At 40.6% G+C, this 283468-nt stretch overlaps 2 protein-coding genes, 1 non-coding gene and 1 pseudogene across 4 annotated transcripts; 3 read left to right on the top strand and 1 right to left on the bottom strand.

Moving 5' to 3' along the window:
- Positions 1-41296: 41296 nt before the first annotated feature.
- On the bottom strand, positions 41297-42681 carry LOC140476790 (la-related protein 4B pseudogene; annotated as a pseudogene).
- A 14121-nt stretch (positions 42682-56802) lies between these two features.
- Positions 56803-236003, top strand: lrrcc1 (leucine rich repeat and coiled-coil centrosomal protein 1). The gene is made up of 20 exons (XM_072570311.1): positions 56803-57055; positions 65235-65333; positions 69757-69962; positions 71729-71794; positions 101877-102044; positions 107247-107416; positions 116668-116886; positions 132204-132370; positions 157741-157942; positions 159093-159241; positions 167745-167949; positions 171404-171543; positions 184163-184364; positions 188437-188622; positions 192622-192796; positions 198431-198594; positions 204454-204662; positions 211602-211739; positions 218739-218874; positions 235065-236003. Exons 2-20 carry the CDS (start codon positions 65275-65277, stop codon positions 235185-235187), a joined length of 3084 nt encoding a protein of 1027 aa, XP_072426412.1. The 5' UTR covers positions 56803-57055; positions 65235-65274; the 3' UTR covers positions 235188-236003.
- On the top strand, positions 60545-60651 carry LOC140477531 (U6 spliceosomal RNA). Its single transcript, XR_011960763.1, has one exon. It is a non-coding gene; the product is annotated as a U6 spliceosomal RNA (small nuclear RNA).
- A 13549-nt stretch (positions 236004-249552) lies between the features above and the next one.
- Positions 249553-278682, top strand: LOC140477081 (transcription factor E2F5-like). Of its 2 annotated transcripts, XM_072570312.1 has the most exons (9): positions 249553-249758; positions 253728-253837; positions 260813-260976; positions 264484-264525; positions 267125-267189; positions 270376-270640; positions 271361-271570; positions 273928-273972; positions 277429-278682. In XM_072570312.1, exons 1-9 carry the CDS (start codon positions 249588-249590, stop codon positions 277542-277544), a joined length of 1188 nt encoding a protein of 395 aa, XP_072426413.1. In that variant the 5' UTR covers positions 249553-249587; the 3' UTR covers positions 277545-278682. The 2 variants fall into 2 exon arrangements, with proteins under 2 accessions (XP_072426413.1, XP_072426414.1); XM_072570313.1 differs by lacking the exons at positions 264484-264525; positions 267125-267189; positions 270376-270640; ... (1 more) ...; positions 273928-273972; positions 277429-278682 and having other exon boundaries at positions 260813-260987.
- Positions 278683-283468: the final 4786 nt, after the last annotated feature.

The raw sequence follows: 283468 nt of genomic DNA, 5'->3' as shown, positions 1-283468 counted from the left end.
CAGACCAGCAGCTTTCCTTCTCTAAAGGGAATGAGTGAACCAAATGGGTTTTTACATTAATGGTCACCATGATTTAAAATTTCACAATCTGCCATGATAGGATTCAAATCCATATCCTCAGAACATTAGCCTGACCTTCTGGATTTCTCATTCAGTGACATTACTACTATGCTACCTGACATGAGTACTATGTACTTCATCATCACAAGCAGCTGGAGCCTGAATGCAATGACACTATGTGCTTAAATCTAGGAGTAGGTTTCTTACTAAAATCTAGTCATTTGCATTAATCATTTAATTAACCCATAACAATGAACGGTAATAATCTTCAGGGTCATTAATTAGTTAGAACTGATATGTCAATGATTTGGAGGAAAAAAATTAATGTACGTAGCGAAATTTGGAAATAACAAAAATAGGTGGAAAGGCAGGATGTGAGAGGGGTACAAACAGTTTACAGAGAGATATTGATACAGTAATTAAGTGGTTAAAAAGTTGGCAAATGGCATATAATTTGAGAAAATGCAAAATTGTTCATTTTGAATAGGAGAACAAAAGAACAGAATATTATTTAAGTAGAGAAAAACTGCAGACAGCTGCAACACAAAGGGTCTCGGGGGGTACTTGTACATGAATCACAAAAAATATAGCACACAGGTGCAGCAGGTAATCAAGAAGGCTAATGAAATGTTGGCAACAAAAACAGAAAATGCTGGAAAAGCTCAGCAGGTTGGCAGCATCTGTGGAGAGAAATCAGAGTTACTGTTATGGGTCCAATGACCCTTCTTCAGAACTGATTGCTGCTAGGAAAAGGTTGGTATTTATACAGAAGATGGAGTCGGAGGAGGGGGCAGTAATCAAGAAGCGTAGATGGAGCCCAGAGAAAGAGAACACCAGAATTGGACAGACAAACAAAGTGTGTATAGGTCAGCCTGGGAGAATCAATAGCTGCTCATGGGGACTATTAGTGACTGACAATGGGTGGGTTGTAGTAGCAGTCCATGTGATGACAAGGCCTGGAGTAAGGACATGAGAGAAGGTGCTCAAGGCCTAAAATTGTTGAACTCGAGTTCCCAAGTGGAAAATGAGATGCTGTTCTTTCAGCTTGCCCTGAGCTTCGCTGGAGTACTGCAGCAAACCTGAGACAGAGATGTTGGCCAGGGAACACAGTAGAAGTTGAAGTGGCAAGCAACTGGAAGCTCAGGGTCATTTTTGCAAATACAGCAGAGATGTTCTGCAAAGTGGTACCCCAGTCTGTGCTTCACCTCCCCAGTGTACAGAAGACCACATTTTGAGCAGCAAATACAGTAGTCTAGACTGAGTGAAGTGTAGGTAAGTCACAGCTTCACCCGAAAGGTGTGTCTGAGGCCTTGAATAATGACGAATGAGTAAGTAAATAGGCAGGTATTTCCTCTTCTGTGATCGTATGGGAAAGTGGCATGGGGGTATGGGGAAGTGTTGGGAGTGGAGAAGGAATGGGCTGAAGTGTCCCAGAGGGAACAGTGTCTGCAGAAAGCTGAAAAGGGAATATGTGTCTGGTGGCAGTATCACACTGGAAGTGGCAGAAACAGTGGCTAATGATCCGCTGGATGTGGATGTCAGTGGATAGTAGGTGAGGAAAACGGGTACTGTAGTGGGACGGAAGATAGGAGACGAGGCTAAAGTGTGGGAGATGGGAGGAAAATTGAAGGTGAGAGGATAGATCGAACACGGTTGATGGGAGAAAGTGAGGAATGCCAATGCTGGAGATCAGAGTTGAAAAGTGAGGCGCTGGAAAAGCACAGCAGGTTAGGCAGCATCCGAGGAGCAGGAGAGTCGATGTTTCAGCCATAAGTCCTTCATCAGGAATGCAGTATCACATTCATAAATAAGTCCTAGTCACCAACATTGAACTGTTTGTGGTATGGTATTCAGGTCTTCAAATATTTACTCATATGTTGAACTCGATGACTACGCATTCCCAACATCCTTTGAACCGGTGTCTCAAAAGATTTTACCTGTTGGATACATAACATCTCACTGCCTTTTACTTCCTCCAATAAGGCTCCAGTGGAGAATATGAAAGTCCTGGGGCATGAGTTATTCCAGGTTTTGTCTTTCACCTTGCTGTCAGAGCTACTTCCTGAATGATTTCCAAAACAATTAAAATGCTCTATCCATTTAGGGCTTAAGACAATAAAACCCAAGAACAGAAGTAAATCATTCAGCCCATCAAGTCTGTTTTACCATTCAATAAGATGTGATCATCTTCAGGTCCTTAAATGTGCAACCACTTGTGCCTTCTGGACCTAGAATTTCCCACAAGGGGAAACAATTTCTCTGTCCTGTCATGTACCCTAAGAATCATACATGTTTCAATCAGGTCATTTCTCATGCTTCTATACTCCAATGAGTACAGGCCCAACCTCTCCTCAAAAGACAGTCGCCTCATCCCTGGGATCAATCCAGTGAACATTTTCTGAACTGCCTCCAAAGCAAATATATCTTCCCTAGATGAGGGATAGAAAACTGTTCCCAGTATTCTAACTGTGGTCAAACTAGGGGCTTTGTATAATTTTAGCAAGACTTTCTTATTTTTATACTCCATTCCCTTTAAAATAATGATGAATGTTCCAGTTGCCACCCCCACTATTTACTGAACCTCTATTCCAATCTTTTTTTGATTTATGCACAAGGACTCCCAATCCAGGTAGCTTTAAGTGATGCCAAAAGCTCCTTATGAAATTGACCCTTTGCTGCTGGGTCAGCAAATCTACAATGCAGTTAGCACTCACTGTATGCTGAACTCATTGGAATGAGTAGACAGAACCAAGTTAATTTGTGACCTATCATGCAATCAATGGGCATGGCAACATCACACATAGCAGATCTTTTTTTTGGATTTCCTGCCCAAAGTGATTAAGTTGATAATACCTTGTTTTCTAAAACTATATCATTCTTCATCAAGTACAATTCCATATCTTGAAAATGAAGACTGAGTAATAATAAAAGCAGCAGAACACAGATTCAGACAGATGATGTTAGCTCTTACTTACATATATGGCAGATGTTTAATTATAGGAAACAGACTCTTTAACTTTCATGAGGCAACAGTGTCGTTACAGGAAAAAATCTCTCCTGAGTGGTAATGGAAGTATAGCCTCAAGCAAAATTTTAAAAAATTATAATTTTATACTGAGAGATAATTTAGAAATCAATCTTAACACCTTTTCAAAGTCAATTATTTCCCAATAATCACTTGGTAATTTTCTCATTATTATGTGGCTAATGGAACTTATTTTATGACTTCCTCAACATGAAAGAAAATAAAATCATTACTGCATAAATATTTAAGCATGTTACACTAAAACTCATTTATTACCATTCTAGGTCAAAGCATAATCATCTTATTGTAGAATTTCAAAGCATTAATACATTTGTGATTGATTTTTGAATAATTATTGTGGCATAGTTTTATTCATCTGGGAATGTAGCATTTCCTGATCACTGGCAGTGTGAATCATGCCTCTGTAATATTTGACAAATCCATGCAAAACCTTCAATAAGCTTCATAGCACAGACATCTCATAGACAGATGGCATCTTATTACATAGTTACATCATAGTAGTCCTTTAATCAAATATTTCATTTTCTCTAATCTCACATGCAGCTTTTTAAAAGTCATTTATAATGTCCCTATTATAGGACATAGAACATTACAACACATTACAGGCCCTTCGGTTTAACAGGTCAGCATAACAATCTGAAGCTCATCTAACATACACTGTTCCATTATCATCCATATGTTTATCGAATAACCATTTAAATGCCCTTAATATTGGTGAGTCCACTACTGTTGCAGGCAGGGCATTCCACACCCTTACTACTCTGAATAAGGAATCTACCTCTGACATCTGCCCTATATCTATCAGCCCTCAATTTAAAGCTATGTCCCCTCATGCTAGCCATCACCATCCGAGGAAAAAGGCTGTCACTGTCCTGAAGAAGGGCTTATGCCCAAAACGTCAATTCTCCTGTTCCTTGGATGCTGCCTGACCTGCTGCGCTTTTCCAGCAACACATTTTCAGCTCTGATCTCCAGCATCTGCAGTCCTCACTTTCTCCTGTCACTATCCACCCTATCTAATCATCTTGTATGCTTCTGTTAAGTCACCTCTTAGCCTTCTTTTCTAATGAAAACAGCCTCAAGTCCCTCAGCCTTTCCTCTTAAGACCTTCCCTCCAAACCAGGCACCATCCTGGTAAATCTCCTCCACACCCTTTCCAATGCTTCCTTCCTTCCTCTAATGCAACAACCATAACTGTACACAATTCTCCAAGTGCAGCCACACCAGAGTTTTGGACAGCTGTAAATTGATCTCATAGCTCAGAAACTCAATCCCTCTATCAATAAAAGTTAACATGCTGTACGCCTTCTTAACAACCCTACCAACCCAGGTGGCAACTTTCAGGGATGTATACACATGGACACAGAGATCTCTCTGCTCATCCACATTATCAAGAATCTTTTCATTAGCCCAGTACTCTGTCTTCCGGTTACTCCTTCCAAAGTGAATCACCTCACCTTTTTCCGCATTAAACTCCGTTTGCCACTTCTCAGCCCAGCTCTGCAGCTTAACTATGTCCCTCTGTAACCTGCAACATTCTTCTGCACTGTCCACAACTCCACCGACTTTAGTGTCATCTACAAATTTACTAACCCATCCTTCTATGCCCTCATCCAGGTCATTTATAAAAATTATATACCGAAGGCCCCAAAACAGATCCTTGTGGTACACCACCAATAACTGAAATCCAGGATGAACATTTCCCATCAACCACCACCCTTTGTCTTCTTACAGCTAGCCAATTTATTTGTTTCATTCCAAAATCGTGGACAGAGGTAAGAGGAGACTTATTTAATAAGTGAGTTACATGTGGGTCAGCAGTTTAGGAAGAGTCACTGCAGTAAGGTAAGCTTAAAGATCTAAAGATAAACTTTTTAAAAACTTAATATGCAAAGAAGGTGCCATTTTGAACAAATTTGAAAAGAGAAGGTGAGCTAGAAAAGAAATGTCAAGATAAGAATGAAAGAAAATTTAGTTCTTAACATTATAAGTTAACAATGAAATGATTTTTAAAAATACTTAAGAAGTGCAGAATAAAATATATGATTTCTAAAAAAAAACTAACTCAAAATTTATATACATGAATAAATTATAAACAAAAAAGGTAAAGGCATATGGGATCTGCTGGTATAATGATAAGTCAGCAGAACACAAGGAACAAGGAAAGCAATGTGGGAGTATGAAAAAAGTATTAAAATACAGATTAAAACGAGCCAGAAAACAAGTTTGATACAGGATAGATATGAAACTGATGAGAATGAAGTGAGTTCAGTCATGTTAAATGGAATATATTTTAATGCAAACAGCCTGGGGAATAAGGCAGACAAGTTGAGTATGATATAATTGCTATGACCAAGATTTGGCTGAAAGATAGGCAGAATTAGCAGCTCAGCATTTTTGGTTGTAGGGTACTTAGATGAGACAGAGATGGGAAGAGAAGAGGGTGGGGTTTGTAATATTGATCAAAGAATCAATATTGCAATGAGAAGGGGTAATACCATGAAAGAATCATCAAATGAGGTCATATAGATAAAAGTAAAAAAAGGAGGCAAACATGCTATTGGTGTGTTCCCAAACAGTTAGGAAGTAGAGGATCTAATATGTAATCAACCCTAAGAGAAATGTAAGAACAATAAGGTCATTAAAGTTCCATTCTCTTATTAGAGAGTGACAAGTGCTGGTGACTTTAACATGAGGATTACCACATCATAGAGAAGGTGCGAAGTTGTGAAAGCAGGAGCTTCATAGTAACTTCAGCCAGTGCAGGAATTGAATCCACTCATCGTGTCACTGTTAGTAACATTTTGCATTCCATATCAGCCATTCAAGTAACTGAGCCCACTAACTCCCAAGTCATGGATGGTCTTTATCTGAACTAGAGGGGTACCAATATCCTTGCAGGGAAATTTGCTAATGCTCATCAGGTAGGTTTAAACTAATTCAGCAGGGGGATGGGAACTGAAATTGGAATAAGGGTATACAGGAGGTTGAGAGTAGTGAAGTCAGAACTAAGATTTCAAGATCATAAGAAGGCACCGGCAAGCAAGTTGGTTTAAAGTGGTCTACTTCACCGCCAGGAGTATGCAGAATAAGGTGGGTGAACTTGCAGCATGAGTTGGTACCTGGGATTTCGATGTCATGGCCATTTCAAAGACATAGGTAGGGCGGAGACAGGAATGGCTAATACAAGTTCCGGGCATTATATGTTTCAGTAAGAACAGAGAAAACAGCAAAAGAGGGGGTAGCGAGGCAATGTTAATCAAGGATAGTATTACAGTTGCAGACAAGATGTTTGAGGACTTGTCTACTGAGGTAGTAAGGGCTGAGATTAGAAACAAGAAAGGAGAGGTTACCCTGTTAAGAGTTTTCTATAGGCTTCCAAGTAGTTCCAGAGATGTAGAGGATAGGGTAGCAAAGATGATCCTCGATAGGGGCAAGAGTGACAGGGTGGTTGTTATAGGGTCTTTAAATTTCCAAATATTGACTGGAAACACCATAGTTCAAGTACTTTAGATGGGTTAGTTTTTGTCCAATGTGTGCAGGAGGGTTCCCTGACATAGTCCATAACCAGGCTAATAAGAGGCAATGCCATATTAGATTTGACAATGGGTAATAAACCCGGCCAGATGTAACATTTGGAGGTAGGTGAGCACTTCAGTAATAGTGACCACAATTCGGTTATGTTTACTTTAGTGATGGAATGGGATTGGTATGCACCTCAGGGCAAGAGTAATAGCTGGGGGAAAAGGCAATTACGATGCGATTAGACAAGATTTAGGATAAGAGTCATAGAGTCATAGAGATGTACAGCATGGAAACAGACCCTTCGGTCCAACCCGTCCATGCCGACCAGGTATCCTCACTCAATGTAGTCCCACCTGCCAGCACCCAGCCCATATCCCTCCAAACCCTTCCTATTTATATACCCATCCAAATGCCTTTCAAATATTGCAATTGTACCAGCCTCCATTACTTCCACTGGTAGCTCATTCCATTTATGTACCACCCTCTGTGTGAAAATGTTGCCCTTTAGGTCTCTTTTATATCTTTACCCTCTCACCTTAAACCTATGCCCTCTAGTTCTGGACTTCCCGACCCCAGGGAAAAGACCTTGTCTATTTACCCTACCCATGCCCCTCATAATTCTGTAAACCTCTACAAGGTCACCCCTCAGCCTCCGACGCTCCATGGAAAACAGCTCCAGCCTGTTCAGCTTCTCTCTATAGCTCAAATCCTCCTACCATGGCAACATCCTTGCATATCTTTTCTGGACACTTTCGAGTTTCACAACACTTTCCAATAGGAAGGAGACCAGAATTGCACTCAATATTCCAACAGTGGCCTAACCAATGTCCTGTACAGCCTCAACATGATGTCCCAACTCATGTACTCAATACTCTGACTAACAAAGGAAAGCATAGCAAACGCGGTCTTCACTATCCTATCTACCTGCGACTCCACTTTCAAGGAGTTATAAACCTGCACTCCAAGGTCTCTTTGTTCAGCAACACACCCTAGGACCTTACCATTAAGTGTATAAGTCCTGCTAAGATTTGCTTTCCCAAAATGCAGCACCTCGCATTTATCTGAATTAAACTCCATCTGCCACTTCCCAGCCCATTGGCCCATCTGGTCCAGATCCTTTTGTAATCTGAGGTAACCCTCTTCACTGTCCACTACACCTCCAATTTTGGTGTCATCTGCAAACTTACTAACTGTACATCTTATGCTCGCATCCAAATCATTTATGTAAATGACAAGGAGTAGAGGACCCAGCACCTATCCTTATAGCACTCCACAGGTCACAGGCCTCCAGTCTGAAAAACAACCCTCCACCACCACTCTCTGTCTTCTACCTTTGAGCCAGTTCTGTATCCAAATGGCTAGTTGTCCCTGTATTCCGTGAGATCTAACCTTGCTAACCAGTCACCCATGGGCAACCTTGTTGAATGCCTTACTGAAGTCCATATGATGCATAGGACGGGGAAGGAAACTACAGGGGGTGGGCACAGTTGAAATGTGGAGCTTATTCAAGGACTAGTTATTGCGGGACCTTAATAAGTATGTACCGGTTAGGCAGGGAGGAATTTGTCGAGCATGGGGGCCATGGTTTACTAAGGAATTTGAATCTCTTGTCAAGGGGAAGAAGGCGGCTTATGTTAGGATGAGATGTGATGGTTCAGTTAGGGTGTTTGAGAGTTGCACATTTGCCAGGAAACACCTAAAGAGGGAGCTAAGAGCCAGGAGGGAGGAGATTCAAGATGGCGGCAGTCTGAAAAGTCTGCTATGTTAGGCTCTGTGCGGTACCCCAAGCAAGGTGGGCTCCGACTCCCCCATCATTAGCCACCCCTGAGAAATATTTTCAGTATAAAGCAGATAGAATACCTAGAACCTTTTGAATTTGGATTTGGAGGTTTTGGAGTTGAGATGAAAATAAATAAAGGAAAAGGAGTTAGGGGAGTGCAGCAGGCAGGGCACTTCCCTACTATGTCGGGAAAACCCACAGCTGCTGCTTCGACTCCCCTGGCAGCGCCTTTGACCTCGGTGGAGCAAACCTCCGTGAAAAAAATCGAAACAGCACTGGAACTGACTACTACAATGCTGACAAATTACGAGCAAGAGACTCAAGCACTGGAATGACCCATGTAAGCGTTCGAGCAAAGGACTGCGGCATTGGAGACCGTGATGGAGAACTCCAAGGAATGGATCCGAACCTTGGAAGGCCAGATTCAAGCCTTTTGGAGCAGTTCAACGATCTCCAAAGTCGTTGAGGTCCAGGTTGGGTCAGCACCACTGCTCGGTCCTAGTGAAACTCTATCACTGTAAAGAGAAGCAGTTAATAATAGAAACATCCAGAAGACTGGGAAGAGATCCACATGCTCTGGTATATAAAGGTTCAAATGAAATGTTTTTCCAGGACTTCTCTGGGACCATAATTAGGAAGAGGAAGTCTTTTGATGATGTTAAGAAAAAAATTTGGAGACTTGAGTATTCAATATTCTCTGAAGTACCCGGCAATACTGTGTTTTAATTATGGGGGATCTGTCCATAACTTCGAATCACCAGAAAAAGCAAAAGAATTTGTGAACTCTCTGAAATAATTGACTTGGGCCGAGGGGGAAAGAAAAGATGTTTGCGGACAATGGCTTAACTTTTGTTACCTTCTCTTTCTTTGTTTGAAATTTGGTTTGTTTAATATTGTATCAGTTTGGTAATTATCTGTTATTTTATTGTTCTTTTTTCTCTAGGTGAGGGCTGGTTACTACTTTGATGTAAAGATGTGTGGGTTTGGGACATGGGAGGGCGGGGGAAAGGGCATCGATTGTTAACTTTCATAAGTGCAAATAACATGGGTTTTATCCCCATTGCCTGGGTTTGCAGCACGGCCTTAGTTGGAAGGTGCCAGGATGGCTGTAATGTTAGGAGTGAATGTCCCCTATGGTTGAGGGAGAGATCTCGAGTGATTTGTGGTTTATGTGTTTATTTGTTTAAGTTAGGAGTCATGTTCAGTTGTTTAGTTTTAGTAACGTTTGTAGGAATAGTTTTTAGATTTTGTAAAGTCTGTGTTTTTTCCACTCGCTGCACGTTGAATGGGTTTCTTCCTCTCCGGGGACTGCAGGTTGTAGTGTGCAGTCATGGCTAGTGATCTGTCAGATGGAATATAACGAGGAGCCATTCCCCCATTAAAAGGAAAGAAAGGTGCTCTCAAGCATCGCTCTGCTGCAAGAGACACATTTAACTGACAGGGAGCGTTTGAAGTTACAGCAGGGGGGAATATGCTAGGGTATTCTTCTCATCGTTCAACTCCAAAAGCAGAGGAGTGGTCATACTCATATGAAGGAGCCTCCCATTTCAGATGATAGGTCAAGGATGAGCATGGACGGTTCATCATTCTCAAGGCTCTGATACACGGACAGGAGTATGGCATCCTGAACATTTACTCTCAAATTTTTAGTTGACACAGTCTCTAAATTTATGGCTCTTGGGGTCCACCACACGATTATAGGAGGAAACTTTAATCGTTTTGTGGTCCCTGGGGTAAACAGGATGCCAAGGGGTCTGTCGGGTACACATGTGCAATCTAGACAGCTAATGGACTTGTGTAAGCAGTTGGGGGTAGTGGATGTGTGGAAGTATCTCTGCTCTGACAGGATAGATTTTACCTTTTACTCCAACCCGCACAAGTGCCAAAAGAACTGATATGTTCTTTATTTCATCGGTTTGTTTGGACTTGGTGCTGGCCTGCAGGATTGGGAACATAACTATTTCAGACCATGCAGCAGTGTACTTGCATGTTAAGACAAGGGTATTGGAATAGACACATAAGACTGGCACATGGATCATTTCTGTTGAGGGATGGCAATTTCATCCAGAGAGAGTTCAGGGCCTTCTGGGACATCAATCAGAGTATGGCCAGTAATCCATTGGTGCTTTGGAGACGACTAAAGTGTATTTAAGAGGTCTGATTATCTCATATTCAACATATAGAAAGAGGCAAAGAGGGGAGCAGCAGCAGATGCTTGAGGCCCGGCTGAAAGAGGCTGAGTTGGCATATCATAACAGACCATCTGTGGTTAAGTCACAGCGGGTTACAGCTCTCCGGACTTCTCTGGACTCAGTGCTCACACAAGCAGTGAAGAGAGGGCTCTCCTTTGCAAAGTAAAGGCTGTTCAACTATGGGGATAAGCCAGGTAAGTACCTGGTTTACCTGGCTAGGAAGAAAACTGTTCTGCAGTCCATTGCAGCTATTAGGGAGAGAAATGGTACCATTACTCATGAGGTGAAAAAGATTAATGCCAGATTTCAGGAATTCTATGCAGAGTTATACTGGTCAGAGGGCTGTGAGGATGAATAGTGAGAATGGAATCTTTTTTGAAAACCTGTACCTTCCTGGTATAAATGCACAGCAGGCCTCCCTTTTAAATGACCTCTGATGATACAAGAGGTGCAAGAGGTGGTAAGGCAGCTCCAAGGTGGCAAGGCACCCAATCCAGAAGGGTTCCCGAGTGAGTTTTACAAGGAGTTTATGCACGTTAGCTGAACCACTTCTGGAGATGTATAGTCATTTTGTGTAGCCTTCCGTCCTCTCTTAGGGAGGCTAATATCTCCCTTATTTTAAAGAAGGGGAAGGACCCCGAGGATTGCACATCACACAGACCTATCTCGTTGTTAAATGTAGACTTCAAAATTTTTTCAAATGTGCTGCCCGCTATTATAAAAGAAAACCAGATGGGTTTCATGAAGGGCCACATCTCTTTCAATAATATCATTACGGTATTGAATATAGTGCAAGTATGTCAGCAGAGATTGATTCCAGGGTTGGTGGTCTCTCTGGATGAGAAAAAGGCATTTGATTGGATGGAGTGGCCATGTCTCTTCAGTCTTCTGGACTGCTTTGGTCTTGGAAGGGGCCTTCATTGTTATATAGAGACCCCAAGGCGGCGGTTATCACGAATGGTGACAAATCTAATAATTTTAATGAGGGGAGATGCAGCCAACAGGGATGTCCTTTCTTGTCACTGCTGTTTACCTTGGTAACTGAGTCATTTGTGGAAGTCATCCGGAAGGACCCTGAATAGTGGCACCAAAGGTGGAATTGGGGAGCACAAAATTACTCTTTATGCGGATGATGTCCTTTTGTTTCTGACTAACCCAATAAAGTCCTTACCCTGGCTAACACAAAAAATTTAATTATTTGGTAGTTTTTTGGGATGCAGAGTAAATTTTACAAAGTTAGAAGTCATGCCCGTGGGAGGATTAGTGGAAGTGCCAGAGCTGGAGGGTGGAACACAGTTTCCTTTTTGGTGGTCACAGAAAGGTTTTCTCTGCCTGGGAATTTTTATTACCCCCTACATTCCGTCAGCTATACGGAGTTAACTTTGTGCAATTGTTTGAGAGGATAAAGCAGGACTTGCAGCATTGGGAAGGGCTATCAATATCATGGCTAGGCCATATAGCTCTGATTAAAATGAATGTTCTTCGTTGGTTATCATATCCTATGAAGATGCTCCTGTTGTTGTTACCCAGACAGGTGCTGCTGAGGTTTAGTGGCTGGCTTGGATCTTTTATTTGGTGACGCAAGTGCCCCCTAATTAAATTTACTAAGCTGCAACTTCCACAGATACCAAATAGGCACCCTACTATCATGTGTGAATGACTGGCTGCATAAGGACTCGAGGTCGATATGGCTTGATATTGAGGCCTCACAGGCAAGAGGCTTCAATTTACTGTTTATGGACAAGATGAGATCCGTGGCTGAGCACTGTGAGAGCCCAATTATCTTGAATACAGTGAAAGCATGGAGGATAATGCAGCAGGGTAAGGGCAATTTACTTAAGTCCTTGCCGTTCACCCCGTTAGTAGGAGTCCCAGGATTTAGGCCGGGGTCAATGGACTCCGAGTTCAAAGCATGGAAGGGTAAGGGAATCTCCTGTTTGGGAGATTTATTTGAGGGAGAGGTCTTGATGCCTTTTAACTAATTAAGGCAGAAATATGGGATTCCTAATAGGGACCTTTTCCAATACTTCCAGGTTAGGAATTATATACAGAAGAAGACTACGCTCTTGGCACAGTCCTACAAGTCGGATATAGAGAGGAGAATGCTCCAATGTAGGGGCACTGTCTCAGTTATTACCATATACCATTTGCAGAGAGGGAGCGCCTTGGGGGATATGGATAGATTCCATGGGATCTGGGAATCAGGAACTTGGGAAAGAAATTTCATTGGAAACATGGGAGGATATATGGGAGAATGTAAAGAAAATCTCAATATGCAATAAAGCACAAGCTATGCAATTGAAGATCCTTCACAGGGCCCATATGGCACCAGAGAGGTTAGCAAAGTTTCAGAAAGGATCTTCTCCAGGATGTCCCAAATGTAAAATTAGCATAGGCTCTCTTCCACATTGCTTTTCATCCTGTTACAAGACTGGTGGATACTGGGGTTCCATAGTGAATAAGGTGGAGAAGATCCTGGGAATTGAAGTTAGGATGGATCTAGTATCCCTTCTTTTGGGACTGGTGAATCTGCCCTCTCTGGGTGAGCATGGGAAGACATTATTTCACATTCTTACACACCGTGCAAGAAAGAACTTGGAATAAGGAACTGGATATCAGAAAAAGAAACACATCTTGTGGGGTGGCACAGACTTGTGATGGAGAATGTCCCCCAAGATTATCTGACAAGTATGGTGCGCCATGGAACAAAACAATTTTATAAGACATGGTGGCCCTTTTTAAGCTACATAGACATGGACCTATCAGCAATACCAGTTAGGGCCTTTAAAGAGCCGTGAGGTTCAGAGACCCCAGGGGGAGGAGGCCTAATAAATACAGGTATAATAACTGTTGCTCCTGTGGGTGGGAGCTTTGGTGGAGATGTGGTGAGTGGAGGAATATAATTAAATTTACTGTAATTCGGCTATAATTTAATTTAATTCTATTTTATTTAATTCAAGTTTATTTTGAGTTAAGTAAATATGAGACAACTGTATCCTGTAAAGTAAGAGGTAGTTTATTGTTAACATTACTGTAGTATAATAGTGTGACATAATTTCTATTTTTCTGTATTTTTGCATTTTTATAATTTTTTTCCTTAATTTTGTAAAAGAGTAAAAAAAATTTCAATAAGTGTACATTAAAAAAAGCCAGGAGGGAACATGAGAAATCAGATGGGATCAAGGCTAACCCTAAGGCTTTCTATAGGTATATAGGGCCAATCAAGCATAGTAGTAGAAAATTGTGCATGGAGTCAGAGGAGATAGGGAAAGTGGTAAATCTTTGTCAATATTCACACTAGAAAAAGAAAATGAGGAAAATAATGAAATAGAGGCTACTAGACTAGATGGGATTGAGGTGCATAAGGGGGTGTTAGCAATTCTGCAAAGTGTAAGAACAGATAAGTCCCCTGGGCCAGATGGGATGTATCCTAGGATTCTCTGCGAAGCCAGGGAGGGGATTGCCGAGCCTTTGGCTTTGATCTTTATGTCGTTATTGTCTACACTAATAGTGCCAGAAGACTTGAGGACAGCAAATGTTGTTCCCTTGTTCAGGAAGGGGAGTAGAGACAACCCTGGAAATCATAGATCTATGAGCCTTACCTTGGTTGTGGGTAAAGAGTTGGAAAGGGTTATTAGAGATAGGATTTATAATTATCTAGAAAGGAATAAGTTGATTAGGGATAGTCAACATGGTTTTATGAATGGTAGGTCATGCCTCACAAACCTTATTGAGTTCTTTGAGAAGTTGACCAAACACATGGATGAGGGTAAAGCGGTTGGTGTGGTGTATATGGATTTCAGTAAGGCATTTGATACAGTTCCCCATGGTAGGCGATTGCACAAAATACGGAGACATGGGATTGAGGGTGATTTAGCAGTTTGGATCAGAAATTGGCTACCTGAAAGAAGACAAAAAGTGATGGTTGATGGGAAATATTCATCCTGGACTTCAGTTACTAATGGGATACCGCAAGGATCTGTTTTGGGTCCACTGTTGGTAGTTATTTTTATAAATTACCCGAATGAGGATATAGAATGATATGTTAGTAAATTTGCGGATGACACTAAGATCTGTAGAGTTATGAAGGTTGTTGTAGGTTACAAAGAGACATAAGTAAGCTGCAGAGCTGGGCTGGCAGGTGGCAAATGGAGTTTAATGCAGAGAAGTGTGAGATGATTCACTCTGGAAGGAGTAACAGGAATGCAGAGTACTGGGCTAATGATAAGATTCTTGGTGGTGTAGATGAGCAGAGAGATTTCAGTGTCCAGATACAATGATCCTTGAAAATTGCCAACCAGGTTGATAGGGTTGTTAAGAAGGCACATGGTGTGTTAGCTTTTATTGGTAGAGGAATTGAGTTTCAGAACCATGGGATCATGCTGCAGCTGTACCAAACTCTGGTGTGGCCATATTTGGAATGTTGCATACAGTTCTGGTCACCGCATTATAGGAAGGGTGTGGAAGCTTTGGAAAGGGTTCAGAAGAGATTTACTAGGTTGTTGCCTGGTATGGAGGGGAGGTCTTACGAGGAAAGGCTGAGGGACTTGAGGCTGTTTTCATTAGAGAGAAGGAGGTTGGGAGGTGACTTAATTGAGACATATAAGATAATCAGAGGGTTAGATAGGGTTGACAGTGAGAGCTGTTTTCCTCGGATGGCGATAGCTAGCATGAGGGGACATAGTTTTAAAGTGAGGGGTGATGGATATAGGATAGTTATCAGAGGCATATTCTTTACTCAGAGCAGTAGCGGTGTGGAATGCACTGTAGACGTGCCAACTTTAAGGGCATTTAAATGGTCACTGGATAGACATATGGACGAAAATGGAATAGTGTAAGTTAGATGGGCTTCAGATTGGTACCACAGGTCAGTGCAACATCAAGGGCTGAAGGGCCTGTACTGCACTGTAATGTTCTATGTTCTATTTTTAGGAGATTTTAAGTACCCAAATATTAACTGGCATGGTTTAAATTACAAGATACGGAGAGAGCAAAATTCTTAAAATCCAGTAGAACCCTTTTAAACACTTAAATTACAAAGAAAGAGTGTTGTGGACCTAGTGCAAATAAATGAGCCTGGGCAACTGAAAGACATATCAATAGGCGAGACTTTTGGAGATAGTGACCATAAGTCAGTTACATTAAGGATTGTTATGAAAGACAATGAGGATTGGCTGGAAATAAAAGTTCTAAACTGGGGAAGGCTAATTTTACCAAGATAAGATAAGTTTTTTGCGCGGGTGGATTGAGAGCAGCCAATTGTGAATAAACTTGTGTCAGAGCAGTGGGAACCATTCAAGAAGGATATAGCAAATAAGTATGTTCCTACCTTGAAAAGATATGAGGCCAATGCCGAAGAACCATAGATGTCAAGGGACATTAAGGTTAGGATTAAAGGAGAAAGAAGGGCTTATAGCTGAACCAATAGTTCAATATGGCAAATCCCTAAAGGAATACTAGTCGTTTGCCAATAACACAGTAGTTGCATTCCCATGCGACACCAGGTTATAGAACGTTGTGCAATAGAAATAATGGGACATATGGGAAAAACAGGGTAAGGGGCAAACCACCAAAAATACCAGTGAAAATCGAAACAAAAATATTCATTAGCCTAACACAAACATTAGCACAATCTAAGTAAATTTTGACCTATTGTGTGATATTGTACAGTGCAATTCATCAGAATCTTCAACTGATTACTTATGATTGGTATTATTACCTGCTGGCTGCATCATAGTCTAGCCTGTCTTCTGATCCCATTCAAGGGTAATACTGCACAAGCGAATCTTATCAGATCGAGTGGATCGGTTGGAGAGACAGATAGAAGCGATGAGGAATTTGCAACAGCAACAGTATGTGATGGATGGCAGTTATAGGAAGGGGGGAAAGTCTCAGATACAGTCACATAGATAGGTTAACTCCAGGAAGGGTGAGAGAGGTCGGCACCTAGGGCAGGAGTCTTTTGTGGATATACCCATTTCAAACAGGTATGCTGTTTTGGAAAATGTAGGGGATGATGGATTCTCATGGGAATGTAGCACGAACAGCCTAGTTTCTGGTATTGAGACTGGCTCTAATGCAACGAGGGATACGTCGGCTTCCAAGAGATCAATTGTGTTGGGGGATTCTGTAGTCAGAGGTACAGACAGATGTTTCTGAAGCCAGCAAAGAAAAAGTAGAATGGTGAGTTGTTCCCCTGGTGCCAGGATCAAAGATGTCTCAGAGAGGGTGCAGAATGTTCTCACGGGGGAGAGGAGCCAGCAGGAGGTCATTGTCCACATTGGTATCAATGGCATTGGAAGGGAAAAGGTTGAGATTCTGAAGGGAGATCACAGAGAGTTAGGCAGAAATTTAAAAAGGAGGTCCTCAAGAGTAGTAATATTTGGATTACTCCCAGTGCTACGAGCTAGTGAGGGCAGGAATAGGAGGATAGAGCAGATGAATGCATGGCTGTGGAGCTAGTGTATGGGAGAAGGATTCACATTTTTGGATCATTGGAATCTCTTTTGGAGTAGATGTGACCTGTACAAGAAGGAGGGATTGTACCTAAATTGGAAGGGGACTAATATACTGGCATGGAAATTGGCTAGAACTACTTGGATGGATTTAAAATAGTAAGGTTGGGGGGGAGGCGGGGTGGGACCCAGGGAGATAGTGAGGAAAGAGATCGATCTGAGATGGTACAGCTGAAGTGAGTCAAACAGTCAGGGCAGGCAGGGGCAAGGTAGGACTAATAAATTAAACTGCATTTATTTCAATGCAAGAGGCCTAACAGGGAAGGCAGATGAACTCAGCGCATGGTTTGTAACATGGGACTGGAATATCATAGCAATTACGGAAACATGGCTCAGGGATGGGCAGGACTGGCAGCTTAATGTTCCAGGATACAAATGCTATAGGAAGGATGGAAAGGGGAGGGAAGAGAGGAGGGGGAGTGGCATTTTTGATAAGGGATTGCATTACAGCTGTGCTGAGGGAGGCTATTCCCGGAAATACATCCAGGGAAGTTATTTGGGTGAAACTGAGAAATAAGAAAGGGATGATCACCTTATTGGGATTGTATTATAGACCCCCTAATAGTCAGAGGGAAATTGAGAAACAAACTTGTAAGGAGATCTCTGTAAGAATAACAGGGTAGTTTTGGTAGGGGATTTTAACTTTCCAAACATCGACTGAGACTGCCATAGTGTTAAAGGTTTAGATGGAGAGGAATTTCTTAAGTGTGGACAAGACAATTTTCTGATTCAGTATGTGGATATACCTACTGGAGAAGGTGCAAAACTTGACCTACTCTTGGGAAATAAGGCAGGGCAGGTGACCGAGGTGTCAGTGGAGGAGCACTTTGGGGCCAGCGACCATAATTCTATTTGTTTTAAAATAGTGATGGAAAAGGATAGACCAGATCTAAAAGTTGAAGTTCTAAATTGGAGAAAGGCCAATTTTGATGGTATTAGACAAGAACCTTTGAAAGCTGATTGGAGGCAGATGTTCGCAGGTAAAGGGACAGCTGGAAAATGGGAAGCCTTCAGAAATGAGATAACAAGAATCCAGAGAAAGTATATCCTGTCAGGGTGAAAGGGAAGGCTGGTAGGTATAGGGAATGCTGGATGACTAAAGAAATTGAGGGTTGGTTAAGAAAAAGAAGGAAGTATATGTCAGGTATAGACAGGATAGATCGAGTGAATCCTTAGAAGATTATAAGGAAAGTAGGAGTATACTTAAGAGGGAAATTAGGGGGGCAAAACAGGGACATGAGATAGATTTGGCAAATTGAATTAAGGAGAATCCAAAGGGTTTTTAGATTAGGTTACTTACAGTGTGGAAACAGGCTCTTCGGCCCAACAAGTGCACACCACCCCCCCGAAGCGCAACCCACCCATACCCCTACATCTACCCCTTACTAACACTATGGGCAATTTAGCATGGCCAATTCACCTGACCTGCACATCTTTGGACTGTGGGAGGAAATCGGAGCACCCGGAGGAAACCCACGCAGACACGGGGAGAATGTGCAAACTCCACACAGTCAGTTGCCTGAGGCGGGAATTGAACCCAGGTCTCTGGCGCTGTGAGGCAGCAGTGCTAACCACTGTGCCACCGTGCCGCCCCAATATATAAATATATAAAGGACAAAAGGGTAACTAGGGAGAGAATAGGGCCCCTCAAAGATCAGCAAGGTGGCCTTTGTGTGGAGCTACAGAAAATAGGGGAGCTACTAAATGAATATCTTGCATCGGTATTTACTGTGGAAAAGGATATGGATGATGTAGACTGTAGAGAAATAGATGGTGACATCTTGCAAAACGTCCATATTACAGAGGAGGAAGTGCTGAATGTCTTGAAATGGCTAAAAGTGGATAAATCCCCAGGACCTGATCAGTTGTACCCTAGAACTCTGTGGGAAGCTAGAGAAGCGATTGCTGGGCCTCTTGCTGAGATATTTGTATCATCGATAGTCACAGGGGAGGTGCCGGAAGACTGGAGGTTGGCAAACGTGGTGCCACTGTTTAAGAAGGGTGGTATTGACAAGCCAGGGAACTATAGACCAGTGAGCCTGACCTCGGTGCTGGGCAAGTTGTTGGAGGGAATCCTGAGGGACAGGGATGTACATGTATTTGGAAAGGCGAGGACTGATTCGGGATAGTCAACATGGCTTTGTGCGTGGGAAATCATGTCTCACAAACCTGATTGAGTTTTTTGAAGAATTAACCAAGAAGATTGATGAGGACAGAGCAGTAGATGCGATCTATATGGACTTCAGTAAGGTGTTCGACAAGGTTCGTCATGGGAGACTGATTAGCAAGGTTAGGTCTCATGGAATACAGGGAGAACTAGCCATTTGGATACAGAACTGGCTCAAAGGTAGAAGACAGAGGATGGTGGTGGAGGGTTGTTTTTCAGACTGGAGGCCTGTGACCAGTGGACCAAGGATCGGAGCTAGGTCCTATACTTTTTGTCATTTACATAAATGATTTGGATGCGAGCATAAGAGGTACAGTTAGTAAATTTGCAGATGACACCAAATTTGGAGGTGTAGTGGACAGTGAAGAGGGTTACCTCAGATTACAAAAGGATCTGGACCAGATGGGCCAATGGGCTGAGAAGTGGCAGATGGAGTTTACTTCAGATAAATGCGAGGTGCTGCATTTTGGGAAAGCAAATCTTAGCAGGACTTATACACTTAATGGTAAGGTCCTAGAGTGTGTTGCTGAACAAAGAGGCGTTGGAGTGCAGGTTTATAGCTCCTTGAAAGTGGAATCGCAGGTAGATAGGATAATGAAGAAGGCGTTTGGTATGCTTTCCTTTATTGGTCAGAGTATTGAGTACAGGAGCTGGGAGGTCATGTTGCGGCTGTACAGGACATTGGTTAGGCCACTGTTGGAATAATGCGTGCAATTCTGGTCTCCTTCCTATTGGAAAGATGTGAAACTTGAAAGGGTTCAGAAAAGATTGACAAGGATGTTGCCAAGGTAGGAGGATCTGAGGTACAGGGAGAGGCTAAACAGGCTGGTGCGGGTTTCCTTGGAGTGTCGGAGGCTGAGGGGTGACCTTATAGAAGTTTACAAAATTATGAGGGGCATGCATAGGATAAATAGACAAAGTCTTTTCCCTGGCGTCGGAGAGTCCAGAACTAGAGGGCATAGGTTTAGGGTGAGGGGGAAAGATAGAAAAGAGACCTCAGGGGCAACTTTTTCAAACAGAGGATGATACATGTATGGAATGAGCTGCCAGAAGAAGTGGTGGAGGCTGGTACAATTGCAACATTTAAGAGGCATTTGGATGGGTATATGAATAGGAAGGGTTTGGAGGAATATGGGCCGGGTGCTGGCAGGTGGGACCAGATTGGGTTGGGATGTCTCGTCGGTGTGGACGGGTTGGACCGAAGGGTCTGTTTCCATGCTGTACATCTCTATGACTCTAAGTCAGATCACAGAATGAAACCAGCCTTGATAGATCAAGGGCTGAATCTTAATTTCTTTTGCTAAGTGTCAGTTTTGTCAGGTTTCTTGGAAGGTTTCACATCATCATGCTTGGGGACAACTATCACTTATTTTACAAAACTCGTCTGATTTATTCCCACCCTTTGGTGCCCCTCTCACATAGTCCCGCACCATTATACCGTGCGCCATTACCAAAACAACTCACCACTTCCTGGATATCCCAGAATTGAACAACTTCTGTGGTGTAGCACCACTTTTAAAAATATATTGTGCACCCAGACAAGAGCTGTCAGTCCTGCATGGTTTCTGACATTGACTTTGGATGTGGAAGATAATGGAAAATTGGTGCCTCTCTTTGTGGGCAGGGACATGGAGATGCTGCTGATGGGGCTGAGTGATGCAGAGGAAGGACATCCTTTTCTCCCAGGCCAATAGAAGATGCCATTCTATTAGAATCACACCTACCTGGACCAGGGTTACCATCCAGGCCAGTGCAGTCTTAACCAACTGAAGGAATGCACAAAATGTAGGAAGAAAATCAATGACCTTCTCCACTCTGCCAATGAAAGTGCCACCATCTTCTCATAGAGTGAAGGTGAGGTATTAATCTCTGCTGTTGTACCCATCATTTCCTAAAACATCTTCCCCACTCATTCTTATCCTCAGTAACGTCCGTTCTTTTTTTGTTCATCTGTCCTGTAGAGTAGCATCGGAATGCAAAAAACGTAAATGCTTTTGTTTTTGTTGCTCCAATCAATGGGTGCAGGTTCTTGGTGTCTGAAATAACTGCAGAGGTCAGAATCCTGTCATCAAGTCACTCTTTATTTACATGTCCACATTACATGGGCTCTGGCCAGCCAACTCAGAATCAGTCCCTGATGTCAGGAGACTCTATGAATCCCCTCTTTATATTTGTCAGCGATGGATCCCTGATTGCAGCAGGTTAACAACCCCAATTAAGGATCTCACAGGTAATAAGGTCCCCCTGATTCCAAATTACTCCATGTTAGAGTGGCTACTCCATTTGTTCCTCATCAAAAATCCATGTTATAGCTGCATAAATGCTCCCATACTGCAATGACTATAATAGCAGGATATGCAGAGTAAACAAAGCCCAAGATGAGTGAAAATAATTCCAATCAGTTAGAAATTACCCGTAAACTATTGAACGCATATGTACAGAACATGTCTTATGAACACAAGCCTTTCACATTGGCAGGGCAGCGAGTATGCATTTTCTCCATTCAAAGACTTCTCAGCCTGTTAGCTTCATCAATTTCACTCAATTGAACCTGGCCAGTCGCATACAATTCATGAAATGAATATGCTCGCTGTTAAAGCCAGAGCTTTAAACGCAAAATTAATTTGAATTTTAAACATTTAAATTCTGACGACACTCTTATGGTCACCTGCAGGTCTTAGAAGGCACCCTCCTTAAACCAAGAAATTAATGGGATCATGTTGAGTGTCAAACACACTGACATTTTTCAAGGATTTAACTCTTTTCCAAAATTCAAATCTCCCCCTCACTTTGGAAGTTATAAGCTGACCAACATGTGTGTATGGCACATTGGAAGGTGGAATGGGAAAGGTGTTGAAACATATTTTGTATCTCCCATAAAAACATAGAAAAGTGCCAAGATAAGGAGACCAGATGGTGGAATTAGAAGCTGTACTTAAATGTGTAAATGGGATTGCATCACACTTCCTATGAAGAAGTTCCAGCAGAGGGGAAGTAGTTTTGATAAATTTTCCAGCTTATGTTTTTGCCTTCCATTTCGAATGTATTCTAAAACCAGCTGGCATAAGTGGTTATGCGAGCAGTAACTGTGTGAGCAGGAGGCTAAAAATCACAATTTGCTCACTTTCCACCTGCTTCGAACTGTTTGAATTCCCAGGGGTCTGGTTCCCTGCCAAATAGCATGAGATCTTTGGCAACGTAACTTATTACAAATAATCACTGTTCTCTTTAGGAATGCGGTAAACAAGCATCATTGGAATCACAGTGGTTTCAGGATGGCACAAATGAAAAGGAAAATTTGGATGAAGTTAACCTCAGGGGTGGGGAGGGAAGGGGCTGGGAGTCTAGTTTTTCAGAAGAGCTCTGATATTTCAATAGCCAGCTTGGCTTAATAAGGGAACCATGAGATATGGAGTTTTCATCAGGAACTGGGATTATTTGCATTTGTCTCCAGTTAACTGATAATTTAGTGCTAAAGCAATCCTTTCAAATTTTACTCATACAGTTTACAGTTTAAAAAAAATCATTCATGACGTATGGACTTCACTGGCTGTCCATCTTTATTTCCTATCGCTAACTACCCTTGCAAATGATGCTGAGCTATTCTCTTGAACTGCTAACCTCCATATGGTGCATGTATGGTTACAATGTAGTTAGGGATGGAGTTCCAAACATTTTTCTCAATGACAGTGAAGGAATGGTAATATAATTGTCAGTCATAGAGTCATAGAGATGTACAGCGAGGAAACAGACCCTTCAGTCCAACCCATCCATGCCAACCAGATATCCCAACCAACCTAGTCCCACCTGCCAGCACCAGGCCTATATCCCTCCAAACCCTTCCTATTCATATACCCAACCAAATACTATTAGTTGTTTCAATTGTACCAGCCTCCACCACTTCTTCTGGCAGCTCATTCCATTTACATATCATCCTCTGTGTGAAAAAGTTGCCCCTTAGGTCTCTTTTATATCCTTCCCCTCTCACACCAAACCTATGCCCTCTAGTTCTGGACTCCCCGAACCCAGGGAAAATACTTTGTCTATTTACCCTATCCAGGCCCCTCATACTTTTGTAAACTTCTATAAGGTCACCCCTCAGCCTCCAAAACTTCAGGGAAAACAGCCCCAGCCTGTTAGCCTCTCCCTATAGCTCAAATCCTCCAATCCTGGCAACATTTTTGCAAATCTTTTCTGAACCCTTTCAAGTTTCACAACATCTTTCTGATAGGAATGAGACCAGAATTGCACACAATATTCCAACAGTGGCCTAACCAATGTCCTGTAGAGCCGGAACATGGCCTCCCAACTCCTGTATTCAATACTCTGACCAATAAAAGTAAGCATACCAAACGCCGCCTTCACTATCCTATCTACCTACGACTCCACGTTCAAGGAGCTATGAACCTGCACTCCAAGGTCTCTTTGTTCAGCAATACTCCATAGGACCTTACCATTAAGTGTATAAGTCCTGCTAAGATTTGCTTTCCCAAAATGCAGCACCTCGCATTTATCTGAATTAAACTCCATCTGCCACTTCTCTGTGCATTGGCCCATCTGGTCAGGATCCTATTGTAATCTGAGGTAATCCTCTTTGCTGTCCACTACACCTCCAATTTTGGTGTCATCTGCAAACTTACTAACTGTACCTCTTATGCTTACATCCAAATCATTTATGTAAATGACAAAACGTAGAGGACCTAGCACCGATCCTTGTGGCAGTCCACTGGTCACAGGCCTCAAGTCTGAAAACCAAAACTCCACCACCACCCTCTGTCTTCTACCTTTGAGCCAGTTCTGTATCCAAATGGCTAGTTCTCCCTGTATTCCGTGAGATCTAACCTTGATAATCAGTCTCCCATGGGGAACCTTGTCGAACGCCTTACTGAAGTCCATATAGATCACATATACGCTCTGCCCTCATCAATCCTCTTTGTTACTTCCTCAAAAACACGCACAAAGCCATGTTGACAATCCCTAATCAGTCCTTGCCTTTCTAAATACATGTACATCCTGTCCCTCAGGATTCCCTCCAAAAACTTGCCCACTACCGACTTCAGGCTCACTGGTCTATAGTTCCCTGGCTTGTCCCTACCACCCTTCTTAAACAGAGGCATCATGTTTGCCAACCTCCAGTCTTCTGGCACCTCACCTGTGGCTATCAATGATACAAATATCTCAGCAAGAGGCCCAGCAAACACTTCCCCAGCTTCCCACAGAGTTCTACAGTACACCTGATCAGGTCCTGGGGAGTTATCCACTTTTAACCATTTCAAGACATCCAGCACTTCCTCCTTTGTAATATGGACATTTTGCAAGGTGTCACCATCTATTTCCCTATAGTCTATATCTTCCATATCCTTTTCCACAGTAAATACTGATGCAAAATATTCGTTTAGTATCTCCCCCATTTTCTGCGACTCCACACAAAGGTTGCCTTGCTAATCTTTGAGAGGCCCTATTCTCTCCCTAGTTACCCTTTTGTCCTTAATGTATTTGTGAAAACCCTTTGTATTCTCCTTAATTCTATTTGCCAAATCTATCTCATGTCCCCTTTTAGCCCTCCCGATTTCCCTCTTAAGTATACTCTTGCTACCTTTATACTCTTCTAAAGATTCACACGATCTATCCTGTCTATACCTTACATATGCTTCCTTCTTTTTCTTAACCAAACCCTCAATTTCTTTAGTCATCCAGCATTCCCTATACCTACCAGCCTTTCCTTTCACCCTAACAGGAATATACTTTCTCTGGATTTTCATAACTTCATTTCTGAAGGCTTCCCATTTTCCAGTCATACCTTTACCTACGAATATCTGCCCCTCATCAGCTTTCAAAAGTTCTTGCCTAATACTGTCAAAGTTGGCATTTCTCTAATTTAGAACTTCAACTTTTAGATCTGGTCTATCATTTTCCATCACTATTTTAAATCTAATAGAATTATGGTCACTGGCCCTAAAGTGCTCCCCCATTGACACCTCAGTCACCTGCCTTGCCTTATTTCCCAAGAGTTGGTGTGTGACTTGAAAGCTGTGGTGTTCCATGCATCTGCTGCACTGGTCCTTTCAGTCAAAAGCTTAGAAGCTGCTGTCAAAGAAAACTGGGTGAGTTGCTGCAGTGCATCTTGTAGATGGTAGTTACTTCTGCTACTGTGCACTGGTGATGGAGGCTGTGAATGCTGAAGGGAGTCGATGTGTTGCCAGTCAATCAGGCTTCTTTATTCTGTATGGTATTGAACCACTAGAGTGTCGCTAGAACCACAACCATCCAGGCATGTGGAAAAAAGAACAATAATGAGAATCAACCTTTTGAAATATGACCTTTTTTTACTCTGTCAGCATAAATGCCACTATTGTCTCTCCAACACCTCACACTTACTCTGTCTCTGCTACTGTGCTCACCTCCCATTAAGGCAACGGCTTTCCTCACTCTCTGTCACCCATCCCAAGTCTCATCATCACTAGCCCTGCCTGCCCACTGCACTACCTTCTTACTTGTGCAGGACACCTCCACACCTGCACCAAAAGTAACAGCTGTGCTTTCATCTCTTTCATTACCTGCCTCTCTCTTATTCCAAGTGGAAAGCAACACATGTTTAGGGCAGAAAGGCACAAGGTCTTTCACAGCAACATTGGTGGGCTCCCTGACATTTGGCTTCTCACCCCTTTTGCAAAGAACCTTCTGACTCAGACCACCACAAGTGGCTGACTCTTTCCAAGCTCTTGGATTGGTATCAGAGGCTGCCTTTGACTTACTGGGCTGGGATCCCAGACTGAAGTCTAACTTCCTGAACTTACTGAGATCTGCTGACAACCATGACATGTTTCTGTTTTTTATGTTTGTGCCAAACTCCAAGGCAAGACAGATGCAATCTTATCTAATTATCTGTTATCTAATGAAGAGGCAAAACTCAAAAAAGCAAGTCAAGGCAATGCGAGACAAAGATGCCAAGAGCATCCAAGTAGAGTCAAAGTGACTGAGTGCTAAGAGCCTGAAGATGCAGCCTGGTCCAGTCTCTGAGCTGGATGCATGTCCCTGAGCATACAGTATCCTTGCTGAAACATTATAATGATAGCTGCCTGTGACACAGAGTTGAAATACAGAAGCAACCTGTATGTGAATGGGAAATGTACTGTGATAATTCTTAGAGATTGGCACATATCAGATGCTAATGTCCTTGGGCATGAGGTGCACGTGGCCAGTGGCCATATAGAGTGTTTGACGTGCTGGGGCCTGAATGTCCAAAATGTTTAGACTGATTCTAATCTAAAAATGAATTAACAGAATCTTACATGGATTCATGCAGTTTTTGAGGAGGTCATTTGGAGTAAGCAGTGAGCTGAATTCATTGGGTACCTTTCTGGTTCTCTGTAACTCTGTAACTTGCAGAGTTACATTGTGCTTTGCTCAAAAACTGCATGAATCCATGTAAGATTCTGTTAATTCATATTTTAGATTAGAATCAGTCTAAACATTTTGGCACAGACAGCAGCACACAGGGGGCTAACACCTTCAACATATTATCTGAGCTGACACCAATTGTTAAAGGTCACCTGAGAATGTAACTTGTTAAAAAAAGTTTTGTGATTTACATATGAAAGAAGTGAAACTAACATAATCATTCTAACAGATGAGAGACTTAACAAACAATCAAGGTATTTTCGATGTATAATTTCAGTTACATCACACTGTAAACTTTTGCTATAAATTCTGTGTCTAACAATTGCGTACTCCACAACCACTTTATGACGGAGCAGCACTCTGAAAGCCAGTGCTTCCAATTAAACCTGCTGGACCATAACCTGGTATTTTGTGATTTTTAACTTTGTATACCTCATTAAGATTCCATCCAGCGTATTAGTCTGAACTGCTTCCAATGTATTTACAGCCTTCCTTAAATAAGGTGACCAATAGTACACTTCCATGCTTTTATACTCAATTCCCCAATAATAAATGATAACATTCTTTTAGCTTTTCTAATTACCTTCTGTAGCTGCGTATTAACCTTTTGGATTTGTGCACTAGGACACTCATATCTCTTTGCATCTCAGCACGCTAAAGTCTCTTGCCATTTAGATAACATACTTCCTTTTTCTCCCTGCCAACATGGACAAGTTTAAATTTTCCCACATCATATCCCATTTGCCAGATCTTTGTGCACTCATTTAAATAAGCTATATCTTTTTGTAGCCTCTTTAATCCTCTTCATAACAGTTACTGGCATATTGTACTGGCATTGATTGGTGTAGATGGATTTTCAAAATTTATTGAAAAGATGCAACTGAAGAGAGTTATACCAAAAGCACTGGTAGATGAAATTAAAGGGAATGATTCAGAGGTGGTTGGAGGACAGAAACCAAAACTAGAAATAAAAGGAAGTTTCTTCAACTGACAGACTCCCTTGTCAGCATTGCACAGGGATTGTTACCTATGGGACACCCTGGTTCATTCATCTTCCATTCTCAATAATTCCCCACACCCATACGGCACCTTCCCATACAATTGCAGAAGACGTAATGCTTGCCCATTTACCCCCTCACTCGCCATCATCTGAGGCACCAGACATACATTCTAGGTGAAGTAACAATTTATCTGTACTTCATTCAATCAAGTCTACTGTATTTACTGCTCACAGTGTGGCCTGCTATACTCTGGACGACTGCACAACCACTTTGCATTACCTCTGTCTGCAAAAATGACACAGAGCTTCCTTTTGTCTGCCACTTTAATACAGCGCTGTGTTCCCTGGCCAACATCTCTATCTCAGGCTTGCTGTAGTGCTCCAGCAAAGCTCAGCACCACCTGGAAGAACTGCATCTTGTTTTCCTCTGAAGCCTTTGGGACTCAATATCAAGTTTGTGGTAGCACGATGGCTCAGTGGTTAGCACTGCTGCCTCACAGCACCAGAGACCCGGGTTTGATTCCAGCCTCAGCGACTGTGTGGAGTTTGCACATTCTCCCTGTGTCTGTGTGGATTTCCTCTGGGTGCTCCAGTTTCCTCACACAGTCCAAAGATGTGCAGGATAGGTGAGTTGACCATGCTAAATTGCCCATAGTATTCATGGATGAGTAGGCTAGGTGCATTAGTCAGGGGAAATATAGCAGATTAGGTCAGGGTGGGATACTCTTCAGAGGGTCAGTGTGGACTTGTTGGGCCAAATGGCCTGTTTCCACACTATAGCGATTCTATGATTCAATATCATGTTCAATAATTTCTGGACCTGAGGACCTTCTCCCATGTCCTTACCCCACACCCCACACACCAGACACCAGACTTTCTCACTATATGGACTGCTGATACAAACAAACCATAATCAACCATGGTCCCCGTGAGCAAATATTGATTCTCCCAGGCGGACTTTACGCATTCCTTTGTATGTCCAACTGTTTCTCTCTATCTCCCTGAGCTCCATCTTCACCAATCATTGACTCCTCCTCTCCCCATTACCTTCTTCAGCATGTATTTTCCGAGTTATGATCAACTAGACCCAAAATGTTAACTCTGGTTTTTCTCCACATATGTTGCTCGACCTGCTGAGTTTTTCCAGCACTTTCTGTTTTTGTTTCTGATTTCCAACATTTGCAGTTCTTTGTTTTCTTTTATGAATTAATTTAAGCCATTTGAAAAATACTCATTTTACCATTATTTGATGCAGGCACCGCAGCATCTCTGGCTGTGATCTCACAGGCACTTCGAATACCTGATTGTGAATGAACTTCCTTAGACGCAGTAGCAATAAATTAAAAAAGCCTTAAAAATAACCCACAACATATGAACCTGATAAACTTTGCATTCACAACTACATGAAATAGAACCTCTAGTTTGAGAGTTACCTTTTTTCTAATTTATGTACTGCCTTTAATGTAGGAAAATGTCCAAAGGTATTTTACAGAGGCAAAGGCAAAAACTAATACAAAGCCAAAGCCTTGAGTTTTAAAAGGTTTTGTGTGAACTGTGGATGAGTTTTTTTTTCAGAGTTGAGTCGTTCATCAGAACTGCTGTGTGTTTCCAGCATTCCTGGTTGATTCCCATGATATGGGGTTTAGCAGAAATAGTTTGATAAGCTCCATAAACACATGTACCAGATAACATATTGTGTTTTGCTCTGAGTAAATATAGGAATGTGCTTATTCCTGATGAAGGGCTTATACAGGAAACAACGACTCTCCTGCTCCTCGGTTAGTGCCTGACTTTCTGAGCTTTTCCAGTGCCACACTTTTCGACTCTGATTAAATAGTCTCTAACTCCCAAAGGAAATCAAACATAGACTCCAAAGTATTAGTGGGAGATATGGAGGGATTCAGGAAGTAAATTCTAAATTATATGGCCTAGCTAGCTAAAAGCATGGTCACCATTGGTGGCGTATAGAGAGAAATGCACAAAAATGTCATATGAGAATTTTGAAGGTAGTGGTTCAATGGTTGTGGGGGTGAGTGAGGTCAGGCAGAGAAAAACAATTAAGGAATTTAAACACCCACATAAGGAATTTAAACACATGTTTTAAAATGGATAATCAGAACAATGTCAGTTAACAAAGAGAGATGTGATGAGTGACCTGTACCTAGTGCAGGATTGGGTATGGGCAGCAGAATATTTGATAGATTGAAATCTATTGAATAAAGAGGATGAGAGTTCAGCCAGGAGGGCGATGTCATAGTCAAGTCAATGGAGGTGACAAAATTATAGAGAGTTTCAGCAGAAAAGGTAGAGCTGGACATGTCACCATTTCTAATGTATTACAGGCTGTCTTTGTGACAGACAGATTATGGGGTCAGAGATTTGTAGTTGGGTCAAAAGATGGGATGAGAATGTGGTCCTATGAAAAGAGCAAAATTAATCTACGGAATTTAGAATAGAAGTTGACCTCCTGTTGAAAATTGAAACAATTTTGTTTTGTTCCGACACAGCAGTGAACCCTCTGTTAATTAAACCAAACACAGAGAAAGGGTCACTTTGTTTCATAATCTGTTAAAATATGATTGACAGAGAACTCCCCAATTCCACTATTTAAAGATAATAACATCATTTTTTTTATGCCACAAGTGAACATTAAACAACAATTATTCACAGCTCTAAGCCCTCTTTTATATCAATTGCTTTTTATCTGCCTCCAACTCTATAACAATATGCTGTTCCAATAAGACTCTTATTAAAATTACATCAAGTTAATTTCAAAACCACATGGCAGTGTCTTTCTTCTTCTGGCTGAAGATCTCCCTGGGTCAGTCTTCTTTCTTTTTACTGCAAATATGTTTCTTTGTTCCTTAATTTCTTGGGTCTTTCTTAATGGCAGTTGCTCTTGAAGGTCTACGTCCCTTTAAGAGGGGCCTCTTGTTTGGAGATCAGTCTAAAGAATCGACAAATGTGGTCTATTCAAAAAGCAAGGTTCATTAGTTTATTGAATTAAGGTACCTTGATGCAATTCTATCCAGCAACACAGAGATTGAAGCTTCCATGTTCCGGGGTGAAGTTGCGCAATTACATTTGAAATTTACACATTATTTATATGTTTTTTAAGAAATAGTACAGTCTTAATTACAAGAAAGACCAATCATAAATAATAAGGTGACATGATTTACAGCAAGTTAATCCAATGATATTTCCTGGGAAAGGGTTCTTAATTACAAAGAAAAATCCAATCAACTGTAATATGGTGATATGATTGAAGACAGACTAATCCAATGGTATTTTCTTTAAGAAGGATATCTAATTTACATAAATTGTCATGCCATGTATTATTTCAAGGTTAGTTCAAACAGTCAATTAATGTGTCAGTATTTTTCTTATGAAAACTCTATTGTCCTCTTATCTTTGAACTGCAAGTTAATTCTGTAAATCAGCAGTATGTTCAGCAGTATGGTTCACAGGCCATTTTGTAGTATTCTTTTAAATCGAGAAACCATTTTGTTGTAATAAAAATCTACATATGTTGTTGCCTAAATTCAAATTTCAGATCCTCATTCTCCCCTTTGGTCATTTTATGACCACACCATAAAGGCATGGATCAAATTAATTCAATTCAATAGCAGCAAAAGACTGCCATACTTCCTCTTCCTCCGAAGGGGAACCAAGGGCAGGCAACGGTGTTTTCTCGTCTTCATTTAAGTGGAGAAGAAGCATTTTCTGGGTGGAGCTAATATTGTCAATATTTTAGCAATAATGCACTTAACTATAGAAATACCCATAAAAAGACCAAGTAAAACAATAGCACCATACATAGCCATATTAATAAGCTAGTTGTACCATGAACCAAAACCTCAATCTCCCCATCCCACCCCTTCATTCATTTGGCTGACAAAAGCGTGTATCTTATTAATATGTGTAGTAATGTTTTCAATAAGATCAGTGACCCCCGTAATGCATTTTTCTTTAATTACAGTGCAAACTCCACCTTCCTTCATAAGTATGTAATCAAGGGCATATCGATTTTGCTGGGCAACTAGGCACAATTCTAAAAGCATGTCTCTAATTTCTATTAAGGCAGCACTTACCTCATTTCCCAAAATTGTGAGCCCACAAATCAAATAATTACGATTCTGATGACTAATAATTCCTGAAGACCCTCCTAATGAAAGAATGCTAAGAGCTGCATACGTTAATGAGTGAGTTTTGCTTCTTGATATGGCCTTTGAATTCTTCCATTATGCACAGAAGTCAGGAGAAACTGAACGTTTAAGAGGGGAATTTTGATTCCATTGCTAGGTAATTGGACAGGGAACAGTAATTGGAAAGAGTGTTCCTACAGCTACAGCACGAGAAGCACTTGCTTCATTTAGGACAAGGTAGTTAGATGCTTTATTGTAACCGAAAAAAAATTCCTGGTTTAGTATAGATAATAGAGGGACTTTCCCAGTAAGAAGTGGGCCTACCTTTGTGACTTCCTGGAGTATGTGGATAGTCCATGATTACATAATTTGGGCCTGGGTGTTGAGGGTAAAAATCATCTAATCAAATAAGGTGAGTTTCCTGATAAGAAACATGGTCGAGATCCCAGAATGGTTCTACCCACCCAATAATCGGCAAAATATTAGTGCCATTAAGGGTATCATAATGAAGGTGGGTATTATTACCTTCTCCACATAGAGTTTGAATTCCAGCGGTAATAGGCATACGTTTAGGCATACACATGAGATGCGAGGTCCTTCAGAAAAGCAATGATGACTAATACATTTAATCATAGCACAGGGAATAATTTTAGACACTCTTACATAAGCACACCCCCATCCCTTACCATTGTAGCAATTTGGATAGGATATTGAAGATTTATTGGAGGAAGTCCATAAACAAGTAGCGGTGGGGATCGGTAATAACTAAGAGATATTATGTCCTGTAAATACATTAGTATTGTTCCATATCCCCATATTAGGATTTGGCAGGATAGAAGGGTTAAAAGAATCTCTCGTTGAAATAGGAGCATAACATCTTCTGCAAATACTTTATGATGTGTTTCTAAAAACAAATTATAGGACAAAGACATTCCCCCTTTGTCTCTTTTATTACATGACCTATTTAAATGAGGACAAGGCTTATCAGGGTTTCCCATAGTACAACTGAAATCAAATTTACACATAATTTTGACATTTTTATAACTCAATAAAATCTAATTGAAGAGTTTGAAAAGGTCAGTCATGGAGGGGTGCCTGACCCGTAGGGCAAGGAATGCCTTTTCCAGGATTGTGTTCCTGACATGTAAGGCATCCATCACTGACTTGTTGAGCCATCTGCTGAAGGCGAGGATGCCACCAGGTATTCAAAAGCAAATCAGACGTTGAACGAGCACCAAGTAAATATTATTATAAATACAATCAACTACCCATAAAGCAAGTTCATTTGACATACAAATCTGTCCAGCTGGAGTGGTCCATAGTTTAGTAACAGGATTACAATAACAGCTGGCTTTAGACCACAACTGCCTTTCAGATTCAGAAGTGTCCCTCTGCTAGGTAACTACATCTTGAATGGTTGGCATTAGTTTATCCAAGGCAGACTTATTCTTGTCAGAACTTTCAGTCTGACTCATCATTTTAGGCACAATCAAGAGCCGGTTACAAGCTGCTTGTTTTGCAGCCATATCAGCGGCACGGTTACCAATATCAACAGAGTTTTGGCCTTTTCCATGAGCAGTACACTTTATAACAGATACCTGTTTTGGAAGTAAGAATGCAGTTACAAGGTCTGATACAAATTGTCGGTGAGAGATGGGAGTACCAGATGATGTTGAAAATCCCCTGTTACTCCAAAGTTGCCCAAAATCATGTACAACACCAAAAGTATACCACAAATCAGTACAAATGTTAGTGCAGAGTCCTGTCCCTAAAATACAAGCATGAACGAGTGCAAAAAGTTCGGCTTGCTGAGCTGAAAAAGGGCTATCAAAGGCAGCTGACTCCAAGATAGAGCCACAGTCATCAACAATAGCGTAACCTGAAAGACGAGTTCCTGTATGGTTGATAAAGGAACTTCCATCAGTGAACATATTGATATCAAGGTTGGGGATCGGCATATCAGAAAGATCCGGCTGAACTTGGACATTTGCTTTTATTTATGCGTTGGAAATCCATTGTCTACAAAAGTTGACCATGCCCAGCTATTGGTGCATTTGCCTCGCAGCACTTGGGGCTGGGAAGTTGACAATAGGAGTTATGCGGCTCTGTTCCAGGGAACATGAATCAGCTGATATAATAAAACCCAAAAACTTGACTTGGCATAGTGCGATGGAGACTTTTTGTGAGGAGACCACGTAACCCAAGTGCTTTAAGTAATTCAGAAGAAGGACAACATCAGATCTATTTGACTCTTCATCAATGCTGACTACAAGGAGGTTGTCCACATATTGAACTAATGTAGATCCACTTGTTAAGATTAGATTAGATTACTTACAGTGTGGAAACAGGCCCTTCGGCCCAACAAGTCCACACCGACCCACCGAAGCGCAACCCACCCAGACCCATTCCCCTACATTTATCCCTTCACTTAACACTACGGGCAATTTAGCCAGGCCAATTCACCGAACCTGCACATTTTTGACTGTGGGAGGAAACCGGAGCAGACACGGGGAGAATGTGCAAACTCCACACAGTCAGTTGCCTGAGGCGGGAACTGAACCCGAGTCACTGGTGCTGTGAGGCAGCAGTGCTAACCACTGTGCCACCGTGCCGCCCACAAAGTTTAAGGTTAGACATTTCAATTGTTTCTGTAAAATCTGAGAAAAAAGTGTTGGGGAATGAACGAAATCCTGACGTAGTTGAGTCCAAGTTAACTGCTGTCCACTGAAGGTAAAGGCAAGTAAGTACTGGCTATTCTCATGAAGTGGTAGTGAAAAAAATGCGTGTTGAAGATCAACAACAACGAAACATTTAGTATCCGCAGGTATATTTGATAAAATATGAGCTGGGTTTGGAACCAAGGCATGAAGTGGCTGAACAATGGCATTGATAGCTCTCAAATCTTGAACCATTCTGTATTGATTTGGTTTTCCAGGTTTTGGGACAGCCATAATTGGAGTGTTACAAGGTGATTGGCATGGGACTAAGGTGCCTTGATGGAGGAAATCTTCTATTAAAAAAGTAATACTTGGAATTGCTTGCTGTTTCAGCGGATACTGGCGAATGGATGGCAAGATAACATCTGGTTTTAAAGCAACTTGAATAAGTTCACAGTCCAATATGAGTGGATGTCTCAGCCCATACATCTGGAATGACTAAATCAAGGATGTCTCGACTCTCATGATGCTGAAGTGTAGCACTACAGGGATTAGGAGTTGTATAATATTGAACAGTCAAATCTTTTTGAATCATCTGTAACACATAACAATGTGGGTCAGCCTTGGTAATTGCATGGTGAACCATAGGGCCAGGTTCTCTAGCATGATGAGGAGGGTTAACCTTTCGAATGATATGAGGTGCTGATAAGTCCCCTTGCTTCTGTAGACGAGGAGGTATTTCAACAGAATCTGCCTCTCCTTCTGGACCGGTGACATGGGCCAAAATGTGCACTGTCCATTTGGTTCCAATTAAATCCGTAAAAAAATTTTCAAGAATTTTATCCTGGCCTGTTTGGTCATAAGCAAGAGTAATGTGGTCTCCAGAGTTTTGGGAATCAATATCAAGTGACCACCAATGTGGTTTAGTGGATACATACAACTGATGTTAGTATGAATCAGAATCAAGCTGGACACCATCGGGGGAACATTCAAGTTTTACTTGAAAGGCGCACAGCAAATCTTGTCCCATCAAATTGCATTTTGTTTGTAATTACAAAATGATGAGGTAGGGAATAACCTTGAAAATAAACAGGAACTCATTCAGAAAGTGGATATTCTTTGCTCTCTCCTTGTAGACCAGACAAACTCTTCGTTTGTTTTGAAATTGGTAAGTCCATGTCAGATCTTACAGAAGACATTGAAGCTCCTGTGTCAATTAAAAAAGGATACCATTTGTTGTTAACTTTGAGTAGGACTGTAGGTTCCTGCTTAAAAGACAGGACACGTAAAGGGAAATTATGTAGTCATTGAGAAAAAGGATTATTCTGAGAAAAACTGGTGAATTGTCTTCTTTGTTCTTCTTTTGATACCTTTTTAGAGCAAGCAGTACGTCAATACTAAGTACTGGCACAGATAGAGCAGACTTGGGTCGGACAGTCACGGACCCAATGATATTGGCTATTACAATTAAAACAGCCAATAGGCATATTTCTGGATGGAGGGGAACGAGCCCTCTGATTACGTCCACTATCATTGTTCCGGTTAGTTACAGAACCTTTATTATTACGCCGAGATGTTTGCTCAGAAGATCCTTCTCGAACAACAAATCCCGATTTCACATGAACTTGAGGTTTTTCTTCACTTTGATGTTTCCATAGAACTCTGATAGAACGGAGGGGTTGATTAGGAGTGGCTTCAACCCATTCCAAGTTATTTGTTTTGACGGCTGTGGTTACAGAGGACGGCAAACAGTTTAATAACATAGAGTTATACTGAGTATTAACAGCATTAAAATTTTGGCCTTGATCTCCAGAATAAGATTCATAACATTCTCTAAAATGTTCCAAAAAATCCTCAGCAGTCTCTTTATTTTTCGGTCATGGTTCCAGAATACGAACAAGGTCAATAGGTTTTGCCAATACAGCAGATGCAGCAGCTAGAATATTATCTTGTCTTTGTTGCTCCTGAATTACAGCATTAGCAAAATCAGTAAAATTGTCATGATTAATGTGTTCAATAAAACAGGCATATCCAGAGTGGGTAATAATTGCTGTAAAAGAGACCAAAGGTCCATTGCATTACCATCGTAAACCTTACTTGTAGTATTTAAGAAATCAACAAATTATTGAGTCACCTTGTGACGGTTCAGTGCATTATTAATGATAGACATGGTTTCATGGAGCTTCCATGGGCAATAAATGCGGATAGTTGCATTAGGAGCAGCAGCTTGTGGGTTCGGTAGTTCCCTTACAGGGAACATCTTTAATGTGGGCTTTTCATCTTTTGTATCTTCAGAAGAGGAATTTGAAAAAGTTTCTGGTTGTTAAATATGGTGCTTACTAATAGATCTGGACTGCCTTAATTTCTTCTTACTATGAGTATTATAAGCAATATGATCTGCATCCTGAAAAAGAAAAGAAGGAACAAGTGTCTTCATAGCTTTAGTAGTCCGTGGTTTAGATCGGGGTATTACTGCTGAACTTACAACAGTCTCAGATTTGGAAGTACAAGGATCATTTACGAGTCTGAACTGGGAAGACCTAGAAATGGGCTGTGGGGGAGTGACGGGAATGTGAGAATTAAGTGAAACTGCTGTACATTCCAAAGACTGATCAGCCTGTAAGGAAGAGTTTGAAATGGGAGCAGCAAAAAAAAACACCACTCATCTATCATTGTCTTCCTCGTTAAAATTAAAGCCAACCATCGAACTGCGCAGTTCTGTTTGTTTACCAGTCACTTGTGACTTCTCATTCTGTTTCTGAAATTGTTGTGCTTGAGCACATTCATTTTTAAGAACCTCAACAGATTCCATAACACCATTTGCAGTTAATTCAATCCCCAGTTTGGTGGCAGTATCTTGCCATGAGCGTAAAATTGATTCTTTGTGCCTCTCATCACAAAACTGTTGCCATAGTTCAATTAACTCTTTCGTTCCCGCTCCCATGTTACATTGCCAGATCAATTGCTGAGCCGATTTAACCAATTGAACAGTTTTAGGGCCACCTAATGGCCATTTTTCATCACCCAATGTTTTGTTTAGATCTCCAGTTTTCTAAAGGCCTCAGACTTTTCAGGAAAATTTTCACATAATTTTACTAACATTGATGATGGATCATCTGTTCTGTCTATATAATTCCTAATTATATATATTTTTAAAATTACTCCAATCATTACTTAAGTTAATTTTTAAAAGAAATATTGCAAATTCTTTTGCTCCCTATAACTTCAAATACCAGGAGCCTCTTGCTCCCTGTAACCTCAAGTACTAGGAGCCTCTTGCTCCCTGTAACCTCAAATACCATAAGCCTCTTGCTCCCTGTAACCTCAAATATCAGGAGCCTCTTGCTCCCTGTAACCTCAAATACCATAAGCCTCTTGCTCCCTGTAACCTCAAATATCAGGAGCCTCTTGCTCCCTGTAACCTCAAGTACCATAAGCCTCTTGCTCCCTGTAACCTCAAATACCAGGACCTTCTTGCTCCCTGTAACCTTAAATATAAGGAGCCTCTTGCTCCCTGTAACCTCAAATACCATAAGCTTCTTGCTCCCTGTAACCTCAAATATCAGGAGCCTCTTTAATAACTACTTATGTTGAAACTGTTGATGCCTCCAACATCTGCTGATAATACAAGCAATCAAATTTTTAAATCGAAAATAAACCAAGTTAAAATGACAAAACCCAAAAAAAAGTCAAAGCAAATTCAAACTTCAGATTCTCACTCTCTCCTCACTCTCTCTACAATTTTCAAAACACCTGCATTTTCATATACCCAACATCTGATCATCTCATCGGTTCGATGTTAACAAAACAATAAATTGAAACACAATTGGGTTTTAGGATCCTGGGGCGTAATTTAAACTGATTGGTTAAATTCAAATTGTTGTCAAAACAGCAAACAACTCAGATATCCATTTCATAGCCAAATATTACATATTTTCAGTTTTATAGTACACTCTGAGACTACCATCTAAGAGCTTAAAAGCTCTTAGTTCAGAACAGCATTCACTCTCTCTTAAAGGTACAGTACACGTCTTCAACTTCATAACACTTTTGTCATGTACCGTGGATTGTTTTACTGTATTGCTATGTAAATGCAAGTTGTTGTACAAACTTGATAGTGTAGATGTGGAGAGGGTTCTCTCCGGCATGAGAATCTAATTTAGGGAACAAAGTTTCATCATAAGGAATCAGTTATTTTGTACTGAGATGAAGAGAGATGTCTTCATTCAAGGAATTGTAAATCTTTGGAACACAACCTCGAGTGCTGAGGATATCCAGTCATTCAGTATACGAAGACTGAAACACTATGAAACCATAGAGTATGTTACACACAGGTTAACAAGATGATCCAACTGCCTTCTTTTAATCCCAAATGGATGGTGACAGCATTTGTTTAAAATTTTAGTGTGCAGTTATCACGTCTCATTTATAAAATATTAGACCATGATCAAAATGCAGGAGCCATTTACAAGGTTTTCTTGAGTGAAAGAAAGAAGAAATTATGTACATAATGAATGAAAGTCCTTGGGGTGTTACATTTTCACTTCAGGTAATAGTTGTTTAGAACATAGAACATTACAGCGCAGTACAGTCCCTCTGGCCCTCGATGGTGCACCAACCTGTGGAACCAATCTGAAGCCCATTTAACCTACACTATTCCATTCTCGTCATATGTCTATTCAATGACTATTTAAACACCCTTAAAGTTAGCATGTCTACTACTGTTGTAGGCAGTGCATTCTTCGCCCCCTACTACTCTCTGAATAAAGAAACTACCTCTGACATCTGTCCTCTATCTATCTCCCCTCAATTTAAAGCTATGCCCACTCATGCTAGCCTTTGCCATTTGAGGAAAAAGGCTCTCAATGTCCAATCTAACTAACTCTCTGATTATCTTATATGTCTCAATTAAGTCACCTCTCAACCTTCTTCTCTCTAATGAAAACAGCATCAAGTCCCTCAGCCTTTCCTTGTAAGACCTTCCCTCCATACCAGGTAACATCCTAGTAAATCTCTTCTGAACCCTTTCCAAAGCTTCCACACCCTTCCTGTAATGTGGTGACCAGAACTTTATGCAATACTCCAAATGTGGTCTCACCAGAGTTTTGTACAGCTGCAGCATGATCCCATGGTTCTGAAACTCAATCCTCTACCAAGAAAAGCTTAACACACCGCATGTCTTCTTAGTAACCCTATCAACCTGGCTGTGAACTTTCAGAGATCTATGTACATAAATGCTGAGATCTCTCTGCTCATCTACACTACCTAGAATCTTACCACTAGCCCAGTACTCTGCATTCCTGTTACTCCTTCCAAAGTGAATCACCTCACACTTTTCCGCATTAAACTCCATTTGCCACCTCTTAGTCCAGCTCTGCACCTTATCTATGTGTCTCTGTAACCTATTGTTACAACACAGGGTTAACTCCTCTGCTTAATTTAGAACCAGGAACACAGAAAAGATTTATCCCATGCAGTAATCTGTATACATTCGAGTGGCCAAGAACTATGTAAAGTAAAAATTAATAATTTTATTTCTTAAAGTATAACAGAGAATAATTAACAAACCACTCTTTACAATTTCTTTCTTTAACCTATCTTTTACCTTCCCTTCTATAATACTAGTCTGATAAAACTCCCAATTAAGATTTACAAAATAACTCTTCCTATCTTAAAACCAGGCAGCTGTAGGTTCTTCTCTTTGGATCTTCCTGTGTCTTCTTTTCTCCTTGTTATGAATTTCTGCGTCACAGGTTACTGGTGGAAAAGGTACTTTTAAGAGAGATATTTTTTGAGCAGTCTTTTACATGCTAGGACTTGGCAGTTCTCCTCCCTCTTTCTTTCTCCTTTTCTTCTCACATTCTTTGTTCAGCCAAGGCCCTTTTCTCTTTCTCTCTCTCTTTTTCCTCTCTCTCTTCCCCTCTCTTTTCTCTCTCTTTCTCTTTCTTCTCTCTCTCTTTTGAGCAGTTACTTTAGTCTGGGTTACTATGGCAACTAGCCATAGGTATTTTTAAAAGAGTCAATACTTTCTTCCTGTGTAGCAAATCAAGAAGCATCCACATATCACCTGCAACTAAGTAGATGGCAGTAGACTCAGTGCACTCTTGTCCTTTGATATTATGTATTTTAAAAGAAAAATTCAGACACTAATCCAACATTTTCCACAGCAGAGATGAATCACTTTGAAAAAAAAACTGGCAATTAGACAAAACCATAGTAACCCAGACTAAAGTGACTGCTTGTGTTAAATCTACCAACCAGATGATAACTCCAATCACTTCCCACTAACACTTAATTAATGAGTTTGAGAGTTTTTGTACTATATACAAAGAAAGTTAAATGTCAGCATTCACACACTGATCACATTCTGTGCCAAATAGATCTGTAGAACAGAAAACCATTTGCCACACTGCTCAACATCACGAAAGTAGATCCAACATCCACTGCTTCCCCTTTCATTCTTGTGTAATTACAGCAAACAAAGTCACACTGAACAATAAACCCACATTCTGACTCACAGCATAATGTTCATGCCAGTTTGCTGATCATGGTTCCATTTATTCCCCCCACCTTTAAACGGGCAAAGAATTTTTCCAATCTACAACTGAGCAAGAGATTAAGTTACAGTAGACAATTCACCAAATACTGAAAAGTCGTAGCCTAAGGCAAATAGTATTACACTCTCTCTCAACACCAAGTGCATTTTGTTGCCTTCAAGCCCTTTTCCAGCAAACCATTATTTTAACAACCTCTGTGCTCAGATTGGAGACTTGGGGGAAGGAATTTACACTTGAACAGACCAGACCTTTTTAAATCAATACCACAATTTCAGCACCTTCAGTTGGGTGATTTTGAGGGGGTGTGTATTGATCTCTATTTGTGTGCTTGTTGATGCTCAGAGGGGGTGTTCTGCGACGTGATTGTCTTCGCTGGTCGCTAAGCTTCCCTGGGTTTGTCTTTCCAATAGATAGGTCTTTATTTTTAGACTCTTTATCGACTGGAATTTCTGAAACTTTTTTGTCATCCTTGCTGCTGGCTGCAGTATTGGGTTTTTGCTCCTTCTGTGGTTGTAGTGTTAGAGATTCTTTAGCACTTCTCTGTTTGAAGTTCTGTGGCTGCTCCGTTCACTTGTACTGATTTACTTGCAGTAGAAACAGATGTAGTCAGTCTTTCCAAAGGAGTTTGTGTTTCTCTTTGCTTGGTTTCCTGGCTCTTTGTTTCATTGATTTCTGGAGAATGAGGTAGTGAAGGGGAGCCCTCAGAACTTGCTGGCAGTGCAATTGGAGATATGGATGGCAACGTCTCCTATGGTATTCCTGAAGGTATAGTGTTAGCGCTTGCATCAACATTTTTACTCTGTAATATCTGTGCCTTCTCTTTTGGAAGTACTTTGATCACATTTGATAGTCTATCCTCAAGAACCTCTTCAGTCTTCAAATTGCAGCTCCAGGCAAAGCAGGTAAGATGGACAACCTTAGTTCAAAGTTAGGTGATGGTGGCTTTAGTGGAGGGGATTGTGCCTGAGATCCCAAAAAACTGTCTTCCTTTTTCTTCCTGTATCCATAAGAATTCTTCCTTCTTCAGCCCATGCTGGGCGATCACAACAACATCTCTCTTATAACCTGCACTACTATGGATCTGTGTCTTCTTTGGTCCAGCTGGTCACATTTGTGGACTTTGAACAGATGGCCCGTAGAAAAATTAAATATCTTTGGGCTTTCTAAAAGTCCTGGACCATGGTCTGTGTTCGGCAATGTGGGGCACAGTTGTGTTTTGCTGTGGTTCCCATTCCGAGGATTATATTGTCTGAGTGCGGACAAAGGGGCTGTAGCAGATTTGAAGTTTGGAGCTGCAGTAAATCCATTTATAAAACCAGCATTAGGGAATGGAGATACCAAAGTAGGATCTAAATAGCTGTGAGTTCTTGACCAGGACTGAGAGTAAGAAGGCTATACAGTGGAAATTGCTGTTGGGCACTGCATATCGGAGGCACATAAAATGATGTGTACCTCTGCTGAGTGTATAGGTTCATGTCAAGACGTCTGTAACCATTCTTTGGTAGAAAAGTGTTGATAGCCATTGGCTTTGCTTTAACCCTTGCCTTTATAGGCTTACCCTGGAAGGTTTTAACTTCTTCCCAAAGACATCTATAAATCAGTTGTGCATCAGCCTCTGATTCAAAGGTAATGAACATTTGGCTACAAGATAATGATTTGCTTGTGTGACCAGCAATTCTCACCAGATGCAAATGTTGATCATCATACATTCAGCAGCCAAGCAAATTAACCCACAGTTGATTTTAACCCAATACAAGTTGTCAAACTGCTGCACACACTGGCACCAGGGGAAAAGAGTGCTTAGTAAAAGAATGCTTTAGTATTTTTTACCATTTAATTGTCCATTTAGGTATATACAAGATTTCATCCTGTTTGACATGTGCATAGAGTCATATAGTCATAGAGATGTACAGCATGGTCCCACCCGTCCATGCTGACCAGATATCCCATCCAATCTAGTCCGACTTGCCAGCACCCAGCCCATATCCCTCCAAACCCTTCCTATTCATATACCCATCCAAATGCCTCTTAAATGTTGCAATTGTACCAGCCTCCACCACTTCCTCTGGCAGCTCATTCCAGACAAGTACCACCCTCTGTGTGAAAATGTTGCCCCTTGGGTCTCTTTTATATCTTTCCCCTCCCACCCTAAACCTATGCCCTCTAGTTCTGGACTCCCCGACCCCAGGGAAAAGACTTTGTCTATTTACCCTATCCATGCCCCTCATAATTTTGTAAACTTCTATAAGGTCACCCCTCAGCCTCCAATGCTGCAGAGAAAACAGCCCCAGCCCGTTCAGCCTCTCCCATAGCTCAAATTCTCCAACCTGGCAACATCCTGGTAAATCCTTTCTGAACCTTTTCAAGTTTCACATCATTTTGAATGTTACCTGAGATGTTAATTAAGATTTTAAATAATTATGCAAATCAACAGGCCGACAGAAGTTTTAGAACCTGTTTTATTAGTAACTCGATTTTGTTTTGGAGGGACAGTTGGGAGGAGGTGGAAAGATTGAAGTAACTCTGTGAGTTAAGGACAATTCATCAACTGTCATTCTTTTCGTAAGAGAATTATAACATCATACCACGAAATGCCAGAAGCACAGAACAAAGCAGTACAGCACGAGACACAAGCTTGCCAGTCATAGGACAAAATGGGTAAGTTATTCCATAAAGGATATTATTTCAATTCAACGTCATCACTATCCTTAGTGTCATCCACAAATTTACTAACTTTTATACCCTCATCCAGGTCATTTATAAAAATGACAAACAACAGGATTCTGGGTAATCCAAGATGGAGGACGGGAAAAATTTCTGGCTGTAACAGCTGCTCCTTTATTGAGGTATTTCAGGTGCTGGAGGTGATTTCCTCGAATTCTAGGAGCTGCAATTATTGTTTTATATGCTGTTGCAATGTTTGGAACTTTCGGAAGAAAAAGTCAAAACAACAGCAGTTTGAAAAGGGAGAACAACTGACAAAGGAAGCACATGGTGAGGTCAGTGCAGGAGAGAGACAAAGAAAGAAACTGACACTGCCTTTGCTGTGTGAATTTATGTATCACTAGACATCGGAGTGCATCTGGGAAAATTAATAAACAGTGAAATTCACGACTGATTTTGGAGGAACTGTTGGGTGAAGTTCACAGCACAGAAGCAGATAAGTGTATTGTTGTTTTAAGCGTGACCTACAGAAAATCTGCAGTAGTGAGTAGAGTGGGTTCTTTCTTGATTATATGTTTGTGGAGATATGTCTCTTGATTAAACTTAAAATATAAGCCATAACTATTAATTTAACCCGGGGCAGTGGTTATAGAGGAATAAGGTGGTGTTATTTTCTGGGTCTTTAGATTGTGAAGAAGTAAAAATGGCCTTTAGTAGAGTAATATACACTTCTTGTCAGATGTGGGAGTTTAAAGAGTTTAAGGGTTACAGCAGATTATATCTGCCATAAATGCTGTTGGTTGCGAATCTTATCAGATCAAATGGATCGGTTGGAGAGACAGTTAGAAGCAATGAGGAATTTGCAACAACAACAGTATGTGATGGATGACAGTTATAGGAAGGGGGAAAAGTCTCAGATACAGTCACATAGATGGGTTAACTCCAGGAAAGGTAAGAAAGGTAGGTAGCTAGTGCAGGAGCCTTTTGTGGCTATACCCATTTCAAACAAGTATGCTGTTTGAAATGGATTCTCAGGGGAATGTAGCACGAACAGCCAAGTTTCTGGAATTGAGACTGGCTCTAATGCAACAAGGGACACGTCAGGTTCCAAGAGATCAATTGTGTTAGAGCATTCTCTAGTCCAAGGTATAGACAGACATTTCTATAGCCAGCAGTGAAAAATCAGAATAGTGTGTTGCTTCCCTGGTGCAAGGATCAAGGATGTCTCAAAGAGGATGATGAATGTTCTCACAGGGGAGAGGGGCCAGCAAGAGGTCATTGTCTACATTGGAACCAACGACATAGGAAGGGAAAAGATTGAGAGTCTGAAGGGAGATTACAGAGAGTTAGGCAGAAATTTAAAAAGGAGGTCCTCAGGAGTAGTAATATCTGGGTTACTCCCGGTGCTATGAGCTAGTGAGGACAGGAATAGGAGGACAGAGCAGATGAATGCATGGCTGAGGAACTGGTGTATGGGAGAAGGATTCACATTTTTGGATCATAGGAATCTCTTTTGGGGTAGAAGTGACCTGTGCAAGAAGGACGGATTGCACCTAAATTGGAAGGGGACTAATATACTGGCAGGAAAATGTGCTGCAGCTGCTCGAGAGGATTTAAACTAGTAAGGTTGGGGGAGGAGGGGGAGGGGAGTGGGACCCTGGGAGATAGTGAGAAAAGAAGTCAATCTGAGACTGTTACGGTTGAGAAAAGAAGTGAGTCAAGCAGTCAGGGCAGGCAGGGACAAGGTAGGACTAATAAATTAAACTGCATTTACTTCAATGCAAGGGGCCTAACAGGGAAGGCAGATGAACTCAGGGCATGGTTAGGAACATGGGACTGGGATATCATAGTAATTACAGAAACATGACTAAGGGATGGGCAGGACTGGCAGCTTAATGTTCCAGGATACAAATGCTTCAGGAAGGATAGAAAGGGAGGCAAGAGATGAGGGGGAGTGGCATTTTTGATAAGGGATAGCATTACAGCTGTGCTGAGGGAGGATATTCCCGGAAATGCATCCAGGGAAGTTATTTAGATTAGATTAGATTCCCTACAGTATAGAAACAGGCCCTTTGGCCATAAGACCATAAGACCATAAGACATAGGAGTGGAAGTAAGGCCATTCGGCCCATCGAGTCCACTCCGCCATTCAATCATGGCTGATGCGCATTTCAGCTCCACTTGCCAGCGTTCTCCCCGTAGCCCTTAATTCCTCTAGACAACAAGAACCTATCAATCTCGGTTTTGACAACATTGCATTCGCTTTCTTAATCACAGAGTCAACCTGCATGTTTACCTTTAGAGAATCCTCGACTAGCACTCCCAGATCCCTTTGTGCTTTGGCTTTATTAAGTTTCTCACCATTTAGAAAGTAGTCCATGCTTTTATTCTTTTTGCCAAAGTGCAAGACCTCGCACTTGCTCACGTTAAATTCCATCAGCCATTTCCTGGACCACTCTCCCAACCTGTCTAGATCTGCCCAACAAGTCCAGCCCAACCCTCCGAAGAGTAACCCATCCACACCCTGTATTTACTCCTGACCAATGCATGTAACGCTATGGGCAATTTAGCATGGCCAATTCACCTGACCTGTACATCTTTGGACTGTGGGAGGAAACCGGAGCATCTGGAGGAAACCCACGCAGACACGGGGAGAATGTGCAAACTCCACACAGACAGTCGCCCAAGGCGGGAGTCAAACTCGGGTCCCTGGTGCTGTGAGGCAGCAATGCTAACTACTGAGCCACCGTGCTGCCTGAGAAATATGAAAGGGATGATCACCTTATTGGGACTGTATTATAGACCTCCTAATAGTCAGAGGGAAATTGAGAAACAAATTTGTAAGGAGATAGCAGCTATTTGTAAGAATAATAGGGTGATTATGGTCAGGGATTTTAAACATAGACTGGGACTGCCATAGTGTTAAGGGTTTAGATGGAGAGGAATTTCTTAAGTGTGTACAAGAAAAGTTTCTGATTCAGTATGTGGATGTATCTATTAGAGAAGGTGCAAAACATGGAGAAAGTGAGGACTGCAGATGCTGGAGATCAGAGCTGAAAAATGTGTTGCTGGAAAAGTGCAGCAGGTCAGGCAGCATCCAAGGAGCAGGAGAATCGACGTTTCGGGCATAAGCCCTTCTTCCTGAAGAAGTAACTGTGTGTCTACTTATGGTGACACTTCTCCACGAATCTCTTTCTAACACACAGAGACAGTATATTTTGTAGGAATTAAACAAAAGGTTTATCAGTAACATGGGTGATTGTCATCACATAGTTTAAAGTAGGTAATTATGAATTTACAAAGCCCAATGAATGTTGATGTCCTGTGATAAGGTGTCAATGGATTATAGAAACTGATTATTGCATTCTTTATGATTATGTGTTGATGGGAAGAGATTAGGGCAGAAGGGTTTGCTTGCTGTAAATTGGGGATTCACATCCTGTTGCTACTATTGAGGGGAAGTAAGACAATGGGAGCAGCAAGCAGTTTAACAGGGTTGTGGCCAAGGCTATCAGTCTTCTCGGGAAAGGGCAATTACCTCTGTATGGGGCTCCGGGGGAATGTACATGTGTGACTCAATTAGGCTCTATTTCTGAGATCTAGTCAGCCTCCCCCCAACTGATATGATTCCATCTGTATTGTAAGAGTACAGGCTTTCAGTGATACTGCAGTAAGTCCTTTGGCAGTGGAATGTTTAACCCTTGAGTCCCCAATGTGTCCTGAAAGAGAAGCAAAGCATGGAACTAACTTTTTTTTAATTTCAAAAATATACTTTATTCATAAAACAATTTGATGGTCTGTACAGTTGGTCATGCCATACATACGTAAACATTTGCATACAGAGATCAGAATTTATCATTTGTATATACAGGTCTGTACGTTTATCAATCATATGTCCATATATTTAGCTGAGGCATCAGCAGAGCCCAAAAGATTGCGTGGGCCCCCTGTTCTTCTTAGGCAGTCAGACCTTAAACGGTGGTCTTTCCCCACCGTGCCTTGGCAGCAGCTGCCCCAAGCTTCAGCACGTCCCTCAACATGTAGTCCTGGACCTTGGAATGTGCCAGTCTGCAACACTCAGTCGGGGTCAACTCCTTCAGCTGGAAGATCAACATGTTTCGGACCACCCAGAGAGCGTCCTTCACCAAGTTGATGATCCTCCAGGCGCAGTTGATGTTAGTCTCAGTGTGCGTCCTGGGAACAGACCGTAGAGTATGGAGTCCCACATCACGGTGCTGCTCAGGATGAACCTTGATAAACACCACTGCATTCTTCTCCGGACTCCTTCTGCATAGGCACATTCTGGAAGGAGGTGTGTGACAGTCTCGTCGCCCCCACAGCCGCTTCAAGGGCAGCATGCGGTATGGCTGAGAGTCCGGGCGTGCATAAAGGATCTCACTGGCAGAGCCCTTCTCACCACCAGCCAAGCCATGTCTTTGTGCTTGTTGGAAAGCTCTGGCGATGAGGCATTCTGCCAAATGACTTTGACAATCTGCTCAGGGAACCGCTCGATAGGATCCGCCCTCTCCTTTTCCCGAAGGGTCTCAAGGACACTTCCTGATGGACTTGTGGTCAAAGGTGTTTTTCTTCATAAATTTCTCCATGAAGGACAGGTGATACGGAACAGTCCAACTACTCGGAGCGTTCCGTGGCAGCGAGGCCAGGCCCATTCTTCACAACACCAGGGACAGGTAGAACCTCAGTACGTAGTGACACTTGGTGTTTGTGTACTGGAGATCCACGCACAACTTGATGCAGCCACACACAAAGGTGGCCATCAGGGTGAGGGTGGCATTGGGTGTGTTTTTTTCCCCCGTTGCCCAGATCTTTATACATCGAGTCCCTTCGGACCCGGTCCATCCTTGATCTCCATATAAATTGGAAGATGGCCCGGGTGACTGTAGCGGCACAGGTTCTGGGAATAGGCCAGACCTGTGCCTCATATAACAGCAATGACAGTGCCTCATACCTGATGACCAGGTTTTTTCCCGCGATGGAGAGCAACCGTAGCTTCCATCTGCCCAGTTTCTGCCTCACTTTGCTGATACGCTCCTCTCAAGACTTGGCGCACGCCTCACCCCCCTGAACCAAATACCCAGCACCTTCAGGTCCTGATAGTGAAGGCGATCGAGGATTGGTCGGCCCAGTTCCCTAAGAGCATGGCCTCGCTCTTGCCTCGGTTTACCTTGGCCCCCAAGGCCTATTCGAACTGGTTACATATGCACAATAAGTCTTTGCATGGACAGCAGATCTGAGCAGAAAACAGCGATGTCATCCATATACAGAGAGGCCTTAACCTACAGGCCCCCGCTGCCAGGAATAGTCACCCCTCTCAGGCTCGCATGCTTCCTGATGGACTCGGCGAATGACTATATACAGCACACAAATAAGGCTGGAGAGAGAGAGCAGCCCTGCCTGACTCCAGATCTGACTGGGAAGCTATCTGATTCCCACCCATTGATTGAGACTGCACTGACAATGTTGATGTAGAGCAGCCTGATCCAATTGCAGATTTCCTCCCCAAAACCCATTTGGAGAGAACATCTCTCATATATGTGTGTGATATCCTGTCAAAGGCTTTCTCCTAGTCCAGGCTGATGAGGCAGGTGTCCAACCCTCTGTCCTGCACATAGGCGATCGTATCCCTGAGGAGTCCGAGACTCTCAGCGACCTTCCTGCCCGGTACAGCACAGGTTTGGTCAGGGTGAATCACCAACCCCAGGGCAGACCTGACCCGGTTGGTGATAACCTTTGACAGAATTTTGTGATCCGCATTCAACAGTGAGATTGGTCTCCAATTTCTGAGTTCCTCCCTCTCCTCCTTCTGCTTGTAGATGAGGGTGATGATGCCTTTCCTCATGGATTCACTCATGGTACCTACCCAAAGCATACTGACATACACCTCCAGCAGGTCCTGGCCAATCAAGTCCCGCAGAGCAGAATAGAGCTTGACCAGTAAGCCGTCACCTCCGGGAGTTTTATTCTTTTCAAAAGACTCAAGGGCCTTGATCAGCTCGTCCAGAGATAACGGCTGGTCCAGCCTCTTCCGTGTTCTGTCATCTAAGACCTCCGTGATAGAGGACAGGAACGACTGGGAGGCCACGCTGTTAGTTGGCTTCACGTCATACAGACTGGCATACAGACTGCTGATGCTCATGATGTCAGCCTGAGATGATGTTATCGAGCCATCTTCTTCCTTCAGGCTGCTGAGCACGGAGCTCTCTTTGTGCACCTTCTGGAAGAAGAAATGTGAGCATGTCTCGTCCTGCTCCATTGTGCAGAACCTGGACCGGAAGATTATCTTGAAGGCCTCTGAGGCAAAGAGCGAGGCTTACTGGCCCTTCACCTCCTTGACGTCCTCGGTGACATCGCCCCCCATGGTCTGCAGCAGGAGCAGGTTCTGCACACTTTCCTGGAGCTGGGACAGTTTTCTCCACCTCTTTCTCGCCTCCTGAACATCTTTGAGGATGAAGAACCTCTTGATGTTCCCTTTTACTGTTTCCCACCAGTCCGCTGGGGACTCAAAGAGGGGCTTCACAGTTCTCCAACCTGCGTAGTCCCTCTGGAGCTCCTCAATGTTTCCCGGGGTTAACAGCTTTGTGTTCAGCTTCCATGTTCCCTTAACAGCCCGCTGCTCGTCCTGTAGGTGACAGTCGGCCAGCAGGAGGCAGAGGTCAGAGAAGAACACCGGCTTGATGTCAGTGGATCTGACCGAGAGCGTTCGGGACACAAACAGGTAATCTATTCTTGAGCAGATAGACCCATCTGCCCGTGACCAGATGTATCTACGCTGCGCTCCGTCTGCAGGGGTGCTGAAGACGTGGTGCAGCTTGGCATCTTTTACCGTGTCCATCAGGGCTCTGGACGTGGCGTCCAGTTTACTGTCCCCCCCCGCCGGAATGTCCATCTGCATCAATGATACAGTTGAAGTCTCCGGCCAGAATGACCGGCCTGGATGTACCTAGCAGCAGTGCAAGCTGCTGCAGGACGGTCAACCGTTCACTCTTACCCACTGGGGCGAACACATTAATCAGTCTCAGGGGAGCATTCCTGTGCATGAAGTCAGCGACAAGGAGCCGCCCGCCCACCACCTCCTTATCCTCGGAGATGGTGAAATTGCCTCCTCGCAACAGGATACCTAGGCTGGAGGCGCGGCTATCATTGCCCCCTGGCCAAACTGACGGCCCATGGACCCATAAGCTCGACCATCTCCTGTAGCTGCTGAGGTGCAGTATCCCACACTCCTGCAGAAACATGATGTTGGTTTTAACGTTGGCCAGGAAGGCCATTGTAGAAACACATCACGTAGCTGATTTGATGCTACGCACATTGATGCTGGCAATTTTTATCCCCATTTTAACAGTTTACAAGGTTACCAGTGTCCATTTGCTGCTGGTCTTTCCTCTCTGGGGTAGCTGTGCGCATTCCCGTGGTGACTAACCCCGTTGTGGCATTTTAACTTCCTCACTCTGACTCTCTGGCATCTTCAGTCCTCACCTTTCTCCCAGGTGATCACTATAGCCATTTTAAGTTCATGTTACTTGTTTTTAAAAAAAAATTACTCTGTGAAAGTCTCAAATATATCAACCAGATGATGAAAATTTAAATTTGATAATTGAATTTATCATTGTCGCACCAAGGGAAGAGGGGAAGTGACAAGTTCAAAATCAACTATGATCTTATTTAATTGGGGAATAGTGTTTCGACAATATTATCTATATCTGTTCTTAATTTTCTTTCTTTTTATATGGGACCATGAGATAACGAACAGTTTGGTTCAATCAAGAGAGAATGGACACAGAAGTAGATAGAAATAGTGACATGGGAACAACATTCTCAGTCTTAAACTAGCAGATGGAATGTCAGTCCAAGCAGATTATTAGCAAAGATGATATTGGGGGTCTCTTGAGAGGTGAGTACAATTACTTTTAAAAGACGGTTGGACAGGTACATGATAGGAAAGGTTTAGAGGGATTATGGGCCAAATCAGGCAAATAGGACTAATTCAATTTAGGAAACCTGGTCAGCATAAGTTGGACTGAACAGAATGTTTCTGTGCTGTTTGACTCTATGAGCTAAAATAGATTACCAAATCAGCACTTTTAGTTGAAAATGCTTCTGCTAAGCCTTTTGCACTTAAGTGCTGTGCACTGCCTCCATTTAGGATCAGGACAATTATGGACTCTCCTCCTCCCGATAGGTAACTGTCCACCAACTCTCATAATTGAATGTATCGGGTCTGCTTTAATCTGATCCAATGTTTGTGGAATCACTTAAACCTCACAACAGCTTATATATAGTCCTGTATTGTAGTGAGGTTGGTACCTTATCTTTTGAGTATACATGGTGCTGCTCTTGCCACACACCCCTACAGTCTTTTTTAGGTCAGGGTTGTCTCCCATCCAGATAGTAATAATGGAATAAGTGACATGCTGGGATTATGTGGCTGAATACCTTTTTTGTGCTGTTGATTATTCATAGCATTTCATAAATGGCCAGTTTTCAACTATATATGCATTTCACACAGTAGTACCATTGAACACAACGGAGGCATCTTCAGTATAAGGTCAGGATTTGTCTTCACAAGGCCTGGGCAGTCAACGTTCCTGTCAATACACACATGGATAGATGATTCTATGACAAATAGGTTGATGAGGATCACACCACACTGATTATTCCCTCATGCCGGTTTTCTTACCTCCTGCTTTAAGTCCTGTCTGGCAGTTTTTAACATTGAGGAGTATTGATTCATCATTTGAGAGTGTATGGCAAGTGGTAATCAGAAGGTTTCTTTGCCCACATTTTACGTGCTGCCAGCAGACTTCATGAGTCCAAATTCAATGTTGACAATTTCCAGGGCAATTCTCTCCTGACTGCATTCTACTGTGAATTTAGCTGTGCTAGGTAGTTGCTTTATTAATCTGAGGGATATCTCTCCCAATTTTGTTAGAAATCACAAGATTTTAGCAGAGAGAATCTTGTATATTTGACTGAACAGCGTATCGAGAGTGGAGTGCTGGAAAAGCACAGCAGGTCAGGCAGCATCTGAGGAGCAGGAGAATCGACGTTTCAGGCATGTGCCCTTCATTAGGAATGAGGCTCGTGAGCCAAGAGAGTGGAGAGATAAATGGGAGGGTGGTGGGGCTGGGGGAAGGTACTGAGAGTATGATAGGTCGGTAGAGGTAGGGCTAACGGTAATAGATCAGAGAGGAGGGTGGAGTGAATAGGTGGCAAGGAAGATGTTCAGGTGGGACAGGTCATGAGGACGGTGCTGAGTTGGAAGGCTGAATCTAGGATCAGGTGAGGGGAGGCGAAATGAGGAAACTGGTGAAATCCACATTGATGCCATGTGGTTGGAGGGTCCCAAGGTGGAGGATAAGGCATTCTGCCTCCAGGCATTGGGTAGTAAGGGTGTGTCGATGGACGAAGCCCAGGATCTGCATGTCCTTGGCAGAGTGGGAGGGGGAATTGAAGTGTTTGATCACGGAGCAAAGGAGTTGGTTGGTGCGGGTGTCCCAGAGATGTTCTCTGAAGCGCTCTGCAACTAGGCGTCCTGTCTCCCCAGTGTAGAGGAGACCACATTGGGAGCAATGGATACAGTAAATGACATATGTGGAAGTGCAGGTAAAATTCTGATGAATGTGGAAGGCTCCTTTGGGGCCTTGGACAGAGGTGAGCGGGGAGGTGTGGGCGCAGGTTTTGCAATTCCTGCGGTGACAGGGGAAGGTGCTGGCAGAGTGGGCTGGTGGGGTGCATGGACCTGACAAGAGAGTCGTGGGGGGAATGGTTTTTATGGAAAGCAGATAGGGAAGAGGTGAGAAATATATCTGTGGTGGTGGGGTCCATTTGTAGGTGGCGGAAATAGCGGAGGATGATGCAACGTTTACAAAGGTTGGTGGGTTGGAAGGTGAGGACTGGGTGTTCTGTCCTTGTTGTGGTTGGAGGGGTGGTGTTTGAGGGCAGAGGTGCAGGAAGTGGACAAGATACGCTGGAGAGCATCATCGACCACATGGGAGGGGAAATTGCCGTCTTTGAATAAGGAGGCCATCTGGTGTGTTCAATGGTGGAATTGGTCCTCCTGGGAGCAGATGCAGCAGAGATGGAGGAATTGGGAATAAAGGAGAGCGTTCTTACAGGAGGTAGGGTGGAAGGAAGTGTAGTCCAGGTAGCTGTGTGAGTCGGTGGGTTTGTAAAAGATGTCTGTGTTGAGTCGGTCACCCTTGATGGAGATATCCAGGAAGGGGAGGGAGGTGTCTGAGATGGTTCAGGTGAACTTAAGGTCGGAGTGGAATGCGTTGGTGAAGTTGATGAACTGTTCAACCTCCTCGTGTGGGCACGAGGCGGCACCGATACAGTTATCAAAGTAGTGGAGGAAAAGGTGGGGAATGTTATCAGTGTAACCGTGGAAGATGGACTGTTCCATGTAACCGACAAAGGTACAGGCATAGCTGGGACTCATACTGGTGTCCATAACTACCCCTTTCATCTGGAGGAAGAGTATGTGTGCCTAATTTTATGTCATGTGATTTGTTCAATTTTATTTCTAGTTGATTTATTTTCTTAGCAATGTGATACAAGCTAGTCCATTCCAGAGGGTGGATAAAAGTCATAACATTGCTATCGTCTGAAAAAGCTTGGCATCAACCAAGAAAAACAGGCTGCTTGAATGCCATCACATTCTGATACATTAATTCTGTTTATCACCAATGCACAGTAGCAGGATTGTGTATCATCTACAAGAGGCAATCCAGAATATTCACAAAGGTTCTTTGGCCAGCACTTTCCAAATTCACAACCACTACCATGGGGAACCTTATGGTTCCATAAGGTTCTCCATGGTAGGCTACTGCAAAAAATACGGAGGTATGGCATTGAGGGTGAGTTGGAGGTTTGGATTAGGAATTGGCTGGCTGGAAGAAGACAGAGGGTAGTAGTTGATGGTAAAGGTTCATCTTGGAGTGCCGTCACTAGCGGTGTTCCGCAAGGATCTGTTTTGGGACCATTGCTGTTTGTCATTTTTATAAATGATCTGGAGGAGGGGTTAGAAGGTTGGGTGAGCAAGTTTGTGGATGATACAAAAGTCGTAGGAGTTGTTGACAGTTAGGAAGGATGTGGCAGGTTACAGCGGGATATAAATAAGCTGCAGAGCTGGGCAGAAAGGTGGCAAATGGAGTTCAATGTAGCTAAGTGTGAGGTGATTCACTTTGGTAAGAGTAACAAAAAGATGGGGTACTGGGCTAATGGTCGGATACTTGGTAGTGTGGATGAGCAGAGGGATCTTGGTGTCCATGTGCACAGATCTTTGAAAGTTGCCACCCAGGTAAATAGTACGGTGAAGAAGGCATATGGCTTTTATTGGTAGAGGAATTGAGTTCCGGAGTCCTGAGGTCATGTTGCAGTTGTATAAGACTCTGGTGCGGTCGCATCTGGAGTATTGTGTGCAGTTTTGGTCGCCATACTATAGGAAGGATGTGGAGGCACTGGAACGGGTGCAGAGGAGGTTTACCTGGATGTTGCCTGGTATGGTAGGAAGATCGTATGAGGAAAGGCTGAGGCACTTGGGGTTGTTTTCATTGGAGAAAAGAAGGTTTAGGGGTGACTTGATAGAGGTGTACAAGATGATTAGGGGTTTAGATAGGGTTGACCGTGAGAACCTTTTTCCACGTATGGAGTCAGCTATTACGAGGGGGCATAGTTTTAAATTAAGGGGTGGTAATATAGGACAGATGTTAGGGGTAGGTTCTTTACTCAGCGAGTTGTGAGTTCATGGAATGCCCTGCCAGTAGCAGTGGTGGACTCCCCCTCTTTATGGGCATTTAAGCGGGCATTGGATAGGCATATGGAGGATAGTGGGCTAGTGGAGGTTAGGTGGGCTTGGATCGGCGCAACATCGAAGGCCAAAGGGCCTGTACTGCGCTGTATTCTTCTATGTTCTACCATCTTAAAGGACAAAAAAAATTACATAGAACATCATAATTTGTAAGTTCCCCTCTAAGCCATCCACCATCTTGTTTTGAAAATATATTGTGCTCCTGTAGTTATTCTTTAGGTGGCCACATCACTTTTCCCTTGAGTTACTTTTTTCCGCTGATTGCAAAATCTTATATTTTTGCCATTGTAAGGGCCTTAATGCACAGTGTGGTAGTTTTTATGAATGCAAATGCTTTAGAAAGGTAGATAAGGTCTGCTCAAATGTCATTATCCAGCACTCCCAGTCTCTTAAACATGAAAAAGTCTGTTTTTGTTTCTCATTTCCAGTATCTACAGTACTTTTGATTTGTATTCTAATAAATTTGTCACACATGATTTCCCCTCTTAAGCTGACTTTGCTTAATTATATTATGGATTTCTAAATTTTCTGCTCTCACAACCTTTATTACACTTTAACATTTCTCCCAATAACAGATGTTCTGCTGACTGGCCTTTTTAAAAACTTTTTGGTTAAGGTGTTGCATTGGCAGCTTTTCAGTTTTAAGGATTCCTGGAAAATTACGACCTGTGCATCCACAATGTTTCTTCCTTTTATATCCCCAAGTGCATCCTGTCAGACCCAGGGGACTTATCCGTCTTCAGCCTCATTACTTTCCCGAGCACTTTTAAAACCTGGCCGCCCGAACAATGTTGATCCAGCCGGTTCAGTTCGAGCAATGTCCATGGCCAGAACACCACCTCCATTGGGGCAAGGCAAATGTTACACTTCAGACAGCAGCAAGATGGGAACAATTAAAATAAAAACGCTGAACAAAAGAACGTAAGGTTGCCTCAGGGAGGCTTCTCCCTCCAAATATTGTGCCAGACCTGCAGGGTTTCTCCACGCTCTGTTTATATTTTATATTTTCCAGAAACCACAGTATTTTGTTTTATTTGATGATTTGGAGAATCCAATTAAACCTGTTGGGCTATAACCTGGTGTTGTGTGATGTTTAACTTTGTTTTATTTGAGACACCGACAGCCGGCCTTTCGGTCACCAGCGGCCTGCATTAACTGTTGAGGATTTGAACGGAATGCTCCTCACGCGTTGGGCGGCCGACTGGAGTGGGAACTAAAGTTCGGGGATTGGGGAGCAGCCGGAGCGCAGACTAGCGGGATCTCAGAACCGGGTCGGGGCGCTGGGTTTGAGCGGGAAATTCAAGGGGAGAACGGTTGGCTGGAGGTGGACGGGGGGTTGTCGAGCAGCGATCTCGTGTTGTTGCTGCGCGCTGTCGCTATGGAGACGGGACCGGAAGCAAGCTGATGCGGCTTGGCCTCCTCCACGCCAGCAGAATGGCCCGGCCTGGAGCTGGCGAGTGAATGAGGGAGACAGACACAGAGATCGCGGTTCAAAATCTAATTGCGCGACCTGAAAAGTAAGACTAAAGTTATACTACCATCTGAACTGAACTGCAAATTAACGGCTCATTCTCACCCGCTTAGCTCAGGTGGCTAGCCGCTTGTTTGCGAAGCAGGGTGATACCAACAGGGCGGGTTTAATTCCCAGGTTTGATGACAGCAACAATAACAGAAGTTGCTGGAAAAACTCAGCAGCTGTGCCAGCATCTGTCGAGATAAATCAGAGTTTCAGGCCCAGTCATCTTTCCTCAGAATTGACGGTAGTGAGGAAAACGTTTTTTTTAAATGCAGATGATAGGGAGGAGGTAAGGAGTAAAGTTAGGTGGAGTAGAGTGGAGAGAGAGAGAGAACAGTTCTCTGGAGCTTACTGCAGCATGAGTGAGAGATGTTGTATAGAGAACAGGTGGTCTGTTGAAGTGGCATGCAACTGAAAGCTCAAGGTTTTTTTTTGCAGACAGAAAGTAAGTGTTCTGCATAGTGGTCACCCAGTCCATGCTTCATTTCCCAATGTAGAAGAAACCACGTTGTATTTAGAATTAGAATCCCTACAGTGTGGGAACAGGCCCTTCGACTCAACAAGTCCACACCAATCTATATTTGCCCCTGAACACTATTGGCAATTTAGCATGGCCAATTGTGGGAGGAAACCAGAGCACCCGGAGGAAACTCGCACAGACATAGGAGGAATGCACAAACTCCACTCAGACAGTTGTCTGAGGCTGGAATCGAATCTGGGTCCCCAGCACTGTGAGGCAGCAGTGCTAACCACTGAGCCACCATGCCACCATACATTGTAAGCAGCAAATGCAGTAGACTAGATTGAGTGAAATGTAGATAAAGCACTACTTCACCTGGAAGGTTTGTTTGGGCCCTTGGATACTTCGGTGGGATGAAATAAACAGGTAGATCTTCCATCTGCGGTTGCAAGGGATGGTGCCACAAGGCCGTCAGGGATGTTGGGAATAAAGGAGGAGTGGAGAAGGGTGTACCAGAGAGAACTGTCCTTGCAGATGTCTGATAAGGGAGGTGAGGGGAATGTGTATCTAGAGGTGGTGGAAATGGCGGCTAATGATCCTTTGGATATAGATGCTGGTGAGATGGTAGGTAAGGACAAGGGGGATCCTATTGCTGTGTGAGAGGGAAGAGAGAGTGTGAGGGGTGAAATGCGGGAGATGTGTCTGATCTGGCTGAGGACATTGTCAACTATGGTGTTGAGAACCCTAAACTCACAAAATTAAGCCTGATAACTTCACCATACAATTGACACAGCACATTGACCTGTTGCATACATTAGATCATGTATAGTCTGTTCAATATGAATGCTTACATTAGGTAGCACCTTGGGATTACATTGGGATGCTGCAAACACATTACAGACAATAACATGCTTTCAAAGTGGAATTTCTGCTGTAGAAAAGGCTGCAAAACCAACTCTCAACAACAGCAATATGATATTGAACAAATAATCAACACCAGGATAATTATCCTGGTATTCATTGACTAGAAAGAGGAGAAACTGGATGCTGGTGATCAGAGTTGAAAAGTGTGGTTCTGGAAAAGCACAACAGGTCAAGCAGCATCCGAGGAGTGGGAGAATTAATGTTTTCGGTATAAGGCCATCATCAGGATGGGGGGGGGGGGGCGGAGGAAGGGAGCTGAGAGATTAAATGTGAGGGTGAGGGAAGGTAGTTGGGAAGGCAACAGGTAGATGAAGGTGGGTGGTGGTGGTGTTAGGTTGAGGAGGAGAGTGGAGCGATAAGTGGGAATGAAAATAGACAGGTAGGACAGTTCAAGAAGTCGGTGCTGGGTTGGAGGGTTGGATCTGGGCTGAGGTTGGGGGAATGGGAGATAAGGAAACTGGTGAAGCTGACATTGAAGCTGTGTGGTTGGAGGGTCCCAAGGCAGAAGATGAGGTGTTCTTCCTCCTCGCATCGGGTGATTTGGATTTGGCGATGGAGTCAGTCCAGGAGCTGTGTGCCCTTGGCGCAGTGGGACAGGGAGTTGAAGTGGTTGGCCACAAGGCAGTGGGGTTGTTTGCCGCATGTGTCTCAGAGATGTTCCCTGAAACAGTTCCATGAGTTGGCTTCTTGTCTCCCCAATGTAAAGGAGACCACATTGAGTACAATGGACACAGTAGATGAGGTATTTGGATGTGCAGCTCTTGTGGTGGCAAGGGAAGGTGCCGGGTGTGGAGGATGGGTCGGTGGGTGGGTTGAGCTAATGAGAGAGTCACGGAGGGAATGGTCTCTGCGGAATATAGGTAAGGGTGGGGAGGGAAATATATCTGTGATGGTAGGGTCTACTTGTCGGTGAAGGGTAATGCACTGTTTCTGGAGATTAGTGGGGTGGAAGGTGAGGACCGGGGGAGGGTGGGTGGTTCTGTCCTTGTTGCTGTTGAAGGGGTGGGGTTCAAGGTCAGTGGTGCGAGAAGTGGAAGAGTTGTGCTGAAGGGCATTGTTGATCATGTGGGAGGGGAAATTACAATCCTTGATATCAGATCATGTGACCTTATGCATTCACCTGAGAGAGCGCATTTTAAAATTTTGTTCAATACGTTGCACCTCTGACAATGAAGTACTGTATTGGATAGTCATCTTTACATTTTGGTGCTTAAATCTCTAATATGGGATTTAAATGCGCAACCTTATGATTCCACTTTAAAATGCAACCAATTAGTCAGAACCATTTGCCTTCTGTTATGTATGGGAAGATGGCAACACAAAAACAAACATGCATTTTGTAATGGAGCATTGTTTCAAGGTTGGAACTTGTGATAAGTCTCATAAAACATTCAGTTTGGTTGCCAATGAAGGATGTTGATATTCGCCAAGCCATTGAAAGTGTACCTATTAATTTGGAGCAAATTAATATCAGGAATATGCAAGGGGCCAGAAATGGAGGAATGCCAAGATCTTGGTGTGAAGAAGGTTACAAGATAGTGATGTTGAGAAATTTGAACTCTAGGATGAGAATTTTAAATGTTGGTCAGCAAACACAGTGCTAATGGGTGAATGGGATATGATGCTAATTAGAATATGGGAAGCAGAATTTTTAATGAGTTTAAATCGTGGAATGTGGAAGGATCAGTAAATCAGTGTAATAATCAGTTCCAGAAAGGAGAGATAGAGGTGAGGGTTTGAACAGTAGATGCACAGAATGGAGACAGGGATATTCGTTGGAAGTAGATGCTTTTGATCATAAAACAGAGATAGGTTTGGAAAACTCAGCACAGAGTCAAATAGGATTCCAAGATTGCAAATAGTCTGGTTCGTTCTTGGACAGTAACTAGAGAAGGGGGATGGAGTTAGTATCTAAATGTTTAAGTGTATTGCTTGGTTTCTTCAAGGCTTATATTTGGAAACTTTGTCAAAGTTTCATTCCTTTTTCCATTTTCATTCTGTTCATAATTATTGTCTTCATCCTGTTCACCTTAATTGTTATCTCATTTCTCCTTTTGACTGCATTTGTTGAGAACTGCTTGGGAATACCAGGTGCAGTAGGCTTTTGTGCTCACTTTGGCAGCACATATTCTAAAATTGGCACGATACAGAGAAGATTAGCATGGCCCCTGCACAAGGATGACACGCAAATTCGTGAAGCATTTTTAAGTGGTGGAGGCTGGGATAATTGCAACATTTAAGCGGCATTTGGTTGGGTATATGAATAGGAAGGGTTTGGAGGGATATGGGCCGGGTATTGGCAGGTGGGACTAGATTGCGTTGGGATATCTGGTCGGCATGGACAGGTCAGACCAAAGGGTCTGTTTCCGTGCTGTACATCTCTACGACTCTATAACTGCTTTTACAGCCATGTCATTGTTCGATCACAACAAAATCTCTTCCCTAGCTTCCCACAGAATTCTAGGATACAACTGATCAGGTCCTGGGGATTTATCCACCTTTATACATTTTAAGACATCTAGCACCGCCTCCTCTATAGCATAGACATGATTCAAAATGTCACCATCTGTTTCCCCACATTCTATGTCTCAAATGTCCTTCTCCACAGTAAACACTGATGCAAAATACTCTTTTTGTATCTTCCCCCATCTCCTGCGGTTCCAAACATAGGCTGCCTTGGTGATCTTTGAGGGGCCCTATTCTCTCCCTAGTTACCCTTTTGTCCTTAACATATTTATGAAATCTGTTTTGATTCTCCTTAACCCTATTTGCCAAAGCTATCTTATGTCCCCTTTTTGCCCCCCCGATTTCCCTCTTAAGTATAGATCTTCTGCCTTTATACTCTTCTCAGCAATCTCTGCTGTCTATACATGACATACGCTTCCTTCTTTTTCTTAAACCAAACCCTCAATTTCTCTATTCATTAAGCATTCCCTGCGCCTACCAGCCTTGCCTTTCACCCTAACAGGAATATACTGTCTCTGGACTCTTGTTATCTCATTTGCTGAGATATATGTATCATCGATAATCACAGCTGAGGGACTGGAAGACAGGAGGTTGGTTAATGTGGGGCCACTTAAGAAAGGTGGTAAGGAAAAGCCACGGAACTATAGACCAATGAGCCTGACATTGGCAGTGGCTAGGTTGTTGGAGGGAATGCTAAGTGATCAATATGGACTTCAGTAAGGCGTTCGACAAGGTTTCTCATGACAGACGGTTAGCAAGGTTAGATCTCAAGGAAAACAGGGAGATCTAGCCATTTGGAAACAGAAATGGCTCAAAGGTAGAAGACAGAGGGTGGTAGTAGAGGGTTGCCTTTCAGACTGGAGGCCTGTGACCAGTGGTATGCCACAAGGATCAATGCTGGTTGTCATCATTTATATAAATGATTTGGATGTAAACATAGGAGGTATAGTTAGTAAGTTTCCAGATTACACCAAAATTGGAGGTGCAGTGGACAGCAAAGAAGGTTACCTCAGAGTATAATGGGATCTTGAGGAGCAGCTGATGGAGTTTAATTTAGATAAATGTGAAGTGCTATATTTTGGAAAGGCAAATCAAAGCAGGACTTAAACACTTAACGGTAAGGTCCTGGGGAGAGTTGTTGAACAAAGAACTTGGAGTGGAGTTTCATAGTTCCTTGAAAGTACAGTTGCAAGTAGTTAGGATAGTGAAGAAGGCATTTAGTATGCTTTCCTTTATTGGTCAGAGTATTGAGTACAGGAGTTGGGTGGTCATGTTGCGGCTGTACAGACATTTGTTAGGCCACCTTTGGAATGTTGTGTGCAATTCTGGTCTCCCTCCTATTGGAAGGATGTTGTGAAACTTGAAAGGATGTAGAAAAGATTTACAAGGATGTTGCCAGGGTTGGAGGATTTGAACTATAGGGAGAGGCTGAATAGACTGGAGCTATTTTCCCTGGAGCATCAGAGGCTGAGGGGTGACGTAAGAGGTTTATAAAATGATGAGGGGCATGGATAGGGAAAATAGACAAAGTCTTTTCCCTGGGGTAGTGGAGTCCAGAACTAGCAGGCATAGGTTTAGGGTGAGAGAGGGAAAAATTCAAAAGCGACCTAAGGGGCAACGTTTTCACACAAAGGGCGGTCTGTGTATGGAATGAGCTGCCAGAGAACATGGTAGAAGTTGGTACAATTACAACATTTATAAGGCATCTGGATGGGTATATGACTAGGAAGGGTTTAGAGTGATATGGGCCCAGTGCTGGCAAATGGGACACAATTAGGTTAGGATATCTGGTCAGCATGGATGAGTTGGACCGAAAGGTTTATTTCTGTGCTGTACACCTCTATGACCTGTCTCCAACTCTGACATGTTGATTTTAGTTGTGGTTCAACCTTCGTGTTTGAATTAAGACCTATTATTACCATTGTGATATTCAAGATCCCTGAGCTGTCAGTCTTGGAGTGGTTTCACTCTTACCTCTGAGGCAGGTTCATTGCTACATCTGGGACTTTAGTGCACAATCTGGCTGACAGTTTAATGCAAAGAGAATTCTACTGTTTCAGAGGTGCTACGTTTTCTTTCTAATTATTCCTTCAATCTTTCTTCAGTCCATGAACCATTGCTGAATACCAGGCTGTTGTTTTGTTGATAATTGCTTATTACTGATCAGATATTCTATTGCTCCACAGGCCTCACTTCCTCTAATTTTATCATTTCCCAACCTTGCACAGCTCTGAGCTATATGGATGGGATGTTTCTCCAGATCAATTGTTTCAGTCTGCTTTCACCAATGAATTTGATTCCACCTTCTTTTCTCATTCATTACATACCATATACATCTGGGTCTGTTTTGTACCTGCGTCAACATATACTGCTGCTTTCCATGTCTGGAAGGCTCAGTTAACCCCCAGCAGTTCAGTCAGGCATAAATCAGCATCCCCCACCTCTGGTTATTTACAGTACCATCAACAATGCAAAGTGATTTTCTTTAACCCTAAGTTAGAAAGTAACATAATAATAAATTAAATAAACTGTTGAATGTTTGGAAGTTAGTCAATGGAGTGAATTTTTTTGTGTCTAATTCAGAAGTTTTAACCATCACTTCTGGAGTTACCAATGATCAGTCCTTGCTTTCCGACCCTTCTCATGCTGAGCTTTAGTGGCAGTAGCATCAACTGTAGATGCTATCCAGCTTCCATGCTGCACAGATAATTGCCATTTCCTCTTCATTTGTTGACTTTCTCTGTTCCAGTGTCAGATGAATCTCAATTTCCTTCTCTTTCATAGTTGGGAAGGCTGAAACTGTAATCTGCAACTTCTCTACGAGCTCTGTTCCTGTATTGCTTATTTTGCTTCCTTTCCTCCCTCTTGCCAATCACAGTACTAATCCAAATCTGCCTGTTTTCATCAAAGGTGCTCAATTGTCAATAAAACTTCAGTTCTCATCTCTTAAATGGACTCTTGTGGCACAGTGGCAGAATCCTTACCTCTGAGCCAGGTTCAAGTCTCAGCTAGACTGGAGGTGTACAATGACATCTTTGAACAGGTGGATTAGAAAATATCTAGTATTATACCTGTGATCTCTAAGCATGCTTGCTTCCACCTCTAATATCTAACCGCCTCTGCCAGTGAATCTTTATCTTTCTCCTTGCTAGTCTCATCTTACATGAACATCCCCTTGTTTAAATCTTTTCATGATACATATCCTGCACTAATGTTTACATATGCACCAATCCAATCTTTTTAACTGTCTTGGTTTTCTGACTCTTGATGCCTCAAATTTAAAGTTCTCTTTATTATCTGTAAATGTGTCCATTGTCTAGCTCTATTACCACAGCCTTCTCCTGTCCTGAATTCCCCATTTTTCTGTCCTGTGTGTCGTTGCTTTTCCTGTTCTGCCATTAAAGTTAACACTTTTTCTTTTAAAATCCTATTGAAAATACACTTATCTCTTTGCATTTTTTTTGATCACCCATTTCTCTTGTTAATTTGCCCATTATACGTCATGCTAAAGTGTCTTGATGAATGGAAATTTTTTTTGATTTTTTTTTAAACTAGTGTTGCTGTTAAATGACTCATTTAAATTTCTTTTAAATTTTTTTTTCTAATTTGAGACATTTTGGCAAGTACTTTGTTGTAACATTATTATTTAAAAAATCAAAAAGAGTCCAGGAATGCGGTAGGCTGTAATTGAAGCAAGCAACTATTGTCGGACAGAAGCACTTGCATTTCTTAAAAATATTGGATCTCGTCGTATTAGTATGTTAATTAATGTAATTAGTAGCAATTTACTGATATTGCAAAGTAATGATATAGGAGGATGCAGCAAAAAAAGCTGAAAAGTGGCATTGGCAGACTATCCATTTTTGCTTCTTGTAAATGGTAATTTTAAGGAAAAAGACTAAAATGCAACTCGTATGAGTCAATATATTAGATGCTATTTCATGGTCAAAGTAATGAGTCAATTATTTCCTCAAAGGTTGTGTTTTGAACAATATGTTTTGGTACCATTCTTTTGGTGATCCTTCCAAACTCTCCTCCTGCTGCAAAGGGTCTGGTAGACTTCATTAGTGAGTTGAGCTTATTTTTTATTGTATTAAAATATGCTAAATAATTACATGCTTAGCAATGAACTGAACACTATTGTGACTTTATTTCTGTAATTTAAGCTGAATGATTACAGTAGAACAGTAATTCCAAAAAAATGAAAAAAGAAGGTAAAGTATATGTCATTCAAAGACTGTGTAGTTTATCTGCTGCAGTTGGAGAATTATACTGAGTAATGTGCACAAGCATTTAAGTAAATTGATTTATTTTTCCTTCTCTTATTTAGCTTTCCAATAACTGACAGTTGTACTATATAATGAAGTGGAATGGCATACAATGATCAATCATCACATGAGCTGTGTTTGATAGATAAGACCATCACCAGGTACATGATTATTTTCTACTGTATTAAATATTCTAATGTTTGAATAATCCTTCTTCATGGATCTTTTAGTTTTTTTTATAATTTGCGCTAACTTTGACTATCCAACAAGAGACAAATATTCTTAACCTATATGTAATCAAATTAATATTTCACTAGAAAAAAAGTAATTTAAATCCAATAAAGTTCAGAAGGTATCTAACTTTTACTGGAATATAACGTTGCTCTAGTTGAGCAAGAAAACCATTGCATTTACCTAACAATCTCAAGTAAAATATATGATGGTGAAAGATAATGATGTTGGTTATGTACTATTATTAAAAATGTTTTGTAGCTCTTATTCTTCATTTTAAAAAAAAACTTTAAAATGAACTGAAGTTTATAATAAGCTATTTTATAATTTTACCATGGCATCCCAAGCTAGTTAACACAAAGTAAACAGGTCTTCTTTCAATCTTCATTCAAAGTCTCATCTTAAGATGGTTACTTGGAAGTTTATAACTGGATTTGTCTAATTACTCATTTTATTTGGTAAATTGTTTCAACTTGTCTTCTGTAAGGCTTGGCTGAAATGGAACCTCTCTGAATGCTGATATGCAAATATACTTGGTCACACAATGATAGCTCACAGTGTCTCTCCTTATGCTTTTCTCACTTGCTGAATTCCTAATGTCAGCTTTTCCACATACTGAAGGTTGTAATGAAATACTATTTTGTGGGACAAGGAAAATTCAACCAGTTCATTCTGAGGAAGAGTTGAAAAGTGGCATTGGCAGATTATCCGTTTTTGCTTCTTGTAAATGGTATTTTTAAGGAAAGAGACTAAAATGCAACTCATATGAGTCAATATGCTATTTCATGGTCAAAGTAATGAGTCAATTATTTGCTTAATGATACCAATTTAGCTTCTGAAGCAGAAGCTGTATGATTCAAAATCCACTCTTGATAGTTTCATGAATTATTCAGCGAACGTCTTGTGGCAATTTGGCTGTAGGTGCCAGCCTTTCATCCATTGTTGTGTGGGTTATAAGAAAACTCCTCCTGCCGTATAGGACTAACCTCTCGAAGTATTTACATTCCAACCAATCAGTGATAATTTGCTTCTGGATCCTTCTACTTTTTAATATTTTCCAATTATGAAGACATGTAAACAGTACCTGCATGGCCGGGCTTTTTTTGTGTAATTAGTTGAGTGGTTTAAATCTAACAAAGAGCTTGCATTTTTATTTTCATATCCTCAGAATATCCAACACACTTCACAGCCAAAAACTGCTTTCTGATTTGCTACTTTATAAACAAGGCTGCCAGTTTGTTCACTTTAAGATAAGTAGCCTGATAATCAGTCTTGAGATCTTGTACTTCAGATTTAGATTCAATGGGAACTTTCCATGTCTACTTGGAATAAAACATGAGATCTTAAACATCAAGCTAAATGGATGGATCCTGTCTAACTTTTCATTCATAAGATAACATTTTGATAAATTAGGTTACCAGAACATCAGCTTGCTTCTAATGTTCCAGCTGACTAATTGAGGTTCGAATCCATTACCTTCTAATTTGGAAGTAGCACATCTTGCTAATCTAAGCTAATGTTTGACAAATGTTGTATGGAGGTTTGGCCCACACAAAAATATTCTTTTTTTTCCATTAGAAAGTTTCTTTAGAAGTGATTTTGGATTTAATCCACTTGGCACTATGTACTGTTTTTGTAAAGAATAAAGGCCCAAATATTCTGAGGAGTGGTACTCACAGTTAGATTACCGCTCTGCTCCTACTTTTTTCCATTAGGACTGAACTCTATTTCCAGCCAGTAATTCTGATCTTGGCCACTTCAAAATGCGAAATATAACTGAAATTGAACAGTGTACTCATAATGCCCAGTGATCAGAGGAAGCCAACCACGCCGTCTTTTATAGCAGTGTTTGTGTTGTGTTCTTTCAACAGCACAAAAGTCCTGGCTGATATCAAGTAAATAGTTAGCCAGGAGTTGCTAGGTTTTAATCCGCTAACATTTTGTGGAGGTAATTATTAGATTAACTGAAGCAAAACCCTCCAAATTCTTCAACTTTAATGGACTCTTTCAGAGGGTTCCAGGCACAAGCAAATTGACCATTGGAAAGTTTGATTTCCCAGGCAATTCCCACAGAGTTTGCTATGTCTAGGATTCTGTAGAGTCCTGGCACTCAACTCCAGCCCTGTGCTGCTGCAATGACTATTTGACCATCAGAATATCTAGGCCAAGATGTTTTTGTTCCCAGTTTGAGACACTTACTGAAAATTTTGGGTAATTAAACTTTACTGATTTGTTAATTGATCATGCCTAGAGTTGGAAGAGGAATTGGATGTTTAATTTTTCTAGTTCCTTGCCCTTAGTCCAGTTGTGCCTTTTTAATTCGTGTTTGAACAGTTTAAACTTTAATTTCTTATGGGAAATAGAGTTCCTTTAGTTTAGCTGAAAGAAAAGTATATATAAGATTTACTCTTTAGTTTGACATTGAAACTGTTAATGATATTCATCATGTTGCAGTGGGCATGGTCTGAGGTCAGGTTTGTTCATTTTCCCTGCTCTTAGTTAGCGCTTTCAAGTTTGGCAAACAGTCGGTCTGCTCATTTTATGTCTAATGTACTAATAAATGTGTCATTCTTAAAATTAATAGTAAATTGACAGCAATTAGGCAATTATTATTACAATTGCTTTATTTCAACAGTTAATCATTACAGCTTTCAAAAATTCTACCGTTTTATTGCAATCGTTTACCTTAATTAAGTATTTCAAGCTGGTGCTCATTCACAGTGATGTGAATGAATTGCTTTTCAGGATGTTGAACACCTAATTAACTAGATGTCTTAACAATGAAAATTACCTTTGTTCAAGATAAATTTCTTAAAACAATGCTATACATCTGCCAGTTTCCTAGTAAATAAATTTAAAGATGGGTTGAGACAGTGAAATTGATGTGTTATGAGGCAGCAGAGTTGTTTTAAAAAGTTGACATCATCTCACATGAAAATATCTGCTTAATAAAGAAAATAAGTCAATGATCCCATTAACCTACTTAAACGAAATTGCATTCATTCATTCATTCATACATACCAATAACTCTACCCATTGCTCTTTGTTTACTATCGGGATATCATATCTCTATTCATTCATTCGTAACTTTACTTACTGCACTTGGTTTAAGACAGCAGGTTTCATTCATTCATTCATTCATTCAGACCGGTACTAAGTCTATCTGTACTTTTGCACTTCATTCCCTATACATCCAAAACTTAATATCGTTAAAAAGTTCATCATTTTAGAGCTGACGTTTCGAGTCTAACTGATCCTTTGTCAAAGCCATCCTGATAAAAAGCCCTTTATCCCTGTTCTGCCAGTCAGCTAAATTTCTATGCACGCCAGTACCTTGCCCCGAACACCATGGGCTGTCATTTTATTCAGCAGTCTCCTGTGTGGCACCTTGTCAAAGGCCTTTAGAAATCCATGTAGATCACATTCACTGGTTCTCCTTTGTCTAGTATCTTTATTACCGTCTCAAAAAATTCTATATAAATAGAATTTGTAGCTTGCAGCAATACATATCTTGCTTTTAGATTTAAAATAAACATTTGAGTGCAAAGGTAAGACCACTTGCTGATTTAATTTTTTTTCTAAAAATCAATAATCACCCAAAAAATTACCTTCAAAATTGGTACAAATTTTCCAAATAAAACAGAAGATATTTTGTGAACTTCAGTGTTAATTTTACAATCTAATGGTGTTTTTTTACTTGTTTCAAAATATTTAATTGAGAGGACTAATGTCTAAAGATTTGATTTTGCAGCATGAACAGGATTTTTTTTCCAGTTCTGTGTTTGAGATTTTTCTAAACTGAAAAATAATCAAAGATGCTTAACAGCCAAATATACAGTGAGGTACATGGGAAAATGAGGAATACTTGGACCTTTGGTAAAACTGCTGTGTGCCCCTTTTCAAGGTGGTGAGGGGCAGGGTGTTGAAATTAGGAAATAATCTTTTCAAAAGTACAAATATTTTTATTTGCAACATTTTGTGTTTTTTATGCTTTATATAATCTGTTGTGAAGACCGACCCATTACAAAAAGACTGCTCATTTCATTTAATTTTCTTGTCAAATATATATCTATATATATATTCAAGAAGTAATAATATATCCCTGTCAAAGATCAAATATCCTCACTTTACAAATTAAGTTTACCTAAAATTCTGATTTTCAATAGTCTAATTCATATATATATATACTAATAAATTAATAAGATTTTTGAAATAAATTCTGATGACTGGTGTGAATTTAACATGCTAGCTTATTTTCTCTGGTTCCTTGTATTGTTCGGTGTTTCCAATATTTATTATAAAACAAAAAAATCCAGAATTTATGCAAATGAATTTTCTTTTTATTTTTCCTAGCTTGCTAGAGGTACCTTTAAGCCTAATGATTCGCACACTCAATCTTCATTGCAATCAAATCACCAGAATTGAAGGTCTTGGCCAATTGCGGCAGTTGCAACACCTTGATCTCTCCTCCAATCAGATTACTCGTATTGAAGGACTAGACAGTTTGGTGGCCTTGCGTACACTAAATCTAACCTGTAATTTTATAACCAAAGTAGAAGGTTTGTGAATGACACTTGCAGTTATCATATTGTTGAGATGTGCTGATTCTGCTTTGCTTTCTTTACTTCAGGCCTTGTTTTATGTTACCATTAACTGTAATGTTACCATGACAGTTTTGGGCACCTTATTTTAAAATGAACATTTAAAAAGAGGAAAGGTGGAACAGGATTTAACTAAAATATTGCAGGAATTGAAGGGTTGCAATTAGGAATAGATACTTGAGAAACTGACTTCTTGCTAGACCTGAGGCAGTTGTTTATGAACCTGACAAGGTTCCCAGGTTAGAAAGGCTTATGATATTTTAAATAGTGTTAGATTTTTCCCACTAGATAATGTTTTCAGACAGCCATTGCTTGGCACGGTGTGTCAAGTGGCCATCTGCACGAGAAAACTCTTAGTATTGTATAAAAAAAAGTCTCTTTGATTCCAAATTTACCATCTTTATTCACTCTACTTATGTGCAGTTATGTGTTATGGATGTATAAGTATCTTGTTACAAAGAGGAGATTCATCTTCTTGGGAATCAACTCCCTCTTGGTCAGTTGCAACAAATACCTTTAAGTGTTTTATTGCACAAAAATATATTACACCAATTAAAACATAATAATCGTCAAAATTAAGGAGCTACTTACAATGTTTTCTTCAGTGGAAGATTAATTTTATCCCTTGCTGGCCCTGAGGAAAAATAACACAAAATGTGACATCAAACACAAACCCAAATATAACATTTAAACAGTAATGAAATGAAATATATGCAGTTTAAAAAGACCTTTTGAGTGCTTGAGTTCTTGTAGTTAAACCTGAGACCATGGCTGTTTAGCCAAAGTCTTATCTTAGTAGTAATGAAATTTGTGGGATCCTTGAACTCCAGATGAATGAATGTTTATCCAATTTTTTTTTAATCAATGGTGCTGGCTTTCAAGATCTTGAGGTGATAGAGAGAATATCTTCCAATCCTTCACAAGCTCATTTTCTTTTTTTTCACTCTGCTTCTTGAACAAGAAGTAATGGAAACATTGTTGATTTGTGTATTCCCAAGTCTGACTTCATTGTCTTTCCAAGCTTGACATTTATAGGCAACCTTTTTGTGTTCAATATGTGCGACTTCTCATGCAAGGAGTTTCATGATACTTGACTCAGTTGACTAATTTCCATGTCTTCAGAAAAAATGGCGATTTCAGTTCAGACAATTTGAAGAATGCCTGCTGACACCTCAAAACACACTTTCAGTTGGCAAGCACAAAATGTGCTTGTGCAGTATTCTTGCAGTGAGATTATTCCATCCTGTTTGTTCATATTTATTGTGATTACTTGGATGCTGTCTTTTTTTTGTACAGGCAAAAGTGATGTGAATTTTTGGGAGTGTCAGGAAACAGTCTTTCATTTATTTCAAATTGGCTTCCTCAATGTGTATCAATCAGTAGGGTGGTGATCACAGCAGCCACCTTGTCATATTTCGTTTTAGAACCATGTTAGTCCATGATGTTCTCGGGTATTAAAACCAGACGATGGACATGAAAATTGACCGTCTATATTTCACCACCAATCATGACTGTAAATGTGTTGCTCCGATGGTATTGAGCTTCTGGTTTCAGAGCAATAAAATTAAACAATTATTTTGTAACTAGGATTTCCAATTTATAAATTGCCTGTGTGCAAGAGTACTGCACATGAATTTGCAATTTATGTGGATATGTTTATCATGATGTGTTTCTATATAAAAGCTGTTAACAATAACATTTGAAAAATACTGTTCTCTCTTTAGGTCTTAAAGAACTTACCAATTTAACGAGATTGAATTTATCGTACAATCATATTGCTGACTTAAGTGGTAAGTAGAACTTCTCTCGCCACTTCAAGCTAATGTATGGTTTTGCTAAACAGATATATTTTATGACTGCCAGGTATTTTATTTTAAGTTGATGTGAATTGTAGCAGTGCAGTAGTAAGGTATCTGTATCTGAACCAGGAGGCCCAAGATCAAGTCCCACCTGTTCTAGAAGTATGTCATATCATTTTCAGAATTGATCGATTAAAAAATATCTTGCAGCAGTTTGTATTAGCACACCTTTTTCCTCACTCAGTTTTGAAACCAGTAATTTTGGTTATCCTATATATTGTCCTGCTTACCCTTTTAAAGTATTCTATTAGATCATCCTGCTTAATATATCTGCAGTCTTGACGCACCTAATAATATGTCTTCCTTCAATGCTGGTCTTCATTGTTGTCTGCTGGATTGGACTGCACTCCCGGGTTCCATTCATATCCGTCTTTTGTTTTTGGTTTGTTTGTTTATAGCTGGAGTATCCATTCTAGTGGCTTGTCTTAGCTCCCACACTATTACCTGTGAATCCCCCTTAAACCCTCCTTGTTTGTAAGGTACATGCTGCTCTTCAGTGCCCTAGTTTCAAAGTTATGCTGACACCTCAAAGCACACTTTCAGTTGGCAAGCGCAAAATGTGCTGGCGCAGTATTCTTGCAGTGAGATTATTCCATCCTGTTTGTTCAGACTTATTGTCCTTACTTGGATTTTTTTTTACTGGCAACTCTACCTGAACCTCACTTCCTCAGCTACTGCTAAACCTTCAGGCTGCTTATATGGTACCTAGTACTGGATTTTTTATTCACTCTCTACTCTAAAATCATTTCTTTAAAGACTGAAATGATTCCTTCACTCTAGCAATGAGTCTAAACTAAACTGTTTACAACTTTGTTGCCAGGTTTGGACCCAGTATAAGCTTCAACAATATACCTGTGCCATCACAAAGACCATGTAACACCATCTAACTTTATTCCTATCGCTGCTCATCTGCTGCTGAAATGCTTCTTTATGCCTTGGTTGCCTCTAAACATGACTTTTAGACACACTCTTGGCTGTTTTCCCACATTCAACTCTTATAGACTTGAAGTCATCTGACACTCTGCTATTTGTCTCTGAGCCTGCACTAAATCCAATTCACTAAACGTTGCTCCGCTCACTGCCCTGCACTTGTTCCTGGTCAAATAATGCTTGCCTTGATTTTAAAATTCTCGTCATTTATTTCCCACTAAGATCCCCCCTCTCTACTGATGATCGAGATTACAGAAGCAAAGTGTTGATAATAGGGCTGGTAACACCATTGAATGTCAAAAGGTAGTGGTTAGATTGTCTCTTATTGGTGATGATCACAGTCTGGCATTCGTGTGGTGCAAATATTACTTGCTCCTTGTCGGCCCAAGCCTGGATATTGTCCAGATCTTGATGCATTTGAACACAGACTCCTTTGTGTTAGAGGAGGCATGAATGGTGCTGAACATTGTGCAGTCTTCAGCTGTGATTTTTATGATTGAGAGAAGGTCATTGATAAAGCAGCTGAATATGGCTGGTCTTAGGCCACTGTCCTGAAGAACTCCTGCAGAGATATCTTGCAGCTGAGATGATTGACCTCTAATGAGCACAGCAATCTTCCCATATGCCAGTTACAACTCTAACCAGCAGAGAATTTTCCCCTGACACATTGATTCCAGTTTTACTTGGGCTCCTAGATCCAAACTTGGTCGAATGCAGCCTTGAAGTCAAAGGCTGTTACTTTGGAATTCAGCACTTTTGTCCATGTAGTGAGGTCAACAGTTGAGTTACTCGGGCGGAGCCCAAACTGGACATCTGTGAGCAGGTTATTGCTGAGCAGTGCTGCTTGATAGCACATCTGATGACACCTTTTATCACTTTACTGATGATCGAAAGTAGACTGATGAGGCAGTAGTTGACTGGGTTAGATTTTTGTCCTTTTTATTTACAGGACATGTCTCAGAAACTTTCAAAATTGACAGATGCCATTTTGTAACTCTGCTGGAAGGGCTTGGCTAGTAGCACAAGTCTTCTGTACTCAGGTAATATGGTGGCTCAGTGGTTAGCACTGCTGCCTTACAGTGTCAGGGATTCTTAAAACTGTGTAATGTTATCAGTGCCCATAGCCTTTGCCGTATCTATTACCTTAAACTGTTTCTTGAAAGCTGTTTTTAGAGTGAATCAAACTGGCTGTACACTGATTTCTTTGATGTTGGCTTACATTGGAAGAGGCTGAGGCTGATCATCTACTTTGCACTCTGGCTGAAGATTGCTGCCTTATCTTTTGCACTATATTGTTGGGTTCTTCCATCATTGAGGTTGGCGTTATTTGTGGGCTGCCTCTTCCACAATGAGTTGCTTAATTGCTCACTGTATGTGACAGGACTGCACGGCTTAAATCTGATCTGTTTAGTTGTGGACTTGCTTACCTCTGTCTGTCACTTGCTGCGTGCGCTGTTTGGTAATTTTACCAGGTTGACAGCTCAGTTTTAAAGATGCCTGGTACTGCTCTTAACATGCCTGCCAGCACGCTCTGTTGAACCAGGATAGATTCCTTGTCTTAATGGTAATGGTAGAGTGTGGCGCTATGCCGAGCCCTGTGATTGCAGATTGAGCTGGAGTTAAAATTCTGCTGTTGTTGATGGCCCACAAGGATTGCCAACCATGAGTTCCTAGACCTGTTCAACATCTGTCCCATTTAGCACAGTGATTGTGCCACCCAACACAATGGAGCATATTCTCACTGTGAAGGTGGGACTTCATCTCCATAAGGACTGTGCAGTGGTCACTTTTACTATTACTCTTATGCCAGCAGATTGGCAGAGATGACAGGTCAAGTATATTTTTCCCTCTTGATTCCTTCACCATCTGCCATAGACTCAGTCTAGCAGCTATGTCCTTTAGGACCTGACTAGCTCTATTGGTAGTCCTGCTGCTAATCCACAGTTGGTGATGGACATTGAAATTCCTCACTCGGAATACACTTGGCATCCTGGTGGAGTAGTAGTGTCCTCTGAGCCTGGTCTTGTTTCTAGTTGTGCATCTGGCATCACATGTAGGTCAGACCAAGTTAGATCTGTTAGGTTTTTCAAGAATTAATAACAGCTGTCATAGTCATCCATTGCTAAGAGTAGCTTTTTTTGATTCCAGATTTTGATTGAATGTAAATTCCAACATTTGCCAAAGTGGGATGTGAACCAATGACCTGAGGGTGTGACTCTGGATTTTTAGTGATGTGACATTACTATTAAACCATCATCTCCCATATTTACTTTGAAACAGATGAACCATGTGCAGCCAAAGACACTGCTCAGGACTGGTCACCTATAGCTCTCTGAATGCTTCATTTAGCATCTGCCCAGTTGCTCAATCCTGATTTGATGTAAAATAATACTGCATGGATTTTTGAGAGCAGAGTAAAGGAAATCACCCCAAATTGGGAATTCAGATTGACAGCCTAGGTTTTTAGCATTGCACTTTTCTTGCATTCAAATAATTCCATGGCAATACCAGTATGTTGCAACAAATATTTCAAAATAAATAGCAACTTAATTGCGGTAAGACAAAATGATGACTACATTCTGTCAGAAATTGAGACTTATAGCAACAGAAGGAGCATTCTGTCAACTAGCTAAACTGAATAGTTTAAATAGATTGCATACAGTAGTGATTTCTACATACTCTTTCAACATAACAGTGCTACTCTTTAGCCATTGGATGCTTATAACCCACACTCATACTAATATGCCAATTATAAGGTGGCTTCATACAGAACTTGTAGCTTTGTGTTTTCTGGCTTTAAAGATTGTGAAATATCAACTTGAACATCTGGAGTTTTTGGTGCATGGCTCATTTATTTTGCCCATAAACTTGATGTTATTGTTTTCTAGTTTTTTTGTGTCAGTTAAAACAAATGCCATAATGTGGTGAAAATTAGTGGGAACCAGAGATTTGAGAAGCCTTGAAAACTAGCAGGGGATAATTTTAAAAAAAGCAATAAGGGGGGAGAAGATGAAATCTGAGAGTGAGCTAACTGATAATATAAAACAAGATTGCAAGAGTTTTTTTTTTAGCAATCTCAAAAATGGGAGAGAGGCAAGAGTAGACACCCGACCACTGGAAAATGAGCCTGGAGAAGTAGTAACAGGGAACAAAGAAATGGTGGAGGAAATTAATAAATATTCTGCATCAGTTTTCAGAGTGGAACACACCAGCATACTAGAACTTGTGAGAGTTAGGCGTTGGAGGTGAGTGTAGTGGCCATCACTAAGGAGAAGTTGCTGGGGTAACTGAAAGGTCTGAAGGTGCATTCATAAGCTCGACCAGAAGGACTATCCTAGACTTCTGAAAGACAAGGCCATGGAGGTGAGGTGCTGGAATACTGGAGGTTGGCTAACATAGTGCCACTGCTTAAGAAGGGTGGTAAGGACAAGGCAGGGAACTACAGACCGGTGACCCTGACGTCAGTGGCGGGGGAGGGACATGGCTTTGTGCATGGGAAATCATATCTCGCAAACTTGATTGAGTGGTTTTGAAGAAGTAACAAAGAGGATTGATGAGGTCAGAGCGGTTTTTGTGATCTATATGGACTTCAGTAATGCATTCGACAAGGTTCCCCATGGGAGACTGATTAGCAAGGTTAGATCACACGGAATACAGGGAGAACTAGCCATTTGGATACAGAACTGGCTCAAAGGTAGAAGACAGAGGGTGATGGTGGAGGGTTGTTTTTCAGACTGGAGGCCTGTGACCAGTGGAGTGCTACAAGGGTCGGTGCTGGGTCCTCTATGTTTTGTCATTTGTATAAATGATTTGGATGAGAGCATAAGAGGTACAGTTAGTAAGTTTGCAGATGACACCAAAATTGGAGGTGTAGAGGACAGCGAAGAAGGTTACCTCAGATTACAACAGGATCTTGACCAGATGGGCCAATGGGCTGAGAAGTGGCAGATGGAGTTTAATTCAGATAAATGCGAGGTGCTGCATTTTGGGAAAGCAAATCTTAGCAGGACGTATACACTTAATGGTAAGGTCTTAGGGAGTGTTGCTGAACAAAGAGACCTTGGAGTGCAGGTTCATAGCTCCTTGGAAGGGAGTCGCAGGTAGATAGGATCGTGAAGAAGGCGTTTAGTATGCTTTTCTTTATTGGTCAGAGTATTGAGTACAGGAGTTGGGAGGTCATATTGCGGCTGTACAGGACATTGGTTAGGTCACTGTTGGAATATTGCGTGCAATTCTGGTCTCCTTCCTATCGGAAAGATGTGAAACTTGAGAGTGTTCAGAAAAGATTTACAAGGATGTGGCCAGGGTTGGAGAATTTGAACTATAGGGAGAGGCTGAACAGGCTGGGGCTGTTTTCCCTGGAGCTTCAGAGGCTGAGGGGTGACCTTATAGAGGTTTACAAAATTATGAGGGGCATTGGTTGGGGAGTCCAGAACTAGAAGGCATAGGTTTTTGGTGAGAGTTGAAAGATATAAAAGAAACCTAAGGGGCACCTTTTTCATGCAGAGGGTGGTATGTGTATGGAATGACTGCCATAGGAAGTGGTGGAGGCTGGTATAATTGCAACATGTAAAAGGCATTTGGATGGGGATATGAATGGGAAGGGTTTGTAGGGATATGGGCCGGGTGCTGGCAGGTGGGACTAGATTGGGTTGGGATATCTGGTCGGTATGGATGAGTTAGACCGAAGGGTCTGTTTCTGTGCTGTACATCTCTATGACTCTAAGGAGATTTTGGAAGCATTGGTGATGGTCATTCAGGAATTACTGGAGTCGGGAGGGTCCCAGAACACTGAAAAATGGCCAAAGTAACACCTCTGTTTAAGAAGGGAGGAAGGCAGAAGATAGGAAACTGTAGGCTGATTTAGCCTAACCGCATTTGTTGGTAAGATTTTAGACTTGGAAGTGCAAGGTAAAATAGGGCTGAGTCTGCACAAGGGGAGCTCATGCCTGTCAAATCTGTTACACTTCTTTGAGGAGATAACGAGCAAGGTTAGGCAAAGGAGAGCCAGAGGACATGATCTGTTTGGATTTCCAAAAGGTCTTTGACAAGGTGCCATGCAGGAGGCTGCTGAATAAGGTAAGAAGCCAATGGTGGTAGGGGCAAGATACTGGCATGGATAGAGGAGTGGCTGACTAGCAGAAGGCAAAGATTCAGGATAAAGGGGTCTTTTTGAGGAGGGCAACCAGTGGAGTTCTGCAAAGGTCCATTTTGAGACCAAAATTATTAATGTTACACATAAGAATCTGGACAAAGGAAGTGAAGGCATTGTTGCTCAGTTTGCAGATAACACAAAAGTAGGTGGAGGAGCAGCTAGAGTTGAGGAAACAGAGAGGCTGCAGAAAGATTTGGACAGACTAGGAGAGTGGGCAATTAAGTGGCAGATGGAATATAGGAACTGTGAGGTTATACACTTGAGTAGGAAGAAAAGAGGCACAGACTGTTTTCTATATGGGGAAGGTCTTTGGAAACCTGAAGCACAAAGGCACTTGGGAGTCCTAGTTCAGGGTCTCAAGGTTAATATGCCGATTCAGTAAGCAGTTAGGAAGGCAAATGCAACATTAGCATTTGCTTAAGAGGGCTCGAATACAACAGGCAAATGCAATGTTAGCATTCATTTCAAGAGGGCAGGAATACAACAGCGATATACTGCTGAGGCTGTGTCAGATTCTGTTCCGATCCCACTTGGAATGTGATGAAGAAAAGGGCCACAGCACAATAATGGTAAAAGGGTTTTCGGGAGTAAACTATTAATTTAAAGAAAATGATTAAATAAACTGTGTTCATGATTAGTTTTGATACCTGCGTAATTGTATCTGACTGAACTACAAAAAGTTGGAAATCAATGGAGAATATACTAAGCTGGATGCAAGGAGGAAAAGCTAGTCCAGGACAATCAGGAGAATGTTTGGGCATGGGGGGCAGTCAGAAGCAGAGAATACAGCAGACAAAAATCAAATGCATTGGTTGCCATCAAACCTGCTGAAAAAGGTGACGTATTTAATGTAAGAAACCAGTGGAAGCTGTGTGCTAATTCTGACATCTGCTCCTCGACCAGGGCCTTCTGACAAAGCATCAAGCTATCATTTTCCAATATGGTCCCATCTCCTTTCAAGATCTTCTCCTTACAGCCTCCCACCTCATTGTTCCCCACTGCAAACCTCTCACTTGTATCTCTTTCCCAAGATACATAAATAGAACTACCTTAGGAGACCAATCATTTCAACCTGTTCATGCCTCAGAGATGATTTATTTTCTCTGATTTGACTTAAAGTTTTGTTTGCCATGTTGAAAAGCTTTCCACCTACATTCCAAACTCTAGTAATTCCACATATCACTTTAACAGTTTCTGGACCCAACCTGTCTCCTTTTCACCGTGGATGACAAATCAATTAATACCACCATTCCGTGGCAGAGCAGTCAGTAGGTTCTTCACAATTTGCTTGAATGGACACCTTACTAGTTTTCAATCACCGCTGTTTTCCTCCACTTCGTGAAATTTGTTCTCATAGTAAGCAACTTCTCTTTTGATACCATTATATTCCTCCAGATAAAAGTTATTATTATCAAATGCATATGGTCCCAAGCTATGCCTGTCTTTCCATGGGATAGATGGAAAATTCTTGTACTTTAGTGTTACTCTGATACTCTCTCTCACCACTTTTTCTGGTACAACCTGAACTTGAAAATTTCATTAACTTTGTTTCCAAGTTCTCACACCTTTCCATTCCCCATCTTTGGTTCTCTCTTTCTTTCTTTGATTTCTCTGTCTCCATATTGACCAATATTCACCATAAGTACACTGTTTCACACTGCTACCCTGACTGTACTTTCTCACACAGCACTTCCTGTAACTATTCCATTTTCTTCGCTTGTATCCTGTTTGAGAACATCCTCTGCTAAGTCCATGCTATATCATGCACTTTTGCTTTCATTCCCTTCCTCTGCCTAATCTTCCATGCAGTGCATCTTCCACTGAGCATTCCAAAGGGGCTATTTCCTGTGCATTACCCTGTTTCACTCAGTTATGATGGCACCCTCCCTCCTTTCCATGGCACCTTTACTCTATACAAATGCAAACCATCTGCCAGTTTACCTCCCATCTGTTCACTGACCAAGGCCCCAAGTATTGCTTTAATGCAAAAGAGAAATTTACTTCTATTTCTTCTTTCAGATACTTGTGCCTTGTGTACTGATTAACATCTCGTCTCATTTACAGAAGTGAGGTGAGAAAGAAAGATGAAAAGAAAAGGTATCTCCATTGGTCAAGAAATATAAATCTGAGCTTCCATTTGCCCATTCTTTTTAATTCTCCCTTCTACTTCATCTCTACACACTGAGTTATCAGTCACTTTAAGGAGCAGCATTTCATTTCTCAACAGGCGATTTATCACCTTCCAGACTTGCTTATATTCAACGGTCTCACATCATAATCTGTGGCACCATTATTTTTTCTGCTTGTGTCTTTTTTTTCTGTGTATTTACATCCCTTCTAGATGCATCCCATGTGTCAGTTAGCTCAGTTAGCTGGATGGCTCAATCGATGCAGAATAATGCTAGCAATGTGGATTCATGTGCTGTCCCAACTGAAGTGGTCCTTGGGGCTTGCCTCATCACCTTTCCCTAGAATGATATTAAACATACATCATGATTAGCAATCCTTAAACAAATGAGGACATTGCATGGAATTGGGAAATTTGACCTATTTCTCTCTGCCTGCATAATCATACCTTTTGTTCTTTCATTTGTTCTGCCTCCACCCAGTCACAAGCATGCACGTTCTCTCTCTCTCTCCTTTCACTGCCTTTGCAATTTGTTTACACCTACATCTCTGATATTTTCCAATTCCAAATGATGTCAACCTTAAATGTTTCTCCCTTCACAGTTCCTGCCAGAGCTGCTGAGCATTTTCTGTCTTGCACCTTAGATCTTTGTCTTTTTGATTTCGGAGATGTACTGATTGGGAGTGAATTAGTATAATGAATCATTACTCTTAAACATGACACCAATATGCATTTTAATAAAAAACATTCTGCAACTGACTACATTAATTAGCTACAAAGTGAACTGAATATGTGTTGTTGTCGCATTCAGTTACCCATCCTGAAGGGATTGAATCCTTGTTGGTGTTTCAGAGCTATTAATCACCCTGTATGTAGATCTGCATTCCGCGATAGTGACTGTAGGCATGCTATTAGGTGAGAGAATTTGCAATGATCATAGTGGAGCCTGTTTACGATATCACTTGAACTTCCAACTTGAGTGGCCAGATAGGAAGCTAGATGATGAGGAGTGGAAACCCTGCCTAATACTTTGCTCAATAATTAGGATTTAATTAAGCCAAATGTAGTGATTCCCCAGGCATCCTAACTGAGATGAGCATTTGAATAGCTTGCTACTCGAATAAACTTCCTGCGACTTGATGGTAATATATCTACTTCGTACTTTAACTGTGAATTTAATGAATATGAATGTTTTACACTGGCTGTTCATTGGGATTTTATATTTACACAAATTAGCATATTTCCAATTAATTCAAATTTCATGCAATAAATGAATTAAGCAAAATTCTTCCTAGGCTTCCCAAATGAGGCCACTGAATATATTTGCTATCACAAATTTCTACAAAATTGGCCTAACTTGCACATAATAATGTAGGGCTTAACTTACCCATTGTGTTATATCACAGTTTGAAAGGGCAGTGACAGTAGAGAGAGAGAGAGAAAGGAGAGCCCTCTTTCTGTCAAGGCAGGCTTTGCTGGGTTTTGGGGAAAGAGGAGGGTAGGGGGTTATGGAGGAGGCTGTAAGAGGATGAGTGGAGACTTGGGGGATTGGGTGGGAGATGAGGAGTCAGTGGAGGACACAAGGGGCCAAAGGCAGTGCAACAGGTGTGGGAGAGAGGAGATTGCAAGGGCAGGGAAGGGTGATGGAAGCTGCAAGGTAGGGTGGGCAAGAGAAGAAGCCTAGAAGGGAAGCGAGGAGGAGGCTGACTTCATGCAACTGTGCCTTGGGCTGAATGAAACCATTCATATTGCACTGCTCCTCAATCACAGGCTTTTTCCACTCATTTCCTTTTAATTAGTTGAGCCTTTTGGCAGCACAGGCAGGAGAGAAGTGACCTCTAATTGGAGGAGGAAGTACTTATTAGTAAATGTGAAGATCTTGTACTTGGAACAACAGCTTAGCAGGTCACATAGGACCTGTCAGTGGGTCACATTATTGGATCTTCAAAATGGTTTGAAGGTTTCTCTAAGTGAAGCAAACCCATTTTATAAATTACTGAAGGCATTTAAGAACTTTTTAGGTGTAAATATGCCATTTATTGAAGATTTGTCTTTGTCAATAACCACCTGAAATTCTCACTCCTAATTCTTGTGGAAAGATTTATCTTCACTTTGCTTCCCTAATCCCTGTTTCTAATGTTCTAAATCTACCCCACTAACACCCCATAAAACATTCTCTCACCACCTCCTTACAAATCTATCATCACTACCTGTTCTTGTATCTTCGAGTCATAGCATTTTGCAGCATGGAAACAGATCCTTTGTTCCAAACAGTCCACACTGACCATATTCCCATATTAAACAAGTACCACCTGCCTGCAAATGGCCTATATTCCTCCAAACCTTTCCTATTCATATACTTATTCAAACGTCTTTTAAATGTTGAAACTGAACCTGCATTCACCACTTCCTCTGGCAGTTCATTCCACGCATGAACCACACTCTGTGTAAAAAAAACGTTGCCCCTCGTGTCCTTTTTTTAATGGAAATATTTATTGAAAAGATTTTCCATTCTTACAAAAAAACCAAAGAAAGTTATAAAAGTACAGAAAAGTAGAAATAATATCATGCTATTATATTATGTTAAAGTACGTTGACAATAAACTATTCTTCAAGATACAGTCGGCTCCTATTTACTTAACCCAAATTAGCATAAACTCAAATAAAATAACATTAAGTTAAACTACAGTCCATCAAAAGGAAGAAAACTGAATCGTCCCTAACTTCCATTCCCAGGATCCTCTCCAGCTCATTCATTATGGCCCCCCAATATCCGTGGATCTTGAAACAGGACCAAAAGCAAGTGTAAGGATGCCAATACTGTTTTTACATTTGGTACATTTCAGAGAAGATCCTTTCTTAAGCTTTGCTAACCTCTCTGGCACCACATGGGCCTAGTGGAGGATCTTCACTTGCATATTGTGCCTTGTTGCACATTGAAATTTTCTTTACATTCCCCCATATATCCTCCCATGTGTCTGATGAGATTTCTTTCCCTAACTCCTAACTCCAAATCTCATGGAGTTTCTCCATATCCCCAAAGGCATTCCCTCTCTGCAGGTGATGTATGGAACGAACTGAGAGAGCGCCCCCACATCAGAGCACTCTTTGTTCTATATCCAACTTGCAGGGCTGGGCCAAGAGTGTGGTCTTCTTCTGTATGTAATCCCTAGCCTGGAAATATCGGAAAAGGTCCCTATTAGGGATTCCGTATTTCTGACCTAATTGGCTAAAAGATATCAAGACTTCTCCCTCAAATAAATCTCCCAGACAGGAGATTCCTTTACCCTCCCATGCTCTGAAGCTGGAGTCCATTGATCCCAGTCTAAATCCTGGCACTCCCACTAACTAAGTGAACAGCGAAGTCTTAAGCAAATTGCCGTTATTCTGCTACATTATCCTCCATGCTTTCACTGTATTTATGTGAATCAGACTTTGTGCTCAACTGCAGATCTCATATTAGCCTCCCTAAGATAGGTTGGAAGGCACTCTTGGCTATACGAATGACTAGGAGAAAGTGAGGACTGCAGATGCTGGAGATCAGAGCTGAAAATTGTTGCTGGAAAAGCGCAGCAGGTCAGGCAGCATCCAAGGAGCAGGAGAATCGAGGTTTCGGGCATGAGCCCTTCGTATACGAATGACTATACATCTCTAGCAGTGGTTCAGCTAACATGTGCATGAACTCCTGATAAAATTCACTCCGGCATCTGTCTTGACCGGGTGCCTTACCACATCGGAGCTGCCTTGCTCCGTCATAGCTTCATTTAAAAGGGAGGTCTGATCAGCATCTATACTAGGGAGGGCCAAGTTTTCAAAAAAGGATTCCATTCTTACTTCTCCATCCCCACAGCCCTCCAACCGGTATAACTCTGCATAGAACTCCCGGAATCTGGCATTGATCTTCATTAGTTCACGAGTGACATTGCCAGTTCTCTCCCTGATAGACACAAGGGACTGTGGAACACTTTCCTTCTTAGCCAGGTATCTACCTGGCTTATCCCCATATTCAAACAGCCTTTGCTTTGCAAAGGAGACCCCCTCTCTTCGCCACTTGTGTGAGCACTGAGTCCAGAGCAGCAGGGAGAGCCATGATCCATTGCAATTTGACCACAGATGGTCTGGTATAATATGCAAATTTGGCTGCTTTCAGCTAGGCCTCAAGCATCTACTGCTGCTCTCCTCTCTACTCCTTTTCGTTGTCGAGTATGAAATAATCTTATCCCTTAAGAATGCTTTGGTGGTCTCCCAGAGCATTGATGGATTACTGGCTGTACCCCAATTGATGTCCTAAAAAGCCCTGAACTCCATTTTGATGTACTGTACAAAGTTGTCAGCCTTCAACAGAAACTGATCCATGCATTAGTGCTGCGTGCCTACTCCACTACCTTTGGTCTTAACATCTAAATATACGCCGCATGGTCCGAAATAGTTATGCTCCTAATCCTGCAGGCCGACACCAAGTCCAAACAAACCGATGGAACAAAGAACATATTAATTCTTGTGTGGCACTTGTGCAGGTTGGAGTAAAAGGTAAAGTCTCTCACATTTGGGTAGAGGCACCTCCATACATCCACTAGCTCCAACTCCTCACACAAGTCCACTCACTGTCTAGACTGCTGAGATGTACCCAACAGCCCTGTTGGCATCCTGTCTACCCCAGGGTCCATGAGACATTTAAAGTCTCCTATAATCATACAGCGCACCCCAAGAACCATTAATTTAGCGACTGCATCAACTAAAACTTTGAGAGGATGCACCGGGGGACAGTAAACTTTCAGGATCCCATGTATCAGGCCTTGAGAATGACGGACCATCCATGTGCATCCTTGCTTTGATCTGTCATCTCAAATGGGAGGTTCTTTCATACCAGTATTGCCACTCCTCTGCTTTTGGAGTTAAAGGAGGAGAAGAATACCCTCTCATATTCCCCCTGCTGTAACTTCAGATGTTCCCCATCAGTCAAATGTGTCTCTTGCAAAGCACGATGTCAACCCTTTCCTCCCTAACGTTTTAGAGCACCTTTTTCCTTAATGGTGGAGTGGTTCCCCTTTATATTCCAGGTGCACCACCTGAACAGATCGCTAGCCATGACTGCACACTGCAGCCAGTGGTACCTGGAGAGGAAGAATCCCATTCAATATGCGAAGAGTGGAGACAAAACAGACTTTATCAAATCTAAAGACGATTCCTACAAACACTAACAAAACTACTAAAACTAAAAAACTAACTTCTACTCCTAACTTAAACAAACGAACACAAAAACACAAATCTCCAGAGATCTTCCCCCTTGTCCATCGGGAGCATTCACTCCCAACCTCCTAACCATCCTAGCATCTTCCAGTTAAGGCCACACCCAAAGCCCCAGTAATGGGGAAAAAACCCTGTTATTTAAACTCCTAAAAGTTAACAGTAAATGCCCATCCCTTCCCCTCCGCATCTCAACCCCACACATCTTTACACCAAAGGAGTAACCACCCTTCACCCAGTAAAACAGAACAATAGAATAACTAATAACCATCAAATAAATTTAATATAAAACATACTGGATTTTACACCAATGCAATACCAAGCCTATAAGGCCTAAGACCCCAAAAGGGAAAAGAACAAAGAGAGAGAAGATATTATATTATGCCATTTTCTGCACGCACCTTTTCCTCCTTCCCCCTCCACCAAAGTCTGTCATTTCAACGTGTTCAAAAATTCTTCTTTTTCCGCAGAGTTGAAGTTGTAGATAGATCACCCATAATTGAAATGAAGCAATGCAGAGTTCCTCAGAGAATATCGAATGTTTAAAAGTTTTAATTTTTTCTTTACATCATCAAAGGTCTTCCTTTTCTTAATTATGGCCCCAGAAAAGTCATGAGAAAACATTATCCTTGAACCTTTACAAGCCAAAGTCTGTGGATCTCTTCCCAGTTTTCTGGCTATTTCTATTATTAATTGCTGTTCCTTATAGTGCTGGAGTTGCACTAGGACCAGGTGGGGGCGCATTGCGATCTGGTGGGCCCGCTTCACACTCACCCAGCCTGACTCGATCTCAAGTCACAGAATCTCTGGAAGTCACCTCTCGAGGAAATCAGCAAGGATTTCACTTTCTTCACGCTCTGGTAAGCCCACGATCCGTAGACTTTTTTTTTCTCCGACCTCAATTTTTGAAGTCGTTTACTTTTTCCCGCAGGGGCTCAAACCTGGCCTTCCAAGTTTTGGACCCGTCCACAGTCCTCAGTTCCACCGTTTCTATGTGCTGATCAAAAGCCCAGGTCTCCTGCTCATGCTTTCTCATCATGGCAGTAATTGGTTCCAGTGCTCCCTTGACTTTTTTCAGAGTTTTGCGAATTCCATGAGTAAATGCTGTTGCTCCACTGAACTTAACGGCACCGCCACGGAAATCGAGGTAACGGCTACGGGTATGTCCGACGTAGTAGGGGAGTGCCCTGCCTGCTGCGCTCCGTTTGCTCTTTTTCCCTTGGATGTCTTCATTTCAGTTCTAGGTCTGTCAAATCTTAATTTAAAAGTGTCTAAATCTTAATTTAAAAGTGCCCAGGTATTCTACCTACTTTACATGACAAATTTTCCTCAGAGTGGCTGACGGGAGGGGTGGGGAGACATAGGAAGGAGCCTACCTTACCTGGGATATGGCACAGAGCCCAACACAGCAGACAGTTCAGACTGCCGCCATCTTGAATTAGCCTCCTGTACTTTTTAAAATTTCTTATCCTCTCACCTTAAAGAATATGCCCCCTGGGTTTGAACTCCCCACCTTAGCGGAAAGACCTTTACTTTCACCTTATCTATGCCCCTTAATTTTATATGCCTCTAGAAGTTCACTTCTCAACATCCTATGCTGCAATGAAAGAAAGGTCTCAGCATATTTTTATAACTCAAAACGTCCATTCCTGGAAACACTTAATGGTAAGGTCCTAAAGGAGTGTTGCTGAACAATGAGACCTTGGAGTGCAGGTTCATAGCTCCTTGAACGTGGAGGTGCAGGTAGATAGGAAAGCGAAGAAGGTGTTTGGTATGCTTTCCTTTACTGGTCAGAGTATTGAGTACAGGAGTTGGGTGGTCATGTTGCAGCTGTACATGACATTGGGTAGGCCACTGTTGGAATATTGCGTGCAATTCTGGTCTCCTTCCTATCGGAAAGATGTTGTGAAACTTGAAAGGGTTCAGAAAAGATTTACAAGGATATTGCCAGAGTTGGAGGATTTGAGCTATAGGGAGAGGCTGAATAGGCTAGGGCTGTTTTTTCTGGAGCTTCGGAGGCTTAGGGGCGACCTTTATAGAGGTTTATAAAATCATGGGTAGGGTGAATAAACAAGGTCTTTTCCCTGGGATAAGGGAGTTCAGAACTAGAGGGCATAGGTTTAGGGTGAGAGGGGAAAGATATAATAGAGACCTAAGGGGCAAAGTTTTCACACAGAGAGTGGTATGTGTATGGAATGAGCTGCCAGAGGAAGTGGTGGAGGCTGGTACAATTGCAACATTGAAGAGGCATTTGGATGGGTATATGAATAGGAAGGGTTTGGAGGGATATGGGCCAGGTGCTGGCAGGTGGGACTAGATTGGGTAGGGATATCTGGTCAGCATGGACGGGTTGGGCCGAAGGGTCTGTTTCCATGCTGTACATCTCTATGACTCTATCTTTGCTGAACTGTCTTCTGCTTAATAATATCCTTCGTGTAACAGGATGACCAGAACTGGACATAGTAGTCCAGAAGAGGCTTCATCCTTGTCCTGGATAGCCTCAATATAATGTCCCAACTCCTGTTCTCAAAAGTCTGAACACCTTTTTAACCACCCTGTCTATCTGTGATGCAATTTTCAAAGAATTATCTACCTGAACCCTAATGTCTCTCTATTCTACAATACTATGCAGGGCCCTACCATTAATTGTAAAAGTCCTGCCCTTGTTTGTTTTACCAGAATGTAACACCTCTTAACCACCCAAGACATCATTTGTACTATCTTTTGCCGTATCTTGGGTCTCGCTAAAAGGCGGAGCTTAGTTCAAATGTTCATTAACATTGTTCATCAAGGCCACTGATTTACATTGTCCAAGCAAATATACATATTATTTAATTACTGCAATAATCAGTAATGAAATGTCACAGGCATCATTCCATTTACAAATGATGGTGAACAAGCAGAAAATAAGCCCAGTTCAGATGGATTATCATCATATAGGACACTTTTGTTGATGGCTGAAGAGGCAATCCTTGAGAAGCAAGTTTTGCCACAAGTGCTAAACGTGAAGCATAAATTGTCATTGTGGATTGTTGTATTCAGCATTGTCATCTACTGCCAAGCCACTGTAGCCTCTGGGCATCATGATGTTATGTTCCAGCCCACAACTGCTATGAACATGGGAGTTCTATATTGAAGAGGTCTCATACGTTTGTGTTTTTTGTACTGAATACACAATATGTGCAGGAGACAGCAAAAATGTAAATTGTCGAGCTCTGTCCTTGTAAGCCATCCATGTTTCACAGCAATACAATGTTGCTGACAACATTGACATTATCAACCATCTGCTTGGTAATAAAGGTCAACTTGATGTTATCTCCTGTGTGTTTGAAGAGTTGACCAAAGGTGGTTACTGCTTTCCTTATGCATGCATCAGGTTCTCTATCAAGGAACAGACTTGTGTTTTGCCATGGATGCTTCCAGAGAAGTATTATTTAATTTGATTGAGAGCAAGAATGCAGTATGACTATGATTTACTTGACGCTTGTAGTCATGGAGAGTAAATTACAGATATCAATCTTAGTAAAATGTTGTACATTGCATAGTATTCATTCTTCTAGTATTTCACATTTTCTGAACATCATTGGAGATTTCTCATGGACCTCAAGTGTAAAACTTGTTTTCTATTCAAAGAAATTCAGTCACAGTATTTCATTCACAGTATAATATTATACCAATTCTTTTTGTGCTTGCCAGAGGGGCTCAGTTCTTCAGTTGGTGAGTTGGCTTGTGGTGCTGAATAACAAACAACAATACAGGTTCAATCTTGTTGAGATAGTCCTTTGAACCTGTCGATTTGCCTTGTGAAATGGGTGGGTAGACAATAGCATTGAAATCAACAAATCATTTTCATATATCTAAGTGTAAATAATATTAAAGTAGAGATGCCTTGATGAGAAAGGGGTGGCAAATGTACAGGAGAGCGAGTGGAATAACAAGATCAGGAATTAGTGTTCAGGAGCAGGCAGAATCGTAGCAATAATCTGTGGCCCACATTCTCTTTGAACATGCGGTCAAGTAGTATGCCCCTATACCTCCTGTGCATTATAGTCAGTATATTTTGAAAACATAGCTGTTTATGGCAGCTTCAGAACAGACTGGGCCATGTGGAGACTTTATATTTCAGAGGCTAGGTTACATCAGGGTAAGTCGATCCTGTAGTTGGAGCCTCATAGATGGTAAAAAGTGAAGATTGCAGATGCTGGAGATGAGAGTTGAAAATGTGGTGCTGGAAAAGCGCAACAGGTCAGGCAGCATCCAAGGAGCAGGAGAATCTGCCCGAAACTGCCTGACCTGTTGCGCTTTTCCAGCAACACATTTTCAGCCTCATAGATGGTGACAACATCCTGTAGTTGGAGCCTCATAGATAGTGAGTTTTCAAACCAATGCATTGATTACAAGTTTGAAGGAGTAGTGATTCAACACAAAGAAAACATTAGGTAGGTTACAGTTGGAGTTTTTGCTGTGAAGCATTGGATAGATTTTTTTATAGAAAGAACAGCCAGTTCATAGGCTACATAGTTTGTTGATTGGAGCAGTGATTGTTTTAAAGGAGAGGTATTTCTCAAGTGTGCTGAGGATAATGTTTGTTTGTTTTGTTTTAATCTGAGTGCCTGTTGCGCCGTTGGGAAGGAGGTATTGCTGGATCTCATGCTGGAGAAAGATGTGGATCAAATTAAGAATGTTATAATGAGAGAGTATCTTGGAAAGTAATGACAATAGTATCATATGGTTTAGATTCATTATATAAAAAGACAAAGAGCAATGCAGATCCAGTTTACTTTTGTTTATTCTTTTTAAAACTTTGCATCATTTTTATCACTCCTTTTCAAATCCTCTCTTGGCTATGTCTGCTTCAATCCAGCTTCTCTAGGCTTTCTACCATCACTAGATTGATGGGGCTGATATCAAGGATGGGAAACCTTCTATGTGGAGAAATCTGAGATGAATGATTTTGACCAGAGTAGAGCAGATCAAATACATATTAATATTGTGAAGAACTTTGAAAATTATGAGGGAAATAAGTTGTGGAGACAGTGGTAAATGCTCATAAATTTAATGGTAACAGAAAGTTATACATTTTTTGGTACAGAAGTCTACAGAAGCATGTGGTGGTAGTGTATGGGAAATTGTTGAGATAGATACAATACACTCTTCCAAAACATTTGCTGGGGAAGATTTAGGACAATGGGACATTTTAGTTTTAGATTAATCTATCAGAGTTGGCATTGTGAAAATAGGTGAGAAAATGAACTGACAGCTTACAATTTTATTTGTGAGAAATAATTGAGTACTTGGGAGAAGAGGAGTGTCAGTTGCTCCGTCAATGCTCATCCCCATCTGATGTAATATTAACCCAGACAAAAATAAAGTGCTTGGAAATGTCAGCAGGTCTGGTAGCATCTGTAGAAAGAGAAAAGTTAATGTTTTGAGTCCATATCATTACCCAGTTCACCCATCCCCTCCTCCACCTGTCATCAGCATCTATACAATTCTTTCCCAGCTATTTTCAGTTCTGACGAAGGGTCACTGGAATCGAAATGTTGACTGTTCTTCTTTTTATAAATGCTGCAAGACCTGCTGAGCTTCTCCAGCACTTTTGTTTTCAGATTTCCAGATTTTAGTTCTTTGATTTTATTGTTTTACAATATCAAGAATGGCTTATTAATGCAGTTGCCTGAAATGGACAGAAGATGCTCATGTATGCAAATTCTGATCCCATGCCTCGTGTAAATTTCAGAGTTTATATCATGGACACACTGTCCAGTTTATAATTTTTTGAAACTTCCATTTCCTTGCTCTTTCTTTGCTTCCCTGCATTTTATTTCCCTTTGAGTATTTATCCAATGTTCTTTTAAAGGCTACAATTGTCTACTGCCTGCCATCTATTTTCCAAGTTGCCACCCATATCTGTACTGTTTCTTATTTCAATGGAATATGACAGTTTGGTATGCAAACCCTTGTCAGGTTAGTTTAAATCCTTCCCTACACAGGTGAGGTGCTAGAAGACTGGAGGTTGGCAAATGTTGTGCCACTGTTTAAGAAGGGTGGTAAAGACAAGCCAGGGAACTATAGACCAGTGAGCCTGACATCGGTAGTGGGTAAGTTGTTGGAGGGGATCCTGAGGAACAGGATGTACATGCATTTGGAAAGGCAAGGACTGATTAGGGATAGTCACCATGGCTTTGTGCGTGGGAAGTCATGTCTCACAAACTTGATTGAGTGTTTTGAAGAAGTAACAAAGAGCGGCAGATTGGTAGGTGTGATCTTTATGGACTTCAGTGAGGTGTTCAACAAGGTTCCCCATGGGAGACTGATTAGCAAGGTTAGATCTCATGGAATACAGGGAGAAGTAGCCATTTGGATAGAGAACTGGCTCAAAGGTAGAAGACAGAGAGTGGTGGTGGAGGGTTGTTTTTAAGACTGGAGGCCTGTGACCAGTGAAGTGCCACAAGGATTGGTGCTGGGTTCTCTACTTTTTGTCATTTACATAAATGATTTGGATGTGAGCATAAGAGATACAGTTAGTAAGTTTGCAGATGACACCAAAATTGGAGGTGTAATGGACAGCAAAGAGGGTTACCTCAGATTACAACAGAATCTTGACCAGATGGGCCAATGGGCAGAGAAGTGGCAGGTGGAGTTTAATTCAGATAAATGCGAGGTGCTGCATTTTGGGAAAGCAAATCTTAGCAGGACGTATACACTTAATGGTAAGGTCTTAGGGAGTGTTGCTGAACAAAGAGATCTTGGAGTGCAGGTTCATAGCTCCTTGAAAGTGGAGTCGCAGGTAGGTAGGATAGTGAAGAAGGCATTTGGTATGCTTTCCTTTGTTAGTCAGAGTATTGAGTACAGGAGTTGGGGGGTCTTGTTGTGGCTGTACAGGACATTGGTTAGGCCACTGTTGGAATATTGCGTGCAATTCTGGTCTCCTTCCTATTGGAAGGATGTTGTGAAACTTGAAAGGGTTCAGAAAAGATTTACAAGGATATTGCCAGAGTTGGAGGATTTGAGCTATAGGAAGAGGATGAACAGGCTGGGGCTGTTTTCCCTGGAGCGTCGGAGGCTGAGGGGTGATCTTATAGAAGTTTAGAAAATTATGAGGGGCATGGATAGGGTAAATAGACAAAGTCTTGTCCTTGAGTCAGGAACTAGTGGGCATAGGTTTTGGGTGAGAGGGGAAAAATATAAAAGAGACCTAAGCGGCAACGTTTTCACACAGAGGGTGGTATGTGTATGGAATGAGCTGCCAAAGGAATTGGTGGAGGCTGGTACAATTGCAGCATTTAAGAGGCATTTGGATGGGTATATGAATAGGAAGGGTTTGGAGGGATATGGGCCGGGTGCTGGCAGGTGGGACTAGATTGAGTTGGGATATCTGGTCGGCATGGATGGGTTGAACCGAAGGGTCTGTTTCAATGCTGTACATCTCTATGACTCTATGAATTGTTTTGCAACTTTGGAGGGAAAAAAAGATTAAAACAATGGCACTTTAAAAAGGAGGAAGAGAGACAAAGGCAGAGACCACATGATCAGAGAAAGAAACCTACACAGTTGTCTGACACAACAGTGAATCTGAACAGCAGCTGTCTTTGCTGGTTTGAGTTTAAGTATCTCTGGACATCAGGGTGTGTCTAAGAAAATGTAACAGTGAAATTCATAGCTGACCTTGAAGAAACCTGTGTGGGAGAGCTCAGCATGGGAGCAGATAAGTGCATGGTTTTTCATACTGTAAATCTGCAATAGCGCTTAGAGTGGGTTCTTTTTTAATTATATGTTTTATTGAGATCTGTCTTTTGATTAAATTTTTAAAATGTAAAACATGGATTAAGTTAGCCTGCAGCAGTCTTTTTTTACAATAGCAAGGCGGTGCTATTTTCAGGGTGTATTGATTGTTAAGGGGCAAAGATGTCCTTCAGTAGAGTGATGTGCTCTTCCTATTGGATGTGGGAGATCACAGAACGTTTTCATGTTACTCATGATTATGCCTGTAGATAATGTCTTTGGTTGTGATTCCTATCAGTTCAGACGAGGAGAAAGTGAGGACTGCAGATGCTGGAGGTTACAGTCCATGAGTGTGGTGCTGGAAAAGCACAGTTGGTCAGACAGCATCCGAGAAGCAGGGGGTAAGCTCTTCATCAGGAATGAGTGGTTGGTGAGGTTGAGTGATAAATGGGCAGGGATTGGTGAGGCTGTGGTGGCAGGTAGCTGGAAATGTGGTAGGTAGGTGAAGGTGATAGTTCGCAGAGGAGGGTGGAAGGGATAGGTGGGAAGGAAGTTGGGCAGGTAGGAGAGCTCAAGAAGGCAGTGCTGAATGGAAGGTTGGATCTGACACAAGGTGGGGAGAGGGGAAATAAGGAAACTGGTGAAATCCACATTGATCCTATATGGTTGGAGAGTCCCAAGGCGGAAGATGAGGTTTTCCTCCTCTAGGTGTCAAATGGCTAGGATTTGGTGGTGGAGGAGTCCCCGGACTTGTATGTCCTTGACGGGGTGGGAGTGGGATTTAGTGTTCAGCCACAGTGCAGTGGGGTTGCTTAGTACATGTGTAGCAAAGATATTCTTTGAAACATTCTGCAATTTGGCATGCTGTCTCCCCAATGTAGAGGAGACCACATTGAGAGCAACCTGTTCTTGCAAGCACCTTATCTACTGTGTTGTTGCTGTTGATGTGGTCTCCTCTACCTTGGGGAGAAAGGATGCCAACTTGCAGAACATTTCAGAGAACATCTCTGGGACACAGACCAATAAACAACCCCACCGTTCTGTGGCCGAACATTTTAACTCCCCCTCCTACTCTGCCAAGGACATACAAGTTCTGGGCTGTCTCCACTGCCAAACTCCTAGCCACCCGAAGCCTGGAGGAAGAACGCCTCATCTTCCGCCTTGGGAATCTCCAACTACTTGGGATCAATGTGGATTTCACCAGTTTCCTCATATCCCCTCGCCCCACCTTTTCCCAGATTCTAGCCTTCTTGACCTATCCATCTTCTTACCCACCTATCCACTCCACCCTCCTCTCCGAACTATCACCTTCACCCCCCATCTTCATCTACCTATCGCATTCCCAGCTACCTTCTGTCCAACCTCACAGCCCCCCTCCCATTTATCTGTCAGCCCCCTTGGGCCACCCTCTCTTTCCTGATGAAGAACTTATGCTCGAAACGTTGGCTCTCCTGTTCCTCAGATGCTGCCTGACCGGCTGTGCTTATTCAGTATCACACTTTTCTAATCCTATCAGATTGCATGGATCAGGTGGAGCGGAGTGAGGAGCTAGGGGGTGTGATGGATGGCAGTTGTAGGAAGGGAGAAAAGCCACAGGTACAGTCAGGTAGATGTGTAACCTCCAGGAAAGGTAGGAGAGGGAGGCAATTAGTGCATGAGTCTTTTGTGGCTATTCCCATATCAAACAATTATGCTAATTTGGAAAATATAAGGGGTGATGTAGCATTAGCAGCCAAGTTTCTGGTACAGAGACTAGCTGTAATGTAATGAGAGGTATGTCAGGTTCCAAGCAATTGATTTGTGATAGTCAGAGGTACAGACAGATGTTTCTGCAGCCAGCAGCAAGAAATGAGAATGGTGTGTTGGATCCCTGGTGCCAGAATCAAGAACATATCTGAGAGAATGCAGATTCTTCTCAAAGCGGAGAGGGACCAGCAGGAAGTCATTGTGCACACTGGAACTAATGACATAGGAAGGGAAAAGGATAAAATTCTGAAGAGAGAATATAGAAAGTTAGGTAGGAATTTAAAAAGGAGGTCCTTGAGAGTAGTAATATCTGGATTACTCCTGGTGCTACAAGCTGGTGAAGGTAGGAATAGGAGGATAGAGCAGATGAATGTGTGGCTGAGGAATTGGTGCGGGGGAGAAATATTCACATTTTTGAATCATTGGAATCTTTTCTGGGGTAGAAGTGACCTGTGTAAGAAGGACTAATTGCACCTGAATTGGAAGGGATGTAGTATACTAGCAGGAAGATTTGCTAGAGCTGCTCAGGTGCATTTAAACTAGAAAGGTGAGGGGGCAGGGACCCAAGGAGATAGTGAGGGAAGAGATCAGTCTGAGACTGGTACAGTTGGGAAAAAGAGCAAGTCAAACAGGCAGGACAGGACAGGCAGTTAGGACAGGCAGGAACAATGCAGAGAATGAGGTAGGACTGATAAATTAAATTGTATTTATTTCAATGCAAGAGGCCTAACAGGAAAGGCAGATGAACTTGACATGGTTAGGGATATCAAGGAAATTACAAAGGCGTGGTTTAGGGATGGACAGATTGGCAGCTTAATGTTTCAGGATACAAATGCTCTAGGAAAGATAGAAAGCGGGGCAAGAGACGATGGGGAATGGTTTTTTTGGTAAGGGATAACATTATGGCTGTACTTAGGGAAGATATTCCTGAGAATAGATCCAGTGAAGTAATTTAGGTGGAACTAAGAAATAAAAAGGTGTGATCAACTTACTGGGATTATACTATAGGCCCCCCCCCAATAGCTAGTAGGAAATTGAGAAACAAATTTGGAAGGAGGTCTCAGTTCTCTGTAAGAATAAAAGGGTGGTTATGCTCGGGGATTTTAACTTTCCAAACATAGACTGGGACTGCCATTGCGTGAAGGGTTTAGAATTTGTCCAAGAAAATCTTCTGATTCAGTATGTAGAGAAGGTGCAAAACTTCACTGACTCTTGGGAAATAAGGCATGGCAACTGACTGTGTATCAGTGGGCAAGAACTTTAGGGCCAGCAGCCATAATTCTACTAGTTTTAAAATAGTGATGGAAAAGGATGGACCAGGTCTAAAAAATAAAGTTGTAAATTGGAGGAAGGCCAATTTTATGAGGCAAGAACTTTCAAAAGTTGTTTGAGGGCAGTGTTTGCAGGTAAAAGGATAGCTGGAAAATGGGAAGCCTTCAAAAATGAGATAACGAGAGTACAGAGACAGTATGTTCCTGTTCAGGTGAAAGGTAGGGCTGGATGACTGGAGAAATGGATGTTTTGGTCAACAGAAAGAAGGAACCCCATGTCAAGTATAGACAGCAGAGATCGAGTGAATCTCCAGAATAGTCCAAAGGCAGTAGGAGTAGATTTAAGAAAGAAATCAGGAAGGCATATGAGATAGCTTTGGCAAATAGAGTTGAGGAGAATCCAGAGGGATTTTATAAACACATTAAGGACAAAAGGTTAACAAGTGAGGGAATAGGGCCCCTCAAAGATCAGCAAAGCAGCCTATGTGTGGAGCTGCAGGAGATGGGGGAGATATTAAACGAGTATTTTTCATCAGTGTTTACTGTGGAGAAGGACATGGAAGGACAAGAATGTGAGAAAATACGTGGTGATCTTGAAAAATGTCCATATTACGGATATCTTAAAATGCATAAAGGTAGATAAATTCCCAGGACCTGATCATGTATACCCAAGAACGTTGTGGGAAGCTAGGGAAGTGATTGCTTGGCCCCTTGCTGAGATATTTGTATCATTGATAATCACTGGTGAGGTGCCCGAAGACTCTAGGTTGGCTAATATAGTGCCACAGTTTACAAAAGGTGCTAAGGAAACGTCAAGGATCTTTTGACCATTGAGCCTGATATCAGTAGTGGGCAAATTGTTAGAGGGAATCCTGAGGGACAGGATTTATATGTATTTGGAAAGACAAGGAATGATTAGGGCTTTGGAAATCGTGTCTCACTAACTTGATTGAGTTTTCTGAAGAAGTAACAAAGATTGATGAAGGCAGAGCAGTGGACGTGATTTATATGATTTCAGTAAAGCATTCGACAAGCTTCCTCATGGTAGACTAATTAGCAAGGTTAGATCACCTGGAATACAAGGAGAATTAGTCATTTGGATACTGAACTGGCTTGAAGGTAGAAGACAGAGGGTGTTGGTGAAAGTTTGCCTTTCAGACTAGAGGCCTGTGACCAGTGGTGTGCCACAAGGATCATTGCTGGGTCCTCTGCTTTTCTTCATTTATATAAATGATTTAGATGTGAACATTGGAGGTATAGTTACTAAGTTTGCAGATGATACCAAAATTGGAGGTGTACTAGATAGCGAAGAATGTTACCGCTGAGGACAACATGATGTTGATCAGATGGGCCAATGGACCAGGGAATGGCAGATGGAATTTAAATAAATGAAAGGTGCTGCATTTTCGAAAGGCAAATTAAGGTAGGACTTATCCACTTAATGGTAAGGTCCTGGGGAGTGTTGCTAGACAAAGAGACTTTGGAGTGCAGGTTCATAGTTCCTTGAAGGTGGAGTGGCAGGGAGATAGGATTGTGGAAAAAGGCATTCGGTATGCTTTCCTTTATTGGTCAGAGATCGAGTATAGAAGTTGGGAAGTCATGTTGCAGCTGTACAGGACATTGGTTAGACTACTTTTGGAATATTGCATGCAATTCTGGTTTCCCTCCTTTCAGAAGAATGCTGTGAAACATGAAATGATTCAGAAAACATTTATAAGGATGTTGCCAGGGTAGGAAGGTTTGAGCTATAGAGAGAGGCTGAATAGGCTAGGGCTGTTTTCCCTGGAGTGTCAGAGGCTGAGGGGTGACCTTATAGAGGTTTATAAAATTATGAGGGGCATGGATAGGGTAAATAAACAAAGTCTTTTCCCTGGGATGGAGGAGTCTAGAACTAGAGGGAAAATGGTTTAGGGTGAGAGGGGAAAAATTTAGAAGGGACCCTAAGGGGCAACGTTTTGACACAGAAGGGTGATGGATGTATGGAATGAGCTGCCAGAGAAAGTGGTGGAGGCTGATACAGTGACAACATTTAAAAGGCATCTGGATGGGTAGAGGAATAGGATGGTTTTAGAGGGATATGTGTCCCGTGCTGGCAAATTAGGCTGGGATATCTAGTCGACATGGACGAGTTGGACCGAAGGATCTGTTTCCATGTTGTACCTCTCTATGACTGTATAATTCTAAATATGCTCAAAGTTTGAGTTTCCACAGTCCACAGGTAGAGAATTCCAATGACTCTCCAGCATCTAAGTAAAAATATTTCTCCTTGTCTTGGTCCTGTATGACATCTCTCTCATTAGTAAGGCAAACTGGCTAAGCAGAAGCCAATGCTTAGGATTTAAAAGCATCGCCTTGCATTATAATTCCTCAAAGGTATTAACCCCACTATGTGAAACTTCTTTGAGAGATTTGCAAACAGGCCCCACTCAAAAGTACGGAGTAATTGAGAACTGCAGATGCTGGAGATCAGAGTCGAGAATGTAATGCAGGAAAAACACAGCAGGTCAGACAGCATCTGAGGAGCAGGAGAATCAATGTTTCAGACATAAGCCCTTCATCAGGAATGAGGATTTTGGGCTGGGGGTTGCTGAGAGATAAATGGGAGGGGGCAGTGGGGTTGGACGGGGAAGGTAGCTGAGAATGTGATAGGTAGATGAAGGTGGGGGAAGAAGGTGATAGGTCGCAGAGGAGGATGGAGCAGATAGATGGGAAAGTTAGAACATAGAAAAGTACAGCACAGAACAGGCCCTTAGGCCCATGGTTTTGTGTCGAGGTTTAATCCTAATGTAAAATATAATAACTTAACCTATGCACCCCTCAACTCACTGCTATCCATGTGCATGTCCAGCAGTCGCTTAAATATCCCCAATGACTCTGCTTCCACCATCAGTGCTGGCAATGCATTCCATGCATTCACAACTCTCTGCCTCTGACGTCTCCTCTATATCTTTCTCCTAATATCTTAACACTATGACCCCTCGTACCAGTCAATCATACCTGGGGGAAATGTCTCTGGTTATTGACTCTATCTATTCCTCTCATTATCTGGTATACCTCGATCAGGCCTCCTCTCTTCCTCCTTCTCTCCAGAGAAAAGTCCGAGCTTATTCACACTTTCTTCATAAGGCATGCCCTCCAGTCCAGAATCTTGTCTTTAATCCTGTATTCAGCATTCGAACTTGACCTTCCAAAATGCATCACTTCGCATTTATCCATTTTGAACTCCATCTGCCATTTCTCAGCCCAGCTCTGCATCCTGTCAATGTCACGCTGCAGCCTGCAATAGGCCTCAATACTATCAACTTTTATGTCATCTGCAAATTTACTAATCCACCCCTCAACCTCCTTATTCAAGTCATTTATAAAAACTACAAACAGCAGAGGCCCAAGAACAGAGCCCTGCAGGACCCCACTCATCACTGACCTCAAGGCAGAATACTTTGCATCTACAACCATTCTCCGCCTTCTGTCAGCCAGCCTTCTGAATCCAGATAGCCAAATCTCCTTGTATCCCATACTTCCTGATTTTATGAATGAGCCTACTGTGGGGAACCTTATCAAATGCCTTGCTGAAGTCCATATACACCACATCCACTTCTCGATCTTCGTTGACCTGTCTTATCAATACTCAAAGAACTCAATAAGGTTTGTGAGGCATGACCTGCACCTCACAAAGCCATGCTGACTACCTTTAATCACACAATGCTTTTCCAAATAGTCATAAATCCTATCCCTCAGAAGTCTTTCCAAAACTATGCTGACCACAGACGTAAGACTGACTGGTCTGTAATTGCCAGGGATTTTCCTATTTCCCTTCTTGAAAACAGGAACAACATTTGCCTCCTTCCAATCCTCCGGTGCGATTCCTGTGGAGAGTGAGGAGACAACGATCCTCGCCAGCGGCTTAGTAACCGCCTTTTTTGCTTCCCGGAGCAACCTAGGATAAATCTGGTCTGGCCCTGGAGACTTATCAATCTTAATGTTTTCCAAAATTTCCAAAACATCAACTTCATCAATCTTGATCTGGTCAAGCCCCTATCCCAGCTCCTCAAAGTTTTCATTCACAACAAGGTCACTTTCCTGAGTGAAAACTGAAGCAAAAACCTCATTTGGGCTTCCCATATCTGCTCAGACTCCATGCAGAAATTTCCTTCACTATCCCTGATAGAACCTACCTTCTCCCTAGTCATTCCCTTATTCCTCACATATGAGTAAAATACCTTTGGGTTCTCCCTAATCCTTCTTGCCAAGCCTTTTTCGTGCTCCCTCCTGGCTCTCCTCAGTCATTTCTGAGCTCCTTTCTAGTTAGCCTGTAATCCTGTAAAGCTGTGCTAGATCCTTGCTTCCTCCACCTTACATAAGCTGCCGCCTTCCTTTCGACGAGAAGTTCCTCTGTTCTCGTCATCCAAGCTTCCTTAATCTTACCCATTCTTACCTGTCTCAGAGGAACAAATGCGAGCATCACTCGCAACAGCTGCACATTAAATAGTCTCCACATGTCTACTGTGCCCTTTCTTTGGAACAATTGCTCCCAGTCTGTACTTCCCAACTCCTGTCTGATTGTGTCATAATTTCCTTTTCCCCAATTATATATCTTCCCTCGTTAACTGCTCCTTTTCCTCTCCAAGGCTATGGTAAACTTGAGGCAGTTGAGATCACTGTCACCAAAGTGTTCTCCCACTGCGAGATCAGAATCTGCCCGCCTATGAGTTCTTCGATCTCTCTACTGCTATTAGGTGGTCTGTAGAAAACCCCCAATGCGGTGGCTGTTCCCTTGCTGTTCCTAACTTCCACCCATACTGACTCAGTAGACAAATCTTGCTCAACAACCTTCGTTTCTGTAGCTGTGATGCACTCTCTGATTATCAATGCTACACCACCCCCCTGTTCTTTCTAAACGTTCTAAACTCTGGAACATCAAGCAACCATTCCTGCCCCAGTGAAACCTACGTCTCCATTATGGCCACAAGAACTAATCCATGCTCTAAGTTCATCACTCTTGTTTCTGACAGTTGATGGACAGGTCATCCTTTCATCACTCATCAGTTTTCAGGCTTTAAAACTACCTTTCAATTAACTAGGTCACTCCTCAATATTTTCAGCTGGTTACCTAATTTTATCATCATGTCATTTAAGCATCATTTTACAAATGCTGTTTGTTCTTTAATACATATTCTTGGAATTGTTTAATAAATCAATTTAGTAACCTATTGTAGGGTCAATACTTTTATCCTTCAAATGTTTGAAGATACAATTCCCTATAACCTCCACCTGGTTTATCAAATAAGACACTCCCTTTTAAAAAGAAAAAATAATAATATTTTTGAGACCATAGGTGATGGGAATGGTTGCATGTAGACTACCTATGTCACAAATGTTTGACCTTTGAGAGATTAGAGCATCTAATATTCTCCAGATTTGAACCAATATGGGTGAGTAATTTGCTAGCTTGAAGATTGATAGTTTAGATGTAACTGGATGTTATTCGCCATCGCCAGCTGCTGACTGGTTTTCACACATTCCCCTCCTCTGCTCCTGCTCTGCAGATACTATGAAAGACTTATGCTTCTGGAATGGTGCTGCTACAAGTTCAATGTCCATTATGCTTTTAAAATGAAATTAGATTATCATTTGCACAAGAGCGACATTAAAAGTTATAAGGATTAAGTGGTAGCTTGCAGTTAAACTGAATTGCTTGTTGAGAAAAACATTAATTTAAACATGATAGGTCAAATGGGCTTTTCTAGGGTGTTTTGCAAGTTTTAAATTCTCGTCATTAATACTTTTGTTTCTCCTATTTTTGTGTTGCAGGCTTCTTGCATCTTCATGGTGTTGGTTACAAGTTAAGTCATGTGGATCTTCACAGTAATTGCATTACTAACTTGAATCATCTGCTGCAGTGCACGGTGGGATTGAACCTCTTAAAAGATCTTACGCTGATGAAAGATGGAAGAGACAACCCAGTATGTCAGACTCCAGGTATGATATTAGCAATGTAACTTCTGTAATGCTGTTGGTTGCATTCTTGTGCAACCCCATGTTATAGAAAAATCGTACTTTAGAACAGCGCTTAAAGTGTTGGCTATGTAATTGCATTACAGCCAACACGTCTTAAAGGTTTGTGCTTTAGAAACATTGTCCTCAATTCGTCAATCATGTTAGAACAAATGTATGTTAAGAAAATACGCATTGTAGCAGAACGACCTGTACTAGCTACCAGACTAGGACAGGTACTATCAATGCAGTTGATCTTGGCCTGATTGTGTCGTCAGCTCTGATGAACTTGCCGAAAGTTGGTCTTGCATGTGGTCATCTCTCTCCAAATGTTTGGAGCTCACTGCCAGGCCAGGTTAATCTTAGATGACGGAATAGTTGCCCAGTGCCCCTTTCTATATCTCCCTGCTGCATGGATCCTCAGCCCATCAATCTTGCAGGTCTAGGTCACAACATTCTATGTGATCACTGATGCTATATATGGAAGACGCTGGAGCTGCCTTCAACATGTCAAGGGCATGTCCCCTCGTCATACGTGAATTATAATGTAAGTTAGCTCGTTGAGCTTGAAGGTTTGTTTTCAGATGTTTTGTCACCATACTAAATAACATCGTCAGTGAAAGTCCCTAGTGAATGCTGGTGGTATGTCCCGCCTCTTTTATTTATAGGTCTTGGTTTCTTAAGGTGAATGATGTCATTTTCAGTTTTTTTTCAAGGGAAGGCAGGTAGGGTCAAATTCAATGTGTTTATTGTTGGAGTTCTGGTTAGAATGCCATGTCTCTAAAACCTCTTGTGCATGTCTTTGTTTCGCCTGTCCTAGGATGTGTGAGTTGTCCAGTCAAAGTGATGTCCTTCTTTGTCTGTATGTATAGAAACTAGTGATTGAGGTGGCCAGTTGGTGTTCATGTATCCTGGTGGCAAGTTTCCTGCTTATTGTCCGATTGTAGTGTTTATTACAATTTTTTAACAATGGTATTTTGTGAATGACGTTAGTTTTGCTTGTGGTATCTATTGGGGGATCCTTTAGGTTCATTTGTCAGTGTTTGTGTGTTGGTAGGTTTGTAGGCTACCATGATGCCAAGGGGCCTAAGTAGTCTGGAAGTCATTTCTGATATGTCTTTTATGAAAGGTAATGTGGCCAGTTTTTGGTTGTGTTATGTCTGATTGTTTGGGTTTGTTTCTGAGGAATCGGTGGATTGTGTTTATTGGGTACCCATTTTTCTCGAAAACGTTATATAGATATATTTCTTCTGCTTTTTGTAGTTCTTGGGTGCTGCAGTGTGATGTAGCTTGTTGAAATAATGTCTTGATGCAGCTCCATTTGTGGGTGTTGGGATAATTGCTTCTGAAGTTGTGTCTGGTACATGTGCATTGTTTTTCTGTAGACTTTGGTTTGGAGCTCTCTGTTAACTGTACATTCAACTGTCACATCTAGGAATGGGAGTCTGTTGACATTCTCCTCCTCTTTTGTGAATTTTATGCCTGTCACGGTACTGTTGATGGTGTTGTATGTCTCCTCTAATGTGTTTTGTTTTGTGATGACAAAGGTATCATCTATGTAGCGGACCCAAAGTTTGAGTTGGATAGATAGGAGGGCAGCTTGTTCAAATCTCTGCATTACTGCTTCCTGTATGAGTCCTGATATTAGTGAGCCTATAAGTATTCCATTGACTTGTTTGTAAGCTTTGTTATTGAATGTGAAGTGGGTGGTGAGGCACAGGTCCACTAGCTTGAGATGTTATCTTTGCTGATGAAGATGCAAATCTTCACAAAACTTGCTAAAACATGGATTATGGCTGGGACCGTAGTCTCTGTTGAATCTGCTCATTGTACTCCAGTGCACAAACAAATCTCGTTTTTCAGGGGAAGCCCAGGCATTTCCTTGTCTATGCTTATTTTGTGCTGATGTTTTGTACTTGACCTGTCCTGAAAGTCCGATCAGGCCTGGCTGCTCAAGGGTTGCCCATTCTGATTTTGGGTCAACATTAGAGTGGTGCTAGAAAAGCACAGCAGGTCAGGCAGTATCTGAGAAGCAGGGAAATCGATGTTTTGGGTAAAAGCCAGTTTGCCTGAAACATCGATTTTCCTGCTCCTCTGATGCTGCCTGACCTGCTGTGCTTTTCCAGCACTACTCTAACCTTGACTCGAATCTCCAGCAGCTGCAGTACCCATTTTCGCCATTCTGGTTTCGGACCTAGCCGTTTAGGCCCTGGGCTATCTTGCCTCAGTCCCTCTTCTTGATCAAAATGAGTATCAGCGAAGTAGAATCACACAACTCTGACCTCACTTTCCTCCTGGACAGTACCTGGTCCCAGGCTGATAGCATCAACTATCTAAAACTATAAATTATACAGAAATTTGAAAATATAAACTAACAGAGCAATACAAAGAAGGACAATGCAGTGTGGGGAACAGTACATTGTCAGTAGACATGTGATTAGAAAGTGCAGGATGGCAAAATGTCAGCTCATATTTTAGCTGATTTTTAGTTCAAGACATCACTGGCTGGTTGTTACACCTGAACATGACAATTTTGTTGGGGTGTACCCACAGTACGCTGTCCTCTGACTTATGAAGGGTGGATGTGATCAGCAGATCACTATGGTGATCACCACACTACCCCTTACTTTATTTTTATTCATTCATGGAATGAGGACATCACTGGCGAGGCTAACATTTACTGCTCATCCCAGAGGACAGATAAGAGTCAACTACATTGCTGTGGGTTGGGAGTCACATGTATTTCAGACCAGGTAAAGATGGCAGTTTTTTTCCCTCAAAGACGTTAGTGAACGAGACTTTTTTTTTCAGATAACTGTCAAAGGTTTAATGGTCATGTGCTTACATTCTAGGCAACAAAGATCAAGGCAGCATCTGTTAATGTCCCCATTCAATATCTGTGCTCCCAGATACATTCTCTTCCCCAAATTTCTTTCATTACCAATTGTTTATTTTTTTTTTGGTTATGAATTCCAGACTGAACTTAGCCCAAATTTTGCGGTACAAACACATGCAGGGGATCGTGCATCAGCTTTATAGACGATTATCGGATTGTGAAAATAGATCAGTTGGGAGAAAAGAAAAAGACGAAGCTTCCTCCAGAGCATGGTAGCTGGGTTGGCTGTTGGTTCCTAATTTGGAACCAATCGCGAGCAGTGGTGCCAACATATTTCTGATGATGGAGTCTGAGTGGGCAGGCTCCGGTTGCTGGGGACTGACTCTTCCAGCTTCCCCATTGGAGCACCAGACCAGACACGTCCTGTGGGATCCAGTGCCTCTTATACTCTCTAATGAACGGCCAGACCACCATCCGTTTCATTTTCTGATGGGCTGCAGGTTGGCTCTTCGCCACCAATTCCTAAACCCATGGAACTGTGAGGGCCTGAGGTTGATGTCTCAAATCCTTCCAGGAACGTGGAAATGGTGGTTTATGTTTTGGGAGCCATATGCTTTCATCTGGTGTATATGATAACATTCGGTCTTCCTGGAATTGACCAGAGCTTCATTAACTGAGGGCTAACCTTGTCCCACTTCTGAGTGAGGTTCCTGAGTACTGGGGGACAGGAATGTTCCTGACTGGAGGGTCTGGAGCAAGATATGCCTTGCCCTGTTTTAAATTCAGTGGAGCTGACTTTGATATCAACGATTTTACTTTGTCTCTTTCTCTAATGCATCCTAATAGCCGCTGCCTTTTGAGCATTGTGCAGCAATGCTTAGGCTGTCTTACCATAATGAAGGACTGAGAATCTGGTTCCAATAAACCCATACCCAGCAGATGTTCAATCCCTGTCATATTCCATCTAGTCATAAGGACATGGGGAATGAATCCCGTGAAGCTCAAGACTGTTTGGATGTTGGTGACAAACATACAGAGAGTAGAACTATGTTGCTGGTGGTGGTATTTTGCTAGATGACCTTTCTAAGCAGCTGCTTAAGGGTGAAATTCATTCTTTCCACTATCCCATTCGATGGGGGCTGGTATGTGATGTGGTCAGTATTCATACATCTTGCATTACTGGGGCAGTGAAATGAGTGCCATGGTCTGACTTTATGCTGTGAAGGAGTCCCCACGGAGTAAAAACTTGCTGGGTTAGGATGCTGTGACTTGAGCGGTGTTGGTTCAGTTGGGAAATCCTCTATCCATTCGCTAAATGTGCAAAAATAACAAGGATATAGTTGTCCCTGCCCCTCCCATATAAGATGGTTGGGGCAATATACTTAATCTGGATGTTTGTCCAGCGGCCCTCAACACCTCAAGTGTACCTTGGCTCCTCTTCATTGGTATTCCTTTCCTGATTATTTTGGGTGTAGATTATGCAGTTATCAATTTAATGTTGTCTGATTTTTACTGTTCGCTTGTCATTCCATTTGTCATAGGACGTGGGATGTGCTCCTTCCTGGATTTGTTTTTGGTCATTGTTGCTGCTCTGAGTTTGTTTAAGCTCCGCGATCTTAGTTTGCCTCAGAGTGATGGCTTTTGTAGCACTGCTCCTTCATCAGGTAGCTGTGGAGCAGGATCATTAAACACAGAAATTAAAGAAAAAGATTACAACTGAAATGACATATTGAACAAACCTAGATTGCTGTTAAGTCTTTCACCTTTTAGAACGCATTTTTAGAATTAACTGAAACCTGCAACTATTCTAAAAGATGAAAGACTTAACAGCAATCTAGGTTTGTTCAATATATCGCTTCAGTTGCATGACAGTTATCTTTTGCTATAAATGATGTCTTACAATCCTGCTCCACAGCTACCCAAGAAGGAACAGTACTCTTGAAAGCTAGGACTTGCAAATAAATCTGTTGGACTACAACCTGGTGTTGTCAGTTTTATAGTTTTTGATTGTACATCAGCATTTGTAGCATTTTTAATACCTGTACTTAATATGCAAAAAATACATTGGCATCCTATGGTCTCTTTATTTCAGTAAAACGTTGGGATTTTCTCCGAGCTATAGAAGATCAATGCATAATTTGCTTGATGCACAGGTTAACAGTACAAACTAATTGGCTTTCTTACATTCTTAAAGTTAACACTTTGACACACAATTAAGAAATAAGATTGAAATTGGAAAAGATAATGTGGAATCTATTTAGCGTCTATTACTTTTAGGTAGTTGTTCTTGCACTTTGTGTAAATCATATTGCATTAGACATTGCAATTGAAAGTTATTCTAACATTTTCAGGTTATAGAGAGATGATGCTTCAATCTCTAACTCAATTGATCGTACTAGATGGACTAAAGCGGTCTGGTGAATCTATCCATTCAAATGAAGGAGTTCCCTCAGATCTGCCTGGTTTGGAAGACTACTTGGAGTACTTGGTATCATCAGAGTCTAGCTTAAGTATGGAAAAGGTTTGTGCTTGATTACTTTTTCACTTCATAGGTCAGGACTGTCCAGATTGTCAGCTGTTTATGATTTTCAGGTCATGGCAGTGTAGTTCATGAAGTGTAAGTGACACAGTTTTATTTGTGCAAGACTAAAATGCTGCATTTGCTGGATATTTGAAACACAAACAAAAATCAATGGAGAAACACCACAGAAGTGGCAACATCTGTGGAGAGAAACAGTCAATGGGCAGAATCTTCGGTTCCCAAAACGTGAGGGGAAAAATGTGGCGGAATGGGAAGTTAATTGGTTGGGTTGACATTGTTGGGATCCCTACCATCAGAAGAATAAGTTTCCTTTCCCAAAATCAATCAAGATTCTTAACTGGTCATTAGTGACCAATCCTTATGCTTTACCACTCTTGCTGTTGTCATCAACAGCACTTGCCATCATTCTCTCCAACCCCTGACTCCTGCTTGCCATCTGCATTGTCCACTCTCTCCCTCAAAATACTTTCCTACCTGCACCAACAGTGTTAGCTGTGCCATCCACTTTTTGTGTTCCGCAACACCTACCTGTCTTATTTTAGGAGGAAGACAGACCATAATAGGGCATTTTAATCTTGACTCTAACCATCTCAAGCAGGTCCTGGAATGGTATCTTGTTCTGAAAACCCCTGAGCAAAAGCTATTACCTTGACTTGTCTGAGGCCTGCTGACAAGTTTCCTTACTTTGGGACTGTGATAAGTGGCGTGGCAAAATGGTATTAATATGAGTCCGATGTTTCTGGCTGTGAGAGCAAAGCACAAAAAGGCAAGGCAGTGAAAGGCTGTGACATTCAAGAAAGATCAAGATAAGTGAACATTTTGACAGAGAGCTCAGATGTGCAGCCTGGTCCAGCCCATGAGCTGAGTATATGTCTCTAAGTATACAATGTCCTTGCTGTAGCATTACAAGAATAGTTCCTGGTGCAAAATTTGAAGTCATAGAGATGTACAGCACAGAAATAGACCCTTCGGTCCAACTCGTCCATGTCAACCAGATATCCCAACCTAGTCCCTCCTGCCAGCACCTGGCCTATATCCCTCCAAACCCTTCCGATTTATATGCCTATCCATATGCCTTTTAAATGTTCCAATTGTACTAGCCTCCACCACTTCCTCTGGCGGCTCATTCCATACACTTATCGCCCTCCGCGTGAAAACGTTGCTCCTTAGGCCTCTTTTATATCTTCCCCTCTCACCCTAAACCTATGCCCTCCAGTTCTGGACTCTCTGACCCCAGGGAAAAGACTTTGTCTATTTATCCTATCCATGCCCCTCATAATTTTGTAAACCTCTATAAGGTAACCCCTCAGCCTCAGACACTCCAGGACACCCTAGCCTATTCAACCTCTCCCTATAGCTCCAATCCTCCAACCCTGGCAACATCCTTGTAAATCTTTTCTGAACCCTTTCAAGTTTCACAACATCTTTCTGATAGGAAGGAGACCAGAATTGTATACAATATTCCAACAGTGGCCTAACCAATGTCCTGTACAGCCACAACCTGACCTCCCAACTGCTGTACTCAATACTCTGATATAAAGAAAAGCATACCAAACGCCTTCCTCACTATCCTATCTACCTGCGACTCCACTTTTAAGGAGCTATGAGCCTGCACTCCAAGGTCTCTTTGTTCACCAACACTCCCTAGGACCTTACCTTTAGGTGTATAAGTCCTGCTAAGATTTGCTTTCCCAAAATGCAACACCTCACATTTATCTAAATTAAACTCATTTGACACTTCTCAGCCTACTGGCCCATCTGATCAAGATCCTATTGTAATCTGAGGTAACCTTCTTCGCTATCCACTACACCTCCAATTTTGGTGTCATCAGCAAACTTACTAACTATACCTCTTATGCTAACATCTAAATCATTTATATAAATGATGAAAAGTAGTGTACCCAGCACCGATCCTTGTGGCACCCCACTGGTCACAGCCCTCCAGTCTGAAAAACAATCCTTCACCACCACCCTCTGTCTTCTACCTTTGAGCCAGTTCTGTATCCAAATGGTGAGTTCTCCTTGTATTCCATGAGATCTAACCTTGCTAACTAGGGAGAGAATAGGGCCCCTCAAAGATCAGCAAGGCGGCCTTTATGTGAAGCCGCAGGAGATGGGGGAGATACTGAATGTCTTGAAATGCATAAAATCCAGGATCAGGTATACCTGAGAACACTGTGGGAAGCTAAGGAAGTGACTGCAGAGCCTGTTACTGAGATATTGTATCATTGATAGTCACAGGTGAGGTGGCGGAAGACTGAAGGTTGGCTAACATGGTGCCACTATTTCAGAAAGGTGGTAAGGACAAGCCAGGGAACTATAGATCAGTGAGCCTGACATCGGTGATGGGCAAGTTGTTGGAGGGAATGGGGAACCATGTTGAATGCCTTACTGAGTCCATATAGATTACCCTCATCAATTGTCTTTGTTACTTCTTCAAAAAAGTCAATCAAGTTCGTGAGACATGATTTCCCATGCATAAATCCATTGTTGACTATCCCAAATCAGTCCTGGGCTTTTCAAATGCATGTACATCCTGTCCCTCAGGATTTCCTCCAACAACTTACCCACCACTGACATCAGCACTTCCTTCTCTGTAATATGGACATTTTTCAAGATGTCACCATCTATTTCCCTACATTCTATATCTTCCATGGCCTTTTCCACAGTAAATAATGATGCAAAATACTCGTTTAGCATCTTCCCCCCATCTCTTTTGGCGCTTCACAAAGACCGCCTTGCTGATCTTTGAGGGGCCCTGTTTTCTCCCTAGTTACCCTTTTATCCTTAATGTATTTGTAAAAACCCTTTGGATTCTTGTTAACTCTATTTGCCAAAGCCATCTCATGTCCTCTTTTGCCCGACTGACTTTTCTCTTAAGTATACTCCTACTGCCTTTATACTGTTCTAAGGATTCATTCGATCGATCCTGTCTATACCTGACGTATGCTTCCTTCTTTTGCTTAACCAAATCTTCAATTTATTTAGTTATCCAGCATTCCCTTTACCTTCCAGCCTTTCCTTTTACCCCAACAGGTATATACTTTCTCTGGACTCTCATTATCTCATTTAGAGTCGGAGAGTCATAGAGATGTACAGCATGGAAACAGACCTTTCGGTCCAACCCGTCCATGCCAACCAGATATCCCACCCAATCTAGTCCCACCTGCCAGCACCCGGCCCATATCCCTCCAAACCCTTCCTATTCATATACCCATCCAAATGCCTCGTAAATTTTGCAATTGTACCAGCCTCCACCACATCCTCTGGCAGCTCATTCCATACACAGACCACCCTCTGCATGAAAGAGTTGCCCCTTAGGTCTCTTTTCTATCTTTCCCCTCTCACCCTAACTTATGCCCTCTAGTTCTAGACTCCCCGATCCCAGGGAAAAGACTTTGTCTATTTATCCTATCCATGCCCCTCATAATTTTGTAAACCTCTATAAGGTCACCCCTCAGCCTCCGAAGCTCCAGGGAAAACAACCCCAAACTGTTCAGCCTCTCTCTGTAGCTCAGATCTTCCAACCCTGGCAACATCCTTGTAAATCTTTTCTGAACCCTTTCAAGTTTCACAACATCTTTCCGATAGGAAGGAGACCAGAATTGCACACAATATTCCGACAGTGGCCTAACCAGTGTCCTGTACAGACGCAACATGACTTCCCAACTCCTGTACTCAATACTCTGACCAATACTAGATGCCGCCTTCACTATCCTAAATACCTGCGACTCCACTTTCAAGGAGCTATGAGCCTCCACTCCAAGGTCTCTTTGTTCAGCAACACTCCCTAGGACCTTACCATTAAGTGTATAAGTCCTGCTAAGATTTGCTTTCCCAAAATGCAGCACCTCGCATTTATCGGAATTAAACTCCATCTACCACTTCTCAGCCCATTGGCCCATCTGGTCCAGATCCTTTTGTAATCTGAGGTAACCCTCTTCGCTGTCCACTACACCTCCAATTTTGGTGTCATCTGCAAACTTACTAACTGTACCTCTTATGCTCGCATCCAAATCATTTATGTAAATGACAAAAAGTAGAGGGCCCAGCACCGATCCTTGTGGCACTCCACTGGTCACAGGCCTCCAATCTGAAAAACAACCCTCCACCACCATCCTCTGGCTTCTACTTTTGAGCCAGTTCTGTATCCAAATGGCTAGTTCTCCCTGTATTCCATGAGCTATAACCTTGCTAATCAGTCTCCCATGGGAACCTTGTTGAACTGAAGTCCAAATAGATCACATCTACCGCTCTTTGTTACTTCTTCATATCAAGTTTGTGAGACTTCCCACGCACAAAGCCATGTTGACTATCCCGAATCAGTCCTTGCCTTTCCAAATACATGTACATCCTGTCCCTCAGGATTCCCTCCAACAACTTGCCCACTACCGAGGTCAGGCTCACTGGTCTATTGTTACCTGGCTTGTCTTTACCACCCTTCTTAAACAGTGGCACTATGTTAGCCAACCTCCAGTCTTTCGGCACCTCGCCTGTGACTATCGATGATTCAAATAGCTCAGCAAGAGGCCCAGCAATCACTTCTCTAGCTTCCCACAGAGTTCTCGGGTACACCTGATCAGGTCCTGGGGATTTATCCACCTTTAACCGTTTCAAGACATCCAGCACTTCCTCCTCTGTAATATGGACATTTTGCAAGATGTCACCATCTATTTCCCTACAGTCTACATCTTCCATATCCTTTTCCACAGTAAATACTGATGCAAAATATTCATTTAGTATCTCTCCCATTTTCTGCGGCTCCACACAAAGGCCGCCTTGCTGATCTTTGAGGGGCCCTCTTCTCTCCCTAGTTACCCTTTTGTCCTTAATATATTTGTAAAACCCCTTTGGATTCTCCTTAATTCTATTTGCCAAAGCTATCTCATGTCCCTGTTTTGACCTCCTGATTTCCCTCTTAAGTGTACTCCTACTTTCTTTGTACTCTTCTAAGGATTCACTCAATCTATCCTGTCTATACCTGACATATGCTTCCTTCTTTTTCTTAACCAAACCCTCAATTTCTTTAGTCATCCAGCATTCCCTATACCTGCCAGCCTCCCTTTCACCCTGACAGGAATATACTTTCTCTGGATTCTTCTTATCTTATTTCTGAAGACTTCCCATTTTCCAGCCATCCCTTTACCTGCAAACATCTGCCTCCAATCAGCTTTTAAAAGTTCTTGCCGAATACCATCAAAATTGGCCTTTCTCCAATTTAGAAATTCAACTTTTAGATCTGGTCTATTCTTTTCCATCACTATTTTAAAACGAATAGAACTATGGTCACTGGCCCCAAGGTGTTCCCCCAGTGACACCTCAGTCACCTGCCCTGCCTTATTTCCCAAGAGTAGATCAAGTGTTGCACCTTTTCTAGTAGGTAGATCCACATACTGAATCAGAAAATTGTCTTGTACACTTAAGAAATTCCTCTCCACCTAAACCTTTAACACTATGGCAGTCCCAGTCGATGTTTGGGAAGTTAAAATCCCCTACCATAACTACCCTATTATTCTTACAGATAGCTGCTATCTCCTTACAAGTTTGTTTCTCAATTTCCCTCTGACTATTGGGGGGTCTATAATACAATCCCAATAATGTGATCATCCCTTCCATATTTCTCAGTTCCACCCAAATAACTTCCCTGGATGTATTTCTGGGAATACCTTCCTCAGCACAGCTGTATGCTGTCCCTTATCAAAAATGCCACACCCCCTCCTCTCTTGCCTCCCTTTCTATCCTTCCTGTAGCATTTGTATCCTGAATCCTTCTCCATACACCAGCTCCTCAGCCATGCATTCATCTGCTCTATCCTCCTATTCCTGCCCTCACGAATCGTAGCACTGGAAGTAATCCAGATATTACTACCCTTGAGGACCTCCTTTTTAAATTTCTGCCTAACTCTCTGTGATCTCCCTTCAGAATCCCAACCTTTTCCCTTCCAATGCCATTGGTACCAATGTGGACAATGACCTCCTGCTGGTCCTTCTCCCCCGTGAGAACATTCTGCACCCTCTCTGAGACATCCTTGATCCTGGCACCAGGAAAACAACACACCATTCTGCTTTTTTCTGCTGGCTTCAGAAACGTCTGTCTGTACCTCGGACTACAGAATCCCCTAACACAATTGATCTCTTGGAAGCCGACGTACCCCTCGTTGCATTAGAGCCCGTCTCAATATCAAAAGGTTGGCTGTTCATGCTACGTTCCCCTGAGAATCCATCACCCCCTACATTTTCCAAAACAGCATACCTGTTTGAAGTGGGTATATCCACAAAAGACTCCTGCACTAGCTGCCTACCTCTCTCTTACCCTTCCTGGAGTTAACCCATCTATATGACTGTACCTGAGACTTTCCTCCCCTTCCTATAATTCCTCATCGCTTCTATCTGTCTCTCCAACCGATCCACTCGATCTGATAAGATTCGTATCCAACAGCATTTATGGCAGGTATAATCCACAGTAACCCTTAAACTCTCTTTAAACTCCCACATCTGACAAGAAGTACATATCACTGCAAAGGCCATTTTTGCTTCTTCACAATCTAAAGACCCAGAAAATAACACCATCTTATTTCTCTACAAACACTGCCCCAGGTTAAATTAATAGCTATGGCTTTTATTTTAAGTTCAATCAAAAGACTTATCTCCAAAAACATATAATCAAGAAAGAATCCACTATACTCACTACTGCAGCCTTTCTCTTGGACAGACTTAAAACAATAATTAACTTATCTGATTCTGTGCTGTGAACTTCGCCCAACAATTCCTCCAAGATTAGTTATGAATTTCACTGTTTGTTAATTTTCCCAGATGCACTCCGATGTCCAGCGATATACAAATTTTCTGAAGGCTTCCCATTTTCCAGCCGTCCCTTTACATGCAAACATCTGCCCCCAATCAGCTTTCAAAGGTTCTTGCCTAATACTGTCAAAATTGGCCTTCCTCCAATTTAGAACTTCAACTTTTAGATCTGGTCTATCCTTTTCCATCACTATTTTAAAACTAATAGAATTATGGTCACTGGTCCAAAATGTTCCCCCACTGACACCTCAGTCACCTGCCCTGCCTTATTTCCCAAGAGTAGGTCAAGTTTTGCACCTTCTCTCGTAGGTCCATCCACATACTGAATCAGAAAATTTTCTTAACACACTTAACAAATTCCTCTCCATGTAAATCCTTAATGCTATGTCAGTCCCAGCCTATGTTTGAAAAGTTAAAATCCCCTACCATAATTAACCTATTATTCTTACAAATAATTGAGATCTGCTTACAAATTTGTTTCTAAGTTTCCCTCTGACTGGTCTATAATATAATCCCAATGAGGTGATCATCCCTTTCTTATTTCTCAGTTCCACCCAAATAACTTTCTTGGATGTATTTCCAGGAATATCCTCCCTCAGTACAGCTGTAATGCTACCCCTCATCAAAAATGACACCCCCTCTCTGTGTCCTGTAACTGGATTGGAAATGTGACAGGAGGGTTCTTACAGGCGTGCATATATTAGATGCCATTGTCTGCGATTGTGAGGTGTAAGGGAGTCCAGTGTCCTTTGAGTGAGTCCTGAGATAGCTGGATTTCAACATATAGGTTGTTTAGAGCAAGCAGCAAGCTGAATCCACCAGCTACTCATTCTGCTTTTGTCAAATTTTTCCAATGTCTCTTTTTTTTGGTGAATTTGGTAGGATGGGAGGCTGAACATTAATGAAATGTGTAGGCATTGATCCCTATCAGTTTGTATCTCACTATGCCTACTGTGAATTCCACATTTGTGAACCAAAACTTAACATACCTCATCACTTAGGTCTTAATCTGGAGATTATTACCATTTTTGTTCTGCTTTTAAATTTATCGTCTAGCTCTTTAGTCTTTAACAGAACCACTCCTTGATCTATCTATATTGTTGGACCATGAGAATTAGATCTTTCCCCTCCCACTCCAAATTCCTCTCCAGCCCAGACCTGAAATCCTGCACCTGTGCAGCAGGGAGCCAGCACAACCTTCAAGACTTTTGATCATGGCCACAGAGAACCGTGTCTATTCCCCTGACTGTACTGTCACACATTATAACTACACTTCTCTCTTCTTCCCCCTCCTGAATGGCTCCCTGTACCACAGTGCTGTGATCAGTTTGCTCACCCTCCCTACAGCCCCTTGTCCACACAGGGAGCAAAAATCTCAAACCTGTTGGAAAGGCCCAAGTGCTGAGGCTCTTTGTCTCCTGCATCTCACTGTCTTCCTCACTGGGAGTCACACCTTCCTGTCCCTGACCTCTGACTTGGGCTTGAAGGAGTTAATCAAAGGGGTGCGACTACCTCATGAAACACAGCATCCAGCTAACCCTTCCACCTCCCTGATGACTCCAGGTCATCAACTTTTAAAAAAAATCTTAAAGACTCCAACTCTGAGCTGGAGTTCCTCGAGCAACTAACACTTGCTGCAGATGCAGGCAGTATGAATAACAATAGTGTCCACCAGCTTCCACATCATGCAGGTACAACTAATTACCTGGTCCTGCATCTCTCTTTTATTTATGTAGGCCTTATTTTGTTTTTTAAAAAATCCTCCTTCTCTTTGTGTGTAATTTTTAAATATTTCTCCACCTACCGTCAATTTGAGAGCAACCTATAATAGCTATTCAAATTACCAGTTATTACCAACCAATAAGTTATAGGTTTTTTTTTCTGTGATGTCACTCCTTGTTTTGTTCTGGACCCCCAATTCTGGGCATCAGTTTTTGCTGTTTAACAAGACCTACAAACCATGAGCCAAATAAGGCAGAAAAAGGCATCACTTCCCTTTTTGCATAATTTCCATGCTGCATCTAAAGTTCCCAAACTATCTCCTCAATCAGGATGTTACTCACTCCAGCTATGATCTCTCCTTCCTGACCATTTGAAGCTTACTGGTCAAAGAAATACTTCCAACGTTGAAGAGATGCATTGTTGTTTAATTTTATGTGGTTTATAAAATTTTCCTAGTATATGTGATTATGATAAATTTTGGAAATAACATGATTTTCAAATGAAATTACTTCAAAATTTTCACTTGGCACACCTTGCAAGAATCTTACAGCCTTGTGAGCATATTAATTATTGTGGTCCTGTAAATAGTACAATTTCATAAATACATTTTTAAAATTTAATGTAAAGGCTAAAATATTACATCAAAATGTCACTGTGATAGCTGATCATTTCAAACACCTTTTACATCCCTTTTAAATAAAATAGGTTTCAGGGGTACCACCCGTGATCACACCAAGGATTGATCAGGTTCTTGCTCAATATCGTCTTCGTTCTACAGTAACTGATCCTGCAGCACCAATGTTTGTCACAGACTCCAGTTCATCACTGGAAGTGGAGCAATACAGGAATCACAACACTGTCAACATATTCAATGAAATAAGAATAAAGAAACTGGAAAAACAGATTTCTCAGCTATTGCAGCAGGTGATTGTTGGAAAGGAATTACCTTTAAAATAAATTTCTTTGATTAGCCATATTTTAGTATTTTTGTGCAATACATGTTGCCTTATAAGGCAATTCTTTTATGAAAAGTATATTTGCACTATTACAATTATGTATGCTAATTTATAATTATTACTGTAGATGCCTTAAATTCAGCATCCATGCATATAGAAAGAATGTTGCTGAAAAAGAGATGAGCATTCCTAGCTTTGCATATTACACTCGTCAGGATAGAATTGCAAAAGTACCAAATCTCAAAGGGAACAACCATTTAAACTCTATGAGAAAAGGTCACTGATTGGCAAGCAGATTCTTGACTAGTAAAGACATTGCCATGGAGAATACACTACTTAACTAACCAGGTTTTTAAAATCAAGCCAGACAAGTTGATGCTGATTGATAAAGGCATTGCTATGGAGAACGTACCAGGGAACAGCTATTCCTCAAACTTTAGTTGAAATGTTCTTGCTTTCGTATTCTTGTGAATCTCTTTTTCAGCAATGCTCAAATTCTTTACTATTAAGTGATAGTAATGTAAAGTATTGTTTGAGGATAATTTATAACTATCTTGTTCATTTATGTGAGATTTTACAGTGAACATGCATAACAAATCTTGTTTTACAGAATCATCCCCGTTCAGCAAGGTGTTTTGGTTATCTCAGTTGGCTGGGCAGTTGGTTTGTGATGCAGAGTGATGTCAACAGCATGTGTTCAATTCCTGTATCAGCTGAGGTTACCATGTCAGACTGTCCTTCTCTATCTCTTCCCTTGCCTGAGGCATGGTGACCCTCCATTAAACAACCACCAGTTGCCTTTCTAATGAGACAGTAGCCCTAAGGTCCAGTGGCAACTTTACTTATGTGTATGGAGAAATGTAAATATTGAAGTAATTGCTGCTACTTAAGTTTGGGGCACACAGCATTCATTGTGTCCCTTTTAGATCAAATTCTCCGGTTAGTGTGTTTTGACCAATCTTTTCACCTTCTCTTTATCCTCCACTTAGTCTAATTCACCTCAATAGCACTTCAACTAGCCATGCATGCTGATTTATAAACAAATCAGAAATTTAAATTCACTCAAAAGTGTGGTATTCTCCAATCCAAGACATATATTGCAATGATGTATATAACTCCTTGCATTTTCTGACATTTGAAAATGTGCTTTAAAACAGAAGGTTTCTTTGTCTTACTGCAACAGTGATGGATTCCATTGTATTAGCAACAAGTAAAAACTGAACATTATGCATGGGATTTCTGTATTGGGATTTCAGCTTCCCAATTAGAAGTACTTAGTTTGCATTTAGTTGCAGTGCCTCTATGTGCTGGATGTTACAGAGAACTGTATTTTCTTCTACCCCTGCACCCTCTCATCAAAACCAAAATATCAGTCATCAGCTTGCCAACCCACAGTGTAGCTGCTGCACAGTAACATTGAGTAATAAGCACCTTTTAATTGAGTTAGAGAGGACTTTCTGACCAGCAACTTAGTTGTCCATAGCACCAGGATTCATATGGGCAGTTCTTAAGAGGTAGTGATAGAAGTTCTTAAGGGTAAATCTGGAATTCTGGATGAGACTAATGAGCATATGCTAGGAAGGAGGCATGGAGGTGGATAGAAGTTTAAATTATTAGGGGGGCCTGATGATGTATGATTTTGGGGGAGAGACGTGCCTCTATTAGATACAGGTCCAAAGTGGGATGTGACATCTCCTTGCTTCCAAACAGAGGCTCTGCACAGTGAAAGCTGCTATTGTACTCGCCTTGCCTCCACCTTCCTCTGCTGCTCATACAATGGCAGTGACGGCAGACTATTGCCCTTCATTGAACATTAATTGTTAACTGTAGACCTTGACAGGCCTAAAGGCAGATGGGCTTCCTGAAATAACTGCATAAAGACCAGTATCCTGCCACCAAGTCATTTATTTACATGTGCACTGTACAGCCAGCTGAAAACCAGTCCCTAGACTGAGGGGACCTTCTGCATACCCTGTGTTTTTTTATTTTATGGAACCATACAAAATACAAACAGTTGGCAATAAAGAAAAAGCAGAAGTTCACACCAAAAACCACTATTTATAGGGGAAGGGGCAGCAAGACCAAACCCCAAACCCCACCATTCAATCAGTTAACAGGGAAATGAGGGCAAACTTCAAATCGCACCTTAAGTTATCAAAATGGAAACAGTAACAAACACAGACAAGACAGTCCAATCCAATGAAAAACAGTGCACAGCATCCCCTTTTATATCAGCCAAGACTTCCTGATTTGGCCCAAGTTAACCACCCCAATCAAGGATCTCAGTAAGTGAGATCTACCTAACCACGGTTCCAATCGCTACACTGCCTGATGCCTTTTCACCCATCATACTATGGAAGACAGGCCAAGAGGCCATCGACTTTGTTTTACATATCTCTCACCTTCAAATATGCTCATGTAGTGGGACTGTAATCCAGCCTGAAGCCTTTCAAATCTCTAATCTATTTCATATCCCACAGTCAAACAAACCGTGGGAAGCTTTTACAATTCACTATTTGCCTTTACACTGTTTGGTAAATATTTCATTTGATTCTGCTAACATCGAAAATGTTAGATGTTTGGGTGCTGCTGAGCAGAGTACTGTGTATAAACATTCGCCTGACTAGACCTTTTCATATTTGTAATGTGATGTCGGAGTAGCTGACAAACCCAGCATTTACTGGTCATCCTTAAATGCCCTTGAAAAGGTAATGATGAACTGCCTTGCTAGCCCACTGCAGTCCATTGGTATCAGTGGTTCCTTGTGCTGTTGTAATTGAACTGATAGCTGTCATATAACTGTGTCTTGTTGATTATGACAAATAACTACCCAGAATTACAACTGAATTTTTCCTGCAGTCAAATTGTATTTTCAAAATGCAGTATCAGATATGATTCTTTGAGAGATGCAGCAACACTTTTAAAATGTTCACGTATGCAACTTGATAGATGTAAGTGCTCTTTCTCAATTATGTGAAGACAAGTCTACAATGTTATAGCATAACATTAACATTACTAAACTAGAAACAGCCAACAGATTATCTGTTTGTTATCATTTGATAGATTTGTTAAAGGTTGTAGTGCACACACTGGACATCTCAAAGCACTTTGGAGTCAGTGCCAATCAAATCTTATGACAGCAGCTGAGGGAATTTAACTTCCACTCATTAACCGATCTGGAATGAAATGCTGGCTTCATTAATAATGATTATGCAATTAACCAATGGTTGTAAACACCCATCTGATTCACTGACTTCGAGCCCTATCTGGTCTAGCCTCTGCACACCTGCAGGCCACAGCAGAATAGCTGGCTTTTAACTGCTATCTTTGCTTTTTAAAAAAGTTTTTTTTTAATTTGAACATTGGGTAGATGCTGGGATTCGTATGATCTAAGGTGGAGTTTATCTGAGTGGGTGGTTTTGTAATTGCAGATCACTGTGTAGTTTTTTGAGAGGAAAATATAAGGTGCTTACACTTCGATCAATGATAGCCATTTCTACTCCACAATGCATAGACCCTGCACCCAGAAAGATGCTGTAGGTATCCGGTTGTAAACAGTTTTGCTGTAAATCATCCTTTAGTTTAAAGATGAATGGAAGTTGGGATCAAAGATAACTAATCGGCTTTGGAGAAGATAGTCATTTTGATATCAGATTACAGGCTTCCCAATAAACCTAGGAATATCTTGTACTGGAATTGCACGTTTGTCTCGAGTGTTCTACAGCCAATTGAGTGGTAGACAGCCAGTCTGCAAGATAGTCAGGTATGCACCTGAAGCAATATAAGTACTGGCTCTTTTGTTTGCCACGCATTCAGTAGCAGCTTGAGCTATAACTGAAGACCAAGCTCATGAAGAGTTAATGGAAGGTTTATCTAGCCAGAGGAGGAAACCTACAGTACAACAGTGAGAATACATTTTGGATTAGAAGTTGCCCATCTAGGAAAGTTAAAAGGAAGCAACCCATTAGTAGCTGGGACAAACTGTGAACTGTTTGGCCACAGAATTACAGTTGTTTTTGCTAGCCATGATAATTATGGGGGAACTGTTTCATTCTATCATTTAAAGTATAAGTTGCCTACAAAAGAAAGTTGTGCTTAATCCACAGTTTTTGGTACAGTTAAAGCTTGTAAACATGACATTTTGATTTGTCATTTCTTTCAGTTGTTTACTAGAAGTTTAAATTTCTCTGAGAGTCATAGAGATGTGCAGCACAGAAACAGATCCTTCGGTCCAACTCGTCCATGCCGACTAGATATCCCAACCCAATCTAGTCCCATATGTTTGTGTCTCTGTCATATATTGTTGCTAGAAGATCCTGTGACCCATTTAACATCAGTTTAAGTCAAAAGTCATTGTTTACATAGAAGCTTTTAACCAAGGGACTTTTTTTCCATTCATTCCTGGTACGTGGGCATCTGTGGTTAGGCAAGCATTTATTGTGCTTGCTATTCCCTAGTTGCTCTTGAGAAGGTGGTGGAGAGCTGTCTTCTTAGACCACCGTGGTCCATAAGCTATAGTTAGACCCAAAATGCTACTAGGCTTGGAATTCCAGGACTTCGACTAAGTGACAGTGAAGGAATGGCAATATATTTCCAAGTCAAAATGGTGAGGGGAACTTGCAGGTGTTGGTATTCTCATGTATAAGCTGCCTTTAACCTTCTAGATGGAATTGGTCCTGGCTTTGGAATATGCTATCTAAGGATCTTTGCATTTTTGCATTGCTTCTTAGAGGTAGTACATCCCACCTGCTACTAAATATGGGTAGTGGAGAGAGTGGATGCTTGTGGATTTGGTGACAATCAAGCGGGCTGCTTTGTCACGGGACGGTGTCAAGCTTCTTCTGTGCTGTTGGAGCTGTACTCATCCAGGCAAAGTAGGAGTATTACATCACAATCCTGACACGTGCCTTGTAAATGGGGTACAGGCTTCAGGGAGTCAGGAGGTGGTTACTTGCTGCAGTATATCTCTGACCTGCTCTTGTGGCCAATGTATTTATATAGAGATTCCAGTTTCTGGTCAATGGTAATCTCTGGAATATTGATAGTGGGGCATTCATTGACGATAACACCATTGAATGTCAAGGGGCAGAGAATAGATTGTCTATTATTAGAGATGGTGATTAAGTGGTGTGAATGTTACTTGCCACTTCTCAGCTAAAGAGTTGGACAGTATCCAGCCTTGTTGTGTATGGACATGGATTGCTTCACTATCTGAGGAGTTGTGAATGATGCAGAACTGTGTAAAATCAGCAGTGAATATTCCCACTTCTGACCTTACAATGAATGAAAGGTCACTAATGAAGCAGCTGAAGCTGGCTGGGCCATGGACACTACACTGAACTCCTGCAGGGATATCCTGGAGCTGAGATGGCTGACCTCAAGCAACCACAATCATCATCCTACATGCCAGCTACGATTCAACAAAGTTACCCCCGATTCTCATTGGGTTCCTTGATGCCACACTGTCAAATGCAGTCTTGATAACAAGGGCTATCCTTGGAACTCAGCTCCTTTGTTCATGTTTGAACCAAGACGGTAAAAAGTCAGGAGTTGAGTGGCCTTAGCAGAATCCAAACTGAGCATCACTGAGCAGGTTATTGCTAAACAGGTTTTGCTTGATAGTACCGTTGGTGATGTCTTCCATCACTTTACTGATGATTGAGAGTGGACTGATGGAATGGTAATTAGCCCTTTTGTGTACAGGACATACCTAGGCAATTTTCTATGTTGTCTAGGAGATGCTAGTTTTGCTGCCCTTTGTAACAGCTCGGCTGGGTATGCTGCAAGTTCTGGAGTACAAGTCTTCAGCATTATTGCCAGAATGTCATCACAGCCATAGCTTTTGCAGTGTCGAGTGCATCAACCATTTCTAGATATCAGTCTAATTGGCTGAAGGATGGCATTTGTGATGCTGGGGAGCTCTGGAAGAGGCTGAGATGGTTTATCCACATTGCCCTACTGGCTGAAGATTGTTGCAAATGCTTCAACCTTATATTTTGCACTGGTGTGCTAGGATTTCCCATCATTGAGGATGAGGATAGTTATGGCGTCTCTTCATGACTAGATGTGGAAAGACTGCAGAGCTTAGATCTGAACTGCTTGTGGAGTCACTTAGCTCTGGTTATCATTTGCTGCTTATACTGTGTCATGGATTAGGCCAGATGACTCAAAATATTCTTAAGCAGGCAGCCAAGACCATAACTTTGCAATTTGTTTCAGTAAGTGTACAGTGAAAATTACCCAGATTAAGTTAGCCAGGTTGACTACCAGGTTTAAGGCAGACAAAAAAATTTATTCACAAAATTACACAATGAAACACGAAGAGCAGAATAAAGAACCCCTACAAAACTCAGTCTATCCAAACTAGACTTAAGTATGCTGTTCCAAAAATACGCAACAGTCCCAATAAACAAACCCCCTTTCAAACACAGTACAGAAATGGGTCAGATGCTTACAGGCTGAAGTTAGAAGGACAGAAGAGAGAGTTTCCACACAGCTCACTGTTGAACTCCCATCCAGTACTGGACTGAATTAAGCTGAGCGAGAGAGCTGACCACTCCCCTTTATACAAATCACTTCTAAAACCTCACTACTTTGGCCTGAAGTCTCATCTGTTTACATATAAACAAAAAGGCCTCTCCATACTCTTTAATCTCTGTACCAAAGTAGACTGATCGGAGGCCGGCCTGTTTTGAAAGAAAAGTCAAGGACGGAGTATCCTTGAGCCAAGGAACAGCTTTTAGGGAAAAAAAGGGACTAGCTTTGTGACACCTTCCCCTCCTCTTTCCCCACCCCCCCCCCCACCTTAAAAAAAACTATCAATACAAAAAGATGGCTTCATTTTTAACCCTTCAAAAACTCGGTTAGTAGTTAAAACACACATATACACTATACTAACTATAAACATTCAAACATGCTCAACCACAAGCAAATTCAGGCTGCAGTATACCCACCACCGAATGCCTCCATATCGTCAGTCAAGTCCACATCGGCAATCGCATTTTTGCAACCTGTCACATGTACAATTGTCAATTTGAATGGCTGCAACAACAAGCTCCATCTAAACAGTCTGGCATTTTTGTCCTTAACTTTTTCCACAAATGTCAAAGGGTTATGATCACTGTATGCGATTGTCTCAGATGCATTGCTGGTAATATAGACATTGAAATGTTGTAAGGTCAACACCAAGCTTAAAGTCTCTTTCTCGACTGTTGATTATTTCTGTTGATGAATGTTTGCCTTCCTGGAAAAATACCCGATGGGTTTTTCTATCCCTTTGTCATCCTCCTGCAGGAGTACTGCACTAACACCCACATTACTGGCATCAATGGCCAACTTGAAAGGCTTCGTCTAATCCAGTGTGGCTATTACTGGGGCAGTAGTTAACACAGCTTTTAGGCTGTTCACTAAAACTTTTGCCCTTTTTTAACAATTCAGTGAGTTGTTTGGCATAAACTTTAGGTAAAAGTCACTCAAACCCAGGAACCGCAGTACTGCTTAATTCGTTGATGGTTGGTGTGGGAAATTCCCCACTTACTTTTGTTTTTGCATCTTGTGGGGCCATTTGTCCATGTCCAATAACATGACTCAGGGTGGTGATTTGTGTTTTGGCAAATTCATTTTTAGCTCAGTTTACCACCAAGCCTGCCTTCCGAAGTCGATCGAACAAGTCCAATTAATGCTCTAAATGTTCCTTCCATGAGTGACTAAAAATCACCAGGTCATCTATGTGCACCACACAGTTGGGTAATCCGGCATTGACCTTATTAGTCTGTCTCTGAAATGTGGCTGGAGTGTTTTTCATACCAAATGGCATGACTTTGAACTGATATAAGGGGTAAAAACAATGACTGCAGATGCGCTTTTGCCCAAAACGTCGATTTTGCTGCTCCTTGGATGCTGCCTGAACTGCTGTGCTCTTCCAGCACCACTAATCCAGAATTTGAACTGATATAGTCAATTTGCCTTTGTTCTCTCTGACAGAGGTACTTGCCAGTAGCCTCTGAGCAAGTCCAACTTAGAAATGTAAGTTGCTAGTCCCACTTTTTCAACAGAGCCCTCCAACCGTGGAATTGGATATGCATCACTCTTTGTAACGGTGTTGACTTTGTGATAGTCCACGCATAACCGTTGAGTACTACCTGGGCTTTGGCACCATGACTATGGGTGAGCTCCAGTCACTGTAACTCACTTTGCTTATGCCATCTTGGAGCATCCACTCTATCTCCTTATGAACCTGTGCCAACTTTAGAGGGTTATGCCTGTAAGGATGTTGCTTAATGGGAACAGCATCTCCTATATCTGCATCATGCACAATTAGGTTAGTACTTCCCAGCTTATTTTCGCATATCTCCCCATGTGATAATTATAACTCTTTCAGGTCATTTCGATTTTCTTGTGGAAGGTACCTCAATAATTTATCCCAATTTTTGACAACTTCCTCAATGTTCAATTTGATTTGAGGAATGTCCAATTCAGAATCCTTTGAACTTGGTTCTTCCTTCTGTGCTGTGATAATTAACATCGTCTCCTCTTGCTTTCCTTCCTTATCAAAATACTTTTTAGCATATTCACATGAGATTCCTTCCAGTCTGGAGTCCTTATCAAGTAGTTCATCTCATTCAATTTCCTCTTGATTTGATAAGGTCCACTAAACTTTCTTTTAAAGGTTCACCAATACCTTATCCCCAGTTGCAAAATTGTGATTTTTAAAAAAATCCTCTTCCTGTTTCATTGTATGCTGTGATACTTCTAAATGCTGTCTAGCCAACTCTTCAGCTCTGTTTAGTTGTTCTGTAAAATTTGACACATAGTCCAAATGGGTAGTCTCTGAATTCTGACACATTAATTTCTCCTTAATCAGTTTTAACGGTCCTCTTACTTCATGCCCAAAAAATAATTCAAACGGACTGAATTTAGTCGATTCCTTCGGTGCATCTCTGATCACAAGATTGCAAAACGGAACTCCGTTGTCCCAATCATCTGGATAATCCTAACCATTATCCCGCAACATGGTCTTCAGTGTTTGATGCCATCTCTCTAGCGTTCCCTGTGATTCCGGATAGTACACTGTAGATTTGAATTGTTTATTCCAAGTTATCCATAACCTCTTTGAATAGTTTAGATCTGATGTTTGATCCTTGATCTGACTGGATCACTATTGGCAGTCCATATCTAGTTTTAAAAAATGTAAGTGATTCTACTATAACCCTTTTTGCTGTGATGTTGCGTATAGGGATTGCATCTGGAAATCTAGTCAACACATCCATTATTGTTAATAAATACTTATTCGCAATTTTTGTATGAGGAATGGGACCTACGCAATCAATCAAGAACTTGTGTGAAAGGTTCCTCAGATAGAGTCATAGAGATGTACAGCATGGAAACAGACCCTTTGATCCAACCTGTCCATGCCGACCAGATATCCCAACCGAATCTAATCCCACCTGCCAGCACCCGGCCCATATCCCTCCAACCCCTTCCTATTCATATACCCATCCAAATGCCTCTTAAATGTTGCAATTGTACCAGCCTCCACTACTTTCTCTGGCAGCTCATTCCATACACATATCACCCTCTGTGTGAAAAAGTTGCCCCTTATGTCTCTTTTATATCTTTCCCCGCTCACCCTAAACCTATGCCCTCTAGTTCTGGACTCCCCGACTCCAGGGAAAAGACATATCCATGCCCCTCATAATTTTGTAAACCTCTATAAGATCAGCCCTCACCCTCCGATGCTTCAGGGAAAACAGCCCCAGCCTGTTCAGCCTCTCCTTATAGCTCAGATCCTCCAATCCTGGCAACATCCTTGTAAATCTTTTCTGAACCCTTTCAAGTTTCACAACATCTTTCCGATAGGGAGGAGACCAGAATTGCACGCAATATTCCGACAGTGGCCTAACTAATGTCCTGTACAGCCGCAAAATCACTTCCCAACTCCTGTACTCTATACTCTGACCAATTAAAGAAAGCATACCAAATGCATTCTTCACTATCCTATTGACCTGCGACTCCACTTTCAAGGAGCTATGAACCTGCACTCCAAGGTCTCTTTGTTCTGCAACACTCCCTACCATCAAGTGTATAAATCCTGCTAAGATTTGCTTTCCCAAAATGCAACACCTCGCATTTATCTGAATTAAACTCCATCTGCCACTTCTCAGCCCATTGCCCCATCTGGTCAAGATCCTGTTGTAATCTGAAGTAACTTTCTTCGCTGTCCACTACACCTCCAATTTTGTTGTCATCAGCAAACTTACTCACGTACTTCTTACGCTTGCATCCAAATCATTTATGCAAATGATAAAAAGTAGAGGACCCAGCACTGATCACTCCACTGGTCACAGGCCCTCAGTCTGAGAAACAACGCTCCACCACCACCTTCTGTCTTCTACCTTTGAGCCAGTTCTGTAACCAAATGGCTAGTTCTCCCTGTATTCCGTGAGATTTAACCTTGCTAATCAGTCTCCCATGGGGAACCTTGTCGAACGCCTTACCGAAGCCCGTATAGATCATATCTACCGCTCTGCCCTCATCAATCCTCTTTGCTACTTCTTCAAAAAACTCAATCAAGTTTGTGAAATATGATTAATGCTGGAATAGGTCTTAAAGGTGCAGGTTTTATTACTGCCTGTGCTTTTCCGATTAGCTGACATGTCTGTCAAAATTCAACTACGTCCTTGTGTAGTGCAGGCCAGTAAAAATGTCTTTGTATTTTAGCCTGTATTTTACTCACCCGTAAATCACCTCCAAATGGTAGCTCTTGCGCCACTCTCAGCACCTCCTTTCTATACCCTACTGGTAAAACAATTTGATGAATATCTGCCCATTTCTCATCTGCTTGAATGTGTTTTGGTCTCCATTTTCTCATTAAGGAATCATTTGTTAAGTAGTAACAAAGAAATGTGTTCACTTTCCTTCTCTTTTGATCCCTTCTGTTTCAACTTGTGCCTCTGATCTTGTGACCACACAATCAGGGAAAATTCCTGGGAAAACATTCTTCCTGTCTTCAGTTGCCTGCGTTTCCCCTGGCTTTTCAACTAAAGTAAACAGCACGCCTATCTGTTAATCAGCTATACCATTTACGAGGACAAACTGTATTCCTGAATCTGAGAGTTTGTCAAGTACTCCTACCAGAAATTCTCCACTCTTCTCTGGACTCTCTAACCTCACTTTACATAATTGAGCGCTTTTTGTCTCACCATGAATCCCTGTTACCAGTACCTTTTCTGGCAATTGTCCCTCAGGAGTACATATCTCCTCTGTTCAACATTACTGGCTGAGAGGATCCTGTGTCCTCTAATATTGTAACCTCCTTACCTAATGCTCCTGGCTGATATGAATAAACTTTATCCTTCCATGTATATTTTTTAAGCAGATCTGGCACCACCTCCTTAATCAACCTCTGATCACCTTGTACATTCTGAGGCAGTTGTCTAACTCCCTTTGTGCTTTTTGTTACTAGTCCAATAAAACGTCCAGGCCTGTCTGGTTTTCCTACATCTGGCTTTCTCCTAGCCCACCAACACTGATTTTGTGTGGCCCATTTAATTACCATGAAAACACCAGAGCTTTTTAACTTCTTTGTCCCCCTCAAGGGTTTCTTTTTTATCCTGTGGTAAGTTATCTTTATGATCTTCATTGAGATTTACCTTTCCCTTTGCCCCAATCTATCCCTCATTGACTGAAATTGATTCTGGAAGCCAAGTCAAGTTTTATGAACCAGCTCAAAATCATCAGCCACTTAAGCTGCTAACTTTGCTGCTTTAACTTTCTGCTCTATATTCGTGTTCGCACAACTTCCTCGCTAAGGTTACCTTCAGCCTTTATCTCCAACCTTTTAAGCTACTTTTTTTTGTCAGTTTTTGAAGTTAAAAAGCTCCCTGTTTTTCTTTCTCTGCTCTGTCTTTATCCCTCTCTTCTGCTTCTCTCTCTTTTTATTTCTGTTCTACTGCTCTTTTTACCTCTCTTCTGCTTTTAACCATAATCCAAACTGTTTCATTTCTGCTGCCCTTTCCTTGTCTCTCGTCTCTAACTCAAGCTGCTTCCTTTGCAATTGAATTCTTGCCATCTCTGTAGATTTTGTTGGTTTCTCCAGCACATTTAAATGCTGAGCTACTGCTGTAATTATCTCTCCTTTCCTCACAGAAGCAGGCAGTTCCAATTCCAGCTTCCCTGCTAGTTCCTGCAGCCTGGTTTTATTCATTTTTTGCAAAACTTCCAAAGTCACCGCATCCACATAAAGAAAACTTTTGGCGACTGAAAGAGCCATTCCTGTCCCAAGCTCTGTCTACCCAACCAAACTAACATCTGAAATAAAGCATCTACCATTCGCTGTTTTAAATCCCACAGAGCCCCCAAACTGTTATGGATTAGGCCAGACCACTCAAAACATCCTTATGCCGGCAGCCCAGACCATAACTTTTCAATTTGTTTCGTTAAGTATACCTGGATTAAATTAGCGAGGTTGACTACCAGGTTTAAAATGGACAAAAAATTTATTCACAAAATTACACAATGAAACACGAAGAACAGAATAAAGAACCCCGACAGAACTCAGTCTATCCAAAATAGACTTAAGTATGCTGTTCCGAATATACACAGCACTCCCAATAAAAAAATCCCCTTTAAAACACAGTACAGAAATGGGTCAGATGCTTACAGGCTAAAGTTAGAATGGCAGAAGAGGGAGTTTCCACACAGCTCACGGTTGAATTCCCAACTCGTACTGGACTGAATTAAACTGCTCAGCTCACCGAGAGAGCTGACCACTCCCCTTTCATTATACAGATCACTTCTAAAACATGACTACTTTAGCCTAAAGTCTCATCTGTTTACATAGAAACAAAAAGGCCTCTCCATACTCTTTAATCTCTGTACCAAGCCAGTCTGACTGAGTTCGGCCTGGTTTATTACCCCTCTGAAGAAAATCAAGGGCAGAGTATCCTTGAGCCAAGGAACAGCTTTTAGCAAAAAAGGACTAGCTTTGTGACAACTGTTTGGCATATTAGTAGTCCTATTTTGTGATTTCCTGAGGTTCACACCTCACTATTAGAAATGCCTTGCGCTGCTCCTGGTATACAATTCTGCAGTCTTCAAAGGACCAGGTCAATTCCCCTGGCTTGGTGGTTGCAGTAGAGTTGGGGATATGCCAAGCCATGAGATTGCAGATTGTGTTTGAGTGCGATTCTGCCACTTTTGATGGCCCATATTGCCTCATGGATGCCCAGTTTTAAGTTGCTCGATCTGTTTGAAATCTAGGTGAAAATGAGCACTGCAAATGCTGGAGATCAGAATCAAAAAGTGTGGTGTTGGAAAAGCACAGCTGGTCAGGCAGCATCTGAGCAGTAGGAGACTGGACATTTTGGGCATAAGCCCTTCATTAGGAATGTGGGGAGGGCCCAAAGGGGCTGAGAGATAAATAAGAAGGGGATCAGGTGGGGGTGGGGTGGGTGGGAAGGTCACTAGAAAGGCGATAGTTGGATGCATGTGGGAGGTGATGGTGATAAGGTGGATCGGATAGGTGGGAAGGAAGATGGACAGGTGGGAGAGGTTCATGATGGTGGTGCCAGGTTGGAGGGTTGGATCTAGGATTAGGTGGAGGGATGGCAGATGAGGAAACTGGTGAAATCAACATTGATGCCATGTACTTGGAAGGTCCCTAGGTGAAAGATGAGGCATTCTTCCTCCAGGCATCAGGTGATTGGGATTTGGCGGTGGAGGAAGCCCAGGACTTGCATGTTCTTGGCAGATTGGGAAGAGGATATGAAGCTGTCGACCACAGTGGGGTGGGGTTGTTTGGTGTGTGTGTCCCTGAAATGTTCCACAAGTTGGCTTCCTGTCTCCCAATATAGAGGAGACCATGTCGAGAGCAACAGACACAGTAGATAAGATATTTGGATGTACAGGAAAACCTCTGCCAGATGTGGAAGGATCCTCTGGGCCCTTGGATGGAGTTGAGGGGGGAGGTGTCGGCGCAGGTTTTACACCTCCTACGGTGGTAAGGCAAAGGTGGAGGGTGGATTGGTTGGGCGGGGGGGGGGGGGGGGGGTGGACCTAACAAGGGCGTCGCAGAGGGAATGGTCTCTGCAGAATGCTGGTTAGAGATGGGGAGGGAGATATATATCTGGTGGTGGAAATGGTGGAAGATGACGCGTTGTATCCAGCGATTGGTGAGGTGGAATGTGAGGACCAGGAGGCGTTCTGTCCGTGTTGCATTCAAGTGCAGAGGTGCAGAAAGTGGAGGAGATGTGTTGGAGCTTATCCTCGTTAACACAGAAATTTGCCACACATCACGTAAGTATTATCAGTGTGAAGGCAGGCGTTTGTCTCCAACAAGGATTGTGCAGCGGTCACTATTACTGATACTGTCATGGACATATGTGAGAGGCAGATTGGTGAGGATGAAATCAAGCATGCTTTTCCTCTTGTTAGTTATTTTATCATTTGCTGCAGACCCAATTTAACAGCAATATCCTTTTCGACCTGACCAGTTCAATCAATAACACTGCTAACCAGCCATTCTTGGTGATGAACACTGAACTCTCCTGAGTACGTTTTGCACTCTTGCCATCCTCAGTGCTTCCTCCAAGTGTTGTTTAATATGGAGGAGTACAAAGTCATCAGTCAAGATAGAATGCTAAATGGTAATCAGCAGGAGGTTTCCTTGCCAGTATTTGACTTGATGCCATGAAGCATCATGGCGTCCAGAGTCAATGTTGAGAACACCCAGGGCAAACCCCCACTGACTGTTTTTACATGGTGCTGCCACACCTGCTGAGCTGTCCTACTGCGGGTACAGGACATATACAGGAATGGTTATGATGATGTATGGGAAGTTCTCTGTAAGGTATGATTCCATGAGTATGATGATGTCAGGCCATTGCTTGACTAGTCTTTGAGACGGCTATCCCAATTTTGGCACTAGCCCCCAGATATTGGTAAGGAGAGATTTGCAGATTTAATGGAGCTGGATATTTTGAAATAGGATTAAAACATAGACATTTACGTACACTAGATAAAAACAATACTGTCGCAATCAGTGTAGGGGACGTACAGTATTCCAACATTATCATTCTTGGCAAGTATTCCTCAGGTTTTACATCACTGATGATAAATCATTATGTTCATATTGATTTCACTGTGACCTGAAATTTTTTTTTACAATAAAGAGCTGCATGGCTATTAAGCCTAATTCTACTTAAATTGGCTTTCAGCAATCGATATTTTGTGCAGACTGACCTAATAGGGGAAATGTACTTCATGCTAGATTTCTTAATTTTTAAGGTTCCAACTTCTTCGAATGCAGTAAAAGCAAAGCGAGATATTGATTATACCTCTGAGAGTGAAACTGAGAGCTGTAAAGAAAATTGCAAAAAAGAAACCAGACGAACAAAGACTGAAACCTCCAAACAGCGAAGTGCCAGACAGATGAAAAACAAAAAATCTGACAGGTATATATTTTTAAAATTTATTTTCCACAGATAAGTGCAACTTGTAAATGGTGTTCTGTGAGCCTTCTGGCTGCACCCTTCTAGGTGGTAGGCTCTGGATTTGGAAAATCTTGGCAAGTTAACCTTAGCTGTTTACCTCAGTGCATTTGCTAGGTGGTAAACATTGCAGCCATATTATGATGGTTATGGAGGCAGTGATGGAGGTGGGTGCAAATCAATTGGGCATTCTTGTCCTTAAGTATTATTAGATCTGCACTCTTCCAGTAAAATAGAGAATGATTCATCACACCTTGACTTCTTCCTTTTTGGTGGTGGAATTGATTTTTGAAGTCAGGCTCTGAGTCAGTCACTGCAGAATATCCGAACTCTGACTTGTAGCTACAGTATTGTTTTGCCTAGTTAAGTTTCTAGTCAGTGGTGACCCCATTCCCCCTGCAACCTGGGATGTTCATGATGAAGGATTTGACGTTGATAATGCTTTGTTTGTACTCTCTCGTTGGATCACCAGTTATGAACCCAAATCTGAAGGAGGTTCAGATTTCTTTGGATGCAGGCATAGACTGAATCATTATCTGAAACACTGTGAATAGGTCTCAATACAATGCAATCAGTAAAAATCTTTATCTCTGATTCAATGATGAAAGAAAGACCATTATGAAGTAGCTGAAGAAGTTTGGGCCTTGGATGTCATTTTGAGGAACTCCTGCACCTATGATCTGGGCTGAGATGATGGGCAATAAAACCTATTTGACTTTATGCTAAGTTTGACCCCATCCAATGTAAAGTTTTCCTCCAATTTGAACTGACTTCGACTTGATAAAGATTCCTTGATGCTACACTCGGTCAAAGTTTGCTTTGATGGCAGTAACTCTCATCTTCCTTCAACAATTCAGCTCTGTTGGCCATGTTTGCATCAAAGTTGTATTTGGGACTGAGTGTAAAAATGCTGGTAGAATCCAAATTGAGTTTCTGAGCACAGGTTATCTTGAGTAAATGCCACTCGATCACACTGTTGATAGCACTTCTCATCACTTTGATGATTGAGTATGCTGTTGAAATGGTTATTGGTCAGATTGAACTTGTCCTGTGTTTTTGTTTCTGAGCGAGGTACCTTAAAGTATTTTTCCACTTTATCTGCTAAGGTGCCTGTGTTATAGTTGTACTCAAACAGTTTGATTGTAGATGTGACTATTCTGGAACACTATAGCAGGGATATTGCCAGGACCTGTATCCCTTGACTTATCCAATGGGCTCAGTCATTTCTTAATATCATATGGAGTGAATTGAATTGTTTGAAGATTAAGCCCTTTGAAGAAGAGAACAACATGTATAATTGCTAAATTAGTTATTGGCATGAAAATAGGAATGTATGGTTTGAGGAAACTATAACGAGTCTGCAAAGAAATATAGATAGATTAAGTGAGTGGGCAAGTTATTTGGCAGATGGAGTATAATGTGGGAAAATGTGAGTTTGTCGACTTCAGCAGGAGTAATAGAAAAGTAGCATATTCTTCAAAAGTGGCAGATTTCAGAACCACTGTAGTAATTGTAGTACAGTGGGACCTGAGTGTCCTGCTGCAATAACACAAAAGGTTAATATGCTGGCACGACAAATAATTAGGAAGACACGTTGAGTGTTGTTTATTGCGAAGCTCATGGAAAGATGTTATCCAAAGTTGTATAAATGGGATCACATCTGGAAGACTATGTACAGATTTGATTTCCTTTATTTGAGAAAGGAATTAATTGTGTTTAGATGCAATTCGGACAATGTTTTCTCAATTGATTCCTGGTATGAGGGTGATACTTTGAGGAGAGTTTGGATAGGTCATATCCATTACAGTTTAAAAGAAGAGGTGATCTGATTAAAACATTAAAAATCTCAAGAGGTCTTGATAGGGTGGATGCTCAAAGCATGTCTTTTTTTAATTTATATTTTTATTGAAAAAACTTTTACTCTTTTACAAAAACAAATTATAAAAATACAAAGATACAGAAAAATAGGATAATACAACATTATTATATTACAATAATACTAACAATAACCTACTTACTACTCTACAGGGTACAATTGTCTCATACTTACTTAACTCAAGCTAAATTAAAATCAAATTGAATGAAGTAAAATTAAATTAAATTACATTACATTACATTCCTCCATTCACCACGCATCCACTGAAGCTCCCATCTATTGGAGCAATAGTTATATTATTATATCCGATTTACTAAGCCCCCCCCCGCCACCCCCTCTCCAGGTCCCCAGACCGCCAAACCCAGGCCCTACGGCTGTATACAGGCCAAAATCAGTCTCACCGATAGATCCTCAACTGTGTAATTTAGAAAGGGTCACCACGTCTTATAAAATTGCTCTGTTCTGTGGTACACCGTATTTGTAAGATAGTCTTGGGGGATGTGCTCCATCACGAGTCTGTGCCACGCGGTAAGCCCAGGGGGCTTCTCTGAGATCCAGTTCATTGGAATATTCTTCCTTGCACAGTGTATAAGAATGTTAAATAACCTCTTTCCGTGTTCACCCAGAGAGGGCAGACTCAGCAGTCCCAAAAGAAGGGATACTGGGTCTGCCTTAACTTCAATTTCCAGATCTTCTCCAGCTTATTCATTATGGCATGCTAGTATCCACGAATCTTGAAACAGGACGAAAAGCAATGTGGAAGAGTGCCAATGCTAATTTTACATTTGGGACATCCTGGAGAAGATCCTCTCTTAAACTTTGCTAACCTCTCTGGTGCCATATGGGCCCTGTGAAGGATCTTCAATTCCATAGCTTGTGCTTTATTTCATATTGAGAATTTCTTCACATTCTCTCATATATCCTCCCATATTGCCAATGAAATTTCTTCTTCTCGCTCCTGAGTGCAGATCCCATGAAGTCTCTACATAATGCCCAAGGCACTCCCTCTCTAAGTGATATATGGTACTGATTGAAAGAGCGTCCCCACATTGGAGCACTCTTCTCTCTATGTCTGACTTATAAAACTGAACCAAGAGTGTGGTCTTCCTCTCTATATAATTCCTAACCTGAAAGTATCGGAAGAAGTCCCAAATAGGTATCCCTAATTTCTGCCTTAATTGGTTAAAAGAAAACAAGACCTCTCCCATAAATGGGAGATTCCCTTACCCTCCAATGCTTTGAAGCCAGACTCCATTGAGTCTGACCTAAATCCTGGGGCTTCCACTAATGGAGTGAACGGCAAGGTCTTAAGCAAATTGCCCTCACCCTACCACATTATTCTCCATTCTTTCAGAGTATTTAAGATAATTGGGCTCTCACAATGCTGAGCCACGGTTCTCATCTTGTCCATAAACAGTAAGTTAAGACACCCTGCCAAATCGACCTCGAGTCCTTACTCACCCAGTCACCCACATAGGACAACAGGGCGCCTATTTTGTATCTCTTCAGATCTGGGAGATCCATTCCTCCATACCCTGCAGGAGTTGCAACTTAGTAAATTTAATTAGGGTGCGCCTGTAGCACCAAATAGAGGATCCAAGCCAGCCCGTAAACCTCCGCAGCACCTGCTGGGTAGCAACAACGGGGAGCATCCTCATAGGATATAATCGCCAAGGAAGAACATTCATTTTAGTCAGAGCTATACGACCTACCCTTGATATTGATAGTCCCTCCCACCACTGTAAGTCCTGTTTTATCCTATCAAATAATTGCACAAAGTTAGCTCTGTACAGCTGATGGAAGACTTGGGAAATAAAACTTCCCAGGCGGAGGAAATGTTTTAATGACCAACAAAAAGGAAACAGCATTCCATCCTCCAGCTCAGGCACTTCCACCATACCTCCCACAGGCATGACTTCCGGTTTTGTAAAATTTATCCTGTATCCCGAAAAGCTGCCAAAAAATTTCATTATTTGTGTTAGCCAGGGGACGGACATTTCCAGGTTAGCCAGAAAGAGAAGGACATCATCTGCATAAAGAGTAATTTTGTGTTCCTCAATTCCAACCTTTGGTGTCACTATTTCAAGGTCCTTCCGGATGGCCTCCGCCAATGGCTCAATTATCAAGGTAAACAGAGAGATGAGAGAGGACACCCCTGTTGGCTACCTCTCCCTATACTAATATTATCCGATTTGAAACCATTGGTGATAACCACTGCCTTAGAGTCACTATATAGCACTGCCACCCATCTAGCGAAGGTCCTCCCACCCCGCCCCCCCCCCCCCCCCCCCCCCGACCAAAATGGTCGAGAACACCAAAGAGACTTGACCACTCCACCTGATCAAACGCCTTTTCCGCATCCAGGGAGACCATCTTGCCTGGAATCAATCTCTGCTGACATACTTGCACTATATTCAATACCCTCCTGACATTACTGGAAGAGCTATAACCCTTGATAAAACCCTCTGGTCTTATTTTATAATAACGGGCAGTACCTTTTCCAACCTCAGGCCCAGCATCTTTGATAAAGTTTTGACGTCTACATTTAATGACAAGATAGGTCTATCCTTGTGGTCTTTCCCTTTTAAATAAGGGAGATATTGGCCTCCCTAAGGGAGGTTGGGAGGCAGTCCTGGCTGTACGAGTGATTATACATGCCCAGAAGTGGCTCAGCCAACATGTGTATAAACTCCTTGATATAATCATTTGGGAACTCATCTGGGCCAGGTTCTTTGCCACTCTGGAGCTGCCTTACTGTCTCTTGCACCTCTTGTATCATCAGGGTGCATTTAAAAGGGAGGCCTACTCTGCGTTTTTTAAAAAGGTTACCATTCTTGCTACTCCATCCTCACAGTCCACTGACCACTATAACTGCATAGAATTCCAAAAGTCTGGCATTAATCTTTTTCAGCTCAACAGCCGTAACCCGCTGTAACTTAACCACAGATGGTCTGTTATGATATGCCAACTCAGCCTCTTTCAGCCGGGCTTCAAGCATCTGCTGCTGCTCCCCTCTTTGCCGTTTTCTAGTTATTGAATATGAGATAATCAGACCCCTTAAATACATCTTGGTGGTCTCCAAAGCACCAGTGGATTACTGGTCATACTCCGATTGATGTCCCAGAAGGCCCCGAATCCTCTTGTAATGTACTCTACAAAGTTGCCATCCTTCACAGAAACTGATCCATGCGCCAGTGCCATGTGTCTGTTCCACTACCCATGTCTTAACATCCAAGTACACCACCGAATGGTCTGAAATAGTTATGTTCCCAATCCTGCAGGCCAGCACAGAGTCCAAACAAACTGACGAAATAAAGAACATATTGATTCTCGTATGGCATTTGTGCAGGTTGGAGTAAAAGGTAAAATCTGTCCCATTAGGGTGAGGACACCTCCACACATCCACACATCCATGAGCCCCAACTCCCTATACAAGTCCACGAGCTATTTAGATTGCAAGTGTGTACCTGACAGACCCCTTGGCATCCTGCCTACCCCACAGATCATGAAATGACTAATGTCTATAATCCTATTATCGTACAGTGCACCTCAAGGGCCATTAATTTAGAGACTGCATCAACTAAAAATTTGAGAGGGTTTGCTGAGGGACAATAAACGTTTAGGATGCCTTACTCTTCTCCGTGTATCAGAGCCTTGAGAAGAATGAACCGCCCGCACTCCTCCTTGATTTGATCTATCATCTGAAATAGGAGACTCCTTCCTACCAGTATGGCCACTCCTCTGCTTTTAGAGTTGAAAGAGGAGAAGAATACCCTATTATGTCCCCCTGCTGTAACTTCAAATGCTCTCTCTCAGTTAAGTGTGTCTCTTGCAGCAGAGTGATGTCAACCCATTCCTTCTTAAGGTTTGAAAGCACCTTCTTTCTTTTAATGGGGGGAATGGATCCCTCTTACATTCCAGGTGCATCATCTGAACAGATTGCTAGCCATGACTGCACATTGCAGCCAGCAGTCTCCCCGAGAGGAAGAAGTCCATTCAATGTGTGGTGAGTGGAATAGACACAAACTTTATAAAATCTAAAAACTATCCCTACAAACACTACTAAAAGTAACAAACTAACCACTACTCTTAACTTGAACAAATAAACATATTAACCCAAATCACTAGCGATCTCCCCCACGTCCATAGTGGGCATTCACTCCAAACCTTAGAGCCATCCTGATTCCTTCCAGCTAATGCTGTGTCCCAAACCCAGGCAATGCACAGATAGAAAAAAACATGTTATTTACGCTTATGGAAGTTAACAATGGATGCCCTTTTTCCCCCCCACCTACCTCAACCCTATACAGGGGAACCTCGATTATTCGAACGTGATGGGCGGGCAATATTTCGTTCGGATAATCGACTATTTGGTTAATCTGGAGCTCAGAGTTTTTAAAGTCTGCTGCCCATTCAGAAGACTGCAGCGCGAGAGCCATTTGCCCTCTCCCAACCCGTGCAATAGCAGTCCCCCTGCCTCCAAGCCTGTCCAACACCGCTCCCGCCCCCAGTCAGGTCCAACACCACCGCCACCCTCAACCCCGAGCAACAACGCCCCCAAGCCCCCAACACCAAGCAACACTGCCCCAACCCCAAGCAACACCCCCTCAACCCTGTCCACCCCGCCCCCAACCCCATTCAATACTGGCCCCAAGTCCCCAACCTCGAGCAATACCGCCTCCAAGCCCCCTACACCGAGCAATACCGCTCCCAACCCTGTACAACAACACCCCCTGCCCCCCAAACCCAAGCAACACCGCCTCCAACCCCGAGCAAACCCCCCAACTCTGTCCACCACCGCCCCCAACACCGAGAAATTCCGCCTCCAACACCGTCCCTCCCAGCACTGACCCCATCTCCAAGACCCAACCCCGAGCAACATCGCCCCCGCCCCCAACCCAGTCCAACACCACCCCCCGGCCCTAAGCACCCAACCCCGTGCAAAACCAACCCCCGGCCCAACCCTGTCCAACACTGCCTCCCGCCCTCAATTCCGTGCAACACCAACATCGCCCCCAAGCCCTCAATCCTATCCAACGCCACCCCCAATCCCAAGCCACCCCGCCTCAGCACCTTGCAACACTGCCCTCCCCACTCCCGAGCAACACCACCCCCTGTCCCCCAACCTCGACCAACATCCCCCCCCCCCACCCCCAACCCCGTCCAGCACCACTGTCTACCCCCAACACTCCCTCGTCCCAACCCTATCTGACACCACTCCCGCCTGCCTCCACCCCTCCCTCCACCCCTCTCCAGTGGGTCTGTAACCAACAACAAGACTGCTGCAGTTGTCTTTGTGTGGTAAGTCTCCAAATAGCGCGCGCGTGTACACACACACACAACTTTTTGACAGGTTCCACCTGTACAGGACAATGTTGGAGAGATTATCTGGGGAAGGGGGGTTTAGGGTACGCCCCTGTGCAGAATTCCAGGGAAAGCATGGGGAGCGAGAGAGGGCGGGCAGACAGTCATTTGGGGACGGTGCCTGTTTAATCATTGTAAACAAATGACGCGGTCACTGTTGGAAACATGTCTTTAATGTAATGTTTTCATCGGGACCTCGAGACCTCCTTCGGATAATCTGATTTTCAGATAATTGATATTCGGATAATCGAGGTTCCTCTGTACATTTTTACACAAAAGAAGTAACCACCCCTCACCCAGAGAAAAAAGGAACAGTGAAATAACAGATAAATACCAACCAGATGAAATATTAAACAGTCAAAATTTTACACCATAGCAATGCCAAGCATATACGACCAAAAACCACAAAAGAGAAAAGAACAAAGAAAGAGAAGAGAAAAAATATTATACCATTGTCTGCAAACATCTTTTTCTCTTCTCCCCCTCTCTTCCCCTCCCCCCCCACCCCAACCTCATTCCCAAGTCAATTATTTCAGAGAGTTCACAAATTCTTTTGCTTTTTCTGCCAAGTTGAAATTATAAACAGATCCCCCAAGATTAAAACGCAGTATTGCTGGGTACCTCGGAGAATACTGAAGATTCAAATCTTTTAATTTTTTTCTTAACATCATCAAAAGATTTCCTCTTCTTAATTACGGCCCCGGAGGAGTCTTGAAAAAATATTGTTCTCGAACCTTTATATACCAGAGCCTGTGGGTCTCTTCCCAGTCTTCTGGAGGTTTCTATTATTAACTGCTTCTCTTTATATTATTAACTGCTTCTCCAGAGCTTCCAGATCCAAATTTGGGGAGGGGCAGGAGGAGGAAATAAAAACAATAATATATCTATAGAAACACTTGTAGGGAAACTACTGGGGCTAAAGATGAATAAATCCCCTGGATCTGAGGGGTTGCAGCCTTTGATTGTAAAGTAACTACAGAGTTATGCATGCACTGGTAGCATCCTTAGATTTTGGAACCTTTCCAGTGAATTTTTAAAAAAATATTCGTTCATGGTTTTTGGGTGTTGCTGGCTGGGCCAGCATTTATTGCCTGTCCTTAATTGTCCTGGAACTGATTGGCTTTCTGGAGCCATTTCAGAGAACAGTTAAGAGTCAACCACATTGTTGGTCTGAAGTCACATGTAGACTAGATCAGATAAGGATGGCAGATTTCCTTACTTAAAGGACATGAGCGTATCAGATGGGTTTTTACTTTTGGCAATGACAATTGTTGCCATTAGATTAGCTATTAATTCCCATTTCTCTTGAGTTCAAATTTCACCGTCTGCCATGGTGGGATTTAAGCCCATTTCCCAAGAAAATTAGACTGGGCCTCTTGATTACAAAGTCCAGTATCTTTATCACTAATGATATTGAGGCATTCTAGAGAATCTACACTAAGTTAATTCGAGTATGGAAGACTTTCTTATAGAGAGAGGTTGCTTCCCCTGTTATACAATCTAGGAAGAGAGGGCATAATCTCAGAGTAAAGAGTCACTCATTAAAGACCAAGATGAGGATTAAGTTCTGCTGAGGGTTATGAATCTTTGGAATTCTTTACTGAAGATGGCTTTAGAGGCTGGGTCAGCAAATTTATTCAAGGCTGAGATAGACAGATTTTTAATCAGTAAGGGAATCCAGTGTTATGGCAATAAGAGGAAACTGGAGTTGAAGATCAACCATTACTCATTCAATTGCATAGCAGGCTCAACAGTCCAAATGAGCTACTCCTAATTCATGTGTTCCTTTAACTTCAGAAGAACGATGTAGATTATTCACTCATCTGCAGGTGGTTGCAAACCTTTCAGGCTGGCCTTTCTTACTCCCATACTGATCCCACCTTCACTTAAGAATGAGTGGTTGGGAATATTGATGGAATATCCTCCTCCAGTCTGTTTAATTGTATAATGCCATTCATTGCTGGATGTTACTTGATCATGGAGGTTTCATTTAATCGTTGTTGTGGATCACTTGCATTTCTGTATAGCATGCAGCTTTAGCTGTTTTGCATGAATATAGTCCTGTCTTGCAGCTTCAACACATTGGCATCTTATTTTGATACACCTGCTGGAGCTCCTGCATGCTCTTCATTGAAGCAAGATTGGTAGACCTATTCCATTTTGCTTTGTAGTCGTAGTAGTAATATCATATTGGATAGTGTGTCAAATATGAAGACAGTGTTTTGTTTCCACAAAGGCTGTGTGGTAAACATTCCTACTACTACCTATTGCCATAGGTAGATGCATTATGGTAAATAAATTGGTAACCATCAGGTCAAGTTGATTATTCCATGTTATGGACCAGGCCAGACCCCTCAAAATATTTCAAGAGGGTAGTCCAGACCCTAATTTTTTTTTAGTTGTTTTAGGCAGATGTGAGGTGGATGTTCCAGGAGTGATGCAACTGGTCAAACCACTTGGCTTCAAGTAAAACAGAATTTATTTACACATTTATTTAACGTGGCACAGTGGTTAGCACTGCTGTCTCACAGCGCCAGGGTGCCAGGTTTGATTCCAGCCTCAGGCTACTGTCTATGTGGAGTTTGCACATTCTCCTCGTGTCTGCATGGGTTTCCTCCAGGTGCTCCAGTTTCCTTCCACAGTATAAAGATGTGCAAGTTCGGTGAATTGTCCATGGTAAATTGCCCACAATGTTAGGTGCCTTAGTCAGAGGGAAATGGATCTGGGTGGGTTACTCTTCGGAGGGTCAGTGTGGACTGGTTGGGCCGAAGGGCCTATTTGCGCACTGTAGGAAATCTAATCTAATCTAATCTTGTCGAATGAAACGCAAGCAAAAGAAAACAGAATTTAGAATAACACCTATTTGATAACCCAACTGACACAATATCCCTGCAACTTAATAAAAGGAGCTGTTTCAATTTCCTGCAACATCCCCATAAACAACCCCTTGGCAAAAAAGGTAAGTTCAAATATAGGCTATTACAATAGGTGTTAGAGAAAGAGAGTCAGCCAGAAACATCTTTTGAATCGGGGAACCTTTCTTTTCCCCAGCAGCTTTCTTTGATCAGCAGCTTCAAATAGACTGCCTGTTAAAATCAAATCCACCAGGATAAAAAACCCTGAGCTAGGAGAATTGGCCGCTCCACTTTCATTGTACAAGTGTCTTTTTAAAAACAAACCTAAAAACCTTTTCCTGATTGTTGCCTTAGGCAGTATCTGTTGGCTATTCCAGACAAATCTGAATCTCTGCCTTTTAAACCCCTCTTGAAAAAACAAAGAACAACATTACCTTATTAGAGGAGTGGCATTGTCATACCCCTTATTTTGGGTCTCTCACCACCTTCTACAGGTGCAGTTTGCCAGCTACATGCTTCGGAAATCAGTCAACTTCGTCAGTAGTGTTGCTTCTGAGCCAGACTTATTTATGGATGTTAGAGTCCCTCATCCAAAATACGTTTGTGTCATTGTACCCTCTTCCAGTGTTATTCAATGTTGCAGATTACTCATTCATCAACTGAGGGGAGCAGGAGGGAGTGATGAACAGGAGGATTCTTTGTGTGTGATACTGCATAATGTTCAGAGTCAGTGTTGTTTCCTGCCAAGGGCATTCTCTCACAAATGTAAATCACAGTGTTGCTGCTGGTGGTGAGTCTGCCCAGCCTTTAGGATAAGACAGGGATGGTGATGAAGTATTGAGAAAGAAATAGGGGACTAAATAGAATTATGGTGTATGAACTAGTGTCAAATCATGTTCGTAAGAAGCATTTCCTACATATAGAAGTGTTGACTTTGGGTTTGAGAGATTGAGTGACATTGTATTAACAAAAATCATATTTTTAACAGGAATTTTGGAATCTTAATTTCCCGTCTTAATTTATGGTAATAGGTTTAGCGGGCAATTCATCTGCAAATCCAATAACATCTTTAAAATACCAAATAAAAGCAAAATACTGTGGATGGTGGAAATATGAAATAGAGAAACTCAGCAGATCTGCTAACATCTATGGAGGGAGCAACAAGTAACATTTCAAGTCCAGTCCTTCAGAACTGAAGGACCTGCTGAGCTTCTCCACTTTCTGTTTTACTTAAAAATACCCAGCAAGCTGAGACCAAAAAATGCAAATGTATGAAATGAATACAGACACAATGTAATCTGACAAAGTTCTGCAAAACTCACAATTCACACTATATCCCAATTCCATGAATTAACTGGCTAATTTGACTATCAACAGCAACATGTATAAGTAATCCAATACTTTGAGTAAAATGTGGCCCATTGTGATTTTTAAAGTTTTAAAATGCAGAAGTTTGTGGGTTTAGAGAAATTCCATGGTAACCAGCATTGAAACATATGGTTCCTTACTTAGAACAAGGACAGTTCTTGATGAGGGCTGAAAATCAAATTTAATTTTATCATCTGCTGCTAAAACCTATCCACATTTGATTTTTGCAGTGATCTTCATCAGGCACTGAATTTACCAAATTCTACAAGTTTGAATCTGTTCAGAACTTTGTTGTTGGTATCTTCATCTGCATTACATCTTATTCACTTAGCACAACTGCACAAGCTAACCTCCATTCATTCCCAACTTACTAACAATTCAAACTTAAAATTCTCATTCTTATGTTCAAATTGCTTCATGGACCCAATACTCCTATCTCTGTCACCTTCAACCTTCACAGGTGCTCAATTTCTTCAACTCTGGAATCTTGGGCAGCCCACTTCAGTAATTTAATCTGTAATTCCCTTTAGCTCCTCGACTTGTCTTAAATTGTCATTTAAGATTTTGCTTGAACCAGTTTGACTAAGCTTTTATTGACCCATCGTCATGATTCCTATGCTTGATGTCAGTTTTTGTCTGATTACAATTAAATGCATGGTTGGTTTAAGTTGTTTTGTTGCACTTCACTCACTTGGCATGCTGTGCTTTCATTTTTGTTTTTTCATAAGATTCTAAGAATAATCTTTATTCATGAGAAAAGATTGGATTTTGTTTCCTCTTTCCCTATTCTTTTAAGCTGCCTTTTATCGATTCCCAGCAGGATATCCTTGAAGCAAATCACACTGTAGGCAGAAAATCCTTGGGTTACCAATGTTTCATGAATGATTCAGAGATTAAAGATAGACAGTATCCAATTGTTTTCTCTCTTGCAACTATAATATTGAGGTTTCTTTTAGGGTTATGGTGGCCTTATGATTTTGAAATCAAATGTTCAAAGTTCAATTTTCTTTGTTTGCAGGTTACATTTGGATGATGATGCTTTAAAACAATTCTCTCACAAACCTCTGCTGTATGTCGCATGGGTATTCTTGATATGAAGTTCATTTCCAAAACTTTTCATGTACAATTTTGTTTGAATGATTTATTATGAGAATTGATAACAGTTTTATCATGCTATATCAGATTCTATATGAGGATTTGGGTACAGAGAAAGTCTTGCTTCAGTTGTACAGCAGCTTGGTTAGATAGTGCCACGTGTATTGAATGCAGTTTTGGTCATCTGTGGAAAGATCTGGAAAGACATAATTATCATTGATTCTGGATTAGTGGTGCTGGAAGAGCACAGCAGTTCAGGCAGCATCCAAGGAGCTTCGAAATCGAAGTTTCGGGCAAAAGCCCTTCATCAGGAATAAAGGCAGTGAGCCTGAAGCGTGGAGAGATATACTATTGAGGACATGCAATAAAGGTCTTCACTGGACTTGAAGACAGTGAATGACAGAGCTGACCTATGAAGAGAGATTGGGCTTGTATTCCCTAAAGCTTTGAAGAATGCAAGGTAATCTCAGTGAAACCTATAAAATACATAAAGGGATAGTCAGGTAAGCTGTTTCCTCTGCTTTTGGAATCAAAAACCAAAAAGTGCCATGGCTACATAAAACTGAGAGTGTATTAGTTCTGAATAAGGCAGCAAAGTGCAAAAAGACAAGGCATTGCAGAAATTCTGTGAGCATCCACATTGGCACAAAGTGAGTGAGCACTATGACAGCAAGCCAGAAGCCTAGAGAATGACGCTGCCCAATCCATAACATATGTGCTTGATATTGTGCTCAAGGTGACTTACCAGCAGCATTGGAACACATGGGCACCTTTCATTTTAAAGTGCAATGTTAAATGAAGAACTCTGTTCTAAGCGAGTTAGATTTGTTTCCAGATGTGCTAAGGCTGGTGAATGAGTGATGCCAACCTCTATGGACACGGGGTGCAGATGGTCACTGCTCATGAAACATGCTTACAATTTCTGGGGGCTCCTGTCCAAAATGAAGGCCTAAGTCCAACAAGCCATGAGCTGCAGCTGTCAGGTACCTACACTGACAATCATGTTGGGAATTGTTGCCATCTATATTCTCTCCAGTTTGTAGGAAAAACAGAAGCTGCATATAAATAAGGCAAGATTAGATCTTAATGACCATGAATGCATGCAGAATTGCCTATGTCTGCTCACTCGTGAAATTATCATCTTTCCATTTGAAATTTGGTTGCAGAATTAGACTCGCTTCGCAATATCCAGAATCTAATTTTTCTGATCTTCCTATATTTTCCCAATTGATTCGTTCCATTGACCATGTTTTTTGGGGCGGCTGAAAATATTTAGCCCTCCCTTCCTAGCAAGACTATGATTGTCACTACACTCCCAAGGATTATAGCAAATTATTGAAAACAGCTCTCCACCACCTTCTCCAGGATAGATAGGGATGGGCAATAAATGTAGCAAAGCCAGCAGTGACCACATCCCATGAACACACAATAAATAGTGAAGCTTCTATCACTGATTCATTCCTATTTTATTCCTGCTTAAACAACTATTCTAGCACTGCATGATGAACACATTTCTGCATTAAATGCATTTACTAAAGATTTCTACTGCAGCATTTATGGGCATTTTGTAAAAAAAAAAGCTATGTATCCTATGATTGATCTTCGAAAGCATGACTCAGATCTTTCAGTCTCTGGATTATTGGAGACACCGAGATACATGTTGACACCCTGCAGAATCCTGACACTCTCATATCCAATAGAATTGTGCAAGAATCTTAAATCTCTGACAGCGATTCCTCTGCTATCTGGGACCATCCACAACAGTCTCCAACTCCGAATTAAAATTGAAGACTCTGGATGCTTTTGACTTACTTATGTGAATAGTTACCTGGAAATGCTAGACAAAAATCCTCGTCTAACTACCACATCCAACAACTCCAGCTTTCCCCCCACACCCCCAACCCTGACAGGTTTATTTCCTCTGATGAAGACCCAATGCTCAAAGCATCGACTGTCCTCCCTTCAGATGCTGCCTGACCAGCTGTGCCTTACCAGTACCAAATCTTTTGACTCTGACCTCCAGCATCTGTAGTCCTCACTTACTCCCTCTAACAAGCTGACCACCTCTGTGACCCAATATGTCTATCATCTCCCATCCACCATCCTTTAGTCACCTCCCCCATCAGATGTCCTTGACCTTAAAACTCCTCTTGGCTGACTATCCTTTATTTGCCTTCCTACACCACTATCAACCTATCCACTTTCTCACTTATCTGTGCTGTAGCAGTGTGGTGATAATTCTTGGATAAATGCTGTACTTGACATTTCTGAAGGTGCCAGACTGAGAGAGCCTAGCCAGGAGTGCAGAACACCATCAGCATGGGCAAAAATAGGAGCAGAGCAGTACATTGACGATAATTGCAACTCCATAGATGATCCAGCTCATGTGTTAAGTTAGATTTTTTCAATCCATGTAGTAAGACATAAGGAAAACCTCTTTACATGTTTTTTTAAAAATAATGATATTCTATTAAAACCTTTTATAATTTGTTCACCTCAACAGAAGACTGATCATCCAGGATAAATCAGCAGAGCAGATCAAATCGAATGCTCATTAAAATATTCAGTTGGCCAATGTGCCACCTGCTAAGCAGTTAGCTGCCTGACCTCTGTGCCAGCTCCATTAAGTGGGGCAATTGGAAGTAAGTCATAGAGTCACGGAGATGTACAGCACGGAAACAGACCCTTTGGTCCAATTTGTCCATGCCAACCAGATATCCCAACCCAATCGAGTCCCACCAGGCAGCACCTGGCCCTTATCCCTCCAAACTCTTCCTATTCAAATACCCGTCCAAATGTCTTTTAAATGTTGCAATTATACTAGCCTCCACCACTTCGTCTGGCAGCCCATTCCACACATGCACCACCCTCTGTGTGTAAAAGTTGCCCGTTAGATCTCTTTTATATCTTCCCCCTCTCACCTTAAACCTATGTCCTCTAGTTCTGGACTCCCCCACCCCAGGTAAAATACCTTGTCTATTTACCCTATCCATGCCCCTCATGATTTTATAAATATCTATAAGGTCACCCCTCAGCCTCCGACGCTCCAGGGAAAACAGCCCTACCTATTCAACCTCTCCTTATAGCTCAAATCTTCCAATCCTGGCAACATCCTTGTAAATCATTTCTGAATCCTTTCAAGTTTCACAACATCCTTCTGATAAGGAAGCCAGAATTGCACACAATATTCCAACAGTGACCTAACCAATGTCCTGTACAGCCGCAACATGACCTCCCAATTCCTGTACTCAGTACTCTGACAAATAAAGGAAAGCATACCAAATGCCTTCTTCGCTATCCTATCTACCTGCAACTTCACTTTCAAGGAGCTATGAACCTGCACTCCAAGGTGTCTTTGTTCAGCAACACTCCCTAGGACTTTACCATTAAGTGTATATGTCCTGCTAAGATTTTCTTTCCCAAAATGCAGCACCTCGCATTTATCTAAATGAAACTCCATCTGCCACTCCTCAGACCATTGGCTCATCTGATCAAGATCCCATTGTAGTCCAAGGTAACCTTCACTGTCCACTACACCTCCAATTTTGGTGTAATCTGTACACTTATTAACTGTACCACTTAAGCTCGCATCCAAATCATTTATATAAATGACAAAAAGTAGAAGACCCAGCACCAATCCTTGCAGAACTCCACTGGTCACGGCCTCCAATCTGAAAAACAACCCTCCCCCACCACCCTCTGTTGAATGGATTACATTTTTTTAAAAGCCTAATCCATTTGTTTTTTGTCGTCAAGATTGAACCCTTGAAGAATTTGCTGCTGATATAGTTTAGTAGAGATAAAAGTGAAGTTATTTGTCAGAAGAATTCGGGCGACTCAATAGCTCCTGTTGAAATTTAGTCCAGATACCTGCAATGTGAGACAATAGCTAGGTGAGTAGATCGCATTTTGCATGAACAGAAATTTAGCTTTAAATTTAGTAAGTCATTTCATCCTACTTATGATATTGTTTTTCTGATTTTCATTAATGAAAGAAGAAAAATTGCAGAGGATTATGGCAAAGATTGGTCTTTGTATTTTTATTCTATAATTCTATGCTTCAGAATAGCATATTTGTAGAAACTATTATTTGGCTGAATTTGCATGACAGAGGAGTTTGGGAAACCGTGAATATCCAGGACATTGCCAACCAGGTGATGTTTGTGTTACTGAGCTTGAGAAACTGCTTCACAAATGTAGCAGGATGCAAGATTCCTTAAACAGAGAAGACGGTCTCATCACATCTAGAGAAGACTGATGACAGAAGCCAGAAATCATATTTGGAGGGTGTGGTATGGATTCGGGATTAAGGCAAAGATGGTGCTGGAAACAGGAACAGGAGTAAGCCGTTTAGCCCTTTGAACCTGCTCTGTCATTCAATATGTCAAGGCTGATCATCCAATTTAGGACCCTAGTCCAGCTTTTGCTTCCATACCCTTTGATCCCCTTAGTCCTGAGAACTATATCTATCTCCTTTTTAAATATTTAATGTTTTGACCATATCTCTGTGTCTCTGAAATTGGACAATAAATGCGTAGAGCTAGACACTCATTATGCAGACCTGAGCAGGAGGAGAAAATTACAAGTAACACCCTAATTGTCATGTTGCAAGTCATTACCTTGCTGCACAAAATGATAGTGTTCAGAAAAGTAAAGTATTAATTATTAGGTATTCTAATAAATGGTAATTTCTTGTCCTTTCTGTAGTTGCATATTGAAGTAACTGCTGGAGAAGTCCAGATGTAACTATCAAAAGTTATGAAACAAGCTTTTGTTCTCTGGTAAAGAGGAGATCTAATAGAATTGTTCAAAGTTGTGAAAGGGTTCAGTAAGCATGAATGTGGAGAAACTATTTCAGTTTGTGAACATAAGGGCATAAGTACAAGATTGCAGATGGAATAAGTCATTGGCATGTGCAATGATTGAAATGGGTAGCTTTGGCTTATTTTCAGGAAGATAGGACGCATACATGAGAGTGAGAGAATAGAGATGTGTGGGTAAGTGGGGAAGTTAATTAATGTAGAAGGAAGCTTATGTGAAGTACCTGATATCAGTCTCAATTATATATTGTTTCCATGCTGACGATTCTATGATATTCTATTTGACTGAACGAGTAGACAAGAAACAGGAGAGAAAGGTTGAAATGATATGCCACAACAGAACCAACAGCAAGAAGAAAGAACAGAATTGGGGTGCTGTCGCTATGTGCCACTTGTGGAAGGAGTGAATATTTAGAGTAGTGGTTTTGTGCTGGCCAGGTAGACTGATTTACTCTTGACTGTGTTGAGCTTCTTGAATGTTATTTGAACTGCAGTCATCCAGGCAAGTGGTGTGTGTTCCATCACTTGTGACTTCTGCCTTCTGGATTGTAGGCAGGCTTAGGGGAATCAGGATGTGAGTTATTTGTCACCGAGCTCCCAAACTCTAACCTGCTTTTGTAACTAACACATTTATATAGAGTTGTTGAGTTATACAGCATGGAAGCAGACCCTCCGGTCCAACTCGTCCATGCCGATCATAATCCCAAATTAAACTAGTTCCACCTTCCTCTGCTTGATCCATATCCCTCCAAGCATTTCTTATTCATGTACTTATCTAAATGCCTTTTAACTTTGTAACTGTACCCACATCCACCACTTCCTCTGGAAGTTTATTCCACATATCAACCACTCTCTGAGTGAAAGAAGAATTTCTCCTTGGGTCTTTTTAAAATCTTTTTCCTCTCACCTTAAAAATTTGACCCCTAGTCTTGAAATCCCCACCCTAGAGAAAAGTCATCTGCCATTCACCTTATCTATACCCTTCATGATTTTATAATTTTATATGGCTGGTTCAGTCAAGTTTCTGGTCATTGGAAACATTGGGATTTGTAGGTGAGGGATTCAGCGATGGCAGTTCCACTGAATGTTAAGGAAAGATTATTAAATTCTTTCTTTTTGGAGATGGTCATTTCCTGGTACTTGTGTGACAGACATATCACTTGCCTTCATTAGCTTAATCTTGCATCTTGGCACAGATTGCTTCCGTATCTGAGGAGTAAAAAATCCTAACCCTATCAATTTCTGTAGCTATTTTCTGTGCCGAAGATGATGATTTCCAATAACCGTCTTCCTTTGTGCAAGCATATTTGATGCAGGATTCCTGTACTGCAGTGCCCACATTCAAAATCTACATCCTTTTGCTGGTGGTAAATTTAAAACTGAGCCAAACTTTTCTTTGGATTCTTTTTAAAGATAAATGAAAACGTACTGTGCTGCGAAATGAACTATTAAGGTTTTTAAAATGTAATTACATATTGATTTACACCTGGTTGAGGCTGTCACCTTATTTATTAGCCAAAAGTCTCTCCGTTGACATTACAGCTAATAGATTGGCTGATGCAATAGAGTGCTGTTATTGAAAAAAAGTTTGCATCAGAGAATTAATATCAATTTTCAAATTTCTGCAATTTCAGCAAATCGATTTGTTCTGTACTGTATGAATTCCATTAGAATTATTTAGACTCTGAATGTGAACTGCTGTACAAACTCTTTCATCTTTGGTCCTGCCAGTTAAAATCTGTTTATTGCCATGAATACTGAAACTGATTATATAAGTTGTTTAACTGCAGAGTTATAAACTTGCCTTGACTAAATATGAACTAAACAGGAAATCATTTTTATCTGGCAGCATCTGTGGAAAGGAATCAGAGTTAATATTTTTGGTCAAGTGACCCATCCTCAGAACAGAGAACGGGTCACTGGACCAGAAATGTTAATTCTGATTTCTCTCCACAGATACTGCCAGACCTGCTGAGCTTTTCCATTAATTTCTGATTTTGTTTCTGATTTCCAGTATCTGCACTTCTTTCGGTTTTTCGTTATTTTTATCTGATGTGGATTTATTTTCTTTATATTCAGTTTTCGTTTTGAAAATCTAATAAAGCTGGCAATGGTTATATTTTATTTAAGTTGTATTTTTCTGTTACCTAAGAAAAGCATGTTGAATAGATGCATTGACAAGACCAAAAATTCAGATGTAGACAAAGTAATCATTACTGAACTATTTAATACCTTTGCTGTTTATATGTCATATGCTAAGTTAAGCATGGAAATAACTCATGGATGTGATATTTCCTGTATTTTCCAGCTTCTTTTTGTAAGAGAAGCTACTGCTTGCACTGGTCATGTTACACTTCTGTTTGCAGCTGCACTTGTCTTGGTGCTATGTTGGACACAGAACGAATCATGTGTGATCTTTCTTGCTTCACATTCCTCCCATTCCCAAACCATTAAATGGTGTAGGTGGGGTATGTAACAAATATCCACTGAGTAACCTATTTGATAGCTAATGATGATAATGTTTTATAATTTAGTTTGCATAAACCTCATAAGAAGTTAGGTTTTAAATGAACTAGAAAATTTCGGTCCTTGAAATCATTGACCACTACGACCTGTTCTCAGTAACGTTAGATATCTGACTTTGAAATGGGTATGCCTTTAGACTCGATATCTTGGAAGCTGAACACTGCCTGTAGGTGCGGGAAAAATGCTTCTCTGAAAACATCACAATAACACAAAATGGACTGAGCAGACAGATCTCATTGTTTTCTTCTACCGGTTGCTCAATTTACACAAAATTTGAAAGAACAGCAGTGGAAAATGTGCCAAAAATAGTAGGCTATAATGTGCCAAAAGTATACCCGTAGCTAATCTGTGTGAAGGCTGCATCTTTTTATTTCCTTTATTTCTGAATTTTACACTTTTAAAAATGAATAAATATTCTGCTTTAGACCAAAGAGATGGCTGCAGTTTTAAGAGTTATATTTACTGGAATACATCGAGTTGTACATAACATCGCTTTCACCTGAAACAGTGAGAGCAGTAGCAGACAGCATGTAGCTGATGGATTCTGAACCAAAGAACAATTGCCTGACAACAGCATTTTAATTTGTTGCTGACCATGTCACCACAGCTTGTGTGGGCCCAATGCAGCACAGAAACATCTAGCTGGAAAGAGAGCATCAAAAAATCTTTGCATCTCTCTACAAGTGAGGAGGTACCAGAATGTCTTCAGTAATAGCTAGCTGGCTTCCACTCATTCTTTCCTTTTTAGAAGGAAAAATGGAAAACCACCTTCAAAAAAACTGAAAGGGGTAAATTCTCAAACAATAAAGGAAAGACAGCATTGCTATGAAAACAGCCTTGTCTAATGAGCAAAGAACTAAGAAGAGTTGAAAGAAACAGAAAAAAAACTCATTAAATTTAGTAATCTGTTTTTTTTTATGAAGGGGTAGGGTTTAGGTTATAGAGAGTTGTAAGTTAGCAATTCATATTTCTTTTCTGTTGTTTTGTTTTTAACCAATCTTATTTCAATTTTTTTTAATCTGAGTTCATCAATCAGTAAATTATGGACTTTTGGTTGTTAGATTATTTTTTCAACTCCAGCAATAGTGGAGCTTGATTTCCAGCACATACCCCAATGAATTGTGACACCGGTTTGACCCCACTTTCTTTCATATTTGGTAGAATGCTCTTTTATCCCATTACCTAATGACACCAAGTTCTTCACTTCAGTGGCCATCTCCATTTATTCAACGCTGATAATTCATTCCACATTATCTCATTTCTATTTTTCTCAATGTATTGTTTGATTATTATCTCTGTGCCCTTTGTTGGAATAATGAATTTATTTTTGTTTTGATTCGTCAAGGTTGTTGTATAATCAACTTTTAGTTTACCTGTAGTTCTTTACCTGTTAATATATCACCACATCAGTTATTAAGTGAAACTTCCAAATTTGTTTCTTTGTTATCACTGTGCCAACTGTTTACTTTCTTCAGAAAAACTCTGGATAAAGACCATTCTGACCAAGATTTGAACACTGTATTGTTGCCATTTCTGAGGAGATTCCTTTAGTACATATATTGGTGCCCTAGACATTTATTAGGAAACACTTGTTGCCTTTATTATGTCTTTTTTCAATCCTTTCAACTGTTTATAAATTAGATTTTTGATTGCTATCAAATCTGGGCCCCAGTTCTCTTCAAACTTGCACTGCTGGGATAGATATGTGATTGTGACATTGTAAAAATTCCCGGCTCCCGACTCCTAACTTACTGATGAAAGTCCAGTCTGTTTTGTCTCTTCAGGAGTTTTGAGCTTTTTTTTAAAAGAGGTATCACATCAAAATTTAATTTCACTGATGTTTTTTATTAGGCAAATGTCCTTCTTGCAATTAAAAAGCTAATCCTTTTGAAAACTAATTCCTGTAGTTTGCGTGATCTGAAATTTTATCAGTAAATAATATTTTGATAATTTTCATGGAGTACATACAGTCATTGCTTACAGCATCAAACTTACTTCAGAAGTAAACCAGTCAGCATGACGTTAAAGACAAATATGAAAGGCTGAATAGCAATTCCTAATGGATCAATTATCTTTTACAAAATGGTTTTCATTATAAATAAATCTCAATATTGGAATAAATGTATCAATAAATTTGTCAGAGTCCTTCACAATTCATTACACATTTTTCCTCTTCTGTGCACACTGCTCTTATTGATAACTTCATAAAAATTACCAACAGATTGAAAAAACATTTCATTTTTAGATCAACTTTTAGTAAAATGGTTATTTTGCAGTTGAGGAAATATTACAAAGTTAAACTTCAAAGTAATTCAAATACATATATAGTCAGTTTAATCTCAGCAGAACAACTTGGATTCTCTCACATTTCTGTCTGGTCACTTTGAACAAAATTCAGTCACAGAATTCATATGAAAGTTGTTTCAAGTTTTTCATGCATTGAGCTGCAACATTTGAGAATGAAAAATGTATAGTTACACCATCTAACATTTTTGCTCTGAAGAGAACACTTGTTACCTCAAAAGAGTTCCTTTGAAAATTGTGAGGTATCAACATTTCGGGCAGCATATTCTCCACTGAAGGGGAGGTAATGACCTTGTGGTATTATCATTAGGCTATTAATCCTGAAATTCAAGCAATTTTCTGAAGACCTGGTCTCAAATCCTGCCATAGTTGATTATAGAATTCAAATTCAATAAAAGTCTAGAATCAAGAATCTAGCTAAACTTTTGCCGATTGTCAGAAAACCCTACCTTGTTCACAAATGTCCTTCAGGATCTGTTTTGGCCGATATGTGAATCCAAACCCATATAATTGGGGTTGACTCTTAACTGCCCTCTGGGCAATTAGTAGTGGGCAATAAATGCTGTCCTAGTCAGTGACACCATAAGACCATAAGATATAGGAGTGGAAGTAAGGCCGTTTGGCCAATCAAGTCCATTCTGCTATTCAATCATGGCTGATGGGCATTTCAATGCCACTTATCTGCACTCTTCCCGTATCCCTTAATTCCTTGCAAGATTAAGAATTTATCAATCTCTGCCTTGAAGACATTCAATGTCCTGGCCTCCACTACGCTCCATGGCAATGAATTCCACAGGCCCACCACTCTCTGGCTGAAGCAATGTCTCCTCATTTCCGTTTTAAATTGACCCCCTCCAATTCTAAAGCTGTGCCCATGGATTCTAGCATCCCCGCCTGACAGAAACAAATTCCCAGCGTCCACTCTTTCTAAGCCATGTATTATCTTGTAAGCTTCAATTAGGTCTCCCCTCAACCTTCTAAACTCTAATGAATACAATCCCAGGATCCTCAGCCGTGCATCGTATGTTAGGCCTACCATTCCGGGGATCATCCGTGTGAATCTCCAATGGACATGCTACAGTGCCAGTATGTCCTTCCTGAGGTGTGGAGCCCAAATGGGGCGTAACTAGTGCTTTATAAAGTCTCAGTAGCACATCGCTGCTTTTACATTCCAACCCTCTTGAGATAAATGACAACATTATATTTGCTTTCTTAACCATGGACTCAACCTGCAGGTCAACCTTTGGACGAGCACTCCCAGATGCCTTTGGCTTTATGAATTTTCTCAACATTGAGAGAATAGTACATCCCTGTATTCTTTTTTACAAAGTGCAAGACCTTGCAATTGCTCACATTGAATTTCATCAGCCATTTCTTGCACCACTCCCCTAAACTGTCTAAATCTTTCTGCAGCCTCCCCACCTCCTCAGAAGTACCTGCTGTCCGCCTAACTTTGTATCATGGCGAACTTCACCAGAAAGCCCCTAGTCCCTTCATCCAGATCATTAATGTAATCACCAATATCCCATGAACAATTTTTTAAAAACATAAACTCTATTGCGCGAGTGGAAGAAGCTGGATATACAGTGAGATCTTATTGCTCATCGGTCAGTCTACCATGCTTGAAATTGGTCTGTACACGTTAACATTCTCTCTGCTGATTGATTGACTGTATATAATGGATGGTGAGTAGATTGCCAAGTGTGTTTTGTGTAACAGGTGAGATAAATTTAAAGTTAAGTCATTGAATGTGGTTTTATTACGTTGAGGGTGTTTGATAGTAACTGATTTGTCCCACTCACTTTGTTTGAAGCATCTTTCATGTAAGTTCCCTGTCCTGCAATTTTCATCTATATTGTACATCTTCATTTATATGATACTGCAGAAATTTGCTTAGTGCTACCTTGACATACCCCTGCAGCCATATGTCCAATTTCATGTCCTGTCGTCGTCTTCGTGTGGTCTCCTTGGCATCATTCCCTCCCTTGAAAACCAATTCTTTCAAATGTCTTGGCTGATGCTTTGAGACTTCACCACTAAATTGTTAGTTCCTTGATAACGCACTTCCTGCTTTCAAAAGCTTTCTAAAAAGATGTATTTTTGATTATGCTTTCATCATCTCTTATCTTTTTTTCCAATTCTTGCCAACAACTCTTCTGTTTTGAAACATATGTGTCAGAGATATGGTATAAGGATAGATATTGTTTCATAATTTAAGCCATATCTTGCTTTTTTAAAGCCTATTGAATCATTTTCCAAACAGAATTTCTCATTGTGGGCTGCTTTCACTGACATCGAAGGAAATTTTCTCTTAAATGCAACTGAATTGTTTTAATACAAATTGGCTATTTTTCTCTCAGTACTGTTAATGGTAAACAATTGATGGATCTCTCAGTGAAAAAAAGTGAAACCCCACTACTATAGACAGAACAATTTGTTTCTACAGCATTGACTGTGTTTGCATTGTTTCTTTTCTGTTCAAAGCAGGGCAAATACAAATTGGAAGTAAATTACTGTTAACGTATAGCTCAATCTTAGCTATTACTTATCAGCTATTACTTAACAGCTGAGATTAAAAGGCATAAAAAACATGCCATTAAAACTGTACCTTTATTAGGTAGAAAATAAATTTTCTTGGATTGTTAAATGACAGCTGGAGATATGCACAAAATGAGTAAATTTCAAATATCTGCATATCTCTGTCATCCACTGGATCTTTTCAAATGTGGTTCAAAGTAATAGTTATATTGCATGTTGAATAATAAAAAAAGCAAACGAAAAGTACATTTAGAAAGATGTAACTATTCAAATATAACAGCTCATGTGAATGGTTCGGTGGATGTTTATTTGCATATATGTCAAGTTGGAATCTGTATCTTGTATTTAAAGAACAGTGGATAAAGACTAAAAAGAAATTAATTAACTATGCATCACAAAAATGTGATCATCAGCATGAAAAGTGTGGGATATTAAAATATTTTTAAACACAGGGTTAAAAAGGAAACTTCATAAGATCGTGCAGAAAAGTCTGAGGTAAGATTGAATGTGTGGTTCCATTAGAAACCATTGGAAGTGTTATCCTGAATGTCATGAATGTGTAACACAAATGATTACTTTTTATCTCAGAGACAAGCAGCCTTGCCTACGAAAATTGAAATCATCTAACAAACAACCCAGAAATGAAGACTTCTCCAGCAGTTCACCTTTGGAATCTGCTGAGCTCCAAATAGTGGGATATGTACCCAAAACTCTGTTAGCTGGGCAAAAACCTCAACACAAGTCACAAGACAGCAAGAAAACTAGTACAACTGAGGAGTCCACATACAGGGTAATGAAATTAATGATTTTTTTTCCAAAATCAATTCAAGAATGACAAGCAATGTACATTAATCAACAGCACCTGATTTTAGACAAATATATCGTTGTAGGAAACCTTTTTTCTGAATACCTGCATGCATCAGCATTTAGTTGTGCTAAAATCTCCTAGTTCATGCTCATATTGGCCTGCAAGTTAATCTAAATGACCAATTTAGTATGTGTCTTTCGAGTGGAATAATGGAGAAGATCTGACATTTATTGAAATAGTTTAGTCAATGTGCCGTGAGAGTGTCACAAACAAAAGGCTTCAAATAATGAGATGAAAGACATAATAGATATGCCACAAAACCAAAAATGTCTTATTTGTTGGAAAATGAGCTTTAGGTTTTATTTCCCTTAAATTATACAGGTATGGGAGTACTTTGCTGCTCTTTAGCTGAAATTTATGGTTCTAGGCAAAGATTATTGACTAACGATTCTGGGTGTACATAAATGCACATGAGGGGGCCGGTTAGTTCAGTTGCCTAGATGACGAGTTTCGAAATGCAGAATGACACTAACATTGTCAATTCTATTCCTGCACTGGTTACCATGAAGGTCCCTCCTTCTCAACCTCACCCCTCGACTGAGGTGTGGTGACTCCAGGTTAAATAACCACCAATCATCTCTCTCTTTAACCTAAGATTATGCTCTTGGAATCTCCCATGAGGGAAAGTATCCTTTCATCATTTACCCTGTCAAGCTACTTAAGAATCCTGTAAGTGTTAATGAGATCACCTCTCGTTCTTCTAAATTCCAACAAGTGAAGTCTCAACCTGTTCAACCTTTGCTCATAATACAGTCCCTCAATACCAGAGACCATCCTTGTCTTACTGGCTCCAATCAGATTATATCTTCCTTAAATAAGGGAACCAGTACTGCTCACAGTACTCAGATGTGGTCTCACCTTGCACAGTTGCAGTAAGATTTTCTCATTCTCCAACCATGTGAAATAAGGGCCAACATTCCATTAGCCTTCCTGATTATTTGATGCATCTGTGTGTTAGCTTACTACATTTAATGTACAAGTACCCTAAATCCCTTATGTTGCAGCTTTCTGCATTTTTTTTCCAATTTAAATAATAATTTTATTTTGTTCTTTGTTCCTTCCTTCCTATGAGGTCCTTATTCAAGAGTTGGACCAAGAAAGAGAGATGAGATGGAAGGCAGAGCAAACTGTGAAACAGTTGACAGACCACATAAAAGAACTACAAAATCAGGCAAATGAGAAAAGGGATTTTCATGGCATGGCTGTACATACCACAGAGAGGTACTCAAATAACATTTATTATTTCTTATCAGAACTTTATAGTGTTAATATAATACAGTATATATGTCAAATGCATGCAAGAATACTTTGTACTATCTAAACAGTGGCTATGTAACTTGAAAGTAATGTAAATGATCTGACTGTAGATTAAGATGACTAAGATTGGTGGAGTAGCAGATAGTGAAGGAGATTGTCAGAGAATACAGCAGAATACAGACAGTTTGGAGAGAATTGGCAGATGGAGTTCAATCCGGACAAATGTGAGGTGATGCATTTTGGAAGATGCAATTCCAGAGCGAACTATACAGTAAATAGAAACATTTTGGGGAAAATTGATGTGCAGAGAGATCTGGGTGTTAAGGTGCAATGTTCCCTGAAGGTTGCAATGCAGGTCAGTAGAGTGGTCAAGAAGGCATACGGCATGCTTTCCTTCATCGAGCAGGGTATTGAGTACAAGAGTTGGCAGGTCATATTACAATTGTATGAGACTTTGGTTCGGCTACATTTGGCATACTGCGTATAGTTCTCGTCGCCACATTACCAAAAGGATTTGGACGCTTTGGAGAGGCTGCAAAGGAGGTTCACCAGGATGTTGTCTGATGGAGGGTGTTCGCTATGAGGAGAGGTTGAGTAGATTAGAATTATTTTCATTGGAAAGAAGGCAGTTGAGGGGTGTACCTGAATGAGGCTTACAAAATCATGAGAGGTGTAGACAGAATGGATAGCAAGAAACTTTCTCCCAGAGTGGGGGACTCAATTACTCAGGGTCACAAGTTCAAAGTGAGAGGGAAAAGGTTTAGGGGAGATATACATGAAAGGTTTTTTATGCAGAGCGTGTGGGTGCCTGGAATGCGTTGCCAGCAGAGGTGGTAAGGGCGGGAACAATAGTGTAATTTATCTAGACAAATACAGGGCAGGTAGCAAAGGGATACAGTTCCTTAGAAAATAGACAGCAGATTTAGATACAGGATCTGGATCAGCACAGGCTTGGAGGGCCAAAGGGCCTGTTCCTGCGCTGTAATGTTCTTTGCTCTTTGTAGAGTTGACTAAGACCAGCTTCAGGGCAAAGTATCTTGTATAACACTAAGTATAGTATAATGTCCCATACTTAAAATGTTCTCCTTGTCTTTTACACTCTATGGGGATAAAGAAATACCAGTTACAAAGCATGAAGGCTTTGTACTTGTTGATTCTTGGGTACTACATTGATGTTTAAAATGTACCTAAAATTGTACCTAGTCACGAAAGTTGGCTGTATTCATGTAATATGCAATTATCCTGTAAATAAAACCTAACCATTATCCTGTGTAAATAATTCCCTGCTGTGATCTTGACGCTGTAAGGTAGGTTCCCCAGCAATTCAAATGAAGATTCTTAGCAGAATCTGCAAAAAAACTTGCTTTTATATCTTGCATTTTAATGTGCGTCACTATATAAAATTTTATTCCAAGCAGGCATTAGGATAGGTGATCAAATTGTTGAGTAAAGAAGTGAGTCTTAATGAACATGTCAAAGAAAAGGTCGAGAAATGAAGAGATTCAGGGAGAGAATTCCAGAGAATTTTCAGTTCTTTGCCTTGTACCATTTCTAGCTCCTTATTGTGCTTCTCCCTGTCTGTGGCTGCTCCCTGATCTGGTCAAAATTCTTGACCAGCAGATTTGTGGTGGTCATATTAATCCTTGTCTGAGACTCTCTTTACAGAAGTCATAGCACTATTCACCCTGATGTGACTGAAAAATCTCCCAAGTGTGGAAAGTACATCTCAGCTAAAATACTATAATCAAATCTCTTTTCACAATCAGACGAGAAAACATTTATGAGTGCAGATCGTTCACTGCAGTATTTCTTTATGTTTGATTCAACCCACAGAGGTTCTTCTATAATCTTGCCTCCCCTTCACTCGTGACTTTTGGAAAATCCTGTAGTCCGAGTTAAGCTGCAAACTGTGTATAAATAATGCCATAAATTTTCAGTGTCCACAAAAGCTTACAAATATCTTGTGATGCCACTGACACAGTGTCATTAATTTGTAGTCTGCTCTGTTCTTTGTGATTGTACAAGTCTGGAATGTCAAAATTTCCTGAGAAGTTATTTTAAAACTGAGCTTGTTCATGTTTGTGAATAGTGTGGGCCATTAGGAATAACATTTTTGTTAATTAAAATATGTTATTAATAATAATAAGGTTTCATTTCAGTGCAGTTGATTATGTGATACTTATCATGAAATGAAGATAACAGTGCTAATACTAAATAAAAAACTGCAGATGCTGTAAATGAGAAACAAATACAGAAGTTGCTGGAAAAACCCAGCAGGTCTGGCAGCATCTGTGGAGAGAAATCAGAGTTAACATTTTGAGTCCGGTGACCCTTTCTCAGAACAGTTCTGAGGAAGGGTCACTGGACCCGGAACATTAACTTGATTTCTCTTCACAGAAGCTGCCAGACATGCTGAGCTTTCTCAGCAACATCTGTTTTTGTGACTGTGCTGATACTGTTTGCTGAATTGCAAATTTGACCTTGCTGAAATTGTTTCGAATTTGCACGAATTATAAAACTGGACAATTTCACTGCATTTCATATTGATTTGATTTGATTTATTATTGTTATATGTATCAAGATAGTAAGTGCATCAGAGTAATGGAATAGAATGCAGAGTATAGTGTTACAACTACAGAGAAGGTGCAGAGGAAGATCAGCTCTAATGTATGAGAGGTCATTCTGATAACATTGGGGAAGAAGATGGTCTTAAATCTATTGGTACATGCTTAGAACAAATGTTAATATGATTGTTTGATGTTATATTACTTCATATTTAGTGGAGCAGTATACTGAATATTTCCCATTCATTTATAATGTCAAAAATAAAATAGTATTGATGTTTATATTTAACTTCTCAGGATTTTCCTAATCAGTGATGCATGGGTTTTTAAGACAAAATGTTTAAAGTTATGGTGACATAAGTTTCGCATACAGTATGTAAACAGCTATTAACATACAAAACAGATCGTAGAAGATAATTTGTTAAATAAAATCTGCAAAGGTCATAAGGCTTTTATGTATTCAAATCTACTCTTATATAAAATGAAGTCATAAAATGAACTAGGAAAAGAATTGATGAGATACTGCAGTAGTTAAGTTCTAAATAACCTTAAAAGCCAAGATCATTATTCTCTGTCAATTATCAAATATAATTTGGGTGTATGTATGAGTAATTCCATTCTCCATTAACGTATGCTGATCGAAAATTCTGCTCCTCATGACCTGACTCATATCAAGTGTGGTTAATTCACCAGCCCTATTTTTACCGACCTAGGCATGCCTTGATTTAAAAATTCTCATCCTTGTTGGCAAATCTGTCCACGGACTTGTTTCTCATAAATTTTGTAATCTTCTCAAATGATGCAACTCTCCAAGAAATTTGCCTTACACCCAGAACTTAATTTAAAACCTATTGAGCTTGTGGGGCAAGATTATCACCAGTATGTTGTCCATGGAAGATCATTCGTAGTTCATAGATACAAAATGTATTCAACAAGGCTGATGAATTGTTGAGCTTATCTCAAAGGGATTACAGTTCAGAGGTGAGTTCATGTCTGCAAAGCCTTGTCAGACCCCATCTGGTTTCAGTTTTTATTTCTTCGTGGGATGAGAATGTCATTGGCAAGCCCAGCATTTGTTACCAATCTGTGTGATAGAGTCATAGAAATAGACAGCATGGAAACAGAACCTTTGGTCCAACTCGTTCATGCTGACCAGATATCCAACCTAATCTAGTCCTATTTGCCAACACTTGGCCCATATCTCTCTAAACCTTTCCTATTCATATACCAATCCAGGTGCCTTTTAAATGTTGCAATTGTACTAGCCTCCACCACTTCCTTTGGCAGCTCATTCCACGCACCACCCTCTGCGTGAAAAAGTTGCCCTTAGGTCTCTTTTATAACTTCCCCTCTCACCCTAAACCTATGCCCTCGGTTCTGGACTCCCTGACCCCAGGGAAAAGACTTTGCTTATTTATCCTATCCATGCTCCTTATGATTTTATAAACCTTTGACACTCCAGGGAAAACAGCCCCAGCCTATTCAGCCTCTCCCGAAAGCTCAAATCCTCTAATCCTGGCAACAGCCTTGTAAATCTTGTCTGAACCCTTTCAAGTTTCACAACATCCTTCCGATAGAAAGGAGACCAGAAATGCATGCAATATTCCAGAAGTCGCCTCACCTCCCAATTCCTATACTCAATACCCTAACCAATAAGGGAAAACATACCAAACGTCTTCTTCACTATCCTATCTATCTGCAACAGTGTGCTCCTTTTAGATGCAGAACCTCAGAAAAGATATTAGAGTTGGAAGAGGGTAAGCATAGATCAAGCAGAATGATACCAGGTATTAAACTACAAAATTTTTTTGGTTAAATATTTCAGCAATAGATATTTTCAAATTCTGTAATGGCTAACGGTAAAAAATCTGGTTTATATAAATCTAGAAAGTTGCCCTATATTCGTACTTGTATCTTTTTTTTCTCTAAGTTGTAACTCTCCTGATCTGGCCTTTGTCATCCAAGATACATAGGATGATTGGAACAGTGATATTTAAGTTTATAAGTTAGAAGGCATATTAAGAATACTGAGGAAGAGACGTTTGAGAGTGCATGGGGATGTTTCAAAGATCTGGAAACAGTGAAGATAGGTGTGGAAGAGTGGAGAGATGTTGTGGTCTCTACATTTTGTGCAGTAAGTCATTGGGTCAGAGAATATGTCCATAAAGCAGGAGTGGATGCTGTATTGGGGTAGTTTTGGGCAGTTGTCATGAGATGTCTGAGCACTACTTTAGTGGTGGCAGTGTGCAAGACTATTGGAGGAGATAAGTGGGAGTCCGAGGAATGTTGGAAGTAATATTGGAAGCTGTTGATTAATGGAAAATGAGTAGTGAGATTTAACAGGAATTATGATTGTTCACGAACTATTCCCCCTTTCACATGTAAAACAGTACTGGCTTTGCAGCAATGAGCATGAAAATTTATTGCTTCAATGCATGGTGTTTTATCAATCCTGTATGAAAATCAACATATTTCTTAAGAAAAAGAAATTTTAAATTTAAGTAAAATTTTCACCCTAAATTCAATGGAAAACCATATTGTAAATAAGGACAGTTCTTAAATTAATTCTAGATTTTTAACTCAAAGTGAATAATTTTATACCACAAGAAATAAACATGGAAATTTTAAGGCAAAATAGAAGCATAGGATCCTTACATGATAGTGGTGTTAGTTAGTTTTGAAAAATATCCCTGTTTTTAAAGAAGTGCTGTAATTTGGCTTATACACTTTATTTTGTGTGATGCAAATCGAACCAATATTGATTTGTAAATTATATAAGCAGCTATTCAGTATCATTGATCTTAAATCTCAATACTTGACATATGTGAAGAAGTGTGTGCTGTTGGTTATAGGTTATGTCTGACCCTGACAAAGCCCTTTGAATTTTAACCACACCACACTGACTTCTTTGTTTAACTAAGAGAGAAGGAAGTACTTATAACACAATAATCTCGGTTTGAAAATACCTAGTGTTGCTGATGGTGTCAAGAGTTAGAGATTTATGAACATCAACAATAATGATTGTGTCAAGTATTCGCATTCATTCATTCATACTATGGTCTGTGTAATGTACTCACAATGTGCCAGCAAAAAAAAAACCTCCTATCACCACAAGGTTACAGTGTAGAATACAAGTGTGCTGACTAAGATATATGGAAAAAAATATGATCCTGTTTATAACGGCTGCCTAAACAGTGACTATAACTTTTATATTTTAAGTCTTTTGAATACAATACTCTGCATGAGGGAATCCATTAGTTGTATTTCAAACTACAGTAGGATTTATTTTGAGTATTTGTGTAAATTAATTGTACCATTTATAATGCTTGCTTTGAAAACTGTGTTTTAATCATGTCAGATGACTATCCATTAATACAAGTGTTTTGAAATCAGGCTGTAGGATAGTAGTGTTGGCAACATTATTTTAAATGGAGCTCATCTGCTCTGCATGTCCTTTTCCTCCATCTTCCCTACCTTCTACTTTTTTTATCCTCTTCTGTCTTCTCTGACCCTCTGCCTCCGACACCTACACACAGCCCCCCGACTTCCAGCTTCCAAAGCGACGAAGGCAGCGACCTGAAGCAGGAATGCCAGCAACTCAGTGCGAAGTGAGGGGCAGGGCCCGGTTTCCCAGCATGGCGGCAGACAACAGTCAGACCACGGGGAGACCCCCTTCACTGGTCCATGGCGGAGAGTCCTTGGAGACAGACTGTGATGTTTGTCTTTTTAACTTGGCTTCTTGTTTTTCTGACCTATGGCTATAATGTAACCTTTTTTTCTTCATTTCTCTATTCTGTAGTTAAGAATAGTACCTAGGTAGTCTGCATCTAAGATGGTGCCATGTGTTGGTGACATTATTACAATGTAACTAACCTTGTAAATGAAGAACCTGTACCAAAATACCTTTGTACATAAGATAGCTGTGTAAGTGGTGACCTATAAACTTTTCACTGTACTCATTTGAGTACATGTGACAATAAAGCTAATTCAATTCGATTCAACATCCTTATTACGTCTATCTTGTCTAATCCTGTTATAGAGTTTAATGGGTTTCCATGAGATATCCCCTCATTGTTCTAAACTTCAGTGAATACAGCCTTAACTAATCCAGTCTCTTCAGTTGTCAGTCCTGCCACACCGTGAATCAGTCTGATAATTTCTTGTTGCACTCCTTCCCTAGCCAGAACATCCTTTTCTCAGGTAAGGAGACCAAACTCCAAACAATCGGCCAGGTGTGGTCTCAACAACAGCTGCCATCTTACTGGATATTTCCGATGACTAAAGAGTCCAGTATCAGGGGTCACAGTTTATAGATACAGGGTAGGCCATTTTGGATGAGGTGAGGGGAAATCTCTTCACCTAGAGAGTGTTGAGCCCATGGCATTCTTTGCCACAGAAAGCGGTCAGGCCAAAACATTGAATATTTTCAAGGCATTAGAGAGAGTTCTTAGGGCTAAAAGGTTCAAAGGGAGAAAATGGAATAGGGTACTGAGTTTTAAAATAAGCTATGTTCGCATTCACTGCTTGAACAGAATCAAAAGGCTGATCAGCCTCCTCTTGCTCCTTTTTATGTGATTTTATGTTTATAGTTATAGTATTCTTCAAACATTGAAAATCCAGAGTATTTAATTTAACAAAGCCTGCTCATAATTAGTGAATTATTTTATGACGTTTTCATTTTGACCGATTTTCCAAATGTTTTATTTTCATAATTCAGCAATGCTTCTACTGTGCTTTGCCACCAAAACCATAAAGATGAACTAGCCTATTGAAGGCGCATTTAGTGTTTTGACAGACAATTGTGTCTACCTGTTAAATATTTATATTTGGCCAACCATGTAATTAGTTTTGATTTTAATTTTTCTTTTGGTGTTTGTAATGATAGTGCAATGTTTAAGTTTGCACAAATGTATTGGGAGCAGTTAAATATTTTAAATATCAATATTGGCATTCTTAATTTTTGATGGAACATTAAAGTTGTTATTTTTATTTACTGTACTTGAAACAATGCTTTTAATTTGGTACTTTGGTCAGTCGTGTTGCTTACATAATAGTTTTGCAGAGACTGCTCAAAACAGTAAGTTAATTTTCAACTTTTTTAGTATCTTACCAACACAGCATGCCATTATTTAATGACTGATGAACAAGTCATTGTTTTAAAGTACTTGGCTCAGTGGCTAGCACTGCTGCTCACAGCACCAGGAACCTGGGTTCAACTCCAGCCTCAGGCGCCTGTATGTGTAGAGTTTGCACATACTCCCTGTGTCTGCATGGGTTTCCTCCGCGTGCTCCGGTTTCCTCCCACAGACCAAAGATGTGCAGGTTCGGTGAATCGGCCATGCTAAATTGTTCATAGTGTTCAGGGATTTGTAGTTTAGGTTCATTAGTCGGGGTAAATGGGTTATTCTTCAGAGGGGTCAGTGTGGACTTGTTGGGCTGAAGGCCTGTTTCCACGTGGTAGGATTCTACTTCATTTCTCCAATTCTGTAGCACGGTCTGTACATTATCCCAGAGTAATACGTGAATGATGCGATGGCTCCTTAATATAATTTTGTTCATCCTCTTTATTTTTTGGAAAGTACCACTGAAGAATTTCTGAAGAAATGTTGTTGACCTCCATAAGAGATAAATTAGTTTTGTGTGAGTGGATTGCTCAGTCGTTTTGTTTTGGAAAAAGCCATGAATATATAATAATCATTACATGTGTAAATATGTGATTGTCAAAAAAGTAACCATTATTTAATCACCGCTTTTTAGACTCTTCAGTACAATGTGTATTATGTGGTCCATTTAGTCATACACCTTTGTTCTATCATTTTGGAACGTACAGGTTGTTTGAGCTTAAAATATTCAATGACTTGCTTAATTTTCAATTCAAATTTCTTTTATTATGTTAATTCCAGGCTAAAAGAGTTGCTCATGAAAGAGAAAGAAGCCAGAAGCCAATTACAAGCTTATGTTGCAGAGTTAAAAAAGAAAATAGGGATGCTTACAGAGGATTCAAGAAAGTCAAAGATTACCGAAGAAGATCAACGCAAGCTCCTGAAATCACTTGAAGAAACAATTTTGAAGTCGAACTCACAAAGACTGCAGCAGCAAGCTGTAGAGGTAATTGAATATATGGTGTAGCTGTGCTTTGTAACTGTAGCTTGTTAATGTAATTTTAAAGCGCCTATTTTAGAGATATCTAAAAACTAAATGGTATAGTGCGTTGCAAAACTACCAATTCATTTCAGAATCTGATGGATCTTCTGTTGACTAATTATACTAAGTTCGACTCCCACATGTTTTGGGAACCTCATTGTGCCATGGTAGCGTTCGATCATCTTTGGAAAAGAGTGTTTGACAACAAAGATCTTAAATCTGGTACCAAACTCATTGTCTATAGTTCAGCTGTGTTACCTGTCCTCTCTCAGACCAACATCCCCACTATTGAGATCCTAATTATTATTAATCAGCTGTGTGAACTAGCCACACCCTTCTCATACAATACTCCCAAAGTAAACTTTCCATTCCTAAGCTTTCATCAAGGCGATACCAGAAGAGCAGAGAAAATACTTCCTGAAAAATATCTCCTGACTTGTAGGAATCTCTTGTCCAAGACTGCACAAACTGGAGAAGTACATGCAAAGATGCTAACAGATCCAGATAGAATACTGGATTAGTGGTGCTGGAAGAGCACAGCAGTTCATGCAGCATCCAACGAGCAGATCCAGATAGAAGCCAAGCCCAGCAGAAGGAGTATACAACAACCCAAGCATCCAATCCACCACATCATTAGGCATTACCTTTCCATGCATGGCAGGGCGTGTGGATCCAGCATTGGACTATTTAGTCATGGGAACAGAAGTAGGCCACTCAGTACCTCAAGCCTGCTCCACCATTCAGTGAGATCATGGCTGATCTGTGAGTTAAAACAATATACCTGTCTTTGGCCCATTTCCCTTAATACCTTTTGCTTCACAAAATGTATCTGTCTCCGATTTAAATCTTAATAACTGATCTACCATCAATTGCTGTTTGTGGAAGACAATTCCTCGACTACCCTGTGTGTGAAGAAGTGCTTCCTAACATCTCTGTTGAGTGATCTGGCCCTATTTTTCAGACTATATCCCCTAAATCTAGAATCTCCAACCAATAGAAATAGTTCATTTTTATTGACCCTATACTTTCCTGTTAATATCTAGAAACTTCAATCAGATCCCTGCTTAACCTTCTAAATTTTAGAGTAAATGGGCTTAATTTGTGTTATGTCTCCTCCTAACTTAACCCCTGAAGTTCCCCATTGTAAACCCTCCATTGTCCTTCCTAAAGTTTGATGCCCAGATCTGCTCTCAGTACCCCCAAATGGGACCTAATCAGGGTTTCATATAGCAACATATTGCAGCATCATTTCTGCCATTTTACTCCCGACTTCTAGACACAAAGGCCGCCATTCCGTGAGCAGCCTTGATGATTTTCTGCTCTTCAGCACCTACAATTCTGCACTGGAAGAAAATTATTCTCACTCCCGAAGGACTGCCTAAAAAGAGGAATTGCATTTTTGTGCAGTTGCCCAGGCTATTATGAGTCATTTATTGTCTTTGAAGTATGTGGCATCAAAGCTGGCACATTAAGCCCCCCTCACCTCCATTCCAGGGCCCCCAACAATCCTTCCAGGTGAGACAGAGGTTCACCTACCTCTCCTCCAAACTAATTGACTGTATCCGGTGCTCCCAATGTGATCTTCTCTAATTTGGGGAGTCCATACATAAACTAAGGCAACATTTCGCTGAGCATCTCAGCCTGGCCTGGAGAGGCCGACTGGACCTCCCAGTCACTGCCCATTTTAATCCCCCTGCATTGGCACAACGAATCAAACCACAAATTGGAGGAACAACACCTCATCTTCTGCCTGGGTGGCCTATAACCCAGGGGATTCAACGTTGAGTTCTCCACTTTCAAATAACTTCCCTTCCCATCCCCCCACTTCCTTCCCAGCTCATCACCCTCCCTTCCACTCCTCTCAGCCACCTACTGGATTTATCCCTCCCATCAAGCAACCAGGTCTTGCCTTCTATTTGTTTTCACCTATCCCCACCTCACGACACTGCCCCCCGCCCCTCCCTCCCCCCCCCCCCCCCCCAGCCCCTTTATCTGCAGCTCCCCTAATAGCCATCCCCAGTCCTGAAGAAGGGTTACACCCGAAACATCTGCTTCTCCACCTCCCGATGCTGCCTGGCTTGCTGTGTTCTCCCAGCCTCTTGTTTATCTACCTTGAATTCCAGCATCTAAAGTCTTTTTTTGTCTCTAACCAGTTGAGGATGGCAGATTTCTTCCCTGAAGGATATTAGTGAACTAGATTTTTTTTTCCGATAATCCACAATGGTTTCATGGTCATCAGTAGATTCTTAACTCCAGATATTGTTCATTGAATTTTTCATTAACAAGGGGATTGAGTTTAAGAGTCGTGAGATCTTGTTGCAGCTCTATAAAACTTTGGTTAGACCACACTTGGAATACTGCGTCCAGTTCTGGTCGCCCTATTATAGGAAAGATGTGGATGCTTTGGAGAGGGTTCAGAGGTGGTTTACCAGGATGCTGCCTGGACTGGGAGGCTTATCTTATGAAGAGAGGTTGACTGACCTCGGACCTTTTTCATGGGAGAAAAGGAGGAGGAGAGGGGACCTATTTGAGGTACACAAGATAATGAGAGGCATAGATAGAGTTGATAGCCAGAGACCATTTCCCAGGGCAGAAATGGCTAACACGAGGGGTCATAGTTTTAAACTGGTTAGAGGAAAGTAAAGAGATTTCAGAGACGGGTTCTTTACACAGAGAGTTGTGAGAGCATGGAATGCGTTGCCAGCAGCAGTTGTGGAAGCAAGGTCATTGGGGACATTTAAGGCACTGCTGGACATGCATATGGTCACAGAAATTTGAGAGTGCGTACATGAGGATCAATGGTCAGTACAACATTGTGGGCTCAAGGGCCTGTTCTGTGCTCTACTGTTCTTTGTTCTTTGATTTCAAATTCCACCATCTGGCAGGATTTGAACCTGAGTCTCCAGAGTATTAGCTGAGTTTCTGGATTAACAGTCTAGTGATAATACCACTAGACGATGTATCTGTACATTGGAAGTTTTGACTTCCCAGGCAATTCCCTCTTAGTCATTTTATTGAAATTTCCAAGGGCTTCCAATACATATTTTGGACACACGATCCTTTTGAATATCTGAAGGCAAGAAGATCCGGGCCTTTTTTCCTGGTTCTCCAAAGGAGTACACTTAGTTTAAAGACTTTAAACAAGTAGGATTGATTTTTGCTGTTAGTCATAAATGAACACTGAGTCTGTCTTTGTTGAATCATTGATCATTTTCCAGCACTGTTCTGCAATTCCTGAAGCACGAAAAATATACAAGACATTTTTTTTCCAAAGGTGAAAATTATTTCTACTTTGAATGGATCAGTCTTGAAAATACTAGTGGTATTGAAAATACTCACAAATCTTTAAGGATATTGCATTAATTATAACTTTGATTTATTGTAACACTTTAATGAGTTTAGCAATTACTGTCCACAGATGAAACGAATTCAAGAAGCAGAGCTAAAAGCCTCAGCAGCTCAAAGAGAAGGAGAGTTACTGCAGATTTCCCTCAAACAGCAGAAGGAAAAGGTTCAAGAGCTCCAGGAACTTCTCGCTTCCAGGGAGCAAGTGCACAGGTACAGAAAATAATGATTAAAGATTCCATACTTCAGTAGATTCGGAATTGGCTATTATGTAGTCAGTAATTCTGAGGAGTACCATGAATTCTAAGCCAAGTTCAAAATCTTACACATTAATAATGTTTTTAAAAAACTTGCTTTTATTTCAATAGTTTGGTATTGTGCAGTGCTTCTAACTTAGTTTTAATTATTTAATTTTAATTTCATAATCTTCTAACTCATTATTTGTTTGTAAAATACAAGGAATATAGATAAGTTGCTGCAGTCTATCTTATATATTCTTGGAGAGGGACTTCACTGTCTATCACTGAGATTTGCTCAGTTGTACCAGGTCCAGTCGAGTCCTGATTGCAAGACTGAGCCTCTGGCAGATGGCGAGGGAACAAACAAGAGAGAAAAACCTACTTGATCTCATCCCTTGTTTTAGATGCATATGTCCATGATAGCATTGCTATGGTTTATCACCTTCCAGTGATTGTAGAGACAAAATTCTGTCTTCACGTTGAGGCTACCCTTCGTTGTATCATGGGACATTACAATATATCAAATACATTCAGAATAGACCTGACAGCTGAATACTGAGCATCCATGAAGACACTGTGGGCCATCAGTAGCTGCTAACTGTATACAGCCATAATCTATAACCTAACATTTCCCTCATTCTGCCAAAGCTGGTTCAATGAAGCGTTGCAGGATGATATTTCAGGAATAGCACTAGGCATACCTAAAAATGAGCTGTTAACCTAGTAAATCTGCAAGATGAGAAGCAGCATGCAATAGACAGATTTATGAACATAGGAAATAAGAGCAAGAATAGGACATTTGGTGTATTGAGCCTGCTCTGCCATTCAACAAAATTATGGTTGATCTACCTCAACCCCATTTTCCTGCACCATCCTAAAATCTCTTGGTATTTTTAATGGATAAAAATCTACTGATATTGGTCTTGAATGTATTCTATGACTGAACTTCTACAACTACAATCAGATCTAAGACCTGCCCCATCTAGTTGTGAAGGATGGGCAGAAAATTAAACAACTAACTGGAGGAGGAAGCTCCATTAATATCTTTATTCCCAATAGTGGGGAAGCCGAGCAAATAAGTACAGAGATGAGACTGAGCCATTTGCATCCATCTTCAGTCAGAAGAGTAGAGTTGATGAATCTGCCTTAACTTTCTCTTAAGGTCCTACCCCCATCATAGATGCTAGTCTTCAGGAATTCACTTCATATAATACAAAGAATTGACTGAAACTATCTGAAACTCCAACGACCATGGGGTCTTGACAATAGTGCAGCAATAGTACTGAAAGCTTGTGCTCCATAACTAAGCACACCCGTAGCTAAGCTATTCCACTACAGATTATTACAAAAGATGAGGAAAGAATGGAATTTTATTGGCTACTATCAATGAGAAAATATAATAAAATTGATATCAGTGAACACTAATGCAGCTAATAAATTTTAGAAAATACTGCAGAATACAGACAGGGAGAAGTAAGACTATGCAGTTTATAAGTTCTTCAGTGTCTTTGTTGTTTAGATTTTAAACCTAAGGTTATAATTTATTATTTGTTGTCTTGCATCCATAGTAATAGCAGAATTTTTAGGTATCTTTGAGTTCTTAGTAAATGGTTGCTTTTCCAAATTACTATTTCGCTGGACACTATTTTCCAAGATAGCGAGAAAAACAGAGTTCCAGCTGTTGTTGTCACAAATTCATTTTTGTTCTCTCCATGCTGTTGCTCAAAAACAGTTATTCCAATATAGGACAGTATCTATTGGAGTCTAGCTTCATTATCTTTCCAAGCTGACTATTCTCAAATGTGAGCTTTTCATTTTCCAATGTGAGACATTCAATGTACATATGAACTAATCGGGAAATGCAAATTCTTGGCACCAACTCATTTGCCAAGTTTCGATGTCGTTGCTAAAGTGCAGACAGCTGTGTTGGTTTCATATGGATCGAATTATATTTGTATCTATCTGTGGTCAAATGAGCATTACCATTCTGGTACCATGTTTCTTCTACTTAATGAACAGAGCTTGCATTGCCAACACCAAGATAGCCACCTGTATTTGTGCAGATATGATGGTTACATCACACTGTTGCAACAGAGCCTCTCGTCACCCTGGCTGGGTTGCTGGCTGCTGACCCCACCTTGCTTCAAACTATTAATATCCCCCTTTCATCAGAAAATTCCCCCTCCTCCCTTTTGCTAGCTGTTACCCCACCCTCTCATTGCCCAGCTTATCATTATTGTTCAGGGAGTGGAACAAAGAGTAAGGCGAAGGGTGACAGCTCTTTGTGAGCGTGCTAGTGGGTTAACGCTTTTTAAATTCATTTCAGGGGCATTCTTTGCACGGGTCTTTTTTCAGCATTGTGTTGCAAACTTAATAAAACAATAGAAGTCATGATTTGGAGATGCCGGTGTTGGACTGGGGTGTACAAAGTTAAAAATCACACAACACCAGGTTATAGTCCAACAGGTTTAATTGGAAGCACACTAGCTTTCGGAGCGACGCTCCTTCATCAGGTGATAGTGATGAAGGAGCGTCGCTCCGAAAGCTAGTGTGCTTCCAATTAAACCTGTTGGACTATAACCTGGTGTTGTGTGATATTTAACTTAATAAAACAACACACTGACAAGTCAGTTCTACCATATTGTTATGTTCACTGATTTCTGTGAGGTGACTCTCAGGAGTTTGATTTCAAAACTGTGTTTTTGCACAGTTGCTATACCACCTAGTGGTGGCACGGTAGTACATGCAGTCTTTAAAAAGTATTTTCACTAACAAAAAGTTTTAGATATAACAATCAGTTGATAGAATTTTTAATTCAATATTCCACATTTACTACTATCCTAATATGGTTCAACACTGCCTTCACTGAACTGTGTGAAAAATAGCACAGCTATGCCTGCGCATAATGTCAGGAAAACCCAACTTGACTAATTGCCATCCCATCAGTCTGCTCTTAATTGACAGAAAAGTGGAAGGTGTCATCAACAGTGCTATCACTGGCACAACAAATAACCTGCTCACTGATGCTCAGTTTGGATTGTGCCAGGCCACTTACCAAAGCAGTCCATTACTAAGGTGTGTGAAGGACCCCTGGCATAACTGGACTCGATGGAATGTTGAGGATCTGCATTGGTTAGAATCATGCTTAGTACAAAGGAAGATGATTGATGAAATAGAGTCATACAGCATGGAAACAGACCTTTTGGTACAACTCGTCAATGTCAAACAAGTTTCCCAAACTAAACTAGTCCCACTTACCTGCATTTGGCCCATATCCCTCTAAACCTTGAAACTCAACAGGTCTAGTAGCATCTGTGGATGTTGACTTTTCGTAGTTCTTATCAATCTGTTGACAAGTATGTTGTGAGCCACAGAATTTATGAAGTTGCATCACAAGAAGTACAAAGGAATGATTGCACAATAAAGGTTGTGATTCAATTGGTTCATATCCAAACACCAGCTTGTGGCTTCTGACTGACTGGGGCTATGTCTCTTCTATAATTCCATTCTGTCTTCCATTCAATGGACCGAAGCATTAAGATCTTGCTAACAGTTATCGCTGTGAAGATCTTTTCTAACCAACCTGTTCAGAGATTTAATTCCACGCCTTTTGGGCAGGTGGGACTTAAACCTCAGCCTCTTGGTCCAGGGACAGTGACACTGCTACTGTGCCACAAGTGGGACCCACAGAGCCCTTTACAACCCTCTTGTTGATTAGTAACATCTTGAGTTCCAGTTGACATACCATCATGTAAACAGCACATAATCAATATTGGATTGACTAGGTAAGGCATGCTAAAATGATAATTTGTTTCTTAAAAATAATGGTCATCTTACTCCTACTTCCTAACATCACCTGACTGGCTCTTGAACATGAAAATCACTTTGCAAGTGCAATACCAATTTTTGCAAGGTTTTTTTTTATCCACCAGAGAGATTGGGGTCTCATGGTTTGTAAGATTCTCATTAGACCAAAAACAAAATACTGAGAATGCTCAAAATCTGAGATAAAACCATTAAATGCTTGACAAGTTCAACATGAGGAGAGACAAGGCAGTAGTGAAGGGATAATGTCACTAGACCAGCAATCCAGAACCTCAGGCTAATGTTCTGAATACATGAGTTCAAATGCACCATGGCAGATGGTGAAGTTTGATTTCAGTAAAAAATCTGGAATACAATGCTAGTCTTATGGTGTATCCCTGTCAATTGTCATAACAACTCATTTTGTTCACTCATGTTCTTTAAGGAAGGATATATGTCATCCTTACATGATCTGGTCTTGACTCCAGACATGATATCTTATAATGCAGTCATCACCAAGTGTGTTTTCTTGGCTAGGTAGGGTAAGTACCGAACTCACTATCTTCATACCTGCTCTTGAGCTCATCCCCCAGAAGTAAAATGGGAATTAAATACTATAAAAAAAGACAACTGACCATGCAATAATGTACGTGTCTGTTTAATGTTTCCAGTATAGTTTCATTATAGTACTGCAAATGGCTTCACTGAGAGAATTGTCTTACCTTCTTTTAATGTGATACTCTAATATGTTGTTTTTGATTCCGCTTGCTACTATTGGAATAAGTTTCGGAGAAGATTTGTAGCTCGGGTGCTCGTTGTTGTGGTTCTGTTCACCGACCTGGGAATTTGTCTTGCAAACGTTTTGTCCCCTGTCTAGGTGACATCCTCAGTGCTTGGGAGCCTCCTGTGAAGTGCTTCTGTGCTGTTTCCTCCGGCATTTATAGTGGCTTGTCTCTGCCGCCTCTGGTTGTCAGTTCGAGCTGTCCGCTGTAGTGGCCGGTATATTGGGTCCAGGTCGATGTGTTTGTTGATAGAGTCTGTGGATGAGTGCCATGCCTGTAGGAATTCCCTGGCTGTTCTCTGTACACATCGACCACAACAACTATTGGAATAATAGATTAGATTAGATTACATTAGATTACATAGTGGAAGGTTTTTATGTTGTATAACATATCCAGATATAATGCTGTAGTTGCATTCCACCAAAACTTTGCTTAATGGAAAATGGCTTAAAAGAAATAATGAGGGCTATGGGAAAAGTGGGGTTAGGGAAAGACCAGCAAAAAATATCACTCACATTCAATCAAAAGTCACCCAAAGTTCTAATGCAACATATAGCACAGCCTGAATGAAGGTTGAAATCATGTTTATTAACAAAATAAAAGTAAATTTAGCATAGTACATTTAAAAAATAAAAGCAAGCTGCTCTCTGTACAGTACCTCTCACAAAAAGCTGCTCTGTCGGCAGCTGACCTTGTGCTTGTGCAGAACAAGAAGACCGGCACTGACCTCATGCTTGAGCAAAACAGCCGGAAGACTGGCACTGACCTTGCACATGTGCAGAACAGCCGGAAGACTGGCACTGACCTCGCACATGTGCAGAACAGCCGGAAGACTGGCACTGACCTCGCACATGTGCAGAACAGCCAGAAGACTGGCACTGACCTTGCACATGTGCAGAACAGCCAGAAGACTGGCATTGACCTCGCACATGCTTAGAACAGCAGGAAGACTGGCACTGACCTCGCACATGCGCAGAATGGCAAGAAGATTGGCACCGATGTCACGCATGCACAGAACAGCAGGAAGACTGGCACTGACCTCGTCCATGTGCAGAATAGCAGGAAAACTGGCACTGACCTCGCGCATGCACGGAGTGGCCCAAAGATTGGCATTACACATGCACAGACTGGCATGAAGACCAGTGCTGGCATCGCACATGCGCAGAACGGCACAAAGACCGGCGAATGCGTAGGACGAAGCATGTGAACCAATCCCTAGTGGAATCGCACAATTGCAAACAGAGATCAGTATTCTCGAAAATACCATGCCTAATTCTTCAGCAATGTTTCAGCCAAATTGTGCTGCTGAAACGTGTGTATTCTAAATCTACATACAGCTTCTGTAATCAATTGTTGCAGTTTCTCATTTGGAAAGACATGCCTTCAATAGGATGGTGAATATTTATGGACAAGTGTTTGATTAGATTTAGCTGTTTGCTTTACTTAACTGCAACGAATGATGGCTGTAATAGTAAGTAGCAGTAGCTTCTTAACTAATTTCATTACTCCGGTCATCATTAATCAACTGAACTATAAATACAAAGTAGGCATTATTAATGACCTTCATTTTGAATGAAAATGATTTAAGGAATTGACACTGAAGTACCTTGACCTTTAATAAAATGCATCAAATCAAAACATAATATTTTTGTTCACTCATTAGTGCTTTAGCTACATTTTGATTCATTTTTGTCAAGGGGCAGCACGATGGAGAGGCGGCACAGTGTCACAGTGGTTAGCACTGCTGCCTCAGCGCCAGAGACCTGGGTTTGATTCCAGCCTCAGGCGACTGTGCAAACTCCAACAGACATTTTCCCTGTGTCTGCGTGGGTTTCCTCTGGGTGCTTCGGTTTCCTCCCATAGTCCAAAGATGTGCAGGTCAGGTGAATTGGCCATATTAGAATGCCCATAGTGTTTGGTGCATTAGTCGGAGGGAAACGAGTCTGGGTGGGTTACTCTTCAGAGGGTCGGTGTGTACTGGTTGGGCCGAAGGGCCTGTTTCCCCACTCAGGGAATCTAATCTAATCTAATCTAATCTTGTGTCTCCTGTTATGAGAGTGTCAGGAACCTTTTGTGATTTAGCTTGCAATTAATTTCCTAACCTCTCCCTCTATTACAGTGAGGAGTGATGGTGCTTCTTTTGATTCTTACCCTAATTTTACTGCTTATTGTAGCATCCACGCCAAAGGTTTTGCTCTTGAGCGGCCCAAGTCAGTGGTGCAAAAATGGAGTCACGCTTTCTGCTCTGTGTAAGATTTTATTCCCACTTTGCCTGGTCCATCAGGTTTATCCAGGATTCAGAAATCCAAGGTAGTTCCAACAAAGGAATTCATCCAATGTTCTTTACTAAAGCAAAGTAAACTATGAAAAATACTGCAGAAATATTATCCATACAATGCTTTCAATCACAAGCGAACGTTTTACATGGATTTGTCCAAAGATCGGACTAAAACAGGTTATCAGCCTGTTCCATCTCAGATAGTTAATTTTGCTGTGAGGCAAGGGTTCTTATAATTTTTCCACATAAAGAAGCTGTACATCCAAACGCTTAATGCTATCCAGTCTCTAGCAAATGTTCACTGACCACTTGTAAACATTGCAAACATGTCATGTTTTCTACATTCATTAGGACTTGCTGGTGTCTCCATGGAAAGAGGCTTATCTGTTGCTTTTAATGAACTTCGACATAAAACTTCAGCTTGTTTTTGTTTTCCACCACTTTTATGTCATCCAATGATGTGATATTTACGCAGCAAAATTCTATGACAATCTCAAATTTAGCTGATAATATCCATGTCATCACATTTGATTCATTATGTCCATGTTAAACAAAATATCAGCTTTTCCAGAGTTACTGTAACAGTTCGGTCCATTATTGCTGAATTACAATACTTCATGTAAACAAACATGCATATTCCTTCAGTAAAACACAGAAACACTTGAAAACCGGTGACCTTTCCAATCATTAGGTTCCTACCAGACGTCACAGCAAAAATGAGGACTGCAGATGCTAGAGATCAGAGTAAAGATAGAATGATGCTGGAAAAGCACAGCAAGTCAGGCAGCATCTGTGAGCAGGAAAATTGACATTTTGGGAAAAAGTCCTTCATCAGGAATGAGGCTGGGAGCCTCCGTGGCGGAGAGATAAATGGGAGTGGGGTGGGGCTGGGAAGAAGGTAGCTAAGAGTGCAATAGGTGGACGAAGGTGATAGGTTCATATAATTTCTTCTCATTCAATTTAACTTTATTTAACTTCATTTTGGCTGACCCAGCAAATTTAGATTAACATTTACACTGTCTGCAGATTGGAAGTGGCTCTGGACTGCTGAATCTTGACCTTATGCTCTGCGTGCCAATTCGTACCCTGCACCTATTCCGATGACCTCTTAAATCCTCCATTCCAGCACATGACGCTCTCTCTCTCTCTCTCTCTCTCTCTCTCTCTCTCTCTCTCTCTTGCGTCAGCTGTCATTTGTGGAGAGTGAAACAGCATGATGGCATCCCATGAAATGGGAAAAAAAAATAACAAGTAATAAATTTTAAGCTGGAATAGAGGCAGGTTAACGGAGGCATGGGGAAAGACAAAAGAGAAGGTCTGCAGTATGGTGGAAGGTATTAAATGACAAAAAGAATGATGGTACAAAGTAAAAGAATGTGCTTATGGGACAAATGTCGAAGCAAAAAAATGGATCTAGAGTAAATGAGAGTGCCAGAATTATCACTAACAGCAGCCTTCTGAAAAATGGGGGCAATATTATGATTTGACATTGTTGAACTCAATATTGTAAAGTGCTTACTTGAAAAATGAACTGCTGCTCCTCCAGCTTATGATCAGCCTCATTGGATGATATAGAGAGGCTGAGAAGAAAACAAAAGTGGCAGGTGACTGGAATGCAAGGTTATGTTTGTGAATTGAATTGACATGATCTATAAAATGATCACACGGTCTGCATTTGACCTCTTCAAGTGTACAGGGGACACTGCATTATAAACAGCAAATACAGTATCGTAAATTGATTGAAGTTCAAGTAAATCATAGTTTTACTGAGAAAAAATGTTTGGGGCTTTGGAGAGTGGGAAGGGAGAGGTAAAAGTTCAAGTATTTCAACTTCTGTACTGCAAGGGAAAGGGCTGGAATGTTGGGTGTGATTGAGGCATGGACCAGGGTACCCATAGAGAGAACTGTGCATATGCAGTACTGGAAGGAAAAGGGTAAATTGGTGGTGAAAATGGTGTAAGATGATCCATTGCAGATGAAAACTGGTGGGGTAGAAAATGAGAACATGGAAAGCTGTGTTGTGGTTATGAAGAGGAAAGAAGAGATGAGAACAGATGTTTGAAAATGGAACTGATGAGCTCAAGGGACCTGTGAACCATTGTAGTTTGGGGAGGGGGATTCATAGGTTGAGAACAAAGGAAGGCATATCAGAGGTACTCGCAAGGAACATGGCATCATTAGAAATATGTAATAGAGATGGAATATAATAGTTACAAAGAGTGAAGTGAGAGGAAGTGTCGTTAAAGTAGTTCTGAGAATAGGGCTCGTCTTTCCCTAGAAATGTAGACAAAGATGTCATAGAAGGAAATGGAAGAGAAAGAGAGAGATCTGGTGAATGGTGGAAATTGTCAGTAAAGTTGACTATATTTTCCAGATTTGAAAGACCAAGAATAGGCAGTATGCCAGACAACAACATTTGGGTTAATCAAGGCAAGGGAAGCAAATGAATACTGTGAGAACAACAACCTTTTATAAAAAGGAAAATTAGTTACCATGCTAGCGTAGCATACCATATTTTGAGGAATTGGGTGGAGTCAAAAGAGAAACTGCTCAATCTGAGAATAAATTCATTGAAACAAAGAAAAGTCTTATGATTGGGAACTAGTTGGTGCAAACTTAAAGGAAGAAGCTGGCCGTTTTCATGTGGGGGATGAACATATGAGGGAATGAACATCCGTGGTGTAGAGAATAATTCTCTCAGCAATACACTGTTCCACCCCATTACTTCCTACACTTGCCACAATGTCTTGCTTTGTAAGTGCTAAAGATATACCATCTGCCTCTTTGCCTCTTCCCCTCTCCATTCTTACTATCAAGGGTCCTGATACTTTCCAGTCAACTTGGTCAGAGATGTATAAGTACACACCTCTGGAGCAGGTGAGACATGAATACAGACTCCTGACTCAGAGGCAGGACACTACCATCATAAATAGCTCTCTACTCCTGATAGCAATGTATTCTGATGAAGGATGAATGCCCAAAGTGTCCATTAGTCAGTTCTCATCACAGTAAAAGCCATCATCAAGGATCCAAAACAGTGTTTCCAGGTGAAACAGCAATTTACTTGTATTCTTTCAATTTGCTATGCTGTATTCACTGTTTATGATCCTTTGCCTTCTTATGTTGAGGAGACCAAATGCAGATTGTGTGATTTTGGAAGAATACCTCTATTGATCTTCAAATGTAATCCTGACCCTCTGGTCACTGGACAACATTCTCTGTCATTTCCCCCCAGTATTTTTCCATTAAAACTCATAACAAGCTCAAACAGCATCTTACATTTTGATTAGACATTTTGCAGCCTTCTGGGCTCAACAGTTCAGCAATTTCAGATAACCATTGTCCCCATATTTTTGGACTGCAGCTGCTGATGATTCTGTTCATCATATGTTCTTCCTTCATTTACTATTTTCCTTTGCCTTGCATCATCATATTATCTGACATATAGTCATTTGTTCCTTCCACCCCTTCACAGTCCTTCCCTTTTGTGCTTTCCCACCTCTGAGCTTGCTTAAAAACTGCTTATGTAGTTAACTCTGTTTTTGTTATACTACTCTTTTTTTTAACAATTGCACTTTTATTTTCTTTTTACATTTTTCCTTTGCTTCACTGAAATGATCCTTTGCATCATCTAACTCCTATTTCATATCCAGTAGTTTTGTTTTCCTTCTGTTTAGACAGTTCTCCCTTTTTATCACAATTCTAGTTTTAAGTGTCCACTAAATACCTAAATATTAACTAATTATTTTAGCAGATGCTAATTGACCAGTTGTAATTTTCCAGAGATTTCTGTGTTTTGTTTTACTTCTAAGATTTCCACCTTTGCTTTCTCCTATTTTTTATCGATTAATTCTTAAAGCACTTAAATGCTTTTTTTAAGTGACAACATTGTGATGATATATTATGACACCATTTGTTCAGCCAAGTCTGAATATGAGACTGTTCCCTAAGCTATTAAGGATTTTTAAAAACTGGCTCTGTATTGTTAACTCTTCTGGCAAATGGTTAAATAATTAGTAGCCACCTGATTCCTGCCATTTTATGGGGTGCAATCAGAACTCACTCTGTCACATATTTGAAATAGTGGGGGAGAGAAACAGTCAACATGGGGAGTATTGTGTTTCTATTAAACACCCTTAGAGTCATAATTGTAACAAAGGCAACTGTGATGACTGATACAGCTATGGACAGTGAATTAATCAGGGCAAATGAGTCCTTGACTGTAGAAGGACAGTATGGATCATTAAGCACAATGACTATGTTTGAAGGTTTTTGAAGGCTTAATTTTTCATCTGTGGACACTACATTGTATATTTATAGAAAGTAAGAAATTAATGAAAAGACAAAGAATTATGAATAAAATAAGATTGAAAATAAGAAAGTTTGAGAAGTGACACTGAAAACTGCTGAAACAATTAGAAAGCAACTGGTTGAATTGTGACTTTCATTGGTTGGTTTCTGATTCTGTTCTGCATTTGGATCATCCTCTGTAAAGCTGATCCTTCAAAAGGTTCATTGCCCTCTCCAGCAAGAATATAATTAATATAAAGCTACAAAATTCTTGCATAATAAACCTTTTATCTTCCAGAGGAGAGCTATTTTAAGTTTGGAACGCACCGAAAGCATTTCAAGAAAATGTACCCTTCCTTGCAGCTGTCATGGTTCAGGAAGGTGTCTTGGAAAACAAGTCATATGCTTGATAATTTACCATTCACCCTCAATTTATATCTTGCCATTTTGCTCTGGAAGTACTGAATTTTTCTTGTACTTTTGCAGAAAAACAGCTATGTTTGGAGTGCAGGCCTTATTAAGAGCTAGATTTCTCAAAGATTATTCCTTTTAAAGAGCAACTTGGTTCTGGTAATTGAAGATGTGATCATGGTACCTGGGAAGTTAACAATAGTAAAGCAAAGGAATTAATCAAGAAGATAATTATCAGGAGTTTATTGGCATGTGTTCTGTTTCCAAGCAGTTTAGTTTAAAATACACTGGCTACAGGGAACATCTATTTCAAGCAGATTCAAGTTGAACTTCGATAAGTTAAGAGTTTTAAACCTCTTGGTATCTAAAGGATTCTATTGTCAATGAGTTGGACTTATGGCATCGTCAAGGTGAGAAAAAGAGAGTTTTCCTGAATGCAAGACTGCAGAGTCTTTAAAAACATTCCTAACAGAGAGTCCTAATACAAGGTGGCTACGCATAAAAACATTAGTGACGTATTAGTTGAACTCAAAGTCCACAACTCTTGGATAGTTGCCAAGAATTTGAAGGGAAATAATATTATAAAACACAATAAATCTCAATTTATATATAAATCTATACAGATGTTTGAAATGGAATTCAGACTAAGTGGTTAATCTTCCATTTTCTGATTAGTTTTTTGGGTATATGTCAAATGGGTGCAGAAAGAAACTCTAGTTAAATTTTGTGAAATAAATGTGTTCATTTTACTATTAAAATATTTAACACCAACTATTTGAGATGAAGATTAGTTATTAATACTTATGTTAATTCATTTTTGTGTCATAGAATTCTTGAATTTGAAAATTCAATCCATGTAAATACCTGTTTTTTCATATTTCCAATCTAATTTCAGAATAATCCTAGCAAAATGTTTCTGGTCTCTACCAATTATAGTAATAGTTTTGCTTGATTTTAGTTTAAGTAGGTTTGAAATATGTCATTATTAACAATGTAAAATGTTTAAAGCAGAAGTATCTATCCAATAGGAAAGAAGTGGAATCTAGAGTTACTTTGAGTGGACCAGAATTTCAAGCTGCTTTGTCCAGAGAGGTTGCAAAAGAAGAAGAGAAACATGCTCAGCAGTTGAAAGGGTATCAAGAAAAAAATGACCTACTAAGTCAGCAGTATGCATCTTTGGAGGATGAATTTCGCATGGCTCTTACCATTGAAGCAAACCGATTTAAAGAGGTAATTAAGGATGAAAATATTTTTGTGGAAGGTCTCTACAGCCTAGAGGAATCAGTTTAATTTGATGTAATATTTATGGTGGCTATGATTGTTGAAGGTCAAACATGTTAATTTTTATGTCTGTTTCAGATAATTAAATCAAGTAGGTAGTTTGATTATATTGTTACATCTTGGTTAAATCTTTGGCTGTGACGTGATTCTGTAAAGTTGTACTTCTGATTTACATAACAGACATTATTTGAACTCTATTTAAAATTAATAAAGAGTTGACAAAAAGCCAAGCAGCTGTACACAGCACTGACTTAATATTCACTAAACTATTAGAAAAACAGACAAACTTGGGAATTCAAGTAGATGCACTTTTAAAGGCATGATGACAAGTAGAACAGTAAAATACATACAAGACATGTTACTGGCAAGTACAAGCAGTGCAAAATTAAAAAGCTAATGCTAAACCTGTTCTAAATCATCACTTAGTCAATAGCCAAAAAAGAATTTGCCAGTTTTGGATATCCTACTACTTAAAGCGATCATAGCAATGGAAGGGAAATAGAAGAAATTTAGTAAGGTGATACCTGAAACAAATTCATGGAATGTGGGGAAGGTGATGGTGTATTCGTGATGTTACTGGACTAGAAATTCACAATCTCAGGTTAATGTTCTGAGGGCGTGGGATTCAAACTCCAAATGGTGAAATTTGAATTCACTAATAAGCCAGCCCAATGGATTCATGTGTTGCCCTCAAACTGGAAAATTCACTTTCCTCCATTAAACTAATTTGTCTGCTCAGATAAATATTAAAAAGCCCATGGCACAATGTTAAAACAAAAGAGGTATCTCTGATGTCTCGGCCAACATTAGGATCTCAGTCAATACCACAAAATGAAGTTATCTTTAATCTTTTTTATTCACTTATATGATGTAAATGTCACTGGCTGTGCTGGTATTTATTGCTCAGCCCTGCCACCCTTGAGAAGGTGGTGATGAGCTGCCATCTTGAACTGCTGCAGTCCATGTACTGAAAGTAGACCCTTAATGCCTTTAGGAAAGGAATTTCAGGATGCTGACCTAGTGACAATGAAAGAATAATGATATAGTTCCAAGTCAGGATGGTGAGTGTGTTGGAGGGGAACTTATATGAGGTGGTGTTCCCATGTTTCTGCTGTTCATGTTGAGATAAAAGTGGTCATGGGTTTGGAAGGTGCTGTCTTAGGATCTTTGGCTAATTTCTGCAGTGCATCTTGTAGATAGTACACACTGCTGCAATCGAATGTGGATGTTTGTGAATATGGTACCAATCGAGCCGGCTGCTGTGACCTGAATGGTAACAAGCTTCTTGAGTGTTGTTGGAGTTGCACTTAACCAGGCAAGTGGGGAGTATTCCATCACACTCCTGACTTGTGCCTTGTAAATGGTGGACAGGCTTTGGGGAGTCGGAAGGTGAGCTACTTACTGCAGTATTCCCAGCCTGCTACTAGCTCAGAGGCGGGGAACCTTTTCATGTTGGAAGGCTGCATTATGTTAGTTGTAATCTAATAAGGCCGCATCCAAGAAACTTCAATTATATATTCTTCAAAGTTCACATTATTTTGTAAAAATCTAATTACTATGTACTAACTAAAAAAAAAGAAAGTAAAATGTGAATTCTAAAATTAACTAACATTTTAATGACTTTGTTGTGACTGCTTTTTGGAGGAAAGCATTTGAATATTTGGTTGCAGCATGGAGGTCTGCAGTTTTAGCTGATGGTTTTCCGTCATTTGTGACCTTGAGGGCGTCTTGATTTTGGTTAAGTAGGAGAATGTAGATTCACAGCAATAAGTGGGGATTATTTCGTTGAATTTTCTTTTACTCTTTGGTATTTTAAATACATTATTTTAAGATTAAAATACTAATAAAGGAAGAAAAAAAAATTAATAAAAAAATAAAAGATTTGTTCTGCAAAATTTGGATTCATTCAAAAGGCCACACATAATAGCCTAGAAGGCCACAGGTTCCCCACCCCTGTACTAACTGCTATATTTAGATAGCGAGTCCAATACAATTTCTGGTAAATGGTAACCTCCATGATGTTGATAGTGGGGGACTCGGTGTTGGTAAAACCTTTCACTGTCGATGGCTGTGATTAGATTGTCTTTTATTAGGGATAGTGGTCACCTAGAATTTATTGGTGTGTATGTTACTTGTCACTTCAGCCCAAGTCTTGGTATTGTTCGGGTCTTGTTGCATTTGGCCATGGACTGCTTCAGTACTTGAAGAGTTGTGAAAGGTGCTGAACATTGTGCAGACATCAGCGAATATTCCTACTTCTGACTTTCTGATAGAGGGAAGGTGATTGATTAAGCAACTAAAGAATCGGGCCTAGGACTCTACCCTGAGGAGCATCTGTAGAGATGTCCTGGACGTGAGATGACTGACCTCCAACAATACAACCATCTTCCAATGTGCTAAGTCTGATTCCGATCATTGCTGAGTTTATTCCTGATTCCTATTGACTCCATTTTGCAAGGGCCCAAACAGAGTGTTAGTGATCAAATTATTTCTGAGCATCTACTGCATGATAGCATTGTTGATGACATTTTCCATCCGTTTACTGATAATCGATAATAGACTGATGAGGTAGAAATTCGCCAAGAAGGATTTGTCCTGCTTCTCATGTACAGGACATACATGGGTAATTTTCCACATTTTTGTGTAGATTCTTGTGTTGGAGCTGTACTTGAGCAGTTTGACTCAGGATATAACAAAACCTGGAGCTGTGATATTGTCAGGATGTTGTCAGGGCCCCAATTGCCTTTGCAGCAACTAGTGCCTCCAACCGTTTCTTGGTATCACATGGAGTGAATCAAATTCGCTGAAGTCAGGCATTTGCGATTCTGGAGACGACAGGAGGAGGCAGAGATGGATCATCCACTCAACACTTCTGGCTGAAGATTATTGTGAATTTTTCAGCCTTATCTCTTACACTGATGTACTGAGCTCCCCCACCACCACTGCTGATGGGGATATTTGTGTAGTCCTTCTCCAGTGAGTTGTTTGAATGTTTAACACCATTCACAACTGGATGTGGTAGGACTGCAGGGCTCAGATAATATCCATTGATTGTGGATCGTTTAGCTCTATATATCACTTGCTGCTTATGCTTTTTGTCATGCAAGTAATTCTGATTTGTAGCTTCATCAGGTTGATATCTCATTCTTAGGTGTGCCTGGTGCTGCTCCTACTATGCCTTTTTGCAATGCCCATTGTTATGTCAATGGTAGAGTGGGAGATATGTTCGACCATGAAGTTGCAGATTGTGTTGATGTTGCTTGACTAGTCTGTGAGACAGCTCTCACAATTTTGACACTAGCCAAAATTCTGGCACTTTGCAGACTTGACAGGGCATTTTTGCCATTGCCATTTCCGGTGCCTACATTGAATCCAGTTAATTCATCCAGTTTCATTTCTATCTTGAGACTTTCTCAAAATTGAGATAACTGACTGACTGGTTTTTTGTGCCATTTCAAAGTGCAGCTCAGTGAACCTGGAGTCATACATAGGCTAGTTGAAGTAATGATGGCAGATATCCTTCCACTAAAGATATTAGCAAACCAGATGGGTTTTTCGAAAAATCAGCAGTGTTTTCCTGGTCATCAGTCGACTCTTAATTCCAGGTAATTATTGAGTTTAAATTTCACCATCTGATCAAATTCCACGTATACTCAGAACCTTTCCTGAGGCAATGTTCCTGAGGATTTATAGTCCAGCTTGATTAATAGCTAGGTTAACAGTCTAAATACCAGCCATCATACCACTTAGTCATTGTCTTCCCCCAGTTATCTGTTAATATTATGTTTACTTGTGCAAATTTATGTATGTAGATTGGCTGCTACTTTTCCTCCAATGTTGTATACTCTTCAGAAGAGCTTAATTACATATAAAAACACTTCAGAATGTCCTTTGGTTGTAAAAGCACTTTATAAAGGCATGTTGCTCTTAATGAGTAGTGATGGCTGTAAGGACAATTAATATTACCTTTTCTCTTTTTGATGTTTAATCGGTAATCATGTATTTCTTAAAATATCCACAGGTAAAATGTGGGTTTGATCATGTGACAGCAGAACTAGCGAAGACCGAGCAGGTCCTTGCTCAGACACAGCAGAAGGAAAAACAGGCAGGAACTTTGGTTCAGGAGCTAACTGCCATGGTAAAAGAGCAGAAAGCTAAGATTGCAGAACTGGCAAAAGCCAAGCAGGAAACAGTCTCAGAACTGAAGGTAAACCGAGTTATATAATATTTGAGGTAGTCAATTGATGATGACTATACTAATGATTAATAGCTGTTATTCCTTACATCAGATACCTATACTATTGTTTGCCTGATAACTGTTCTATCTATCTTTGCAGAAAGTGGGCAGACATTTGAGGGATATTTTAAGGCACAAATGGCCAGTATGCCATTTTTACATCTACATATTCTGGCCCATTTGGAGGAGGCATAATCATTATTGTGATAGTAATTGCTGAAGCTGTGGCCAGCAGTGGAGCTGAAACTGCTGAAAAGAAACGAATGCTCCTGAAACTCCACTTTACTTGCATCCCATATTTTTTCTCATATATATGAATTGCAAACTTCTTAATTCCTATGCCACCCTCCACTTACCACAGGTTGCTCTTTAGCCTTTTCATGTATGTTGGCAACCTGTCTAAAGATAGAGATATCCCATGTCTATCTGCCTTACCGACAATGTGATTATTAACCACCATAGTGTGATTATGAACCATTTCCAAAAGCAACTTCTTGGCTTTGCTATTTCTTGTGTTGTTGTGAATGTTACGTATGTCCAGATTCAGAGCCTTTAGTTCTATTCTCTTCCTTTTTTTATAATCTCTAGCCATATGTACTACTGCATTCTTAGGTTTGCACACTCTGCCCCTGTGATCATGCTGTGATCATCATATTCCTTATTCCCATTTTACTGTCTTAGTTTGATTTTTCTGTTAAAATTTAGCATATTTTCCCAAACTTGAGCTTGAACTGGTACTGTCATGGACAGATTTACCTGTGGTAGGAAGGTGTGTGAGGATGATATCACATCTATTTTCACTCTCACTGGACCCTTCACCATCTGTAGCAGATCAAGTCTGGCAGCTAAGTTCATTAAGACTGGAGCCACTTAAGCAGTAGTGCCGTTTCTGACCGTCACGTAGGGATGGCCAATAAAGTCCCTCACCCAGAGTATATTCTGTGCCCTTGCCAATGTCACTGCACTATCCTTGTGGAGAGGAAGTCCCATCTCAACTTTCAGCCTCGGCATTAATATGCCACACTGAGTATCTGAACATCACCCTCTCCTTTCTAAGTGTTTACTCCCATTTCCCCTTAATGTTTGCGAACAGAGGCAACGGATGATCTTAGCCCATCTCCTCAAGTAACCTGGCATGCCAGCAATAGCACTTACCTGCCTAAATCCCTGACCAGTGGATCAGTTTCTCTCCGGTGGTACCACACGTACTGTCCAGAATGGTTGAGAAAAGTGAACAAGATGCAGTGAATTGAGCTCGACATCAAGATAGGCATTGCTGAGCGTCTTGCCCGATTCTTTCTCTCATCTTCCATCGCCCATGTTGCTCAGAGCCTGATTAGGTTCTGCCTAAAATGTTAACTCTGTTTCTGTCTCCAAACCTACTAAGTTTTTAAAGCACTTTTACTTTTCACTTTGTTTTCCAGCTTCCACAGTATCTTGTTTTTATCGAGGTGCAAGTAATTATTTTCTGAAGGAAAGAATGGTTGTCCTTATGTGAGGGTTGACAGCTTGCAAAATATGACATCCATAGTGTAATTTTTAATGCTACAACATTTTGCTTATCTTAAGCAGAAATAAGTGTGTAACATAACCTTGAAGAGAGTTTAATGTATAACATTTCATCTGTTGCTCATATAAGATCACAACTAAACTACTCCCTTGAGATGGCTAATGAAGAGTCATGGATTAAGATTTAGCTTGGTTCATAATTATTAATCAATTGATGAGCTGTAAAGCAATTTATCCGACAACCTTGCAGTACAAGCTACAAACACACACAAGGTCACATTACTGATACTGCTCATAATTTATCTTGTAACTCTTATGTGCATACTGAACACCTGGTTGTAGACATTATGTACAGAATCTTCAAAAGGTAACTAGATCTTTAATTGGCATTCATAAAATCATACTATCGTATTTCATTTTTCCAGAAATTATGCCACTATTTATATGCATTACACAACATATATAGTAATAATGCTGAAGAAAAGCTGCAAATCACCATAAAGATCCATTGATGATCAGCCCTCAAATTAATTATATTGTTAATGGTTATGAAAAGTGCTCGATCTACCTCAAATTACCCTGGAAAGGAAGGTTTCTAAAAAAAATTGAGAAGCAAGTGATGTTAGCCATTTTATGTTGCTACTACACAATAGCAACACAGGTGGTGTTCACTACCAACAGAAAGCTGCTGTCAAGCCAAAAAGACATTCTGTCTATGACATAAATGAGAAATATGGTCTGTGAATTTTATTGCTGCTATGATACAGTATGTAGGTGCAGAGCAGACTCAAAAGGCAAAATGTTCCTATGTTTCTATGTTAGGTGCTCACCAAAGGGACTGGCAGACTATATCAAATACCAAACCCCTTCAACTGTTTGCAACAAGCAAGGTGCTAAATCATCCCCAAACACAATGTGTCCAATGTGATTTTGCAATTGGTCATTTGTTAAATAAAATGCAAAGAATTAAACTGGCAATCAATTTAGGATTGTCAGTTGGGCTCACAGTGTGGGGTACTTGTGTGTACTGGAAGCCATATATTATTACACAGTACCCTGTTTTGACAGACAAACCTGGCAAGCCTATGGCTGGTAAGATGACAGATTACCTCTGCACAGAGCCCAGCTAAACCATTTAAGTGGCCAATTACACAAAGGACCTATTTCCACCTCTGCTGGCAACTAACCAGTAAAAGGTGGGTAAAGGTTCTGCCACATGGGGAGAGTGCCAAGTAAACCATGGTGACCTTCCAGCAGGGTTCTGGGTGAGATCCTCTTTGATCCACACAGCAGGGGGTCCCTGGTAGCAATTACCATCTCTGCTGCAGCAACATCTGCCTCCTATTGTCCCGAAGATGGGTCACTAGACTCCAAATGTTAACTGTTTTCCTCCACAGATTGCTGCCAGACAAGCAAAGTTTCTCCAGTAATTTCTGTTTTTGTTTGTTTCCCTCATTGCCCATGCTTGCCCAACTGAATGTGTTGCTCACAGACACCATCAACCTGACTTAGAGGATACATAGCTATTAATGTGCTCATATTCTGCTGGTCCAGGCCTAGCAGTGGCTATCATTCATGATAATGCTGCTGACTTGCCAACCCTGTGTCAGGCTGGAACTTTTCAGAGTATGTCACTGTCTTTATTGGGACATTAGCTACCACTGATAAAATAGAACCCCATAAATACACTCCTAATAGCTGCCAAAGAAGTTCTGTCACTTCCACATTTGGCTTCAGCAGTGGCACTTATGGTGGTTATATGAAATTCAGGCATAGAACCTACTTCTGGTGCTTTGAATTGATTTGTATGAATTGTTTGGACTGTTCCATCTGATATTCACAGCAAAATGTTACTTATGTTAAGCAAACCAAATCTCCTTAGAACCATACTTGTAGTACTTGTAGCACACTGTAGTACTTGATATGCCCGAGATGAACAATTATTATGTTTTTTGTCTTTTTTTTTTGTAAGTAATTATGTTCTCCAGTTTCCAGGTGGGATGTCAGTCAAAAGCTGTAATAACTTGTACATATATAATTTTGTCAGGAACAGTTAGCACATGTCCTAATATGATCCAGGCAGATGTCCACTGCTAGCCTCATGTAATTGTTAACGTTTGATTCAACATTTGAATTCCAGTGTACTCACTTAGGTGAGATTCAAATACTGAAATTGCAGCCTGAGAAAAAATGTTTGTATGTAATCATCCTAATGAGAATTTCGAAAGAAAACACCATTGCTTTAAGGCATTTTGGTTCTTTGATCAGCATTTTAGGACTTCGTTGCCAGTTAGTATGCAGTTGACTTACAACATAAGGAGTGAATTTCTATGATATTTTCCCGAAATCAAGTAAATCAACTTTGTGAATTAACCTCAAGTAAATTAACCTCTGCAGGAATTATCTTGGGCAAGGTTATTCTGTGTGTGTTGATTGTTGAAATTTTCATTTACAATATAGAGCCGGTTCCGGGCACTAGAATACGTAGCTGAGGAAGAGAAGAAGAAAACAGTTCAGATTGAACTACTTAAGCAGGAGAAATCTAAACTGATTTCACAGCTAACTGCGCAGGAGTCTGTGATTGATGGCATGCGAGCCGAGAAAAGGATATGGGGACAGGAGTTAGCACAGCAAGGTAAGACTGTTTTATTTAACTACATTGACTGAAAAAATATATTTCAATGTCTACCTTGGCACCCTTAATTTCAAATCCAAATTCAATCCAAGTCCAAGTGAAAACTAATGCAATTAAAGCACAAAGTGTTTTTCCAGTAATTCAAATAATAAAGGCTTCACGTATCATTGAGGTCATGAAAAATGGAGTAAAGTCAGTGTGAAACAACTAAGAATTATCATAAATACCGTACAGCAACAAAAATTTAACAATAGATAGATTTTGAAATGAACGAGAAATTATAGAAACCTTAAGAATATTGAGTTTGATCTGATTGATAATTGGACCAATAGGTTGTACTGTATTGTTTGCCCAATGCTTCAGCCTGCTGATTGACTAAAAAGTATTGTAACTGGAAAGCACCGGGAGTTGATGGCAAATGCACACAGATTGCACTTAAAGGTCAGTTTTTATTCAGTCTCTTTTGCCACCGTTTCTCCACTCTAATGACAATGGCTCCACCACTCCCCCACCCCACCCCATTTCATGTTGGAACCCTATCTGCTTTTAATGGGTGTTTGCAGAATGCACTCACTGTGCCACTCTTGAGTATAATTGTGTCTGAGTATAATTTGGTGATTAATTGTGATGAAGGATTGAGAGAAAAGTGCACTAAATAATAAGCAGTTGTGTCAAACTTTAGAAATTGCTGAGTGTATTGGTGTGTAATACGGTAGAAGCAAAATAAAAATCAAACTTGTGCTTGAGCAGCACTGATGGATCTCCCACTGCTTCTGTGAGACAACCCTCTCCATTAGACACAAAACAGTGTGTGCTGGAAAAACTCAGCAAGGCTGGCAGCATCTGTAAAGAGAAATAAATGAGTTAACAAGAACAGCAAGAGAATTCCTACAAGTGTGATACTCATCTTTGGACTCCATCAACAAACATGTTGACCTGGACCCATTATACAAACCACTGCAATGGAAAATCGGAACCAGCACCAACCAGAAACAGCTCGAAGAAAGTCACATAAATTCAAAGCAGAACAGTACAGCAACACTTCACAGGAGGCAACATAGCACTGATGATATCACCTAGCAAGGGGGCGAAACATCTGCCAACAAACCTACCAACTCAGCGAACAGACCAACAATGAATCCAACCAACTCCCGAGCTACAGATCTTCACAAAAAGTTTAAGTAGGAGTAACTCTTTGTCAGAATTGAAAATAGCTGGGAAAAGGTTTTATTTCTGCTGATGACAGGGTAGTTGGGGGGAGTCAAGGGAGAATCAGTCCAGAGAGAGAGAAAAAGGGATAGGCAAACAAAGGGATAGTTGGAGATAAATGCTAGATAGGGTGCTAATAAGAATAGTTGAAAATAGGTTGGCTGTGCAGGGAAGGAACCCATACAATGCAGGGACTAACAGTGTAAGGGAGAGTAATCAGCATGGAGAAGAATGATCACAGTCTGATATTATTAAACTTGGTGTTGAATCACAATGGCTGTAAAGTACTGAGTTGGAAGATGAATTAATGTTCTTCGAGGCATTTTTATTGACTGAGGCTAGGTGTTTGGCAAAGTGCTCACTTAATCTGCATTTTGTTTTGCCAATTTACAGGAGATGACCTTATAGGCTGTGAATTCAGCAGACTTGATTGAATGAAGTGCAGGTAAATTGTTGTTTCACCTCAAAGGTGTGTCTGGGGCCTTGGATTGTGAGGAGGAATTAACGGGCAGGTGTTATTCTTTCTGCAATTGCGCAGGAAGGTACTTTGAGGGTGTGGGGAGGTGTTGAGAGAGGAGGAGGAGTGGACCAGGCTGCCCTGAAGGAAACAATCCCTGTGGAAAGTTGACAAGGGAAGGAAGGGGAATATGTTTGGGTTATGGCATTCTGCTGGAGGTGACAGAAATGGCAACTTATGATCCTTTGGATACAAAGACTGCTTGGATGGTAAGTGAGGACCAGGGGAACCCTGTTGGTGTAGGAGGAGAGGGGAAGGGTGAGGGCAGAAGTGCAAGAAATAGGTCAGACAGACACAGTTAAGAGTCCTGTCAACCACAGTGGTAGGAATCCTTGATTAAGGAAGAAGGTGGACATTTATGAGGCCCTCCTGCAAAAGGTGGCATCATTAGAATAGATGCGATGGAGAAACTGAAAAACAGGATTGAGTACTCCCAGGAAGTAGGGTGTGAGGATGCGTAGTCGAGGTAACTAAGAGTCAATGGGTTTGTATTGGATATCAGTGGCCAGCCTATCCCCAGAAATGGAAACAGATGTCAAGGAAGGGAAGGGAGAAGTCAGAGGTGGACCAAGTGCAGGTGAGAGCAGGTAGAAATTGGAAGCAAAATTGATACATTCTTCCAAATCCAGACAAAGAGGAAAAGGGTATAGACAAATAAATGGGCTCTATCTCCATATACAATCAATATTCCCCTCTCACTCCATCCATTATTAGCATAAATACCATCCTTTCCCAGCTATTTTCAGTTCTAACAAAAGGTCATTTGACTCGAAACGATAACTGTTTTGCTTTCCACAACTGCTGCCAGACTTTCTGTGTATCTCCAGCGCTCTCTGTTTTGGTTTCAGATTTCCATCATCCACTGTTCTTTGTGTTTATCCTATTGTTTACTATGTCTAATAGCCTGGCTCACCATTCAGTCATTAATGCCCGAGAATGCTACATTTCTGAAAGTGTGTTTTCTGATGGAGCATGATAGAGGTAATTGAACGCTAAAATAAATTCTCATATCATCCCATTTTCTCCTGGTAAGATAGTCACAAGTTGGCTAACTGGTCATGCAACATTATTATAGATGATATTGGAATAAGCACAGAACATTGTCTGTGATCAATGCCTATTTGAAACTGCCCAATCCATTTTATGTTGGATTTTGGGAATTAGCGTAATATAGAATTCTTGTGTTGTATTAAATCCCATAGTGGAAGTACAATGTTTTAATCCAATCTCCACAGTCTCCCAGAAACATTGTAGAACACAAGTACAGAATTAATTAAAATAAATATTCCCACTCCTCCCCATGGAGTAGTATAATAACCATCATCAACAGAACCATGATATTACTTCCTGCATAGAGAATTGTGTCTCTTGGAAATGTGATTGAAAGTTATATGAGTAAGTTAAAACATAAATTATCAAATATATGGAACATGATTGCTTCTGTGCTGCTGGGATATTAGAAAAATTGGGCTGAATTTTACAAGACCCGAGTTTCAGTTTGAACTATGTCTTTTTCTACACTTAATGGAAAATTTGAATGTACTAGGGTCACTACACCCTAAAGGTATTTTTTAATAACAAACAATTGATTCATTGCATAATACGAGGTCAAAAGTAGCATATGCTCACAGTCATCAACATACCGATCCAGAAGACTAGCTCAAACACATTCAATGAATTCCCCCTCTACAGCATGGGTGCTCATTTGATTTTAGCTAATCTATATGTAGAATTAAAGTTGTCTATGATTACAAAATTTGTATTGTTATATGCACCTCTAATTTTCTGATTTAGACAATGCCCGACACTGTCACTACTATTTGGTGACTTATAAACCACTGCTATGAATATGTGCTCCTCTTCATATTTTTTAACTCCACCTAAACAGATTCTACATCCTGTCTTTTGAGATCCTTTCTCACTAATACAATAAGTGTGTCATGTATTATTAGCACTACACCACCTCCTTTCCCTTTTTGGCCTATCTCTCTAAAAGTCAAATATCCTTTAATATTCATTTTCAGTCATGGTCATCAAGCAGCCATGTTTCCATTATGGCAATTAAATCATAACATTTTACTTATACTAATGCCACTAATTCATCTACATTGTTGCAAATGTTACATGCATTCAAATGGAGAGTTTTTAATTTTGTGTTTTCTATTCTACACTAATTTAACCCTGGTTGATTCTATGTTTTGATTTTCTGTTTACTACTTTCCATTACACCATTTTTACTTTCATAACGAGCTTTGATTTTATTCTCTCTGAATTTCCTCTCAAGTTCTCCTCCCACAGACAAGCTTGTTAAAGCTTTCTCTAATAGCACTACCAAATTTTCCTGCTAAAATGTATGCTGCTCTCCTTGTACAGAGTCCACCTGCTACAAAACTAATACAGTGCACCAAAAATCCAAAGCCTTCCCTCCTGTCCCATTTTTCCAGCCACTTGATATTTTGCTCAATCTTCCTGTTTCTACATTCACTAACATGTTGTCCGAGAGCACGCCTGAGATTACTGACATAGAGTTCTGCTTTTCGTTCTCTTTGTCTAATCCTTAATTTCTACTTCTAGATTCTCATTCTTCTTTCTGCCAATGAAATTGGTGTCAATGTAGTGCACAACGTTCAGCTCTTCACCATCCATCAAAAGGATGTCCTGCAGTTACTTTGTGACATGCTTAGTCCATGTACCAGGAAAGCAACAGTGTGGCTACATGATCTGATGAACTGTCTCCAGTGTCCAAAATGGAAAACAGATTAGTGAATCAGGTCACCTCAGATCGCTCCTGCATTCTTGCGTAGACTTTCTAAACTACTTAACGGTCACCCATTCCGTCCCTATAGGCTACCCGTCTTGACCTATAATAGAATATGCTATGCAGATAGTTCTCACTTCATGGATACACCACAATGACTGTAGCTAGCACTCGAGTTCAAAATTTGTAGCTCAGATATTTTTGCTGCTGCCAATGATACTTGCGTACATAGTCGCCTAGACCACTTGAAGCACACCCAATTCCACACTTGGCACAGGATAGGCATTGCATCCTCTCACAGATAACATTTACTCCTAGCTTTGTATCACCAATAAACTTGGATCTAGTGCACTTGGATTGCTTATTAAAGTCATTGATATAAGTTGTAAGTAGCTGAGATTTAGACCTTTGATCTTTGTGACATTTAACTTTTACACCTTGCCATCCCAAAAGTTCCTACTCTGTGATTTCTATCCATTCACCAGTTTATGCTCATTTATTACACACAATATGAGCCCTGATTCTTTGCTCAGCCTCTTGTGCAGCACTTTATCAAAACTGTTCTGAAATCTAAGTACACTACATCTACTGGTTTCGCCTTGTCTACTGTGCTTGTCACCATCTCTTTAATATGTTTATCTTAGCTATCAAATCATAGATTTTAATAGGTGCAAAAAGTCATATGTGTTAATTTTATGCCAGTGTGAGCATACAGTGGATTTTCCATTAAGTACTGAGCCTCATTTCTAATTATATCCAGTGTGGCAGATCCAGTTTTCCAATCAAATTATGAAATTGAGTTGATTATTTAAAATTGAGGCAAAAATTAAATAAGAATTAAAAATGAGAAGAGAAGAAGGGTAAATAAGAATTTACAGCACGGGTTACACACCTAGTGAAAACTGATGAGAGGATTAAATGATTCAGTGATCGCTCTGACGTGTTTACTTGCGAATGAATAATATAGTGGTTGGTTGTCCAAACTGGCTGTGTTGCTATGTTAAATTCATATTTATTGGAGAGATTATACATGTCTTGCTCATTAAATATACTTCAAAATGAAAGTGCAATTAAATATATAAATAAAGATAGTAAATGCAGTTTATATTTTTGGTTAAGATCTGTCCATGTATTCCTTTTTATTGGACAGGCAGTTCTTTGGCTCAAGACAGAGGAAGGCTCCAGGCAAGGATTGAAATGTTAACATCAGAGATGGAGTCTCTAAAAAAACAAAATGAACAGGACATGAATACTTTGAAAATAAAAACAAAGATCGTGGATGATCAAACAGAAACTATTAGAAAACTTAAAGAAGTAAGTCCCTCATTCTAAAACTTAGAAAAACAGTTGTTGCAAAATTCTGCTTCTGAACACCTGGTTTTTGGCACTATAATTGCCATTTTGCCGAAAATGTCATCCACAGTGTGTGTATATACTTCAACAATCCATACCGTTATAGCCAAGGTGTTAGTACGCTCAAGGGATGGCACAGATGCATGACTATATACAGAATGAAAAGCTCATGCAAACTAAATTAGAAACCCCGTGAACTTGAACAAACTAAATAGAAAGCTCACAGCAGGATATCTTGTTCGTCCAAAGTGTTCAAGAAGCAATTCAGATACTGGGACCTAAGTGCAGGAATGGTCAGTGTTTATGAGGACGGCAGGGAGCCTCAGCATCCCACTCACCAAAACCGCTGCACCACACTGACTTTAGGAACCCCAGGGAAACTAAGTGCCTAATTGGCAGCAAGCACTCTAATGTGAGACTTATTGTCCCCCAAAGTGGCATGTTCTAATGCTGCTTGATCAGACAGGTACTTACAGGCTGGGAACCCTGTTGTCTCCTTGCTTCTTTCCATTAAGTGGGCAATTAATACCTAGTTGAGGGCCTCATTCCATCACCATCCTGGTAATTCAGCCAGGAGCAGATAGGGAACTCAACATGCAGTTACATTAACAAAGTTACAGTAGTACTACTGATAACAAAAAGCTGCCAATTGTCCAACAACTGTCAATGGAGAAAGCGGAGCAGTTAGATGTCCCCTATGAAGCCAGGACCCCAGAAGTGTGGCTGTGCTGATAATTACAGACTTTGTTTCCTTGTGGCTGTGGTTTTAGTGACAAACATCATCCCACCTCCCAGAGTCCTCGTTAAATTCCACCCAGTGTGTTAGATGCCTTCAGTTCCCTAATAATGCCCTTGCTGAAATCCACTACTTGCTGACATCACAGCTGGTAAAGGATAGTATTGCCAGTGGTTGTGACAGTGATTGTGACTGTGAACTTCTGTGCATCTGATTTCTTCCAGGCTGGAAGAATATTTGTTCACTGTTCTATACTTCAAGGGAATACATATTATTCTGTTTTGCAAGACAGAAGCAGGAATCGCCATAATGTGACTTCACAAATGTCTGAGGCTTCTCCATCACGGAAGGTTTTTGACTGTAAGCACATTCCTGTACCAGTGCCAATTCTGAGATGTTCCACAACTGAAAGGGTTCTGCTTCTTCAGCACCATTTAGTTAAGTGATCAAACACAAAGTGCTGTCTAGGTCAATGCTGGCTCCTGCATTATTCAGACATGAGAGAGGGTAGCAAATGGACAATCCAAATGTTTTGATTTGTTCGTGTCTCCATTATGCAGCTCATATGTCCAGCTACACGTGACACAGAAACACAACTCATGTATAGACACTTCTGTTAAACCTCCTCTCATTTTCATATACAGTTGGGTAGAATGCATACATTTAAAGTGAAGTTGCCACAACCAATCAACCACATGTACTATATGTGTTAATAAACTAGATTTGAAAGTAAAGGCACAATTCCAAAATTTTCAAATGGCACAAAACTTTGAAGTATCCTGTATTGTGTGAACTGTCAGGAGGATAATAATAGATGAGGATCGTGATAGACTTCGAGAGGGCATTTAAGGCTGGTTGAATGGCAGTTTGAGACAGGTGAAATTTAACTTGGAGCATTCTTTCTCAAAGGAAAAACAAGAACCAATATAAAATAATGGTTTCAGTAACAAGAAAACCTCAGGGCATGGTGCGAAATGCTTAAATCTATTCAATAGATTATACCAAGCTTACAGGATCCATTCAGAGATACTTAGCTATAACATGTCCTGCCTCTTGAATGGATTTCAGATTGGAAAACTATTCATAATTAATTTCACTTGCTCCTAAGCCCCTTGGAATATCTCACCAAAGATAAATCATAGAATCTCTAATCTCCACACGTAGTTTGTTGGGAATGAGTTCCCTGAGTAGCAGGCAACAGCCTGTCCAGCTGGCACTCATCAACTGAGCCCTGTCCTCTTCCATGATTATGTTCATGCCTGGATGTCATAGAGAGGGAGCTTTTAGTGTCCATCAGTCCTCTTGATGTCTTTCGAGAGGGAACTGCAGGAGTCCAGTGCTTTATTTGCCCCTCCAGCTCCATTATAATTTACTCCCTTCCCACTATCCCACCCCTCCATCACTTTGATGTTTGACATTGGCTGTAATGGGCTTTGCACATACATTTCTAATTGGCTATACGAGTGTGTTGCGTGTAAGAGCACTTCTGGATATGAGAATAAGGAAAAAAAATTTTTAAAAAGCAGACCCAGCCACCTTGACTCTTTTATCCACTACCAAGTTGTCCATGCATTTCAAAATTGTGACTCCCTACACCAGCGGTTCACATTTTATTCTTGGCAAATAGATTAACGTTTTTTTTTGGAAGATTGTTTGAGGCATTAAAAGGTTGACTTAGGCACTGTGAGGTACAGATACTTTTGTGGCATTGGAAAAACTTTGATGTGCACCTTTACATCCCATAATCTAACTTGTTGACAATAGTGACTAGTTGAGGCTGCAGCACAGATGCCTGTGAGATATTATTAGTCACATTCAGCCAATTAGAGTCACATTAGCCAAATAATCCATACTATGTCAATCAAGCAGTCTCCTAATTAGGTCAGTATTTTGCATTCAATACTCTGAACTTTAATTTTTGTTCATAATCTCTTCTAAGAAACTTTATCAAACTCTGGCTCAATGAAGAGTACATGAAGGTATCAGGAGCAGCATCAAACACATCTAAAAAATTAGTAGCCAGTCTGATGAAACTGCATCACAGGGCTACTAGCCTCCTCAACAGCAGAGACAGTACATAACATATAGAACTGAGCTATTTACAACCAATGGATCAGATCCTTGTGGCACTCCACTGGTCACAGGCCTCAAATCTGAAAACAGCCCTCCAACACCACCCTCTGTCTTTTACCTTCAAGTCAGTTCTGTGTCCAAGTTGCTAGTTCTGTCCGTATTTCATGAGATCTAACCTTGCTATCCAGTCCCCCAATGTACACGGTAAGTAATCCCATCTTGGGGAGCAGCTAATTTTGTAGATGTTGCCTGCTTCCAACACAAATAACCAGGTATATCCAACCATGAATTGTGGTGGACAATTAAAGCACTAACAGAGGAGGAGGCTCCACAAATATTCCTCAATGCTGAGTGAGTCCAGCTCTTAAGTGGCAAAGACAAGGTTGAAGTATTTGCAACAACATTCAGCCAGAAATGCCAAGTGAATGATTTCATCTCAGCCTCCTCCTCAGGGCAGTATTATTCATGCCAGTCTGCGGCCAATTCAGTTCACTCCATCCAATATCGAGATCTCAAGGTATTGTATACAGGAAAGGCTATAAGTTCTAACAACATCTCAGCAATAGTATTGAAGACTGTTGCTCTATTATGAGCTGCCCCCCACCAGCCAAGTTGCAGTATAGATACAGCACTGGCATCTACCAGCAGTACAGAAAATCGTTCGGGTATGGCCTGTCCAAAGAAACCAGGACAAATCCAATTGACCAATTACCACTTCTGTCAGCTTGGACAAATCCAACACCACCAATTAACACTCCCCATCCACTTCTCAGTAAAAAGCAAAATGATAGAAGATGCCATTGACATCTCAGTAATATCCAACTCCATGGTCATCCAGCATCTGAGCCCAATTCTATTCCAACTCCCTGTCCAGTTGCAATAATTGGAGATAAATGGGCCCGTACAATCCAAAATGCACCTGCCAGCCACCTGACTTGCTGTTGAAAATCAAGCCCTGAGGCTTAATATAAAACTGACCATGATAGAGAGAGCATAATAGGCAAACTGTCCCCGACCTATTCTTAGAATCTGTTGTCACAAAGTAAGTGAAGTAGAGTTTCTGCTTTGGGTATTATCAGTAATCTGACTGTAAGTTGCTATAGTTTTACAAAGCTAAGTTATGGTTCAAGTTTCCACTCAATCCAACACATTTGGGACTCACTTGAAATCCCGCAAAGTAGCACAATTAGTTAAAATTACATAGAGTCATAGAGATGTACAGCACGTAAACAGACTCTTCGGTCCAACTCGTCCATGCCGACCAGGTATCCCAACCCAATCTAGTCCCACCTGCCAACACACGGCCCATATCCCTCCAAACCCTTCCTATTCATATGCCCATCCAGATGCCTTTTAAATGTTGCAATTGTACTCGCCTCCACCACCTCATCTAACAGCTCATTTCCATACACGTACCACCCTCTGCGTGAAAAGGTTGCCCCTTAAGTCTCTTTTTATCTTTCCCCTCTCACCCTAAACCTATGCCTAGTTCTGGACTCCCCCACCCCAGAAAAAAAACTTTGTCTATTTATCCTATCCATGCCCCTCATGATTTTATAAACCTCTATAAGGTCACCCCTTGGCCTCTGATGCTGCAGGGAAAACAACCACAGTCTATTCAATCTCTCCCTATAGCTCAAATCCTCCAACCCTGTCAACATTCTTGGAAATCTTTTCTGAACCTTTTCAACTTTCACAACATCATCCTGATAGGAAGAAGACCAGAATTGCATGCAATATTCCAAAAGTGGCCTAACCAGTGTCCTATACAGCTGCAACGTGACCTCCCAACTCCTGTACTCAATATTCTGATCAATAAAGGAAAGCATACCAAGCTCCTTCTTCACTATCCTATCTACCTGCGACTCCACTTTCAAGGAGCTACAAACCTGCACTCCAAGGTCTCTTTGTTTAGCAACACTCTCTAGGACTTACCATTAAGCCCTTCCTGATGAAGGGCTTTTGCCCGGAACATTGATTTTCCTGCTCCTCGGATGCTGCCTGACCTGCTATGCTTTTCCAGCACCATTCTAATCTTGACTCTGATATCCAGCATCTGCAGTACTCACTTTTGCCTTACCATTAAGTGTATAAGTCCTGCTAAGATTTGCTTTCCCAAAATGCAGCACCTTGAATTTATCTAAATTAAAGTCCATCTGCCACTTCTCAGCCCATTGGCCCATCTGGTTAAGATCCTGTTGTAATCTGAGGTAATCTTCCTCGCTGTCCACTACACCTCTAATTTTGGTGTCATCTGCAAACTTACTAACTATATCTTTTATGCTGACATCAAAATCGTTTATGTAAATGACGAAAAGTAGTGGACCCAGCACCGATCCTTGTGGCACTCCACTGGTCACAGGCTTCAAGTCTGAAAAACAGCCCTTCCCACCACCCTCTGTCTTCTAACTTTTGAGCCAGTTGTGTATCCAAATTGCTAGTTCTCCCCTTATTCCATGAGATCTAACCTTGCTATTCAGTCTCCCATTGTACATGGTAAGTAGTCCCATCTTGGGGAGCAGCTAATTTTGTGGATGGTGCCTGCTTCCAACACAAATAACTTTAAATTTGATTCACACAACTGGCACTGAATTTCTTCAATCTTTTGGGCTGTTTTGGGTGATAGTTGAGCTAATTTCCTTAGAAAGATTATTTCAGTCTCCCCAGTATTCAACCTCAGAAATGCTGCACTTTTGCACCTTATATATTAAAGCATCAATTTGCAAGTTTATACTGCTCCACAGTAATGATACGTATCATGTCTTGATCAACATAACAACTTTAAATGGGAATATTATAGTTCCAGTAAATTTAGTGACAAAAAAAAATTTAAAATCCATCAAATATATCTTAGATTTGAAAAGGTTTTGGTGCAGTATTCATTTGAGTTTAATTCTTTAATGTGTAGATATCTGAGCATAGTAGGGCTTATAAAGCAGATACAGTTGTTACATGTTCTGTCTGCTGAGCAGGGACCAAAACCCAAATCAAAAGTATATTTGCCTTTACAGGGTTTACAAGAGAGAGATGAACAGATTAGGAAACTACGTGAGGAAAATCTGCAGGATAAAAGAGCCTTCAATGAGCAATTGCAGGATGAAGCTGCCGTATCTCAAGATCTCAGAGAAAAAGTGGAGAGACTTACAGAACGCAAAAGAGAACTAAAGCAGCAACTTGAAGAAAAGGACATGGAGTTGGAGAATACAAAAATGGCCTTTAGGTAAATGTTAAATATTGGATAAGTCCAACAAAAGTGTATTCTCAGTTGTTTAGTGTTGCAATACTGTATTTTAGTTTCCAATATTTATTTCCCATATTGTGGCTAATGATATTGGGCCAATTGCATTCAATTTTAAATTTTCTCAAAGAAAATATTATTTTTAATTGTACAATTTAGATTATATTACCATACTTGCACCTGTCTTCTATACTAATCATGATAACATATTTTTGTAATGTACATGCGGTATCTTCGTGCTGAAGATGGAGAAAGTTTCATTTACTAAAGTACTTCTATCCATTCATTCATTTTCTTTTTTCCCATTGGTTTTGTGTGATCTGTCAGAGCAATTTTAACTGATTCTAATTTAGGGCACCATTTGACCAAGGTTAACTGCAAACAGCTATTTGTAGGAAAATCCACATCAGAGGAGTGAGAGTCATTCAAAAATAGTAGCATGCTGGGCCAGTATGCCCACATAAAAATAACAGGGATAGGGCAACAAGTCCACAGAACCCTAAATATTGAGGAATGTACAAGAGTGGATATGGTAAAATGGAGAAATTTCTGGTAGATGCAAAAGATTAAAAACAGCAGAAGCCCTGTAAGGTGTGGAAAGGTAGGGGGTTACTTAAGAAATGAATAGAGCAAGGAGGGGTCATGAATAAACGCTGCTGGGTGACATAAAGGAAACTATAAAGGGATTTTATAAGGATTTTAAGAGTTAGAGGAAAACCAGGGCAAGAGTAGGGCCTACTGGGCACCAGTGTGGCAAATTGTATGAGCCAGAAGAACGCAGGTAAGGTTTTAAATTAGTACTTTGCATTATATTCACTATAGAGAAGGCCAGTTTTGATATAGAGATCAGGGAGGGGTACTGTGATAAATTTGAACAAATTAGCACTGAAAGGGAGGAGGAATTAACAATTTTAACGGGATTAAAACTGGATAAATCCTAAGGCCCTGAAGACGTGTCCCCAGCACCTGTTGACAGCAGGAAGGAGATTGCAATGACTCTGAAATTTAATTTTCAAATTTGCTATGGTCACAGGAAGGTTACCAGTGGACTAGAAGATGACAAATGTGGTACCATTATTCAGTAAGGGTGGTAGAGATAAACCAGGAAATTATAGACTAGTGAGTCTAACATCAGTAGCAGCTTTTGGGGGAAAGTTTGGAGGGTCAAAAGTAATCTGCATTTGGAGAGGCAAGGATTAATAAAGAATACTCAGTTTGGCTTTGTCAGGACAAGATCATTTCTGACAGGTTTGACTGAGTCTTTTCAAGGAGATGGCTAGGTGATAAGGGCAGTGTAGTTGATGTAATCTACATGACCTTCAGTAAGGCTTTTGATAATGTGTCACATGAGAGACTCTGAGAAGGTAAGAGCCCATCGGATCCAGGAAAAATAGGATCCTAAATTGGCTGAGTGGTAAGAAGCAGAGTGTACTGGTCAAAAATTATTCGTCTTGCTAGAAGCTATCACAGGGTTCAGTACTAGTTACTTTACAGTCTGCAATGTAAATTAATAATCTGGGCACAAATATGGAAGATTTGATTAGTAAGTTTACAAATGAAACAAAAATGGGTGGTGTGGTAAATAGAGACAAAGAAAGCCTTAAATTACAGGATGATCTAGATGTACTGGTCAGATGGGTAGGATATTGGCAAATGGAGTTTAAATCTGAGTAGTATGAGCTGATTTTGGAAAGGCTTAACAAGGGAAGAGAGCTCACATTGAATTGTAGGACCCTGTGAATCACAGAGGATCAGGATAACTTTGGTGTCGATGTCCATAAATCAATGTAGACAAAAAGGCAGGTGAATATAGGATGGTTAAAAAGTTATATGGGAAACTTGCCTTTGTTAGTTGAGGTTTTGAATACAGGTTATAATGAATTTGTACAGCATGTATGTTATGCCACAACAATTCTGGTCACCACATTATAAAAAGGTTGTGATTGCACTAGAGAGGGGTCAAAGGAAAATAACCAGGTTGTTGCCCATCCTGAAATATTTGAGCTATGAAGAGAGACTGAAGTTATTTTCTTGGAACAGAGAAGGTTGAAGGGAACCTAATTGAAAACTCAGAATTATGAGGGGCACAGACAGGGCAGATAGAATGGAAATAGATTTAAAATAAGGGGCAGGAGATTTAGAGGGCATTTAGAAGGATATTAGGATTTTTTTTTCAGAATGCTAAGTATCTGGAACTCACTGCCTGAAAGGGTGCTGGAGGCAAGAACCATCACAGCACTAGCACAACTTTAAACAAGTACTTAAAAAACCATAGCATAAAAGGCTAGAGGTCTAGTGCTGGAAATCTGATTAGAATAGATTAATGTTTGATGACCAATACAATCATGATGGGCTGAAAGGTGTCTTTCCATGCTGGAATACTTTGATTTTATGACTCTAAATTCAACTTGGCAATTTACCTTTTCTGAAAATGTGTTACTGGAAAAGTGCAGCAGGTCAGGCAGCATCCAAGGAGCAGGAGAATCGGTGTTTCGGGCATGAGCCCTTCCTCAGGAATCTTTACCTCTTCTGTTTACTCTTGATTAAAGTGATGAAAATTCATAAATAGTACTGTCAAGTAGCAGTTGCTTAGTACTTTGCTCATTGATACTCAGTATGCATTCTGTTAGATCCAGTCAGCTCCTGATATCATTACAGCCTTGGTTCAAACATGGACAAAAGAGCTGAATGCCAGGGATGAAGTGAGAGTGACTGCCTTTGAAAGTTAAACTGCTTTCGACCAAAATGGCATCAAACCCAAGCAAAACAAGGGGAATCTGTTGAAACATTCTCTGCTGATTGGTTTCACACCTAGCACAAAGGTTGTTGTTGTTGTTGGAGGTCAGTCCTCTTAGCTCCAGACCATCTGTACAGGAGTTTCTCTGGGTAGTCCCTAGGCCGAACCATCTTAAGCTGCTTCAATATTGATCTTCTTTCCAGTATATTGTCAGACATATGGATTTTTTTTGATGATTGCACATTTGTGACTCCTCAGATACTGAGGCCTGTCTAGACAATATCAAGATTTGGGCTAATAAGTATCAAATAGCTTTCCTGCTACACAAGTACTAGCCAATGACCATCTCCAGCAAAAAATAATCAAATCATATTTTCGTTTAATAAAATCCCCACAGTTTGGAAATAGGCCATTTGGCCCACCAAATCCACACCAACCCTTCAAAGAGCATCCCACCCAGACCCATCCCCCTAGCCTATCCCCATAATCCTGCATTTCCCATGGCTAATGCACCTATCTACACATCTCTGAGCACTATAGATAATTCACCTATAGCCAGTTCACCTAACCTGCACATCTTTGGACTTCAGGAAGAAACTGGAGCACCTGGCGAAAACCACGGGGAAAATGTGTAAACTCCACATAGACAGTCACCTGAGGCTGGAATTGAATTTGGGTCTGTGGTACTGTGAGGCAGCAGTGCTAAGCACTGAGCCACCAAGCCGCCCTACTGAGCCACCGTGTCGATGACCGAATGCCCCATTATCAACATCCTGGGGAGTTACCATTAACCAGAAACTAAACTGAACTAGACATATAAATATGACTTTAAGAGCAGTTTAGAAGCTAGGAATCCTGCAGTGAGTAACTCACCTTATGGTTCTCCAAAGCCTGTCCATCATCTACAAGATACAGGTCAGGAATGTGATGGAATACCCCTCATTTGCCTGGACAAGTGCAGCTCCAACTGTCAGGAAGTTTGATAACATCCAGGACAAAGCTTACTTGATTAGCACTACATCCACAACTTGTCTCCACTGAACACTACCGAAACATAATAGTATCACTGTGTACCATCCACAAGATGCATCAAGAAATCCATCAAAGCTGCTTAGCATCTCCCATACCCATGACTAAGACCATTTAGAAGGATAAGGGCAGCAGATAGTTGGGGACTCCGCCACCTGCAAGTTTCCCTCCAAACTACTCACCACTGAAGCTTGGAAACATTATCGTCATTCCTTCAGTGTTGCTTGTTTAAAAGCCTGGAACTCTCAGTCTAACAGTGCAGTATGTATATCAACACCAAGTAGATCGCAGAGTTTGCAAAGATAGCTCAACACTTTCTAACTTTTTTTTATTGAGGCAACTGTTGAACCTTTTCACTGTATTTTACTGTATTTTACTGTAAAATGCAAGTGACAATAGATAAAACATTCATTTAGAATGTGTTTCTGTACTATCACTGTTGTAGATTGAGGTGATTTTGTATCTTTAGTTCCATTTGTATTGCTATTTGGTGTGAAATAGCAAACTTCAGGATCTTGGTTCATTCTTCACTCACTTCTCCAAAACTGTCTCCATCATGAATAATCTCATATCCAACTGTTTTTCTCTCCATATGTACAAGTTTATCTCCTGTCACCACTAACTAGTCACTGCTGGATATTGCTTAAATTGCATTATCTACCTGTTCCCAAATTCCTTCTTTGAAACCACTGACCCTGCCCTTTAAGTACAATATACAACACCATTGATGCCCATGAATTCCTTTCTATCTGTAGCTGCACAACTCACGTGTTCACACAGCCGTTCCCCCGTGACCCTTCTCTTGACCAGTCACGTGTTATGTCAGTTACATTGCAGATGTGGTCATCCTTCATGCCTATGTAACGTAGACTAATGACCCCTCTCTCAATCATTACGTTGGTATAGATGAGCGCTCAACAACAGGTCAAAGCAGTGAATTTTTACCTCCTATCCAATTAAGCTCGCCTTCAACTTTCTTCCACTGCTTGAAACAGCATATCATTCTACTCATTGATTCTTTACACTACCAGCTTCTTGTCCTTCATTTTCTCACATGATTATTCTAACTTCATTCCTTCTCCCACCAAACCCATGAAGATGAAGTTTATATTCACTATGAATTTCTCTTGATTGTTTTGTCTTTCTACTTTGATTCCTGGACACCCCTGGTTTGCATTCCTCTTTTCATCGTCAGATTGGTTATGTGTCTGATTCTCACAGTTAGGTTGCCAACATTTAGACTTTTTGGTTTGAGTTTGGTCACCTTTTCACCTCTGTTTTGACCAGCTTCTTTCGCTATCCTTGTTGAATGGTGACCCTTGCCCTTTCCTCATGGGTTCAGCACAAGAACCTGCCTATCACTTGCAGGGTAATTCTTAACATGAATGCCAATGACATTCATATCAACATAATTTAACAGGGCTTGGGACCAGCACTGACCTGCCTTCACCAGAGCTGAATTTATTGTGTTGATTTATCAAGCTGTTTGTGAAATGCATTTCATTTATATATGCTGTCATTGTATTGCCAGTTAGATGCAAGTTGTTAAACTGATGAAATTCTTAACTCCGAAGAACTCGGAGATAATTTTTTTCAGCTCAACTGCTCTGAGTTCTTGTATGTGGTTAGACAAAATACCCTAACATCCTCTGTGGTCTGAGTTGCACTGTGTTACATTATGATAGAACTATATGATATGTGAGCAAACAAGTGAAAGCAGGCAGAATCTCTACTTGCATGAATAAAAGCCAATATTTGGATATTTTTTAAATGGGCAATTGAAACATTATGTCAATTTTCTTGTTACATTTAATTTAAACATTAAGGTTTAATGTTTATTACTGTTTTATTACTGTTTCACACTTCTGTTTTGTGGAGAATAAATATTAGTGGCTGTAGAGTGTAAATCTTAGTCTGTGTTCAACACCAGTAATTCACAGGTGACTGAGATAGGGTAGTGGGATACAGAATTTAATTCAATTAAGCACATTGCAATAATTGCTAATTGTCCACCCTTGCCTTGTACTTCTGCAAGTTTTTCTCTTCAATTCCTTTTTGAAAGCCCCAGGTATATTTGCCTCCACCACACACTCAGGTAATACATACTAGATATTAATCAATCCCTGCATGAAAAATATTTCTCCTTATGTCTCTATTGTTTGTTTTGATGAACACCTTCAATTAGTATCCATTAGTTTTCTACCTTTACAAATGGGAACAGTTTTTCTCTTTCTCTTTAAATCCCTCATAATTGTGAACACTACCAAATCTGGTCTCAACCATCTCTTCACAAAAAAGAACTCAACTTTTTCAATATATGTCTCCTTAGCTTTGATTCCTGAACGAACAAGCTTGAGAAAAGCAGTGGCCCTTAAATCGATCTGTACATCCTCTCATCAATTCCAAAGAAACTGTTCACTGCTCTGTTTCCTAAAGAAGGGTTACACCTGAAATGTTGGCTTCTCCACCTCCTGATGATGCCTGCTGGCTGTGTTCTTCCAGCCTCCTGCTTGTTTCCTGTCAGTCAGCCTACTTCATATCCATGTCCCTCTTTTGGTCCATGGACTTCATCTTTGCTAACAAGTCTATTATGTGGCTTTTTTTTCAAGCTCCTTTTGGAATTCCACATACACCACATCAACTGCATTACTCTCATTAATCATTGTTTAAAAAAAACTCAAATTGGTTAAAAATGCTTTGTCTTTTTAAAAGCTCCATACATTTCTAATGTTCATTTGTATAACTTCTTGCAAGTCTACAATCCTTCAACACCACCATGATATCTAAGCAGGATTTTAAGAGTATGGCCATCCCTCTGCAATCACCACCCTTACCTTCTTCGGGATCCTCAAATTCATCAAATCAAGTCATGATGACTTATCAACTGTCACTAGGTCAAAATCCTGGAACTGCTTTCCTAACAGAACTGTGGGTGTACCGACACCAAAAAGACTTTAGTGGTTCAACAAGGCTCTCACTGCCCTAAGGACAGCTAGGGATAAACAATAAGTGATGACCCAGCCAACAAAGTCCACGTCACCTGAAGGAATAAAAAATAAAACAGCCAGCTAAGTCTGAAAAAAATCTTTTATTGATTACTAACAGCTGTGTATTAGAACTGATTATTTTATCTCCATGATGTTTTGATGTTACAGTGCTGCTAGTGAGAAGTGGCAAAACAAAGCTGAAGTACTGACAAAGCTAGAAACACAGGTCAAACAGATGAAAGAAACCTTTGATGCCAAAGAAAGAAAACTTGTTGAGGAGAGAGACAAAGCCTTAAAAGCTAAGAAGTAAGTTTTGTAACTATAAGAAATTCCATAATTTAACTTATTGTATTTACTATAGAAATGCTATTTATTGTACAAAAGATTTAGAGTAGCTTTTGTCAGCGCAGACTTGATGGGCTGAAAGATCTCTTCTGTACAGTATGATTCTATGAAAAGGAGTTGCAAATAGTTGATTAACAGTCTTTTAACTGTTTCATTTGTGAATTCCTGTAACCCTGCTTGTGGCCTAAATGTTTCCATTGCATCTGCCACTCTTTCTATAACCACATAGCCCCTAGCAACCACCACCCACCTTCCCAACCCTCCTGCTCATCACTTCCACCTGCTATTCCCTGTCACTCACTTGTGAGTAAGAGCTTGGGAGAGGGGTAGGGTGAGGAAGGGCATGGTTGAAAGAGAGGATCAGGGAGAAGTAGAAGTAGGAGAGCAGAAAGTCAACAAATGGCAATTTGCTTTTTAAACTGAGCATGTTCAGTGATTACAGTAAAATAAAAAACAAGACAGCACTATTGAGGAAACATTCCTAACTTACCAACTATACTATTCGTGGCAATGTTATAGATGATGATCTCTTTAAGAATGAACCAAGACATGCTGTAGGTATAATTGGGGGGACCTAATAGATATTGGAGTAAACATTTATCAGTCAGGAAAAAGGGGTTCTTGTGACAAAGTGGTACTATCTCCATCTCTGAGCGAGTAGGCCTGGGTTCAGGTTTCACCTGCTCCAGAGTTGTGTAATGCCATTGATTTGAAAATACCTCCCCAAATTTCTCTGAACATCACTACCTGTAGCTTCATGATACGAAAAATGAGCCAGGAGTCCCAGGTTCAAATTCTACCTGTTCCAGAGGTATGTCTTATCATCACTGAACAGGTCAATTGTAAGACACTTAAAAAAAAAAGCAAATTTTCCCCAGTAAGGGAGCTATTTAGGAAAGAGAAAGTGCAGATTGGAGTTAGCATTGACCTATGTAATTCAAATAAACAGCTGTAGAAGACAATGTTATAATCCCTAATGGTGTTATTGCAAGGCAAATTCCAGACTGAAAACTGGCTTACTGAGTTTCTTTTTATTTAATGAGTTAGACTTTCCCTCAAAAACAAGTGCACAATACTGCAGATCTGGTTTTAACAATAAAATAACAAGATTATTACGCAAAAGAAAATAATATAAAATAAACTAAACCAAACTATTTACATGTAATAGAATTTGTAAGTTTTCCAAGTTTGCAGCAGTTTGCAATGCTGAGTGGAAGGATGAACTATGGAGAATGCAGAGATGCTTCAGTGTGATTTGAGCAAGTGGGCAAAAGCATGGCAAGTGAAGTAAATATGGATAAATGTGAGATCATCCATCTTGGTAGCAAAAAGGCAGATTATTATCCAGTTGGGAAAATGGAAATTGCAGTGAGAATTGGCTGGCCTTGTACACCACTTCCTGAAAGTAAGTATGCAGATACAGAGGGGGTGAAGAAGGTAAATGGCATGTTGGCCTTCATAGTGAAAGGATTCGAGTTAAGGAACAGGAGTGTCTTGTTGCAATTGTGCAGAGCCTTGCTGAAACCACACTTGAAGTACTATGTGTAGTTTTGTCTCCTTACCTGAGGAAGGCTGTTTTGGCTATGAAGGGAGTGCAGCAAAGATTTACCAGACTGCTTACTGGGATGGCAGGACTGACATATGAAGAGAGACTGTATCTATTTGGACTGTATTCAATAGTGTTTAGAAGAATGAGGCTCTCCATAGAAACATATAAAATTCCAACAAGATGACACAGTGTATGATGACTGAGAAACCCAAAAGAGGTGACTCCGTTTAAGAATACAGGGTAAGCCATTTAGGACTGAAATGAGGAAATGTTTTTCACTCAGAGGTGAACCTGTAGAATTCTCTACCATAAAAAATTGTTAAGGCCAAAACATTGAATGTTTTCAGGAAAGAGTTTTATGTATTTTTTGTGGCTTAAAGGGATTGTGGCGAAACAGCAACGGGATACTGAATTGAATGATCAGCTATGATCATATTGAACGGTGGACTAAGCTCAAAGGACAAAATAGCTTGCTCCCTCTTATTTTCTGTGTTTCAATGAAAGAGTTCAAAACACATAGTAAAAATACTTTGCTATCACTACAACCTCATAGTACTTAGAGCAGAGAACTGTCTCTGTATTCTATCATGTATTTAGGTTTCACTTAACTATTGCTTACAATTCCAGGTCTTGAGAGTGTGCTAGCCTTTTCCTTAGATATTCACACTAAGAAAGTCTCAGCTTTGAATAGCCCTTTCAGGGTTCCAACCAAACATCTCTAGCCTGGAAATTCCAAACTAAACCCTTACATTGGGGTAACCTATTTCTGACTTTTCTTCACTGACATCTTGCTCCAAGAAACCAATCATGCTTCCAGTTTCAGCTAAGGGTTATATGTACTGAATCCAAAAGTTTTCCAAGCCGTTGGTCTTCCCTGTCAGCAAAAAGGAAAACTATTCCTGATTCTTCTAACTGAAAACAGCTAAATACACTTCAACATTTACTCATAAAACTCTCCAACGCAAACAAATTCCCATTAGGACTCCAAGATCTCTTTCTCATATTGGTTTAAAAAAAAGGGCTCAAGAAATACTAACAAGTTAATCATCAAATCCCCTCATATACATAGACCAAAACTCATAGTTCAAAATTTGACCTCTAATGTAAATGTTGTTAATGGATGTATATAAATCACATGCCTTGCATAACAACAGACTGACTCCTTTCTGCTTTCGTAAAAGAACGACTAGCAGTTAGAAGAATTAGAACTTGCTTTAAATGCTGAACCCTGGTACAACTGACAATATTATTGATAAATTTTCAGAAAGTGGGTATGCCTCACAATCCAAATTCACAGTATCAGTTCTGGAGAAGAATATCCAAACTCAGGCATTGGAATAGTCTGACAGATTTAATGTTAACCTTGAAATATATAAATTATATTCTTATATATGTTGAAAAGATTTCGTTTAAATCAATAGTTTCAAACAATAGCAAAACTAATATTTGCCAAAAGAAAAACTAATTTGAAGTGCAGCATGGTGGCTCAGTGGTTAGCACTGCTGCCTCACAGTGCCAGGGACCTTGGTCGATTCCAGCCTCAGGCAACTGACTATGTGGAGTTTGTACATTCTCCCTGTGTCTGTGTGGGTTTTCTCTGGGTACTCTGGTTTCCTCCCATTGTCCAAAGATGAACAGGTTAGGTGAATTGGCCATGCTAAAATGCCCATAGTGTTCAGGGATGTAGAGTCATAGGGTAGGCCAGTGGGTCTGGGTGGGTTACTTTTGGAGCGTTGGTGTGGATTTGTTGGGCCAAATGGCCTGTTTCCACACTAAAGGGATTCTATGACTCTGTGAAATGTTTTAACAAAGCAGTGGTGTAATGTGGGAAAATGTATTACATTGCCATCTGCTGGCCATTTGGGAAATTAGCATGACAATTCTGTCAGATCCATTTTACATCTGGAAAAGGGAATTCAAAACAGAAATGATTACTCAAATCTACGATGAAAAGAGTGACAGCAAGATTTTACAGACAACAGAGCTACACAGAAACAAGGCTTCATCAAATATAAATATTAATGTTCAGTATTTAAGACTGTTTAAAATACAACACTTTTTTTTCAATACAACCAGTGCTGTAGAGTATCAAAATTTAAATTTTAACAGTTTTGTTAACCTATTGCATACTTAACAAATTGAATGAACCCCTCTTAACAATTTACCAAAATATAACATAAATAACACTTCAGAGTTCCTCATCTAATTTCCGATTTAAATTTCACTAAATTTAAAAGACAAAAGATCCAAGAAATAGTTGTATATCAGGAAATGGAAGGGAGGGAGGAACTCAAGAAAATTAGTCACCAAGAAAAGTACTGAGCAAATTGTTGGAGTCTTGGACCAACAAGTCCCTCGCTCATGATTGATTTCTTCCTAAGATCTTGAAAGAAGGGGCTAGTGAATAGTTGATGCACTGATTTTAATTTTCCAAAATTCCCTAAAGTCAGAAAATGTTCCTTTTGATTGGAAAAGAACAAATAGAATTCTATTATTCAAAGAGAGGGGAAGAAGAAAAGCAAAAACAGACAAGTTAACATCTGTGATGACAAATATGTTGAAAGTGATTATGAAAGGGATATAGCTGGATACTTTGAAAAATTAATAGGAATCAGGCAAAGTCAACATGATTTTGTAAAAGTGAAATCAATTAATGGTAAAACGTTGAACCAATTTATTGAAGTTCTTTAAGAATGTAGCATGACCCTCGATGGGCCGAACAGCCTATTTCCTCACTGTAGGAATTCTGTGATTCAATACGGTGCTGATAGAGGGAAACCAGTAAATATATTGTACTTAGATTTTCGGAAGTTATTTGATAACGTGTCACATCAAAAGTTATTCTGAGAAATAAAAGTTAATGGTGGAGGGAATAACATATTGGCATTGATGGAGGAAAAAACTGAAGAACTGCAGATGCTGGAAATCATTAAAAAAAAGTGAAATTTAGCTCAAGCTGAAAGAACAGCATCTAATTTTCAGCTTGGGAAGTCTGCAGCCTTCTGGACTCACTATCGCGTTCAACAATGTTAACACCTAACTAGGAAAGCTAATGAAGTGTGATCATTTTTTCTGAGGGGAAATGATTAAAAAACATAGGGAGGTTATACTTTATTTATACATGGCTTTGGTGAATACAGTATTGGTCTCCTTATTTAAAGAAGGATACAAATTTAGGGTGTAGGTTTGCTCGCTGAGCTGTAGGTTTGATATCCAGATGATTCATTACCTGGCTAGGTAACATCATCAGTGGTGACCTCCAAGTGAAGTGAAGCTGTTGTCTCCTGCTTTCTATTTATATCTTTCTCCTAGATGGGTTTCCTGGTGATGTCATTTCCTGTTCGTTTTCTGAAGGGTTGATAGATGGCATCTAGATCTATGTGTTTGTTTATGGCGTTGTGGTTGGAGTGCCATTTCGACTGGGACAACACATCTATCCTGAGACAGGCTAAGCAAAGACATGCCAGAGAATTCCTAGAGGCCTGGCACTCCAACCGTAACGCCATAAACAAACACATAAGATCTAGATGCCATCTATCAACCCCTCAGAAAATGAACAGGAAATGACATCACCACAAACTCCAGAAACCCCATCCAGGAGAAAGATATAAATAGAAAGCAGGAGACAACAGCTTCGCTTCACTTGGAGGTCACCACTGATGATGTAACCTAGCCAGGTAATGAAACGTCTGGATATCAAACCTATAGCTCAGCGAGCAAATCTACACCCTAAACCTCAACCTGAGCTACAAACCTTTACAAACCTTGCAAAAAGGATACAAATGTTTTAGAAGCGGGACAAAGAAGGTTTGTAAGATTAATTCCTGGAATGGGTGGGTTGTTTAATCAGGAAAGGTTGACGAGTTGGACATGTATTTGCTGAAGTTTAGTAGATTCAGCAGTGACTAGGCTGAAACATGTATAGTAGAGAATGTGGTGCTGGAAAAGCACAGCAGGTCAGGCAGCATCCGAGGAGCTGGAGAGTCGACATTTCAGGCAAAAGCCCTTCATCAGGCATATGTTACATCCTGTCTGATCTTGACATTTTTGTAGAGAATCTAGAATTGGGCAATGTTTTAAAATAATGGCTGCTCATTTAAGGCAGTGATTAGTGAAAGTGTTTTTCTTTTGATTGTTGTGAGTCTTTGGAACTTCCATCCTGAAATGTGTTGAAAACAAAGTACTTGAATGTTATTAAGGTAGAAGTACCTGGGAATACAGGAACAGGAGAAGGCCATTCAGCCCCTTGAGTTTGTTCCACCATTCAGTGAGATCATGGGTGATCTGTGGCCTTATTCCATATTACTTAGTTAATTTTTTGTTAAGCAAAATTATTATCTCATCCTGAATCTACTGCTGTTTGTGGAAGAGAATTCCTATCACCTACCACCCTTTATGTGAAGGAAGTCCTTCTACACTTCTAACCTGATGGTGTGGCCCAAATTCTCAGACTGTACCTCCTAGTCTAGAATCCGCAATTAATGGAAACAGTTTATCTTCATCTACCCTGTTTTTTCCTGTTAATATATTGAAAGCTCAGATCCGATCACCCTTAACCTTCTAAACTGATACTGATTAGGAATGATCAGCCATGATCATATTGAATGGCGGTGCAGGCTCGAAGGGCAGAATGGCCTACTCCTGCATCTATTGTCTATTGTCTATTGTCTAACTCTATAAGCTATCCTTGTAACGCTGAAGTCTAAGTGTGATTCTTCTAAACCTACATTGTGCTCCTCCAAGCCAGTATACCCTTCCTAAGGTATAGCCCCCAGATCTGCTGAAAGTATTACACTGTGTGGGGTCAAACTAGAATTTTGTATAACTGCAGTATAACTTCTACATCCTTGTCCTCCAGTCCTTTAGACATTAGCCTTCTTGATTAATTTCTGCACTTGTTGGTGACAATTTAAAGATCTATGCATCTGAAGCCCTAAGTCTGTCTTTGGACATCCACTGTATTTAACTTCATACCATCTAGAACGTGACCTGGTCTATCCATTATTGCTACAAAATGGGCAACCTCACAAATGAAGTGGATCGATTCTTGTTAATCAAGAGGATGAAAGGTTGTCAGGGGTAGCCAGGAAGGTGGAGCAGTCAAATCCTTCACAATGTTATTGAACAGTGGAGCTGGTTTGAGGGCCAACTGTTCGACTCCTGCTCCTTTAAAACAACTTTAAACATCTGGATTGTTTTGCTTTACAATAGATTGTATTTTATTAGTAATTTATTCATTACTATTCACTGTTAAAGTATTGCGTTACTATTGTATATCTTCATGTATTGAATTCTCAAAACTTTTGCTGCCTGTACTTTCAAGAGTTTTGCATTTTTGAGTTTTGATATTGGTAAACAAGCAATTTTTTGACATATTTATTATATCAGAACATTTGTTCAAAATCACTCAGGGCTGCAGCAGAAAAAATTCATTCCATGGATAATGCCTTCAGACATCAGCTTGAGACCGTACAGGTAGCTCAACAGGCCCAACTTACACAACTGAGCAATGAAAAGCAAAAGGAAATTGAAGCAGCAAAAGAAAAGGTAACACTTTCCCTTCTTTATACACTGGTAGAATGACTTTATATAAAACTTAATCATATCTCAAGGATGTTCCAAAATGTTTTGCAATCAATGGATTACGGGGATCCTGAATCTAAGTAAAGGAAGAAACAATGGTATGAGGTGCAAACCAGCTATGATCAAATGGGGGAGCGTTACAGGGTAGATAGGCAATGGCAAGCATTTATCGAGTGCGTAGAGAAAATGCAAGCAGTTCTGAAAAGAGCCACTGGATTTAAAACATTAATTCTGCTTTCTCTCCACAGATGTTGACAGACTTGCTGAGTTTCTCCAGTAATTTCTGTTTTTGTTAATTCCTGTATGGCACATAAACAAGATGGGAAAGGTGGCCATACCATGGCTAACTTTGGGAATTAAGGATTGTATTAGATCCAAGTAAAGGCCATACAATTCGGCAAAAACAAAACCAACTGACCTGAGAATCGGTAGCTGTTTAGATTTCATTAAAGGAGGACAAAGGGTTGATTAACAGAGGGAAAACAGAACCAGAGTAAGCTTACTGGGAACGGAGAAAGATTAATGAAGACAATTTAAGCACAAAAGGGTAACTAGGGAGAGAATAGTGCCCCTCAAAGATCAGCGAGGTAAAAACAATGACTGCAGATACTGGACACCAGAGTCTCGATTAGAGTGGTACTGGAAAAGCACAGCAGTTCAGGCAGCATCCGAGGAGCAGTAAAATCGATGTTTTACAGGAATACAGGCAGAGACCCTGAAGGGTGGAGAGATAAGTGAGAGGAGAGTGGGGGTGGGGAGAAAGTAGCATAGAGTACAATAGGTGAGTGGAGGAGGGGATGAAGGTGATAGGTTAGGGGGGAGGGTAGAGTGGATAGATGGAAAAGAAGACAGGCAGGTAGGACAAGTCATGGGACAGTGCTGAGCTGGAAGTTTGGAACTGGGGTGAGGTGGGGGAAGGGGAAATGAGGAATCTGTTGAAGTCCATATTGATGCCCTGGGGTTGAAGTGTTCCGAGGTGGAAGATGAGGCGTTCTTCCTCCAGGCGTCTGGTGGTGAGGGAGCGGTGGTGAAGGAGGCTCAGTACCTCCATGTCCTCGGCAGAGTGGGAGGGGGAGTTGAAATGGTGGACCACAGGGCGGTGTTGTTGATTGGTGCGGGTGTCCCAGAGATGTTCCCTAAAGCGCTCTGCTAGGAGGCGTCCAGTCTCCCCAGTGTAGAGGAGACCGCATTGGGAGCAACAGATACAACAAATGATATTGGTGGATGTGCAGGTAAAACTTTGATGGATGTGGAAGGCTCCTTTAGGGCCTTGGATGGAGGTGAGGGAGGAGGTGTGGGCGCAGGTTTTGCAATTCCTGCAGGGGAAGGTGCCAGGATGGGAGGGTGGGTTGCAGGGGGGCGTAGACCTGACCAGGTAGTCACGGAGGGAACGGTCATAGCGGAAGCTGGAAAGGGTGGGGAGGGAAATGTACTCTGGTGGTGGGGTCCATTTGGAGGTGGCGGAAATGTCGGCGGATGATTTGGTTTATGCGAAGGTTGGTAGGGTGAAAGGTGAGCACCAGGTAGCTGTGGGAGTCGGTGGGTTTGTAAAAAATGTCGGTGTCAAGTCGGTCGTCATTAATGGAGATGGAGAGGTCCAGGAAGGGGAGGGAGGTGTCAGAGATGTTCCAGGTAAATTTAAGGTCAGGGTGGAATGTGTTGGTGAAGTTGATGAATTGCTCAACCTCCTCGCGGGAGCACAAGGTGGTGCCAATGCAGTCATCAATGTAGTGGAGGAAGAGGTGGGGAGTGGTGCCGGTGTAATTACGGAAGATGGACTGTTCTACATAGCCAACAAAGAGACAGGCATAGCAGGGGCCCATACAGGTGCCCATGGCTACCCCTTTGGTCTGGAGGAAGTGGGAAGATTCGAAGGAGAAATTGTTAAGGGTGAGGACCAGTTCAGCAAGACGAATGAGAGTGTCGGTGAAAGGGTACTGTTGGGGATGTTGGGAGAGGAAGAAACGGAGGCCCTGGTCATGGCGGATGGAGGTGTAGAGGGATTGGATGTCCATGGTGAAGATGAGGCATTGGGGGCTGGGGAAATGGAAGTCTTGGAGGAGGTGGAGGGCATGGGTGGTGTCTCAAACGTATGTGGGGAGTTCCTGAACTAGGGGGCATAGGACAGTGTCGAGGTAGGTAGAAATGTGTTCGGTGAGGCACGAGCATGCTGAGACAATGGGTCGGCCAGGGTGGTCAGGCTTGTGGATCTTGGGAAGGCGGTAGAAGCGGGCAGTGCGGGGTTCCAGGACTATGAGGTTGGAAGCTGTGGATGGGAGATCTCCTGAGGTGATGAGGTTCTGTATGGTCTGGGAGATGATGGTTTGGTGATAGGGGGTGGGGTCATGGTTGAGGGGGCGGTAGGAAGAGGTGTCCTCGAGTTAGCATTTGGCTTCAGCGGTGTAGAGGTCAGTGCGCCAGACTACCACTGTGCCCCCTTTAACTGCTGGCTTGATGGTGAGGTTGGGATTGGAGCAGAGGTATTGGAGGGCTCCGCATTGTGAGGGTAAGAGGTTAGAGTGGGGAAGGGGGGTAAACAGGTTGAGGTGGTTAATCTCCCAGCGGCAGTTGGAAATGAAGAGGTAGAGGGTGGGTAATGGGCCAGCAAGGGGTGTCCAGGTGGATGCAGTGTATTGGAGGTGAATGAAGGAGTCCTCAGAAGGTGGGCAGGAGTCCTGATTATGAAAGTAAGCTCGGAGGCAGTGGAAGAAGTGTTCGACGTCACGGCGTGTATTAAATTCATTGATGCATGGGCGGAGGGGGATGAAGACGAGCCGTTTGCTGAGGACTGATTGTTCGTGCTCAGTAAGGGGGAGGTCAGGGGGAATGGTGAAAACTCGGCAGGGCTGGGAGCTGGGATCTGGTGTGAGTGTGGAGCTGGGAGTGGGGGCGGAGCTGGTAACTGGATTGGGTGTGGTGGTGGGGGAATGGGGGTGGAGTCATGAGCAGGGGTGGTGTTCCCCTCCGGATTCTGGGGGGTGGAGATGGTGGCAGTGGGATCTATGGGGGGCGTGTCAGCAGAATGCCGGTGGGGGCGGAAGTGGTGGCAAACATGGCAGTGGGGGGGGTGGAAGTCACTGAGCGTGTGAGATCAGCGATGATGTGAGGGGCGGAAGTGATGTCACATGTGGTCCATGAGGAATTGTGAGGGGCGGAAGTGTCTTTGGAAGCGGCCATGATGGGGGCGGAAGTGACATTGTCAATCAGCGTGGGTATGGTGGCTGCACGAGCCGCATGGCTAATGGTGTCTGAGCAGTTCCAGAGGCCGGGGGAATCTACTGGAATGTTTGAGGAGCGCTGGTTTTGGAGGTGGGTAGATAAAAGTTTGTTGTACTTACAGTTTTTGATGTTTGAGACGGTGTTGAAATACTATTTGTTGAGAGTATGAATTCTCCTGAGGATGTAGTACAGAGTTGGGTCCTTTGCAATTCTGAGAGAGTGTGGCCCTCAGCTGAGGCAGAGCTGACTGTAAAGAGGTTAGGTGCTGGCGGTGCATTGCTGCGAGCATGGAGCAGAGGATCTTGAGGGAGAACCATTGCTGGTGTTTTTGAATCTGTAGTCTGTACTATTTTTCCTGTTTGGTTCCGAACTCTGCTGGTTTAAAGGTGGTCTGGAGTCCGTGTGGGATGAGTTGGTTATGGAGGCAGGCACTGAGATAGCAAATGTGGCTGTGGTAGCGTTTGTTTCAGGACATGGTTGAAGAGCTTTGGGGCAGAGGAAATGGAGGGTGGTGGAGGGTTGTTTTTCAGACTGGAGGCCTGTGACCAATGGAGTGCTACAAGGATCGGTGCTGGATCTGCTACTTTTCGTCATTTATAGAAATGATTTGGATACAAGCATAAGGGATATAGTTAGTGAGTTTTGGTGTCATCTGCAAATTGGAGGTGTAGAGGATAGCGAAGAAAGTTACCTTAGATTACAACAGGCTATTCATCAGATGAGCCAATAGGCTAAGTGGCAGATGAAGTTTAATTCAGATAAATGCGAGGTGCTGCATTTTGGGAAAGCAAATCTTAGCAGGACTTACACACTTTATGGTAAGGCCCTAGGGAGTGTTGCTAAACAAAGAGATCTTGGAGTGCAGGTTCACAGCTCCTTGAAAGCGGAGTCACAGGTAGATAGGATAGTGAAGAAGGCATTTGGTATGCTTTCCTTTATTGGTCAGAATACTGAGTACAGGAGTTTGGGAGGTCTTGTTGCGTCTGTACAGGATATTGGTTAGGCCACTGTTGGAATATTGCGTGCAATTCTGGTCTCCTTCCTATCGGAAAGATGTTGTGAAACTTGAAACGGGTCAGAAAAGATTTACAACGCTGTTGCCAGAGTTGGAGGATTTGAGCTATAGGGAGAGGCTGAACAGGCTGGGGCTGTTTTCCCTGGAGCATCGGAGGCTGAGGGTGACCTTCGAGGTTTACAAAATTGAGGGGCATGGATAGGGTAAATAGGCAAAGTCTTTTCCCAGGGGTCGGGGAGTCCAGAACTAGACGGCATAGGTTTAGGGTGAGAGGGGAAAGATGTAAAAGAGACCTATGGGGCAACTTTTTTGCGCAGAAGGTGGTACGTGTATGGAATGAGCTGCCAGAGGAAGTGGTGGAGGCTGGTACAAATGCAACATTTAAGAGGCATTTGGATGGGTATATGAATAGGAAGGGTTTAGAGGGATATGGGCCGGGTGCTGGCAGGTGGGATTAGATTGGGTTGGGATATCTGGTCGGCATGGACAGGTTGGATCAAAGGGTCTATTTCCATGCTGTACATCTCTATGATTCACTCTATAATTTAGATCCATTATAATCAGGACAGGGGAAGTTATAATGAGGAAAAAAGAGATAGCAAACCAACTAAATATATATTTTGGCTTTGCCTTCACAAAGGAGAACGCAAATCACGTCTCAAGCATGTTTAGGATCACAGAGTCTAATAGATGGAAAATCTAAGGGATATCAGTATTCATAGGGAAATAGTATTGGGAAAATTGATGAGATTAAAGGCCAGGTAGTCTAAGGAAGTGGGCCTAAACATAATGGATGCTTTGGTGGTCAGCTTTCAAATTCTACAGACTCTAGAACATTGAGAAAACTGATAGCATTAGGCAGAATCAACATGGATTAATGAAAGGGAAATCATAATTGACAAATCTACTGGAACCTTTTGAGGATGTAACTAGTGGAGATGATGGTAGCGAGATGGTGCATGTAGATTATTTAGACTTTAAGAATTTGATAAGATCTTGTAAAGGAGATGTAAGGTTAAAGTGCATGCGATTGGGAGTACTGTACTGTCATGGATAGGAAACTAGTTGTCATATAGAAAATTGAGTACATTCCAGCAATGGTACTGAATAGTACTGAAGACTTGTGCTCCATAACTTTTCACACCCTAGCAAAGCTGTTCCAATACAGTTACAACGTAGGCACCTTCCCGATAATGTGGAAAATGAGATGTGTTGCAAGATGGCAGCAGAGTAGGATGCTCCAGAGGGAGCTTGTCCACTCTGCCCATGCCGCTTGTTTTTTTCCTTCTCTTCTCTTTTACTTCCTCAGAGTGTTTTCTTCTTCCTTTTTTTTTTCTCCCTTTGAGTCCTGGCCTCCAGCAGCAACTCCCAGCCTGGTGCTGCAGCCTCCCGTAGCTACCTCCCGACCCGGTGCAGCAGCCTCTCAGTGTGGCATGTCAGCAGCACTGTGTGGAGCCAGGGCCCAGTGCAGTTTGGAAGCTAAATGCCAGCGTGATCTGCTGTACTGAACTATTTTCTGTAATGCTGGACATTTTATTTCTGTAATAAAAGAACCGGTGCCTAGATATTTTTGTACCTAAGTTGGCACTGCAATTGGCGATGTATAAACATTTCACTATCCTCGTTGAGTATGTGTGACAACAAAGGCTACTGTATTTGAAATTGCCCAAGTGTATATTCTATATACAAAATGCAGGACAAATCCAACCTGGCTAATTGTTGTCCCACCTGTCTACTCCCAGTCATCAATAAAGTGATGCAAGATGTCATCAACAGTGCTATCAAGCAATATTGGCTTTGCAATAATCTGGTCCCTGACGCCCTATTGGGTTCTGCCAGGACCATTCAGCTCTTGACTGCATTACCGTCTTGGTTCAAACATGGACAGAAGAGCTGAATTCCAGAGGTAAGGTGAGACTAACAGCCCTTGATAACAAGGCTGCATTTAACTGAGTGTGGCATTGAGGAAGCTTAGCAAAACTGGAATCAATGGATAAACTCAAAGGGGGAAAACTCCACTTGGAGTCATACTTGGCACAGAGCAAGATGGTTGTGGGTGTTAGAGATCAGTCCTCTCAGCTCCAGGACATCTCTGAAGGAGTTCCTCGGGGTAGTGTCCTCAGCCCAGCCATTTTAATCTACTTCGTCAGTGACCTTCCCTCCATGAAAATGTCAGAAGTGGAGATGTTCACCAATGATTGGACAATAAAAATCAAAAGAACTGTGAATCAGAAACAAAAACAGAAGTTGCTGGAAAAGCTGAGCAGGTCCAGAAGCATCTGTGAAGAGAAATCAGAGTTAACGTTTCAGGCTCAGTTCTGAGGAAGGATCACCGGACCCAAAACATTAACTCTGATTTCTCTTCAATGATTGCACAATGTTCAGTACCACTTGTGACTCCTAAGATACTGAAGCAGCCCATATTCAAATGGAACAAGATGTGGACAATATCCAGGCTTGGGACTGACAAGTGGCAAGTAGGCTTCTTGCCAGACAAATGCTAGGCAATAACCACTTCCAATAAAATACTATCTCACCACCATACCTTGACATTCAATTTTATTACCATCACTAAATCCCCCATTATCAACATCCTAGTGGTTCCCATTGACCGGACTTGGAGATATATCACCATTTCTTCACTGTCACTGGGTCAAAATCCTGGAATGCCTTTTCTCGGAGAATGTGGATCAACCTACAGTGCATGGACTGCACCTGTTCAAGAAGGCAGCTCACCACCATCTTCTCAAGGGCAACTAGGGATGGGCAATAAATGCTGATCAGCCATTGTCTCATTCAGTAAAAATAAACGGTCATCTTCCGAGAGGCAGCCAGTGACTAGTGGGCATCACAGGGTTCAGTGCTTGAACCTTAGCTATTAATATATATTAATACAATTTATATTAATGATTTACGTAAGGGAGCTAAATGTTAGAGTTCCTGATTTGCAGATGAGACAAATCTCTGTGGGAGGGTGAACTGTGAGGAGAATGCAGAGATGTTTCAGTGTGATTTAGACAAGTTGATTGAATGGGCAAATGCATGGCAGATGAAGTGTAATATGAATAAATGTGAAGTTATCCACTTTGGTTACAAAAAAGGAAAATAGATTGTTATCTGAATGGCTATAAATTGAGAAAGGAGAATGTGCAGTGAGGCGTTGGTGTCCTTGTACTCCAGTCATTGAAAGTAAGCACACAGGAACATCAGATGGTGAAGACAGCAAAACTTACGTTGGCCTTCATTGCGAGAGAACTCCAGCAGGATTCTCTCGCTAGAATTGTACAGAGCCTTGGTGATACCATGCCTGAATATGTGTGTAGTTTTGGTCTCCTTATCAAAGGAAAAATGTTCTGGTTACAGTGAGAATGCAACAAAGGTTTACTAGACTGATTTCTGATGACAGGACTGACATATGAAGAGTGACTGGATCGGTTAGGACAATATTTATTGGAGTTTAGAAGAATGAGAGGGAATGTCATAAAAGCCTATAAAATTCTAACAGGATAAGACAGCATAAATGCAGGAAAGGTGTGCCTGAACACCAGAGAATCCAGAACCAGGGGTCACAGTCTAAAGATTGTTGGTAAGCCATTTAGGACTGGGATGAAGAAAAATTTCTTTATCCATTGAATGATGAGCCTAGAGAAAGTGGCTGAGACCTAAATATTGAATGCTTTCAAGAAGGACTTGGATGCATTTCTTTCTTAAGTGTCACGGTTTGGGGAGAAATGAGAACAGAAACTGAGTTGAATAATCATTTTTAATGCCTTACTCCTGTTTTCTCTGCTTATTAAGACATTGTTACAGTTTTTAACTAAATAAATATACCAGCCAAAATATACACAGCGAGACCTCAAAACACTCAAATGAATAAATGGCCAGAGAATCCATTTTCGGTGGTGTTTGTTGAAGCAGAAACATTGGCTAGGATATCCTGTTCTGTCTTCAGTTTTAACAAAAAAAATCATCAAGTATTGCACAGAAATAAGAAATTATTGAAAGTTTTTTTTTCTCCGGGGCTCTTGTGACACAGAATAATGTCCCTACCTCTGGACCAGGAGACCTGGGTTCAAGTCTCATCTGCTGCAAGAGATCAGTTGTGACATCTCTGAACAGATTGATATAGAATATATTTAAACTAGTCAGCAAATTCCAGCCACCCTCTGGAAATCCTTTTCCTCATGTCTCTTCTAATTGTTCTACCAATCACCATAAATGTGTGTCCACTCATAACCGACGTCTCTGTTAAGGAAAACAGATCTTCCCTGTCCCCTCTACCTCAGCCCCTTATTATTTTGTACAAATCAATTAAGTAATTCATCAGCCTCCTGTGCTCTAAGGAAACCTATTCAAGCCTCTTCAACCTTTCCCCATACCTACTATGTTCAATCCCTGGTAACGTTCTTGTTTGTCTTTTTTTTATTCTGCGCAATGTTTGTATGAAAATCATATCGCCAGGAATATTGACTTGCTTTTCCTGACTTCTTTCAACCAGAATGAGACATAAAACATTCAATCCAATGGCAGAAAAATGAAACCCTATGTGATGCAGAGATATGTGACAAGGCAGACCAAAATTGACTCAGTGTCAAGAAATAAAGGGCAATGTCGATGGGTGTTTCTGTGATTGGAAAGTGATTTCCAGTTGTGGTCTACAGGGCTCAGTGTTGGGTCTCTTGCTGGTTGTGGTGTATGTTAATGACTTAGACTGAAGTGTGGGAAGTTTGCAGATGGTCAAAATATGGCCATATAATTGATGGTGAAGACAGTGGCTATTAACTGCAGGTTTGATTGAGGGGATGGATAAGTGGCACATGCAGTCTAACCTGCAGAAGTGCAACGTTATGTTATTGGGGAGATGAAATAAAGTTAGTGAATACATGATAAATGGGAGGGTTTGAGAGCGGCAGAGGAAAGAAATACCTCAGAATACATGTCAAGAGCTCCTGAATTTGACATAACAGTTAGACAAGGTGAAAAAGGAGGTAAATAGGATACTTTTCTTCATTCAATGAGATTTTGAATACCAATGATGTGGAGGTGCCTGTGTTGGACTGGGGTGAACAAAGTTAAAACAACACCAGGTTATAGCCCAACAAGTTTATTTGGAAGTACAAGCTTTCAGAGTGCTGCTTCTTCGTCAGCTAGCCAGTGGGGCAGGAACAAGGGATACAGATTTCTAGTTAAAAAATCAAAGTGTCACACAACTGATGTGATGCATTGAACAAACCTAGATTGCTGTTAAGTCTTTAATCATTTAAAACGGGTTGCAGGTTTTGATTCATTAATGTATAAATCCCAGAATTCCTTTCAAGTCACATTCCCGAGATAACTTAAGATTTTATTAAAAAGGTAACATTTCAGCTCAGATGCATTAAAGGTGTGAGGTTAGAGTCTGTCTATATTCCAGCCTTGAGTCAGACTGGTTCGATTGTCAAAGTAGAAATTTATAAAATTTCACCTGGACTGACTGCCTACAGAATGTGTACTTTTTGAACAAAGTAGGATGTATCTGCATATACAAATATACCCCATAGACATATATATGTGTGTGTGTGTGTGTGTGTGTGAGGGGAAGAGAGAGTGAGTGTGAGTGTGCGTGTGCGTGTGATGGAGTATATGCCTGTGAGAGGGATTGTGCGTGAGTCTGGTGGTTTGTGTCTGAGAGACAGCATGTGTATGAAAGAGGGTCTGTGTGTGTGTGAGAGTGTATTGTGCAATGGGGTCACCTGTAGCGTGACATGAACTCAAGATCCCGGTTGAGGCAATCCTCATAGGTACCAAACTTGGCTATTAGCCTCTGCTTGGCAACTGTGTTGTAGCATATCCTGAAGTCTGCCTTGGAGAACGGTTACCTGAAGATCCGAAGCCAAATATCTTTGACTGCTGAAGTGACTCCCGACTGGAAGGGAACATTCCTGTCTGGCGATTGTTGTGTGGTGAACAATCATCTGTTGTCATTGCATCTGCTTGGTCTTGCCAATGTACCATACCTCTGAGCATCCTTGCATGCAGCATATGAGATAGACAACATTGGCCAAGTCACATGAGTATCTGCCATATATGTGGTGGTTGGTGTCCCTACATGTAATGGTCGTGTCCATGTAAACATTCTAACACGTCTTGCAGTGGTTGTCACGAAGGGGTTGTATGGTGTGTTCAATGTTGTCCTGAAGGCTGGGCAGTTTGCTGCAAAAAATGGTCTCTTTAAGGTTTGGCAGCTGTTTAAAGGCGAGAAGTGGAGGCGTAGGGAAAATCTTGGTGAGGTGCTCATCCTCATCAGTAATATTTTGCAGGCTGCAAAGAATGTGGCATAGTTTCTCAGCTCCTGGGAAGTACTGGACAATGAATGGTACCCTATGGGTCATATCCCATGTCTGTCTCCTGAAAAGGTCATTGTGGCACATTGAAACCGGCGATCAATGAGTTAGGCATTGTATCCTGTTCTTATGAGGGGCCCTTCAGCACCTTCAGGAGTCTGTCACCTTCCTCCTCATCTGAACAGGTCCTGTGTATGCATCGGGTTTGTCCATAGGGGATGGCTGTTTTAATATGTTTAGGGTGGAAGCTCGAAGTGCAGCGGCGTGAGGTTATTCGTGAGCTTGCAGTAGAGTGAGGTACTGAGGTGCCCATCCTTGATGGAGATGTGTGTCCATGAATAAGACTGATTCTAAAAAGTAGTCCATGGTAAGTCTAATAGTGGGATGAAACTTGTTGATGTCACTGTGTAGTTGTTTCAGTGACTCCTTACCATGGGTCTAGAGGAAGAAAATGTTGTCAATTACCTGGTGTAAAGTGTTTGTTGGAGGTCCTGTGCAGCGCAGACGACTTGTTCGAACTTGTGCATAAAAATATTGGCATATTGAGGTGCAAATTTGATCCCCATGGCTATTCCGTGTGTCTGGATGAAGAACTGGTTGTTGAATGTGAAGACGTGGTCGAGGATGAAGCATATCAGTTGTAGGATCAGTGTGCCTGGAGATTGGCAGTTATTGGTATTGAGTGCTGAAGCTGTTGCAATGGTGCAGTCATTGTGGGGGATGCTGGTGTTGAGTGCCGAAACGTCCATTGTGATAATGAATAACCCTGGTTCGACTGGTCCATAGGTGTTCAGATTCTGTAAGAAATCATGATGGATGCTGAGGGTCAATGGGTACAATGGGTTTCAAAATGCTCTCAACACAGCCAGAGAGGTTCTCACACAGGGTCCCATTACCTGAAACGATGGGACGTCCAGGTGTGTTGGCTTTGTGTTTCTTGAGAAAATAATACAAGTTCCATACACGGGAGATACGTGGGATGACAGTGCGTAGGATACCCTAAAGGACTGGATCAAAAGTCCTGATCAATGTTTTTGGTTTACTGCTGTGTTCTTTGGTCAATGGTTGCCTGTAGTGTTCCTGGTTGTTCGGTTGTTGGTACACTTCCTTGCAGTGGTCAGTTCTATTCTGAATGACGATGGTTCCTCCTTTGTCTGCTGGTTTGATGACAATATTGCAATTGGTTTTGAGAGCATGGATGGCGTTGCATTGTGATCAGGTGACATTTTGCTTTACCTTGTGGGTGTGACTGATGAATCTGGCATTGACACATTTTCTGACGTTTTTAGCATACATGTCAAGCCTGGGGCAGCAGCCCTGCAGAGGGGACCAAATTGACTCCTCCCTTGGTTGTTCCATTACGGATCTTTGTGATGACTGTTCTAGTTCGTCAGTTGTCTCATTGGGCTAGCTGCTGAGATCTTGAAAGAATTTCTGGAGTCTCATTTGTCTGATGAATTCCTCCGTGTCTGCCACAAGACCAATGGGGTAGATTTTGGTGGTGGGGCAGAAACTGAGCCCTCAACTGAGAATTTCTATCTCTTCCAGTTGAAGCGTCTGGTCTGATAAGTTGACAATCAATTTCCCCATGGGAGGCTTGGCTACTGCTGGTGGTGATGCCAAGTTCCTCCAGTTTCTTCTTGCTGTGCATTTAGGTGGTGTAGTTCCATCACCTCATCCACTTTGCAATGTCTCGTAACTGTAGTGTTGTATCTTGAGCGCATGCTGAGAATATGGACTCTATCTCAATTTCATGGTATGGCACCTGCTATAGAGTTGGTGCACGGGATGATAAAGGAGTTTGTGAGAGGTGTGACGGTTACCTGTGAACTAAACTCTTTGATGAAGACTTTTAATCCAGTCCTTCAGAGTACCCTGTACACTCTCAGCCAAGTACTTCTTATATAGGGGGCTTCTTGCCTTCTGAAGAAACACAAACACGTATTAAGCAATGGGACCCTGTGTGAGAACTTCTTTGGCTGTGTCAAGGGCAGGATCTGTTCAGATGAGGAGGAACGTGACAGACACCTGAAGGTGCTGAAAGTTGCCCTCATAAGAACAGGATATGATGCCTAATTCATCAATTGCCAGTTTCAATGTGCCACAATGAGAAACCGTAATGTCAGGAGACAGACACAGGATACGACCGATAGGGTATCTTCGTTGTCCAGTACTTCCCAGGAGCAGAGAAACTATGCCACATTCTTTGCAGCCTGCAACTAATTATTGATGAGGTGAGCACCTCACCAAGATCTTCCCTACGCCTTCACTTCTTGCCTTTAAACAAACACCAAACCTTAAACAGAACATTGTTTGCAGCAAACAGCCCAGTCTTCAGGACAACATCGAACACAACACCAGCAACCCCATCATGGCAACCGTCTGCAAGATGTGTCAGAGTGTTGACATGCGTACTGCCACATGCGTGGCAGGTACTCATGTGACTTGGTCAATGTTGTCTATCTCAAACTCTGCAGGCAAAAATGCCCTGAGGCATGATACATTGGCGAGACCTAGCAAATGCTATGACAACAGATGAATGTACACTGCGCGGCAATTGCCAGAAAGGGATGTTCCCTCCCAGCTGGGGAACACTTCAGTGGTCAGGACATTCGGCCTTGGATCTTCAGGTGACCGTCCTCCAAAGCAGACTTGGGGATACAGAAATGCTAAACAGAGGCTGATGGCCAAGTTTGGTACCCATAAGGATGGCATCAACTGAGATCTTGGGTTCATGTCACACTAAAGCTGACCCCACTATACTATACACTCTCTCACACACAAGCACACACATACACATTCTTCCACAAGATCACACACTCACACGCAGACCCACTCTCATACACATGCTCTTTCAGATACACACACACACACACACACACACACACACTCATTCACGTGCACATCCTCTCACAGGCATATAATCCGTCACGTTCACACACATACATACTGTCTCTCTCACACATATAAACACACACATACTCCTTCTCTCTCCCTTACACGTGCGCACGCACACACACATATGTCTATGCGGTATACTTGCATTTGCAGGTTTATATTTGCAGATACATTTTATTTTGTTCAAAAAGCATACAATCTGTAGGCAGTCAGTGACATTTTGTAAATTCCTACTTTGGAAATAGAATCAATCTGACTCAAGGTTAGAATACAGACAGAGTCTAACCTCACCTTTAATGCATTGTCTGAGCTGAGATGTTACTTTTTTTTGATAAAACCTTAAGTTATCTCAGGAATGTGACTTGAAAGAAATTCTGGGAGTTACATATTAATGAATCGAAACCTGCAACCCATTCGGTGAATAAAGACTTAACAGCAATCTAGGTTTGTTTAATACACTGCATCGGTTATATGACACTTTGATCTTTTATTATAAGTTCTGTGTCCTATGATCCTGCCCTACTAGCTACCTGGTGAAGGAGCGCTGCTCCAAAAGCTTGTACTTTCAAATAAACCTGTTGGACTATAACCTGTGTTGTGTGATTTTCAACTTTGACTCCCAAAGCAGAGATGTAATACTGGAACTCCACACAATACTAGTTAGGTCTTTGCCGGAGCTTTGTACAGTTCTGGTCACCACACTACAGAAAGAAAATAATTACTTGAGAGAGAGTGCAGAGGAGATTTGCAAAGACATTGCCATGGCTTGAAAATTAAAGCTAGATTGGTGACACAGTAACTCAGTGGCTAGCAGTGTTGCCTCAAAGCACCAGGGATCCAGGTTAAGTTCCATCCTTGGGCAACTGGTCTGTGTGGAGTTTACTAATTCCCCCATATGGGTTTCTTCTGGATGCTCTGGTTTCTTTTCACAGTCTAAAGATGTGCAGAGTAGGTAGATCGCGCCATGCTAAATTGTCTGTAGTGTCCAAGGGTATGTCCAAGGTGAATTAGCCATGGGAAATGCTGGGGTGCATGATAGGGTAGGGGGTGGTGAGTCAGGGTGGGATGCTGTTTTGAGGGTCGGTGTGAACTCAATGGGCCAAATGGCCTGCTTCCACACTGTAGGGATTCTATGATTCTAGTTTGAATAGGTCATTGTTGTTTCCCTTTGAATAGTGGAGACTGAGGGGTGACATTTAAAGTTCTACACTGTCCTCCTTGCAATACCCTGTACACAATACTTGCAAGTTTTGTGTCATCCACAAATTTTGAAAGTGTCCCCTGCATACCAAGATCTAGATCATTTATATATATCAGGAAAAGCATGTCTATAATATCCGCTCCTGGGGAACTCTATGATAAACTTCCTTCCAGCCAAAAATATCCCAATAACCATTATTCTCTTTTCTATCCCTTGGCTAAATTTCTATCAACATCGCTACTATCCCTTTTATTCCAAGACCCTTAGCTCTCCTCAAGTCAACCGTGTGGCACTGTATCAATTCCCCTCATCAACTCTGAATGATCCCTTCAGAAAATCTCCAGCAAGTTGGTTGAAAGTGATTTTCCCTTAACAAATCATGGTGACCCTTCTGAATCAAATCATACTTTTCCACATGACTATTAATTCTATCCTAAATAAATGTTTCTGACTGTGACTACTCTTCGATATACTACATCTTTCCATATTTAATCCCTTGACCAATTATTTATTTTAAAGCCCTCTCTAATTTCTAGTTGCGTAGTTCTCAAGAATACTGGCCTCAGGACAGTTCAGATGTAGTTCATCCCAATACGCTCCCTGCTTTCCACATGAACTGGAACATCCCCCATATCAGTCTTTGAGCCATATATGTATCTATCTTATTTTATGTACCCTATGCCAATTTGCACGTGGTTCAGATGATAATTCAGATTATCTCCTTTGAGTTCTTCTACTTTAATGCCTCACTCCCCAATCCATATATGCAGAATCTCTTTATGTCCTTGAGATGTCCTGAGCATCTCAACAACATCTGTACTTCTCAACAAATTCTGAACTTTGCTTTTTCCTGCAGAGAACATTGTCAATCCCCTTCACGAAAATATCCCTTACTACCACTATGTTGCATGTTACTTCCCTCACTTGAATAGCTTCCTGTACCATGCTGAGGTTGCTCATCCATCATGCATCCCCCATTCTCAACTAAACAAGCAGAAAGGGCCTCAAATCTACTGGATAATTACAGAGGCTGATACACCTGCACTGTTGCCCTCAGGATTACCTTATCTGCTTCATCCACGGTCACACCCACCTGTTCAGACAACTGACCAAAATCAGGAGACGTGCCTCCTGGTACAAAGAATCCTAGAATTTAAACTCTCACGGCAGTGTATTAGCCTGTCTAAGCTGCAGGCAAAACAAATAACCTGCATAGATAATTATGGAACAGGTTAGGTTTCAAGATCAAAATTAACACAAACTCCCCCACTCAATGAAGTGAATATTGCACTCAGTTCCCTCAACTGCAGTAATTTGTATATTTGTAATTGATAATGTGTTCTGTAATATTTAACAAATGGCATGGTAACTCTTTAAACTCAGTTTATACACTTAAGTTTCTTTATCTTATCATTTTGGGTACATTGTTCTTAGTACACAGCTTGATGTTATACATTTTTCATGTATACTTTTATAAGATAAAATATAAATCCTTTAGGTCTATGAAGTGGAGGAAGAAATGCGACAGCTTCTCCAAGAAACAACAAATGCCAAAAAATCCATGGAGGAAAAGATCCGGAAGCTAACTAGTGCCCTCAATGATATCAAAGAAGAATTATGACACTAAAATAGACAGGCAAGCAATGATAAAATCCAGGTTGCCAAATTGATATTGTTTTGAAAGTTACTGTCATCTCCATTTGAATGCCTGAATAATAAATCTCCTTTAGCTTATTACCCAATTTGATGTGATGTGGAATACAGATTAGTATGACCCTAAACTCAATCCCTGATTTGTGCTGTCTCTTGTAAACCAAATAAACATTACAATTAACTTTAAAATATATAGGCAGGTGGGTAAATATCGAGTACAAACCCCTTGGAGTATTACAGTACTTCTCTGTTTGAACAATATAGCAGCATGAGCAATGGCTAGAGATTAGGAAAGGAATAAAATTGACAAAAATCAATAGAAAAGTTTAGTTGTTTCTTTAAGTTATGGTTCATCATGATTCCAAGATTTTTTTGTGTCATGGATATACTTTAATATGAAAATTTTATGCTGCTTAGAGCTTCTTGCTGTCTTCATTAAGCATCAATTTAATTTGATGTCAAAACATTCATCCATATTAATTTTTTTCAATTCACACCATTAGATTTTTACATAAAAGAAAAATTCAGTCATGCTTACTCACTGGTTAACTGTGTCTAACAATATGATACTGAACCATAAAAAGGTGTAAGACTTTTGACTATCACTGGAGACAAAAATTGATTTGAATGTACATCTACATGAGCATTCATACCTCCTCTTGTAAGGTATGAAAGGGAAGGAGGAAAAGTAAATAGAATATATGTGCCTGGCTGTGCTGTTCATATATAGCATAAATATTTGGGAGAATATAAAAATATAAATCTGACATTTTTATAAGTTACTTTTACTGGTTAGTTTAACCTTCATAATTACATTTGTAAATATGTGTTAAGTTTTATTTATTAAAATATGTAAAAATAATATTTTGTACTCCTCTCAATAAAATTATTAACTTTATCATCTGTTTGTTCATTCCTTTACATTTGTAATGTAATTTTTAAATTATAAGTATTTGATACCTACAAGCTTCCATGTAAAATCTAATTGAGGGAATGGTTGCTTCTAAATTATCGTTCTTTTGGTCCAAAGTCACCATTATAGTCTTTCCAAATCCATTGTCATATCTGCATTAAAAAATAAGAAACAGGAGCAAGAACAGATCATTTAGTCCTTCTACATTGTTCCCTTTCAATAAGAGCATAGCTGATTTCTACCTTAGTGCCACCTCTAGCACTATTCTCGTATCTCTTAATTCTTTTTTTCTATCTTGAGTATACTCAAGTGATTGAGAACTTAAACGGTTGTGAATCTTTTAAATTATCTATCTAAGAAAATCTACCCTTTTCTGAATCCTAAGTAGTTGATCCATTATTCTAAAATAGTAATCCCTAGTTCGAGACTCTGCACAAGAGGAAGCATGCTTCCAGCATTTATACTTTATAACCTTGATATCAAGGGCCTTGTCTTGTCCTGAACCTGTTTTGCAGAGATCTCTTTCACTTTCATCATTCAAAGCATGCCACTCCCCAGACAAGGTTTGTCACAGAACTTGTCATTGAGTTCTTATGTTTCCAGTACCTTGATTCAAAGGATGTGAGCTGGTAGATCTTACTCAGGCAGGTTACTCAATTTGGGACACATGTAGAAAACAGGCATAGGTCAATTGAACAAATCATCATAGATTTGGTGAGTGAGGTGCAGCACAGTTGGTTTCAACCACCTTGTTCATTTTTATGAATTGGTGAATGTGTGGGGGAGTAATCTTTCAACAACTGCAAGCTAGGGGAGAGGTGATGAGCCCAGGAACATATTGTTGTATTTAGTTGAGTGACCACAAGATATGTGAATGAGATGAGCTTTGCCAGTTACATGGTACTCTGCTGTAGTGTTTGAAAGGTCAAATGCTGAGGTCCCAAATGTTATGACAGCAGTGCTCCAGCAAGTTAGGTTAGCGGATTATTGTTAATTTTGATCTTTGGTATTGTTTTCTTCATATGTTCCCAGAAGTACCATTCATGTTGTGCCCTCTGTCAGTAACCAGGTAACCCCAGAGGAAGCAAATTATTTTGCCAGCAAACTGGATTACAAGAGAAATTTACCGAATTCTCAAAATACCCTCTCACAAATTTCAGTCACTCTGGAACTGAACATCTCAATACTGAGTAACAATGAATTAAGTTATCTTAAAGATGTCTTAATTTCTGTATCATTATTACTCTGATCAAAGATTGGAAACCTTTTGCTTTTGTTATCAAATCATTGAAGCTTGATAAAACTTTATGCACAAGTATGCAATGGTACATTATTAGATCCCTCATTGTTTCACCCAGAAGCTAGACACAACTGTATGGTCAGCCTTGATTAACAGTTCTACAGTTACTACTTTGAAATGCAGTAATAAACAATAGAGTACATTCAGGGTAGACAGATATAGCTCTTTCCTTCTGAAATTCATTTAACTTTCCTTACTTTAATGTATAACAATATGTTACTTCTATCTTTCAACATTTTTCCCCTCATCATTTTCACAGAATCATAAAGTCTGATGCAGAAACATGCCTTATGGTCATTAATAACTGTCCATATCCTTTTTGTTTTACATTTCAGTGTGTAGTTTTCAATTACTCTTATTTATTATGAGCATTTCAGTCAAACACTGAGATTTCTCTTTGTATCATATACTGTAATCCTCCTAAATTCAGATCTTTCAACTTCTCATAAACTAGTCCAAGATAGATCATCAGTTATAATATTAAATTCAATATATTGTGAATTGTCTGAAAATCATTTTGTCACTGATGCTGAGCGGAACTTCCCAATATTGTAGTTGAGAGTGTGCTAGAAAAGCACAGCAGGTCAGGCAGCATCCTAGAAGCAGGAGAATCGACATTGCGGGCATAAGCCTTTCATCAGGAATGATAGAGGGCTGATGCTGCCTGACCTGCTGTGCTTTTCCAGCCCAAACTCTTGACTCTGATCTCCAGCATCTGCAGTCCTCACTTTCTACTTCCCAATACTGTAGCAGACTGCAACAGTCTGCTGTCAGGTTTGTACAATTGCTGGGTATGACCACATGGTGGTGTTTGAGAACAAATTATACTTTTCAAGCTGAGATCAACAAAATCAAAGGTAAAGTTGCCATAGTCCCAGCAGACCATACGGCTGCTCTCTCTCATTTGAGAGAGACGACTGGTAGTGAGTTTAAACAGAGGATCACCACGCCTCAGGTAAGGGCAGGGTTGAGAAGGTGGGACCTTCATGGTAACCTCAGCTTATGCAAGAATTTAATTGGCATGTTATTAGCATCATTCTGCATTGCAAACCAGCCATTAAACCAACTAAACTAACCAATTCCCTCGTCCTCACTCAGTAATGGAGTCATATAAGCACAGAAGGAGAAGTTCTGAATGGCTGGGGTGCTCTACAAGATCAATTTAACTTGTTGCACTCACTGACCCTTTCTTTGTAGCCTGCATTTTTGCTCTTCCATTCAAATTCCCTTTTGCATGTCACAACTGAATCTGCCACCACTATCTTTTCAAATACAGGTCATTCTGCTATAATACGCATTTCATCAACACAAATTCGCTGTAATGCAATTAACAATTTGGGGTCATTGTTTCTAAAGCATGAAAATTTCAAACGTGTGTTGGCAGTAACGCAATTACATCACCAACGCTTTAAACGTTGTTTCTAAAATGAGATTTTTCGATAACACAGGATTGCACAAGAATGCAGTATCACGTTATAGAAGAACTGATTGTAGTGTGTCTAAGATCATAAACAAACCCCTATGTGAAAATATGTTTCCTCATTTCAATTTTCACTTTTTTTTAAATTACAGCAAATCTGTGTGCTCTAGTTTTCGCATCTTCCTCCAAACCAAAAACAATTTTTGAACTTGAACACTTTTTTTAAGGTTCCTCTTAATCCTCTCAATTCTTTGTTTAAAGAAGAACAATCCCAGTTTCGTCAATCTATCAAAATAGGTAACTGAAGTCCAAGATGATTCACATGAATCTTTTCTGACCTCTTTCAGGCTTCACATTCGCCCAAAGTAACATGTCCAAAATTGGAAATAATACTCTAGTTGATGTTGAAACATTGTTTTGGAAAGGTTCATCATGACTTTGTTTTTGTGTTCTGCGAGTGATCTTAAATGGAATTATTCCTATCCCTCTGGTTACTTGTCTGGTCTCAGTCGGTCCCAGTATTTTCAAACAGTTTACTGCAGTTAATACTTCTGTTCAATTCAAGTTGTTCTTTTCAGCAATATCACCGCAATTAACAATATTGATATAATTAGCAAGTACTGGTAAACCACGTGGTTTCCACATAACAAACACTACTCTGAAATGTAGGTGAATTTTGACAAGAATGTTCGTGTTTTCTTTTAGACCAATATATTGAAGAACCAAAGAACAGGTGATTATGTACTAAGAAAGGAACTGGGAATTGTGTAATCAGTAAGGATTATTGGAGTTTTTTGAGAATATAATTAGTAGAATGTATGAGAAAGAACTGGTGGATGTGGTTTATTTGGATTTTCAGAAGGCTTTTGATAAGGTCCCTCATAAGAGGATGGTGAGTAAAATTAAAGCACATAGGATAATGTGTAATATATTGGCATGGATTGAGAATTGGAATAAATGAGTTTTTTTTTCCCAAATGGCAGGCAGTAACTAGTAGGAATATCATTGCTTGGGCTTCTGATATTCACAATATCTGTAAATGACCAGGATTTGGAAACCAAATGAAACATTTTCAAATTTGACAGTAACAATAAACTGGATAGGTTTGAGACTTGAGGAGGATCAAATGGGACTTCAAAGTGATTTAAACAAGTGAAATATAATGTGGCGAAATGTGAAATGCATTTTGATGTGAAAGGAAGAGTATTAAGGAAGAGTATTAATTAATTGGAGGTATACTGTGAAGTGTGGGTGTACAAAGGGGTCTGGGTTCACTGCATAGCAGTCAATGGAAGTAAACCGGCAGATGCAGCAAAAAATTGGAAAGGCAAACGGTACATTGGTCTTCATTGCAAGGTGATTTAAGTTCAGAGGTAGGGATGTCTTACTGCAGTTATACAGGGCCTCAGTGAGACCACACCTGGACTATTACATGTAGTTTTGGATTTCTGCTAAAGCTTTGCCCCCTGTTCTCGCCTATTTATACCTTCCACAATAATAAAGCATTCAGTCAATCAAGGCCCAACCCACAATCTCCCAGCCTGTCAACCATTCAGATGCAGAGTGTAGTCATAGCATGGAATCAAAAAAAGGAAACAAAATTAGAAATAAATAGGTGCTCATGCTTAATGTTCCTTCATTAGAAAGGAAACCCGAAATAGGGGTCTCCCAGGATTCTGATAGTGCCCGACTTGAGGAATTCTCTCTCCCTTACATCTAACTATTAGTACCCAGCTATGATTTTCAGCAATATTTACACCAACAGAAATAAAACATCTGTTAACAAACAATCATAGAAATATACCACACTGATGTAGACTTTTTCTCTCTCATGAGCACGCGCATACAGACACAAGTCCAAAGTGGTCAATTTGTAATTACGGATACATTGTGCATTTTTTGAACAAAAAATAGTCTGCAGGTAGTCAATACATGTGATATTTTGTAAACTCCATTTTGGAAATAGAACCAGTCTGACTCAAGATTGGGCTACAGACAGACTCTGACCTCACACCTTTAATGCATTGTCTGAGCTGGAATGTCACCTTTTGTTATAAAGCCTTATGTTATCTCAAGAAGGTGCCATACAGGAAGTTCTGGGATTTACATATTAATGATACCTGCAACCCATTCTAAAAATGAAAGACTTAACAATCCAGGTTTGTTCAATGTATCATTTCAGTGGCAGGACACTGAATTGCCTTATGATCTTATTCTCCACAACCAACTGATGAAGGAGCAGCGCTCTGAACGCTAGTCCTTCCACGTAGATCTGTTGGCCTATAACCTGGTGTTGTGATTTTTAACTTTGTCCAGGTGAGGGTGGATTGGCTGAGTTTTGAGAAGATTTGTAGCTCAGGTTGAGGTTTTGGATATAGGTTTGCCTGCTGACCTGAAAGGTTCATTTCCAGATGTTTTGTTACCTTACTAGGTAACATCTTCAGTGGACCTCATGCAAAGCAATGCTGAAAATTCCTGCTTTCTATTTATACAACACAGTCCGCCAATTTCTCAGCAACAAAGCCAAACAAGCAGACAAAACACATCCAGAAACCCTAGCCTCTCTCTCCTACATCAAAGTCATCTGTGAAATGACTGCCAGACTACTTGTCAGACCCCTTGGCATCATGGTAGCCCACAAACCCACCAACACACTAAAACAGCAGCTAATGAAGTTGAAAGACCCTATACAGACAATGAGCAAAACTAACGTCATTTACAAAATACCGTGCAAGAACTGTAACAAACACGACATTGGACAAACAGGCAGATATCTAGTCACCAGGATACACGAACACCAACAAGCTATAAAAAGACATGATCCTCTCTCACTAGTATCCTCACATACAGATGAAGAAGGACACTACTTTGGCACAATACATCCATCCTAGGACAAGCCAAACAAAGACACGCACGACAATTCCTCGAAGCATGGCATTCCAACCGGAATTCAATTGACAAATACATTGAAATAGACCCCATCTAGCACCCCCTGAAAAAAGGAACAGGAAGTGACTTCACCACAGGAAATGACATTACCAACCCAAAGAAACCCAAACATATAAATAGAAAGCAGGAATTTTCAGCAATGTCTCATATGAGGTCCACTGAAAATGTTACCTAGTAAGGTAATGAAAGATCTGGAATTGAACCTTTCAGATCAGTGAGCAAACCTACGTCTAGGATCAGTCATGATCAGATTGAAAGCAGAGGATGCTGAAAGGGGTGAATAGCCTACTCCTACTCCAAATTTGTATGTTATTATATATCCACTTTAAAATGGCATGCTTCAGTTAAACTGCCTTCCTTCCCCACTTAACTGACCAGTTTCTGTGCATCTTTTGTATGACTGTCTGTCTGATGTCAGCATCTGCCAAAGGAAGCCTCACATAACAGCATCGCTAAAGGCTAGAGGCCTTGGCTCACCATTCTGCAAAGGTATTTCAATCAATCAGGCTTCCTAACCTAAGTCAGTGAAATCTTTCCAAAAGAACGATTAAGCATTAAGCACACTGAGGGGAAAGCTGAGCTTTAAAAATAATCTAAACATTCAGTTAACTGCCAGCCAATATAGTTAACAGTTGCTTTATATTTTTACAAAGTTTCCAACAGAGAATAAACTTTTGGTAACCCAAAGATGCTGATTTCTTGTCACAGTTATCATTTGCGAAAGAATAAGAAAGCCATCGCAATTCTGACCCAAAGTATAATTAAATTGGTTAAAGCCTTAAACAGCTGCACGAGTCAGGAAAGCCTCCAGTACAACCACGAAGCAAGGAAACACCTTTACAGCTACAGAATACAGGTAATGTTTTATGCTGCAAAGCACCAGGAATCCTCTATTACAGCCATGAAGGATGGGAAAACCATAACAGCTACTAAGTAATCGAAGTTCTCCAGTACAGCAGCAAAGCATGTTTTTTTTTACATGGGTGTTATTTGCTGGCCAGCATTTATTGCCCGCCTCTAATCACCCTTGAGAAGGTGGAGGTGAGCTGACTTCTTGAACCGCAGCGGTCTATGCACTGAAGGTTGACTCATAGTGCCATTAGGGAGGGAATTCCAGGATTTTGACTGAAGAACAGTGAAGGAACAGCGATATATTTCCAAGTTAGGATGGTGCATGGTTTGAAGAGAAACTTGCAGATGGCAGTTTTCTCATGTATCTTCTTCCCTTGTCCTTCTAAATGGAAGTGGTCATGGGTTTTGAAGGTGCTGTCTAAAGATCTTTAGAATGAATGCTGATTGATGTGGTGCCAATCAAACAGGCTGTTTTGTCCAATATGGTGTCAAACTTCTTCAGTGTTTATTGAGCTGCACCCATCCAGGCAAATGGAGAGTATTCCAGCATGCTTCTGATTGATGCCTTGTAGATGGTGACCTAGCTTTGGGAGGTCAGGAGGTGAGTTACATGCTATAGTATTCCTAACTTCTGACCTGTTGTTGTAACTCCTGTATTTACAAGGTGAGTCCAGTTCAATTTCTGATCAGTGGTAACGCCAGGGGTGTGGATAGATGTTAACACCATTGAATGTCATGGGAAGTGGTTAGATTGTCTCTTACTGGTGATGGGCATAGCCTGGCATTTGTGAGGCATGAATGCTACTTGCCACTTCTCAGCCCAAGTCATAGAGTCATAAAGATGTACAGCATGGAAACAGACCCTTTGGTCCAACTCATCCATGCCATCCAGATATCCTAACCTAATCTAATCCCATTTGCCAGAACTTGGCCCATGTCCCTCCAAACCCCTCCCATTCATAGTCTGGATATTGTCCTGATATTATTGCATTTGAACATGGACTGCTTCAGTGTCTGAGGAGTCATAAATGGTCCTGAACATTGTACAAATATCAATGAACATCCCCACTTCTGACCTTATGAGGGAGGGAAGGTCTGAAACAGTTGAAGATGCTGGGCATAGGACAATACCCCGAGGAACTCCTGCACAGATGTGCTAGAGCTGAAATGACTGACCTCCAACAACCAGAATTAATTTCCTATGTGTCAAGTACTGAGTCTTTCCCCTGATTCCCATTGGCTCCAGTTTTGCTGGACCTCCTTGATGACACACTTGGTCAAATGCTGCCTATCATTCTCAACTCATCTCTAGGATCCAGCACTTTTGTTCATGTTTGAACCAAGGCTGTAATGAGATCAGGAGCTGAGTGACCCTGTAGGAACCCAAACTGTGCAGGTTATTGCTGAGCAGGTGCAATTTGATAGACTGTTGATAATGCCTTCCATCACTTTATTGATGATCGAGAGTAGAGAGATGAGGTGATAATTGGCTGGCTTGGATTTGTCCTGCTTTTTGTGTACAGGCCATTCCTGGTTAATTTTCAACATTCTCTGCTAGATGGCAGTAACTGCACAGGAACACCTTGGCTAAGGGAGTAACAAGGTCTGGAGCACAAGTCTCCAGTGCTATTGCTGAAATTTTGCCAGGGCCCTTGGATTTTGCAGTCTCCAGTAGTTCCAACTAGTTCTTGATATCACATTGAATGAATCAAATTGGCTGAAGATCAGCATCTGTGGTGCTGGGGACCACTGGAGGATGCTGAGATGGATCATCCACTGGACAATTCTGGCTGAAGATTGTTGTGAATGCTTCAGCCTTATTTTTTACACTGATGTATTGGGCTCTTCAGTCATTGAGGATGGCGATATTTGCAGAGCTTCCTCTGGTGTAGCAGGACTGGAGAGCTCAGATCTGTTGATAGTGCTTGCTGCTTATGCTATTTGACACACATATTGTCTTGTTTGGTAGCTTCACCAGTTTGACACCTCATTTTTAGGTATTCCTTGCTGGTTCTTCTGCACATTTAATTGAACCAAGGTTGATCTGATGACTTGATAGCAATGATTGAAAGAGGGATATGCCAGGCCTTTGGGTTGCAGATTGTGTTGGGAGTAAAATTGTGTTGCTGTTGATGGCCCACAACACCTCATGGATGTCCAGTCTTGAGTTGCTCAATCTCTTTGAAGACTATCCTATTTAGCACAGTGATAGTGCCACACAACACGATGGAGGTTATTCTGAATGTGAAGGTGGACTTCGTCTCCACAGGACTGTGCAGTGGTCACTCTTACCGATACTGTCACGGACGGATGCATCTGCAGCTGGCAGATTGTGAAGAATGAGGTCAAGTATGTTTTTCCCTTTTGTTGGTTCCCTCACCACCTACTGCAGGTTAGCAGTTATGTCCTTTCAACACGGCTCAATCACTAGTGGTGCTATGGAGCCACTCATGGTGGTGGAAATTGAAATCCTCCACCCAGAGAACATGTTTCTTCTTTGCCACCCTCGGTGATTTCTCCAAGTGTTTTCAACATGGAGGAGTACTGATTCATCAGCCGAGGGAAGACAGTATATGTCATCAGCAGGAGATTTCATTGTCAACATTTAACGATGCCATGAGACATTATTATGTCTGGAGTCAATGTTGAAGACTCCCTGCTGACCTTGTATTGCTGTGCCACCACCTCGAGTGGACCTGTCCTGCTGGTTGGACAGGACATATCCAGGGATGGTGATGGAGGTATCTGGGACATTGTCTGCAAGGTATGATTCCTGCAAAGCGAGCTATCATTACTACAGAATAAAAATCTTTAAAGAAGACAAAATAGCTCTTTACATTAGAAAGCTATGACATCAGAAATAGTTTTGCTAAGAAGATGTAATTTCAGAGGTGGGCCACGCAGAACACAAAATTGGACATCCTGAAGAAAACAATTCTTGCGATATTGAAAAGCTTCTAATCTGGGTAGAAAGACAGAAGATAAACCAGTAAATACACTCCTGTACATAATTAGGAGCATAGCAGATAATGTTCTTGCTCACTGGTCATGTAATTTGTTAATAAAACATGAGATGAATTTGACAAAGCCTTTACAATTCAGTCAACCACAGAACTGATAAAATTCCTAAGGACAAGGTTAAAAAAATGGTGCTATATCCATGTGACTCTATGAATACTTCCATTAGTGATCTCTACAGGCTATTAGAGAGATGCAACATGGTGACTTAACTTCAGAATTCATAAAAGACCAAATTCTTACAAGCACTACTGATGAGTCTTTGTCAAGCTTATTAGAACTCAAAGAGGACTTAAAAATAGAGAAATTCACATGATGAATGTAGCAGATGTCTAGAAGCAAAATTGACAGATCCTCAGAGGGGAAGATAAAAGTTGGCACATCTGATCCAAAGAATCTATTAAATTTCTTCAGGTACAAAGCACCAAAAGACAATTTATGCCAATGCAGTAGTAGGACATAATGCTGGACACTAAATACCCATGCCAACTCTGTGGAACAAAATAACTTCAGATGAGTGATTACCACCCAGCTTTTAAAATCAAATGTTTTCTGTGGCTGTGCTGGTACACAGCCATAGAAAAGACCAAAGAATAACTCACAAGAAGAAATGAACGAAGTAAAACACTTTGCAGCAAAGGATAAACAAAGCTTCCTAGAGAAAATCAATGACCCGAAGTGGACGTTTAGGCATCCAACCAATTTTTTGTCAATGGAAATCTTACTAATTTCAATTTGGAACACGGGAGCTATGTCATAATATTATCAGATAGTAAGCCTCGATTTACCAAATACTACTTAAAATTGTAAGAATATCAAATACATGGTCCAACTGACATTGCACTTAACAGTAAAGAGTCAAAAAGTGTGGTGCTGGAAAATCACAGCAGGTCAGGCAGCATCCGAGGAGCAGAAGAATCTTGAAGGCTGCCTGATCTGCTGTGCTTTTCCAGCACCACACTTTTTAACTCTGGCTCTCCAGCATTTGCCATCCTCACTTTCTCTCACTTAACATTTAAGGTATGCCACAAGCAAAATAGGCTTTACCAAATATTAGAAACCTAGGTGGATATCAACAACCAATAATTTTCACTCTTGAGTAGAATAACATATAATTTCATTCAAAAGGTGGAAGAGTTAAACATAAAATGGTCAAGGAAAAGCTGGTAGAAATTTTTCTGGGTTCCATTAGCTCATTGTAGCACCGAAATAAAAAAGCAGACTCTCCTGGTATTATCTATTTATACAAAAATTAAAACTCACACATAAATAATATGAAAAGCTGAGACTATAACAATTCCGCTGAAATGTTTCCAATGCTTTCAAAACAGAAGAGACTTCATATTCCAAGTGGGAGCAAGGTTCAAGAAGTGCAAGCAATGAAGCAGCAACTGAATTGCTTACACCTTTTGTGAATATGTGCAATGAGAAAGAGAGACAATGGAAGCATCTATAACCGAAGTGGATAGCTATGTAATCCTATTTAAAGTCTGCTATTAGGGGCTGAGGTTATTCGGAAGGGACAAGGTTAAGTGTAATGACCTCACCTTCCATAGGACAATCACCAAAAATAATGAAGGGTAAAACATCAAGCAGGAATGAGTCTCCAGTTACCACATTTGAAGAAGTGATCAAGCTGATTTTACCAATAATTCAATCACTGAGGCAGAAAGCCCAAAATATTAAACAATTTGAAGCAATATGCTGACCTACTTCAACAAAGAATTCCAAGTAGAATCAGATTCACTGAAAGAACTGCGAAAGCTGGAAATCAGAGACAAAAACAGAAATTACTGGAAAAGCTTAGTAGGTCTGGCAACATCTGTGGAGAGAAATCAAAGTTAATGTTTTGGATCCAGTGACCCTGCCTTAGAACTGATGGTAGCTTTAAAAATGTTGTTTTTTATGTATAAGATAGAGTGTGGGGAGGAGGCAAGGAGTAAACAATAGATAGGGATAGGGCTCAAAGGGAGAGAAGGACAGTTGAACTGACAAAGGAGTGGATAACAATTAGGAGAAGAGGGTGAATAGCCATTAATGAGGAATGTTAGTGGATAACACTGGATTGCATGTAATAGCAGACTCTGCGATAACAAGGCCTGGAGTGTAGGGTTGGGGTGAGGACACAGGAGAAACACAAGCCCTAAAGTTGTTGACTTGATTTGGAATCCAGAAGACTATAGAGTGCCCAAGTGGAATATGAGGTGCTGTTATTCCAGCTTGCACTAAGCTTCACTGGAGCACGCAGCAAGCCTGAGTCGGAAATGTTAGTTAGGAAACAGAGTAGTGTGTTGAGGTGGCATGCAACTGGGAGATCAGGTTCTTTTTTGCAGATGGAACGTAACGTGCTGCAAAACTATAACCCAGTCTATGCTTTGTTTCCGCAATGTTGTGGAGTCACGAGCAATTTGAGTCTACCAACAATTTTCATAGTACTGTTTATTTGATAAAATGATGTGGGGCTTTTCATATCAATTTTATCACACAAAATTTGACACCAAATCAGAAAAAAAGTGGAGCAAATGTTCAAAGCTTGGCCAAAGAGGCAGGATTTTAAGGAACATCATAAAAACAAGTCAAAGAGGGTTATAGGTGCAGGCAAATAACAGAGTAGTCACTAATGATGAAACAATTCAAATCCAGGATGCTCAAAAGCTAAGAATTGCAGGAATCCAGACATTTTGCAAGCTTGTGGTGTTGGATGTGATTTCAGCAAGATAGTTCTGGTGATAGAGAGATCCAATATACCTTCGGAACATTTTGTTCACTGTTTTTTGCACAAATTCTGCCAGATCTGCTGAATTTCTCCAGCACTCTTATTTTACAGATTTACAGCATCTACAGTATTTATGTGTGTGTGTTTCTAACTTGATGTCCCCAATGTTGAATTGGAGACAAATTCTGTCCATGCAATGCTGCGTGTTGGAGAAGCAGTTTGATCAGTTTAGAAACACTGGAATAAGGTCAGGCTGGGCATCCATGTGTAAACTGCCTGTACAAAGTTAAAAATCACACAACACCAAGTTGTAGTCCAACAGGTTCATTTGGAAGCACTAGCTTTTGGAGCACTGCTCCTTCATCAGGTGGTTGTGGAGTACAAGATCATAAGACACAGAATCTATAGCAAAAGTTTACAGTGTGGTGTAATTGAAATTATATATTGAATTGTTGGATTGTTTAAGTCTCTCATCTTTTAGAATGAACATGTTGGTTTCAGTTCTTTCATATGTAAATTACAGAATTTTTTTAAAGTTACATTCTCAAGTGAACTTTAACAATTGGTGTCAGTTCAGCCCAGATAGCGCATTTAAGGTGTGAGCTGCCCTGTGTGAGACTGTCTGTGCCACAATGGTCAGACTAATTCTAAACGGATTTACAGAATCTAACATGGATTTAGGCAGTTTTTGAGCAAATTAAAATGTAATTCTGCAAGTACAAATTCACCCCACAAACTTATATGTGTGAGTGTGTGTCTGCATGTGGGTGTCTGCGTGGGTGGAGGGGTTATGAGTGTCTGTTAGACCTGTGTGACTGTAAAGGGGTGTCAGTCTGTGAGAGGGTGCGTGTGTGCCTATGGAAATGTATGTGGTTGTACACCCCGGCATCTTCAAATCATAAACTGCCTGTGGCGGCCTATGGAATTCTGTTCAGACTGTAAAGTTTGATTTCATTAAACGCTTCTTTTCACTCGTACCTAGTGCCACGACGTGGGACCGTGACTAAACAACGTTCGACCTATTCCACCAACTGTCACCGAGACATTGTGCGCTGCCCCGTTACTATGGTGTTGCTGTGTCGCAGACGTCACTTCCTGGATTTTGAACACAGTTCCGCGGTGCCTGATTGGCTGGATGGTCTTCAAAGTGGGGTGGGTGGTGGAGCTATAGCCGTGGTGACGTCACAATTGTCCGCGGTGATGGCCGAGTCCGGCCGTGAGGAAAGCGGTTGGAACGGCACGGGTCATGGAATCCGAGGTTCGGGCTCGAGCCCGGCCTCAAGCCGCCACGAGAAGAGTCTCGGGCTCCTTACCACACGATTCGTGTCGTTGCTGCAGGAGGCCAAGGACGGTGTGCTGGACCTAAAGCAGGTCAGGCCAGGCCAGCCAGCCGGGGCAGGGGAGGGAGCACATGTGTGAAAACAACCTGCGAGGCAGCACCTGCTGCTGACCAGTCCAACAGTTTCCTCACTATTCATGAAGCACAGTCTTCACACGTTTTACTTCATCCTTGCTGGTTCACATTTAGCGGAGCTGGAGGCTCCCCAAAACCGAGTCATTTGTGACACAGGCAGTCTCTATGCAACCATGTACAATGTTTTCTTTAATTTTCAAGTTGGAGCTGTGTTGTTTTATAAACCAGGGAATGATCGCTCTCAAACTTATAAAATATTTTGTGCTGACTCTGGAATGGTTACTAAGCTGATTCATTACCAAACGTACATTAGGCAGCTGTTTCAAGACCAAGTACTAGTTATATATTATTAATCGACCTGTTGAGACATGTCTGTGTCTGTTTCGACACAGCTCTCGGACAGTTGGAACTTGAACCCAGAGGCAGGGGCACTACCACTTGCACCACAAGAGACCACAAAGAGCAATTTTATAATGCCTTTACAATGGCTTGCTATTAAAATTGGATGACCAGTCGAAGATATTAAAGAAGGGTGACTTAAAGTTTTGTGTAGTGCTTTTTTTAAAAATTATGGACACGAGTATAGAATGAAAGAAGGATGAAATCCAAGAATGAAAACTTTGTTAGTGTGGATGGGGTCTTTGTAGCACTCTCAAAGAAGTTGCATTTAAGAGGGGTAAAACAGAGAAATTTAAATTCTGTTATTTTTAAATCCTGAGCATTGGCAGCTGCTTACCTCTTTTGGCTCACTCATGTATAAAGTGTCTGTGAAATTGCCTGGAGTATGAAATTTTTAAATGAGGTGCTATTCCGGAAAACATTGTGATATTTACATTTAGTGTTCACAAAGGAGCAGATCAAGTTTTTCAAAGTAGATAGGCTGATGTTGGACACAAAGTGGGTAATCCAGTAGCAGTGGAAGCTTTTTTTTCAACTTTTTTTTAATGGTTATGATTGAAGTTACTTGGGCTGCTGAAGTTGTCAGCGGTCATGTCCACCCAAGATAGAAGTAGGGAAGAGTTGCAATCACAATAGGATAGAAGTTAAACATAGCAAATTTATAGTGGGGCCAAAGATGAGATCAGTGTTCCCAGTTTTCATTTGGAGGGAATTGCTGTTCATCGAAGACTGAGTGCTAGACTATACAGAGAGAGATGGTGAATAGGAGGTCAAATTGTATTTGGAGTGAAAGTGATCCTGTGCCTGTGGATTATGTCACCAAAAGGATGGTACCACAGAAAAAAAGCTGCAGATTGATTTTGAGAAGGTACAGCATTGACTTGAGTTGAAATGAGAGCTGTTAGGATAGATAGTTTTGATATGATTCCATATATAGGCGTAGAATCTTAATGAGGACAGTTTCACCAAGATTGATGCAGTGCAGCTTAATGGATAGTGTGGCCAATTGTAATGAAATTTGCAAAAGAGACTGGAGGAGTGATGAATTATGTTCACAATAAAGGAACGTCTCTCAGTTCTGATTAACATTTGTACTTCAACCAACACTATGAACAATACATTATCTACTCATTTATCTCTTTAAATGGAACCTGTTGCATGCAGGTTAACTCCCACATAAATTGAAATGAAGTGCTTTTCAGCTAAGTTTGTGTTTTGTTTAACTTGAAATATTTTTCAGTCCTGATTATTTTGTAGTTAATGTTGTATTACATTCTCTACTTAAATCTGCATCCTTTTTTAGACCAACATTTCAATGACTTCTCATCAGGATCATCTGAAATGTTTGTCTATGGTTTATTTTGGAAGATGAATGAACTTAATTTATATTTTTTGAAAGTCTGGTAAAGCGATTCTAGAATTAATACTGGGGTTTTGGATTTTAGACAGAATTGTCATGTTTGATTTCCTGTGATTTTTGTTTTGTTTACTGATGACTTTTGTCATTAACAGGCTTTTTAAAACTGTAAATTGAAGTGCCAATTTTAATAAACTCTTGTCTGCATGAACAAAGCAGAAGAAAATTAAGTAGAACCTTAATTGCTTGGAACTTTAACTTACATTGAAAATATGTTAATGTATTTGGGAGGACCATAACTCTTAAGATCAGCACTGTTCGTCCTAAAGAAACAAATTGCATTTTCATAGTGGCTTCAGTGAACGCATTCTTGATGAAGGGTTTATGCCAGAAATGTTGACTCTCCTGCTCCTTGGATGCTGCCTGACCTGCTGTGCTTTTCCAGCACCACACTTTTGACTATGATGCCCCAGACAATTTACAGCCAAATATTTTTGAAGTATAATTGCTTTATGTAGGCATAAAATAAAGTATGACTAGCTTTGCTGCAGCTCTCATAGGGTTGAAATAATGATGGGAGGAGACTCAGCAGCCAGTCTGTACAATGCAAGTTCTCCAAACAACCGTGTGAAAATGACAATTTTTTTTTAGTGATGTTGATGAAGCAATAAATATTGGCTTCAACATGAGGGACAACTACCAATTTAAATTCCTTTCCCATGTCATAATTAAAATTAACGTGCATTAACACTTCTAAATGTGCTGAATCAAAATAATCTTCTGTGAAATAATAAACCCTCAGATCTAGAATGTTTTATTATGAAAGCTGGACTGTAGAATGCCAAAAGGGGCTGTTAGCAACACATTATACACATCCATTCCTCCTTCAAGATGAAAGTCTGCTGGAAAAAGTATTTAGGACTCTTTAAAAGAGCATTGCTAAAGTTATAGATTTTCCTTGGGGGATGATGGCAAGATAATTAATTTCAGAATAGAAAAGATCTTCCAATCAAAATTTCAAGGAAAAACAATGACATGGTACATAAAGGGCCACTACCCTCCTCCACTGAGAATAATGTTTTGAATCTTTCTCAACCATACGAGAGACTGGACAATACAGCACTCCCTCGCTACAGTACACATCTGACGATCAATATTTTATGCTCAAGTCTTTGGAGTTGACCTTCTGCCTATGATAGTGCTATCCACTGAGCTTCAGTTGAAACTGCAATTGCTGATCTTATTAGTATTTTATAATTTCTGAAATATTGTTGCTTCCCAATCCCATCCTGTTCTCCCGAGTCAGAGACCAGCCTGTTACTGTACAATGTTTTGTTCTGCTTGAAATTTTCATTGGAGGATCTTTTCTATTCTGATATGAATTATCTTGCCAACTTCCCTTGCAAAAACCAAATACCTTAGTAATGCTTTTTTAAACAAATGCTGATATTTTTTCCAGTAGATTTTCACCTTGAAGGTGGAATGGATTTGTGTAATGCAATGCCAACAGTCTCTTTTGGCATTCAACAGCCCAGCTTTCAAAATAAAAACATTCTAGATTTGCAGATTTATTATTTTACTGGAGACTATTTTGATTCAGCTCTTTAGAAGTGTTGATGCAGGTTGGTTTTGAGTTGTACATGACCAGGAGAAAGAATTTAAATTGATTTTGTGAACTAACAATTTTTCAATCTTTTCTTGTGCCCTAAGAAAATGATATCAACAACCTTGGCTTTGTTTGTTGAAGCACCTATCTCCAATATCTCCACAATAAAGATATCCCTTATCATTCTTGTACATGATATGCTTTTAGAATTGTGGGGACTGCAATTTTATTCAGTAAAGTGTGCGGAATCTTGCTTCCCTCTCCACCTGACCTACTGAGTATTTCCAGTATTTTCTGTTTATACTTCTTAGTTTGTGCTACTCTCGCTTCCATGTCTATTTTCTTATTGTACAATTCCTTTAAGAAGAGAATATGAACTCTAGACATCTACCAGTTATTCCCAAGCACACTAAAGTTGTGCTATGTTATGAGCATCTTGCCAAATGAATCGTGAATCTGATATTTATTTTTCATGTACTTAGAAACCCTAATACAAATCAAAATATAACTTAACATTTTAGTAAAAATAAATGTATTCAGTGTTTTCTTGCTTTTTATCAACAGGCTGCTGACACGCTTGCAGTGAGACAGAAAAGAAGAATCTATGATATCACCAATGTATTGGAAGGAATTGGATTAATCGAAAAGAAATCAAAAAATAGTATCCAGTGGAAGTAGGTTAAAGTAACACCATTTTTTTTATAGATGCGTATGTATGCACTTAAACTCTGAAATTATAATGAAGTCTACAGATATAAAAAGCCTGCAAAGGAGCAAACAATGAGAAGCAAAGGACCAGATTTCAGGAGATATCAATGTTGTGAAATGTGCAGACACATTGCAGATTAAATTTAATGCAAAAAGCATAATGGTCATTTTTGAATGAGAAATGTGAGGCGATATTAATGGTAGAATTTTAAAGAGCAGAGAGTGCTGGACGTTCACATTCATATATCTTCAAAGACTTTATACTGGTAGGCAATAGAAGGAGAGATGTATCTTGCAGAAGCGAGGAATTGTATTCAACCTTGATTTACTGTTTAAGCCTCTGCTGGAGTACAATGGCCAATTATGGACAACCCACTTGAGCAACGTGTGAAGACCCTGGAGAGGGTGCAGTGAGGGGTTTTACGAGAATCATACCACCGCTTGGTATGTTGGGGGGGGGAGTTCAGTTGTTAAGACTGCAGCAATGCTGGAATTGTTTCTTACGGTGTAACAGTGAAAAGAAGTAGTCAAAATTACGAAGGACTTTGATAAAATAAGTAAGGAAACACTCCTTCCATTGGAAGAAGGGCTGTTATCAGAAGACACAGAGTTAAGATAATTGGTAGAGGAACCACATGGATTGAGAATTTGTGAAATTCCAACAATACTTAGAAGCACAGCAATGGCCATCGTAAATCAGCCCTCTAAATTGGCACCATATTCACCACCTTCAACATTTACTCTCTCCACCACTGATGCAATAGTACCAAATAAATGTGTGCTCTCCAAGGAATACTGCAGAAAAGCTTCTTCGACAGCACTTTCCATTCCTCTGACTCTAATACCTATAAGAGTAGCAAATAAATATGTGTGTCACCACCTGCAAATTTTCCTCCAAATTATGCAAAACCATAAGCCCGTAAGGTATAGGCATCGAGTCTGCTCCACCATTTCATCAAATGGTGATCTATTTGTCAAATAATTCTCCTGCCCTCTCCCCATTGATCCCCTTACAAATCAAGGGCCCAACTATCCTGTCTTAACTACACTCAATGACTTGGACTTCACAACCTTCTTATGCAGTAGGTTACACAGATTCACCACCCTCTGGCCAAAGAGGTTCGTCCTCATCTCTGTTCTAAATAGTAATCTATTTACTCCGAGGTTGTGCCTTTGGATCCTAGTGAATCCTAGTGGAAATGTCTTCTCTATGTCTGCTGTATCCAGGCATCTCAGTATTCTGTAAATTTCAATAAAGTTGCTCCCTTGTCCTTGTAAACTCCAATGCGTACTAACTTGGAGTCCTCAACCACTCCTTATATAATAAGCCCTTCATTCTCAGGACCATTCTTGAGAATCTCTTCTGGACCCTCTCCCAAGATTAGCCCATCCTTAGATACAGGATCCTAAACTACTCTCAATATTCCAAAGGCAGTCTGTCCAGAGCCTTATGCAGTCTTAACAGCATATCCCTTTTCTTGTATCCTAGACCTTTTGAAATGTGTGCCAACATTGCATTTGCCTTTCTAACTGCCAAATGAACCTGCATGTTGACCTTAAGAGAATCCTGAACGAGGACTCCCAAGCTCCTTTGTGCTTCAGATTTCCAATGCCTGTCCGTATTTCTCTATTCTTCCTTTCACTCTCCCACATTGTATTCCATTTGCCACTCCTTTGTCCACTGTCCTAGTCTAATCAAGTCCTTTTGCGGAGTACCTGCTTTCTTAACACTATCTGTCCATCCACTTTGTACAACATATTCTGACTTGGAAATATATTGCTGGTCCTTTACTGTCACTGGGTCAAAATCCTGGAACTCCTGAGCAGTACTGTGGATTTATCTGCACGACATGGACTGCAGAAATTCAAGAAAGTGACTTTCTACCATTACCTTGAAGGGAAATGAGGGATGGGCAATAAATGGTGCCCTTGCCAGCAACACCTGCATCCCATGATAAAATGTTTTAGAAATGTGATTTTTTTTTGCCAGCTCAGTGCCTGGGGAAATGGCAGAAACATTCAATAATAAATTTCAAAAACAATTAGAAATACAGTCAAAGAGAAACAAAAATGCTGAGTGACGGGAAAACAGCAACCAAGTAGCACTGGATGACTCTTCTGAAGAGTTGGCATAGTCACAGTGCCATGGCTACCTTCTATGCTATGTAATTGTGTTTATTTGTTGGTACATAATATAACATTACACACTTGCAGATGCATCACTTAATATTTCTGCCCTGCCTATACTTTGCCTCTTGCTCAATTCTATATCTTCTCAACTCTAACACCAAGATGAGTACTGTATTCCACAGCATCCATGTATCTGAGTTCTATAAAAGTTCCATCTCTCAAATGATGTCATCTTCTGCTACTCAGGCCTTGTGCACCAATCAGTTTTTGTTCTCTTTCCGCTCTGTTTCTGTCAAATAATCTCTGCAGGACAGAAACTTGTAGCTATTTCACTAAGGTTTCCCTTTTGTGCTTTAAGTCAGTTCTTATCGACAAATGTAATTGTACTTTTCTCATGGAGGTTGGTGTCTCAAGAAATGCTAATCTGTTATTGTGTCTCAACTTTCTGGTCACACCTCTACTGTTACAAGTCATGCCCACTGCTCTCAGATTTCTAGGCCACTCTCCTAGTACTTTTAAATCCCATAACTACTCCTCCTACAACTACCTGCTCCAGTACTGATGCATACTTTCATGCTTTTTGGAAAAAAGTGTTTCTTTGCCAAAATATACATACAATTTAAGTAAATAAATGAATTAATGTTAAGGCTGTTAATCTTATAGTAGACGTTTTCAGTTTCAATTTTATGTTATTTCATTAAGTGTATAATGCACTGAAATTAAAATGCAGTTACCTTTGTTTAATTACAACAATTGGTGGTCCTGATAATTTTGTTACTATATTCTTACAAATTTAGCCATAGATACTTTAGCAGGTTTACTGGAATCAGTAACATTTGCAAATAGTGAGTGTCTGTTTTTATGGAAGTTGACTCTTTAATGGAACTTTGGGTTGTAATTGAATTGGTCATTGAGACCCTCCGGTATCTATCTTTTTGCATGCATGTTTCTTCAGATGGTATGCTGAGTTCACACTAGGTGAAGTAAGGCTTGATTCAATTTACTAACCCGTTATATTTCACAATAAAGTAAATGTGTAGAGCAACAGTTATGATCAGAACCTCTTAAATTAGCAAAACTCTTCATGTAATATAATAATGAATGTGCTATACAACTTTTTCCCTTCAGTGATTATCTTAAGCAGGATAAATTCTGCATTTTTTTGCTACTATACAGGCCAAAATATCCAGGATCCTTCCTGGGTCATTTTACTGCTTGCCTGTCATCCTCTCTATTAAGCTGTTAAAAAGCCTGACTCCTGTATTACGTTTTGGTCAAATTCTCTCAAAAGTGTAGAACCCAACAGCAAGCTTTGCATTGACTGCTGCCCACATTAAGTTAATAGGATTGTAATTACAGTCAATGTATAAAGCATCTGTTAGAATCTTTGGTTAACTGCTTGTTTCCTAAGTGCTGGTTATTATACCCCATCTGAAATTAATGCATATAGTATCAGTCCTGTTGCCCTATGAATTTATTCCTTCGAGTACTGTGATTGTTTCAGTAGTAGCAATCTTGATGTCTATTACATCAAGGTCCTAATGTGCCAACGTAGTCTGAATTCTTTATATAAAAAGGTAACTTGACTGTAAAAGCACATCCTCCAGCTTGCCAGTACCAAGTACAATGTCTGTTCATGTGGTGTGGAAGCTGTTGGAGAAAATACTGAGCAACAGGATTTATTCAGACTTGGAAGCAGATGGGCTTGTTAATGATAGGCAACATGACTTTGTGCAGGGTAGGTCATTCCTGAAGAAGGGCTTATGCCCGAAACGTCGATTCTCCTGTTCCTTTGATGCTGCCTGACCTGCTGCACTTTTCCAGCAACACATTTTCAGCTCTGATCTCCAGCATCTGCAGTCCTCACTTTCTCCCTGCAGGGTAGGTCATGTCTCACAAACCCAACTGAGTGTTTTCTGGTGGATTATATAGATTCTAGTAAGGCGTTTGATAAGGTACTTCATGGCAGCCTGGTACAAAGGGTAGAGTCTCTTCGGCATCCAAGATGTGCTGACTAGATGGATACAGAACTGGTTTGGCCACAAAAGACAGAGAGTAGTGGTGATAGGCTGCTTTTCAGAATGGAGATCAGTCACTAGTGGTGTTCCACAGATATCAGTGCTTGGATCTTTGTTGTTTGTAATGTATATAAATGATCTGGAGGAAAATGTAGATGGTTTGATCAGGAAGTATGTGGATGACACCAAAATTGACAGAGTTGCAGACAGTGAGGAGGATTGTCAAAGGATATACAGAGGAACCTTGATTATCTGGCATTTGGTTATCCGAATATCGGATTATCCGGCAAGGTGGCAAGTTCCCGATGCTCAGCAAAACTATATTATCCGCATTCAATTATCCCGAATTCAGTTAACTAAACAAAATGCTCCACACCTGTGTCCTTCAGATAATCGAGCTTCCTCTATAAAGCTAAAGTTTTATATAACTGTTTCATAATTTGCCAGCTATTATATTTGATACCATGGCCAGTGAAGACAAGTGTGTTGTATGCCTTCTTGGCCACCATATCCACCTGCTTTGCCAGTTTCAAAGATCTGTGGACCTGTACACCCGATCCCTCTATGTCAATGCTCCTAAGGGTTCTGCCATTTATTGTATAATTCGCACCTGAATTTGATCTTCCAAAATGGATTGCATTTGTCCAGATTAAACTCCATCTGCTATTTCTTTGCCCAAATCTGCAATCTATCTATATCCCACTGAATAGCCTATCCTTAATTACCATTGAGAGAATGCTGAGCCACCTTCTTGAATTGCTGTGGTCCACATGATTCAGGAACACACTCAATACTGTTAGGAAAGGCATTCTTGGATTTGAATTTGAGGGTTACAGTTAAAGAATGGCAATTAAGCAAGGATGTTATGTAGCATGGAGAGGGGAGGGTGCATAGTTGCATGTAATATTGTTGCTGTGTATCTGCTATCTTTGTCCTTCTAGGTGGTTGAGGTTGTGGTTTTGAAAGATCCTTTTGAAAAAATCTTGGTGAGTTGCTGCAATGTATCTTTTAAATGGTACACATTGTGATCATTGTACATCAGTGGTGGAGGGAATGAAAATAGAACATGGTTAATAGAGTACCAATCTAGTGGGCTGCTTTGTCCATAGTGGTGTTGAACCGCTAGAGTGTTATTAAACTGCACTCATCCAGGAAAGTGGAGAGCATTCCAACAACTCCTGAATCATGCCTTGTCAATGGTGAATATGCACTAGGGAGTCAGGAGGGGAGTTACTGTGAAATCCCAGATTCTGACCTGCTCTTGTAGCTGCAGTTTTTATTTGGCTGGTCCAGTTCAGATTTTGTGGTCAATAACGATGCCAGAATGTTAATTCTGGGAGATTCAGTGATGGCAGTACCATTGAATGACAAGGGATGAAAGTTAGATTGTCTCCAATAGAGATGGTCATCTGACATTTGTATGAAGAAACTGTTACTTGCCATTTATCAGTATAAGCCTCAATGTTGCCTAGGTCTTGTTTCTCTTGGAAACCCACTACTTCAGTGTATGAGGAGTCCAGAATAGTGCTGAACGTTGTATGATCATCAGTGAACATTTCCAAATCTGACCTCATTAGCAGCTGAATATGATTGGACCCTGAGAAACTCCTGCAGAGATGTCCAGGGGCTAAGATAATGGTCCTTTACTAACCACGTCTATCTCTTTCTTTCTGTGCTAGGTGGGACTCGAACCAATAGAGAGCTTTCTTTTTGTTTCCAATTGCTGTTGATTTTGCTAGCGATTCTTCATGCCACACATGGCCAAATGGTATCTTGCTGTCAAAGCTTTTGTTCATGTTTGGACCAAAAATCTAATGAGGTTAGGAGCTGACTGGACTTGGTGGAACCTAGACTGTGCACCAGCATGCAGATTTTGCTGAGCACATTTAATAGTTCTACCAATGTTTCCTTCCATCATTGAGAGTAGATTAATGCAGTAGTACATGGCCAGTTTAGACCTATCCTTTTTTGATGTGGACAGGAGTAACTTGAACAATTTCCCACATTGGTAGGTTGATGTCAATGTTGTAATTGTACTGGAACAGTTTGGTTAGGGACATTGCTCATTCTGGGGCAGTACTATTACTGGAATATTGGCTGAATCCATAGCCATTACAGTTTCCAGTGCTTTCTGCTTTTTTTTATATCACATGGAGTGAATCACTGAAAACTGACATTTGTGATGCTGGGGACCTCCAAAGGAATCAGATTTAGATCAGCCACTCTGGCTAAAGATGATTGCAAATTATTTCGCCTTACATTTTGTGTTGATGTTCAATCTGCATGATGCTGCTCATTGTGTGCTGTTTTGTGCACTTCTTGTATATACAATGGAATCTGGACAATAACATGCTGAATTTTGACTGAGACATTGTGTAGAATAAAAATTTCTTTTCGTATTAGAATGTCAAAAGCTATTTGAAAATGTAAAGTTATTTTTTGTCATTCATGTAGGAACACAAAATGCTGGAGAAGCTCTGGTCTGGCCTGGCAGCATCTGTAGAGAGAAAAGCAGAGTTAAAGTTTCAAGTCCAATGATTCTTCTTCAGACTTGGGAAAGAATGGAACCCTGTTTTGAAGGAGAATCATTATGCTGGAAACATTAACTCCTGTTTCTCCACAGATGCTGCCAGACCTGCTGAGTTGCTCTGTTTTTATTGCAGATTTCCAGCATCCAAAGTACTTTTGCTTTTAATTGATCCATCAAATAATGTTGTCCTCCATTATATAAATGTTATAAAATTACTACCCTACTTCAAATTAGGCACATGTAACTTATGTTTCTTTTAATAGGGGTGTTGGTCCAGGATGCAACAGTAAAGAAATCATAGATCGATTGAGGTACCTGAAGGCAGAGATTGAAGAACTGGAAATGAAGGAGAAAGAACTTGATCAACAGAAGATATGGCTACAGCAAAGTATTGAAAATATAACTGACAATACACACAATAATAGATATCCTTTCTAGTTACAGAACACAGTGTGCCTTTTGCATGATGTCAGCTTTCAAAGACATGTAATTCTAAATGCCACATACTCATATCTTTAAGTATTGCTCACTGCTGTTCCAGGCACATTGAGCTAAGAGGCATGGTCACGTCAAATTTCTGATTTAGAGAGGCAATATAGGTGTGATTGAATACCGATTCATACTTGTAATCACCTATAAATTGTAAATCTGTGATCTAAAGCAAATTGGGAAAATTAACACAAGTTAGATACTCAGTTGTTGGGAGTCTGAAATAAAAACAATGGAAAATTTTGAAAACATTCAGCTTATTGGGCAGCATTGTAGAAAGAGAAAAACCGTGTTTCAGATCAGTGAATTTTCAGAGGAAATTAGCAAAGTAACAGATTTTAAGCAAACATTGAGGCAGGAAAGTGAGTTTTTTTTAAAAAGGCATTGACTGTGATATGGTTAAAGGCAGGGCTGAGAAATTGACAAAAGAGACAATGGTGCAATATAAAATAAAAAGTAGTGAGAAACAAAGGATCCGAAGGAGATGTAAGCAGAATCAATTTCTGCAATTGTTGTTGAAAACTGCAGGGACAGAGGCTATGATCTGAAATTAATGAACGTGTTGAATCTGGAAGGCAATGAAGTGCCTGAAAAAAAGCAAGAAGCTGTTCCTCAAACTCAGGTTGATGATCTTCACTTGAATAGCACAAGAGACTGAAGGCAAAATAGGATTAGGCTACTGTTTTTGAATAACAAGCGTGTTATTGTAGTCAGACATTAGGACTGAATGAAAATGCTCTACAAAGTAAGTTAGAAAATGAGCATATTTTTTCTCATTGTAGAAGAGACCACGTCATGAGCAGCGAATACAAAATACCAAATCTGAAAAAAAACAAGTCAAATTCTTTTTGTATCTCGAAGGAATAAGAGAAAAGAACAGGTGTTGCATTTTTTGTACTTGCAAGGAAATGTGCCATAGAAATGCAGGTGGTGTTAGGAGGGATTGAGTGGAGCAAAGTGGTGTGGAGGAAACTGCACTGTTTGGGCTGCTGTAAGAGGTGAGGAAGATGATTGGTGATATTATGAAAATAGCAAAGTCTTGAGATGTTATGTGAAGTCAAGGTAACTCAGTTGTGCTTCTTTTGGGAAATGTGTGGGAACCAAAATGCAGGAACTGTAACTGACATGGTCACTGCCAACCATGGTGAAGAGGGATTTTTCAGAAGCACTGGTATGGCAGATGATAATAGGGAATACGGAATGGAGTCTCTTTAGGAAGTAATGCGTGAAGAAGTTTGGACAAGATAGGTGTGGAAACCGTTGAATGTGGAGTAGATATTTGATAGCTTATTCTCAGAAATGAAGACACAGAAATGCAGGAAAGATTTCATCAAAGAAGGTAAGGAAGAGGTAGAAATTGAAAGCAGGGTAAATAAAATGTTCCAGTTTGGAGTGAGAGCAGGAAATGGCACTAATCCAATGAAAAAGGAAGTGTTGGGGAGAGAACCTGAGTGGGACAAGAACAAGAAATCTTCTTTATATTCTACTGAAATAAACATAGTACCATATAGATGTGGATAACAACACTTCTTAATTTGAAGGGAGTGTTAAATTGCAAGAAGTTGTTCAATGTGAGAACAAGTTCAGTTAGGTGGAGTGTGGTGACAGATCTGAACTGGTTGAGTTCCTGTTCAAGGAAGAAATATTGTGTCGTTAGGCTGTTTTGATAGACAGTAAGAGATGTAAAAAGAGAGGTGGTGTGTTCGTACTGCAAAAAAAACAAATCTGGAGTCTAGAAACTGTTCAGTGTTGGAGGAGGTCAAAAGATTCAAGGATGGAAATAGGAAGAAACGGACCACAGAGAGAGAAAGTAATTGAGATAAATCAGTCCTATAGGACAAGATCAAGGCAAAACAATGGACCTACCAAGGAAATCTTTTTTGAGATAGGAGCAACTAGAAGTAAATTGTTGTGGGATTTGGTATTTAGAGATTGGAGAAGGTGGTGAGATAAGAGTTTCAGAGAAGAAGCGGTGAAAATCTTGCAAACAAGGTTTAATTTCTATTAGAGTCCGCGTGTGGAGGGAAAGACCAGCGTGGGAAATCATGTCTCTCAAATTTGACTGAGTTTTTTGAAGAAGTAATAAAGAGGATTGATGAGGGCAGAGCGGTAGGTGTGATCTCTATGGATTTCAGTAAGGCGTTCGACAAGGTTCCCCATGGGAGACTGATTAGCAAGGTTAGATCTCGTGGAATACAGAGAGAACTAGCCATTTGGATACAGAGCTGGCTCAAAGGTAGAAGACACAGGGTGGTGTTGGAGGGTTGTTTTTCAGACTGGAGGCCTGTGACCAGTGGACTGCCACAAGGATCAGTGCTGGGTCCTCTACTTTTTGTCATTTACATAAATGATTTGGATGCGAGCATAAGAAGTATAGTTAGTAAGTTTGCAGATGACACCAAAATTGGAGGTGTACTGGACAGCAAAGAGGGTTACCTCAGATTACAACACGATCTGGACCAGATGGGCCAATGGGCTGAGAAGTGGCAGATGGAGTTTAATTCTGATAAATGTGAGGTGCTGCATTTTGGGAAAGCAAATCTTAGCAGGACTTATACACTTTTGGTAAGGTCCTAGGGAGTGTTACTGAACAAAGAGACCTTGGAGTGCAGGTTCATAGCTCCTTGAAAGTGGAGTCACAGGTAGATAGGATAGTGAAGAAGGCGTTTGGTATGCTTTCCTTTATTGGTCAGAGTATTGAGTACAGGATTTGGGTGGTCATGTTGCGGCTGTACATGACATTGGTTAGGCCACTGTTGGAATATTGCGTGCAATTCTGGTCTCCTTCCTATCGGAAAGATGTTGTGAAACTTGAAAGGGTTCAGAAAAGATTGACAAGGATGTTGCCCGGGTTGGAGGATTTGAACTATAGGGAGAGGCTGAACAGGCTGGGGCTGTTTTCCCTGGAGCGTCTGAGGCTGAGGGGTGACCTTATAGAGGTTTACAAAATTATGAGGGACATGGATAGGATAAATAGACAAAGTCTTTTCCCTGGGGTCGGGGAGTCCAGAACTAGAGGGCATAGGTTTAGGGTGAGAGGGGAAAGATAGAAAAGAGACATAAGGGGCAACTTTTCACGCAGAGGGTGGTACATGTATGGAATGAGCTGCCAGAGGATGTGGTAGAGGCTAGTACAATTGCAACATTTAAGAGGCATTTGGATGGGTATATGAATAGGAAGGATTTGGAGGGAAATGGGCCGGGTGCTGGCAGGTGGGACTAGATTGGGTTGGGATATCTCGTCAGCATTGACGGGTTAGACCGAAGGGTCTGTTTCCATGCTGTAGATCTTTATGACGAAGGGATGAGCTTGGAAGAGATTGGATCAAAGCAGGTGAAAATGAAGAGAGGATCTGGAAAGGCATTGCTAAAGGTAATGATTCAGTACAAGTGTGATACTTAAAGGTGTTTATCGATCTTTGACAATCTCCTTAACTTCTTACATTGGCTTATACAACACATGAAGATGTCTGCAAGTGTTTTCAAGGTTTGTTAACATTTATTTTTAACTTCCTCTTTTTCTATCTTTTCCAAACCTGCATCTGTGTATTGTCAGTGTGTTCTCACGTCGTCACACTCTGAGCTAGCTGCTGTACAGTAGTGATATGGTCCAAGGATACCTCTACCTTTGCCACTCCTAGTGAAATGATACATCCTCCATCATCAAGAAACTCCCTAATTCGCAGCTCGGTTGCATCAGAATTGAACTCAATTCAATTTTGAATAAACATACTTTACTATGTATTTCAGTAGCTGTTTTTGTTAATCTCCTTCTAGAATCATGTGACATCCTATGTTGCTGTGATGCACGTAAACCATCTATTTTTCCTCTTCAACATGTCTGTAGTCTTTATGACTGATCACATCATCATCCTCCAGTACTACTTCAACGTTTATTTAGCAAGCTGAGATCATGCAGTCTTGGTTCTATTCTCATCCATCTAGTTGTTGCCAGTTACCCACTTAGATTGACTTCTCTTCCTGCTCTTGCACTGTTAACCTCTGGTGGTCCAAAGATCAATTATTGAGGCCACTCCTGTTTCTCAAACATCAGCTGGTCTTCATCTGAAAACAGTGTCAGAATCAATGTGTACAGTGACCCCAGGTGCTCTATCTTACTGTCACTTGATTTCACTGCTGTCTTCTCATTGCTTCTCTACCACCTGACTTAAAATTGGGAAGATCAAAGTTCATTATGTTTGGTCCCACCACAAACTCTGTTCACTAAAACTAAATGAACTGCAGGTCCTGTAAATCAGAAACAAAAGCAGAAGTGCTGGAAAAGCTCTGTAGGTCTGGCAGCATCTGTGAAGAGAAATCAAAGTAAACAATTACGGTCCAGTGACCCTTCCTCAGACCTTTCTGTTCACTAGTTGCTGACTCCATTCCTCCTCTTGGCAAATGTCTGTGGCAGAACCAGCATTGATTTTTGTGTCATATTTGACTTGGATGAGTTTTTTACCACATATCTGTGCAAACAACGTGACCACCTCCATAACATTGCTTGACTTCTCTGTCTTCCTGTTCAATAGCCCCAAATTAACCTCTGAAACACCACATTCATGATTGTTACTTCCTAAGCTTGTCTATCTAACATATACCTGGTCTCCAATAATCTCAAGGTCATCCAAAACTTTCTCAATATCACATGACCTTGTGTGGTACCCATTGATTGTTTGTGTAGCAGCTCTGTAATTTTAAAATTCTCTTTTGTGTCTTTAGATCTCTACTTGACCTCATCAGCTCTAATCTTGTAATTGAGGCATGCAACTTTGAGATGTGAACTCTTTCAATTCTGTTTTTTTTTAGCATCCTTAGTTTTAAACACTACCCCACTGGTGACCATGTGTTTAGCTGCCAAGCCCCTACATTCTTGCATTCCATTCCAAAATCTGAGCACTTCTCTTTCTCCTTCAAGGTATTCCTTAAAACATAATACTTTTATCAAGCTTTGTATCCTTGACACTAATAGCTACTTGTGTTGCCAGGCCTCTGTTTTGTTTGAAAATACTCCAATGAAGCATCTTGGAACATAGAATTTTGCATTTCAATGTTTTACATGATTCAATTAGTGCTGTGGTTTTCATTGTTTTCCTGAGTCATAAAGGTTCATAGTGTGGAGGCTTGAGAACAATTTAACAAAATTAAGTGCATGTTCCCTATAATCTATATAGATTATTGACACATTAGGAAGAATTAATTTGAGGAAGAGAACAGAATTATTATAGTTTGTTTAAAAGTCACCTGACAGCAGGTTATAGTCCAGTAGGTTATTCAGCTTCCTTCACCAACAGGTGAAGGAGCTGACCTGTGAAAGCTTGTGATTTCAAATACACCCGTTGGACTATAACCTGGTGTCGTGTGACTTCTGTCCACTCTAGTCCAACACTGGCATCTCCACATCATTATAATTTTAGAAAGAAAGTGACACCCATATTTATGTTAACTCTTGAAATGTCTAGTTGTTGAGATGGTGTGGTTTAGATTTTCTAAATGGCTCTAATGGTATTGCCTAGGGCTGCAACTTGAACGTTGTTGTGTAAGTTTCATGATATCTTCTACTAAAACGTAATGGAACACTTTTTTTCTGTGTTACTATACTTGCATCAGCAGCCTGAGGAATTTAACTCATGTTGCTTACCATAGTTGAGTGGAAGACCACATTGTTGTTTTCTGTTTATTAGAAGTATGAGTAGAGGTTGATTCCAGTTCTATGTCAGAAGTCTCTAAAAGTTTAAAGCGAAGAAAAAGTGGCCTGGTATGAGATATTAATGATTTCAATGGCCTGCAGGAAATTTAACATTTGACTTTCTTTTGAAATTCTTTTTTGAATTTCTTTATATCTCTCGTATCGCCTTCAAATTAATACAATGAGTCAAGATGTTGCAATGTAATGTTTAAAAATGATTGAGATCAATTGAATGGTTTGGTTGTCAGAAGAAACATTTCCTAATCTTTTGAGAATTAATATTTGAAGTTATTGTTTTTAAAGTGTATGTTGGTCTCAGTCCATTTATAGAATTATGATAAATATTTGTTTGAACCACAGAACTTTGTTTTCTAACTCATTAGTGCTTCCATAACAGGTGATACACTTCTTGCTATCCAGGCCCCATCTGGCACACAACTGGAAGTTCCAATTCCTGAACTGGTATGTTTTACCCTGCACTTACTACTTTTTAAGATTAGCTTGCTTATTTTGTGATTTTGCATTAACGTTTTCATATCGAGATGAAGGCATGAATATTTGCACTTTATAATACACATTTTAATGAGTATACAGTTAAGTTAACTTTGCTGTAAAGGTTTAAATTTAGATCCGGCAACTTCAGGCTAGTCAGTTTATCCTCCATAATGGGAAAGCTTTTTAGAAACAGTAATTCAGGGCAAAATTGACTGTTGTATGAACAAATGAAAGTCAGTCAAGGAAAGGGAGCATTAATTTGTTAATAACAAATTGTGTTTAGTTAATTACTTAACTTTTTAATGACATAACAAAGGGTCGACGAGGATAAGGCTGTTGATGGATTTCCAAAAGGTGTGATAAAGTGTTGGACAATAGATTTGTGATTAAAATTGATGGAATAAAAGGGACAGTGGTGATAATGATGCAAACTTTGAGTAAGAGGAAATGGCACTAGTAAGCAATTGATTTTCAGACTGGAGAAGGAATAGAGTGAAGGTCTCCATGGATCAGTAAAAAACGCTGTTCTTTGTAATTTAGATTAATAATCTAGACTTGGCTAATCGTGCAAAATTTGTGGATGCAAAACTTGGAAGTATTGTGAGCTATGGGGAGGTTATGTTCAAGTACCTATTCAAGAAGGCTCAGGGAATCCCTGATGGACTCGACCTGTAAACCATTCTTGGTTGTTCCCAGAGGTCGTATTCTGTGGTAGTCTGGAATATAAAACTTTTACAGATAGTTTAATTTAAATTATTACCTTTATTTACCAATGGCATCAATGTTACACTATAACATTGATACTTACAAGCCAGGCTTAAGTTAAGGTTCTAAAGCCATTAGCAGAGTAGCAGCACTAGCTCTTACCCCTAAGAGTGCTCTCAGGCAACTCCCCTTATTCCTGAAGAAGGGCTCATGCCCGAAACGTCGATTCTTCTGCTCCTTGGATGCTGCCTGACCTGCTGCGCTTTTGCAGCAACATATTTTCAGCCCTTATAGCTGCAAACAAGCTGTCTTGATACAGGAATTGGTATTAAAATTACAAAAATGCCACATGTCCTTAATCAGATAAGCAGCAATAAAATAGCAAAAGTTTGCAGTGGAAGAGAAACTCGTTGACTAATTAAGCTACATGCACATCAAAGTGGGAAGCCTTGATCCAGCCAGGCCAAATGATCAGTTGCTTTGGCTAGATAACCTTCCCTTTTAACAGTACATCATAACGAGGACTAGTCTAAACTATGTGGGAAAGTTCATAAGATAACCTTGCTCAGCAAACATGTCCAGTATATTGTCCTACAAAATGGCTTTTTCTTTTAAAATCATCTTAGTTTCCCAGAATGCAAATTAAATTCATAACATTCCCAGATCTCGAGCTCTAGGGAGCAACACACAAACATTCAATCCATGACAAGCTAGTGTTCACTCACATTAGACCACAAAGATTTAATCTTTACACCAGCTAGCATCCTGCCTGTCTGTCTCTGCCCGTCTGTCTCTCTCTCTCTCTCTCTCTCTCTCTGTGTCCCTTGAACCCTTTGGTCAGTGAATGTAATTTACAGAAGAATGTTTTCTGTCTCACACTCACACATGAACATCTTCCAACTTCCTTACTATGTCAGTTTCAGCCTTCATGTTTTCCTAGTCTGTAAGAGTAATGAGGCATTCACATTCCAGAACAGTCAAGATGAGGGAGCTGAGTTTCATAAATTCAAATCTGCTCAGTGTGGTATATATGAAAGTGTATCAGGGCTGTTCTATTCCATGCATATTCCACTCAGCTTATTAAATTACAAGTTCTTTTCCTATTGAGAATGAGTTTTGTTAAGAGTCTTCAATATAACCAGAATTGTAGTTATCTGACATCCAACTGTGAAATATGTGCAATCTTCCAGCCCCCAGCATGAGAAGGAAGTACTCCACAAATTCTCCAAGTAAATAAATGTTATCACCTTATTTACACTGATCCATTGACACTAAGAACAGATGTTCCCCATTCTTCTGAACAAATGGGCCCCCTCACCGTGGTCAAGTGCTTTCCTGCATCTCCTGTAGCAAATGTGTCACATGTAAAGCTACAAGCTTTTGCAGTTAGTCTTAAGTAGAAATAAACAAGTTGGACTAGTGTCAGAGCAAAAAAAAAGTGCATGTGTTATTTTGAATTCAGTTGAAAAGTACTTCTGGTTGTCATGAAAATGCATGATCTAGTATTAAAATTCCTGAGAATTAAAGAGACATTCTTTGCATTCTTATAATTTGAGAAGAAAGTGATGCCCATGTCTGTGTTAACTCTTGAAATATTTAGATGTTAGGATGGTGTAGTTTAGATTTTATAAATGGCAATAATAAAATTCTGTGTCTATTGCTTGAGGTAAACGTGTAGCTTAAATAAAGAGTCTGTTTATAATACCCATCTAAAGAACTTGATGGTTAAATAATTGTATATAGTTTGAAACAGCTATAAAATAAAAATACATTTATTTCTGGTAATTCAGTTTTAAAAAGATGCTTAAAATATATAGCAATCCCACCAGAAACTGTAAAGAGAAAAACAGGTGATTGTTTGAACTTATATTCTTATTTAGTAATGAACAAGAATAAACAAGGTCCTTTATGGGTGAAAGAGTGGGAATGGGGCAATGGTAGAACTGGGTGAGAAGAGATTGTGGTATGCCCTCTAAATGGTGAAGCCCAAAGATATTTCTACATTGTTAAAGAACCAGCAAGGTTCTTCAACAGCCAGTTAATAAGCAGGAATGCACAATCTGCCCACTTGTAGTCACAACAGCACTCCTGGTAATTGAGCCCTCTCTGAGCTCTGAAATTATCAAATCCAGGGATCAAGGGGGCTGGGATCAGCTGAGGATATCATCAGAAATCAGATCAGATTAAAGAGAGGATGATAATATTGGATTCTGGAAGAAGGGTGATCTTTTCATTTGATATGGTGTTTTAAGGGGAAGCACTCTTGTTTATGGCTGGCTCTAGGTTGGGGTAATCAAGGTCAAGGTCAGTGAGCATGATTCACAAGCACAAGCGTCTGAGTTGCTTGCAATCTTGTTGTTAAGAATATTTAGTGTATAAATTGGAATTAAGAAGTTAAGTATTAACCATTGGAATTTTTAAATGTTTGTTTTCTCTTCTTAATAAAAGGGACCAAATGGACAAAAAAAGTACCAGATTAATTTGAAGAGTCAGTCAGGACCTATTCATGTTCTACTTATTAATAAGGAGTCCAACTGTTCAAAGCCTGTAGTGTTTCCAGTTCCACCACCAGATGACCTAATGCAATTGCAACAAGAGCTTGCAATACCATCATTACCAGAAAAACCAACTTCAACTCCACTTCTTTCAGACCGAGTTTTCTCCCTAAAGGAACCGTACCTTGTTCAGGTACCCTTACCCAAACAGTCTTCTGGTGAGTTGTGGGGAATTAGTGACTTACATTTACGTAGGTTATGCACAAAAGATGCCTGGTCTTGCGTAAAATTACATATCCACAGAAGGATTATAGGGCGGCACGGTGGCTCAGTGGTTAGCACTGCTGCCTCACAGCACCAGGGTCCCAGGTTCGATTCCAACATCGGGTGACTGTGTGGAGTTTGTACATTCTCCCCATGTCTGCGTGGGTTTTCTTCGGGTGCTCTGGTTTCCTCCCACACTCCAAGGATGTGCAGGTTAGGTGAATTGGCCATGCTAAATTGCCCATAGTGTTAGGTGCATTAGTCAGGGGGAGAAGGGGTGTGGGTGGGTCATTCTTCGGAGGGTCGGTGTGGACTTGTTGGGCCAAAGGGCCTGTTTCCGCACTGTGGGGAATCTAATCTAATCTAAGGATTATATGTGACAATATAAAATTCAACTAGGAAGGTGAAGTCAAGTTTAAGTTTGAGCTACTAAAAATTCTCATGCTCATCATTTTTTGTCATAAATTTATTATATATAAATATATTAATGGACCAACTGTCTATTGGGACTATTTCACATTGCATAAAGTAATATTCCTTGAAAAATCTTGGATCTTGATTTGCCTTGCTATAGAACTACTGTTTTCTTCATTTGTCCTTTACTTGTAAGGAATAATTAGGCAATGACCATTGCCATGTATTGATTTTAAATGTTATAACTGTTTTAAAATCAGATTGTGGCCAGCAGCTGCCTGGTATTGGATCAGATGTCTCTTACTCAAACATGAGAGATACACCAGACATTTACAAAGGGTTGACAACTGAATCACTACAGAACGTTCGGGAACAGAACGGATTACAATCACTGCTTCCTTTAGACGTTGGGAGCATTCTCAAACATCCTCCAACTTCGTATGACCAAATCAAAACAGAAGATTCAAGTGGTAAGGAAAATCTAGGATAAAGACTATTGACTTTATGTAGTGCAAACAGCCACATTTTCTTTTCTGATTCCACTTTTATTCTTGTTTTTCAGGTTTGTTTAATTTATTTTGGTCTAAAGTATCAGTCAAACTAATGGTACAATTTTAAAATTGTACCTGCTTTGTCACTTTGGGCTGCAAAAATTAAAATGGGTTCTCAACACTAATGCATATCTGGTTGGAGCTAGGTCGTTGTTGCTAAAAAACAAATATTTTTCTTTCTGATTTGCATTGTATGCTGTCTTCAGAGATATTATTGACTATGAAAGCGTGGGCTAGTGCTGTCACTTTTGTTTGAGTTCTTTGCCTCTGGTGATTGTTGTTTTGTTTACTTTAATGTGACATCTGAAAAATAGCTGATTCGTTAAGATAGTTGGTATCACCTTTGAAACAACCAGTATAGTTGCTATATTTGAGTTGGGACATGTGTTAAACAAACTCATAAAGGATTGACTAACATCAATAATTTGGTAATAGTGTTCCTTTGACAGTGCTTTTGCCCTCCTTGGATTAGTTGACACAGTCTAAGTACTGTACTTAGTACTTTCAGCAACTACAGCATGGAGGAGATAGAGTTGTACACACAAGTCTGTGCATTGATCAAATAATCTGCTGTATCCTGAATGACGTTGAGCTGTTCAAATGTTGGTTTAGCTGCCCAAACCAAGCAAGTATTCCTTTCACTTGTGAGTTCAGCATATTAAATATTAGATAACCTCTGGCATTAGGAACTGAGACTCTTGTTGTGTTTCAAGGGTGACATATTAGTGCTCCCAATAATTTGCAAACTTGCTGGGCAATTTTATTTCAAGGATTAACACTTTTCATCAATATGTAAACTATAACTAGACAAGTAGTTAATAGTGTGAAGTTCACACATTTGTGGGAGAATGCAGGATTGAAGTAGAATACAATGTGTTCATTTTTGGTCAATTATTAAAAGCTTATGGAATCCACTGTCTGTAAATTGCAAATTACTAATTCTTAATTGATTTGAAAATCAAAACAACTTTGATCAGTTAAGTGTTAGCCCACACATTTTACATTAGTCCTGAGACCATTTGCAAAGGAATGTAGAAAGCTACTTTAGTCCATCTGGCTGATTCCAGGAATTGGATCCCCATCTAAAATTCTCTGAAACTTGTTTGCCTGAGCACAAAAAAGAGTTCCTTACCTTTCCCGCACTTAATATTATGATAGGAAGGGTTCTATTCACTACATTCAAAGTGTTGGAATTCAAGTATAATTGATATCATTAAATATGTGTAACCCAATTATTTTTGTATTTGAACAAATAACATCAGATGCTAAAGAAAATTCTCTTAATGCTACCTGTTATCAAGATGCAAGTCAGTTACATGTATTTGGATGTCAGTCCAATAGCAACAACAATAGATAACCCAACACAATTAGTTGAAATGATGAGTATACCTTCATTGCCTGAACAGAAGTGCACAACTCCCTGCAGATTTAATCCTGGCAAGTTTTTGCTTTTGGGACTGTACCTGATGTACACGTTGACTGTTATAGACATGAAGATACCATCAACCATAACCTGATATTATTGTTCTTCCCCACGCAGAAATTCCTTGGGCTCTGCCAACTTTTATGAATGAATCAATTTATAAATATTGTAAATATAACCTGTCATGAGACAACCTGCTAACCCATATTGGAAGAAACTAATCTGTATTGCACTTTATGCAGTATTAAATTTTCACTTTTGAATAAATTATCTTTACCAATTTTATGAATAAAGTGTATGTGAGGGAAAAATTCCTTTATAATTTGAAACAAGCTGAATTTTCAGCTTCAGAGGAGGGTGGACTTTAAATTTCCCTCCACTGGCTAACATGCTGATTTGTTGCCACAGTCCTGTCCCAAGTAGGAGGCTTACCTGGGGATAGAATGACAGCAGTTAGCCATTTGTCTGAATTAAGTGTCCTGTTAACTTGGCCAGAGAAAAGAGATGGCACAGTTTCTTAACGATTTCTCCCATCACCCCATTCACAGCCAAATGACCATACGCCTTTGAGAGAGGCTTCAACTTCATATGGACAGTCTAGTACCTGTGATCATTAATTTTCAGTACCCATCTGCCAATCTTTAACTGAATGGTGAGTGTACTCTCTGAAAGATAATTGGCTTCTCAGTTAAAAATCAGGCATGAATGCATCTTGTCAAGCAGGGGTGGAACCTGGAATTAGACAAACCCAGGTAACATTTTAGCCAAATAATTTTGCGATCTTTTGGAAACGTCTGGTTGCATGATATTCAATTTTTTTTTAATGACCTGTATGTTTTTATTTAAATTTCAGGAACAATTGATGGAGACATTATGGATGAATTTATATCATCAGATGGTAAGTTATATGTTGCTGTAAAATTTGCATTTTTTAATTTTTTTCAGAAGACTGTTGTATCTTCCACAAGTAGAACCTTGCTGAGTCTTTGACAGAAATATAATTTCCAGGTGAATGACAATTTTTCTATTGATCCATATGGTGAAATGTATAGCACAAAAATTGTGTAACATTTAAGATATTTTGATCAAATGAATCTCGCTATTGTATGTAAGCCATCATTCTATACAACATCCTTGACAGAAGAAGCAACATTACAATCCAACAAACAAAAGCACAAAGGTATCTGTTTTAAGAGTTTCAATTTATGCCTTATCCCTCTAAAGCTTTCCTATTCATGGCCAAATATCTTTTAAATAACGTAATTGTACCTGCCCCTACGACTTTCTCTGACAGCTCATTCCATACATACATCCCCCTCTATGTGGAAAAAGTTGCCCCTCTGGTTCCTTTTGAATCTTTTCCCCCTCACCTTAAACCATTGCCCTCTAGTTTGGTCTCCTCTACCCCTGGAAAAGACCATGGTTATTCATCTTATCGACCAAACACAGGCAAATGGGACTGGTTGAGCTTACGATATCTGGTCAGCATGGACTGGTTGGACCAAAGGGTCTCTTTCCATGGTGTATGTCTTCAACTCTAGTGGACACAATTTTTAGCATGGAAATAGACATTTTAACCGATTGGATCCATGTTGGTGTTTATGCTTCAGACAAGCTTCCTATTACCCTACTTCATTTAAATTCTTTTCTTTTCCTTGTGTGTTTCTTTGGATTTTCCTTAAATTCATCTCTTCTAGTCAAACGCTCAAATAGTCCTTCTATTAGTGAGTTCTAATTCTTATTATTCTGGGGTAAACATATTTCCCTGTATTCATTGTTAAATTTGAGTGACTATTATAGATGTAGCCCCTAACTCTGGTCTCTTTTGCACATGTTTTGTTTTGCACACATCTAATTTTGTTCTTGGTGTGTGCCCAGTGTGTTGCAATGTGTAGTTTCCTTAAGGTGGGCTCATTATAAAGGGAACATTGTTTTTCTGTAGCTTCATACCTGCACTCGCACTCATACCTTCGAATTATCCTGCCAAATCCTTTTGTAATCTTAAAGACCTCTTATAAGATCATTCCTCAGCCTTCTCTTTTCTAGAGAAGACAATTCTACCCTTTTCGGACTTGCTCATCAGTATATATGCTCTGTTCTAGCATAATCCTAATGAATCTTTTTGTGTGTTCTTTGCAGTGCCTCCATATTTTGTTTTAAATAATATGGAGACCTGAAATGTTCAGAGTTTTCCAAGTATCATCTCATCAAGCTGCTGTACACATATTTAACATTACTTTTCTGCTTTACAGTTCTACTAATCCATAATCTTCAAATGGAAGTGAGGGTGCAACCACCTAAGCCACGTAATATTGAGCAAAACTCTGTCCTCAGTGTGACAAATGTTTGTAACAGTTAGCCAGATAGAGTGATGGCAGCCAAAATAATTAGATGTTCAGAGTGAAGGGAGATGCCCTGGCTGATATTTTTGCATCATCGTTAGCCATGGGTGAGGTTCTGGAAGACCGGAGCTTAGCAAATATTGTGCCATTATTCAAGAAGAGCTGCAATGAAAAGCCTGGGAATTATAGACCAGTTAATTTGCCACCTGTGGTGGATAATTTACTTGAGATTCAGAGAGATAAGATATATATGCATTTGGAAAGACAGGGTTTGATTAGGAGTAGTCAGCTTGGCTTTGTGAGTGGGAGATCATGCCTCACAAATTTATTAAAGTTTGTTGATGAAGTGACCAGGAAGGTTGATGAGGGCAGGGCAATAGACGTAGTCTATATGAATTTCAGTAAGGCCTTTGATAATGTTCTACATGGTAGGCTGCTCTGAAAGGTTAGATTGCATGGAATCCAGGACAAGCTGACAAATTGGATACAAAATCAGCTTGATGGTGGGAAGCAGAGGGTAATAGTGGAAGGATGCTTGTCAGACTGGAGGCCTGTGACTAGTGGAGTGTCTCCAGGGATCAGTGCTGGGCCCATTACTGTTTGTTATCGATATCAATGATTTGAATGAGAATGTACAAGGCATAATTAGAAAGTTTGTTGATAACACTAAAATAGGTGGTATCATGGGCAGAGAGGCAGGTTATCAGAAATTGCAACATGACCTTGATCAGCTGGGGAAGTGGGCCAAGAAATGGCAAATAGAGTTTAATATAGATAAGTGTGAGGTCTTGCAGTTTGGAAAGTCAAATCAAAGTAGGAGTTTCAGGGTGAATATTAGGACCTTAAGGAGTGTAGTGGAACAGGGGGACCTTGGAGTTCAGGTTCACAATTCACTGAAAGTGGAGTCTCAGGTAGGCAGGGCACTGAAGAAGGCTTTAGGTACACTGGCCTTTATCAGGGCATTGAGTATAGAACTTGGGAAGTTATATTGCAGTTATAACAGGATGTCAGTGAGGCAGCACTTGGAGTATTGTATTCAGTTTAGGTCACCTTGTTATAGGAAGGATCTTATTAAATTGGAAAGAATGCAGAAGAAATTTACAAGGATGTTGCCTGGACTCAATGATCTGAGCTTTAGGGAGAGGTTGGACAAGCTAAGACTTTTACCTTTAGAGCATAGGCGAATATTATAGAAGGGTATAAGATGATGAGAAACATAGATAGAGTGAAATGTACTCAGTCTTTTTCCCAGGGTTGGAAAATCGAGAACTAGAAGGCATCAGTTTAAGGTTAGAGGGGAAAGAATAAAAGGGAATCTGAGGGGTAACTTTTTTATACAGAGGGTGGTAAGCATATGGAATGAGCTGCCAGCAGAAGTGGCTGAGGAGGTACATTAGCAAAATTTGAAAGGTTTGACAAATACATGGATAGGAAAGAATTAGAAGGATATGTGCCAAGTGCAGGGAAGTGAGGTTAATGTGGATGGACATTTGGTTGCCACATGGCCTGTCTCCCTGCTGTAGGACTCAATGACTCTATGCCATAATTGTAGAGTGCAGGTTATTAGTAGAATGAGCTTTGAGTCAAATAGCCAGTTCTTAAACTGATGCTCAGTGAGTTTGTCCAATCCAGATCTTAGTTGTACAATCTGGAATAAAATACCCTTTTAATAAAAGAGCCATGGAAACCTTGGATTTTTGTCTGTGCACAAATAGGAATACGGGTTAAGGTAAGTGAGTTAAAATTGGACTGGAAGTGCACCTTTATGACTTGGTTGAGAACAGAATTTGGTTCATACAATTGTGCACCCTACTGAAGCTCACCTAAATGAAAAAACTATTTCGCCAAACTATATTTAATGAAATCCTCAACAAAGAAGTGAGGAGCAACCACATGTTTTCAACAAAGGGGAGATAATTCATGGCAAAGGGGAAAAAAAAGTAAATGCTTGAATCTGGTGACTGAAGTTTTGTTTCAGTTTCCCCAAATAACATGGTCTGTTTATCCTGCAGTCTTTCCCCTCCTTCGACTTTCTCCTCCGCCAGTTGATGAATACAGTTTCAACCTGGATGAAAATGAAGGTGTCTGTGATCTTTTTGATGTGCAGATTTTAAATTGCCAGTTTTAACCATTGTGATCGCCATCCCAAGATATTGAATCTACCTCTGGACCACCTGTTCAGCCTTCATGAACTACTTTGTTTCTATTTGTGAAGTTCACTACAGCATTATGGTCAAGACAAAAGTTTAAGGTTTCTGAACTTGTGTCCTTTACGTGTTTAAGTCCTGTATGGACATCTATTTTATAGAATTGTTCAGTTTGTTTCTTCGTACTGCCATGTAGCAAACAATTTTTTTTCCTGCTGTTGAATGTGATACTGCCATGGCATAATCTCATGTTGCAAAAAAGATTTTACTTCACTAATGACTTTTCAACTGCCTTTTTTAATAGGATAGCAGGGAAATTTGATTATTTTTATATACTGCACACTTTTAAGTGCCTTTTGGTTCTTGCACTTTAGGAGAGTTTTTTTTTGTCTTTATAATGTACAGGAAAGTCTATCTCAGTTTAGAACTGAACTTAAGTAGTCTCCTGATGTGCTGTTTGTTGAGCAGAAAAGATGTTTGTTCTTATAAACACATGGTCTTTTTAGGCCAGTTTCACCATAATTCTGCCAGTTCACATAGTTCTATGTTGAAGGTAATGTGTGTGGAGGAACTGTGTCTAATAGTAGAACCTGGCCAAAACACTTGATGTTAATGCAGCTATAACATTTTTCACTTCTTTTATTTCAAGGGTTGTGGGCATTGCTGGCAAGGCCAGCATGAAATACCCGTCAGTAATCTTACATGATATACTAATGTCTAGTAAGCATCTGGACAAGTAGATGCACATTAGTGTGATAATCACAGTGCAGATTACAGCAAATGTAGAGTCAATGAGTTGTTTAATTTTCGGTAGCTTGTTGCTTGTAAGGCAAACAACTTAAAATATATCCTGCCTTCTCTAACTGTTCAGTGTTCAAATGGATTGTGACACAACTTGGATGGTTCAGTTAGTTCACTGTTTATTTGGGCCAGACTACCTTGTATATCTCATGAAGTGTTTACAGAATGTGTTTTGTAAAAGAGGTTGACATTTTCCCTAGGACCACCTGTCATGTAGAATTACAACAAAGAAATTCTTTGTAATTCAGTTTTTATATTGACCAAAGCTGTTGTTTTTTCTAAAAAAAAGGCACAAAAGATTAAAGTGTCATATCTCTGCTTTTGCAGTCTTTATTTAATTAAGTCTGGTAAATTAAAGATTGCCTATTTATCCTATTTCTTGCAGTTACAGCAATGGAATTTTATTATGGAAATTTTGTTTTCTGGCTGTTGTAGTCATTTACTAGGTTGTGCAAAAGGTCCAGATTTCTTATCACCATTCAATGTAATTTCTCCTTGGTCTGTATTTTTGCTTTTAGCTTAATTTAACCAAAAGGAACCACAAATACCTTCTAAAGTTACTTCTATCAAATGTACCTTGTGGCATTTTTTTTTTGCTGCACCTTGCCAGCTTTGAATACCAGGTGACTATACTATGCAGGCTACCTTATGCATTGCTCAAAGCTGGAGTTCTGGGAATTTGTAAAGTGGATATTGTATTACAAAACAAAATAATATGGTTCTGAAAATCTGAAAGATAAACAGAGAATTGTGGAAATATTTGGCAGTTGAGAGCATGTGTGAGGAGTGAAGTGGAGTTAATATTTCAGGTTCTTCAGTTCAGAAGAAAAGTTATACTGGACTCAAATCGTTAACTTGTTTCTCTCACCGCAGATGCTGCCAGACTTGCTGAATTTATCCAGTGTTCTGCGTTTGTTTCAGATTTTCTACACCAGTAGTATTTTGCTTTTATAAAAGTAATCATGAAGTGGAAAAAATCTGACACCAGCTCTTATTTTGCCAGCCTTAATTTTATGTGCTGTACAGCAGAATACTACTCCTCTGTGTGGGCAGTGAGTAGCCACACAAAATACTTGGACACCATTCAAGACAGATAATCAATGCAGATAATCCATGATACCCTGAAATCAATCATCAATGGTTCCAAGCCCTACTTAATATCTGACTTCCTTGTGTGCTGGTGGTGAGAAAATTTGACCGTGCTGAACCCCCCCGCCACAGCACAAACAAGGCAAACCATGAAGAACTTCAGAATCTACTGTGTGCGCTCAAATAATAAACGATACTTGAGCTCTGTGAACAGTTTGAGCAGGATTTTCAAAGAGGACATGGTAGAACATTAGGCATCTATGATGGCCCATGTGCTTTTCTTTTGCAAGAGACCTATTTCATGTTAGGTTGATGGTCCCTTTAAAATAATTTTCCTGAAGCATTATTTCTAAATAGTCACCGGCTTCTGATAACTGATCATATGAACAAGTTACCTTGGTGATAATGCACAAAGAAAGAATCAATCCCAAGTTAATTTCAGGGGTGCATAGGTTATTGAGTGTTGTTCTGTACTCATGAACTTTAGTTTTGTTTCAGAATATACTGAATGTTGGGAGCATCTCTTTCAAATGGGAATCATTTGGAAGGCGGTGGTGACCAGTCGGGTTTTAATGTGCTGTACTGAATGATTGAACTTCTGGGCCAGCTGACCTGAAAAATGAAAGAGTTCGAAACACATGACTCCAGATTTAGGAACACTGGAACCAGGAGAGTTCTGACCTAAAGTGACTACACTTAAGAAGCTAGCAAAGCCTGTGTTGTAAGCAGTGAGTTTACAAACTTGGGATGACAGAAAGTGATTTGAAGAGAATACCTTTACAGTAAGTAAGCAGAACTTTCAACGAAAAGAGCAGGTGTTTAATTTTTGCAAAATATCTGACTTCAGTATTTTTCAGTTGAAAGTTAAATTGAGTATAGTTGAAAATTGAGTTCACACATTCAGTTTAGATTAATCTTGTGTCAAACTGCAAGATGTTAAAGCAGAACAATAAAGTCACAACATAATGTTTTGGGTGATTTACCTTGATTCCTGTAGAAAATTTTTATTGTCCACATTCATTCACAACATAGTGTTGGTGTGATTCAGGTGAGCTCAGTTGCATGTTGGGCTCATAGAATCCCTATAATGTAGAAGAAGGCCATTTGGTGTATTGAGTCCACACCAACCCTGCAAAGAGCATCCCTACCCAGACCCACCCCATCCTTGGCACCCTGCGTTTCCCATTGCTAATCCACCTAACCTGCACATCTTTGGACTGTGGGAGGAAACCAAAGCACATCCATGCAGACACTGGGAGAATGTGCAAACTCCACACAGGCAGTTGCTTAAGGCTGGAATTGAACCTAGGTCCCTGGTACTGTGAGACAGCAGTACTAACCACTGAGCTACCATGCTGCCCACAATTGACTAACCTTGAGAGTTTATTTGTAAAAAGGTGTGATGACTTTGGTGTGGAGAGGGTGAATCCAGTTGACTGCAGACTACTGTTTTTGGAGGACATCATTCCCTGGATGCTGTACTTGACACTTTTTGTTGATGGTATCGGTGTATCATAATCACAATAAGACATTTTGTACTTTGCCATAAGTACAAAGATATCAAGATAGTCATTAGCATTCATGTTCTTTGATTTCAGACTTGAGACAAACCACCCAATAATACACAATGCTGTGATTTTGTCCATATTTGACATCCTGTGGCTTTCTGTAAGAAGGTGGTATTCAGGCCACTGGCTGCTGAGAACATCATAGATTAACTTGATATGACAGGGCTGATAGAAAAGTTTGGTACAAGTTGGGAAATTCATGATCCTCTCTAATGGTTTAGTGGTTCCCTGTTACTCAGTGTACACATTCACAATTAGCCTCTTTAATGGATTTTTTATGGGTGCAATCTCATCTTGCTGCACAATAAATTGTTTGGAAGAAGGAAGAGAGGTAACAAAATTTCTCTAAGAAACCATAGAAATATTATAGTGTAGTTCACAATGCTGCCTGAGTTAACACAAACAAGCGTGTTGTTCCGTTTATGGAGTTGCTAAACATCTAGTTCATTGTTTTGCCCAATTATGATGAGCTGACTTTTAATGCAAAATACAAATTTTAATTGTCATGTCATCCTTCAAGATTTGGGATCAAATTTTATTTAACAATTTATGAGCAGTATATTTGACCAACTCATTCAAACTCCCCAATCCCACTGGTAAAGTTCTTTGCCAAACCATCAGTCTCCTACAGCATTTACTGACACTTCAGACATGCATCATTGTTGTAAAGTGCTTTCATGATTGGTGCTCATGAAAAGCACTTCATAAATAGGTGGTAGTGGTATAACAGCAATGTCACAATGACCAGAGGGCATAATTTTAAGGCAAAGTGCAGAAGGTTTAGAAGAGACAAGGAAAAAACATTTTCAGCCATACAGTGATAGGAATCTGGAATTCACTGCCTGTAGGATTAATAGAGACAGAAAACCTCAGTTATGTAGATGTGCGCTTGCGATGCCAGGGTATACAAGGTTATGGGTGAAGTGTTGGAAAATCAAGTTAGCATACTTCAGTGCTGATTTTTGACTGGCAGATGTGATGGGCCCCAGGACTTTTTTCCGAGCTATAGATCTCTGACTGCCTCGATGACTATAATTACTCATCCAGAAGCTGACGCTAATGTTTTAGGGACATTTTGGTGGAATTTAAATTCACATAATAAATTTGGAATATAAAACTAGATTCAAATAATGGTGACTGTAACAATTAACTACTGTAATTTGTGTAAAACATATCTAGTTCACTTATGTCCTTTACTAAAGGGAATCTGCCATCATTGTTTGGCCAACATGGCCCCAATAATTTCTTTAACTCATAACTGCCCTCTGAAATGGTCTAACAATCCACTCAGTTCCAGAGTAATTTGGGGAAAGTGTTACATCTGTTGAATGGGAAAAGAAATGCAAATCTTTAGTTCTTTCCTTGGCTCATGCTACTTCTCTTTCTCAAATTAGCATTTTTCATCATTCTGATTAAAATAGCTTGGATGCTGGCAGAATCTTAATCTTGCATTTTCTTCAGTCCTGCCTGTTGACCTGTTTTTCTAATCACCCTTTTCAAAGATGTTATTACACACCTCTGGAGCAGGTGGGACTTGAGCCTGAGTCTCCTGGTTCAGGGTTATGGACATTACCACTGCACCACAAGAGGAACTGCCCCATTTCTTTGATTTAGACATTTTCTATTCATTTCACCTTAAAATCTTAAATATTTTAGTTGCTGCCTTAGTATTAGAATAAATAAATTTCTGGGGCAACTGCTACCAATTGCTCTTAATTTTGAGTCTTCATTGAATCTCGAATATCCAATATGAGTTTGATATTACTTTATCTTTAGAAGTCTCCCTCCAGTATTTGATTGTGTAAACAAACGGTGGCCCAAACATTGGCGTTTTTTGAACTAGTTGTTATATACTATAATATTTGGACATGTTTGCACGTCTTCCAAGGGGCAGACTTTTTATTAACAAGAACTAGCAATTATAAACTAATAAGATAACTTACTTTGAACTGTAATATATGATCAATGTCAATTTATTTTGTAGTAATCTTCCTAAAAGGCAATGAAGCACAATTACAGAGATACTCTTCAAACCACTTGCCTGATTTGAACTGTTCAAGTTTGGGATAAAGTTTTCCGTTCTCAGATGTCACTTCCATACTAGGTTTCACATATCATTCCAGCATCAGGAATGTTGGGATCATTTCCTGATCTTGACCTTGTTCCAGGGGCATAGTTATTGTAGATCCAATTTTTTTGTCAGTGGTGGGCATATTAGCTAGAAGGTAAATTAGTTGTCAATTATTGGCCTCAAGTGTTAAAATTGAGACAGAAATGAAGAAGTGTGATTCCTCTTTAAACATTCCAAGGCACCCGTTACTGCGACTGCCTTTTACAGCAGAAAATACAAGCTCCAGAGATCCAGGAAGGGAGAGCAAGCTGGGACTTGGTGTAGGGCTGCCTCTCAACATTCTGATGCTAACCTCAAGGGCCTTGTAGACGTCATG

The sequence above is a fragment of the Chiloscyllium punctatum genome, chromosome 5, assembly GCF_047496795.1.
Source record: "Chiloscyllium punctatum isolate Juve2018m chromosome 5, sChiPun1.3, whole genome shotgun sequence".
NCBI classification, from domain to species: domain Eukaryota; kingdom Metazoa; phylum Chordata; class Chondrichthyes; order Orectolobiformes; family Hemiscylliidae; genus Chiloscyllium; species Chiloscyllium punctatum.
The sequence above is the reverse complement of the archived record's forward strand: the minus strand, read 5'-3'. Positions and strand labels throughout refer to the sequence as shown.

Excerpts from the sequence above, each read along its gene's own strand:
- LOC140477081 (XM_072570312.1), top strand. The coding sequence starts at position 249,588 with ATGGCCGAGTCCGGCCGTGAGGAAAGCGGTTGGAACGGCACGGGTCAT. Across the intron at positions 264,526-267,124 it reads TGTCTGCAAGTGTTTTCAAG|GTGATACACTTCTTGCTATC; the intron begins GTTTGTTAACAT and ends CTTCCATAACAG. Across the intron at positions 271,571-273,927 it reads CAAAACAGAAGATTCAAGTG|GAACAATTGATGGAGACATT; the intron begins GTAAGGAAAATC and ends TTTAAATTTCAG.
- lrrcc1 (XM_072570311.1), top strand. The coding sequence starts at position 65,275 with ATGGCATACAATGATCAATCATCACATGAGCTGTGTTTGATAGATAAG. Across the intron at positions 171,544-184,162 it reads TCCAGGGAGCAAGTGCACAG|GAAAGAAGTGGAATCTAGAG; the intron begins GTACAGAAAATA and ends TCTATCCAATAG. Across the intron at positions 211,740-218,738 it reads AAAGCCTTAAAAGCTAAGAA|GGCTGCAGCAGAAAAAATTC; the intron begins GTAAGTTTTGTA and ends AAAATCACTCAG.